At 43.7% G+C, this 229307-nt stretch overlaps 4 protein-coding genes across 15 annotated transcripts; 2 read left to right on the forward strand and 2 right to left on the reverse strand.

Moving 5' to 3' along the window:
- Positions 1-2422: 2422 nt before the first annotated feature.
- Positions 2423-41740, reverse strand: ALOX5 (arachidonate 5-lipoxygenase). The gene is made up of 14 exons (XM_077310078.1): positions 41534-41740; positions 26295-26493; positions 23836-23917; positions 23538-23660; positions 22024-22130; positions 20204-20376; positions 19799-19945; positions 19515-19718; positions 17888-17974; positions 16945-17123; positions 13883-14004; positions 11629-11729; positions 9427-9597; positions 2423-7123 (listed from the first exon to the last, which is right to left on the reverse strand). Exons 1-14 carry the CDS (start codon positions 41678-41680, stop codon positions 6944-6946), a joined length of 2022 nt encoding a protein of 673 aa, XP_077166193.1. The 5' UTR covers positions 41681-41740; the 3' UTR covers positions 2423-6943.
- Positions 41741-46254: 4514 nt separating this feature from the next.
- SEC22B (SEC22 homolog B, vesicle trafficking protein) lies at positions 46255-54307 on the reverse strand. Its single transcript, XM_077309538.1, has 5 exons — positions 53862-54307; positions 53577-53686; positions 51010-51170; positions 49211-49357; positions 46255-47778 (listed from the first exon to the last, which is right to left on the reverse strand). The coding sequence occupies exons 1-5, from the start codon at positions 53934-53936 to the stop codon at positions 47624-47626; spliced, it is 648 nt and encodes a 215-aa protein (XP_077165653.1). The 5' UTR covers positions 53937-54307; the 3' UTR covers positions 46255-47623.
- Positions 54308-54464: 157 nt separating this feature from the next.
- On the forward strand, positions 54465-131221 carry PACS2 (phosphofurin acidic cluster sorting protein 2). Of its 3 annotated transcripts, none has more exons than XM_077309525.1 (24): positions 54536-54678; positions 65492-65535; positions 66136-66223; positions 67360-67449; positions 70181-70306; positions 72123-72285; positions 73510-73583; positions 75692-75766; positions 76507-76566; positions 77262-77419; positions 83849-83939; positions 85526-85650; positions 87128-87260; positions 89401-89505; positions 90807-90913; positions 92105-92259; positions 93297-93407; positions 94077-94185; positions 108069-108111; positions 109678-109720; positions 115583-115718; positions 120171-120397; positions 122301-122414; positions 125668-131221. In XM_077309525.1, exons 3-24 carry the CDS (start codon positions 66218-66220, stop codon positions 125778-125780), a joined length of 2364 nt encoding a protein of 787 aa, XP_077165640.1. In that variant the 5' UTR covers positions 54536-54678; positions 65492-65535; positions 66136-66217; the 3' UTR covers positions 125781-131221. The 3 variants fall into 3 exon arrangements, with proteins under 3 accessions (XP_077165639.1, XP_077165640.1, XP_077165642.1); XM_077309527.1 differs by lacking the exon at positions 65492-65535 and adding an exon at positions 56854-56967 and having other exon boundaries at positions 54556-54678; XM_077309524.1 differs by lacking the exon at positions 65492-65535 and having other exon boundaries at positions 54465-54678.
- Positions 131222-135473: 4252 nt separating this feature from the next.
- MTA1 (metastasis associated 1) lies at positions 135474-227064 on the forward strand. Of its 10 annotated transcripts, XM_077309530.1 has the most exons (22): positions 135520-135640; positions 137027-137168; positions 141913-142133; positions 143413-143480; positions 147486-147579; positions 152781-152907; positions 153057-153120; positions 160771-160888; positions 164695-164797; positions 165493-165592; positions 166916-167104; positions 168464-168538; positions 171155-171213; positions 173716-173828; positions 175962-176113; positions 177825-178014; positions 178265-178354; positions 182355-182507; positions 185723-185758; positions 204957-204988; positions 220578-220729; positions 226057-227062. In XM_077309530.1, the coding sequence occupies exons 6-22, from the start codon at positions 152786-152788 to the stop codon at positions 226193-226195; spliced, it is 1887 nt and encodes a 628-aa protein (XP_077165645.1). In that variant the 5' UTR covers positions 135520-135640; positions 137027-137168; positions 141913-142133; positions 143413-143480; positions 147486-147579; positions 152781-152785; the 3' UTR covers positions 226196-227062. The 10 variants fall into 10 exon arrangements, 9 of the variants coding, with proteins under 9 accessions (XP_077165643.1, XP_077165651.1, XP_077165649.1 ...); XM_077309534.1 differs by lacking the exon at positions 137027-137168 and having other exon boundaries at positions 135504-135640; positions 147486-147575; positions 226057-227064; XM_077309529.1 differs by lacking the exon at positions 137027-137168 and having other exon boundaries at positions 135504-135640.
- Positions 227065-229307: the final 2243 nt, after the last annotated feature.

Genomic DNA, 229307 nt, shown 5'->3' on the forward strand with positions numbered 1-229307 from the left:
TTGCTGGCCTTCTGGAGGAACTGGTTGGCCACTGTGTGAAGATGCTGGACGAGATGGACCACTGGTCTGATCCAGCAGGGCTCTTCTGATGTGCTTCTGAAGACCTCATTCTCCGTGCCCTGTTGTTGGCCCTTCAGAGGAACTGGTTGGCCCCTGTGTAAGTCAGGATGCTGGATTAGATGGACTGCTAGTCTGATCCAGCAGGACTCATGTTCTTATGCATCAGGATGTAACCTTCCTTTTCTGTCTTCTGGGGAAGACGAAGTGGGAAGGAAACAAACCTCTTGGCTGCGGTCCAATCCCATGCATGTTTACTCACCTTTTCCTTCCTCTTATACGTTTCATCACCATGAACTCTCATCATCCCCCTCCAGCTGTGAATTCGTCAAGACCATTTAGCCATGTGCTCTCTGTCAGTGCTAATGAATGAATGCCACACTCTGACTCCAATTAAAGGCAGGAGGGAAAGCGGTGAAGTGGCCGTTTCTCAGAGAACGGCTTAAGCTTTAATATCATCCCTTACTGGAATGCAATAAGGAGGAACTGTAGAACGTGTTTCTGCTTTGAATGTTTTAAAACCGCATTTATTTAATTTGTATTTTGTTTTGGGATTTTTTATATCTGTCATTTTATTTCTGCTGTAACCTGCCGAGTCTTTAGAGCAGGGGTAGTCAAACTGTGGCCCACCAGATGTCCATGGACTACAATTCCCAGGAGCCCCCTGCCAGCAAATGCTGGCAGGGGGCTCCTGGGAATTGTAGTCCATGGACATCTGGAGGGCCGCAGTTTGACTACCCCTGCTTTAGAGAGAGGGCAGAAAATAAATACAAATATAAATAAACATACTTGGCATGGAAGTGAAGGCAGGTACCATCTTGGCCTGGTGGAATGCTCTGCAGGAAACACCTTAACCCAGGGTTAAATGCTGGCAGGGGGCTCATGGGAATTGTAGTCCATAAACATCTGGAGGACCACAGGTCCTACAAGGGGAGCTCTCCAAGAAGTGTTGACTTCAATGCTGCAACTAAAGATCTGACCCCCTCCCAAACCAAATCCTGAATTAGTCAGGGGCTACAGAAATAGGATATTTTTATGTTTATGGAATTTATGTGATTTTATATTTTTACCGATCGTTGATTTATGTAGTTACCCACCTCGAGTGTTCAGGATGGGTGCGATATAAAAACATTTATTTTATTTTATGTACAATTTTCACGTTTTTGTTTTGGGAGCAGTTTTATCACAAATATAATTCTTCTTTTAAACCAAAGATTTGTCAGTCCTGAAGCTGCACAGCAGTTCAGTTGAACACCAGCTTTCCCTGACTTCCCTTCTAACCCAGGGGTAGTCAACCTGTGGTCCTCCAGATGTCCATGGACTACAATTCCCATGAGCCCCTGCCAGCATTTGCTGGCAGGGGCTCATGGGAATTGTAGTCCATGGACATCTGGAGGACCACAGGTTGACTACCCCTGTTCTAACCCCAGCAGGTACAGCTCCACTGGACACATTATAACCAGTAGCCTGCGGCACTAATAATTTTGAATTACAAGCCATTATGCACCATCCCTGTATTGCAGAGGGGAGATCCAGTGTCTCTCCATTCTCTTATCCAATTTAGCACCTCCTGAGCCAGCTTGGTGCCGTGGTTAACAGCAGCAGCCTCTAATCTAGAGAGCTGGGATTGATTCCCCACTCCTCTGCATGTAGCCAGCTGGGTGATCCTAGGCTAGTTGCTGTTATCTGAGGGCTGTTCTTTGCAGAGCAGTTCTCTTGGAGCTCTCTCAGCCCCACCTACCTCACAGGGTGTCTTTTGTGGGGAGAGGATGGGAAAGGCGTTTGCAAGCCGCTTTGGGGCTTACTGTTCTTCTCCTGTGCTTCATCCGCCTCCCACGCAGTCTGCATGGTTCATACTCCCAGCTTATCCGTGTAACTACTGGACCACTTTTAGCAGAGATTAATAATGCACCAGGGCTGGGAACCTTCACTATATCAAACCCCAGTGAAACAGATACCCAGTAGGGAGTCTTGACTTTTCAAAGCCTGTATCTTGTGGGTCTCGAAAGTGCTAGATGCAAATCTTGCTCTGTTACTGCCTGTTGAGATACAGAGTTGTGGCTCGATCCATACCTTTTTGATAAATATTGAGCATACTAATAAATATCAGGCATAGAGTTTTGCAAGCAGACAAATGGGTTCTCTCTCTCATGTTGGCCAGGGGCTCAGTCATCCTCAGAAGCAGTTCAGAGACAGGACGTAGGCTGCAGCTGTTTCTTGGTAATTTCTCACCTGACTAGGCTTCACTCTAGGACAGGTCCCCACCATCCTTGGTAAGATAATTGCACATATGCTTTGTTCTATGCTACTAAGGAAGGAATATAAGGCATTCCAGTATATTCTCTTCAGTTTTATTCTCCAAAAGCAAGGCACAAAATCCACTTTTAATACATTTAATAGTTCTACAACCCTTACAGGAATTGAGAATAAAGGAATTGAGAATAAACAGTTTAATGCCAGTTTATCATTATGAACCGCTTTAATTTCTAGTTATAATTTACATTTCAATACATTCTGCTGCTTCTTTCTACGATCAGTGAATTTTCATCAATGAAATATCTTCAGAACACAGCCATTTCCCCAGTGTTCAATAGACAATTTCAGAACTAGCTTTCTCTCTGATCTATTTGCAAGCTTTTAAATATTGTTTAAAAACAAGTATAAAAAGAGGCAAACAAAAAAAGTGACTTGTTAAAATAGGTATGCTTTGGTTTGCCAATGGAACATGACATGATGAAATATTTTTTTTAAAGGTAACAAATAGGAAACAATATTTACAACTCTTAACATTAGCCACTAGGTTTTTTCAGTCAGGCTAGAACTGGCTTTAAATGTTAGGATCAAATATCTGATTTTAGAAGCAGCGCTGCAGTAACACAATCTTAAGAAGGTTGTGAAATCTTTTCCAATGAAGCTTGGAATAGAATTTGTTCCTTATGTCTGATCATTTGCAAACTTAAATTTATTTTTATTTGGGGTCTAATCTGACAGCACATTCCTAAACAGTGTGAAAAACCTTTCCAGTCTTAAAGAAACTAGATTTCTTCCTAGTAGGCAGCCCTTTCTCTTGGTAGCCTGGAAGCAAGGCCCGAGCCGGCTTGCTGGGAGGTCGGTATATAAAGTTTAAAAATAATATTTATTTTATTGATTTTTATTTATTCTTGTATACTGCCCTTCCCTGATGGCTCAAGGCGCTTCACACCAAAATTTCAGGATTAACACAACTAAATTAAAACATCACATCATTTTTAAAATTAAATTTAATTTAAATCCAAAGGTTTAAACTCACCTGGGGTGGGTGGGTGAGTAATCAGTTCATAATAGGGTTTAGTGGTGGATTTGGCTAAAAAGGCCCTGACCCTTGTCAAGGCCAGTTTTACCGCCCTGCGGCCATGGCTTCTGATCCTGTTTTGATCCCTTGATCTTAATATTCTTTGGGAGGACATGGCAGAAGGGGCGGTCTCTCTTAATGACTGTTATTAATAGTACAATCCTAAACAGAATTACTCCAGACTAAGGCTATTAGAGCCTCTTGTGGTGCAGAGTGGTAAGGCAGTGACATGCTGTCTGAATCTCTGCCCATGAGGCTGGGAGTTCAATCCCAGCAGCCGGCTCAAGGTTGACTCAGCTTTCCATCCTTCCGAGGTGGGTAAAATGAGTACCCAGCTTGCTGGGGGGTAAACGGTAATGACTGGGGAAGGCACTGGCAAACCACCCCGTATTGAGTCTGCCATGAAAATGCTAGAGGGCGTCACCCCAAGGGTCAGACATGACTCGGTGCTTGCACAGGGGATACCTTTACCTTTACGGCTATTGAAATTAATGGATTTATAATTGCATTTGTTTTGAAGAATGATCTTTAAGGACTCAATGCTTTTTTTTTTTTTGCCACTGTTGGTCTCAAATTTCAGGTTGCTTACTGAAAACAGACATTGTGGGTTGATACCAAAAGGGTGTTTTCTCACAAAAGTTTTTTCTTCAAGCTTCCTTGCTTCCCATCTATTGTGTTTCCACTGGTTTTCCTGCTGTCTATCCATGCTTTCTCAAACTGGATCGAAGGTGAATTCAAATGGGTAGCCATGTGGGTCTGAAGTAGCACAACAAAATGTGAGTCCAGTGGCACCTTTAAGACCAACAAAGATTAATTCGAGGTGTGAGCACGTCTGAGTCTTGAATAAAACTTGAATAAAGCTCACGTCTTGAATAAAACTTTGTTGTCTTAAAGGTGCCCCTGGACTCAAATGGTGTTGGGTCAAGTTGGTTTGAGACAGCATAGAGAAGCAATGAGGAAATCATGAATGACGACAAAAGGGAAAGAAGAAAACAAGGAAGCCTGCGGAAAAAGCTTCGGTTCAACATCCAAACCACAGGAAAAGCTCCCCGCACAAAGACTCATGAGTCACTTCCCTCGAGGAACCTTCTCTCCTAGGGCTGCCACAAGAACTGTGCATACTTGTGAAAGATGTTAGGCTGTGTTGGGCTCTTCTTCCACTTTCTTCAACCTTTGATCTCCACCTATGATTCCTTCAGCTTCCTTTTCTCTGGCCGGCTTGTTCCTAATCTATTTCCCAAAACAGTTTGCCAGTTCTGTCGGAACTATAAATCCCAGACACACAGACACCTGGCCTCCCACAAGGTAGACAAGGGCTGCTTGGTACCCTCCATAACTGAGCATGCCAGGGAATGTTAACAACCTCTAGGTCAGTGGTTCTCAACCTTGGGGTCCCGACCCCAAGTGGGGGTCACCTGGCCCCTTATGTGGGGTCACCAGTTTGGTGGCCGTGGCGGCAGTCGCAGGTGGCGGCAGGCAGCAGCAGCAGCGGAGCGATGGCACTGGCCACCTCCATGCCGCCTCCAGATGGTTGTGCGCCTGCGTGCGCCACTGCAGTTGGGGTCACGGCGTTACGGTGGTTGAGAACCACTGCTCTAGCTGGTGGCTGGAGATCTCCTGAGATTATAGCCAATTTCCGGGCAACAGAGATCAATTCACCTGGAGAAAAGGGCTGCTTTAGAAGGTAGACTCTAGAGTAGCGATCCCCAACCTGTAGGCCACGGACCACATGTGGTCCGTCGACTAATTGGAGGTGGGCTGTGAAGGACGCCTTCTTCCCCCCCCCCCAGCCCTTTACTTCATCCCCCCGGCCCTTTACAACACACTTCGGGTGTCATTGTCTCCCATCACTCCCAGATGGGACTATCTTGCTGCAGAGAAACAAGCTCAAGGTTCCCATTGATTTGTCATTGTCATGAGTTAAAATTTCCATGAAAATAAAATGTACCTTATGTTCATTGTTGTGGCGTGTCTGTATCTTATTTTGAAGGGATGTTTAAACATTATCATAGCGATCAGAGAGCGTTAGGGCAGTGGTTGAGAGTAGAGGAGTAAACTACCCCCCCCCCACCGGGCCTCAGTAAAAGGTGTTGAGTGGTCTCCGGTGAGTGGTCCCTAGCGTTGAGTGGTCCCCGGGAACCAGTGCTCTAGAGCATTATACCCTAATTGAAGTCCCTCCCCTTCCCATAACCCATCCTCAGGTTCCACCTCCCAAATCTCTAGGTAATTCCTAACCTAGAGCTGGTAACTCTAATTCCAGGCCAGGCTCAGTCAATCAGAGTTAAAGGATGCTGTTCCTAAAAGCGCAAAACACTAAAAAGGAAGTAGACTAGATAAAACCTAAAGGTTTGGTTTCAAATCTTCAAAATATGAGAGATTGAATATTTCAGCATGAGGAGTCAAAATGTACTCCCAATGCATCATGTTCTTGCTGCTGCTCTGCTCTCCTTGATATGAGCGGAAGAAACACTGCTGTTCATCCCATACATTTCCTTTGAAATGCACATCCTTCTGCATAGCCTTTATAAAACTTCAAAGAAATATTCAGATATGGCTCCTGTGTCAAAACTGCACAGCACAACAATCTTCAGTATTTCCAGCGGTGGGACCCATGTTTAACCCCCCTTTGTGTTGTAGAAAGGGGCCCATTAAGCTCCAATTGCTTGTCATCACAGCACTATACTGCAAGGAAGGGGGAAAGTCAGGGTTACGACCTCATTTGTGTTGAGGACAGGGCTGTGGGTGACAGGGAAACAAATGCAAGCCAAGTTCCGGGAGGCAGGCTGCAATGAGAAACAGGCCAAGGTTTGGTGTCTCTTCAGTGCAGAGTGATTATACCACACAGTCACCCAGCTCCTCGCAGCATGCATGTAGACTGTGGCATGGAACATTGCACCACAGCTGGCAGTGCATGTAGCAGAAAAATGGCAGCTCACTTGCAGATTCCAGCCCATGGGCTGAAGACCACCTCTCTAGAGAACTTGAATGAATTCATTATGGGAATCTCATTGGCAAAGGAACTGGGGAATATCAAATTTCCCCCTCCCAAGTTCAAAATCTTTTCTTGTGGGCTGCAGGAAAGCACAGCAGAGGAAGAGGGAAACCAATGTATGCTGTGCACAGCCACGGAGGGAAACATCAAGAAAAACTGGTAGCAAAAATAAAAATAAAAATCAGACTTTGCATCTGCGATTGCGTGTTTTTAAGGACAGATTTCGGGATAACATTTGATTTTTCAAACGCTGACACTAGCTGCTGTATGACGGTCACTCTAATTACTAATGAGCACTTGAATTTCTTCTGCCAGTAATCTACAGCAGGGGTAGTCAACCTGTGGTCCTCCAGATGTTCATGGACTACAATTCTCATGAGCCCCTGCCAGCATTTGCTGGCAGGGGCTCATGGGAATTGTAGTCCATGAACATCTGGAGGACCACAGGTTGACTATCCCTGATCTACAATATTATCAACCACAGATTATCCTCTGAATTGCTCCCAAGCCAGGTGTCCAGTCACACCCACTGATTGCTGCTTCAGATCTCACCACCGTTCAGCTCATACAGCGACACTATTGGGGATCTGATCCGGAGAAAGGTAATAATAGGGAAGTTTTTTGTTCCTGTTCCGTTCAGCAATCAAGCTGACAATTTCATCCAGGCTCTTGCAGAACTTCCGTATGGCTTCTTTCGCTGGCTTCTCAATGAAGTGCTCATCCGGATACATCCCCAGAAACAGCTGTTTGTAGGAGACACAGAAATGCAGTTGTTGGGAAAGAAACGGTGAAAGAAACGGTGAAGATCGACTGCTCTCCAAACCTGTCTTGCCTCAATGGCCCCCGCTTCCTTCCGGAGAGCTGAATGTACTTGGAAAACCCTTAGAATTGCATGTTCTTGGAAAACCCTTAGAATTCCCCGTAAAACAAGCTATATTAGCAGCGTTCAGATCAGGGGTAGTCAAACTGCGGCCCTCCAGATGTCCATGGACTACAATTCCCAGGAGCCCCTGCCAGCAAATGCTGGCAGGGGCTCCTGGGAATTGTAGTCCATGGACATCTGGAGGGCCGCAGTTTGACTACCCCTGCTTGAATGAGGCTCCTGCAAATTCATCAGGGCCCCTTCCTTCTAAAGGAGCTTTTGAGGCACAAGTTTTTATTGACATCACGTATATCCGGCCTTTCTACCCAATCAGGGCCGCTCGGGTCGGAGTTCTTTCGAGCACAGTGAAAATAGAAGTTAATCGTACTAGAACCTCCTTCCACTCCTTTTAAGAACCAGCTTGGCATGGTTATTAAGCGTGGCAGCCTCTAATCCGGAGAACTGGGTTCGATTCCTCACTCTTCCACATGCAACCTTGGGCCAATAACATCAGAGTCCAGTAGCACCCTTAAGACCAACAAAGATTTATTCAGGGCGTGAGCATTCGAGTGCAAGCGCCCTTCGTCAGACTATGATCTTCTTACATGACAGGGAATATATAGCAAAAATCAATTCTGTTACATCAGTAGACTGTGTCACAACCAAATACAGCCAATGATAATCCTTTGTAAAAACAGCCAATCAATCCCTTAGAATTCAGTGTACTTTACAAAGAGAAACCAAAATGCTGTTACCTGAGATCAAAGGCTATATTTGGTTGTGACACAGTCTACTGATGTAACAGAACTGATTTTTGCTATATATTCCCTGTCATGTAAGAAGATCATAGTCTGACGAAGGGTGCTTGCACTCGAATGCTCACGCCCTGAATAAATCTTTGTTCGTCTTAAAGGTCCTACTGGACTCTGATTTTATTGTGCTACTTCAGACCAACACAGCTACCCATTTGTAGCTTACCTTGGGCCTGTCACAGTTCTCTTAGACTTCTCTGAGCTTCACCCTCTCCACAGGGTGTCTCTTGTGGGGAGAGGAAGGGTAGGCGACTGTAAGCCACTTTAAGACTCCTTTGGGTAGTGAAAAGCAGAGTGCCAAGAAACAGCTCTTCTTCTTCCTCTTCTTAGGTACTGTCCTTCTACACTACAACTCCCAGTAATTCCAAATACTCAGGAATCCAAGAAACATCCTGATGGAAGGCAGGCATCTGCTTGCTCCAGACATCTACATGCTAGATGCACATGAGACAATTTACTTCAATCCGGTGCCAGCCCCTGACAGTTTGTCCAGTAGCACAGGCCTACATAACCAAAAGCCCCAGGCCTCTCTTTTCATGTTGGTAGTTAATGCTGTCTGGAAATGACCTTAAAAGAGAGTGCTTGCATGTCCCATCTCTGACCTGGATGTGCCAGGCTAGCCTGATCTCATCCAATCTTGGAAGTTAAGCAGAGTCACTCCTGCTTTGCACTTGGATGGGAGACCACCAAGACCATTTACGCACTATGAACTTCACTGCCCCAGCTTCCATGCAGGAGCACAAAGTTTGGGTGCATGAGGTACACCAGGCCAAATGCTCCTCCGTGCAGGTGCAGGAAGAGGTGGGGCAACCTGCCATGACTAAAACTCCAGCCTGCAGCCCGGCATGAAACCTCCAGTGCAGTGGTCCCTAATCCGCGGGCCGCGGCTCCCTCTCCCCGCCCCCCCGCAGTAAAAAACTACCCAGGCTGCAAGCTTGCGGCCCGGGAAGCTTCTTACTGCGGGAAGGGGGGGGAGAGGGAATCAGGGCCGCACCCGTGCATTGTGCATGGCCGCGCATGGCGCATGTGAGCATGCCCGGCAGCATATGCGCAATGTGCGGCATGCACAGGCGGGCAGTTGCCCTGCCGGTCCCCAGCCTCAAAAAGGTTGAGGACCACTGCTCCAGTGCATAAACGGTCCCAGGGAGTCCAGAGTAGTTATACAAAGGCAGGCAATGCAAACCACCTCTCTTCATCTCTCAGCTGAAAACACTATGGATTGCCCTAAGTCAGCACTGCCAACATGAACGTGCCTCGGCTTCTGACACACTTTACCAAAAGGCTGGAAGCCAAGCACGTCTTTTAGAAAGAGAAATGGGATGGGGGAGAAATGAGCAAGGAAGTATCTCAGAGCGGCGAAAGAGTCACTCACTTCATTCTCCTGAAACTGGCTCAAGGCCCAGACGGCCCCCAGATGCCAACACGAGCGACCCCTGTCCGGTAAACTCTCCACGATATACTCGATGGTGACACTCCCCTTTTCTGTAGGTGGCGGGCACCGCATCGTTGGGGGGGCATTGGGAATCCAGGAACACCAATCATACTATGCCGTAAAAAAGCAAGGGAGCAGTAAGGTGCACAGTGATTTGCAGCCTATGTTCAAGTAAGCTGATTCAAAGCACACGAGATGCCACAGATGCAGCTTTGCAGAAAGCTAAATGCCACAATCAGTAAATATCTGGATGTGTACATTTGTCACTAGCGCTATCAGGATGTAAATAATTTGGAAACAGCTTGCAGAAGCAACTTATTTCTAAATATAACCACGGTGGTTGCTGTATCCCGGCTCTCATCTTTTCATTGGTTTTATGCTAAGTGTTAGAAATAAGATGGTTTCCTGTCATTTTTTTTTCACTGCCAGCCTCCACTGACACCCCCCATACTACCTTTCCTCCTTCTCCAGTTACTTCTACTGCAGGGGTAGTCAAACTGCGGCCCTCCAGATGTCCATGGACTACAATTCCCAGGAGCCCCTGCCAGCATTCGCTGGCAGGGGCTCCTGGGAATTGTAGTCCATGGACATCTGGAGGGCCGCAGTTTGACTACCCCTGTTCTACTGTCTCACAAATTCCAAAGTATTTATTTCCCGGTAAAATCTAAAGTGCCCTGGTGGGGATGGCTCAGGCTAGCCTGATCTTGTCAAATCTCAAAAGCTAAGTGCGGAGTATTTGGATGGGAGACCACTAAAGAATTCCAGGGTTGCTTTGCAGAGGCAGGCAATAGCAAGCCAGCCCTATTCGGCTCTTGTCTTGAAAACGCTATGGGGTCGCCATAGGTCGGCTGAGACTGGACAGAACTTTGCACACATAAAAGTGTAAAGGTGCAAGTACTCCACACACACAGAAGTGTAAAGTGCCTGTTTATCTCAAATATATATTGCAGGATCAAGCCACATGGGCCACCTTCCTTCGTGTGGCTGTTCTCTTCCTCAGTAGGCCTCAGTAGAGAGAGAGAGATCTGTCTTTAGAACGTGAACTGAGCCTTTGGGGGTTCAATTACCATGTCTGCTGGTGGCCCAAGGACTCTGGAAATAATACTACTGACCTACTACTGATCTATCCCCTCATGCTGGGAATTTCCTGTGTCAGCGGCCAATGACATGAAAGGAGACTCAAAGCATTCATTTCACAGTGAGCTGCATTGAAAGTTATAAGGGAGAGACTTTGCAAATGTTGGGATATTGCTTTTGGTAGCAGCACTGAGTTATCCTAACATCTAACTCCATCCTGTGCTCTAAGCTATAAGAAGATTTAACTAGCACTTTGGTCATGACAGCCTCTCTTCTTGTTTTGCTGGTTGTGCCAATGGCTCTATGTCTTGGGTCAGCCAGGACTCAGAGAGGTTGAGGACTTCTCAGAGGAGGAAGCAGCCACCATAGCCAGGCCAGAGGTAGCAGAAGCTGGAAAAAAAAGAGGAGAAGGTGCAAGCATGCCAAGGCTTACAGCCAAAAGCTTGCACAGAGTCACCTCTATCCCCAGCTCGGATACAGCAGATTAAAAGGCAGCTGCCTGTTTCCAGCCCTCCAGAATCACCTGCACCATTAGAGAGACAGAGACAGGGGCTTAGAGCTGTAGGCTAAAAGGAGAAGTGCTAGCCTCATGGGTCAACATCAGCTACCTGTTCAAAGTGATGAGTTGTTGCAGGATTAAGTCTGAGCAGCTGTCATTTAACAATACAGGCCTATTGTGCTGTGTGAATGCAAGGCAAGATATATGCTGACATCACCTTGCTTGAATCCTGAAAGCCTTGATTATTAGACTGAACTATTGTGCCCGCTTCACCTTTGGACTCCTGAACTGAAATGACTTAGTATCTTGCCTCCTCCCTTGGCTTTGGCTATTTGGAAGAACGGTGGAGGTTGCTGCATTCTAGAACCTATACCTGGCCAGAGTATTATAGATGCCTTTATTTCCATTGATCCATTATTATGTGAGCCTGGAATACCTTCTTTTCTGTACTCCTCATGCCAACTCGTTTTCCCTTCAAGGTCCCTGAACAGGACTGACCTATCCAGTGTGAAAGTTGCTGAAAGTTCATAAGTCAAGTACAGAACTGCATCTAAGTAAACCTTTACCTGGCCAAAATTCACAGCTGCATGTTGTGCTGATGTTGTGAATATCACTACAGTGAGATATTCTGCCAACTTCTCTCGTGTCTTGATTGTCTTAGGAAATCCTGAAATTCAAGAGAAACTTTTAAAACCAGCAAAAAAAAAAAACTAACCCTTGGCTCCCTCCCGAGCTTTATAAAACAGACCGATTTTTTATTCTTTACTGGCTCAAGTTCAAGAAGCAAGTCAACAAGATCATGAATTTTCGATCTGACTTTGCTAACGAAGCCAATTAGGGTGAACCGAACAGTGGAAGCCAAACTTTTCTTAAAAGAGTAACAGTAGCAGACCGCCCGGTGGGTTATTATGCACCAAGAAAGAGCCTTCTGCATGCTGTGAAACGTGGGCAGCCTTCCCTGTCTCAAAGGAACAGAGCACATTACGTTCTGCCTTCAAGTGTTCTGCCTCAATGCACACAGCATTAGCTGCATTTATCTCACTTTTCTTTCCTTTTTCATCACTTTCAGGTTCAAGTTGTGCATATATGCCAGAGGCTTGCCAATGGTGCCATGAAATAAGATGTCAAAGAAAGCAGGAGTATCCGCATTGAAATGTGGATACAAATACTGGGTCCTTTCCCCCAATTCATGCCTTTCTGGCCTGGCTGCACCTGCAGGGCCAGATGTTATTTTTGTATCTTGAAGAGCCAGTCCTTGTGCACATGACCAGATTGGGGCGGGGGGGGGGGGGAGTCCTAAGATTTCAGTGAAGCCTCAGTCATGAATTGGAGACCAGTAAACTATTGAGCAGAGCCTCTTGTGGCGCAGAGGGGTAAAGCAGCAGACGTGCAGTCTGAAAGTTCTGCCCATGAGTCTGGGAGTTCAATCCCAGCAGCCGGCTCAAGGTTGACTCAGCCTTCCATCCTTCTGAGGTCGCTAAAATGAGTACCCAGCTTGCTGCTGGGGGGTAAACGGTCATGACTGGGGAAGGCACTGGCAAACCACCCCGTATTGAATCTGCCATGAAAACACTAGAGGGCGTCACCCCAAGGGTCAGACATGACCCGGTGCTTGCACAGGGGATGCCTTTACCTTTAAACTATTTAGTATCTAGGCCAGACTTTCTCAACCGGGGTTTCATGAAACCCTGGGGTTTGTCAGCCCTGGAAGGGTTTCTCAAAAGGGTGGGGGCTAATTAATTTTGAATATATTTTAAAAATTTTGTTAAACATTTATTGGGTGATATGACCATATATAGTCATGTCGACCTGCCCCACCCTTCCAAAATGGCCAATGATGGGCTTGGAGGGGTGAGAATGGGAGGGGCCCCATGTGGGCGTGTACACAGCTCTGCTTCCCAACCATATTCTGCATGATTACATCATTTCTGGGGTTTCTTGAAGCCTGAAGAATGTTTCAGGGGTTTCTCAAGGGTAAATAAAGTTGAGACAGGCTGATCTAGGCAAATGTTACCACTACTATAACCTGTAATGCCTATTAATAACCTTTTGGGTTCAAAGAAGAAAAGGCACTTGGGAATTGAGAGTTGTGGGTTCTCTGGGTTGTGTGACTGTGGTCTAGTAGTTTTAGTCCCTGATATTTCCCTAGTAACTGTGGCTGTCCTCTTCAGAGGTAGGACATGTCAAGATGGGCATTTCCCCATGCCACGTGCCCTGCCTCTGAAGGTGCCAGCTGCAGTTACTGAAACTACCAGAGCACGGTCACACTGCCTGGAAAACCCACAACAGCCGGTCAATTCTGGCCTTCGACAATTCATTTTAATGCTTAAAAAGGTAAAAGGTAAAGGTATCCCCTGTGCAAGCACCGAGTCATGTCTGACCCTTGGGGTGACGCCCTCCAGCGTTTTCATGGCAGACTCAATACGGGGTGGTTTGCCAGTGCCTTCCTCAGTCATTACCGTTTACCCCCCAGCAAGCTGGGTACTCATTTTACCGACCTCGGAAGGATGGAAGGCTGAGTCAACCTTGAGCCGGCTGCTGGGATTCAACTCCCAGCCTCATGGGCAAAGCTGTCAGACGGCTGCCTTACCACTCTGCGCCACAAGAGGCTCTTTTAATGCTTAGTAATGTTAATTTTAATGCGTTTCAATGGGTTTATATCGTTTTATTGTGAACTGCCGTGAGTCCAAATGGAATGCAGCAGTATATAAATGCAAAATCAATCAATCAAATAAAGATATTCCCCCCCCCCAAAAAAAATTTCCAATCCATTCACAGGTAGCACAGAGAGAGATTCCGGCTCTAATAGGAACGTCTCACCTGACGCCTTGTTGCCTCTCATGCCGTAGACATAGATATCCTTCACAAAGGCCTGGAGTTCCGGATCCTCACACACCGTCTCATCACTGTCATAATAGATGGTGACAATCTCGGTTGCGAAGCTGCAGAACCAGCAAGAAAACAGATACAATCTCAGAAGCCCGTGAAGTTGTCTGCTGATAAGCAATCTTAAAAAAAAAGATCTGTTTAAGGTTCTCAGGCAAGGTCCCCCATTTTTTTACAATTCCAAAGGGTAAATGGTATCCCCTGTGCAAGCACTGGGTCATGTCTGACCCTTGGGGTGACGCCCTCCAGCGTTTTCTTGGCAGACTCAACACGGGGTGGTTTGCCAGTGCCTTCCCCAGTCATTACCGTTTACCCCCCAGCAAGCTGAGTACTCATTTTACCGACCTCAGAAGGATGGAAGGCTGAGTCAACCTTGAGCCGGCTGCTGGGATCGAACTCCCAGCCTCATGGGCAGAGCTTTCAGACTGCATGTCTGCTGCCTTACCACTCTGTGCCACAAGAGGCTCTTTCCAAAGGGTAACCCCCCCAAAAAAAACAAACAACCAAAAAACAGGGCAAAAAACCCAAGACACAGTATGACAGTACTCATCATCATCACTATTTGAAAGACAACATTACAAAACTGTGCACAATATTTCAGAGTTTTCTGTCATGTGGGTTTCTTATTATTAGCTGACCTTTGTTTTATGGAAAGCTAGGCTGAAGGAATCGATGTGTGGATGCGTGTGGCTAGGTGCGAAGGTTGTGCAAAGACAAACAACAAGGAGATGAGCCTGTTCCAAGGACTGCAGTGAACGCAAGTTACAAAAGCAGAAGATACTCAAAAGCACTTCCATGACTTCAGCTCTTCTCTAATAGCTGTTGGACAAGCAACCTCTGGCCAAGGTACTGAAAGTGCGACTGTATCAGCACCTTCCCCATGTCTCCAAAATCAGCCCAATGCAAGCTTCTGATAAGAGGGAAAGCTTTCACTGGGCCATCCAAAACAGAAGACTGTTTCCCCAAAAACCTTTTGGCGTAACCTACCTGGATATGAATGATTCCCATCCCATTCCTATAAAGAAGGAGGGTGAAAATCACGTGGGCCTGAGACACAAAGGAGCATAAAACCAGCAAAAGGCAAAGGAGATTCTCCAATTCAAACTGAAGCAGGCCTGGGTATGTTTGAAGTGTGCAGGACAGTCAAATGACATATTATGATTTTCAAAGGGTTGAATCCAGGGTTTCCTACAACCACACAGCAGCTTTTGAGAAATGCCTTCTTTATACAAAAGAGAGCCCAAATGGGCTTGAAATGGAGCAGCAGGGAGGGAGGAGCACTCCTCCCCCAAATCATTTGCCTGAGTAAAAATCACTCTGAGGGAGTTATTTTGCCAATTTATTTCATGCAGAGTTGCTGTAGAACTGTGGGGAACATGAGTTCTTTCAAAACTGTAATGCACAATTTGGCTTTGAATGTTTCGTGCTTTTGAATCCCTTGGTGTGAGCTTAATAAACATTACTGGTGTATTCAGGAGCTTAATGCCTATTTCCTTCTGAGGAAAAGTCCTGCTCAGTCAGAGTGATTGGGGTGGAGGGCTGATCACCCTTTCAGCCGCTCTGAGCCAGGCCTGGGTTCATTATGCCCTGAGTACATGAGAATGTAGCAGAAGCAGGGCTGCTTCAACATACCCCAGGGCTGAAAGGGAAACCACTATTAAAAACAGAGAGAAAACCAATGATTCTGTGCTAACGGGGATGTCCTAGCTGTGTTTTCTCTCCGTCAAGGGTGACTTCACACAGGATTGCATCAGCAACCACAGCCTATGCTAATCTCCCTGGTGCTAGAAGCAGCTCTGAACACAATAGCTTTCAAGTGATCTCCCACACTTTGCCCTCCCAACACAGCACTGCATCTTGCTGGGTACGAGGGAGGTTAGAGACGCTCAAGCAGAGTTGCCGCGGTGGCATTTAATGCTACGCACATCAATTGGCCTCAGGTCCACAGTGGTCACCCTTCATTCCTAAATGACACAGTGACCTGCATTTAGATAGCAGACAATAATGGGGGAAGAAAGTGCTGGCCCCAAGTCTGCAAAATGAAAGATTTGACCCCCCCTAACCTAAACCTGAACTAGTTGGGTGCTACAGAAATAGAATGTTTTAAAGGTTTTTATACAGGATTTTTATATGTTTGTTAACTGTTGATCTATGTTGTTACCCGCTGTGAGCCTGTGAGAAGACTAGAAAAAGAAAGATTTATTTACCCGTATATACTCGCATATAAGCCGAGGCACCTAATTTCAGCACAAAATCTGGGCAAACTTATGGACTCGCATATCAGCCGAGGGTGGGAAATGCTCCATCATCACAGGCTCTCCCATCCAGCCCCCCCCCCACAACAAATACAGAAAAGAGGATGAATAGCTGCTGGGTTTTGTACCCTATTTTTCACTAACCAAAGGAGTCTCAAAGCGGCTTACAATTGCCTTCCCTTCCTCTCTTTATTATTATTATATTTCTTGATGCCAGATACCCTGAGAGAGCTCTGACAGAACTGCTCTATGAGAACAGCCCTGGCAGGAGAACTAAACAGTGCCCCCCAGGCCAGCAAACTAGAGCAGAACAACAGTACCCAAAGTTGGCAACCTACTACAACAACAGCTACCAAACTGAAAGGACAACTCTAACTACGACTGCAGTGCCCCCCCCAGAACAAAACACTGAAATAAAGAACTGTAAGACTGAACACTGAAAGAAAGAACTGTAAAAATCAACTTTTAAAAGAAACATTCTGACTGTGGAGACAGGGACTAGGCCTGCAGAGCAGCGGGTGATGTGGCTTCAGTGACATCAAGTGGTGTCAGCAATCATCCAAACTTCTGGGAGAGGCTGTGTAACCCCTGGGGAAGCTCTCGCATAACCCCAATGTCCCCCAGAACCCTGGTTGGGAATCCCTGACCAGGTGTGATGGGATGTTAGAAGAGAAAGCCTCAGGAGCACTTTAGGGACTCAGCCACCATGCTGTAACAGGATTTATTCCAGATGAGCCCTACCTCTTAACTGCCTCCCACACTTTGATACCGTCATCCCGATAGAAGTAGTACGGAATCTCCTCAGTACTCTCCATGCGTCTTGCTTTGATTTCTTCAGGGAAGCAGAGGGAGCTGTAAGTGAGGCACTTCATTGCTCGTTGGACCATCTGCACGTGCCCACCTCCTCCTGTGGCATTAGCCTGTGACACCCAAAGGAACAAGCAAAGACAGGTGCATGATTCTGCCAATGAATCCTCCTAACAGAGGTCAGGGTACTGTGTTCCAAATGTTAGTGCACATTGGGGTCCCAGCACCTGCCTGCTTTACACAACTATGGTGTAGAGGGGGTGGGGCATGTGTGCTTCTACTTGAGGGGGCATTATTAGGGTCACTGCAAAAACTTGTCCTTCACGTGCCTCCTGAACCCTTCCAATCAAGAGAGAGAGTGCTCAACCAAAGGGAGTGATAAGAGAACTGTGACATTTTAAGACATGGATCCTTTATTGATCCTGCATTGAGCAGGGGAGTGGGCTAGATGGCCTGTATGGCCCCTTCCAGATCTTTGGTTCTACACTGATAGTGGTATTGAGAAATCTTAGATAGCAATTTTCTTTCTCTTTTAAATACTGTTTTTTTATTTCAGGATAATAGTTTGTCTTTTCCCACAGTAGTTTATATCGTTCTCTCCAGGCAGGGGAACATGGGAATTGTAGTCCATGGACATCTGGAGGGCCACAGTTTGCCCACCCCTAGTCTATATAGTCGAAATGATACTAAGTTGTCTAACCTTAATTAAAATTGCACAATATTTATTATTACATTATTAACAATCAAATAATAAAGAAGTGTATGCCTTCAACTCTACCAACATAGTGGGCTCTCTTATGCCAGGGGCTTCGAGTAACGTCTTTCTTGACCCTTCCAGTCCCAAGAAAGGACTGAATTGAAAGGAAAATTGGCTCACCTTGTCAAATAGACCATATTCACAGATGAGTTGTTCTCGGGCTTTGGTATTGATGGCGATGGTAAACCGCGCATGGGGTACAAGGAGCTGTAAATCAAAAAGCAGCTCTGGATGAAATATGCCTTGCAACTTTACTAAAGCAATGTGACTTACTCCCAAGATGATTACTTCACCCAGCAAACCTCCCAGCCTGAAGTAAAGGCATGAACTGCATAAAATGGCCACAAGGACAATGAAGGCAAATGTTCATTTTCAACTCGATGCAAAACTGTCTGCCTAAAATCAAATCTAATATATGAGAAATGTGATTTTTAATACAGTCAATGTGTTCAGCATACAGTTCTGCATTTCACAGTACTGGAACAACACTGAAAGGCAACTCAATACAAAACTCCCTTAAATCGGGGGTAGTCAAACTGAGGCCTTCCAGATGTTCATGGACTACAATTCCCATGAGCCCCTGCCAGCATTTGCTGGCATTTGCTGGCAGGGCTCATGGGAATTGTAGTCCATGAACATCTGGAGGACCACAGGAGGACCACAGGTTGACTACCCCTGCCTTAAATGACAGTGACCCCTAACTGGGCAAATAGAACATCAGGCATGCACACTACTCATCTTTTTAAATCCAATTGTGTGTTTTTAAAATTTTCTTTCTTTTAGGAAAAAGACCACAGAAAAAAGACCACAGAAAAAAGACCACAGAAAAAAGAAGGGAAAAATCTCAAAAGTTAGAAAGTAATAAAAAAGGGTAAATACAGAATGAGAGAAGGAAAAAAAAAATAACAACGCTAACAAAAGACACTACTGCTTCTCTCTTCCACTTGCCTTGTAATTATTTCCCTTTTAAAAAACCCAGTTCTCTTGTCATCATTGGAGTCAGATCACCTTTGTAATTTGTTTGAACGGCATTTTATTTATTTTATTTCTATTTTATAATTTAATTTATACACTGCCATTCTCAGAAATTCTGGCTCATGGCGGTTTACAACATATACAATAAAAACAATAAAATCACAATTCGTAAAAACATCAACCCAATAAAACATCTTAACATTACACAATCCCAAGTTGGCGGTATTACATTATTACATCCAGACCTCTAATGTTATAGAGTTAGATGTTGGAACAGCTGAGGATGGACATGCTTCGGGCTAGTTCCTGCTGGTCTAGTACCTGAGCATAGTGTCTAATTTCCCCGGTACTTGTCATGCTCGGCCTCAACCAGATGCCTGGCGGAAGAGCTCTGTCTTCCAGGCCCTGCGGAACTGAAGGAGTTCCTACAGGGCTCACAGTTCTTCTGGGAGCTCATTCCACCAGGTAGGGGCCAGGACCAAAAAGGCCCTGGCCCTGGTTGAGGCCAACTGTGCTTCCTGGGGGCCCAGGACCATTAGCACATTCCTAAGCAGGAATCCTGGAGGATGTCAGATACTATATAAAGCTTCTGCACTTCCAAGGAAATTGATTTTAGAGTAGAAATGGCTCATGAAAAATGAACAATGTTTCTTCAATCCCTTGCTAGCTTTATTAAATTTTTGTCCATGCTACAGGACTTTAATATATTGATAAGCGATAACGGTAAGCATTTGGGACACTCCTGGAAGCATCCCCGTCAACACAAGCCTACCTTGAAAAGAGGATGGACACCTGGCAGCTGACGGAACATGGCCACAGCAAACACTTCAGAAACTAAATGAGTCCGAAGGAGATGCGTGACAGTCTGATGCACGTGGAAATCCGAAGACCGAGCCCAGATCTTGGCTAGTAACCAGTCATACTTGGCATCGGAGGGAAGGAAAATGGGATTGTCTGGGCCGGGAGCTTGACTGATCTGCAGAGAGCAATAACGCAGTTAAAATTTGCACAGCGATGACACAAACTAGTCAGCCAATGAGCAGAAAACTAATTTACCTGGATAGCAATAGGGACAATCTTCTTCTTCAAGTTCTTGTATAATAAACAGATGGGCGCAGCTAAGTATTGTACTGTGCAGGGGTCTGTCTTATTCCCTTCGATGCCGTCCAGAAGTTCAAAATCCACTATGAAAATATTCCCGTGCTACAGAAATTGTTACAAACAACCAGTTAGTTTAGCTCCTGACAAGCAGTGGTCTATGGCAGGGGGAGTCAGCTCATGGGAATTGTAGTCCATGAACATCTGGAGGATCACAGGTTGACTACCCCTGATCTATGGGATGGAGCTCAGGAGAACGTGAAATTAGTCTGTTTCTAAAAAAAAATTATTATATGTGATTTCAAACACACGTTTTAAATGGGAGTTAAATAATAATGAAATGTGACCATGAAATGTTTGTACCGCCATTTCTTCTTCCAGCGTCAGATTCCTCTCCAAACTGCATTCAACCATTTCTGTGGTCACGGGAAACTTTTTGGGCAGCTCTGTGCACTTCTGGATCATTACAGGATTGCACCCATTCAAGAACTGGTATCCAAACATGAAATCTTCCTGCCAGTGCTGCATCACATACTCTAAACAAAAAAAAATGAAAAGGAAGTCCAAGTGAGCACTATTAGCACAGAATATTCGTTGTTCTTCATCATTCAAAATGAATGCATGTTTTCTGTTCCTTTTTAGTGTAGCTGAATCTATTACAATTTGGGCCCAGCTTGGTGTAGTGGTTAAGAGTGCGGATGTTTAATTTGGCAAGCCAGGTTTGATTCCCTGCTCCCTCACACACAACCAGCTGGATGACCTTGGGCTTGCCACAGCACTTATAAAGCTGTTCTGATCGAGCAGGAATATCAGGCCTCTCTCAGCCTCCCCTCCCTCACAGGGTGTCTGTTGTGGGGAGAGGAAAGGGAAGATGATTGTAAGCTGCTTTGAGACTCCTTCAGGTAGAGAGAAGCGGCATGTAAGAACCAACTCTTCTTCTTCTTCAGGAATCTCAGGGCTCTCTCAGCCTCCTCTCCCTCACAGGGTGTCTGTTGTAGGGAGAGGAAAGGGAAGGCCACTTTGAGACTCCTTTGGGTAGAGAGAAGCGGCATGTAAGAACCATCTCTTCTTCTTCAGTAATATCAGGGCTCTCTCAGCCTCACCCACCTCACAGGGTGTCTGTTGTGGGGAGAGGGAAGGCGATTGTAAGCCGCCTTGAGACTCCTTTGGGTAGAGAAAAGCGGCATATAAGAACCAACTCTTCTTCTTCTTCAAAAGGTTGCATGAGTGTCTTCTCCACACTTCTAAATAACCTGTACTTACAGAATCCCCCAAAAATACTTTCCAGTTTCCTCGGCCTACAATCTACAGTGCTGGAATGCAAGCAATAAGGACAACAAATGAACTAAGAGATGCTCAAAGAAGGCAACCACATGCTCAGGTGCTTTTCTTGCAGCAGTTCACAGCCGGTTAATAGTGGGAATTCTCTAGAGAGTTCTGGCAGTGCCCCCCACCCAGTTGAGCTACCCACATGTCTCCTCTATTAATCTCACCCTAAATCACCAAGCAAACTGCATTCATAATATCAGATTAAGTGGGATATTTATGCCAAAATTCCCCTTTTACCGGCACCTCTATTTTTTCTTCGAAGAGATGGAATTTCTGTTTTGTTGGCCCAAATCCCAAAATACTGGATTTGAATGAGGAAACCAGTTGATAAAATTAGCATTTTAGTTCATAAGATCCAGCCCTGATCTGGAGGGCTCAAGCTAGCTCCATCTCTTCAGATCTGGGAAGCTAAACATGGTCAGTTCTGGTTAATATTTGGATGGGAGACTGCAAAGAAATTCCAGGGTTGCTTTAGAGGCAGGTAGTGGCAAACCACCTGTGTTCATTTATTTATTATTTATTTTGATTTATTTCGATTTTTATACCGCCCATTCTTTGCAGCTCTGGGTGGTTTTGTCTTGATAACTCTACAGGCTTGCTATAATTCTACAGGATTGCTATAAATTGTCTGCAATTTATATACTGCCCCAAGATGATACATCCGAGAATGGTGGTATATAAATCCCTAAATAAAAATAAAATTTGACAACACTTTTCACTACCACCAAGACTTAAAAATACAAAGCCAGTAAAAACAGACAGTTTAATGCATACATTCAGATTACATCTGAATTCACTCATCCCATGCTTTACACTTTTGACAGATACGTGAAACAAATTTAATCAAAACTCACCAGAAATTGTATTGCTAATTCTGACAAAGATCTTCTCAAAATCTGCAAAGTCACTCCAGGAGGATTGGAACATGTGCATAAAGCGGTTCACGTACAGATTTTCCATCCTAGAGAAAGAAAATAAATATCAAGTGATTACATGCTGCTATCACTCCTTCTTGTACTTTCTCCCCTCTAACCAACACTGTTCACCTTCCTAATTTCCTTTCTTCTCTGAAATGAAATTCTCAGTGATGATATAAGGACACGAGACTGCAGGAAATCTGAATACACTTGTAAGAATCAAAACAGGTGTGGCACCTTCATCAGAGAAGAGTGACATCTGTGTCTTCTCCGACAACTGTGTCTCATTCCAGCCAAAAAGTTATGGCTTCTCAGTCCTCTTTAGGCTTACCCTTTGGGGGCTTAAGAATGGGTGGGAGGGTGCTGCAGAGATTTGGTTTGGGTAAGTTATTGTGGGTTCTTGTTTACTGTTTGCTTCAGAGTTCACTATGGAAAATCAGAGAGATACAATCAATCTCAGTGAGTTCCAACAGTAAAGCTGCTTTCCACAAAAATAAGGGTTTGAGAAATTTTAACTTTTAATATTATAGGCATGAACCATGTGGTTAAAAGACAAAACTACCTGCATCTTTCAAGCAAACAGAAAGCCAGTATTCTGATGATTCAAGAAACTCAGTAACAAACAAATATACCACACAATAAAAATATCATTCTTGCATTTTCAATTTACAGGCCACCCTTCTCCAAGCAAGCCAAAGATCTTTGACTAGAAAGGTTATACCCTGAATCTTTTATTGTGTCTATGGTGTTTGAATCTAACTATCTATAACAGCTATTGCCAACCTTTTGACCGTGGTGGAGCTCCTGTAATAATTTTTTAGGCTTCGAGGAGCCAGAAATGATCTCAGCTGGCCATACCTCCCTGCCATGCCCCCCGGAAGTGACATCACCACGTACATTAACAGGCAGGCTCAAGGAGGATGGGGGGGGGGCAGTGATTTAAAGCAGGAATAGGCATGTAGGTTCTGCCCTTTCAAAGGCACAGAAACCCCAACAGAACTCACTGTCACTCAAGAGGGGGAGCAATGGAAGAAGATGGTTTCCTAGCTTGCGGCTGAGTCCATTAAGGCAGTGGTCTGCAACCTTTTTTAGGCTGCAGACCAGTGAGTGGGGGAGGGTGATCCGGCGGCCGTGCATGCATGTTTGTGCCATGCGCGGCAGCAAACATGCATACGCAGCAATTTCGCGCCTGCGTGCCTGCGTGTTGCAACATGCACGGCTGCAAACGTGCATGCATAGGACTTTTGCGTATGCTTTGGCAGCCAATTTGCTTGCGGCCTGGGAAATTTCTCATTGTGGGGGGGGGGGGGGAGAGGGAGCCACGGCCCGGTGGTTGGGGACCACTGCATTAAGGCAGGAGGGGAACGGCTGCGAACCTGGAGCTCCCGTGGATCCCTGGCTGAGAATCCCTGATCTATAACATGAGTTTCAAATGGTTTCAAAATACTTACGCTTTAGTATAATTCAAAATGAAGTCGACTCCTTTCTCGCTGTCAAACTGTATGTTGCGAGGCAACTCCTTGTGAGTTTTGGCATCTATACTCAAGGGAAAGCCAGGATGCCATTCTCCCCAGCTGACAATAAAAAAGAGAACTAGTGAGCCAACAGCCTATTTGTGATTTATGAGACTGAAAACTGCACCACTAAAAAAAAAACAATCAGTGGCCTGCACATTCCAGATCAGCCACAAATAATTACTCCTCAATGTATAGAAAACAACACAAGCTGTGAAGCCATGAGGATACTCACCGATACAGTTTCTGGCGATCCTCCAGTTCTTTGCGTCTGTGATGCTTAAGGACCTGAGTTTTGTCATCCTTAGAAAGTTTGGCTAGAACGAGATGATGAAACAATAAGGACAGAATATGACCTGAGATGAAGCTTAGTTTCCGAGTGCCTTTTGTCACATACAGGGAACCCAGCAGGTCAGTTTGTGGAATGTGTTCTTCATCTGCTAGGGGTTATAAGGCTGAAGAATTTCTCTTGACCACTAAAGTCCCCCTTCCAGCTCATTCTCTGGCTCGCTGATACCTTTTCAGGCTCCTGCCTATAATCCTCTTAAAGGCCTCTTTTGAATGCAGACCCCATATTCCCCATCTATATTACAGAAGTACATAAAATAATTGTTTTGTCTATTTGATAAAAGAGACTAGTAGTAATCACTTGATTTGTGACCTTCCTCTGAATCATAATACTGGTATCAAATTTTTAAAAGCAACATGGGGGTTTAGAGACCCCCCCCTGCACTCACACATCTCATCACTGAAACATACCCTGACCAAATGACACTTCACCCAAGTCTTCTACTTTGACTGTTGGGTCTCTGCTCTGTGAATGCTCAGAAGATAAGAACAAGCAGTGTTGCCAAAGAAAAAGTTAGACCTCTGCCCTTTCCCTAACACTAAACTGAGAAAGGATCAGTAAAACAGTTTTGGAGAAGAAACACAACCCAAGAAGTCAGCCAAGAGGAAGAACTGGTTTTTTATACCTTGCTTTTCACTGCCTGAGAGTCTCTTGTGGCACAGAGTGGTAAGGCAGCAGACATATAGTCTGAAAGCTCTGCCCATGAGGCTGGGAGTTCGATCCCAGCAGCCGGCTCAAGGTTGACTCAGCCTTCCATCCTTCCAAGGTCGGTAAAATGAGTAGCCAGCTTGCTGGGGAAGGCACTGGCAAACCACCCTGTATTGAGTCTGTCATGAAAACGCTAGAGGGCGTCACCCCAAGAGTCAGACATGACCCGGTGCTTGCACAGGGGATACCTTTACCTTTACCTTTCACTGCCTGAAGGAGTACCAGAACAGCTTACAGTAATTTATCCTTCCTCTTCCCATAACCAACTCTCTGTGAGGAAAGTGGGGCTGAGAGAACTCCTAAGATAATTGCTCTGTGAGAACATCTCTGAGAGAACTGTCACTAGCCCCAGGTCACCCAGCTGGCTTCATGTGAAATGGGGAATCAAACCCAGTTCTCTTGATAAGAGTCTGCCGCTCTTAACCACTATATCATGCTGGCTCTCCTGCAGGAACAGAGTTCCTGCTGTTCACAGGTAATGAAGCCTGTTCCTTTTCCTGTGGTGGACAAGCAGGTTGCTATAATTCCCCCACCCAACTGAATTCAGAATTCCCTGGCCATACATCTCTTTGAGAAATAGCCAGGTTCCCTATGCACCTGAGACTGGTATCTACAGAGCCTGATACAAAGGGGTGGCCCATATTCATCAAGAGATAAGTCCTTGCTGCTAAAATGGAGCATAAATTCTTGTAACTGAAACAGAGGAGGCATTAACCCACTTCCAGAACTTCTTGCAACATCTAATAAAAAGTTTCCATGTGGTGTACCAGAAGGCCTCCTCTCAGCTACACTTTTAGTTGAAAGGTGGCATTCTGAACCCCCCACCCCTCCTAAAAATCCCTCTAACGCTGCATCCCTGGTGTGGAATGCTAGGTCAAGGTCCCCTCCTCTCCACGAAACCTTCATCTTTAAGTACAGGGGAAAGTTTCTAAAGGGGGTAGGGTCAAAATATTGCCTCTCAGTTAAGAGACTCTGACTTCTCTTCCCAGTAGAGGAGAAACTTCTCACTGCCTTCTAGAGACCTACAGGGGCACAGAAAACATGGAAGGTGGTTCGGAATGGCAAGACATGGGAGTGGGTGGATTAGAATGTCTTCATGGAAGTGGTTGCACAATATCTCTCCAATGAGTCCCATAGCAGTTAAGAGTATCGGACAAGGATCTCTAGGCAACCCAAGTTCCAATCCTCATTCTGTCATGGAAACTTGATGGATGGCTTCACAGGGTTGTTAGGGGAAAATGGGGGAAAGTAGAGGAAGTTAAAACTCTTATCAGTATTTAAATGCAACACAGATATAGCAATTGCATATGGAGTTGTTTTTAGATATTTGGAAATGATTTATATAAATGTGTAGATCGGCCATCAATGTTATATTTTTTATTTATATACTTTATTTTTTTAAAAAGTTGTCAGATTTTAAGTTTTTTCACCTTATTTCCCTGTTTTTTTTAAAGAAAGAAATAAAAAAATTCAGTTGGATATAATGGGAGTGAGTACATTGATTGATGTAAGTCACTTTGGGTCTCTATTGAAGAGGAAGGCAGGGCATAAATAAATTAAATAACTGCATATAAAGCTAGTTAAAGCAGTTCTCAACTCATCTGCTCACTTCAAATAAAACTCTCCCAAATACTCACCTCGCCCATCTCGGAGTATCACCTCTTTTTCATCTGTAATCCATCTATAACATGGAAATTCCAGGTAATCACCTATTGGTGTTTTCACTGTGATGTACTTAAGGTACCAGTCATCAGGAAACCAATATTTTCGCTTCTCAATTTTTATCAGCTGAATCTCCCCCAGGTCTTCTGACATCGTCACATCATAACTGTCCACCTAGGGGAAGAAAATATAAAATACGATCTACTGGGGAACACTATGTCCACTACATGTCGATTGTGTCTTTCCCTCCTTTTCTTTTAATAATTTCATTCTTTCACTGCACAGAATGTCAACAACTTGACTACCTTCCAGGATCTTCAACAGTTCCAGAATAGAGGGCCTGCAAAACAGAGCTGATCCACCAGTGTCACGAACTATGGTTCTTTTGCAAGAAACGCTGAGATGTTCTTAGAAAAAGAAATTGTGTCCAAAAAGGTACATCTGGAAACATCATGGTAGGAAATCTATTGCTAAGAATAACTAGCTAGCCCAATATAAGGCTAGAGAAAAGCATTCCCCAGCTCCCATCTACATTTCAAATTCCCACCATTTACACTCCCCACGGTGGAAAGGCTTTTCTCTTCAAACAGCAATCAGAACAAAACGAAAGTTACAGTTTTCATACCTACAGGCCAAAAGGCGCTCAGTCCTAAAAAATAACATGCAAACTACAGAGAACATCATGGATGCTCTGAATTTGTGGAACAGGCTCCGTCCCAGTGAAGAACCGAGCAGGAGGGGGAAAGGAGATCAAGGGAAGAGCCCCGCAGGCTCTTGGGACTCTGGTTCACCTTTGGCTACAGTCCATGACAGTCAGGTCTATAGCTGAGGCCAGGAAATCAACATCAAGGAAACCCTGGCTTCCCTAACCCTAAAACGGTAGTTCTCCATCCATAAAATATTAACTTCCCAACATAAATTGATTCCCCCTTGTAAGGTTTTAAAGAAGGTGCTGTATTATCATTGTTATCATTTACCTAGGAAGGGCAGGCTACAGTGGTATTAAAATCACCTGGCATGTGTTGCATGCAAGCATAATTCTTTGGGACTATTTAAAGTGATGTAAAACTGTGAACCAGCCGCTTATTTGCCTGTAGCTGGTTTTACAGAACAGAACAATCAGTCTCCTCTTGTCAGGTTATGATATGACAATAAAAAAACAAAAACAAAACACCAGTACAAGTTTGTGGGAAAATAATACAGCAGAAGCAGGCTCACTTCTAAGCAAAAACCACCTGGTATATATTAGTGGATAATCATTTGAAACATAATATAATGTCTCCACAATGCTACTGATCCAAGATGGTCAGCAGCTGCCGAAAAGCAGAAGACTTCAAGGGTATAAAAGACCTGATCAAGTAAGAAAAGGTATTGAGTTTTATGTCCTGCAATCCTCCATCCATGCTCTTTAAACCTAATCAATTGCCCATCTGTTCACTTATATAAAAGCTAACAAGCTAGAATCAAAAAAAGGAAGAGGAACCAGAGGTCATATTGCAAATTTGCATGGGTTATTGGAGCATACCACAGAATTTCAGAAGAAAATTGTGGTTCATACAGTCGAATGCTTTTTTTGTAATGCCATATTTGGTTTGAAGAGAAATGAGTGTGCTATAACAACTGATTGTTTTGATGTACAGCCTGCACTTCAGACAAGAGGCCACTGGTAAGACAAAATATTTAAAAACAGAATGGTTTCCTATTGGCAGAGGAATCAGACAAGCATGTCATTTATCTCCCTATCTGTTCAATCTGCACACAGATCATATCATAAGGAAAACTGGATTAAGTTGAGATGAAGCTGAAGTGACTACTGGAAGAAGGAACATAATCTTATTGGAATGTTTATTAGATGTGTCATCTGACAGACTACATTGAATGTGTAATTCGTTTTGAGTCTCAGTGAGAAAGGCCAGCTACAAATAAAGTAAATATCTTAACCAAGCTGGTTCTAATATTTGTGAAAAGCCAGCCTGGGAGGAGTGCTGTCAGGGACATCTCTGGGTGTCCGGCCTGTGCTTCCCCCTGCATGGGCCAATCCAGGCGTGCCCGGCCAGCCACTGGAGTGCCCGCCTCCAGAAGCTGGCCACAAGACGCTCGCTCAGCCTTGCCACCAGATGCTTTCTGGCTGGTGAGAAGGGCGCTCCCGTGGCTCCGCATCTTCACTGCCACTTGACCCATCCACCAGCAACCATGCCGCCCTGACCGCCAGGAGGGCTGTGGCCTCTGACACCACACGTTGCCCCGACCACCTCCGGGGACATTCCGCGCTTGACGCGGCTACTCCCTACTTGTCTACTGCACAGCAAGCGCCTACAGTAAGTCGCCCGCTGCCTACCCCCTCTCACACCATGCACTGCTAGCACCCGTTGCATTCCTGGATGCAACGGCCTTGACTGCTAGTAAAATAAATAATATACATGGGATCAGACAACAGTGGCACAATCCCTGAGCAGCCCACAAGTAAGGGATCCTTTTCCAGAAACTTTCCATCTTCAGAGCAAGCATCACATCCTTCCCCTGTGAATAAGATTCCTGTCTAATAACATATATTAGCAAAAGAAGATTTGTACCCACTTACCTCTAGGTCTAAATCCCTTGTTATTAGTCTCTTGTTCCGTTAAAAAGAATTCCCCTGCCAATAAGAGTTCTACAGAACTATTGAGGAACTATGTCCTGTCCTGTCTTTTTCTTTGCTTTCTTCTGAGTCTGCCAGAACACCATTTCTACCCTTTCATTCCTTAATATCTTTCTGCTTTACTCTTTCCCTCTCCCCTGCAGGCTTTTTAAAATCAGCCCTCTTTTGCCCTGCTAACTATAGTGCTGTTCTAGTTAGCTGCATATGGAATTCACTCTTAGATGATTCAAGACAGGTTTCACACCTTTTCCCCTTAACTTCTTCCTTTTTATACAGGGAATTTACCTGTGAAAGACAAATTTCACATCAATCCCTAGAGCTGATTAGAGAGGTATATGATTGATGGAGCAGTACTCCTCTTTTGCACCACTGTGGCCACAAACCTGATGGGTGTGAAAGTTGAGCAAGGAAGAAAGCTGACAGGAAGAAATTTGGTTCATTTGAAATGTGGAGTTGGAGGAGAGCTTCATGGTTACCAAATGTATGGGTTCTAGAGCCTACAATCTCCGTAGAAGCTACAATGCCTAAACTAAATTATGAGAATACAAGAGTCACTGGAAAAGACAATAATGCTAGGAGAAGTTGAAGGCAGTAAGATCCAGTCAAATTCCGAATTTTGGTTATCACTTTTGAGGCTACATCTGGGCCCTGAGGGATCGCCTCTCTGCCTATGCCCATCAAAGAGCCTTGCGCTCTACCACCTCCAACATCCTGGTGGACCCTGGCCCCAGGAAGCCTGCTTGACCTCAACCAGGGCCAGAGCTTTCTCCATCCTGGCCCCCACCTGGTGGAGTGAGCTCCCAGAGGAGATCAGGGCCCTGATGGAACTTGAACGGTTCTGCAGAAGGGAGCTCCTCTGCCAGGCATTTGGTTGAGATCGATCTGAACCACTGCTTCCCATTGGCCCCCAAGCCTCCCTCTGTTGACAATCATTACAAATCTGCCCACCCCACTGAGCCTCAGTATGAATTGATTCATGTTCTCTAGTAGTCTACCGTTCCATAATGCTGTTTATAGTTATCACCACATTGTTGCTATTATTAGAGCTAACTTTAAAAACTTTGTTACCTGCATCGTTCCTGTTTCATGTAAACTGCCTTGAGCCTTCGGGGGGGGGGGGATATAAATAAATAAATAAATAAATAAATAAATAAATAAATAAATAAGAGATGAACTGAGAGAAACCACAACTCTCAGGGCCATTTCGCACGGCTTCAAAGTAGCAGAATGGTTGCTATTTAGAAACGCTACTAATTTGCCATAACCCACGATGTCGTAGACAATCTGCAACAATCCTGAAACCAATCAGCAAAAAGCGCTTCGTTGTGGCGCTTTCAGGGGAATCCAGAAAAGTGGATTCACCCTCCGGATAGCGATACACTCCTGCAACCAATCTGCAACAGTAGCGCTAAAGACCTGTGCGTTACCATTGTTGCTGGTTCTTCAAAGTCCCTCCCCCTGGCTCTCTCCTCCAAACTTCCGGCGAAGCGATCGCCATTTTATTTTCTCCGAGCGAGCGGGGATAAACGCACCGGCGAGCCTCTTTCTGTTTAGAGGCTTCCCTGGCTTCAGTCCTTCACCTTTAGTCACTAAGCACAAACCACTGAAAAGCCCGTTTGCTGAAATAAAGTCCCTTTATTTTTTACAAATAAATTCAGCCAAAAATCGGGCCTGTTAGAGGGGGGGGGGGGATTTTTTTTTTATCACTCGAGGCAGCGTGCAAACGATCATACAATCAAACGACAGCTCACATTAGGCAGCTGGATGGGTCTCTCCGTAGCAACGAATCTACCTAGATTCGTTGCTATGGGTCGTTTTTTTTTTTAAAAAAACCTTTCTTAAAGGGAAAGGGGCTGTTTGGGAGCATGCTAACGGCTGCCCATTGGCTGCTTGACGGCCAGGGGCGGGACGAGCTTGGCAATAGCGCTTCCTTTCTAGCGATTTCTTCCGAGACCGGAAGGCTGTGGGAAACGCTAAAAAACGCAACTGATTCCACTACAAAGGCAGGTATGCATAACGACGAATTCCACTATTTTAAATGGCGATTTTTCATTCTGCAAACAATTTGCAACAAAGATCCCTGTGCGAAAAGGCCCTCAGTTTGCAAGATCTGACAAAATGTTTTTGAGGTAATTTGTACTGGAATATGAAAAATCAATAGTGTCCATGATGTACATGCAGAAGAATACCCTCCAAGGGGCATCGAAGGAGATATATAGTAAGTATACTTAGATTAGCAATTTTCTCTTATCTTCAAATGACCTACTCCTTTGTTCTGATGGGCTCAGTTGGAAACTTCCTGCCCCTTTTGAGTACACTTCCTGCTACCCTTTCCTCCTTAACTTTAGTCAGTTAAGACTGTTAGGGCAATCTCTCTCCTAACAAAGTTGGTTTCTCTTCTCAATAAAACTATTTTACTCTTTTAAGCCGCTGGTGTTCTGCCTTCTTGCCTATTTAAACCCTGCCAACAATTAGTTCACAAGGTCGGCATAAGTTGGAAGTGACATGACAGCACTTGTCATACACACACTCACAAACACACAAAGCCACACAGAGTTTCAACAATCGCAGCATGTATCCAATGGGACATTTCCAGGGGTAGAAGGGACTGTTGCCTCCATGACTTTCCTCCCCTCCCCGCATTATTCCTAGCATCTAAGGTAGCTTGTCTCTTATCAGGGTTAAGATGCAAGGACAGTGTGCATCCGTTTTACAATCTTTCACAGGTTGCTGATTTGTATTTAAGATTGAGTCAAGGTGCTGTTACTTACTTTTGAAGTCCTGTGGTCCACATACCTGAAAGGACCACCTCTGCCGGTATGAGACCATGAAGCAGAGATGCTTCTGGTCATCTAGACCAGGGGTAGTCAAAGCTGTGGTCCTCCAGATGTTCATGGACTACAATTTCCATGAGCCCCTGCCAGCAAACGCTCATGAGAATTGTAGTCCATGAACATCTGGAGGACCACAGCTTGACTACCCCTGATCTAGACCTTTCTACTGGAAATGCCAGGATTGGGACCGTCCACATACTAAGAAGATGCTCTGCCATTGAGCCTTTGCCCTTTATCATTGTCGGAGAGGAACCGGGATGCCTTTAGCTAACCCGACCTTTCATGTCAAAAACCAAGTTTAGTCTTAAATGGCAGAAAGTCCTTCCATGGATCTCAAAGTGCTGTTTTTATTTCCTTTATAAAGGCAGTTTACTGTGAAAAAGGGAAGGACACTGAAATAGGGAACTACAGACTTTATGCAACACAATTTGTGAAAAAAACGTAGTCGGTATTAAGTAGACACGGAAGCAGAACTATGTTTGAATGCAAACTCAGCAACTCTTTTCCGGCACGTACTTTCAAGAACGGTAGCCATGCTACTGTACGGCAACAGGAACAATAACATGACCCTTTGGCATTTGATACAACCAGACCACAATAAGAGTTTCCATCATATTTCGCCTGGCTAAATGTGCATAACTGTTAAGGTGGCTGGTGCAGGTTTTATCAGCATCCCCAGAAATATCCTCATTTACTATTAGTAGATAGATAGATACATTTATTTGTATATAGCCATAGGCCTTTACAAAATATAAAATACAAATTTACAAAGAGTAAAACAGAATAAAAGGAACGGTATAAAAATATAAAATTGTAAGACCAAAGAACTGAAACGGTTGTAACATTGGCCCTTATTTTCCTTGCAGCCAAAGCAAAAAGAGCGGTTTTATATGTTACATTATCAACCTGGTCAGATAAAAGATAGATTGTCTTTTCAGCAACAGAGGGGAAGTTAGAGCCCTGTAAGATCTCATTGAGGAATCTGGCCCTGGGTTGAGCATAAAGTAAGCAGTCAAAGATGTAGTGGGGTAAATCCTCCAGACCTTGTGCACTATTAGTAAGTAAGTTGTTCAAGTTCTCTGTATTATCTGGGAAAGGGGGGTGGGTCATACAAATAACCCTTTGAGTAGTATTTACTTTGGCAGATTCTGACAGGTAGGCCAGTGGATTTAGGAGTTACTTCAGGTCTCAATCATAAGCCTGGCAGAAGAGTGTACGGTCTTGCAGGGCCTGGATCTCACTTGGCAGAAGGTCCTACCTGGCCCTGCTTGTGGGCAGTTTAATTTCCCTGAGGCCAGGGATCCTGAGCAGATTTTGCTCACTAGATCTTAATGTTCCTAGGGCAGCTTTTCTCAATCTTTCTAACGCTGAGAAACCCCTGAAACATATTTCAGGCTTCAAGAAACCCCAGAAGTAGTGCAATAGTGCAGAATATGGATGAGAAGCATAGCTGTGTAGATGCCCCCCCCCACAGGCCCCCACTTCCCAATCTCTCCAGGCCCATCATTGGCCATTGGGGGAGAGCAGGTCAACATGACCACATATGGCCATATCATCCAACAAATATTTAATAAATTTTAAGAAAATGTAAAAAAAATAATTAACTTCCACCTGTTCAGGAAACGTTTCCAGAGCACCAAGGGGTGCCAGGACGGAAGCCTGAGTGGTAAGGGTCCAGGACCAAAGGTTTCTCCAAGAATGCCAGGAGCTGGTACATGGCTGCCCTCTCAACTACGTTACCCAGAAACGCTAAACACGAGATTGGGTGGTAGCTGGTGGGGTCCTGTGGATCCAGCAATGTTTTTTTTTTCAGAAGAGGCCCCAAAGAAGCACGTCGGACCTCAACAAGGGCCATAGCCTTTTGGGTCCTGGCCCCCACCTGGTGGAACCAGCTCCCTGAAGAGATCACGGCCCTACCAGAACTCCCACAATTCTGCAGGGCCTGCAAAAGGGAGCTCTTCCACCAGGCATTTGTATGAGGCCGACAGACTCAAAACATCTGTTGGTTCCCCCCCCCCCCCACAGACGCCCTTCCATGACTGAACAATCTGATCTGCCCAGGGATTGTCATTGTTGTTCTGTTAATAACATTATTCTGGTTATCATGTTATGTTATGATTATGTTATGCCATGTTATGTTATGATTGTTATTTGTTGCATTTTTATAATATTCCATGTAAACATTCTACAATGTTTAATGTAAACCATCCAGAGCCATAGGGAAGGGCGGTATAGAAATCTAAATAAAATAAAATAAATAAATAAGTGCCTGGAAGCCACATGGAGGTGGTGGAGTAAGAGCCTTGGATGGCCCACAGTTGGAGCACTGTCACCCTGTTGGGGGCATATTCCCCAGTGAGGGCCAATCCGAAGCTTGGCACATTGTCCGAAAGATATAAACATTTTTATAGGTTATGATTATAGCCAATTTGGATGGAAGCTCTTCCCCTCCCTTTTCTTTTCCTTTTTCCTCATTTTTGGTTTACATATTTTCATGTTTTGTGTGGCCGTAAGTGGTTGAAACAACACCATAATATGATGGTCTTATCTCTATACGAGCCTATTAGATACGGTTGTTTTGTTTTCTCCTTGTTGCTATTGGTTTTGCGTGTGTAAAATAAAACAGTTTTTAGAAATAGAACAAGGCGTTTCACATATGCCCTTCAAACTTTGCATAGTTCTTGCCCCAGTAGTCTGTTTGACATACAAATTTCTCGGACTGATTTTGCTATCTCAAAACTCCACCACTGGTTTGAATAACTGATGAGGAAATAAGGCTCGAAACAACGGGACTAAGACAACATGTGCAAAAGACAGACAAAAAGTGTCACAAATGAAACAGTGATCACTCCTTAACCTTTTCGCCCCATTTAGAGTTTAGTCAGACTGTGTTCAATACCACATCTTCTTCTAAACAGGAATTGTTCAAGGCAATGAAGGGGATGATGCAAGAAAGAACAGTAGCACTCTCTGCTCTCAGAACTGGGACACAATTACATAACACGTCATTTTTTTTTTTGCATGGAACTCTATTCCTGATGGTGACTGAGGTGCAAAGTGATTTCCACCAACTCTCCTCTCCCCTTTGCCCCCTTTATGGTTTCTGAAGGTCCGTTGCAGCAGGAGAGGGAACGCCCACTTATGAAGTTCAGAGGTGGTTGGAGAAATGCTGCTAGAGGCAAGGAGAACACTGGGAAAGACAGAGGTTGTCAGGGGAGAAAGAGAGAGAAGAAGAAAGCAAGATGGAACTGGGAAAGAAGGAGAGCTGCTTGAAGGATAAGCAAGAGACATGACCTCCATAGTCACCTCTGCCAACATCTGGACAAAGAAATGGGATACACAAAGCTTCTGTCTCTCTCTAAGACAAGAATGGAGGCAGTTTGGGTGCATCTGGCAAATTTTTCTGTAATGACCATGGTGTGTGTGTGTGTGTGTGTGTGTGTGTGAGAGAGAGAGAGAGAGAGAGAGAGAGAGAGAGAGAGAAGGGGAGCTTGTTGCCTTCTCTAGAGCTTCACCTGATAAGTACGAAGAAAACAGCTTCTGCTTTTAACAGCAGCCTGAAGCACAAAAATCAGCAGGAGATGGGTTTTGCAACACAGAAACACACCCTTGATGTAAGCCATTCAGTCCAGTCTGATCCTATGGCTGATCTGTTGCCACAATTTTCGGTCCTGCAGTGCTTCTTTTCGTTTTGTAACGTTCTGGTTGGTGTCTGTTTTGATCGTATCTGATCACCACATTCTTTGTCAGTCTGGTTCCCTTTTACCATTGAGCAATCCTAGCATAACTGCTTTCTCCACTGAGTTGGATCTCATGGTATGGCCAAAGTAAGTGGGCCGGAGTTTCGTGATTTTGCCTCCCAGTGATAGATCGGGCTTTATGTGCTGCAGCATTTCAGTGTTTGTGACTTTTGCTGTCCATGGAATCTGCAGAAGCCTTCTCCAAAACACACAACCCCCTGCCAATGTCTGAATGTCAAAAGCTACTCTTCAAGGGGAGGTGCTCTGATTAAGATCGCGCATGCTGAGACAGGTCTCAAATAACTAATGACGACTCCAAAACACACAACTGATACTGTGGATGTGGCTCTCATGATTTCAGCATAAGAAGAAGAGCTGGTATTTTGTACCCTGCTTTTTACTATCTGGAGGAGTCTCAAAGCTTACAATTGCCTACCCTTCCTCTCCCCACAAGACATGCTGTGAGGTAGGTGAAGCTGTATGCTACAATTCTATGAGGCTGAGAGAACTCTAAGAGAACTGTGACTGGCCCAAGGTCACCCAGCTGGCTGCATGATGAGGCATGGTTCCCCAGTCTGCTGCTCTTAACCACCACACATACCAAGCCAGTCTGGGATAGTGGTTAAGAGCAGCAGGTTATAATCTGGCAAGCTGGGTTTGATTCCCCTAGTCCTCCACATGCAGCCAGCTGGGTGACCTTGGGCCAGTCGCAGTCCTGATAACGCTGTTCTCACACAGCAGTCCTGTCAGAGCTCTCTCAGCCCCAACTACTTCACAGGGTGTCTGTCTGTTGTGGGGAGAGGAAGGGAAGGCAATTATAAGCCTATTTGAGGCTCCAGGTAGTAAAAAAGCTCAGTATAAAAAACAACTTTTCTTCTTCTACACAAAACTCGTTCCCCAAAAAAAATACCTTTGAAGATGCTGAGGCAAGACCATTTACTTATCAAACAGTCCCTCCATCCTCCGTGAAAATTCCTGATGGGAATGAAATTCCCGATTCCAAACATACAGGTTGAAGATCGCAGAAAACCCACCCTCTCACTCATCTTCTGCTGCTCTCATCATGTGGCATGGTAACTAGAGGGCCATCACACACTTCCCACCATGAGTGGTGTGAAGACCCAAGGGTGGTGGGAAATGAAAAACGGGGAAAAGAAAGAAGGATTGTTCCAATGGGGAGGACAGAACCTCTAAGGCAGAGGTAGTCAACTTGTGGTCCTCCAGATGTTCATGGACTACAATTCCCATGATGCTGGCATGGACTCGTGGGAAATGTAGTCCATGAACATCTGGAGGCAGGTTGACTACCCCTGCTCTAAGGAAATATTTTCTTTTTAAAGATGAGCAAAAATACAATTTTAAAGTTCTACTGTAGTATTTGCTCACTATTACATGAATACATAAGGCAGTCAGTGTATGATGTTATTTAGCAATGTGGGGTTGTGAATAAGAGTGTCGAATTAGGAGCTGGGAGATTCCAGATTTCAACAGCCCTGTGCCTTGGAAGCTTGAAGGGTGACCTTGGTCAGTCAAACATTATCAGCCTGAGGAATGGAGGGTTAATTAGCAGCTCTGAGTCCCCACTGAAAGGCAGGGTCTAAACGAAATAAATAATTACATCTCCTGTACCTTGTAGACATAGACAAGTCCCGTAGCTTCTTGCTTAGCTTCAGTTATGTTTTTAGCCTTCTGATTGGGTCTACAACCCTAGTTCTACTGTGCCTTTTAATGACTGTCCCACCGGTCAACTGTATTAACTCATTCTGTGTAATCTGCCTGGAGTCCAAGCAAGAAAGGACTACAAATAATGTAAAGAAACAACAGCCCTCAAATGCCTCCCAAAATACTGCCTGTAGGCTATGGTATTCCCAGTTGCAATGTATGGCTGCGAAAGTTGGACCATAAGGAAGGCCGAGCGTCAAAGAATTGAGGCTTTTGAACTCTGGTGCTGGAGAAGACTCTTGCAAGTCCCTTGGACTGCAAGGCGAACAAACTGGTCAGTCCTAGAGGAGATCAGCCCTGACTGCTCCTTAGAAGGCCAGATCCTGAAGATGAAACTCAAATACTTTGGCCACGTCATGAGAAGGAAGGACTCCCTGGAGAAGAGCCTAATGCTGGGAGCGACTGAGGGCAAAAGAAGAAGGGGACGACAGAGAATGAGGTGGCTGGATAGAATCACTGAAGCAGTCGGTGCAAACTTAAATGGACTCTGGGGAATGGTAGAGGACAGGAAGGCCTGGAGGATCATTGTCCACGGGGTTGTGGTGGGTTGGACACGACTTCGCACCCACCTTGTGGGTGTCCCCCCACAAGGATCAGCATAAGAGGAGAGCTGCCATGGGACAAAGTAACTGGAAATAATCAACTCCTCTCCCACATACTCTTGGATCTCTTTCACTGGATCCAGCATTCACTATCAACTTTTTAAGCTAGAAGAGGTTACTATAGCATTTACTGCAAGAGACGAAATATACTGAACAGGTCAACATTACTCTAAACTTCAGCTCAATACCCACATTAACTGACATCTCTCAAAACCTCTGTAAAAAATCTGGGGCAAATTCTACACCAGCTCCACTTTGCAAACGGTGTCCCCAAAGTTATAGCCACTTGTAATTTTCTTTCTGCAAACAAAGTATCTGGGGCATGCAGCATAAAACCAGAAAACTACAGATTCTGCAATGGTGACTTTTTTTTTTAACCACAGCTAATGTAATGTAAAAAAAACAAACCAAAACACGAAACTCTCATCAGTTTTTGAAAAGGAAAACTGATCCAAAGAAGCACTCAGGGTATGGCAAGACTCCCCTTTATTGAACTGCAATGTTTCAGTTGTCAGTAGACTGGCACAAACCGTGGGCTTTCACTGGAGAATACTTAGCCCACAAGAGGGAGAAAGATGTTCGTGTGATAGAAAATAACCCCATACACCAGGGGTAGTGAACCTGTGGTCCTCCAGATGTTCATGGACTACAATTCCCATGAGCCCCTGCCAGCAAATGCTGGCAGGGGTTCATGGGAATTGTAGTCCATGAACATCTGGAGGACCACAGGTTCACTACCCATGCCATACACTAGCGATCCCCAACCTGTGGGCCGCGGACCACATGTGGTCCTTCGACTGATTGGAGGTGGGCCCTGAAGGACACCTTCTCCCCTCCCCCCGGCCCTTTACTTCATCCCCCCAGCCCTTTACAACACACTTCATTGTTGTGGCGTGTCTGTATCTTATTTTGAAGGGATGTTTAAACATTACCATAGCGATCAGAGAGCGCTAGGGCAGTGGTTGAGAGTAGAGGAGTAAACTACCCCCCCCCACCGGGCCTCAGTAAAAGGCGTTGAGTGGTCCCCGGTGATAAAAAGGTTGGGGACCACTGCCATACATCATTTGTTGAACTTTTGGCATTAGAGACTTTTGAGAACAGTTGATGCTGTCCCACTGAACACGGCTGAAAAAGTCTTCAGACAGTTTTGAGTATGGGAACTCTTGCACGAAGAAGCATTTTACCCATTCTAAAGGGGAATATATTTCCTACAAGTTCTTTTTCAACCCCACCACAATGTTCCTATCAGAAAGTCCAGGTTTGCTCCAGAAGGCAGCAGCAGAACAGTTGGTTTTTATATCCTGCTTTTCTCTGTTTTAAGGAGTCTCAAAGCAGCTCTCTCCATTACAGGCCCCTTGTGAGTCAGGTGAGTGAGAGAGCTCTGAGAGAACTGGGACTGGCCCAAGGTCACCCGACTGGTTTCATGTGGAGGAGCGGGGAATCAACCTAGGCTCTCTAGATTAGAATCTGCTGCTCTTAACCACTATGCCACGCTGGCAAAGGTGTATCTTGCTTTGAAAACCTTACCAGTAGTTCCTTTAAGTCTGCTGCAACTTGACCAAAACCTAATAAATGTTTAGGTATATTTAGGTATATTTACTTTGCGTTGGCAGCTTGCTCTTCTGACACATGACTAAAGCTTGTCTGTCTGTCAAAGTACAATTTTATGTTAAATAATAATACATCCTGCATTTCATGTTTTCAAATAAATTTAGAAAAACTACCGCTTCCCCAATGTTAGTTTCTTTAAAAAAAAATGAAAATGGGAGTCAAAAGCTTTCCTCTTGGCTTCAAAGCTTTCCAGGGTTTTGCGAGGTGTAGTGGTTAAGAGCAGCAGCCTTTAAACTGGAGAGCCGGGTTCGATTCCCCACTCCTTCACACATAGCCGGCTGGGTGACCTTGGGCGAATCACAGTTCTTTCAGAGCTCTCTCAGCCCCACCTACTCCACAGGGTGTCTGTTGTTGGGAGAAGAAGGGACGGGGATTGTAAGCTCTGAGACTCCTTCGGCTACTGAAAAATGGGGTACAAAACTCAGCTGCCATTCTCCATCACAAGCACAGGTACAACCTGCGTAAGGCAGGTGTGTTTTACTCGTTACTTATCCACTTGTCCTACAACGCTGTGGCTGATATTGCCAGGCCCAACTGCCAAAGAGAGAAAATGACAAAGGGCTTTCCAAGGCAGGGCTTAATTCTCTTGCTTTTCTGTTTCGGGCAGAGCCGTAATGAGGACAAGACAGCCTGCCTCCATCACACAAGGCTGAGAGGGCACAGAAAAGGTATATCATAACATAAATAAACTAAAATAACTATAGATTCAAATGGGCATCTATGTTGGTCTGAAGTAGCACAATAAAATCAGAGTCCAGTAGCAACTTGAAGACCAACAAAGATTTATTCCAGGAGTGAGCTTTCTAGTGCTTGCACTCAAAAGCTCACACCTGGAATAAATCTTTGTTGGTCTTAAAGGTGCTACCGGACTCTGATTTTATTGTGCTAAAATAACTAGTTCTTTAGTCTTTTATCTTTTAATCAAGTACGGAAGTGCTTTTGCATCAAGCACTACCACGTTGCAGCTGACTGACGCAGCCCTGAGGGGTTTTCAAGGCAAGAGATTACAGGGAGTGTTTGCCATGACCTACCTCTGCATTCAGGGGCTGCCATTGCTTGGAGGTTTCTCATCTAAGTCCTGACCAGGACTGGACCTGGTTAGCTTCTGCGATGCGGCTAGCCTGGTCCACCCAGGTCACCGACAAAAGTACAACGGGGGAGTGGGGGGGTTTTATAGTCTTGCCTCAGGTGCAGAATTCACTGGTGAGGGCTGAGGGATGCCAGCTTCCAGAGGGGACCGGAAATTACCACTCGTCTCCAGACTACAGAGATAAGTTTTCTTGGAGAAAACAGATGCTCTGGAGCAGGGGTAGTCAAACTGTAGCCCTCCAGAGGTCCATGGACTTCAATTCCCATGAGCCCCTGCCAGCGAATGCTGGCAGGAGCTCATGGGAATTGTAGCCCATGGACACCTGGAGGGCCACAATTTGAAGGTGGGCATTGTAATGCACTGAACCTCACTGAGGTACCTGTTCTCCCCAAATCTCCAATAGTCTCCCTGCCTGCTTCTGTCCATCCTCCCCCCCCCCCATCCCCACCCTGCTGGTGCCTAGAACTGCCAGCTGCAGGCTGGGAAATTCCTGGAGATAGAGCCCGGGGTGGACAGGGAGCTCTGTGGGGTCCAACGTCAGAGAGCCCATGCTGCAGAAATCCATATTCCCCAAGGGAACCCATCTCTGGAGAGGAGCTGTGATTCCCCGGGGACCCCCGTTTCCCAACTGGAGGTTGGCATCCCCATCGCTCTGGTCCCCTAGTCAACCTGTGGTCCTCCAGATGTTCACGGACTACAATCCCCACGAGCCCCTGCCAGCGTTTGCTGGCAGGGGCTCCTGGGAATTGTAGTCCATGAACATCTGGAGGGCCGCAGTTTGACTACCCCTAACGCGCTTGAGGGGAGCCTCTCCTCTCCGCTGGGATGAGCCGTCTAGGCTCCCGCTCGGCTGCGAGGCGCAGCGCAGCGGCTCGGAGGGTGGCCGCCCGTCGGAGGGCCAGATTCACCGGCGAGCTCGAGGAAGAGACACCGGAGGGGCGCCCCAGCCCGCCCGCCTGTCCGCCCCGTCCACTCACGGCGCCCCGCTCGAAGTCGTTGTAGAAGGACTTGTCCAGCAAGTGCCGCTCGCTGGAGCCCTCCGAGCCCACCAGGGTGAGGTAGACGTAGTCGTCGGTGCCCGCGAACCACTGGCTGCCCGTCGCCACCGTCACCGAGTAGGACATGGCTGCAGCCCCGAGTGCCGCTGGCCGGACGGGAGGGAAGGCAGGCAGGCAGGAGGACGGGCGGGCCGGTGGGGAAGGAGCCGCCCCGGAGATGAGCCCGCCCGCCCGACGGGGAGGGCGCCAAGATCTCCACGTGTGTCCGCCCGCGCGCCCGCCGCGGGCCTGGGTTTTGGGGGACCTGTCTGCAGGTGGGTGTTGCGGGGCTTCCGCAAGGGATGTTTGGGGGAGACCCTAGAGCAGCCATTCGCAAGCATTTGGGCCCCCGGGCCTCCCAAAGAGCTCCTCTCTCTGCGGCCAGGGCCCCTCGACAATCCACGGAGGATGCCACACAGCCCGATCACATGGACAAGGGGGGCTTCTTAAACGCCCAGAGCCCTTAGATTCAAATGGGCAGCCGTGTTGGTCTGAAGTAGAACAATAAAATCAGAGCCCGGTAGCTCCCTTAAGACCAACAAAGATTTATTCAAGGCGTGAGCTTTTGAGTCAGATGAAGAGTGCCTGCACTCGAAAACTCACGCCCTGAATAAATCTTTGTTGGTCTCAAAGGTGCTCCTGGACTCTGACTTTTTTTGTACCGAGAACACTGGACCGCTCCAACGGAAGGGAAAACTTGCCTAGAGACTGTAGGAACTTAGCGAAAGGTTATAGAAGCAGGCGCGGGGCTTTTTGCCTTCTTTCTCGAATGCGTTCATTCCAGCACAGGCAACGGAACGGATTACGGGGTCTCTTGCATGAAGGCTGGGCTGCCTCGCAAATAATGACGTCACATGTGGCAAAAAGTCTATTTCATCGGTTCAGTTCCCAGCCTCTCCCCCCATAAACCCTTTGGGCTCCCCAGCTCAGTCTTTGGGCTTCCCAGTCTGCCGACCCCTTTGCTTGCTCGCCTGTCTGACCTCACGGGGAGTGGGATACTGGTCTGCCTGCCCCCCCCCCCCCCCGCCCACCATCCTGGCCCCTGAGCTGCGCTGAATGCCCATTCCCATTGCTCTGCTCTTCGTTCTCCCTCCCTGCTGATTGCTGCCAACCTGCTTGCATGCCCCACACCTTCACTGCTCTCCCCACCCCCTTCCTGGCTACTGCTTAGCCTGCCTGCATGTTCCCCTCCCTGTTGTTTTCCCTCTTGTTTTAATAGATACAAACCATCAGAGTTCTGCAGGGAGCGGAGGGGGGCTGGTGGCAGGCCCACACTATTCCTTTCTTCCTGATATCTAGCTGGTAGAACGCTGCTGGCTAGATTTTTTCTTTGGGGGGGGGGGATTTACAGTCCAAGTAGTTCAACAGAGGACTAGGCTGCCCAAGGAGGTGGTGAGCTCCCCCCTCACTGGCAGTCTTCAATCAGCAGCTGGACAGATCCTTGTCCTGGATGCTTTGGACTGATCCTGCATTGAGCAGGGGGTGGGACTAGATGACCTGCATGACCCCTCCCAGCTCTGTAATCCAGCGATTCTCTGCCTCGCCTGCAGTGCTCTATCTTAGTCATTCTCTGCCTCGCCTGCAGTGCTCTATCTTAGTCATTCTCAATGGGGGTCATATGGCCCCCTGGGGGCCCTGACTCATTTGAAGGGGCCACAGACGGAAAAATGTGAGGAGCACCCAAAGGGTTTTTTTTGGGGGGGGGCTAGTAACCGCATCAAAACATCATTAATTGCTAACAAGTCTGACCTTCGTCAAAGGAAAAAAACATGTAAGCCATTCCTTTCTGTGTGCTTGAGTGAATGCATTCAAGGAAAAAAAATGAATGCACATGCTTATCTTGGTCAAATGTTTTACAAATCTGTCTTGCACATACATGGAAAAAATGGTTGTGAAGGGTGCCATCTTTCTCAGTACTCCTTCTCCTGTCTTCTAAAGGTAAAGGTATCCCCTGTGCAAGCACCGGGTCATGTCTGACCCTTGGGGTGATGCCCTCTAGCGTTTTCATGGCAGACTCAATACGGGCTGGTTTGCCAGTGCCTTCCCCAGTCATTACCGTTTTACCCCCCAGCAAGCTGGGTACTCATTTTACCAACCTCGAAAGGATGGAAGGCTGAGTCAACCTTGAGCAGACTGCTGGGATTGAACCCCCAGCCTCATGGGCAGAGCTTCAGACTGCATGTCTGCTGCCTTACCACGCTGCACCACAAGAGGCTCTTCCTGTCTTCTAGGACAGGCCAAAAGAAGTTTATGCTCAGGGAAGGATTTAACACCATTAAAACTAATTAAAAATCTTAAAAAAATATATTTTGGGATTTTTCTACCTGTGGATTCCTCCGAGTTCGTAGCAATATGTATCTGCCAAGGAGGCTATGTTGAATATTAGACGTATTGCTGCCATCTAGTGGCAGGAACTAGAAATGTGCACAAAGTGAACAAGCTATGCTTTTGCAGGCAAAGGGAAGAAATTGCTTGCTTGTTTTAACGCAATGTGCATGTAACTTACAAAGTTTTTTATACCCCACTTTTTATTACTTGAAGGAGTCTTAAAGCCGCTTACAATTGCTTTCCCTTCTTTTCCCCATGACAAAATTTGAGTCCAATGCATGTACACAAATCGGTCACAAAGGTCCCATTGGACTCACATATTGTTGTGCTACTTCAGACCAACATGGTTATCTACTTCAGGGGTAGTCAACCTGTTCATGAACTAAAAATCCCATGAGCCCCTGCCAGCAAACGCTGGCAGGGGCTCATGGGAATTGTAGTCAATGAACATCTGGAGGACCACAGGTTGACTACCCCTGATCTTGAATCTCCCCACAACCAACACCCTTTGAGGTGGGGCTGAGAACTCTGACAACACTGCTCTATGAGAACAGCACAATAAGGACTGTGACAAGCCCAAGGTCACCCAGCTGGTTGCATCAAATCCATTTTGCCAGATTAGAAGCCACCACTTTTAACCAGCACAACAAGCTGACTACATCACTTTTGAGTGATCAACTGTACTGCTGGCAGGGGGAGTCAAAGGATATCTGTCTTGGCTGTACAGCAAGAAAGTTGGAAAGAAGTTATTTCTTTTAAATAGAAGTGGCTTAGGTAGGCCCTTGGTCTGGCTTAGTGAAAAACTGCACATCATTTCGAGGAAAAGTGGATGTAAAGCAGCATTACATTAAATCTCCTCTGGGTTAAACTAAGTCTTTCAGATGAGAAGGTATCTATACTACTGGGGCTACTGTTATCTACTAACTTCAGTGGCTTACTCCTTTCTCCCTTAGGTGCCGGGAGAGGCACAAAGCAAATGGACTCATACACCTGAGTAAAGTAGCTGACACGGGCAAGAGAAACTGGTGACGTCTCCAAGCATTTGCACGGACACATACACAGAGGTTCAAAGTTCATGGTTCAACAATGAGTAGAAGCTGCACAAGGGAACTGAAGAGAAAGCTCAGTCAGTGTAGGTGCTGGAGAGAGAGAGCGCTCAAGGAGCTTGTGTGGCAAGAAGGAAGACCTCAATTAACAGGAGGGACTGAGGATCTCAGCAACCAAAACTGGCCTGTAATTGCTTCAAACTGAGACAGCCCAAACTGGCAACAGCCCAATTCTGAGGGCTAAAGAACCTGAAATTTCTCTTTACTAAAGGTCAAGGCAGAAGGAGCTGTGCTGAGGATAAAAGCTAAAGGTATCCCCTGTGCAAGCACCAAGTCATGTCTGACCTTTGGGGTGACACCCTCTAGCGTTTTCTTGGCAGACTCAATACGGGGTGGTTTGCCAGTGCCTTCCCCAGTCATTACCGTTTACCCCCCAGCAAGCAAGCTGGGTACTCATTTTACCGACCTTGGAAGGATGGAAGGCTGAATCAACCTTGAGCCGGGTGCTCGGATCTAACTCCCAGCCTCATGGTCAGAGCTTCAGACAGCATGCCAGCTGCTTTGCCACCCTGCGCCACAAGAGGCAGTGCTGAGGATAGTTCTTGGTAAAACTGAATATAGGCTGTGGAGCAACTGCTGCGGGAGAAAATCACTTCTAGGGCCATTGACAGTGATACAAACAAAATCTGATCAGATTGGGATGCTACGGTGCAAGAGTAGTGATCCCTTACTGTGCCAATTTGGCCATGACACAATGGGCTTCTGGACACATAAATCAGGGAAAGTGCAGAACAATCTTTGAAGACTTCTTAGCTCTAGGTGAGTACACTGTTGATGTTCCATCAGCTTCTGCCGAGATCAGTAGCTTCCAGCTTCTTTGAGTAGGAGTACATAAAATTACATGGCAGCCCTCACTGCAGATAATGGTTGTATCCCTTGGCTGAGAAAATATCATATCATGGCAAGATCAACATGACAATGTTTAGTGCACATATGAATTCAAGACACCCCAACATAACTTCAGAGCCCCACCAGCCCCTGGATTGGGAACCACAGGCTTAGATTGAAAATGGGAGATGAGGGTCAGTAAACGTCAAGAGTGTATGTTCACAATTTTAAAATAAAACACACAAAACTCACAATAATCCAAACTATAACAATGGGGACCAGCTGCGGTATCAGTGAGGGAAAAAAAAAAGGACCGTTGCCACACGAAGTCTTGACGGCAGCAATCCGAAGCACAGATACAGATGGCAGTTTAGGAAATTATGAATGAGTCCGAGAAAGTGCAAAGATTCACTTTAATGTGCTTATTTCACTGCTAATATTCGAGGACTGTAGCAAACAACTTGCCTCAGAGGTCTCGTCATCGCTGGGGAACACTTTACTCAAGAAATAGTGTCTGTTGCCTGTCCAGCATTTCTAGTTACACTGAAACTTCTACACGTCAAACGTTCAGGAATTCAGCAGCAACGAGCTGGCCAGACACGAGCCCTTGTCCAGATGCCAGGGCAACATTTGCTGCTGAAACACTCAGCCTGCCTCAGAGACCAGGAGAGTACTTGGGAAGGTAGCTGTGCTATTTCCCACTTAGAAATATCGCACGTCTGCTTTTCAGATGACATTTGAAGACCCTTTGACATATACCCACAGACCAGCAGCCGATCCTAGCATGGACTTTACTAGGCGGCACAGAGTCGTTCTGGACCACAGCGACGACTTTATTTCTGCCTCACAGATGCAGAAAACAGACCAAGATCCAGGAAACTGAGAAGGAATCTAATTTCTTCCCCAGAACACAGACTATCAAACTCTCCGTTTAAGACTTGTACCTCTGTGAATGTTCTGTACACTGGGGGCCTTGTCGGGACCTGCGAGCGCATGTGCGTGGGGGCGGAGGAGACACTGACGTTCACCAACAAAGAATAAGAATGCCATAGATGATGCTTTAGCAACTGCTCCTAAAATATACAGAGGATGTATTATTCTTGTTAATGGTTTAAAACAGATTTCTCTGAAGTGAACATGGATCATATTCTGGATTTAATTCTATGACAACAATTTGTAACATCTCATTTAGCACTAGACGCAGTCTGTTAAGGCAGAATATTGAATCTACTTACTGCATGGGTAAAGGTATGATGAGCCAAGGTATTTCAGAGTGAAAGTTCAGCACTAACTGGACAATCCGAAAACTAACACGGTTCTTCACATTAAAGACTCTGCCTTCAAACAGACATTTCTGTTCAAGCAGGAGGACCCAGATTCTCAATTAAAATATGCAGAATGGACCAGGAATGTTCATTAGACTCCTTATCTACTAGGGATAGACTTGCGTACAGGCAAGGGGGATGTACGTACTGCTAACGGTGCCGAGTAGCAGTAAATTTGAGTGATCAAAACACCCCAATCACTACTAATGGGATGGACAAGGCTAGCTCTCTCTCAAGTGTATCAACTTTGGAAATTAAAAAAAAAAATCTTTAATTTGCAGCAGGTTCCCGATATTTTGGAACTGATTCACTCGAGAGGAGCAACAATCTTCACTGTGAGATATACCGATGGTGATTCTAATATATTGTCCTGGGATCTTGGCCTCCGGCAACTATGCACCTGCTGAGCTTTCCGTTTTCCCTTTTGGGTGCCTGGCAAGGATTTACAGCCACCAGAACCGCACGTAGACAATCAGCATGATAAAAAACACAGCGACAGCAGCAAGCTTGGCGTAGGTGGAGCGCATGTTCAGATACTTGGCATCCTGACGATATTTCTTGGACAAACTGGACAGGTTGTTGGCCTTGGAATCTAAAGCTGTTTGAAAAGAAGGAAAAGGGGAAGGACGTAAAAACCCTGAAATTAGTACCCATTTCTTCTGAGTAGAATCACTGTTTTCTGCCAATATATATGCGTGTACTTCTATACATCCCATTGGTACTGAAACCTGTGACTAGAGTGCTTTACAGCGGCTGGTTAAGGTGAGCACCTTCCTCCCATATTGTTCCAATTAGACAGTAGTCTAGTAGCAATGTAAAGACCAGCAACATTTGCTTCCATCTCAGCTTCCATGAACCAGAGGTCACTTTTTCAGATACCCAAAGCCTGATTTTATATACCAAGGTGAGGAGAGATGTTACAAGAAGACACACGAATATATGCAATAAGGAGCAATCCATCCACACACACTTTAACAGAACCAAAGCAAAATGTGAACAAAGTCTAATAAAGGATGAAATGAAACAGCGGAACAAGTTCACATCTTTAAGAGCAGGATGTGCAATATGTTACTGTCTCTAGTAAACTGGATCCCTTTTAAGCCCCAGGGGAAGTGTGGTCTTGAATCTGCATTGTAATTCAACGCTTCCGTGTTGGAGCCAACCAGTGAAGTTGTTCTGAAGGAGACCAGTAACTTTATGATCAACAAGAGTATGTCCTGGAAGGTTAAAATGTCCTCCCACTGGTTTCTGAACTACCAATATTTTTCGAGGCCCAATACAAAGATTCAAAGTACTAATGGAACTAAAGTAACTGCCTCCATCTGGTGCTGAGGTTGGCCAAGGAAGCTATACTGTGGGAACCCTCAGCTGGGGAAATGGGATTGGTGTAAACCCCATGAGGGCTGCCTAAGTGACCAACTTTGCCCATTGGATGGTTCCTTCCTCAAGGGACTTTCCGGGGTCAAGTGAAAATAGTTTAAATCTGGAAAGCCTTTTCAGTTAAATGTTCTCTGGCACTTTTAAACATTTTTTATACTACTAATTTATTTTGTATGCCTTTTAAATACATTGTAAGCCATCTTACCTTGATTATTTACCTTAAAAAGAAGAGCAGGCCTTATATATACCCTTGATAAGTAAGTAGCACTGTGAGGTTGATTCCCCCCACCCCCCGCCCAGGTATGAAAGAACCTTAGCCTTTAAAGTGAGCAAACTGTGGCCCTCCAGATGTCCATGGACTACAATTCCCATGAGCTCCTGCCATGAAATTCTCATGGGAATTGTAATCCTTGGACATCTGGAGGGCCACAGTTTGCCACCCCTGCTTTAAAGTCTCGAACATGGAAAGTGTGAAACTGGGCCGTCTATCTGAGGAATCATTACAGATGGTTACATTAGTAAGAAGCAGTTTTACATCTGTGTGCAGACTAAACAGATACGCTTGTAGTACACGCAAGACTTCGTCTAACCCCCCCCCCCAGGAAAAACAGACAAAAGCTAGTGCACGTGTTCTCCCTGCTACCCTGTACCTGAAAGTGCCTCGCCTCGCTGTAAGACTTCCTCAATGTTGGCGACCATGATCCTCTGCACATCCTGTAACTCTGTGTTGATGGAGCTCAGGTTTCTTCTTGCGCGACTGTCTATATAAAGTTTCTTGGTTTTCTGGATGTATGTGTCTGGAACAATAGAAAGTTGCTTATTAACGTCCCCCTCCTCCCTTCCAAAGTACATTAACAATACTACCCACTCCATAAACCTGGTCAGCCTCTCCAACATTTCCGCCCTTTCTAGTTCCAAGACTTCACTCTCCAGTTTATATATTGATCAGTTTCAACAAGAAGTAGAGTAAGCTTTGTTTCCCTTTATCAACAAACTGCTTTTGCCAAAATGCCATGTCTGTTTCACTGGGAAATTGACAAGGATGTGACAGGTGCCTTTATTCTCTCTCAAACCTGAACTTTCATGGGCACAGCACAGTCAGACTTGCTTTCCTGGCAGGAAAACATTGTACCTAAGGATGTTCTGAGGATGCAGTTGAAGGACACAGCCTTGCTAACCTCTACTGATGGTCCCAAGTAAAAAGCACAACAATAAATGTAGTCCAAGTTGTTCCTCCACTGATGAGTCTAGTGATAGGGAGAGAAGCTTTCTTTCCTTGTTGTTAATCAAAACCTGAGTGCAAAACCTCCAGGTAAGTTAAAAACCTGCTTATGGAGGTGGCAAGGTCCCACCCACACACTCTGGCATAGGTGACACACCCCTGAACTGGCTCCTCTCCCAATTTATCATTAAAAAAACCCCAGTGGCACTCAGACTATTCTGGGCCTCAAATGACTGTGGGATAACATAAGAGAATGTTCCAGATGGAACCTTTTCAGTCATTTATCTCAGCCCTGTAGCACAATGACCTCAGACCTGTTTGAAGTTTACTTCCACATTCTCATTTGGCCTCTCCGTTGTTGTTTTCTGTGGGTTGCCTCTGCAGATAGTGATTAGCCGTGATGATCACTCCCACTGGGTCTGCTGGCCTCTTTGCGTATGTTTACCATAGGTGCACTGGTGCTTCTTATTGCTCTCGTCTACTGAGAGAGCACGTTACCTTCCCCTATCCGAACCCTCTTCTTCTGTCCATTCAGGAAGGACCAAAACACAGGAGAAATCTCTTAAGAGCAAGATGGTACCCTCCATATCTCCTCTATCTTGTAGCGGCCACAGATGCCAAGCCGGAAATGGTTTTCATCCCCAGGAATGCTGCAAAAAGTACCAATCTCTGGCATAAAGCACAGGATTGATATGTGAGGAACTAATGGTCTTGGCACAGAGGCTGGGTATGTCAAACCTAGATGTGATCCTGTGGGACAGATGCAATGCAAGGCCGTTCCAGAGACTACTTGAACTTTTCCAGGATCAGGCTGAACCCAGATAATTCCAGGTGACAGTAGTTTACTAAGTAGTTATGCAAGAATTTTCTACTTTCTTTGGTGAATCTTAAGGTGGCATTCTGTGAATGCTCTGAAGTTAACCTCAACCTGCTTTGACAGGAATCTAGTTAGAAGAAAGAGCTAGCTCTTGTCCCTCATCCCACAATTCCTTTGAAAGACAGAAAACACATCTTTACGAATATTGCTGAGCTAAACACTCGCTACAGTGTCAGGAACTGCTTTAGAGACTGCAAAAGCCTTGGACTCATCTGCCTGCATTTCTTTCAGGCTAATGTAAAACAATGCTAAGCAAGGGACGTGACTTCTGGGAGGGAAAAGTGGAGCAGGCCAGGAAAATGGACAACGATACAGCAGTCATTGGCCAATCTCAAAGGAAAGAATCTCACCAAATTCAATGAAAGAATACGGTCTCGACACTGTGGGCACCTTCTTTCCATGCTGTTCATCAAACTCTGAATGCAAATCCTCCAGGTAAGCAAATGCCAGTTTTTTGGGGAAGGCAGCTTCACACAGAACCAGATAACATACTCCTTTCTCAATGATATAACTGCAAGAGATGAAACATCAAAGCAAATATTGGCCCACACATTGTCTGAAAAGCACTATTATGCCGCATGTATGGCGGTGGTGGAAAGCACCGACAAGTCGCAGTCAGGTGACCCTGCAGGGGTAGTCAAACTGCGGCCCTCCAGATGTCCACGGACTACAATTCCCATGAGCCCCTGCCAGCATTTGCTGGCAGGGGCTCATGGGAATTGTAGTCCATGGACATCTGGAGGGCTGCAGTTTGACTACCCCTGCTGTAGGGTTTTCAAGGCAAGAGACATTCAGAAGGGGCTGTCCCTGCAATTAAGTTTAAACTTAGGTATATTAAATGCTGTGTCTGGTATGTGGACATAATGAAACATGTAACATGGAATATGTAATGATGAAGTTAATATTATAAAATACACCGGTAAAGAAATTTGCAATGTTTGAAGTGAGGATTATAGTGATTTATAGATACTGTCTTTACAATCATAATGCAGAGAATGTGGGGAGAAATATTTTCTGTTCCATACCCCTAGTAATGTATAATGATTTTTATATACATGGTCTGTTGTATGGTTCCTGTTTTTCTTTTGTATCACTTTTATATTATTATCCTGTTTTTTGAAAATAAAAAGTGGCAGTCATGGCCTGCCTCCACATAGCCTGCCCTGGCCTTCCTTGGTGGTCTCTCATCCAAATATTAACCAGGGCCAACTTTGGTTCACTTCTGCCTAGAATAGGATAGTTTGGGCCATCCAGGTCAGGGTGTTCTGTATGTCCATACAACTTTACTTCTTTGATTATTCTAGTTATCCTTATCCTTTTTTCCTAAATGCATCTTTTAAGATGAACTTAAGTGAAGTGTCTTAGGCTGGATCTATATAATTGGTCATAAACAAAAATCTGCCACTTGAATTTAGAGTGGCTTCAGAGTGGTTAACACCAAATAATCAATCCATTTTTTTCTAGAGTACTGATGACTGTCGAACTGCTCTAACCTTATTATTTGCCCAAGCTCCAGGGGCAACAATGTTCTTGTTAACTGTAGCAAGAAGAAACGATTTAACTATTTATCAGATCTGTCAGTACACACCAGGGCATCACCAAAGCTTCAAATTCTAGCTGTATCATCACCATCTACTTGCAGTGAAATCCTGTCATGTCTTCCAAGCTTGCTCTTAAAACAGAGAAAGTGGGTGGGCTCCCTGGGGACTTTTGTTATTACACTTCCTTTTTAGATAAGCATCAAAGTAATTCTTCATAAAGAAACACTGAGCACTGTCCAATGCAATAAATGGGCATAAGACTCAGGAATCTGATTTCCCAGATAAACTGAACAATGGAACCTTGGCCCAATACCAACGCAAAAAACAACAACAAAAAAACAAAAAACCGATTAATAAGATACTATTTCTGCCAGGCTCAAAATCCTTAGTTTGCATTGCCTTGAATGCTGGATGGAAGAACTAAAGAATAGGAATGCCCGGAACCTGATCCCTTTTGTATGAGCTGTAGCAACTAGTACAGAAGAGAAAGTAGAACACTTCAGGGTTACAAACCTGACAGAGTTTAAATGTATGGCTGAGCACTGTGGGTCACAAAGTCTGTTTAGCTCAGGGGTAGTCAAACTGCGGCCCTCCGTGTATCCATGGACTACAATTCCCATGAGCCCCTGCCAGAATGCTGGCAGCGGCTCATGGAAACTGTAGTCCATAGACAACTGGAGGGCCGCAGTTTGACTACCCCTGGAACTTTAGGTCATTTAAGAAAAATCTGTTACCTGATCAGCACAGAATTCTAAATTACATTTAGAATGGAATTACATTTAGAATGTCTTAATGTATAGGAACAAACCACATGTTTGAAAAAAAACAGTGGTTGGGGGATGCTCTGTTCCTTGGTGGTGTGCTATGTACCGTTTAGTCTATAGGTATTTATCACATTTGTTACAAGGACAGGATCTGACCTAAATGTCACTTAGGTCAGGTCATGTTTACCATAAAATGTAATCCCCGGTATGGGAGATACAAACTTTACATATGACACAGGCAAACCCAATTAATGATCTTATTTTTATTGCTCAAAACTCAAACGTGCATAGAACATTACCACAGTTATCTCCCTGAATAGTTACCTTGCCATGCCCATCAATCATTATTCATTAGCAATGGGGCAGTATACATACATATACATTTATATATATAGAGAGACAGATATAATGCAGAGCATCTGTCACATGGCAATAAAGATAATGATCAGTTGCTTGCAGGCTGGATAAGAGCCCTGGACAGGCCTATGTTTGTGTCTCCTGGTTCAGGCAGCCTGTTGCAATCCATTCCTAATGAAGAATCTCCTAAATCGGGGTGCCCCCTCTCCGCTACCGCAGAGATTCCCTCCTGGCCCGCTCCCCTGCCCTACTTACTGAAAAGCCATGGCTCCTGCTTCCAAGGTGCACCGGGTGGGAGATTGCTCATTGAGCTTCCGGAACAACTGCTTGGCATGGCTCTGGTACTGCTGCAAGTCACGGCCTGACTAGAGAAGAACACAAGCAGCCCTTAGCGACCCTCCACACGGGCTGAGGAGCCCAGGGGAACCCCCACACCTCCCCCCCCCTCCGTGCACGGCCCGCCCCCGGGGGAAGGTGGGGGATGCGGCGCTGCCTGAAGCGGCAGGGGGCGGGGAGGCGGCGACCCCCGACCGGGCCCACCTGCTCGTCCTCCTGCATGGAGGCCGCCAGAGGCAGCCCGTCCGCCACCCGCGCGATCATCGTGAGGAGCACCATCTCGACGTCGCTCCTCCGCAGCCCCGGGACGGACTGAGGTGGCCGGAAGGGGCGGGCACAAACCCCGGCTTCCGGTCCGTTGCCGCGGGGCTCGGCGCTCAAACGGGTCCCCGCACACTCGTTCCGCGCCTCATCGGCTGCCTCCCGGGAAGCCCTTCCTCTGCCGCGGAGCGCCTCGCTCGCTTCCGCAGCCTCCTTTCCGTTCCCCCCCAGGCTACTCTTCCCAGCAGAGGGGCGCGCAGCTTTCCGGAAGAAAACTTGGGGAGCAGCCCGCGGCCCCGTCGGGGTTTCCCGCCGTTCTTCCCCCACAGCCTCCCCGGGAGCGGGCAGCCTTTCGGCGCCGCGGAGGCAGCGCTCTCGCGCCCTTCCCCTCAGCCGCGCGGCCCCGCCGTGGGACGCCCCGCGCCGCTGCCCTCATTGCCGCCCGGCGCGGCCCGCGCACAGAACGCCGCCGCACGCGCCTGGGAGCCCGCCGGCCGCTTGGCCCCGCCTCCCCCGTGACGTCGCGCGGCTGGCGGCCTCTCGGCCAATGAGCCGCGGCGGGGGCGTTGCCAGGGGCGACGAGCGGCGGCTTCTGCCCGGGCCTGGCCTGGCTGTCCGGAGCCATGGCGGCGGCGGCGGCGGAGTCGCCCCGCGGAGGGCCCCCAAGCGGGGCGGCGGCGGCGGCCTCGGGCAACCCGGTGCCTATGACCCTCTTTGCGGCCTGGGAAATGGACGGCTCCGGCCCCGTCTGCGTCCCGCGGTGAGTCCCTGCGGCCGTCCGGAGAGGCATTGAACCAGCGGGCCGCCTCGCTCTGCCCTGCCCTGCCCCGCCCGGGGGGCTCCCTCTCCTCGCCGCCGCGGCTGGAGAACAATGCGCGGGACCCATCCCGGCCGGCATCCCTGCGCCCGTCGCGCTCCGTGCTCGGCCTGCTGCAAGGGGCCCGCTTCTCCCGGCCTCCCGCTCCGGTGGCGCCTTGGCGGGTGGGGAAGGACGCCTCTGCCGCCGCCCTGCAACCTTTCGGGGCCTCCGGGGGCCACGAGCACGCGCAAGCTGAAGGGCGCGCCCGGGGGGCGGCTGGCGTGCAGACCCTTGCTTCGGGCAGGCTGGGGTGCAAGGCCGTGGCCGGGGGGGGGGGGCGGGGAGAAAGATTGACCCACAAATTAAATGCAATAACGCACAAAGGTGCATATTGAATCAGTGAAAACCTGTTAACAATGGGATCTGAGATCTATCTCTCTATCTATCATATACCGCCCTCTCCTAAGGCTCAGGGAGGGTTTACGTGGCACGATCCAGAAAGCCAGTGGCTATGAATAGCAGTAATAATAAGCAGTCGATACCAACAAAGCCGTAATACAGTAGAACAATGGAACAGTAGTGAGCAGTAATTCAACTGCAGCAGACTGAGGGCCCCATGGTTCTTCTTCTTCATGGTTCAGGTGGTGATGTTCAAGGGAGGGAGGCTCTGACACGCAGAGGAAGGTAATGGTTCTGGTCGACCTCAACCTGGCGGAGGAGCTCCCTCTTGCAGTCCCTGCAGAATTGTTCAAAGTCCGCAAGGGTCCCCATTCCACCAGGTGGGGTCAGCACAGTGAGGAAGAGTGCTTGCACACGAAAGCTCACATCTTGAATAAATCTTTGTTGGCCTTAAGGTGCCATTGGACTCAGATTTTGTTGTCCTACTTCAACATGGCTACTCACCTGAATCTATTAACAATGGTACGAGATAGAAAAAAAAGAGAAGAGTTTAAAGATTAAAGAAAAATGAGAAAGAAATAACCGAGGTGTTCCATGAAGGTTCTGGAATGTATTGTAGAGCACCCCCACCCTGTGCACTGGTCTGCTGGGGTGGCATCTTTGCTTTTCACTTGTGTGGAGTTGTCGTCAGGAATGAAGGCCTTCTGTTCCCAACGATAAAGGAACGGATAACTCCCTGGAAGAGCCCCTACTTTGCATGCAGAAGGTCCCAGCTTCAGTCTGCAGCATCTCCACTTAAAAGGTTTCTGGAGGTGGCAGCTCTTCGGTTTTCTCCAGTCCTTTCTAACTCCCGGCAATTTCTGAACAAAGACATGCCATCCAACACTGTCTGCAGTCATTTCTTTTAAGTTTTTGTAAGGTCAATCCACTTGTATCCTTGGTTCTATCAATCCCCCTTGTTTTTTGTCTACCTCTCCTTCTGCTTCCTTCAGTTTTACCAAGCATAATAATTTTTTGTCATACAACAATGGCATGCCTTATGCGACCAAATCATATTCAGATTCCAGTGGCACCTTTGAGACTAACAAAGTTTTCTTCAAGGTGTGAGCTTTCATGTGCATGCACACTTCCTCAGATACAATGTCATGAAATGGAAGTTATCAGCTCATACTTATAGGCAAAGTGTGAGGGTAAATTAACATACGGCATAATTAAAATGGTTAACAGATTCCAGAGATAAATAGGAAAAAAACAGCAATTTGGATTTGTTTGTGTTCACTTGAGATTGAATTGCATGGGAAACATCTTGGGTTTAATAAATATGTCTGCATTTAAGAGAAAAATGGGCAACTAAATAATCAGTTGCTGACAGCAGTTAGCAGAGACCTTGCCCTTCTGCCCCAAGGCTGCATGGTGGCATTATGTTGTTTATAGATTATTGCCTCAATAAAGCAATTGGGAGCCACTGTGGTTTTGTGGCGAAGAGTGTCTAACTTCTAATCTGGAGAGCTGGGTTTGATTCACCACTTGTCCACATGAAGCCACCTGGCTGAACTTGGGCCAGTCACAGTCCTGTTGGAGCTCTTCTCAGAGCTGTTCTCTTAGAGCTCTTCCAACCTTCACAGGGTGCTGCGGGTGGGAGGAAGGGAAAGGTGATTGTAACCTGATTTGAGAGTTCTTTGGGTGGTGAAAAGCGAGGTATAAAAGCCAACTCTTCTTTAATTTGGTCCAGAGCAGATCAGTTTGTTCAAGTGGTTGGCGATTTGAGAGACCTCTGCCCGAGATCCTGGAGAGCCGCTGCCAATCTGAGTAGCCAGTACTGAGCTTGATAGACCCGAGATCTGATTGAGCGTAAGGCAGTTTTGTATATTTATAGATGCAGTATATATCAGTAATAAATTATTCCTCAGTTAAATGATCTGTTAAAATAATGCTTTGCCATTGAGGTAATCTGTAAAAATATGTCTTGCCTGGAACCAGGACTGCTGTTAAAAACTGAAGATGTTATGAAATATTGCAAGGAATCATTAGATGTGAATGTTCTGTGCAGATTTTTTGTATGTGAACTCCTCACTGGTCAAGCTACGATGAGATTGTTTATAGAAAATCCTTATACTCTCTTGGCAACTATAAGGATAGATAGATTCAAGTGGGTAGCCATGTTGGTCTGAAGTAGTACAACAAAATAAGAGTTCAATAGCACCTTTAAGACCAACAGGAATTTATTCAAGACGTGAGATTTTGAGTGCATGCACGCCCTCGAAAGCTCACATCTTGAATAAATTTCTGTTGGTCTTAAAGGTGCTATTGGACCCTTATTTTATTGGCAACTAAACCTGAATTTTGTGGGCAAGATTACTGAAGAGTGTGTGTGTGATTTAGCATTTACAGAGCCATCTGATAACACCTCTGCTCTTGACCCTGTTTACTTTTGCCATCAGACCTTGTTTTGCAACAGTCATGGTTTTGATAGATCTGCTGACAGTCTTCATATGCGGCTGAGTAAATGGATCCTAGTGTTTCCGAAGGGCCTTTCAGCTACTTTGATATGGTTGGTCTCTTGCTACTGTTGAAGTATTTGGGATCTGATGTAGGGCCTGGAGGTGTAGTGTGGAGGTGGCTCAAACCTTTTGTGCTCTGTTGAACAAAGAAGGTCAGGGTGGGGGCGAGGAATTTGCTGTGGAATTTGCCATAGGCCACTTTGAAGTCATGATATAGTCTCCCAAATAAAACTGTGTCAGCTTCTCTGTTGTAGTTTCAGCCTGGGGCCCCAGTTATCTGCATTTATTTAAATACATAGAAGATTTCAAAACTGAAGGGCCCATGTTGTAAACATTGCTTTCCTTCAGGGTAAGTAGTTGTTAATTTATTGATAGAAAATAGCAATTTAGCAACTGGAATCAAGTTTCCCATTTTTGTGATTTGTGTTTCTGTTCATGCTGCAAATTAACGGGTTGCTATAAAAACAAGGGCCTAGCTTGGCTAGATTTATGCTTGCCCCTCCATCTTTTCCTTCAAGCCCTTCGGCATGCAGAGTGGACTTGTGCCAAGGTCTGGAGAGTGTAGTATTGTGTATCTTATTCTCCAAGCTACTGTGCATGTGAGGTTTGGAGAGGGGATGTCCTCATCTGATTTGTAGGGATATGCATGCAGGGACAGTATTTCTTGAGGTCTTTGTCCCAAACTTCCCATGAACAAGGCTCAATAATTCTGTTTTCACAAGATGGAGAGTAAATGTCTGTATTTTTTCAGTAGATATGTAGGTAGCACAAAGAGATGGCATTTTATAAGAACATTTTAATCTAACCTTTCCACATGGCTCAAGGCAGTTTACAATAAAGCTGAGTACAAGGAAAAAAAGGGACACACAGCGTGTCCCACAGCCTGGAACAACAGGTCTACCAGGAGTTGGAAAGGTACCTTTATGGGTTTTAGGCAGAAGGTAGCATTGTAGCCCTCGACCCCAGTATCCAATAAGATGTTGTATGTGGACTTACTGGTATAGCCCTCCAGTAGCCTTTTGTCTAAAATAGAGGGTTTTTTTTTGTAATAATGAAGGAAGGACTCTCTATGAGCCTCTTGTAGTGGGTTTTTTATTATTTATTTATTTGGATTTTTATACCGCCCTTCCGTACAGCTCTGGGCAGTTTACATAGAACGTTGTACAAAATTACATAAATTACATAGGTTGTTGTTCAGCTGTCTAAATGCCTTTCTAGGATAGGTGTTTTAAAATGATATTTTAGTATTTGTGATTATATTATTAAATTATTATATTTTGTGCAGTTGTACTATATGTACAGTTATATTATATTTTACTTTCTTTTTCTTTGTTCCAGTCTTTGTGGTTAGCTTACAATAAAGCACTAGAGAATAAGACCACAAATGTATTCCAAAGCCTAATAAAATGCTTTCAGGCTACCCTCCATTAAATGATCTGTTGAATAAAAGTTGCCTTTCAGAGCCTTTTAATGTTTTTGAGGACAGCACTCCCTTCCCTTCCTCAGACCGTTTCTGCACTGGGAACTTCACTGCCCCAGCAACCATGCAGGAGCACAAATTGGGGGCGGATGAGGTGCACCAGGCCAAATGCTCCCCCATGTGGGTGCAGGAAGAGGTGGGGCAACCTGCCATGACTAAGACTCCAGCCTGCAGCTGGATGAAACCTCCAGTGCATAAATGAAACCTCCAGTGCATAAATGGCCTCAGGGAGCTCATTCTACAAATTGGGAACAGACGCCCCATTGATGCCTGATGGGCCACCTTTAATGAGGAAAGAATTTGGTGGTATGCGATTAATACTTGTTTCAGACTCCATAACTGCAAAGTTAATGCTTTTCTGAGTAGATGTTTTGAAGCTGGAACATTCTAGGAAGTTCTGCTGTGGTTCAGTAGATTTGGGTTTTCCAGTGAACTTAGTTCTTTATCACTGTATTTTTTTTCATTTCTTCCTTCTCCTTCCTGATTGCACATGTACAATGCCATCATAGTGTGATAAATGAGGCTGGATTTAAGTTAGATTTTACTGTCTTAAAAAAACTCTATAGGATATCATCAGTACACTAAACTGTTGAAGAATAACCCCTCCATTAATTCTGCCTACAATAAACTTCGCAGTTAAAGGTGAACCTTTCAGGAAAACGAGCATTATAATGGCAGGTTAAAAATGAACTTCATAGGAGCAAAGCATAAAAGTGGGGCAAACTGATTGCACAGGAGAAGAAAATTCACGCCTGGGTTTGAGAAAATAAGATTTTCCCCTCCTGTGTTCATTAACTGAAGAGAATATATTTAATGAAGTTACCTGAAAACTAGCGGGATGAAATTGTGTACGTGGTCAGTTAGGACAACGGAGTGGATTTGCAGTGAGACTCTGTGAGTTACTGCCAGTATGGATTTTTGCTTGATTCACATTCTTGGTACAAATTACACAGTTCACACTTTCCTAGTTTAGACTTTAGATTACTTGGCACAGAATTTTCACACTTCTACGTGGCACGCTCACAGTCACAGTATTACCAGTCAGTACAAAGACGTGATATGAACTGAGGTATCAGGAGGATGACAAAGAAGTGGAAATGCCTGGAAGCTTTTCTTTCTCAGAGATGTGAAAGGGGGAGAAGATACTGAGCCCTTTTGAGATTCTTTTTAAATGGTTGTAAATATGAGTGGCGAACAAGTTTGTCTGGAAGTGTCGGTGACCTCTGAAGCTTTGCTGGGAATCTGGAGCTCGCCATGCGTTCTTTTGGATTAGGACCTCTGTGTTGAAACTGCTGACATATAAAGCATCCGTAGGAAGTTAATAATTTGGATTTCTTCTGGAGAACTCAGTGCCAAGCCGAATAAGAGGGCATTAATTTTTAATTAACATATGAATATTCATCGGGGGAGGGGGTCTGGAGGAGAGGAGGAGATACCCATGATGGCAACTGTGAACCCTCTCCCTTCTCTTTGTTTCATATTGTGGTATTGGGGACATGAGTTGACCTGGGGAGAAACATGCTTTATGTGAAAGGATGCAATGAGATTGAGATGGTTCAGCTCTCCTCACATGCTTATTCAGTGATATGTAGGATTGAATGGTGGCATGTCTGAGGTATGATTAAAGGTGCCTTGGACACTACCAATCCCCCCCCCAACACACTACTTTCTGCTTCCTTGTTTGTTTTATACAAAGGAGGATATCCAAATTGCGTTCATGTAGCTCTATGAAGAAGTTGTGCAGAGTCTGTAAATAGGAATCGGTTGTCACATATGCATCCCTATTGCTCCTTGGGAGGGCCAGGGAGGAGTTGTGCGTGGGCTACGTGCTGCCTGTTGGCTGTTTGTATCTCACTTGTGATCTATTGTTTGCCCTTGCCGCTCTAAAGGGTGTAATGACCAAGATAATAGGTCATTTTTCGCATTGTAAAAAACTTGCTGGGGTTCGTGCTGGAATAATGAAAACATTTGTTCCCTGCTGGCAAACTGGTACAAAAAGGCACTGTGGACTGACAATCTGCACAGTAGTTACTGTATGCACTCTTTATAGGCCTATGGCTGACAGAAGACGCTGTTTAATAGTTTCATTCCACAAAGTGTGGCAAACACCTTAAGAATCAACATTAAGACAAATGGTCTGATTCAGAGATGAGGGATTAGGAAAACTACCTGTGAAACAAATCGTACCAGGGCCAGTTTATCCATGTAGCACATGCTACGGACCCTTTCAGGGGCCCTGCACTTTGCCTCCCCCCATGGATCAGGACCATAGCCTATCTCCTCCCCACTTTTCCCCCTGTTTAAGGAGATTTGGAATGATACCCCTTTCCACTGTGTGGGGCCCCCTCAGAACCCCAGTCTGTCTGCTCTCACTGAAATTGTACTCTGCTAGGGCCCTGCAAATCCTTAAATTGGCTCTGGTGCTCTGGGCTCTGCAAATCCTTAAAACCGCTGCTGAATTGTACCTGTTACAATTAATAATGGATTATTATAATAGTGCAATGGCCCTTACTTGGATAGATATCTCAGCTGTTAAGCAGGGGTGGCCCTGGATAATATTTGGAAGAGAGATGAGCAAAGAATACCAGGGGCATGATGTGGAGGCAGGCTATGGGAAAGCCACCTCTGAATCTCTTTCCCCCTGAAAACCCTATGGGGTTGCTGTCAGTCAGTTGTGGCTTGACAATGATTTATTTTACATGCTACCTTTTTGCACCTTAAAAACAAGCTGAACTCCACGCCTCCTTGGGAAATTCCATGGGTATCTACCGGCAGCCTTTTCAAGTTTTGCAAAAGAAGAATTGGATTCAAGTAGAACAAATGTGTAAAAAATTAGCTTTTGTTGAACGTGGAGACTCAATATAAAAGGGACTCTCTCTGCTGCCCCTCAGCAATGTGAGCGATGATGCCCAAAGACCTGATAGAGAATGATAGTCAGTTGAAGCCAAGAGCTTGGATAGATACATGTGTGGCTTACCTGCAACATGGAATAGGCAGCGAGGATTTGCAGTTTTACGTTATTAAGACATCTAAAGAAGAGAAGTAATAGGACAATGGTTACAGAAATCTGAAAGCATAGCATAAGTAGTGTGCTTAGCAAGCAGGGTGTACTACAGCCTTTCTTGACATTTCTACCATTGAAAATCCCCTGAAATGTTTTTCAGGATTCAAGAAACCCTCGAAATGTGATGGTGCAGAATATGGTTGAGAAACATAGCTATGTACAGGCTCACCCAGGGGGGACCCCCTCCAGGTCCATCATTAACCATGGGGGGGGGTCTGACCCCAAGAATCAGACATGACTCGGTGTTTGCACAAGGGATACCTTTACCTTAAGATGCATGCAAGATCAGAGCTTAACCATCATGGCTTATAAAATCTGCTCTCCTTCATTTTTAAACGCATCCAGCCTGATGGAGACTTGTGGTGAGGCCAATAGTTTGCTTAATATTATGTGTCAGTTTGGTCCTTATTAAATATATCACACAAATTCTATTCTTTTTGGCTTTTTCATGGGCCGGTGTATTACTTTCCCATGAAACAGGAGCAGCTACTGAGAGAACTACAGATAGGCTGCCAGGGCAGATCCAACAATGCTCTTCAGATTTGTATAAAGCGTTGAAAGGTAGTGAATTCCTTTTTAGTTGATTCAAGGGGGCTGCACGAGGGAGGGGAGAGGCTGGACACAGCCGGAAGAATCCCAGGAGCCTTCCTCGCAATTATGATGGTGGTTCATTTAGTCTGAGGAACAGTGCCTTGAATAAATCTTTGTTGGTCTTAAAGGTGCTATTGGCCTCTATTTTTGTTGTTTGCAGTACCGCAGGGTGAAAGCGATTTTGCACTTCGGAGCAGTGTTCTTTTCCTGGGAACCTGTGGGTAGTTCTCACTGTGCATAGTTGTCTTACAGTTGAGGGGTCTCTTCAGCCTTGTCTCTCCCCTTTCCCCCACCAGTGGTTGAAGCAGTGGCAGGAGTGTTGGATAAGGAGCGTGGTGTGTGGTTGTTATTTGGTGGAAAGCCTTAGCTCCCCTGCCCCTTTGGATCCTTTTCATTTGCATCCATCATGACAGGCTAGCATGCTCCTTTGGTTGCTTCTATCACCATTGGTTCCCCCCTTCTCAAATATCTGTTCCAGCTCCAATAGCTCTTGGATCTTCCCCGGAGAATCTGCTTACCCCTCACTAGGCACCCTATCAAGTGGCCACGTAGGTTTCATCTGTCCTTTGGGTCAGCGTTTTTACTTGGCGCTAGCAGCGTTCTGTAGTGAGTCCAAAATGATCTCAGTCATGTTCTTGGTGGAAATCATAATCTTGATGGTTCTCCTAGTTTGTCCCTCATACCAGACTCTTTCAGAATTTACTGTAAAATAGTTAAATTTCATGAGCCTCTTGTGGTGCAGAGTGGTAAGGCAGCAGACATGCAGTCTGAAAGCTCTGCCCATGAAGCTGGGAGTTCAATCCCAGCAGCCAGCTCAAGGTTGACTCAGGCTTCCATCCTTCCGAGGTGGGTAAAATGAGTACCCAGCTTGCTGGGGGGTAAACGGTAATGACTGGGGAAGGGAATGGCAATGCCACCCCATATTGAGTCTGCCATGAAAGCGCTAGGGGGCGTCACCCCAAGGGTCAGACATGACTCGGTGCTTGCACAGGGGATACCTTTACCTTTACCTAGTTAAATTTCATCTTCTGAGTGGTAGGTCTGGGGAGAAGAGACAGGCCTTCTGGTACTCAGTTCCTGAGAATCACATTTTCCAGTGTTGTAAGGTGGTGTAGCCACAACTTATTGTGGAAGCTCCTCCCTTGAGGCAGGGTAGTCAGTCTTTTACTGGCTCCTAGAGGGAAGGGGGTCCGGATTTACATGAAAAGAGGCCCTAGGCTATTCCACTAATGTGGCCCTTTCACCTCCCATTTTTAAGTTTGTAAATTGCATGAGAGATAATAAAATACATCATTACTGTTATATATCAATATGTTAAATGAAACATGTTGTGATTGGTACTAACCTTTATAAAAATGTGGAATATAGGCCCCTCTTGATCTTAAGGCCCTAGGCTGAAGCCTAGTTAGCCTATAGCAGGGGTAGTCAAACTGCGGCCCTCCAGATGTCCATGGACTACAATTCCCAGGAGCCCCCTGCCAGCAAATGCTGGCAGGGGGCTCCTGGGAATTGTAGTCCATGGACATCTGGAGGGCCGCAGTTTGACTACCCCTGGCCTATAGGAAAATCCGGCCCTGATAACCCTGATTAGCCTGAGCCAGCATGGTGTAATGGTTTAGAGGGGTGGCTTCTAATCTGGAGAACTGGGTTTGATTCCTCACTCCTCCTCCACATGCTTGGTAACTTTGGACTAGCCACAGTCCTGTTAGAGCTGTTCTCATAGAGCAATTCTGTCAGAACTGTCAGCACTCTCTGAGCCCCACCTACCCCACAGGGTCTCTGCTGTGGGGAGAAGAAGGGGAGGCAATTTTAAGCCTCTTTGAAACTCCTTTGGGTAGTAAAAAAGTAGGATACAAAAAAATCAGCTCTTCTGGAATAATGGCAGGTATTGTAACCTATTGCTCTATTGAATTTGTATTGAAATATGAAGGTGCTAGCAAATATGCCTAGTGGAATTTTAAGAGTGCTCTCAGGATACCGTTCAGCAGTGACAACAAAAACTATGACCCCGTAACTGAAAACGATGCTCCAGCAGTTGGAGCTTCCCTTGCAAGGCCCATTGTAGCATGGAACGGAAGTGTCATGGTTCACTGCATAGCCAGTGTTCTTCACAGAGAGCATTTATCTTATTGCAGAGCATTATGTTCATGGAAATAGATTCAGGCGGGCATACTGGTGGCTGTTCAGATCCACGAAGGCTAGGCAGTTGGTTAGAAGATAGTTGTTCTAAGAATTTCAAACCAGTCTCTATATCAGGCTTTTTCAACCAAGGTTTCATGAAACCTTGGGGTTTCTTGACTGCCCTGGAAGGGTTTCCTGAATGGATGGGAGTCAATTAATTTTTAATATATTTTAATGTGTTAAACATTTATCAGGCAATATGACCATATATGGTCATGTTGACCTCCCCCCCCCAATGGCCAGTGGGCCTGGAAGGGAACAGGAGGGGTGGGCGTGTAGACAGCCATGCTTTCCAACCATTTTTTCAACAATTGCCCCATTTCTGGGGTTTCTCGAAGCCTGAGGAATGTTTCAGGGGTTTCGAAATGGAAAAAAAGTTGAGAAAGACTGCTCTATATATTTAACTTTGTCTTGAGATACACCCCAGCTTACAATTTGTCTAAGTTTTTTTTCCAGAGTATTGGCATACTTTACCCATTGTTTGGTTTTGGTTGTCTGCCTGCTGATTGAGCCCTTATAAGCCGCCCTAAGCCCCTTTCCCTTCCATTGGCTTGACAGATACTGTCCTCTTGGTGATTCAGAAGAACTCAGGACAGCATAAGGTAGATGATGGCATTTCCTTTAGTGAACTAACACCATCTCATAACTGAATCATGTGAAGTTTCACTGCTTGTAGGTTGCGCGTTTCCTTTCTTTCTCTTTCCTTCGAATGGAAAAACACAATGGAACTAACAGAACGGAATACATAGTTGGGTCAATAGAGGCCCATTGATGGATTCCTGACCTCTCTTCTTCCTACTAAGTTGCCTGCTGGTGGAGGCAAAGAAAAATGTCCTGGTTCAGTCTCAAGTTTTCTGAAGGGTAGTTTTCAGGGATTTTTGCTCAAATTCATCTGAAGCAATTCATTCCCCTCCACTGTTACAAGCTAAGAGAGATGCATACACTCTTGACATGATTTCCATGCCTGACAGAACTGTGTGGGTTGGTGGGTGGGTGGGTGGGGGGAGGTTTGCATGTGACTGGCATGCTTTTTCCCCCTGAATGGAAGCATGTGTAATGTGCTAAACTCCCTTTACAAGGCACAAAGGATGTCACTGTCTGCCTTCTGGCAGTTTATAGATGTATTTGTTGTCTTGTATTCTTTTGTCTAACGGTTCACTTCCAGGAATAACTGAATATTGTGTATTGGTTTGAATTTGTAGGTTATGCAGCCTGACTCTGAAGAAACTGGTAGTGTTAAAAGAACTGGATAAAGATCTCACTTCTGTGGTAATAGCAGTCAAAATGCAGGTAATATGATGCTAACCTGGTGCATGGCAAATTGATCTTGTGGCCCACTAATACAGTTCTGTTGCTTAACTTTTCTTCAGCTAGCCAGAAAAATAGAAGAGTTGGTTCTTATATGGCGCTTTTCTCCACCAGAAGGAGTCTCAAAGCAGCTTACAATCGCTTTCCCTTTCCTCTCCCTACAACAGACACCCCATGAGGGAGGTGAGGCTGAGGGAGCCCTGATATTACTGTGCGGTCAGAACAGCTTTCTCAGTGCTGTGGTGAGACCAAGGTCACCCAGCTGGCTGCATGTGGGGGAACAGGGAAACAAACCTGACTCACCAGATTAGAAGTTCACCCTCCTAACCACTATACCAAGTTGGAGATAAGTTGTGCTGCCAACATTTTGAGAAAATACCATGAGCTAGAGGTTACATGGGCTTAGCATGCTCTATCCTCCTGCCTCCATCCTCCCCTGACATGCATTTCTGGTACTGGTTTACAGCAAATCAGTTTGTTGTTTATAAGTTGCAAAGTATGGTTTGATTCATGCCTTCAAATCAGTATTAAACCATGGTTTGGAATCCTGGTTTATAGCAATAAAGAGTGGCTTTGTAGCAAGAAAGGAAATGATCAATACTGCAACCACGCTCAGTGTGGCAGGAAGGTGGGAGAATGTGAACTTGAGGATTTCTAAGGCTCATTATGTCTTGAGTACAAGAAGGTACAAAGAGATCCCCAGCATAGTCATCTGAGTGTCAGGCTAGAATTTAGGAGAGGTGGACTGAAATCTCTGCTGTGCCATGAAGTTTATCAAGTAACCGCAAGCAAATCACTGTGCCTCAGCCTAAATTGTGAGCACAATTTGTGTATTGAAACACTTGAATTTGTTATAAATTGATCTGATGTTTTGATGGGGTGAGCACTTATGGATTATTTCATCTAGCCATCTGTAAAGTCTAATGGTATCACAATTGTATTTCAGCAGTAAAATTCTGATTGGCTTAGAAACCAGATGGCATGCAGAACTATGTTAATAACAAAGAAACTATTTTAAAGTGTGTTATTATGTTTCTTATCGTTAGTGTCTTGTGTCATCTTCTAAGCATGTGTGATAAATTACTACCAATACCTGATGTATGGTTGTTTTTGTGCAGGGTTCAAAACGAATACTACGGTCTCATGAAATTGCACTCCACTCAAATGAGCATATAGAAACAGAACTTGCACTGACATTTTCTCTACAGGTAATGAAGGAATCCATTTCTTACTTGTATATCTTCACTTATTGCAAAAGTTTGGCTTAGTAATATAAGGTTATCCAGAGGTGGCTGATGTTGGGATTATAGGCCTAGTTTGCCATTTTGGCTCAAAACAGAAATGTACATGTATTCTTGCCTGCTATTCTTTGCTTTGTTGCTAGCAACAAATCTAGACAATAAATCCTGGAAAGAGTTGAGGCAGCGTTTAAATTTATCTGGGTATCCCAGAAGAGTTTTCATTGTTGGGGACGTTCATCCAGAACATGTGGTTTATTCCTCATGTTGTTTAATATTTTTTGACCACATTTCAACTCACCTGTGGTGACCCCCTAGGGTTTTTAAGGCAAGAGAAGTTTGGAAGTGTTTTGTCAATGCTTACCTCTGCATAGCAATGATAGTGTTTCTTGATTATCTCTCATCTAACTAGGTCTCACCCCACCTAGCTTCTGAGATCTGATGAAACCAGGCTAAGTTAAGTCAGGGAAATATCGTTGTATATACCTGTAAATAAGGTTGTAACTTCAGGGCAGGCACTGTCCTGATATCATCAGTATGCTGATGACACTCATTTTATAGATCACTTCATTAAAGCCAGGTAAATGCTGCATCTGTAAATAAATAAATGAATCATCTGTATTTTCCTAACCCACCCTTCTAATACAGCCCAGGGCAGGTAAACAACATCTTAAAATAACACTTGGATTTAAAATAACAGTTGATTAAAATAACAGTTGATTAAACTAACAGTTGCGCAATCAATCAAATCAATCTGTAAACCGCTCCATGGGAGCGGTAAAAATAATGTGGTAAGGGGTAAGTGGGCGGAGAAAGGAGCGGGGTAAGTCCAGGATAAAAACTCAAAGGGGCCAATTGGGAGCTGCGATTGGCCCCTTGGCCCGTCCTGGACTCGGGGCAGAGGCAGGCAGCGGGGCAGGCTTCAGCGCAGGAGCCTGCTCCAAGCCCAGCGCTGAAGCTCTGCGCATTTGGGGGGAGGGGTGGGCAGGGAGGCTTCAGTGCGCCGAAGCTGGGGACTCGGGGGGAAGGGGGGTGGGCGGGCGGACTCAGGGGGAGGGGGCCCCGAAGTCAGATGGTAGGGGGGAGGGAGTAGGGGGCACCCAGGCAGGGGGAGGAGTGGGGGGGCCCTCCCACACCCTGCCGTCAGCCTGCTAGCCCGCTAGCGCCCGCTGTATTTTGCCTACAGCGGGCTTAAATGCTATTATTAAATAAACTAAAAGCATAACATTCTAGTTTCCCCAACTAAAATCATACCAGATAGGAAGGTATTACTATTTGGAGCTGATCTCTCAGTGGTGCCAGCATTTTGATGGTTACTTTGGGCCCTGATCATAAGCCTGGTGGAATAGCTGTCTTGCAGGCCCTGCGGAACTGATTTAGGTCCCTCAGGGCTATGATCTCCTTCAGGAGAGTGTTTCACTGGGCTGGTCAAGGCCAGTCTCACTTTCTTTGGGCCAGGAATCCTGAACATCTGTAGTTCTAAAGATCTTAACACTTTTGGAGGATACAAGGAGGAGGCAGTTCCCATAGGTATGCTGGTCCCAGACGGTTTAAGGCTCTGAAAGTTAATATCAAAACCTTGAATCTGATTGGACTATTGACTGAACACATTGAGCAAGTGTCTGAGGGAGAATAAATTGATGTGGAATCTGGATAAAAAGGAGGCGATAGTGGTTGACCAGGCTTCTGCATCAAATGAAATTGCTGTCTTTACTATTGATGTGGGCTACCCTCATTGAAGGGCTTCATTTAAAGGTTCAGGATTCCTGTTAGATGCTGTCTGTCTGATGAAGAATCAGGTGAATCTGGTAGTGAAAAATGTGTAGGTTTTTTTCCAGCTGGCTCTATATTGTAAAGTGGCCTTTTTTGTGCAAATATATGATCTTGCCAAGTTGATCCATGCTATGGTAATCTCAAGGCTTGACTGCTTGAGACTGTCCTTGAAGATGATCTAAAAACTTCAGATGTTTCAAATGTAAATAGCCCATTTGTTAATAATGGTCAGTTCTATGACGTATGTTGCTGTCTTCCCAATGACTGCAGATTCTGGTTTGAGTTCAGTTCAAGTTCCTGGTGCTTTCTTCTACAGTCCTTTGTGTCCTGGGGCCTGTTGACTCAGACTCTCAGTGTATGTACCTGGAAACTTTACTGATGACGGCAGAGTCTTTCTGTTGCTCCTTTCCTGGCTAAGATTTAGTGGGTTACTCTTTAGGCCTGAGCTGTTTCCATTGCTTCTCTGAAACTGTCCATGAGGCAGGTGCTTACTGTTTTGGCTGTCTGTCAAAGCTGTAAAACAGTTGTAATAGTCTGAAGGCTTATTATAATGACGATTTCCATTAGTTCTTTGTTAAGGTGTATTGGTTTTTATGGATTTTTGAGGGTAGTACTTAAATTATGTACCTAGTTAATTCTCCCTTTGGGGCCCCGAAGCAGTTTACAAAAATACAATCTAAGCAAACTTCAGTAAGACACCTTGTAAAAACCAATAAATTGTATACACCCCATGATCTCTGTTGCTATTGTTGTATTTACTTGACGTTGCTGTGTTGCGTTGTGCTAATTCTCGTGTAAACCACCCTGAGTCGCAAGGGACGACGGCATATAAAACAAACAAACAAGCAAATAAATAAATTAAAAAATTAAATGTGAAAAAAAATTATTTGCATTGTTGTAAAGCTTTAACATGTTATTTCAATGGCAGTATCCCCATTTCTTGAAAAGAGAAGACAATCAGCTTCAGATCATGCTACAAAGAAGGAAGCGATATAAGAACAGAACGATTCTGGGTTACAAGACACTGGCGGGCGGATCAGTTAACATGGCTGAGGTAAGAGACTGCTGGGGTAAAATGACATTCCGCCCAGGCTTCTGAGTAAAAATGAATGACTTTGCAAGATAAATGCTGAATTTACACAGGTTCAGGTAATGGGTGGGCAGGGGTAGTCAAACTGCGGCCCTCCAGATGTCCATGGACTACCATTCCCAGAAGCCCCTGCCAGCGAATGCTCGCAGGGGCTCCTGGGAATTGTAGTCCATGGACATCTGGAGGGCCGCAGTTTGACTACCCCAGGGGTAGAGAATGTAACAGGAACAGGCAGAGAAAGGAGTAGATAGGAACGCATGGTCAGATAGGAGACCTCAAAAGAGAAGGACAGCAAAATGCGGAGAAAGATAAATAGGTGAACAGAGCCTGAACAAGAGATCTAAAAAATCTATTGTGCTGCTCTGTTAAATCCTCATCATGTGGGAATAAATATTAGAGTTAAGGAAAGGAATTCTTATTTATTGCCCATTTCATGTTTCCTTTTCCCTAGATGATGATAGTTGGTTGTTCAACTATATTTGCTTTTTTTCTTTCTGTAGTCAATGACTGCTGATGTCATTTTTTTTCTTTCTCTAAAATGGATGTTCAGGCAGCCTCTGTAGCCACACAAAGCCCAACTCAGGTCAATGCTTACCAAGGTGCAAAGAGAAAGGAAAGGAAGGAGCTGTCTGCTTAGCTAGTATCAACTCCGACAAATGTGTGTTTTGAGAGTTTTGCCTTCCTCCATGTTGGTTTGGAGGAGGAAGGCAGCTCTTGATTGTGAGAGAGAAAGGAATATATGATTGGGCCCAATTTTTCATGCAAATGTACTTCTCACTCACAACTAGATGATGGCAGGGAGAAGGTAACCAAGCTGTATTTAGGGGCAAAGGAGAGGTGGAATAAAGGCAGAAGGGTAAACTATATCAGGGTCTTCTGAGTAAATTGCACACTTTTCATGGTATACTCCATGGTATAGCCAGTGGGCCTGTTACTGCTAGCAATCGTATATGCAGGCTTTTTCAACTGTTATTATATATATACAGATATATATAATATCTGTAACATAAATAAAGTTGGTCTGAGGTGGTGGGAGGAGTTGGAACTCATAGCTTACCTGATTGGCCGTCTGCCTAAGAAATGGCCAATCAGGTAGGCTGTCCCACCTCTGGCCGCATCCTCCTCCAACTTCTTGCACATGGAAGTGCCAGGCGGGAGGGAGAGGAGAGGGCCTGGGACTGTGGGCCCAGGTGGGGGGGGGGGAGGCAGCCCATGCCGGCATTCCCCCTGCTCTGAGCAGCCTGCTGCAGCTTTGCCAGGCCTTGGGTCTGCCCAGGTCAGGGTGGGGAGAAGGCTAGCAACTGTTGTATTTCTCATACAACGGGCTTTTTACACATACACGCACACACATACACATATTCACATATATATATTTAATTTGGTCTTTGGCCACACATAATAAATTTTATAGCTACTATATTTTGACATGGGAGTCACATGACACTCTCAGTATCCTTTTACCCCCCCCCCCCATCCTTCCTGCTCAGAGCAGTCCCCGTGACTCTCAATGAACTGTGGTTGCCTGATGTTACCTAAATTCACAGCACACATAACAATCATGTGGGTGGACAGACATAATCTACAACACTACATGATCCTCAGGCACCAGTCGCTCATTTGCATTCTATCCTGGTTCTGGTTGCCATGACAACAAACAAAATTGCTTTGCTGTCTTAAGACATCGGGGACAGGCCTTTGGATGAACATAAACATAAATTGGGCAGGAAGGTGTGCTTAGGTAAGGTTTTATCGAACTGCACATTTGTGTCTTTGATCTCAGGTAATGCAGCACCCAACGGAAAGCGGCCAAGTCCTGAGCCTTTTCAGTAGCATCAAGGAAGCAATAACCAAAGTAGCCGAGATCTGGATCGTCACGCTGTCCAGTCAGCCAATAGACCAAGAAGAAAGCACTGTACAGACAAGCCAGAAAACCAAGTCTTCAGGTAATGGGAAAAAGTTCACCATTCTTTACCTTTAACGCTACGACATGTGTTCAGTCAGTCCAGAAGTCTTGATTGCACATCTTTGGGACTTGGTGGGTATTCTGAAATTTGCTGTTCTGTTGTGCAATTTGTCCTTATGAGCACTTGTTCAAAATTGCCCTGGGATGTTCTGTGAACATCTGTGTGACAGTGAAATGCAAAACTGGAAGAATTCACAGATTTGATCATCTGATCTGTATGAGACATTGTGCTTTCTGCTTGTCCTAGAGGTCAGGGTGCAGGGCTGGATCTTGCTGAAATCAAAAAAAAATGGGAGGCCCAGAAAGTAGGAGTTGGGGTCTCCAAATTTACCCTGTGTCACGAGACTCTCCTAACTGATATGGCAACTACAGCTCCTGAATAAAAATGAAAAGCCATGTTTTAGTATCAAACTTGACACATTGTAAGTCATAAAATAAATAATAATAAAAATGAAAGCCATGTAGTAGTATTAAACTTGGCATAAGTCACAGCATAATAACGCAGCAAATTTTCAAGTAATTTTTAAATTTTAAATTATTTGCTCGCTGTTGATGTTAATAAGTCACTGGAAAGCAAAATGGCAAGGAAAGTGATAATTTGGAACATTTTTAATGTTTGTGGATTATTTGGGATGACTGAAAAATGAAGTATTTCTGTTCTTTTGGGTCAGTTAATTCCTCCTTCCCTCTCTGCCTCCCTCCCTCGATATGGCTTTATTGGCCTAACCACACTGATTTTTTTAAAGGTCGGCCTCTGAAGAATACTGATCTAGCATTACTGGGAATGGTTATCTTTTAACTAAGCCAAACACAACTTGATGGAAGACTTTTTGTTATCATTGTATGGCACATTTATGATCTTAAATCTTTATTGTGCTGGTATTTAATTCCAGTGCTGTAAGGCAGTGTTCTTCAAACTCTGTTCTGGGCATCATTTTTAGCAAAATACTTCCATAAGAATACCCGTGATTCTGCCCCCCTCCCCTCCGGGGACGTTATTATTTATTATGCAGTAGTTTCTGTATGAGACAGTCAATTGGAAAAGTACTACATGATATAACAGCTATAAAAATGACAGTTATGAAAGGTAAGCTAAAGTTGATCAATACAGTCGTGACCAATAATTCTTCTGTTTGATGTAATTTCTGAGGGTTTTTTTTACCTGCAAAAATATCATTTACTTGCTTCTGTATGATTCTTATAGACAACTATTCTGAAGAGGAATATGAAAGTTTCTCTTCTGAACAAGAAGCAAGTGATGATGCTGTTCATGGGCAGGTAATGTATAAACTCTTTCTGCTGCGCAAAAAGCGTTCTTTAGATGGTGTTTACAATCACACTGGTACTCAGAACTTGATTTTTAATATGATTGTAAAATGGGTGAAGCACCGGGCTGACTAACTTTCAGACGATATCACACCGGAAATTGGTGTCCCTTGCTAAGCTCGTGGGAGCAATTGCATTGAAAGAGGTCTGTCCTAAATGCATAACTTGCTAGAGGTTTGCTAGTATGGTGTTTTTAAATTCTATATAACTATGGATCAGAACAACATAAATTTTACCAACATAAATTGTGAGCCATTTGAAGCAGAAATAGCAAAATGAGCTTTCTGTCACTGTCTTCATCTTCTGAAGGAAGTGATAGCTAAAATGTGATAAAGAAATTTTAGCATTTAGGTATGAAAACGTAAAGGCCTAATAGTTGTTGTTGTTATTTATATTTATGTACTTCCCTCTTTGAAGGCTCAGGGTGGTTTACAGGGAACAGGAAAAGACACAGATAACATATGGTAACAGGTGATAACAGTTATAACAATAATAACATAACAACAATAACATTAGAAAATGGAATTGCAAGAGCCTCAGCTCAATTTTTACTAGAACCCAGTGGGTTAGGCAGATTGTTGTCAGTCGTAGTAGGAGGGGGGGGGGCAATTGGGGGCCAATTGGAAGCCAATGGTTTGGGTCAACCTCAACCAAATGCCTGGCAGAGGAGCTCCCTTTTGCAAGCCCCGCAGAACTGTTTAATCTGTCAGTTGAGCGTTGAATTGGGAAATCTTTCATCACTCTATTCAGCTATCCTAAACTGTTTCCCAGAATGAGGAATACTCACTCATGATTATATCAGTGGAAGTAAAGACTGAAATATGTTGCAGGTTGGGTTATGAACCTGTCCCCTTCCTCGGAGAGGGCAGTGACAGGTGAGGCGTGGTTCAGATCAACAACTGAGGAGTTAATCTTACCAGCAATTCCCTTATCATTTGGAGATTAGAAAGTTTTAGAGGTAAGCAGGATCCCAGAAAGAACCTCCAAAGCTTTGGACTACGGTTGGGCACTTCGGCATGCCTTGGCCACTTGGGCGGTCGCGGAAGCCCGAGGCGGCCAGCACTGCCTTGGGTTTCCGCAATTGCTGAAACACCCAACCCTATTTTGGGCTATTTTCCCTAACCCAGCGTTGGGAGTATGAATAATACTGTTGTGAACGATGCAGCTGAAGCCGAGAAGACATTCAGTTGCTAATGTGAATAGATGCAAAAAGGAAATTCCAGAGATGAATGACACCTATAATAGAGAAGTATGCATCCAAGTACACTTGAAATTGTAAAATTAGAAACACAGAGTTTGAACATAATAATCCTGGGTGTGAGTGAACTGAAGTGGGCTGGATAAAGATATTTTCAGTGAGACAATTACCGAGTGGTTTACTCTGGAAAGTACAGGAAGAAATTATATTGTCCTAGTAGTGTGGTGAGATGTACAGGCAATTAGGAGCCATAATGCAAAGCCTGATTGAATAATATCAGTCACGCTTTGCAGAAAGCATGTTAATATAACCATCATTCAAATTCATGCTCCAACTTCAGTTCAACAGTGGAATCAGATGCCTAAGGAGGCATTCAGCTCCCCCTCAATGACAGTCTTTAAGCAGTGGCTGGACTGATAGTTCTCACGGATGCTTTAGGTTGATCCTGTATTGAGTAGGGGGTTGGACTAGATGACCTATATGGACCCTTCCAAATGTATTATTCTATAATTCTCTGCTGAAAAAAAGATTTAAAGCTTTTATGTAAGTAAAAGTGCATACAGTTGATCATATACCTTGGAGAAAAATGGGAAAGCATCTCCTTCTGTTTTTTTTACTGGTCCCTTGGTTCTCTAGGTTCATTAGAAATAATTGGCTTTAGGTAGATACAGATCTTCATGCAGAGAGATTCAAGAAGTTAGCTTTCCTCCCCAAAGTAATGAGAAGGTGTCAGTTCTTTTTGAGTACTAGCAGGGTATTTCTGTACCCCAAACATTCCACCATGAGTTCAGTAGATTAAGCCTATTTCCTTTCTTAAGATTTTAATAGAATGAACAATAATAGTTGACTTCTCTCTCCTTAGGATTTGGATGATGATGACTATGAATTGGGGAAGCCAAGGAAGCAGAGGATAGTAAGAACACCATCCATAACCAGGGTGGGTGGAAATTAATTTTACTACTTTTAATGGATTTAATGATGGATTTGTACAGGACATATGAGCTATCTATTTAATTTATGTGCAATAAAGAGCACTGTTCTTGTCTTCCCAGTGTGTGGAAGTAAACAACCAGGTAGCATGCACATAGGTAGGCAGTGGATAGATATATTGGTTTTTTATATTTATTACAACAGACAAATCAGATGGCATTTCAGAAAGGTACAGCAAGGGTCTCCAGCCTTTTTGAGCCTGTGGGCTCCTTCAGAATTCTACACAGGGTGCACAGAGCAATCTCAAAATGGCTGCAATAGGAGACAAAGCCACATACATAGAGGATGCCCAAGTGTAGGGGAGAAGAGGGTAATTAAAAATACAATGGGAAAGAGACTTAAGAGAGATCTTCAGTGGTCAGTCTGAAACTCTGTTGGGCAAGAGCCCAATGTAGCCCCCCCACTTTCTAAAAACTTACTGCGCATTCTAAAAATGGTGTTGGCAGACAAACCTCATTTTCCTCCCATTCTCGCACAAGGTTGGCTAACGTAGAAGCCTTGTTGGGTTGCTCATAAAGGAAGTAGAGTATACCACAGAGAAAAACAACACAAAAGCCAGAAGAGAAAGGCTCAGAGTGGATGAAAATGGCAAATGAGTTATGTACTTAACAGTAATATTTTGCTTCAACGTGATTGGAAGATCCCTTGCTGAAATTCCATACTGACACTAAGCATATCTATTTATAGCAGCAAAACTTCAAGCAAAAAGTGGTGGCATTGTTGAGAAGGTTTAAAGTATCAGAAGAGGTAAGCCTGGCTGCCCTAATTCTTCAACAACTTCTTTAACTTTGGGCTTAGAGATGGGCAAAGCAAGCTTTCTGCTAGCAAAATTGCAAAAACATTATGTATTTTTAAAATATAAATACTCCTGTTCTTCTGAGTATCCAAGGACTGGAAGTGTATCCTAAGTATTTTTTTTTTTTACATAGACTGCATATATAGCTGCAACTGGTGCTATCTTAGTTCATTTTTCTTAATTTTTGCCATGTGACAGCTAGGGGAAAAAAGTAAAATGGAAATTGAAAGACTGTATAATTTTAAAAGTGTATTATTTGGGCAGACTCAATATAGAGTCACGCTAAGACTCACAAGAATCTGACCTTTTAGTAATTATTGTGTATTAGTTGTTGCCAATATTATTCACGTTTAAACAAAAATATATTGAAAATATGTTGTTTGTGTGTGATGGAATTACCATCATCCCTTGATGTATATTGTTTTACATACATTTGATTGTAATTGTGCTTTTAAAAACCTTGTCTTCAAAAGCACTGCACTCATTGCAAAAGAGAAAATATTCCACAGAGTTATTTTTACATTGTTTTCCCTCTCTGAAACTTCTTCAGATAGAGATCGGTCTATGCAATCGTAAGCTTTTGGAATTCACTGAAGTGGGGAAATCAGGTAAAATTCTTAAAAAGCTGTTTGTGATTTGTGCCTAGGTTTTTGATTCTGAGCAGGATCCAGCTGAACATATTGCAGAAGCTGAAGAAGACCTGGACCTTCTTTATGACACACTCGATATTGACAACCCAAGTGACAGTGGTCCTGACATGGAAGACGACGAAAGTGTTCTCAGCACTCCAAAGCCAAAGCTAAAGTAAGAGGATCTTACTTTAAGAGGTGGCAGGTTAAAGTAGATGAGTGATTGGGATGTGAGTGTCCTGCTTAGAGCAGGGGGTTGGACTGGGTCATCTAGATCAGTGGTCCCCAACCCACAGTCTGGAGACCAGTACCGGTCCGTGGATCAGTCGGTACCGGGCCGCAGCTCCTCCTCATCCTCCTCCCTGGCTTCTCCCTTGGGGGCTGCCCTGCCACTCTGCCTCCGGCTCACCTTTGGTGCTCTCTGGTGGCTGCCATGGCTGGGGCTCCCCCTCAGCGTAGCACTGCGTAGCTGCTGCTGGCAGCGCCCCCCAGTGGGCGGTGGGAAATCAGGGGTGCCGGCGGGAAAGTGTGGAAAGTAGGGGCTCAGGTGGCAGTGACGTTTCTCGGCAAAAGACTACCCCCCCCCCCGGGCCTCAGTAAAATTGTCAAGCATTGACCGGTCCCCGGTGATAAAAAGGTTGGGAACCACTGATCTAGATGACCCATGAAGTCCCTTTCAACTATATCATTCTATGATTCTAGAATCTGACATTGGTTGACCACTTTGCAAATTCTAAGACCTGCTATTGTCGGGATGGGAGGAGCCAAGCAGGATGAAGGACTTAAAAGTTGGAGAGATCATGATGTTTAAACAGAACAGCATGTAAAGATCCATCAGTGTAGTGTCTACCTAAACCCTCTATCTGGCAGGAATATTATCAGCTCAGGTAGATCCAGATTTCTACCCATTCCTGTGAGAGACACAGTAACTTTATTTACTACCAGGGACAGGGAATAGATGGTTCAAAGTAGAGGATGGAAGAGATTTAGAGGTGTGAAAAGGCTTTGGGTCCCTTTTTAAAAATTAGGTTTATAATTTAGTTGACAATATAGGAATGTAGAGAGTAGTTAGCAGCCAAAGTTGTATCTTTGAGGTTAATGTTGATCTTCTCTCAGCCTCTGGATTCTCACCATGTAAATGTGAGCTGCTTTCAGAATCCAAGAATCTTTCACTAGTTTCCCACTGAAATGGGGGGTTTGAGACAGCTAAAGTCTCAAGGTAGCTATAGTATCAAGAGCCAGCTTGGTGTAGTGGTTAAGAGTGGTGCCTTCTAATCTGGTGAGCTGGGTTTGATTCCCTGGTTTCCCACGTGCAGCCAGCTGGGTGACCTTGGGATAGTCACAGGCCTGATAGTTCTGTTCTCACAGAGCAGTTCTGTCAGAGCTCTCTCAGCCCCACCTACCTCACAGGGTGTCTGTTGTGGGGAGAGGAAGGGAAGGGAACTCTAAGCCACTTTGAGGCTTTTTCAGGCAGTGAAAAGTGGGGTATAAAAACCAGCTCTTCTGCTACTACTTTATCCCAAAAGACAGATTCCAAGATTTCCAAAGTCTCTTTTCAAACTCTGAGACAGAATGCATCCAGTCTTTTTTTTCTCTGGACTTTCAGACCTGAGCAGACTTTATAACACCTTTCCTGTCTTGCTCCCCCAGCCTGTCCGGGGATCCTGACTGGCTGTTAGCTGCTCACACACCAAATAGGATTATTTTGTGTGGTGTTTTCTAGAAAGGGGCAGTAGCTTTGCCCTTTCATTACAGCAGGTTTGACAATTCATCCACTTCCTGTCAGTGAAGTGTTCTGGAACCTGGCTAACCTCAGGAACTTCTTGTCTTCTGAAGGTATGCCAAAGCAGCCTCCTTTGGAATACTGGAAACGGCCAAATTCATCTTTGTGGCTTCTGAGCAGTTTCACGTGGGACTGTATTTTCACAGGCTTGCCATGGAGGGGAGCTAGCAAGTTTTTAAAAGATGCTTCTTCATCCCAAGAGTGCTCCCCCCTCCCGTCACAGAGGAGGCTGATATGGGAGGGGTGAATACTCTTCCTTCAATTCTATTTTTTGCCACCACAAAGAGAGGGCTGTTCAGCAAACTGAAGCAGAAAATTACCTCAGGTACAGACGGTGATTTAGAACGACTTCTAATAATGAAAGTATCAGCCACTGTGTACCATAAATGGCTTTATTAAAGGTATGTACTGAATGCAGGGCAAAAATGAACGAAATGATGATCATTAAGCCTGTCTCCTCTGCTTGGGAGGGGACCATCATACTGCCAGTTTGGTGTAGTGGTTAGGAGTGCGGACTTCTAATCTGGCATGTCGGGTTCTATTCTGCACTCCCCCACATGCAGCCAGCTGGGTGCCCTTGGGCTCGCCACGGCACTGATAAAACTGTTCTGACCTGGCAGTGATATCAGGGCTCTCTCAGCCTCACCCACCCCACAGATTGTCTGTTGTGTAGAGAGGAAAGGGAAGGCGAGTGTAAGTCGCTTTGAGCCTCCTTCAGGTAGGGAAAAGCGGCATATAAGTACCAACTCTTCTTCTTTAGTATAGTGCCTCCTGTGCAGGTTGCCACTAACTCAACTGAAAAGCAAGAAAAGGAAGAGTGGTTCATTTTTTTATGTGATTTTATTTTGATTTTATATTTTATTGTGAACCGCCGTGAGACCTTTTGGCGAATGGCGGTATATAAATCCAATTATAAATAAATAAATATAAATTTTAAGGCAGCTCTGAGGGAAAAGGCCTCATTGCCTCAAACCCACATGAAGAGGGAGGCCAGGCAGCAGATAAGAGGCCTAGGACCCTCTTGGTGAGCCCTGTGCCAGCCCCAGGGATGCTTAAATCAACAGAGAAATTTGTCTTGTCCATGTCACATCTGAACTGCTGGCGATAAAACAAAAGAAAATTGGGAGTCACCGCATGGATGGCCGTCACCTCAAGGGTGTTTCTCATTGATGCCAGCAGTCTCTATTTCCTTCGTGTTGAGATGCATCAGCGTTGGCAACTTCACAAGGAAAGCACCAGTCCTGGAAGGAAATCCCGACACTGAGACTCCCTGACAATGGAAGTCAGAGGTGCCTCCAACATTGAGTGCCGCTCCTTGTTGCTGAGCATGACCAACATCACATCAGTATTAAGAATGCAGTTGATGTTGAGCCACAGCTTACCAACCCCTAGTGCAGTGGCTCTCAACCTGGGGGTCAGGACCCCTTTGGGGGTCGTACAACCCAAAGTTGGTCACGGGGGTCACGGCAGGGCAAGCAGCTTGGCGTGAGATAAGAGTGTTTGTCTGTCTGGAGCAGCGGAAAAGAGCGAGATCGTCATGGTGGGACAAGAGGCAGAACTGAATTAAGAAACCCTGGGAAAAAACCAATTTATATACGATCACGAACAATGGATCTTCATGCCATTGCTTCTTATGCTGGTCTATGACCGTAATAAAACTAACTGAACTGAACATGCCATTGCTCAGTTTTGGTTTAATTTCTGTGAAAGATCACTTGCATCATTTTATGGCTGGGGGTCACCACATTATTACACCACTGTATTAAAGGGTCGTGGCATTAGGAAGGTTGAGATCCACTGCTATAGTGGCTCTGATGATGGTTTCCTGGAGACACCATCACACACGCTGGGGAAATGTTCGAATAAGCACTACATCCCAGTGTGGTGCATACCCTTGGCATTGACAGCCAGCACCAGATCTAATGGTCATTCATCCCCCTGGGCAGAATTTGAGACTTTGCCCCATGGTTCCAACACCCATGACGGCATTGATAGATTATTGGTTTCATCTTTCATTTTTTCTCCTCAGTGAGAGGAGCAGGCAAGAGCAGGAGGGTTGGACCTGTCTCCTCAGCGAGAGCCCATTAGTAAAAAAAAAAAGACAGAATATGCCTCACCTGTTGTGGTGAATTGAAGAAAAGCTTCAGTACTGACCCATTCCTGTGGGATTTGGATCAGACTTTCCTTCAGTGTCACCATGATAGCCATGGGAATGTAGGCTAAATCCTCAAACATTTCCTCACCACTTTTGCACATTGCTGATTCTTCTGTAGACTGCAGCCTCGGCTGCATCTGGAGTTCCCTAGTAAACAATTCTTCATGGCCGTTCCTTAAATCAGGCTGAGCAGTCTGTGCCGGAGTTATTCTGCCATTACTCACTATCCGAATCCTTTGTACACAGTGGCTTATTAAGCATCTCCTCTCATGCAGTACAACTTTTGCTGGCAGTGTCTGGCTGGTTTGGTCAAATGAGGCCTACTTGATGCAGGTGTGGAGATTATAGGAGCACCTGACGGGCCTCCACCTCATAAGCTTTTGTTGACACAGCCAGCTGCATTCCTTCATCTACTGCAGGGGTAGTCAACCTGTGGTCCTCCAGATGTCCATCAACTACAATTCCCATGAGCCCCTGCCAGCAAACACTGGCAGGGGCTCTTGGGAATTGTAGTTCATGGACATCTGGAGGACCACAGGTTGACTACCCCTGAGCTCCCTTCTGTTTCAACTCTCCAAGAAACCAGCTCCCAGCTTCATCTGACGACCTGTCATTGCTGGCAAGAAGGGCCCTGACAGTAGCTATTAAAAGAACAATATATAAAAGTTTGAAGCACAAGAAATGGTAATACCTGCCAGCGACTTATTTCTGGCTTTCTCATCTGTGTTGGCAAATAATATTATCCTACAGATAATAAAAATTGAAGTTAACAAGATTATGAATTCTGGGCCTTGTGACATCCAGTGGTTTACTGTTATATCTTGGAAGAATCTCTTAGAACTGTGTGAGCTGCTGTATTTGAAAGGCACAGTTTGAAAACATAGGTGCAAAATGCAAGATTTCTGGGGAGGGGGTAGGTTCCAAAATATACCATTGCCATCAGTGGTTCAGCTTATATAATAAGAGTTCTGAAAATGTATATTTAGATTCATTATATTAAATTAACATTACGGATTACGGATTGATTATATTCTGACATCAGCCTCTTCTTCCCTGTCATATGTGCTCCATTCATGCAGAAAATAATCTTGACGGCATGGTGTTTCTGAAAACATTATTATTTTTCCAGAGACTGGTTACCATGGGGATAGCTTATCACACTTGCACACTCCCAGGGAAATTTTCCAACTGATTGCCTCCCGCCCCCTGTTGCCTGTTTTGAACAGTATACATCAATGGGAAAGGTCCGTATTATACGGAGAACAGCTCCCAGCATTTAAAATAAGTGAGAGTATATTAAAGGTAATTCTTCCACGTGCATACTTTTTGCACAGCAGTAGACTGCGCAAAGAATACAAAAGAAAGATGTAAACATGCATTTCCCCTGTCTCTCACTCTATATACACCCAGGAGGTCTTATTCTAAGGCAAGCTCCTTGAGCTTTGAATCTACAGTGGCCTGAAAGCTTTAGTTTCTTTAGAGTCTTTGACTAGGCTGCCAGCCCTTTATCCTGTCCCCGTGGTGACCTTCGAGATGAAGCTAAGTGTGAGAGCTCTGTCCTTCAGATGTTTTCAGCCAAGATGAATCTGCAAAAATGGGCTCCTTTTCCTCCATGTCAAGGGATTTTAAAAATGTCTGCTTAACCCTTGTGGGTCAACAGATCTTTTATTGAAATCGCAAGGAAGAAGCCATCTAGCCTCTCTTGTCCCCTAAGTCTGTGTCCCTTCTAGGTATTATGTTTCCATTAAGATGTGAGCTGATTGAGCTGACCATTTTGTTGTTTCCAGCAAAGAAATCCAGTAGCATTTCTGAAGCTTTGATGGTTGGTACTTGGTAAGACTTGGGAGCAATTGAGTCCGTCCTCTGTGCCTGTCCTCTGCCAGGAGAAAAGGAAAAAAAGAAAGTGTGGAGTTTTTCAGTCACAAGCTTCCAAATAAAATACATTTTAACCTTACAATCCATTACCTTAATTTCCTCATTTGGGATTTCTCCCTTTTGTTTGGTAACACATGTTTATGGAGCCTTGACCTGGATAGCCCAGGCAAGCCTGATCTCATCAGTTCTCAGAAGCTAAGCATGGCCGACCCTGGCTAGTATTGGAAAAAGAGCTGGATTTTTTAAAGTTCTGCTTTTCACTACCCAAAAGAATCCCAAAGCCGCTTACAAAACACCTTTCCTCTCCCCACAAGAAACAACCTGTGGGTTAGGTAAGAGAACTAGTTTTTAGAGGGACATTTGGTTTTTTGCATTGTGCTTTGTAGGCCGACTTTTAAAAAATGGCTATTGCTGGCTATTTTAATAGTTGTTTTTATGATGTCTTGATTCTGTGATTAATGTCCTTGGTTTCCAGTGTTCTGGGAGAAGGGCAGGTTTATAAATGTTTTCAGAAAATATGTTCCTAATAATATTTCTGGCACATGTGGTATCAGAAAATACTGATCGGTTCCTTAAAATGTTGGCTAATATACGATGAAAAAGCAATTATAGGCTATATAAATCTGTGGAGATTTTCTTCAACTTCTTTAATATTTTTTGAGCCCCTTAATAGGTGTGTCCGTATTCTAAGCAGCTTTGCCAAATGAATCCTAGCTTGGCGTAGGCTTGACTTGTCCAAAGGTTTGTCATTAACTGGCACTCCAGATAGTCTTGTTTTTTCCTCACTACAGGCCCTACTTTGAAGGTATGTCTCACTCAAGCTCTCAGACAGAAATTGGGAGCCTCCACAGCGTTAAAAGCCAGAGAGAGCCCCCCAGTCCTGTAAGTGGTTTTTTTTGGTCTTGTAAAAATGCAATTCAGTAATGCCAATTCTGGAGTAAGAGCAATTACAACTTTGATTCCATATGAAATTACATTTATTACCTTTCCCTAGTAATTTTGTGCCTGGATGAATTTCCTACCACATACGGGAAAAGAGGTAGGGTTATTCTCACAACATGAAGAAGAAAAAGAAGAGTTGGTTTGTATGCCCTGCTTTTCACTACCAGATAGAGTCTCAAAGCGGTTTACTGTCACCTTCCCTTACTCTCCTTGTGAGGCAGGTGAGGCTAAGGGAGCCCTGATATCACTGCTCGATCAGAACAGCTTTATCAGTGTTGTGGTGAGCCCAAGGTCACCCAGCTGGCTGCATGTGGGGGAGGAGCGAGGAATCAAACCTGGCGCACCAGATTAGAAGCCGCCACTCTTAACTACTACACCAAGCAGTCATCCTTGATATTATATATTTCCATTGATTGCGTATTCATTTTAGTAATGATTTCTCTTGTCAAGGTCAGAAAAGTAACTTTACCAGCTTGGTGTAGAGGTTAGAAGTGTGGACTTCTAATCTGGCGAGCCGGATTTGATTCCCTGCTCCTCCCCCACATGCAGCCAGCTGGGTGACCTTGGACTTGCCACAGCACTGATAGAGCTGTTCTGACAGAGTAGTGATATCAGGGTTCTCTCAGCCTCACCCACCCCACAGGGTGTCTGTTGTGGGGAGAGGAAAGGGAAGGCGACTGTAAGCCGCTTTGAGACTCCTTTGGGTAGAGAAAAGTGACATATAAGTACCAACACTTCTTTTTATTGCCAACTTTCAGAGCAGATTTGGTAATTTAAATATTTTAGCCATTTCCCCCAAAATCCTTTCTGAGATTTCCAGTTTAAATAAAGTAAAATGTAATACAACTGTCAGGTACTGCATGTCTTATCTCCAAGTAGCAAATTTAATTCGATCCCCTGATATTCTACCAGGCCTTGTTACTGATAATAGAAAATTTCTGACAGGCGCTTCCTTGGAGATTCTGGACTTTAGCCTTCTTCCAACAACCTAACATTTTTATCTTGGACCACATGATTACATCCTGCTTTTTACAATCTCATTGGATCCCTTCATCTTACTGATTTATCAGCCTGCTCATATCCAAGGTTTAAAAGTGAGGTTTCACTGGTCAAGGACAAAAGTGTGCAAGGATCAATGAGTCAGCCTGTCCTTAAGGGGATTGCACTCCTCTATAAGGAAGGAGAGGATTTGTAACTTGGGGTTGCTGCTAGATTCTAGCCTATGACTGGAGTTTCAGCACTCTTCATGCCTTTTTTTCAGTTGATATGTAAGCTTTGGTCATTCTTTGAAAAGCATGATCTGGCCACCATGACCCATGCTCTCCTCACTGACTTGTCTACCCACCATTTTCTGTACTGTCTACTCTGCCAGTTAAAACCCTTGGTGAGAATGGAAACAGGGAGAAGGTGTTTATGTCCCTTGTTCAATTTAAGAGCTTATCTAGACTAGAGGTGTGTTCATTATTCCTGCCTGCATTGCGCCTCTCTACTACAGAACATTCTTACATCTTCTTTTATGTCAATAGGAGAATCTTCAGCAAGAAGACACACTGGAAACTGAACAAGTTTCTGCTCTGGATATGTTCCTTGAAAAGCTTCCACCAAGTGGCAGAATAACAAAGACAGAATCTCTCATCATTCCGTCCATTAGGTAAAATCCCTACCCTTGAGAGCTTCAAAACTTCTTTGTTATTTACCTATATGTGTCTTGACCCTAAATGTTTTGGACCCTTGGCCAGTGAACTCTAGCTTACATTGCTTCTGAGCAGCCAATTGTAGTTTTTCCAGACAAAAGGGTATAATTATTTATCATATGGCATGTGTGTAATATAGCTAGGAGATCTTAAGATTGTATGGCTGCTAAGAGAGATCCTAATTGACCATGTACAAATCTTCTTAAGTATTAAGCAATTAAGGTTCTTTCAGCTGTTCAGTTAAAGATACCTCAGTCTCTTTATTTTGTTCCAAGTTCCATGACTCTTTTCTAAAGGTATAATAAGCCTATTTTATTTTGTTTTCCTGAAACTTCCTTCCCCAAACAAGCATTCTGCAACTTATACCTCACAAAGAATTATTTTTATGATGGGCAGGTTGTGATGGAGCTTGATTGCAGTTTATTACTTATACTGTTATTTATTATCAAAACACAAATCATAAAATCTCACTAAGTATTGCAGAAGAAAATAATACCATTAATTTGTTAAAAGCCTGAAACACATAGCAGTCACGATCCTTAAAATCCAGTGTAGGCAGGACTTTTACTTGCAACTTTAAACAAATATGGAGCCAGTGTGATTATTTTAGCCCTGTCTCATAGTTCGTCTACCCTAGCCTCCTATTCTATGTAGGAAATCGAAAGCTAGGAGTACGCTTCCAACAACAGTAGGCTTCCCAGATACCGGCCTATAAACGCCTACTCCAATTCCCAGTTGTCCATGCTTGACCAAGTGAGCAGCAGGAGTAAAATAACCCGCAACATGACAGGCGTTTCCCAAAGAACATTTTCAGCCATACAGATTAGGAAAATTCCTGGAATTAGTAGGGGGAGACTATGATATCACTTCTGGGTAATGTCAGAGCATTGTCACTTCCCCTCTCAAGGTAAGCTCCTGCAGAGCTCCTAGGATTCATGGGTGGAGGCCCGGCAACCCTAAGCAAGAAAGTGTGGACCACTCCCCTATTTATTTAGTCATTTCATTCTATTCTTCCTTCAAGGAGCTCAGGGAGACATACATGGATCTCCTCTCTTCCATCTTTTCCTCACAACAAACCTGTCAGGTTGATAAAACTGCAAGAGAGTGATGGGACTAGGGCTGGACCTGGTAAATTTCATGCCAATCAGGACTAAGCCACAGAAGTGAATTTATTATAAAGACGCTATCTCTAGCATTTTTAGGGACTACCAGAATGACAGGGGGAAGCTGTCTTGAATGGGTTGGTGGCTTGTCCGATGTAGCTTCCTCCGTGCTTTAATGGGATCTGTCTGTGTCGCCCTCTGGGCATGTGGAAGGGAAGTGTGAAAGGTTGGCTCCTTGCCTTTCTCCCTGCTGTGTGTCAGGAAAGTTGCAGCATCTGTGCTACCGTCTTTGTTTTAGTGGTGAAAGTTGCAAACTTTTGCTTCTTGGCAGGTCTGAGGGGAAGCAGGCAGGTCGCAGAGGGAGAAGCACATCCCTGAAAGAGAGGCAGCCGGCGAGGCAGCAGAATGAACGGGCCAACAGCCTGGACAATGAACGGTCTCCAGACACCAGGCACCATTTGCAGGTAAGATGGGCGCTTCTTGAAGCCTCTCTTAGGTTGTGTCCCGTTTGAAACAATTGCTGTTGTTCGTAAGGTGTATATTTTCTAAATAATCCAACTTTACAGGATGTTTAAGGGGAATATGAACTGGCAGTCCCCCCCCCCCCGGCCCCATGTAAGTGAAATGAATAATGTCCCACCTTTTAAACACTGTGCCCCAGAGACTTCGTTTTCAGGATCTCAAGAAATCAAATCTCCACTTGCTCACTTGACACATGGAGAAAATATGCCTTGGAACAATTAAACCTGAATAACAGACATGTCATGGAATTTTCGGTCAGTTTCAGGGGTAGTCAAACTGCGGCCCTCCAGATGTCCATGGACTACAATTCCCATGAGCGAACGCTGGCAGGGGCTCATGGGAATTGTAGTCCATGGACATCTGGAGGGCCGCAGTTTGATGATCCGGCAATATAATCCTGCAGAGCACGTCTGGGATTTATGCCAGATAAAACCAGTACCCTGAGACTTCTCCAAAATCACAGATAAGATCTGCTGAAACACAGAATATTTTGACTCTGAAGGTCACACTGGTGCTGCTCCAGCACATAAGATACCCTGAAGGTCACACTGGTGCTGCTCCAGTACATAAGATACCCTGTGTGTGTTATTCAGTAACACATTTCACAGGTCCTAAAGACAGAGCCAATAACATGAGTCAATAAGCGAAAACTATCAAAGAAGAAGGCTTATTTTCCCCCCAAATAAATTACAAGAGAAAATTGAAGGACCTCATTATGATGTACAACTTCCCCGACCTCAGCCTATCAAAGACCTTTTCCTGCATGTGCTAAAACCAGCACCACAGGAACGTCACTAAGGAGCCATACATGATTGTGCCTTTTTTCTGTGACAGAAATTTGTGCTTGATTTGGCTGAAGCAACGTGGATAACACCTGCTAACAGCAGGCTGTGAGGAAAGGGTGTTCATTTTCTTTTGACTAATTTTGATATGTGTTCAGTTCATGTCTGCTCCCTTGTTCACCATTGCTAACATTCCTCCCATTAGTGTATCCTCCCCTCTCTAAAACCCTACCAATACACATACATACATTCTCAGACTTTTGAGTAAGCTTAGCTGTGATTGGATAAGACAACAGGTCCTCTTATAGATTAAAATTTGGTGAAATGATTGGAAGCAGAGAGCAGGCAGAAAAGGGCACTCCTCAGTGGAGCAAAGTGAACTGTGGGGTTCCCTCAAGGATTGGTACTGGGACAGGTGTCTTTTTAATTTCTGAATAAATGGGGTTAGCGGTGGTAGCTGAGTTTGCACACAACAGGAAATTATTCAGGATGGTGAAAACCAAGGCAGATTGTAAAGAGCTTCAGGAAGTAAGTGGGCAACATTATGACAAATGAAGTTCATTTTCTTTTCATACCCTGCCTTTCTCCTCCATAGGGACCCAGAGTGGCTTACATCATTTTCTTCTCTTTCCTTCTGCAATAGGTTTATGGTTGAGGCTGGGGCCAGCGAACTAGGGACATCACCCCCCCCCCCCGGAGTTAGGAAGTGTACATCACACTCTTCCATTATCTCCGATATTAGTATGGGGAGGGATGAGGATTTTCTGCCGCCATGTTAGTATCTCATAGTTTTAATGGGGGTTTTAATGGGTTTTAATGGGATTGAGATTATTGTTACCCGCCTCGAGCCTATAGGGAGAGGTGGGAAATAAATCGAATAATAATGATAATGATGATGATGATAATAATAGGGAACTTCCAAGTGAGGCTGAAGCTTTGGCCGCCTCATTATGGACATTAATTAATCTTTCTTTACCAGAGCAGTACCCTCCAATGCCAAGAACCTCAAGTTTCAGTGTGTAACTTATTCCCTGACATCCTAGCTTTTATGTTTCTAGGCATAATCCAGTTTTATTTCCAGTGTTTTAACCTTTTTGAGGCTGTAGGGTATAGATTCAGGTTCCAGGACCAAAGTGGTAAAATCCACATTATCACCTCCTTTCAAAGACATTCTGAGAGACTATGAGGAAAGAAAAAGATTGCTTCCCCTAGTAGGGAGGACAGGAAAGAAGTAACAGCAGTGTTCATGCAAGATCTGAGAGAGTCTCAAGGATATTTTTGTTTGCTCCCCTCCTCACAGATCCCTAGAAAAACTGTGTATGACCAGCTGAATCACATCCTGATCTCAGATGACCAGCTCCCGGAAAACATTATTCTTGTCAATTCTGCTGACTGGCAAGGACAGGTAAAGACACTTTGTGTTTATCATCACATGGCCATTTCAGATCTGTGCTAAGCTCATCAATGAGCTGCACAAGAAATAAGATTTTTGTCAGGTTTCCGGCCCTACCAGAAGTCTTTCCTGTAAGAAACAGTCTACACTTGAATCTTCGTATTTGTTTAAATATTTTGATGCAGTATTCACATCTGTATCTGTCCATCAATAGATAGAGACATGATGATATAGGGGTATGTAAAGCAGTGTCCAAAAATACAAGGGATCATATAGGGTGGCAAATATACCAACTTTATATCATGAAGCTGACCCCTCATTGCCTCAAAACTAACTTTATACAATAGAGTGACCCTACATAGTCCACCTTTGTCCAAGTGTACCCCCCCACACACCATGTACGGTGTGCTGACTACTTAATAATGTGAACAAATTCCTTGTTTCTAGTTGCAGGTTGCAGATTGACGATTCCCCCCCCCCCCCCCATGATGTTTCTGTATGTTGAACTGTGCTTATGAAGGATGCAAGTGGATAACCTTGTTGGTCTGAAGCAGCAAACAAAGTTTGAGTCCAGTGGCATCTTTAAAACCAACCAAGTTTCATTCTGGGTATTAGCTTTTATGGGGATGCAATGCATGCTGGTGAAAACTTATGCCTAGAATAAATATTGGTTGGTCTTAAAGGTGCCAGTGGACTCCAACTTTGTTCTTAAGGCTTGACGTGCATTCTGATTTTTTACCTATTAAGGTCTTTGTTTTTCCCCACAGTGAATTCAGTATATATTGGGTTCTTGGGCGCATATTGAATCATTCAAATATCAGGTCAATGCACAAAAATCCCACGGAAATATCATGTGTTGGTGTCATATTTTAAAGGATTCAGCCTCTGGGGTTCCAAGGAGACAACCATCCCATAACCTCATAACAAAATTAGGTCAGAACCACTCATATGATATTCCCACACTCAAGTTAGGTGCCATGGCTCGGTGGAAGAGCTGCTGCTTGGCATGCAAAAGGTCCTGGGTTCGGTTTTCAGCATCTCCAGCTAAAGAATCAGGCAGTAGGTGATGCGAATGACCTCTGCCCAAGACTCTGGAGAGCTGCTGCCAGTTTGGCCTAGACAGTACTGTCCATGATGAACCACCAGTGGTCTGATTCAATATAAGGCAATTCCCTGTGTGTGCTAATTTACTTGAGCAACAAAGGGACTTTGCTGTTGACTTTCTTGTGATAAACTGCTATTGTCCCAGCCCCGCCTCCCCAACTGTGTTTTTAAATAGTGCCCTGTCTGAAACACCTGCGTGTCCTTTTTAGTTTCTTTCAGATGTCTTGCAAAAACATTCTCTTCCAGTTGTCTGCACGTGTTCGCCCGCAGATATTCAGGCAGCTTTTAGCACTATCGTCTCCAGAATTCAAAGATAGTAAGTTCTGGTTTTATTTCATTTTATCAGATGTACTTCCTATTCCCATGGGGTCGCGATGGGTCGAACACGACTTCGCACCTAACAATAACAACACTTCCTATTTTCACTTACTTTGGACACGTCATGCAATCAGACTCGTCAGAAAAATCATTAATGCTCAGCATGGTCAGTGGCAAAAGGTAACGTGGTCGCCAAAGGATCCGCTGGTTCAACACGATCAAAGCTGACACAGGGATGATCATGAACCAACTGAAAGAAGTGGTCATTGACAGAGTCGGATGGAGAAAACTTTCCTGTAGATTCGCCAAGGGTCGGACATGACTGAATGGATAACATCATCATCAACTTCCTATTTCCAGCTGTCTTCCCAAATTCTCATTTTCATCTTCAATCTTCTGTGGAGTCCCATAGTGGAACTGCACTTGTGCAGGCCAGCCACCAGAGGCGCATGCATCCCAGTGGGTGTGGCATGCCCTTTATATCCAATGTAAAGCACCTTCAAGTGACATCATGATGCTCAACTTCTCTGACTTCCATTGCCCTGAAGTCTTAGACAGCAGTGAAACCAGGATAGCATTTTCCTACTACTTTATTGCAGAAACAACCTGCATGGCCTTTGTGTATATCACTAAGAACATGGTCACTCAGTTCATCAAATTGAAGAAGGTCATGGCTGAAATGGAATGTGGGGGGGGGGGGATCCACTGAGAATACTGACATTATAAAAGTGAATTAGAACCAACAGTAGTTTGCTGTGAAAATCACATTTCTCTTACCATAATGGTAAGTTTCAGCAATAAATAACCCAGTTAATCAACTGGCTCACTGGATCTTCAGCATCTGCCCTCAGAAAAGTCAATGTATAGCAAACTAGAAACCAAGCAAATGACTTCTGTGCTGCAGTTATGTACATATGCTGTGTTATAAAGTAGCAGCTAAGTAGGGGCCGACCTAGAAGCAACTATTTTGAATCTGACCCTCCCGCAAACCCACAAGGTCACAATCTGCTTTCTCTCTCTCAGCTTCCACCTTCCATCACAGGATTATTTTTATGTAAACCACCATGAGCCAGCTGGGCCAAGAGTGGCAGTATAGTATTATTATTTAATAATAAATAAATACGGTTAAGAATGTACCTGTGTTTTGTATAACAGTGATGACATTGACCATTTGTTCTCTCTCATTTAGCTGTAATTGCAACTCTCAACCTCCCAACCCAATTAAAATTGCAATTGCTGGAGCCCAGAATTACCTCAGTGTTGTGTTGAGGCTCTTTGTAGAACATCTGTCTCACAAAACTCCAGACTGGATCAGCTACATGAGGTTTCTCATCATACCAGTAGGTAAATGCTTCCTTGGGGTTGAGAACCTTCAGCTGGTTGGCATGTGCTGATAGCACATCTTTCTTTCATCTAGGCAGACCTTCATCTGCTTCCTCAGAGATTTCCCAGCTTTCAGAAGTGGTTTATCATTGCTTTCTCCTGCCTAGTACTAACCATAGAGAAGTGTTATCTTAAATGTCCCTAACCACGTGTAGAGAAGGCCCAAGAAGACCAGCGTATCTGCAGGGCCACCTCTTCCCTTGTAATCCTCTCAGGTAAAAACCTCTTTGAGAGGAAGGTCCTGTTTGTGAGTAGGAAAAGGGAACTAGGAGTGGCCAGGTGAAGAGGGATAAACAGCCCCAGCTGAACATTGGCTGAAGGCCTTGGGCAGGTAGTTTGGGGGCCTTTGTAGAGGCTGGCATTCCTAGCCCCAAGGGCGACCAAGAGCAATGTCATGGAACAGCCAGTTGTCTGCCTGAATTAAAGCTGTGTATGCTGGCACTTACCTGAAGCAAAACAAGGAACTTTGTTAGCCTGACACGTTTCCCCTGACTTAACCCTGCAGGAAGGGTGCAGTGGCCAGGGCAGGAATTGGAGGACTTGGGAGAAGGATCTAGCTCTAGAAGTTAGGTATAAACAGGTGGAAGTGGGGAATTGTGAGGTAGTCAGACCACAGAGTGATGGTTGACTTCTGGAGTTGACAATATAAAGAGGAAGGAAGAGTTGGCTTTTATACCCTACTTTTCACTACCCAACGGATTCTCAGAGGGGCTTACAACTGCCTTCCCTTCCTCTCCCCACAACAGACACTCTGTGAGGTAGATTGGGCTGAAAGAGAACTGTGGGGGGCCAAAATCTTTCAGCTGGCTTCATGTGGAGAAGTGAGGAATCAAACCTGGTTATCCAGATTATAATCCACCGCTCATAACCACTACACTCGGACAACATGGAGAATAGATGGCCCCTCCACAGGGGCCTGTTTCCTTTACTAATCAGTTCCTTCGTTACAGTTACATTTTGATATGTATTACACTGTTCTGTTAATGTTGTCTTTATAGGGTCTCACCCAGTAGCACAGTATCTGGGCTCGGTTGATTACCGGTACAACAACTTCTTCCAAGATCTGTCCTGGAGAGACTTGTTTAACAGGCTTGAAGCCCAAAGCACTGGTAAGTGTGTCCAGATACTTGAGTGCAAGGATGGTGCATGATGCCAAGTACTTGAACTGGTAACTTGGAAAAAGTATTGCTTTGCTTCCTTATACTTCCTGCTGTCTTCCTTACATTTCCATATTTTCTCAGCTTAGAAATCTTTTAATTCTTACTTTGCTCCAAAATATAGATCGCATGGAGACGTTGCCTCTTTTATTAGAAAATAATAATAGCAGGTCTATCACACTTTTAACTAAGTGTAATTAACTAATTGTATTTATATACTGTATTTATATATTCTCTTGTGGCTCAGGGTGGTTTAACATGGGACAAGAAAGAACAATACAATATATTGTGCATCTGTGATAGATTTTTGCAGTCCTTCAAATGGGGTCTAGCTTTTTCTGTCCGCACAGTGCACATACCTCCTGTCCTCATCCACTACCTCCTTCTAGTGGTGGTCGATGCTGCTCTTCTTAACTCAGACTGGTCAGATCTTGCTTCTCGTTGCTTTTGGTTTGTTATAGCTGGGCAGTTTTTACTTACAGTACAATCCTATGCAGAGTGACTTCAGTCTAAGCCAATTTAAATGAATGGGCTTAGCTTGGAGTGACTCCTTAGGATTATAACATTACCATTTTTACCAAGCACACAATAAATAATCATTATGTTTGTTTGTTCTTACAGTCCAGGAATCGCCAGATATTGTCTCCAGGATAACCCAATATATAGCAGGAGCGAACTGTGCACACCAGTTACCTATTGCAGAGGCTATGTTGACGTATAAGCAGAAAAGGTACATAACTTTGAAATAATTTTTTTAAGTGATGGGGGGAATCTGGCAGATGTTCCGAAATGTCTTCTGAAAAGAATGTCATTCCAACACTTATTTTCACTATTTGTGATACGATACAAATGTGATAAATCTATCAGTCATACTCTGTGTTCAAAATAGTTCTGCTCATGGTGAAGTGGTAATACGGACTAGGATTTTCTTTTAAATACCATAGGAAGTTGTGGTGCTGAAGTGGCCCCTGCAGTCAATTCAAATTAGAGCTACGATTTATATAGCAGCCCAAGTATGTCAGCAACAAAGCAACAAGAAGGTTGTCCCTTATGCTGCCTTGCAGCACTTCTGTAGCTTTTTATGCCATTGAGCATCACATGAGGCATTCCCCATCTAATTGCAACTAAAGCATTTGCTACACATAAATGTTCAGCATCATGTGCTCTGTCATATATAAAGTTTTCCGAACCCTCCCATCAAAAAATCTTCCCAGCCTTTCTTTGGGGAGCCCCTTTTGCTTTTTAACTCCACTCTGTATGCATCCCAGTATCTGCAATGTCTTTTGAAATAATTCAGATAGAAACATGAAACAAAATATATGAAGCTTTGGCTTTATGAATAACTAGGAACAAAGCCCATTTTTTAAAATGGGCATGTAGAGGGTTGGGGAGAAGGCAGTGGGGGCGGGCGCAGCGCAGGAAGCCCGACGGGCCTGGCAGGCTCCAGGCCAGGTCTGGAGCTTCCTGCGCGACAAAGGGGCAGCCCCGCCACGGCTGGGCCGTGGCCGGGCTGTCCCTTTGGGGTGCAGGAAGCTCGACAGGCCCAGCAGGCTCCAGGCCGGGTCCAAAGCGTCCATTGTGGCAAAGGGACAGCCTAGCCGTGGCTGTGCTGCGGCCAGGCTGTCCCTTTGCTGGGCTGAAGCTGGGGGGGGGGGGGGGGATGCCCTGACTGCCGCCTACCTTGCTTGCCTGCAGGATAATGACGGCAGTCAGGGCGGGTGACATGGGGGGGGGTGCCGATTCGTCAGTGAGGGCCAAGGGGCCGATTGGCCCCTTGGTGGCGGACTGACAACCGGAGGGCCCAATCGCCAGGCTGGCGATTGGGCCCTCCGGTTGTCAATCCAGGGGGAAGGGGCCAATGGCCACCCTTCCCCATCCCGGAGAGGGCCCACCTCAAGAGCCCTTACGGCTTTATTTCTACCGCTCCTGTGGAGCGGTTTAAAGATATAAGATGTACTGCGACCTAAATAATTTAAAATATTGTTGTCTCCCCCCCCCCCAATTTACATATGCATTTAAGTACTGATACTTTAAAATTTTATGATCATTATTTGCTGCATAAAGTTTGTCACAGGAAACATCACACTAAATGTTATAAATAATACTTAGGTTTTTCTGTACAGTGTTAAATAGGTTCAGTAGTTTATGTTGTTCTGTTAATACAGCCTAAATGCAAAGGGGCATGAGATTATATAACAGTCTACCAAAATAAAAAGTGTGCAGGTTAAGACTGCTTGATTTTCCATTTTCATGAAGTTACAGTTAGGATTAATCTTTATATTTAAGAAGTGTATTAAAATTCAGTTTCCTGTGTTATATGTAAACCACCCTGAGCCACAGGGTGGCTGTGGTATATAATATAATAAAGAATAGAATAATATAATAAATAATAAATAATATAATAAATAAATACAGGGATATATAAAGGCTATGAAATGCCCCCTCCAGGGTCACAGGTTCATTCTCTGTTAATATTAAATGAGTTCAGTATGGAGCAGATTAATAAAGCAGGAAACGCACTTTCAAAAGAGTTCATGTGGGAGGTCATTTCGTGGGGAAAAATTATTTTTGCATGTGATACAGCATCTTCGTGAGCATTTCAGAGTAAGAATTATTTTTGTTGCATTTTGTCTGAGGTTAAACCACAGGTTGAGTTGAATCTCATGGATTGTTTCTATGGAGCAAAGAATTTTCATCCTTAGAATGTGATTTCCTTGCTTTCACTGAGGGTTCAGGAACAGCCTTTGGGGGTATTCGGGGCTGTAGCAGGACAAGAAGACACATGCCATGGCAGAAGGATTTCCATCTGCAACAACATTGTATTGGATCCAACCCATTGACTGGATATCATGTGACCTGTTTGAAAAGAGCAAGAGAAGGGATTGCTATGGCTTAAGAACAATGACTGGAAATGGAAATTGGAAGGGGAAAAATGCTGTAGGTATTGTTGGAAAGGTCCAGAAAAATGAGTAATAAGGCAGCCATACAGCTGTACTTCTTAATATTTTACTCTTTCATCATAAAATCTTTCTCCATCCAAGAGAAAGGGAGAAAAATGGACATATATTGTTTGATGCCATTTCTGTACTCTCAATCTTTCTAAAAGTTAGAAGCAACAATTGAGGAACTGATAATATGCCTGTTCAATCTCCATTTGTCTAAAATAATTTCGGAATGTGTAAACTCCTCTCACCAATTTGCTGTTTGCAGGCCTCAGGGTTTCAGCTTTCTTTATTCTCAGATAAGGTGTCTCAGATAAGGTGTTATTGTTCCCAAATAAAATACTGCTATGACATCATGCATGCTTAATAAGTGGCAGAAGTAAGTGTGATTTACCATGAATGGTGCTTATTAGCCGGCCCCAGGGAAGCACGCCTGGCCTCGACCAGGGCCAGGGCCTTTTCGGTCCTGGCCCCTACCTGGTGGAATGAGCTCCCGGGAGAGCTGCGGGCCCTGCAAGATCTTCCATCATTCCGCAGGGCCTGCAAGACGGAGCTCTTCCGCCAGGTTTACGGTTGAGGCCGAGGCTAACATCTATGCCCCCCCCCGGGGACCCGGGACCCGGGACCTGGGATTGAGATTGGGGATTAGTACCATCAGTATCCCCTCTCCACCTGCTTGTAGTAGGAGGGGGAGGTTGATTAGCCTATCTTGCCAGGTTAGCTTGCTAACCGATAATGTTATATTGTAATTGTTGTTGAGGGATTTTAATGGATTTTATTGGGGTTTTTAAAATGTTGTAACCCGCCACGAGCCGTAAGGGAGTGGCGGGCAATAAATCAAAAGATAATAATAATAATAATAATAATAATAATAATAATAATAATAATAATAATAATAAATATTTTTTGCAACTAAGCAATTAAAAAAAAGAAATATGCATATATAGAGAGGCAAAGATATAATAACAGTGGTGGCAGATTTACACGTGAGTTCTATAAATACTTTCCAAATATGTAAAAATAAGTTCATATGCAATTAACATCTGTATGCCAGACATTTGCGTGTTGATACAGAGTTCTAAGGTCTTCAATTCATTAATTTGCCAGGAGTGTTGTAAAGTGAAGGAAGACCTTGTTGACTATGAGTTAGCCTCCAAGAGACAGGCAAATACTTTAAAAGTACATAAGCACCCTCAGAAATCAATTAACATTCTAATACAAAATTGACATGAGCAATAACCTGTTCCCAGAAAAAGCAAACTGAGCAAATACTCAAGAAAATGAGGAGGAAAGCATTTAAACATCGTCAATGTAAATGTTAATAACGTTATTAGTCAAGGAATTGAAAGGTTCTGAAAGCAGATTAATTTATAAGATTAGGGAGAAACTTCTTAAAGAGAAATAGATTGAATGACATAAGAAATTAGAAAGGATTTCAGAAACTGAAGTTCAAATGGATCTTAAATTAGGAAATGAAGAAAAACTCCTAACTGAAAAAAAAATTGGGCCAATATAACCAACAAATCCCTAAATTTAAAGAGATACAGATTGACACTCAAGTGAATTATTATGAAAAGATCATTCCAGAGTGGTCTAAGAAGTTTAAAAAAAATAGATGTATTGAGTCAAGTCCAGCTAAATTTAAAATAAGAGTTATATGAGAATACAAAATATAATTTAGGAAAAATTGTCTGAAACTCTGGAAAAACTTGATTTAGGCAATTCATTAGAGAGTGTTAAGGAGCAGAATTTTTTTAATTAAATATCTTTAGGAAAGTTGAGGAATTAGGGGTATTGGTATTATTATACATATAGCGTAGGATTTTAATGTGACAATATTTATTTATTTATTTATTTATTTGTCATACTTCTATACCGCCCTCCCCAGAGGCTCAGGGCGGTTTACATTATAACAGAAAACAATACATAAAACAGTCTGTAGATTAATTAAATAACCCCAATGAAATTTCCTTATTGCGCTACTTGTGTTTCAAGGTGAACGAGGGCCTAACACAAAGGTTGTGGAAAGGAAAGATCCGCTGACTGATGGCGGAGCAGGTTTGAGCAGATTAGAATCTGAGTCTTCTCAGACTGTGGAGTCCTTAGAATCACAGGTTCACAAATGGACCTGAAGGGACAAAAGAGAACTATTAGAGAAAAGAAACCTGGTGGCTTTTCAGTCTTCCTTCCAAGAAGGTTATGGCATGACCTTCTTCTGAGTTTTCACTAATACAGTGATACATTTATTTATGGTCCTTTGACCAGCAATTTCCAACATATGGCCACTAAAACATCCTTTATTGCCATATCAACAACAACAAAAGACCCTAATCACCCTGAAAAGGAACAAATAGCAGACTAGGTTTGGAGGGATTATTTTATATTCTAGTTTAAAACTTCAGTATTTATAAAACTTTATCCCCTCCATTAATGTACAGAGACTGTCATAAAGTTAAGATTGTATTAATTATGCTGAATTCATAAAAGATTGAGTCTTGATATAAATATATCTTCATATCTTGAATATTCTTGTTGCAGTTATGGCACATCTATACAAAATTTAGATTTTTTGGTGCTAATTTTCACTTACTACAACTTCATATTCTTTTAACTGCTTAAAAAGTTCTGTTAATGCAGATATAGGATACACTAGTGTGAGAGTGATATCTTGTGCTTATCTTTAGTTTTTATCTATTTTATTTATTGCATATATTCCCTGCTTTTCTCCCCAATGAGGAACCAAAAAAGTAATGTTGTTCTTTTCACCTCTATTTTATCCCTACAAGACATCTGTGAGATGGGTCAGGCTAAGACTTATGTGTGTGGTCCAAGATCATCCAGCAAACTTCCAGAAAAGAGCTGGGGATTAAACCTGGGTTTCTGGTCAGCACTGTAACCTCTGTACCATACCGGCTCTTAGCCATGTTAGAAGAAAGTGAAAAAGAATGGTTGAGGGGATTTTCTTAGGAGAAAAATTGGAGGGTTTTTAAAACATAAACACTACCCTATAAAAAAAAAAAAGGTTTCTCCCAAAATTTTGAGCCTCTGGGCATCTTTGGAAATCTGGCAGAGGGTGGTGGTAGCAGCAACAAAATGGCCACAAGAGGTCAATCCAACCACAATGAATGAAGTCACACATAGTTGTAATAGTAAATTGTTTAAAGCAGAAGCTGTGTTAGAAATTAACTTATTGTTTGAAAATTTCTACATACACAAAGCTTACTTTCAGTTACGTGGTGAAGATACTTGTGCTTTGCTAGCAAAACTGAGCAGCCAATTAGATCTCCATTGACCAGTCAGGAGCCCTGCTGGGCCAAAGCCCCACCTGGCCCTTCCGACTTTCTCAAAACACTTGGCCAGGAAAGGTGCCAGCGAGCGCCATGTTGCCCACAGGCGCCATGTTGGGACTCCTGGTATAATGGATCAGCTCAGGAGGTGACTTGTAGAAGTGATAAGCTTTTCCTATATTAATGTTTTTGTTGCTGTCTTGGACAACATTTCTTCAGCCCCCCCCAGCCCCATTTCATTATTTTATGTTCTTAAATATGATATGTTCTGAAATCATTTCACTGCTAGATGGAATGTGTTTTATCACATTTTATACTCAGTTCGCAGGCGGACTGAATAGTCTTTCATTCCTGTAATCTGCCCAGCCCCAATGCATTATTCTGTTTTACTAGGAATCTTTGATGTTAAATTCAGATGTTTGTATTATAATCTGCTTGCCGATAGACTGAAAAGTTATTGTTCATATTTGTAATCTGCCTTGAGCTCCAGGGAGGAAGGTGGACTATAATGGAAGCTAATAATGATAAGAAAAAGGATATGCGCTGGATCTCATCTTCTTTCGGCATATGGAAATACTGTTGTTTCAGTTTGTTTATGTTTAATGCCTACGTTGGACTGAGGGAATTTAACTTCTCTCTCCCTACCCCCACCCAAAGCTAGGCACTTCTGGAAACTCAGTGGCATGGGAGCTATACCAGTGTCTTTCTGTCCTTTTCCATCAAGATCATATGAGAATGGGCCATGGGAGATGAGGTGCTGCAGCAGCTTCTACTGATGCCAGTGTTAGCTCTGAGATGATGACTAAATACTGGCAGGGATAGAAGATGCAGGTTGGGTTCTCCCAAGTGTTCTAAGGCAGTAGTCCCCAACATTTTGTCACCGGGGACCACTCAACGCCAGGGAGCACTCACCGGGGACCACTCAACGCCTTTTACTGAGGCCCGGTGAGGGGGGTAGTTTACTCCTCTACTCTCAACCACTGCCCTGCTCTCTGATCGTTATGGTAATGTTTAAATATCCCTTCAAAATAAGATACAGACACGCCACAACAATGAACATAAGGAACATTTTATTTTCATGGAAATTTTAACTTCTTACAATGACAAATCAATGGGAACCCTGAGCTTGTTTCTCTGCAACGAGATAGTCCCATCTGGGAGTGATGGGAGACAGTGACACCTGAAGTGTGTTGTAAAGGGCCGGGGTGTGTGTGTGTGAGAAGGCGTCCTTCAGGGCCCACCTCCAATTAGTCGAAGGACCACATGTGGTCCGCGGCCCACAGGTTGGGGATCGCTATTCTAAGGTTTCCAGATTAATGGTGGGGGTGCAGTGGGGACCCAACGCGCCTTATGACATTCCCCTCTCCACTCTTCTGTTGTCACAACAAACCCATGAGGTGGGTTAGGCTGAATGACTCAGTTTCTGGTTTCTGTGCTGCTTGGATATTATACGAATGCAGCTTTGAAAGTGGTTCTACTTTTCCTTGTAAGTACAATAATGTATTTTCTTCCTTTGGCTGCTTGCGGAAAAGGAAAAAGAACTTTCATTTTGATTTTAATATAAGGTAATAGTTTATCTAGATTTCCCTCCCAGCCTGTTACCCCATCTTTTTTCCTGGGCTGATCTTTTATTTATCGTTGAACAGTCTACTGCATACTGATTTGCTCCTTATGACAGCAGAATCCCTGGTCCAAATGGTCAAGAGCTCATGTTTCATGTAGGCAGTTTTGCGACTTATACAAACTTTCTCTTCAAACAGATCTTATTTCTATATTTCCTTAATTTGTAAATGGAGGAGAGGAGAATGACATGGTGGTGAGTTTGAGGGGAAACACCCGTGCATAATAGTCCAAAGATGCATTAGCTCTCCTTATCTGTTCAGTCTGTATAACATCTAAGGCAGGGTAGTCAAACTGCAGCCCTCCAGATGTCCATGGACTGCAATTCCCATGAGCCCCTGCCAGCTGGAAAAGCGAATGCTGGCAGGGGGGTCATGGGAATTGCAGTCCATGGACATCTGGAGGGCCGCAGTTTGACTACCCCTGATCTAAGGAAAGCTGAGTTAGATTTAAATGAAGTGGAGTGAAAACTGGTGGAACAATTTGAGACACGGAGATGATATCATGTTACTAGCAGAAAACAGTGAAGGCTTGAAGTGTTTACTCAAAAAGGTTAAAGGAAATTGTCCCAAAACAGGATTATAGTTGAGTATCAAGAAAACAAAAGTAATTATTACTGAGGAATTTTCCATATTTAAGGATGAGCGCCAGTGTGGTGCAGTGGTTAAGAGTGGTGGCTTCTAATCTGGTGAGCTGGGTTTGATTCCCTGCTCTTCCACATGCAGCCAGCTGGGTGATCTTGGGCTCATCACAGTCCTGATAGCACTGTTCTCACAGAGCCGTCCTGTCAGGACTCTCAGCCCCACCTACCTCACTGTGTGTCAGCTGTAGGGAGAGGAAAGGGTGGCGATCGTAAGCTGATTTGAGAGACTTTCAGGTAGTGAAAAGCAGGGAATAAAAACCAACTCTTCTTGATGAAGAAAAAACAGAAATTGTTAAAGATTTTCTGTGTTTGGGGCTCAGATTATCAACCAAAAGGGTGACTGCAACCAAGAAATCAGATGGAGTTTGAGACTTGGAAGGGCAGCCATGGAAGTTCCTTAAGTGTAAGGAAGTGTTGTTGCAGAGCAAGATCAAGATAATTCATATGATATTCTCCATTAATGTGTATGATTATGGTATGACAATGAAAAAAGCTCATGAGAAGAGAATGAATTTGTTTTAAATAGGTTTTGGAGGAGAGTTTTATGGATACCATGGGCCACTAAAAATACAAGTACGTATGGTTCTAGGTCCGATCCAGCCTGACCTCTCCCTAAAATTACCAAACTGAGGTTAAATTATACTTTGGCCACATTATGAGAAGAGAAGACTTACTGGAAAAGACAGAATTTCTAGGAAAAGTTGAAGGCAGTAGAGAAAGATGAGGACCCGACATAAGATGGATTGACTCTGTCAACAGATACTAGCCTGCTAACTAAATAGAGATTAACAACTTAATTCTGAATAGTAATTGCTGGGAACAGACAGAACATTTGACTAGTCAGTTCTCAGCCTGAGCTAGAAGAGTTCTTGTGTTTCTATGAATATGTATATGTCAGTTTATCCATATGCACAATATCTAAATATCGCAAAGCCCTGCTTGGGTGTGTTTGAGAGAGGGGTTTCTCCTTTTTGAGCTCTGACTATTGCGTCCCATTGAAGTTCATTTCACGATCTATTATTACCGTTACTAACATTACTATTGTGAGGTGATTTTTATGAATTTATCAGGCATCATCACAACAGCTTTATTATGTCATGTCTCTTCAGCTGTGATTTGGGGTTCGTGTAAAGCCAAAGGATGTAAAAAAAATGTAGAAAAAATGCACTCTGCAGTGAAAATCAATGAGACCATAGATCCCCTTCACATTAAAGACAGTCTGATTAGAAGGGATTGAATACACACTGTTAACTCATTAGCTTTAGATCAGGGGTAGTCAAACTGCGGCCCTCCAGATGTCCGTGGACTACAATTTCCAGGAGCCCCTGCCAGCGAATGCTGGCAGGGGCTCCTGGAAATTGTAGTCCACGGACATCTGGGGGGCCGCAGTTTGACTACCCCTGCTTTAGATCATCTATTTTATACAAGTGAAGACATTTCAAAGGATGCTGGAGGCCTTAAGAGTGACCCCACCATATGTGCCCCCAAGCAGCTGTCTCTTTCATGAGCAAGTTAACCTTTCTTTCGGCCGTCACTCTCCAAGCTGTTCTACTTTCTTTTGGGGACTCGGCCAGACATCTCAAGCAGTGCCAAATGGGCTTGGAATTGATCGAATGAGAAACAAACAGTATTATAAGCATGTGCAATATTTGGGATGATCACAACTGTCCTCGCATCCCAACATTAATGGTCTTTTAAGCTCTGGTGGTCTGAGGATTTTGAAAAGAGAGAAGCACCTGCTACTGTATCTGAGCTCTTTTCCAGTTGATTCCCTGGCGCTTCCTTTCCTTCCTTCGGGCCAAAGAGTGATGCATGCCCTGCCTGCAAGGGGTACGTTCTGCAAAAGACTGGCTGTTTGGGGCTGCATGCTGAGCAGAACAGACGCTTGGGGAGAGAAAGAGGGTCTCGAGAAAAATCCCATGTTATTTTGTGTTGGTTTTGAAAATTAGTAAGGTTGGTGCCAAGCAAATAGCTCTGGGGATGGTATTGCACAGGGGAGGTGCTACCTACCCAACCTTCTGAAGGGGGTCGCTACTTGCCCAACCTCATGCGGAAAAAGACCCTGGAAGATAATCTCAGGGAATGGTCAGATAACATCTGGGAGCTGATACTTTCCATAAGACTTCATATTATGTATCAGTCAGCAAAAGCTCATGTTTCTAACAGTAAATTATTGGGCTTTAGGGTACACAAAGCTAGGGGTCCTGTAGTTCTGTTGTGAAATGCTCCTGATGATTAGTAGCATTTCAGGTGATTGCAGAGGCCGGAACACAAATGGCTTCTTCTGCTTGGCTGCTCAAAAGTAGATTCTGGCTCCTGAGTTTTGCCAAACTTTTTCACAGTTCTGCTCCTGTTATTTATTTGTTTATTTCATTTGTATACCACCCTCCCCCGAGGCTCATGAAATGTAAAGGAACTATACTTGGGACTCAGTTTTTGTATCAAATAAAAATAACAGAGTGGTAATGATAATAGTAAGAGAATAACAATCAAGCAGGACTATGATTGTTCAGTTCAGGTGCATGGATTCCTGGGAGGGAGGGCTCAGGGGTGTTGTTGGTTCCAGTCGACCTCAACAAAATGCCAGGCAGGGAAGCTCCCTTTTGCAGGCCCTGCAGAACTGTTTTGTGCCATAACCAGAAATGGGGCCATTAGTTAGCAGCTGTTTGGCAGCTTCTTCCCTTAGTGATGACAAATACAGTGTTTTTGAGACACTTATAGCATTATATGAAATAGGAGTTTAGGTCTTAAGTTTTATGAAGGGAGAGGATTTCCTTACCTCTGTCTTGAACTGTAGCCTGCCATGCCTTCTTCCCCAAATTCTACCCTCAGGGATTGATAGACCCCTGGGAAATGGATGGGGCAGAGAGTCTGCATTCCGATAGTGGGGAGATTGAGGGAGGGGGAAGGTGAGAATTTAAGCCATAGTGGGTGTCACATAGTGTGACACTTCTGAAGAAAGAGTGTTTCTCAGATCTGGTCAGATTTAGATGCCAGTTTGTCTGCAGATTGGTTGTCAGAGATTCAAATGAGTAGCTGTGTTGGTCTGAAGTAGCACAATAAAATCAGAGTTCAGTAGCACCTTGAAGACCACCTTTATTCAAGGCGTGAGCTTTCAAGTGTAAGCACTCTTCGTCAGACTCTTTGTCTGACTCTTAGTCTGACGACACGAAAGCTCACGCCTTGAATAAATCTTTGTTGGTTTTAAAGGTGCTACTGGATTCTGATTTGGTAGTAAGAGGTATGTTGTGATACTTTTTTGTTGCAGTTTATGATTGATCTCCCTGACAAGTGTGGGCAAGTCTTTGGAGTTCTGATGATGCCTACTTGGAAACAGGAACCAGATTGATCCTAATAGTGCTCTTTTTTCAACTCATAAACTCTTCTCTGGCCGAAGGTAGTTCAGACTTTGAAGGAAGCTGTTGGAGTCAGGGAGATCACTCTTATATTTTAAAAAGTAGCTTTGGCAATTGAAAATCTTGCTAATTGTAGATTTGGCTTAAAACTTTCAATTTCTGGGCAGAGTTACTGAGTAGGTTCTAGCATAGCATCCCCAAGTATGCCTAAAGGCTTCGTCTGTCTTTGATCCTTTTCAGTCTAGTTTCAGGTCTGCGTTTGGAACAGTATTATTAGATGGTTTTCAGTTACCAATGGATAGAAGCACTGCTTCCCTGGTAATTCTTTTGAATCAGTCTGCAATGTTTAGTACTGCGGATTATCTTGGAAAAGTGGGAATTGCATAATCTTCCTCTAGTAATTCCCAGACATCCTTGGCCCTTCTAATCTTTCAAAAGGCTTGCAAGGCTGTGTTGTTGAAAAGGCCTTTTTTGATTGTTTATTGAGGCTGATCTGTGTTAGCGCTTGTTGTGGAAACAGATGGCATCTTGTTCTGTTACAAGCCACCCAGAGCTTTATGGAAGGGCAGGCACAAATCAGTTCAATAAAGAAAAAAGAAAGATCCTCTGGACATGCACATTAGTGATGAACTATTGAATACCGCTTTGTTTTCTTTGTCTACCAACAGCAACGAAAACAGGTTGCATTCCGCCTTCCCAGTATTTTCCATCAGGCAATGAATGTGTCTGAATGTTTTTTTTAATATCCACTTTTCAACATGTTTTCATTATATACACCAGTGGTCCTCATCTTCATCGCTCGGTTAAAACATACATCTGATGTGCAAGCTTCTCAGAGAAGTGTGGCTTGAGTACAACAGAAAAACTCAGGGGAGGAATTAAAATAAAAAAGCACAAAAGAGTGGTTGTCTTCTTTTCCAGAACTTGACCACAGTAATCAGGTTAGGCAGGAAAGGTAACTTTTGCCATGCTTTTGGAAGAGGCCTTTTTTGTTTTTTTAGAAGAATAGAGTGATTTGAACCTTGTCTAGCTGTGCTATCATGCCTCTTTATCGCAGCCTGCCCTGTACTTCTTCCCACAGGGATTGCACGGATGCATCCCACTTTATACTTTATTCCTGAATGGCTCTAGATAATGGTGTGGCACTTGAGGTTAGGGGAGGGGAATCTTAAGGCTGGACTTCATTACGTATGCTGTAGTTTCCATGTCAGCAGGGGTTGCAAAGGCCAGTTTCTGTTTCAGAGTGACTGATATTGACTGATACTGTACTTAAGATAACTTCACTCAAGTTCGTGGGAAATCTGGAGACGGCAGGCCATGGTTGTTGATGCCGAGTGTGAAGGAGTGGACCTCCTTATGCTTCACTGACCGCATTTTCTGCATTCCACTGAAAGTGATGGAAGTGTAGCCTCTCATGGCAGGAAAATCTGCAGGCAGATTGTATGAGATCTCAAAGATGCAAAAATCACAACTGCTAGAGCATTTCTCTGCTGTGTTGGTACTTAGAATACTGTTGGACCGATCTCTGTCTCTTAGGCTCTCTGGGATAAGGAGCTCTGCTCTACAAAGGCAAGTGGTTTGAAGAAATAAATAGGCTGGTGACAAGGAATTTGTGTCCAATGGTTATAGCCTGTGCAGTTCATGACTAATCTGTCAATCGGTGACTCTTAGGCCAGGACAGAGTTGGGAAGAACAAAAAGTTTCCTTTCATTGCCCTTCTTGTTCCCACTGAACTTCAAGACCACCAGTATTTATTTATATTTAAGATATTTATATTCTTAGAAGATTCAGGGTGGCTAAAAAAACAGCAACAAAGTTGCAAGGACACAAAACACTCAAACATTCATGAGAGGAGGATGCACGGCTTAGAATCATAGAATAATAGAGTTGGAAAGGGACCTCATGGGTCATCTAGTCCAACCCCCTGCACTATGCAGGACACTCACAACCCTATCGCTCATCTACTGTAACCTGCCACCCTCTTGAATCTTCACAGAATCAGCCTCTCCATCAGATGGCTATCCAGACTCTGTTTAAAAATTTCCAAAGATGGAAAACCCACCACCTCCTGAGGGAAGCCTCTTTAAGGAAGCATTAACCCTTCCAAGTGTCTTCTAAAAAAAAACCCCTCTTGCATGTCTTTCTGGATGCTGTGAGTGAAAGCACGCCTTCTGGTAAAGCCCTGTGTTCCCCATCAGTTGGATTGGAGGCTTTTTGTTTTCCTGGTCACAGCTTTCTCTGAGCAATCATCCCAAAGTCTGCTGTCTCCTCCTTAATTTCCTGTTTTTAATGATGGCAACTTGGAGGTGAAAGCTTCATTGTATTCAGAATCTTGTAAAGATTAATAAAAGGTCACAGTGTGTAACCTCATAGTAGGCAAATATGGTTCTGGGATGTGCAGGGAGGGGTAGCATAGAATTTCCAATGAAAATTCAACCAGGAAATATCAACTGTAGCAAGTAAGAAAAGGGTGTCATCTATAAACATATCACCTTTGACATAAGTGATTTGTAAATAATTGTTGCAGTATTAAACCATATTTTTCTCTAAAGATGGAAGGATTAAAAGAAGAGCCCTTTTTCTAGGTTGTACATTTATATGTGCGTGTGCTGAGAACTACTGTTCTGCATGGTTTGGTGTTGAGGGTGAATATGGAAATCATGCTTGTGCGTTTTTAGTTATCACTGCATGCTTGATAGAGATATTAAAATAATTATTTGTTTCTAAATTTTGAAGTTAATAATGGCAGGCTCTGATCTTTTTAGCCCCAATGAAGAATCTTCTCAGAAGTTCATTCCTTTTGTAGGGGTAAGTAATAAGTTTGTTGGAATGGGTATGGACACTTTTTTATTTGGAAATGAACCATCATAATGGAGACCTGCTGGTATTTTTAGGACTTTAGAGATCTATAACATGGATTACAGGAGTGGGCTATGTGCTGCTTAAAAACAATGTGCAACTTGACTGCTGATTTTGACAGACAGCATGGAATTAACACTCCACGAAAACACACACACAATTTGGTATGTTTTTGTTGCCAACTTCATGTACAATAGCAGATATTTGTAGTAGACCTATTCCATTTTGTGTAGGCACTAAAGTCAATGCTGGTTTGCCTTCTAAATAATAACAATGTTACTGAGATTATTTGCTGGAAAACAACTCATCAAAATATGAAATTTTTTGGAAGTTTCCCCCACAGAATCCATGCAATAAAAAGAAGCAAAAAACCCAAAACAAACCCCAAAACACAGAAGAATCCCACTGAATTTGTTATTTATAAATATTTTGTTTATGTTTTTGTTTAGTTCTATGAAAAACAATGTTTGTGCATTAAAAAAACTTCATTTTGAAGGGGTTTATTTTTTTATAGTTGCTGAAAAGCACATTCTTTGTCAATGTAAAAACAAAAATTCGTTCATTTTTTTTTAAATTCGGCGCATGGTGCCTCTGTTTTGAAAAACTTTCTCTTCCTATGTTGTACACAAGTACACTGTGCTTCTAGGAAATGGGAAAAAAAATATTTTTTCACAGGGACGCCTGTCATGAATGTATATGGTTATGAATTTTTAAATAAATAGTTTTGGGAGGTGGGAATGGGAGCTAAAATGTGTAATACCTTTATTTCATGCTAGACGACAGCCAGAAGCCTGGAACCCACGGCATAACTGAACCACTGAATAAAGACAGAGTGGAACTGATAAAATTTACTGATCCCTACTATTTCCTCCCCCTTTCATGACCAATGTAATTGCTACGATTCTATAGTCCCTTTCTGTCTTGCAAAAGCAGTACTTCCATCATCTGGCAGTGTGGAAATCCAAATGCATAAACATAGGTGTTTTTAAATAATGAGGGACTTCTTATCTACAGGGAAAATGTGTGAACCTCATAGCTGTCATAATAACATCACAGAGCCACATAGTCAATCAGTTTGTACTATTTTGGTGATCTCAGTGAGAGTAAATGATGCTGTGTTGTCCCTGTCCTGAAACTGTGACAGAATGTGCATTGCAACATGCATCGTACCTCATGGTGTTCATCAAAATGTACATTCCATTGAGAGAAATAGGCTGTTTGAATGCACGTTTTAATGGTTCTTCTAAACGCAAATTCTGATGGCCATGCTGTCTGATGCTCCTTTGTTTGCCACTGTTTCATTGCTGGAGCACAGTGCAGCAAAGCAGGAAGGAACGGCATCAGAATTCTCTCCCTGTCCCTGGGGAAATAAAAACCAACACTAAAATGTGGATCATTTTAAAAGGCTTCAAAAATATTGGCAGAATTTCCTCCCTCCCTTCGTTTCGGCTCAGCTGTACTGTTATTCTGGGAAAGCTAACAGCTCTGTGTAAAATTGGTTTTGTTTCTTTTCAGGTGGTAAAAGTCGGAATAGTTGAACAGTCCTCTACGACGTCAGGTAATAACGTCTTTTGACGATGTTATAACTCCTAACCAATGCATGCTGAGGGCATCAGAGCCATGCAATGTGGCCATATGGATAATGCATTTCGTGTTATACAGATTGCAGATATCAGTAAGTACTGTCACATAAGGGTACATATCTTATTTACATGCCTGTACATTCAAGGAACAAGGAGTAAATGGTCCATAACCTTTTCCGATTCCATTTTCAGCAAGATGGGGAGGCAGGAAACAGTGCCATGTTTTATAACACAACAAAGGTGTGTTTTAAAACAACTCAGGGAGACAAATCATTGTGATAACTTCATACAACAAATTGCTATCACAGGTACCACAAAATTTATTTGTGCTTATTTGTACTCTATTATAAAAAGCTTGCACGGCTGAACATGTCAAAATCTAAATGGAGATCTTTTTTCCTGCGAATGAAAAATGGTTTCCAGCTAATTGAAAAATGGGTGAATTCTCCCTGTTTTTAAATCTGATTATCTGCTTAGAAAATGTTGTTGTCTCCCAGACTTTATTAATCCAAGATCTGCTATTCAAACCTTATCCCATTTCTTTACCAGGAACTTTAACTGTGTTGGGCAAGTGTAGGAAGGGTGTTTGGACTTCTTTTATAAATTGCACTTCTCCCATTGCACTTTTATAAATTGTATATATTTTATTTTTTATTTATTTTATTATATTTATATATTCTTTACAAAAATTGAGTCCAATAGCACCTTTAAGACCAACAAAGATTTATTCAAGGTGTGAGTTTTCAAGTGAGGAAGAGTGCCTGCACTCGAAAGCTCACTCCTTGAATAAATTTTTGTTGGTCTTAAAGGTGCTATTGTACCTTTTGTTGTGCTACTTCAAACCAACACGGCTACCCAATATGTATTTCTATAGTTAACCTTGAGTTTTTTTGTTGGGGAAAAAGCGAAGGCAGAATATAAATGTAATTTGTTAATTGGCTGTGCAGGAAATCCAAGCTTCTTTTTCTGAATAACCCATGAGTGTAGACCAGGCTTCAAATTCACAGGTGGTGCTGACTTGTGAGCTTCCTTGCCTCCCTGTTTGTGGTTCTCCCACAGATCTGCCATTGAATGAAAAACAGGATCATGGTGGTGCTGAGACAGGAGCAGCACATTAATAGGACTGTAATGAGAGATGCTTCTGAATGTTTACCCATCCCAGGTTCTCTCCATCCTGTGGAGCTCTGAACTACCTGTTCTTGCTTCAAGCATTAATCATTGCACCCACCCACTCCAGTTGTTTCCTTGTGTTCTATTTGCACAGTTTACTGCCATTTTGTCCCTCTGCGTTTCCCCCTCTCTTCCGCTTCTGTTAATTTATGATGAGGGAACCATGCAAACAAGACAGGCCACATCCCTGTTAACAAGACTTGGTGTTTAAGCAAAGTCCTCAAGCATCATCTTGGCCCTCTACAGAGCTCTGATGAACAAGCAAACTCAGTGTGGCTACCAGTCTTGTGTGGCTCCTGTTTTCCTGTACTCTCAGTCCAGTTGTACATGTATACCCTTGCCTAAGGCTTTTTCCTTTTTTAGTATCAGGACTTGGGGATAATTTATTCTTCTTGATCTACTGCTTCTTTCAGGCACCATTATGTACTTACAGTTCATCAGTCAAGACAGCTCACTTGTTATTCAAAAGAGATGCATGGCTTTGCCACCTGTTGATATTTCACGTGGTATCCCACTAATTTCCCACTTGCCCTAATATCGCCTTTTCCTTTTAGATGACAGTGAGGGAACTTGAGACTGAGTTACATCTTCCCCTCTTGGCATATTTCCAGTGGAGGTCACCAAGCTCTAACTATACCATCTACATTTGTGCACCTTGACATGCAGCCCTAAAATTCCGGTGGTTTAAGTAGTGTCAGATGTTGACTTCAGGCCAGCTGTTTGCACTCAGTGGTGTACATGACATACTCCTGCTTGGAGTAGACCATGCAAAATCACTTTTTCTGATGTATTTCCCTACATTCTGTAACTAAGAGCATCCTGCTCCCAGAATCCCCTAGCGACAACAGAAATGGAAAAATATCTATCAGACTCACTCCAGATATTTCACCCCAGCACCATCCCCATATTTGGGGATTATTATTCTCATGATCGAGGCAGGTCAAAGATGGAAAATAAGCAATCAGATGGATATACAGTTATTGGGGGGGGGATCAGTATTTACTTAATAAGGGTGGCAAATTACATTTATAATCCCATCCTCTGCTGCTGTGATGAGGCTCCAGTAGTCACTGACCATTTCCTGAAGTGAGCAGCTGGATCCATCTTCTCCTCCGCCTTAGCTAATCCTTCCATTAAAAGGTATGTGGAGGAAGGTATCTCAGTTGGCTTGCAGCTTAATTTAGAAGCTGTTTCACCCTTTTAGTGCTTGTAGTCAGTTGACTGAAGCCACCTCGTAGTCTTATTTTGGGTCCAGCTGAGTTATTCTGCCCATCTCCTCACACAGGTTCAGTTAGAGTTCTTCCAGCTCCTTAAATATCTCTTTTTACCTCCCAGGGAATCTTCTTCCCCTTTAGCTGCTTGTTCATCCAGCTCTCTGAAGTACTCAGTTTATTCTTCTCTTTTATGTTCCACTGACTTTGTGTCTTCCCGCAGCCTGCCTTGAATTCTCTTTCCTTTTCTCAGAAATATTCCAACCAATCAAGTGTGGACATTTGCCAAGACTTGTATCTTGACTTGTTCTGGTATTGTCCCACCCTATTGCATACCTTGCAATCTCTCTCAAGTTGTCTCTTCTAGCTGAAGGTCTATCCTGATCTTGAAAATTCTTCTAAGTAACCTTATATCCCCCCCCCCCCCACCCCTAGCAGCAGTCACTAGGCTAAACCAACAGACTAGGCTTTGCATTATTTTTTTAAATATATTTTTTCCTCATCAAACTTCTGTAAATAAATAGAACACAGGTAACAGTAATACATTACTTTGAAATTGCTTCAAACCATGTTCCTCTTTTCTTTTTTCTCCAAAGTTCCAATTCCAAAAGTGATATTAGACATTTGTGCTTGTTAAAATGGAATTATAGTGAAGTACTAATACAGTGCAGAATGAGCCTCTAGAATAGTAAAGGAACAGAGCAGGAAATCTGCTCCTGCCTTGATTGTTATAAAAGATACCAGCCTCATTCAGTGTAATATCGGGAGGGGTCCTAAGCGAAGATCAAATTGTAGCCATGCTTCTCTATCTGTGCCCGTGCACGACTCTTGTAAATGTAATGCTGAAATACTTGCCAGTTAATATTGCTTATATAACCAGCAAAACCTTAGAAGTGCTCCTCTGCTAATTTCATTGTTGCCAGTTCTCCACGCCAGTGGTCCCCAACCTGCGGGCCGCGGCCCAGCGCCGGGCCGCAAAGGCCATGGCGCCGGGCCGCGGCTCCCTCTCCCCGCCCCCCCACCCCCGCAGTAAAAAACTTCCCAGGCCGCAAGCCTGCGGCCCGGGAAGCTTCTTACTGCGGGAGGGCGGGGAGAAGGAATCAGGTCCGGGCCGCGCCCGTGCAGGCCGCGCCGGCGCGGCCCGATCCACGGGCGCGGCCCGCGGGTGCGGCGGGCGCGGCTCGCGGGTACGGCCGGCGGGCGCGGCTCGCGGGTGCGGCCGGCGGGCGCGGCCGGGTGCGGCTGGCGGGCACGGCCGCGGGCGCGGCCCGAAGCGTGGGCGTGGCCCGCGCGGGCGCGGTCCCTGCGGCCGCGGCCCAATGCCCTGCCGGTCCCCAGCCTAAAAAAGGTTGGGGACCACTGCTCCACGCGATGCCAAAAGACATCTGCAGTGATGGTTTGTTGAACGATGCAGATTGCTCTGACTTTTGTAACTTACTGAGGCCAAATATGAAACATGTGTTATAACCAAGAGAACAAAGTTTGACACCTTTAACAAAGTTTTAAAGCCTATTTAGTCTTAATGGACCTGTGCTTCAGAAAATTATGGAGAATCAGTGGCACCTAACACCAAACAGATTATCTTAATTTCCTCTCTCGGTTAATAATAATGGCTTGTTCTGTTCCTCTGCAGAAGCAGATTACACTCATATATCATGTTCATGCCCCAGGACACAAGTTTATTGGAAAACTGTTCAAAGGACAATTTTCATTATTGGAGCGGGGAGCAGGGATTGGTCATTAATTTGCAGCCTGAAATGCATCTCTTAAATTGTGCTGATACATAACTACTGATCACAAAGAAATACCACTCTAACCTCTGAGAGGGTGGCATTTGCATGTTATTGGGAACAACCTAATATGGGCTGGCACCTGAAAATGCTTCTCTAAAATGTGGAAATTGTTATCAGTCAAACTAACAGGAACTAAACGTTCTTTGATTTTTAAATTTTTGTTAGTCAGCTCTTTGAATTTTATCAATAACAAATTGGCCATAATTGGCTGCATTAAAAAAAAAAACTTAAAAATGAGTAACTACTGCTGTGCACATTCTCTTTTGCTCTACATTTATGAACTAGAATTAATTTACTCTGTGTACTGGTTATGTATTATTATCTTTAAAAGAAGTAAGATTAGGATTGCAGAAATTTGAAACCAAGCGAAAATCTGAAAGAAGGCCTAAAGCATTGACATGACATGTTAAATAATGCAAAGATTTCAATGTAACACACAGTCCATCATCCCTTTATTAAAGCATTTCCTTGGATCACTGTGTTATAATGTAGTCTTGTTGCTGTTGTAAAAATATTGTCTTGAATAATTCAATTTGGCTTACTTTGCAAAATGCCAGGAGAGGAGGAGCCAACCTGACCTCTTCAGGCAGGCCATTCCATCGGGTAGGGTCCATGTATATGTGAATGGGCAGTGGCTGATTTTTCCCTGTTTGTGGGGTGGCACTGCAGAAGGCCCTGCTCAGATGAGCAAAGCTCAGGGCAGACCATATGGGAAAGAGGTGCGCCTGCAGACGATGAGGGTCCAAGGCCATGAAGAGTTTTGTATGGGATAGCCCCAGAAACTGATGAGCAGCCAATGGAGTGACTGCAGAATGGTAGTAATGTGCATCTCCTGCCTAGTTCCTGATAATCACCTGGCTGCATTCTGCACCAAATGGAATCTCCCAAGTTGGCCTTGAGGGGAGACTTGTGTAGAATGCATTACAGTAATACTAAGTTTTTAACTGAGTCATCTGAACCCTATTGCATTTGGAAAGTGCAGTTTTAAATTTTCCTTTGGCCTTTCATCCTAATCCTTTGTCTATTGGGATACATTAGCCTTGCCTTCTCTTCTGCCTCTCCTTCTGCGATGTACCTCCTCCACATCTGTCTCTCTTTAGTCCTGCCTTGTTTCTCGTAACTTGATGCGTAAAATGTCCTTAGTTGTTTTCATTTTGTATAGACCCTACAGCTACTGGCATGCTGTGGTGATATAGCTGGAATTCCAGGCAACACCCCACCCCCATTTAATAATTTGCCTTGGAAGAAAACTAATAACCGTAGTAAATGCTCTGGGATACTTTCCATTTCAGCTAGTTTGTCATGTACAGAATATTATTGTCCTTCCCAGTTCCCATACAAGTTACGGTTGTGGGCTGAGCACAAAATGTACAGTGTGAGTTTACAGGGCTTAAAAAAAATACTTAGGAGCCAACCCTTTAATAAAATCAGCTGCAGCTGGGAGCTGTATCACTGCCTGCTACCTTGTGTAGAAACGAGTTCCAAATGTGTAAGAGAGGAATTCTTCATTCTTTGTACTGAACAAGACCTTTGGTCTTTTGGTGAGGCTAGGTATTTTTATGTGGACATCCTTCCATGGTATGCAACTTGGGCTTTTGATGGCCACCTGCTTGGTGTGCAACTGGTGTTCTGCAGACCAACTGCTTGAATCATTCTCTTTAAGGTGACTCGGATGATGCAGCTCCTTGTAGTTCACGTGTCATTTCCTCTACCCCGCCTTCTGTGTCTTCTGCTGTGAAGGACTCTTCCCCTACCCCACCTTCTTCACCGTCTGTCACGGGCAGCTTTTCTTCCTCCAGGTAAAGCAGTTTCTGCCATTCCTTGGGCTCGTGCAACCAAATGCAAAGTATAAATGGGCTTGCTTTATGTGTTTTTTCCCCCCTTGGTTATTCCATCTGTTCTTGTCAGCTGCCCACATTCTCTATCAACACCAACTTTTCATTCTCTCAGGCTGTTTTCAGAAGTTGTAGTGAGGTTTCCTGAGAGTTCTTTCTCTCACAGTACTGCTTCTGTGTTGTCCTGAACATTGTTTCATTACGTTTAACTCGGTGTTCTCTGAAGCGACTGTGAAGCATGCCAAGAAAGCCCTCATGTCATATCACAGACGTTACTATTATCAATTCAGTTTGAGAACCCCGAAGATGATGCCAAGCACAGAAAGAAAGGGAACTTTGCTGAGAGCGCTATATTTGAAAATGCTTTTGTATTGCCTGTCCCTGGAGAACTGTCCCTTTGGACAGGTTAAATATTAGGAGAAGGTAAGTTAAGAAACACTTCTGTTTAGCATGATTATAAAGGAAAAAATTGGAAACTGTTATTTAGGGATGCTTTAGGAATAGGGTGAGAGCGAAATTTCTGTTGGCTGGTCATGCAGATTTCTGATGTAAATACTAAGTTTAAAAAAATCCAATGAATGAATGAATGAATGAATGAATGAATGAATGAATGAATGAATGAATGAATGGATTTGGGTATAGGGTTGTAACCGAAAGCGGGTGCTCCAGTCCTGGACTTACCTAGGTGGGCCTTAGCTACCACAGAAGTTCCTGCTTCATTACAAGCACATCTCTGGTTCCTGTGGCCAGGAAAGCTCCAGTGGATGGCAGCAAGGGGGACAAAAGGTGTGGCTTGATATGGTGGCAGGCCATGGCACAGAACTACACCAGTCCTTTTTGGCCTTGACCAGCTGGCTGGCCCAGCATGAAACAAGGGGGTGGAGGGGAAAGGAACAAACAGGAAACTGTCTGGCCTGAAGCAGGATCACGCCTCCTTTTGAAGCCTCCCAAGGCTGGGCAATTTTGGTCCAAAGGTGATATTTGTGCTGCCTAAAAGTCATAAATGCTACGTAAAGGTAGCCTGTTGGTGGAGAAAAATATTTATCCATTGTATGGTATAAGAAGAACTGTTTTTTGTACCCCGCTTTTGATTACTCGAAGGCGTCTCAAAGCGGCTTGCGCTCATCTACCCTTCCTCTCCCCACAGCAGACACCCTGTGAGGTAGGTGAGGCTGAGAGAGCTCTGAGAGAACTATTACTGGCCCAAGGTCACCCAGCTGGCCGCATGTGAAGGAGTGGGGAATCAAACCCAGTTTTTACATGTATATGCCCCACCACAAGTCTCCTCTCTGGTACAGTTTCTTCTAATTTACCTTTGTGTTTATTTCTTAATACATTCTGAAGTCACAGAATCTAATTAAGAAACTGAAATAGGGGAAAACTCCTGTACTAGATGGGCATGTTAATGAGTTTATAAAGTTTGTAGTGAAAAGGTGACCGACCCCCTTTGTAGAAAAATTATATGTCCAGATGTAAGAACATGGTCTCACTCCCAAAACTTGTGCAGAAGTGAGTATCACAGTAATCCATAAGAAAGGGAAACATCCAGGTTTAATTACATCCTACCATGTCATTTCTTTACTAAATATACTGATTATAAATTTCTCACAATTCTGGTTATCACTTGAACTCTTTTTTGAGTAAATATGATAAAATGGATCAAACAGGATTTCTGAAAGGAAAGTCTCTTTTGGAATATTAGGAGACTTATCAACTTTACTAATTTAGTTAGTATATAGCCATGTCCTACATTATTATGTTTTATAGATTCAGAGAAAGCATTTGATCATATCAAATGGAATTATTTCAGAATGTTTTAAAGGCTTTTGGCTTGGGGAGATTGCAATGATGCTGGAGGCCCAGGGTGTCCTACTTTTAATATTAACAACGAAAAAAAATCATCTTTAATTTATAATTGAAATTGTTTTTCAGAGAAACAAAGGTTCCTTATTGCAACTTTGGCTTACAATTCTGGGAGCCATTTGTAGCAGCAGTGGCCAAGGTACATTCTAGCGGAACCATAATAATGGTGAAGTTCATTTCAACTTGTGCCCATTAGTAACTTCTAATGTGGTGACTTTCTTTGATAATATGTTTACAGAATAGTTGTCTAATACAGGTCAGCTGAAGTAAGGCAACAGAGAAGAGAAGAACGGGGGCCAAAATCACATTTGTGGAACTCAGTGTGGACCACAGTCTCCGTTACTACCTTTATTCCTTTAATTCCCTTGGAAGCACGTTGATTAACAAATCTGGAGCAACAGAAGATTCTCATTGTTCTCATTTTCATTTTTTGGACACAAGACTGAAATTTATTTCACTATTGCCAGAGTGATCTAAGGATCCTTATCATTGAGCAAAGGCGATAGAGTTTCCAGGGTGCAAGGGGACAATTGATTAGATACTTAATATAATCATCCCTTATATCCTGGTAGAACCATCCTTATCCATTGTTGCTCCTCCATATATTTATGAAACAGACTGGGGGGTGGGACATGTCTGGCTGTCCAAGTTAGAATAGGGCCAATCAGGGTGCAGCCAGCTTTGCCCTGATTGGCCCTACCCCTGCAACTCCCGCCCTATGTCCCTGGACTCTAGCCTCTTTGCTCTCAGAAATGCCTCAGTGCCTGGAGACAGCAGCAGGTAAGGGGAGAGGGCCCTGGGCAAAGGGTTGTGATGGAGGACTTGCTAATGAGGGCCTCTTGGCCTGCTAGGCTGGGCCTGCTGACGAGGGCCTCCCGGCCTGCTGACTGCCTGCTAAGGAGCTCTGTCCAAGCCCTGATAACGAACTGCCCAACTTGATCCAGCTGCAATCTGCGGCCCAAAGCTACCTTAATCTGACTGGCCATGGGCCGGGGGGGGGGGGCCCTTTCAAGGCCGGTTCTTAGGAATGGGCTTTGAAGCTAGTTGATAGTATAACATTCAGTCTTGTGAATAAGAAAGCTCTGTGGTATCATGGGATAGTAAGATAGAACATACAGAGGAGGGTAAAGTTTTCTTGGGGAAAAGACCAAAATACAGGACAGTTACCAAGTGGATATCATTGTTTTGCAGTGAACAGTGGATAAGAGAATAGCATGCATGAGCTAGTATGAGGAGCAATCAAAATAAAATAATATATGAGATAATGAAATATTGTAACAGAAATGAGACAGACCACATAAATGTCTTGACACCATAACAGGTGAAGCTATTTTTCTCAGGGCTGTTTTTAGTACATGGGGTGATCATCACAAGTTGAGAAACAACGTAGAGCTTTTAGTGTCAGGTTCATTATATGTAGAAAGAAAAGGGCAGGGAACTGTCCTTGCATCGAGAGAGTGGAGCTAGGCTAGGAATGTGGAATGATGCTTACTTTCCACAAGTGTACAGACCTCAGAGTGCAGAAATGATTATGTGCAAGGGGACTATGTGCCGTTATCATGATTATCAATGGCATCAACTCTACAGGGTGGGTTGGTGGGAATAATAACTGCATGGATAATGTCTCTGCACTTTGACTTTCATACACAGTTCAGTACCTTATTTTGTGTATCTCATTTTTCATATAACATCTTTGCAGATTGCATTTGAAAAGGGGCATATTAAAAGCACAAGACAAAGTTTGTAGAATACCATTGTGTGAGGAACACTACCATGTATGCAGTGTACCATTAACAGCAGTTCCAGCTTGTTCACAGAATTCCATAAACTCAGGGAAAGGACTCCACTGAAGTTTCTGTGGATTCCTTCAACAGTGCATTAGCTACCCAAGAGTACCTCTCCTTTATTCCTATCTCATGGTTGCTGAAGGGGCTTCCTTACTGTTGTCATCCTTGCATTTGTGGGGCAGACATATTCTTGGAGCCTTTGAGGTATTGCAGTTGAGAGGAATCATAATTCCTTCCTCTGACACACATTATCTAAGGAGAAAGATTTCAGGGAGAAAACTCAGTCATGGAAAATTGTTCTGATGACCCCATCTAACTGTTCATGTTACTCTTCAGACGTTGCTCTCGTGTCAGTTTTCATCTGGTAAAGACTACTTTTGTTATGTACCATTTAAGGGGCGAAGCAGCATGGTTTAAAAATATAAACTGCATTTTGTTCCCAGCATTCTGTTTTGAAGGTGCATATTTGTACATGAGCACATGTCTAGTTCTTATCTGACATAAATCTGTGTTAAGGATCAAATGTATATGAGCCATAAGATCATTGATGAGGCTGACATCTATTGGAAAACAAACACGTGTGTGTCTCATGTGATGTTTTGTCATTGGGAAATACCATGAAATGCTTGGATTTGAGAGGTAAATCTTGGTGGAAATGGTTAAACAGTCTTTCTTGAATGCCTGCTTTTTGTTCTCTCTGTTTGCGTCGGAAGTTGCTGTGCTTGTCGCAGTTTATAGACAGAAGTCTTTTTGTCCTTTCTTTTAGCCAGAGTTTTGGTATGGAGTTGATGGGACTACAAGTGGATTACTGGATTGCAACTCATCCTTTGGAGAAGAAAAGAGACGTAGAGAAAAAAGAACCCTCTACTGCTAAGAACACACTGAAGTGCACTTTCCGGTCTCTCCAGGTCAGCCGGCTCCCTGCAAGTGGGGAAGCTGGAGCCACTCCAACAATGTCAATGACAGTTGTCACAAAGGAAAAGAACAAAAAAGGTGTGGGGAAAGATCTCCTTGGAGCTAATCCATACTGACTAGATTTTCTTCTACTGTCACTAGCAGCCCAGTACTAAGGGTGTGCATTCTGTAAATCTGAGCCAAAAAAATACCCCCCAAATATCTGATAGGTATTTTTTTAACATTAATTGAACCATATTTTTCAGCCATTTTTGGGACTGCCCGATAGCTGTAGTTGAAGTGCATTTAGGGGGATCTCAGTCTCTTCAAACATGTTCGGAGTGAACTCTCAACTGGGAGAAGGCATTTAAAGGGATTGCCAGCCCTTTAAATACCTTTGGTTCACTTGTGCATTGTTGTGGCTTGCAAAATGGTGATGATGTTATCAGCTCAGTCATGTCTGACCCTCAATGATTATATGGTATTTAAATTTTAAAGGGGCCACATTTTGCTTATGGTTTAAATGCCTTTCTCTTCATTGGAAACAATGGAGGATGATGGAAGCACCCTCTTTGTGGGGCCCCATAGAATTATACCCATGGTCAGGTCTTTGCGGACCAGATACTCCTGGATTGATTCTCTGTTAGAGCTTATTGACTATAATGGTCCCCATAGGCTATAATGGAGCAGAAAAAAATTGGCATTCACTAATATTTACTGAATCCAATTCCTGTGTCTGTATTGGGATTCAGGAATATTGGGAAATAACTGATTTTTGGGGGGGGTTCAATATACCTGAACCGGAAAAATAACATTTTATGGGGTTTTTTTTCCCATACCCCTACCGAATACTGATGGAAGGGATATCATTGTTGGAGAGCTGATTTTACCTGATATGCTTTTAATCACATCACAGTTGCCAGCTAACTTTGGCATGTTCAAGCTGGCCAAGTTGTACTTGGTGCTGTCTTTACAGATCACACTGTCAATAAGGTCATGTTCACTCTCTCCCATGAACTACAGACAAGCCCAGTAACACCTTAAGAGGCCAACAAGATTTTCAGGATATAAGCTTCATACCAAGGGTCAGGACTCCCTTCTTTTTTTGAAAGCTTGTACCCCAAAACTTTGTTGGTCCCTAAGGCAGGGGTAGTCAACCTGTGGTCCTCCAGATGTTCATGGACTACAATTCCCAGGAGCCCCTGCCAGCAAACGCTGGCAGGGGCTCATGGGAATTGTAGTCCCGGACATCTGGAGAACCACAGGTTGACTACCCCTGCCCTAAGGTGCTACTGGTTTCAGATCTAGCTCTTCTGTTGCAGGCCAATATAGCTGCCCTCCTGAAATTCTCTCATAGGGTGTTTCTGACTAGCTTCCCATGATTATGAGTATTTATTTGACTAGGGCTTTTTTCCCTGTGATGTAGAATATGCCTGTTGCTTGGCATTACTCCTTAGAAGTGACTGGTCTGTCTTGGCCAATGCATTGAAGAAAGCCTGACACCTTGATACTGTTCAGTAACCGGAGGTGGTTTGAAGAAACTTTATATAAAGTTTCAGCAATAAGAAAAGAATATAATATGTTATACCAAGGAAATGCAAGCCACTTGAATGTATAGGTGGTAGATTGCTAGTCATGCATAGTGGGGTCTTCTCACACACCACTCTAGATTTGCAGACATACTGAGGGACTAAAACTCCTGGTTTACAGCCACTAAGTGCTGGTTTATTTCGGAAATAGATGCCCAAAGCAGAGTGCTCTGTAGGACGACCATCTAGAAGAGTGCTGTGTTTTCCAAGGGCATCTGTTGAGACAAATATGATAATTCAAGCTGTAAGCTTTACTTGCCCTCAACATCTGTAGTAGAAATAAAGAATCCATTTTGTAATATGTAGCTCAAAATATTCTCCTGCATTAGTATCAAGGTCCTCTGGGCATTCAGAGACTCCCTCAAAGAAAAACTGCTGTGATGTTTTGAAACTTCTCTCTGATTTTTTTCTAGTGATGTTTCTGCCTAAGAAAACAAAAGACAAGGAATTTGATGCGAAGAGCCAATGTATTGAAGGGATCAGTCGCTTGATTTGCACAGCAAAGCATCAGCAAACTATGTTACGGGGTAAGTGTTCATCAAGTGGGACTCCAACACTGTCCCTTCTAAGAGAGCCAGCTTGGTGTAGTGGTTAGGAGTGTAGATTTCTAATCTGGTGAGCCGGGTTTGAATCTGCGCTCCCCCACATGCAACTAGCTGGGTAACCTTGGACTCGCCATGGCACTGAGAAAACTGCTCTGACCAAGCAATAATATCAGGGCTCTCTCAGCCCAACCCACCTCACAGGGTGTCTGTTGTGGGGAGGGGAAAGGGAAGGCGATTGTAAGCCGCTCTGAGACTCCTTTGGGTAGAGAAAAGCAGCATATAATAACCAATTCTTCTTTTTCTTCTTCTTAAGGAAGTCTGCCTTACTTCCTGTGGAGGTTTGAGAGTCAATCAGTACAGAATGGACTGGTGCCTTTCGGAGTCATGGAGCAGTCCGTGTACTCCTGACAAAGTAGATTCCCATTAGAGGAGAGAGGGGAGTCAGTTGTCATCTCATCTGCATATTAAACCATCTGTCTGCTGTCAAAATTAGCTTGGGGTCAGATCACTGTGGAAATAGGTTGACAGATTCTTGAGAAAGTGTTTTTCAGGGCCGGTGCTTTGTGCTTCATGCATTGACATTCAATACTCAGTCTGGTCATTCTTGACTCTGCTCTAGGAAGTTCCAACTCCTCTCATCAGATGTCAGCATCAGTCCTGACTCTTAAGATATGTCTTGGCTATCAATATGCCTAACCCTGGATATACCTTGGCTATCAATATATCTTACCCTGGAGTATTGGAGTACCAATATACCTCAATATCTTCGGTGCCCTTTTAAGGAAGAAACAGGAAGTAGGGTCTGTTTGTATTTTAATAAAGGTTTTGACAATGTTCTTGTAAGGTTGTTGAGATACAGACTAGACCCCTTTGCCATTAGGTGGATCAAGGCTTGATTGGTAGATCGTACCCAAAGGGTGATACTTCGTGTTCCCCATCTACCTAGAGAGAAGTGAAAAGTGGGGTGCCATAGCATTCTGTTTCGGGTCCAGTGCTGTTTAACATCATTATAGGCTACTTAGTTCAGGGAGTTCAGAATGTGCTTATCAAGTTTGTGGATGATACTAAACTGGGTGAGGTAGTTAATACCTTGGAAGATACAATTAGGATGCAGCTGGATTTAGATAGGATAGAGCAGAGTTAGTCAACCTGTGGTCCTCCAGATGTCCATTGACTACAATTCCCATGAGCCCCTGCCAGCGTTTGCTGGCAGGGGCTCATGAGAATTATAGTCCATGAACATCTGGAGGACCACAGGTTGGCTACCCCTGGGATAGAGGATTGGGAGAAGACAAATAAAATAAAATAGTGACAAGTATAAAGTGTTGTACTTGGGCAGTAAAATTCCACTATATAAACTTCCGTCAGAGTGCCTTGATGGCTTCTGTAGCCCATTTGGTTCTTAGGGGCAGAGGAGGTCTCTTAGGAATGTTGCTTGTTGGGTTCCTACAGGCAGTTTTAATAGTTTGTTGTCTTTTTAAATAAATAAAATAATCATTATTTTATTTGTACATTGCCCCATCCTGCCAGCTCGGAGCAATTAGCAACATTCTAAAAACCATACGTAGCAAAATATAACAACAATAAACAGCAGTCTTAGATTTTAAGCTACCTTTCAGAATTAGGGGGGGTATCTCTTGGTGGATATTTCAAGTAGGTTGGCCAGTATTTCTTGATGTTATTGTTTGGCTTCAACCATAGGCCTGGTAGAATTGCTCAGTTTTGCGGGCTCTCCGGGATTGTATAAGATCCTAGAGGGCTCTGATCTTCTTAGGCAGAACATTCCACCAGGCTGGTGCCAAGGCCAAAAAAATAATTATGTTGTTTTTAATCTGAACCCCCCTTGGAGTCTAGTTGCCTGGGAGAAAGGTGGCGTTATAAATGCTCTAAATAAATATATTCTGGGAACAAACAGGTGGCCACATGTCTGAATGAAACAGACCAACCCCAATGCAAGGAAGAGAGCCAAGAGGAAAATCATCTTAATCCTTGTTCTATGAAACAAGGAGATTAGTTTTAGTTGCTATAAACCAGTGGTCCCCAATCCCCTGGCCGGGGACCGATCCATGGATCAGTCAGTACCGGGCTGCGGCTCCTCCTCATCCTCCTCCCCGGCTGCTGCCTTGACGGCTGCCCTGCCACTCTGCCACTGGCTCATCTTTGGTGCTCTCCAGTGGCCGCCATGGCTGGGGCTCTGCCTCGGCGTGGCACTGTGCAGCTGCTGCTGGCAGTGCCCCCCAGCGGGCAGCGGGAAGTCAGGGGCACCAGTGGGAAAGGAAGCAGAGCAGGGGCTCAGGTGGCGGCGACATGACTCGGCAAAAGACTACCCCCCTCCCCGGGCCTCAGTAAAATTGTTAAGTGTTGACCGGTCCCCGGTGATAAAAAGGTGGGGGACCACTGCTATAAACTGAGTCAGGGATTCTCCACCAGGTATCCATTAGTTAGTTCTCTTATGGTTTCTGCACCTGGGAAGGGTTGGAGCCTGCACACCTGCTCCCACCTTAAACCTCCCCTTAATCCTCCTTAAGCCTGCCTGTTAACATGAGTGGTGATGTCACTTCTGGGGTGTTTGGCAGGGAGGCCTGGCCAGCTAACACCACTTCCGGGGCTCCTCAAAGCCTGAAACATTTTTTCGAGGGCTCCTCCATGGTCAAAGGGTTGAAAAAGGCTGCTCTAAGTAAAGAGTCTAATCCTTGACATTTTGTTTCCTTCTCTTGTACAATAGCTGTTGCTTTCTTCCATGTGGTGTCTATGCTTGGCTACCACCTTTACCAAAGAACCTCTTTGACAGTTCTGGCAAGGGGCTAGTCACCTTGCTTGTCTTTATAAAGCAAGGGTCCCCAACACTGTGCCTGCCCATAGCTATTCTGCTGCCCAGCAGAAAGTAGGCTGGGCAGGGTGAGGTTTTTGCCCTGCGAGGCTTCTAGTTGAACCATGGCTCTGCAGATTGGTAGCCACTGCCACCACAGTGCCAGGATCTCCACTGTTTGACTGAAGGAGAACTGCAGCAGCCATTTCATGGCTGGCTCTACCTCCTACAGCATCCCTTGTGTGGCAGCGCCTGCCACACTGTGAGAAGTTGAAAGGCACCCATAGTCTTAGACACATACAAGCTTTTGGAGGGAGAGAAGATGTCCCAGAGGAAGCTGCTTTTCCCCAAAATCATAATCCATAATCGGTTCCTAGAGGAATTTTAACTTAACCACCCCTTCTTTTTCTTTGTCTCTTGTTGCAGTCTGGATTGACGGGGTGGAGTGGAACGACGTGAAGTTCTTCCAACTAGCAGCTCAGTGGTCTTCTCATGTCAAGCACTTCCCAATCTGCATTTTTGGGCATTCCAAGTTTTAACGTGGCTGTAACCATAGAAACAGTTTTGCCAGCAACGCAACTCGAGTGCCAACTGTTTGTGCTCTCCAGAAACTCCTCCCAGATGTGTCTGGGTCGTCGTTCCGTTACTTTCCTGCTTGTTCTTCAGTTGGCTGCAAGGGGAAGTAGCACTTAAAACAGCAGCAAGTTCGTCGTAAGTCTATAGACGTGCAACTAAAAATCCCTTAAAGATCCACCCCACGGATTTTACGCTTAACTAATTTTTCAATATGACTTTGAGCACTAAATGTGAAATACCATTTGTAATGCTTTTAAAACATTACATTGCCAAAAAATAGCTCCAGGCAAAAGTAGCTGGTGTCCAGCTTTCTATTCAGGTTCCTTTCCCAGTGGCAACCATATCCATACACCAAAGCACAGACCCCACTGAGGTACTGCATTCTTTCCATATTGTTTCCTCATTCTTTTGAAGAACCCTGTTTGCCTGTCAGGAAGCCTGGGGATTTTTTTTCCCATCAAGGAAAAGCAAGAGGGAGGGGGGGGCATCTTAAATCTACAAATTACAGTAATAAACTTCTATGTATAACTTTTTGTAAAAAGGGGGATTGCCTTCCATTCATGTAAATGCGGTACTTTATCTTCCCTGTGCTCTATCATTGCCTATAAGGCTCTGTATGAATTTTTTTTGGAGGGTGTTTTGAAGGAGACGTCCAAGTTCCCTTTGACTGATGGTGCTGCACAAGGTGTATAAGGAATCCTAAGAGAGGACATCCCCAACGAACAAGAGATGTGTTAGTCTTCTAAGATCACCTTCTTAAGAGCACAAGGTGTAAACAGAATTTCTTGGCATAAGAGACTATAATGGGGGTCCTTAACAAAAAAGCTGTTTAGGGGAGGACATTCAGACCTTAAACTTTTTCAAAGCCCTTGCTATCTGTCCACAAAGACGTTCCATCTCTCTATGATTTCATTAAAGCCCAGACTGTTTGGCCTTAGATTTGCCCGCTATTTAGAAATGGTCCAGTTCTGTGTAGATCGATCTCCCTGGAAGGTAACCAGCAGGCTGTGATGTGTATTATAATGTCATTGCCAGACATTGGCATGGCTGCACCTCCAAGGCAAGGGGGAAGCTTTGTGTGCTGATCTCAGAGTCCTCAGCTCTTGTGGCTCACCCATCAAAGGAACCTACAGTAGCACAGCCTCCCCTTTGCTTAAGGATTTATGAAGGCACAAGAGAACACACACCTGCACCTTTTATGGAGGTGGTCTTGTAACCAGCAGACTGGGGAAAGGTGCCCATATGGCCAATCCTCAAGAAGGGCATTAGTTGTCAGAGGAGAAAGCGTACTTCTTGCCCAACAGCATGACAGGTAGCAGAGAATGGGCTCAGTTCAGACACTGGGAACTGCTTCTCTATCCATTAGCAACAGAACGAGAGATAGCCAAGCACCTTAGATATCTCCCTGCGGTCCAGATGTCTCTGCTAGCTGTGTAGAGCCAGGCAGAGAAGAGGGTCGAGGCAGGCGTAGTGTAGTGGAAGAGCACAAGCACAGCATGCCCAAGTCCCCTGGTTCAATTCCCACACAGAAACAGCACTGAGATGCTGTGGGCCCAAACAAAGGTGTGATTTTCCCCATCGCACCAAGTGGGGTGGGAACTAAGCCAAGTCAATCAAATCCAATCAGACAGCTACACAGTGGAACCAAGTGAGATGAATAGACTTGGCGAGTCCCTCATTCTGGTAAAGCTGTGCAAGTAGCACCAAGTCACTGACAGACCACAGAGTCACAGGTAGAACTGCACTAGTTACTGCATGCCCATGAGTAGGGAAAGTGTTTAACAACTATTAGAACAATTTGTGGGAGTGTAGGATCTTGGCAGGTGTCAGACTGGTAACCCTAAAGCACAGCTGCAAGATGCACACAAGTCCTGGTTGTGTTGTAGTCCTAGCAGGCTGTTAATATTATACTGCAAATGGAGCCAGTCTGGCCTCTGTCCCTGGTGGATGGCCTGCCTGCAGAGAGCCATAAGAAACTAATGGAGCCGTGAGTAATGTTCTGCAATAGCAGCAGACAGCAAGTGGGCTCCTGAAACCTACATGTGGTTGCCTTGCAGTTCCCTTGTGCCCCTCCCCCTTTGGGATTCCCACAGGCATCTAGCAGGAGACATGGTGGGACCATTTGGCCAGCAGCACTGGAATTGTGTCTGCAGTCTTATGCTGGGCCTGCTCCATGGAGCTCTGATCCCACGAGGCAATAAGCATCTTCTGAGTGTGGGCAATAGTAACACAGGTGCAGTGGGGTGGCTGGCATTCACAGGAGTGCACTTGCCCTCCCCTTCTATCCCCCCACCTGTAGGAGACAGCATATACCAGCATGACACTGTACATACTTATCAACCATAATGAGAGGAAGGGATTTTAGGGGGGATAAACAAAGGAGGAATATGTGGCAGGCAGGGAGATCCTGCTGCAGGAGTCCCAGTTTGAAGGACAGACTTGCTGACCTGAGTGGGGCACATTCTCCTTGCACCCCAGTTGGGGAGTAGAATCTTTAGGTGTCTCTGTCCTACCTGTAAAAGCTCTCAGCAATATAGTGTTTGTCAGGAAGGGGCTTAAAGACATCTAGATCCTTCCCACACGAAATGCTGCCAAGCCAGGTGGTCTTCATCCTACACTTGTGCCTTTGACTTTTTAGGATACGTGAGACCTCGTGTGGCAGCATTGAGTAGGGGGTTGGACTAGATGACCTCCTAGGAACCTACCAACTCTTAGCGAGCAGAGTGACCAAAGCACATGTTCTCTTTTGTTAACTTTGCTGCCAGCAAGTCCACTTGTTCTCAGCTGAGCTGGCCAGCTCTTTGGGATGGTCTTTACTGTTATTTGCAATATTCCTGGTAATGTGTAACATGTTCTACTTAGTACTTCTGATCACTGTACATAGAGTCAAACTGTAGCATATCTAGTAGCCATGGTAATGAAAGAGAACCTCCATATCCGAAGGCAGCAAGCCTCTGAATACCAGCACTGGGAAGCAGCATAAGGGGAAGGCTTTGGCCTCTATTCCCTGCTAGATGGCCATTGTGTAAAACAGGATGCTGGACTGGATGGACCACTGGTCTCATCCAGGCAGGGCTCTTCTGATCTTCTAACATGTTTGTATGAGTTCCACAATCTTCAACGACTGTTTACATCTCATTTTAATCTGCTGATTGAACCTTGAGAATTGCCTGTCCTTCTGCAACCAGAGACTTGCATTTGTTCTCTGCAGAAAATATTGAGCGAATGTGAACGTCACTATTCTTTCAAAATAGCTGTGACCGAAGTGGATGATGTTCCTTTCCTGTTCCTCCTCCCCACCTTGTTCAGAGACAGACCTTTGTGTTGCTCCTTGCTCCAGGCTGAATTGCCTCACCTGTCCATGCCCTTGGGAGGCAGCCATTAGTGATGTCATAGCACTGCCCAGTGATGTAGCTTCTGCTCTCTTGCCTTTTTTTCATTCCATTTACAAGCAGGTATTAGAACCATATTAATTTAGGCTATTCTTGCCAGGAGCGAGGCGAGAACTGTTCACTTGGAGCTCTGAGCAATACTTCATTGAGCCAATGGAGGCAGATGGAAATCTCGCCCCCTCTGTTTTAGCTGGCTTATTCTATATTAGTTGTCTGTATTATGGAAGCTATACAACTTGGAAGCCGGGGCACCTGTGACTGAAATATTCATTTGCATTGATAAAGGAAAACCCGGTTGATTTCAAGGGCATCAGCTATTGTAGTTCTGCAGAGGTGTTCTTCCTACCAACTACTGAGGTGGCAAAAGAGTTCACTGTGACCAAGGCAAAGCTCCAGTTCTAATGCTTTCGGATTCTTTTAACAGTGAGGCATTTCCTGCATGATGCAAATATAGCGCATAGGTGCCTCAGTGGGGGAAAAGTCTACTTGGGCTTTAAGGAAAAAGTCCTCCCTCTGTAATTAAATAAAAATTCTTTGCAAGCTGTTAGTTTTCCCCTTGTTTCTGCACTGGATGACATCTTGCCAATGTATTTGCAGGTGGTCAGGGCTGGGCATGTGCCAGCGTAGCCAGACAAAATTACATTCCTGTGCTGCAGAATCTGCGAAAACCTGCAGAGCTCTTCTTTCCTCTGTCTCCTGTAGTTGGAAGTGGATGCTGTCGCTTCTAGTTCAGGATCAGCTGATCTCTTTGCAACCTTGTGAGCTGTTTGGGAGGCCCCTGCATTTCATTGGCAGTGCAGCTTCAAGAGGGGATTGGATAAACATGTAGAGCAGAGGTCTACCAGTGGCTATTAGCCAGCCAAATGGAACACTAGCATTGATGCTCTGTATTTGTGGTGTTTGGGGGGACACAGTGGGCTTATGGAATTCTGGCCCCATGGGTGGACCTCCTGATGGCACCTGGGTTTTGGCCACTGTGTGATACAGAGTATTGGACTGGATAGGCAATTGGACTGATCCAACATGGCTAGCTGCTACGTCATAACATTCAGATATGCACTGAAACCCAGAATTCACCCATATGAGCTTACTCACTACTAGACTGACAAGTTCTTCAGAATTCATAAACCAGCAATAGATTTATCACAAGCCAGGGTGTTGATTCAGCAGCAGGCCTGGGGGTTTATTGTTATCCCCTACATCTTTTATTGCCAACCACTCGGATGTATAGAAGCCAGGTTTTTATGAAGCGCCTCTTTATGCTTTGCCTTATTGTCGCGGGTGTCCATTTCAGCCAAAGCTCTGACCAGGGCCGTGGAAGCCAGGCTTTCTAATTACCTTGTTTAAAATGAATGCGTTAACCATTTAATCCACAGTGGCCTAGTATGGTCTTAAGGTCCTTAGGAAACTATTTTTGGGGGGTGAGGCTGAATTTATTCTTAATATATCTAGTACTGGCAGGGATCCTTGCTTATAGTAAGTAAAATGAAAACAGGTGGCTCTTGGCCATTGACATCTGCCAGATCTGTGGGTGTTTCTGGGTTTCCTCAGTTCCTTTTTGCCTCCAAACTAAGTACTCAAATGGGTTGTAATTCTCATGGGCAAGAATAGGTAAGAAATTGCATAGGAAATGAATAATAGATTTCTTGATTAAGAGGAGATGTAGTCCTGCCTTTTGGGGAGCCCAGGTAGCGCCTATAAAGGTTAGTCTGTGTCTTGAGCAGCAGTTCTCAACCTTTCTAAAGTCGCGACCCATTTTGGGTCGCTGAGGCAGTTTGATCGACCCCCAGGTTGAGAACCACTGGTCTTGAGCCTGTAAAAGGGATTGGTCATTTTCGTTCATTGTCAAATGAAGGATGAATGTTACCACTTGGCAGCAGCTACTGGTTCATCTGTTGTACTTATGATGGTGATGTAAATAGCATTTTTTTTTGCAATAAACTGCAATGTATACAACTTTATGAAATATTTTATGATACTAATGCATCACTAATAAACTGAATTGGAAAGTCTGATTCTCTGTTTTGCTTTGCAGTTTAGTTTGATCTTGTTTTGTGCTTCAAAATACCTAGGGAATCGCCGTTTGCGATATTTGAGTGATACATAGCTTTCCGCTAAAAATAGAACACTTTCCCAGGCAGATATCGTCCAAGGAAGTTGAAGGAGGAACTTTGCATCATTGCTTCGGTGGTATAACGTCTCAGCAGAATGTCAAGAATCCTGGTACAGTATCCTCATTGCGGTGAGTCCTTTCTGTAAGGCCACCAGGCAGTAACCCAGTAGCTTAGTGGGTCGGCAAACTGCAGCTCATAGGGCTCAGAGAAGTCTTTCCTCCGGATTGTAACCATCAAACCCCAGTTGGCTTATGCCAATTATCACCACTCTGACCATGGCAGCCACCAGTTGAGTCTGAGGCAAGGTCCTTGAGGTGCTTGTCTGTAGTGTGTCTGACCAACAACAGCATTCCTTCCTCCCTCACAACCCTTTTTTGTTTGCTGGCACAGGCTATGAGCTGTTCCCAGACTTTTTGTGACATTATGGTGTCACACAGACATGTGTCTGTGATATTGGACTTGATGGTGAATGCTGGAAGAATCCTGGTAAAAAGTACCACAACACTATCAACATATAGGGCTGCCAACTTTGGGATGGAAAATTCCTGGAGATTTGGGGGGTGAAGCCTGAGTTCAGTGGCATATGCCAGAGGGTCCACTTTCCAAAGTAGCTCTTTCCTCCAGAGGAAGTGATCTCAGTTGCCTGGAGATCAGCTGTAATTCTGGGAGATCTCCAAGCTCCACTGGAGGCTGGCAAACCTAAGATTATGATAGTTGGGTTAGGATCCCTGAAAATGAGGAACCATGCCTTGGATCTCCATGAAGTAGGGTTGCAAGCCCCCCCCCCCCCAGCAGGCAATGGAGGGGGTAGGGTTGCCAGATCCAGGTTGGGAAACTCTTGAAGATTTGGGGATGGAACCTGGGTGGGGTCCAGGGACCTCAATGGGGTACAATGCCATGAAGTCCCTGCTCCAAAGCACCCAACCTGGATGACCCAGGCTAGCCCAATCCCATCAGATCTCAGAAGTTAAGCAAGGTCAGCCCTGGCTAGCACTTGGATGGGAGACCATCAAGGAAATCCAAGGTTGCTACAGAGGCAGGAAATGGCAAACAATCTCTGAATGTCTCTTGTCTGGCAAACAGACAATTGTTGGATCTCCTGGCTACGTTATACACTAAATCTAATTTACAAAGGATGGCTCACTATTTTTATAATCTAGATCAGTGGTCCCCAACCTTTCTATCACCGGGAACCGGTCAAGGTGTGACAATTTTACTGAGGCCCAGAGGGGTAGTCTTTTACCGAGGGACGTCACCACTGCCTGAGCCCCTGCTCCGCTTGCCTTCCCACTGGCGCCCCTGACTTCCCACCGTCCGCTGGGGGGCACTGCCAGCAGCATCTACGCAGTGCCATGCTGAGGGGGAGCCCCAGCTATGGTGGCCGCCAGAGAGCACCTAAGGTGAGCTGGCAGCAGAGTGGCAGGGCAGCCCCCGAGGCAGCAGCCAGGGAGGAGGACGAGGAGGAGCCGCAGCCCAGTACTGACTGATCCATGGACTAGGACCAGTCCCTGGACTGGGGGTTGGGGACCACTGATCTAGATAACCCTTTCAATTGTAGAGATTTTATTCTGGCCAGGATGAATATTTTCCCCACAAAGGTGTTAGCTGGGAGATAACTGATTTTTAGGCACCCCCCCTCCCTGCACAGTAGGCTCGGGATGGCTTAGTTTATGCAGTTAAAAATGCAGTTTAAAACAATTTGATAACTAAAAGGTTTTCTGATAAGAGTAGTGCTCCCATAAATAAAGGAATAAGGGTATTCAGTTTTAAAATCTAATATTTCCCCTGGTGAAGGAGAGGGAAGGGGGCCCCATTTTGTTGTTCTATTTGCTTGTTCAGCCTCAAGCATATGTCTCCACATGCAGCTCATACAACCAACTTGGCCCTGGTGGAGGCCAAACACGCTTCTTTGGAGCCATGGATCACCAACAGATTGGAATTGGGGAGTGTAGTGCTCTTTGGGGGACATATTTGGAGAGGTGGTCCCTTAGACTTGCAGGACCCAGACCATGTAAGGCCTTAAAGGTAAAAAGCAACACCTTGAACTTGACCCAGAACTCAAATGGCAGCCAACTGGAGCAGTCATGTTCTGCACCAGGTATAACTTCCAGATCAGAGTCAAGGGAAGGCAGTGTTGAGCGAATTACAGTAGACCAGTCAGGAGGATCACTGTGGCCAGGTGTTTTGGGGCCAGTAGGGTACTAGCAGTTTTGCTTGGCATAAGTGGGAAAACTATTAATTATATTTATATACCGTCCTCCCTGAAGGCTCAGGACGGTTTACATAAAACAGGAACAATACAGATAACTCAATAATTGTGTCAATAATAATACAATGGTAACAGTAGACAATATATCTGTCACACTGCTCTAGTGATCTGCACCTCCATTGTAAGGGAGGCATTGATCACTCCTAGATTCCTGACAGTGGGTGCAGCTCTGTCCTGTCCTGTCTGGATTGTTGTGCTTCCACAGGGCCTTCATCTTTGTGGGATTGAGCTTCAGGCAACTCTCCTGAAGCCATTTCACCATGGCTCCCAAACACCTAGCCAAAGACTTGTGTGGTGTATTTGGCTGAGTGCTCATTAACAGATAAGAGCTGGGTGTAATCTGCATACTGTGACATCCAAGCCCATGTCTCCAAGTCAGCTGTGCAAGAAGGCACATAAAGATGTTAAATAATAGCAGGGAGAGAATTGTACCCTGTGGTACCCTGCATTGGAGTTGGCAGCCCTTCCCTGATAGCAACTAGGGTTTTGTGTGGCGGCGTCCAAATCGGCAGTTCCATGCCGACGCAGTAAGCGCTGCGCCGTGTGTGTGTGCCGAGTTATGCACTGGCGCCCATGCCTCCCCTCCCCCCTGTGGCGCAGCGCTGGCCTGGAACGGCCAATTCAGATGCCGCTGCGCACAACCCTAATAGCAACCTTCTCCCCTTGACTTTGAAGGACGTCAACCATTGCAGGGTTGATCTCCATATCTCCACATTGATGAGGTGACAAGCTAAAAGTTCATGATCTACTATGTCAAACGCTGCTGTGAGATCAAGTAACATGAGCAGCGCTGAACCACCTTGATCCAGTTGTCGCCAGAGTAACCAAGGCTGTTTCCACCCCATGGCCAGGTTGGAAGATGGACTGGAATGGATGCAGGGCTAAAATTTCCTCTAGGTATGTTTTTAATTGATCTGCGGCTACCTGCTCAACCATCTTTCCAAGAAATGCTAAATGCAAGACTTGGCCGTCATTGGCCAGGTCCCGCGGAGCAAGTGCCTGTTCCTTCAATAGGGACCGAACCACTGTCTCCTTTAGGTTCCTGGGAAAAGTCCCTCTGGCCAGCGAAAGACTTACTATATAATCCTCTTGCCACTGTGGGTTCCATTTCAGGAGAGGCTTTGTTTCTGTTCTGTAAACTCACTTGGTTCAACACGTCATTCTGGGTTGCCAGCTTCAGGAGGTTCCCCGAAGATAACTGTTTTTCCCTTATTATATTCCAAAGAGCTGGCAAATTAAAGGAAGTGCATTTCAATATCTATTAAAGGATCATTCACCTGAGATTACGCCCACGGTTGCTCAATGTTTAGTTGGAAGTACATAAAGTCAGAAGTAAGCTCTCTTAGCGTATCTTCCTTTCAGCTGTTTTGCTGCTACCGGCTTACGCTTCCTCCTCCTCCGACTTTCTGCCATATATTTTTTGCAATATGCTGGAATGCCAATAAAAGTGGGTGGATGGATGAATGAATGACTCATGCCATACAATAAGCAACATAACCCTCCGAAGCATCCCTTTCCTCCAAGGGAACCGGGGAAGAGGGGCAATGCCTGGGGGGTCCCACCTGGGGGGTCCCACCCCTGCCAGGAGGGGGTCGCCGGTGGGCCAAGGGCCAGGCTGGGAACCGGGGGCGGCTCTGCGGAGCTTCAGAGGCGCCTTTCTCGGCCCCCCTAGGCTGCGGTCCCCCCCGACCACCTCCATTCCCGGGGCGGGAGGGCCTCCTGGCCAGCCGGGGGAGAAGCGCGGGAGGGACCTGGGTCGGACCTGGGCCGGGCGGGCTGGACCCCCTTCTGGCGCCGGCCCCGCAGGCAAGGCAGGCAGGCAAGGCAGGCTCCGTCCGCCAACCCTCCCGCCCACCGTGCATCTTAATTCGGCCAGCCGGCTCCTTCTCCTCCCTTCCCTCGCCGCCTTGTCTCCTCCCCTCCGGCCTCCATTTTCCAGCGCATCCAGAGACGGCGGCGGCGTTGGCGGCGTTGGCGGCGGCAGGGTCTGCCCGGCCTTCGCCCCTCTCTCGGCCCGGCCATGGCGGCCAACATGTACCGGGTTGGAGGTGAGGGCTCCTCCCGGCGGAAGCGGCGTTCCTGGGGGGCGAGGGGAGAGCGAGAGGCCGCCGGCCTGGCCTGGCCTGGCCTGCTCGCCCGGGGGGCCCGGGGGGCGCTTCGTGGTAGGCGGGAGAGGGCCCGGCCCGCCTCCTGTGCACGCGCAGCGCCCTTTTGTCCCCGGCCGCCCCGCGGGAGGCCGGCCTTCCCAGGGATGCGCGGTCGGGAGGGCCGACGGATCGGGGCCGCCCGTGGGGAGGCGGCGCGACCTGAACGGAGCCCTGAGGGAGGCTTGGGGGGGGGGGGAGGCTTGGGGGGGGGGCTGGCTGGCTTCGTGTCGCTGGGCCTGGAGGGGACGCCGCCTTGGGCTGCTGCCCCCCCCCCCAATAAATAAATAAATAAATAACTAAATTAGGCGACTCATTTTCCTCTCACTGGCGAGGAAGGGGCGCCTCAGTGGTCGGGAAGCCCATTCCTGAGGCGACGCGTGCCTTGGAGGCCCGGGTGGGGAGGGGGGTCTTTGTGGGGGGGGGGAGAGAAAGGCTTAATTTCACCACCCTCGAGACAGGCGACGGATTTGTGCGATCTGAAGAGAAACCAGAGTTGTGGGGACGAGCGGTGTGTGATGTGAGACTTGGGATTATGATTTAACAGTTGGAATGTAATAGATGAAATGGACATTGTTTATACAGGACTCAACATTTTCAGGAAGCGACAGTTGTTGTGTTGGGGTGAATTTTTGGTTTTTTTTGTGTGGTGGGGCTTTCTGTTGATTCTCTGTTATTTAATAAATAAATGAATTAAAAAAGGAAAAAGAAATTCACCACCACTGAGACAGACGCCTGTGGCGTCTTGAGGGTTAAAAGCGACAACCACAACCACCACCACAACCACAATATCCCACATACAGACCTTCCTTTCAGAAGGGTGATGCTCCTGTTTTCTAGTCCCTCCGCTGCTATTGCTGGGAACAGGCTGGGCTCGGGGGCATTGTGCTGGGGCATTGTGCCACAGTCCTCTGCCTTTGCAGGGCGGTTGAAACACAGGACACTTTGGATGTCTGTGTGGAGAATGCAACAGTGCCCAAAGTGCACGCTTAGCCCTCTGCTTTTCCTCTCACTTAAGTTAGAATCCTGCTTATTAGGGTGGCAGGCTGGCTGTGTATGGGGTGGTGGCAGCAAGGTTGGTTGTTGGAAGGCATGGGAAGGGACACAAAGCGAAAGGGACAACACAGATGTCTGTTTGTGAAACCACCATCTGTGAGCTCAGTGCACTCAGGAGTGAATGGCTTTTTGGAATGTCTGGATTTTATTTAAAATGCATTCATTTCTGTCTGTTCGACTGAGGGTAAAGCAGCTTTGGCTGAAGATAGACATTTTTACTTTGTTTCAATGCAGTCGGTGTTGGAGCAGTCATAAGTGGGTCTAACTCAGAATTACATCCCTTTGACTTCAGTGCAGTTTGGTCTCCAGTAAGGATTGCTACCCTTGTGAAATTTGCAAGCCTGAAGGCAGCACCTGTTTGTGTCTCTCCATTAATGTGAGTTGCTTTGGGAGAGTTTCTCTAAAAACCCTGCATATAAATAGTTGGTTTTAAGAATTAAGCATTTAGATGTACAAGTCATAAATTCAATAATGTCATTGTTAAACATCAGTATTACTTGAACATGCAGAGGACATTATAGGATAACAGAATTGTGAGTCAGTAGGTTAGGGGTAGGGGAAGAGGTGTCAAAATTAACTTCACTGCATTTCTGTATGGCTTGACATTTGTGTACTTGAAGATGTCTTAAATCTTGTTTGCATACAGTGAGGTTGTTCCCATATTCCCTGAATGTTAGGTTGAGGTAGTGACTAAGGATTGGTTTCATTCCCTCTCTGCTTTCTGGTTTGGAGGTAGATTATGGTTTTCACAAGACAAGAAGTTGGGGAGGTAACTAATTGACAGAAGAGTAAGAAGTATACAAGCCTGAGAAGCACAGTCCTGATTCTATTGATCAATCCATCCATCCATCCATCCATCCATCCATCCATCCATTCATTTTTAATATACCGCCCTCCCCTGAGGCTCAGTGCAGTTTACATAAAATGTAGAAAACGGTACATGGAACTTAGTTTTTCATAACAACAATAATGATATTAACATAAAAAACTGTAACACAGGTGACGGAACATAATGATGCAAACAGGTCCAGAGCAGAACACATGAGTGGATTTCTGGGAAGGAGGAAACAGGGGCCCTGTAGATGTTGCTGGTTCGCTCGGTCTCAACTAAACGCTTGGTGGAGGAGTGCCCATTTGCAGGCCCTGCGGAACTGTTTTAGCTCCATCAGGGCCCTGCTCTCCTTTGGGAGCTCATTCCACCAGGTGGGGGCCAGGACAGAGAAGGCTCTGGCCCTGGTTGAGGCTAGGTGGGCTTCTTTAGGGCCAGGGATCATTAACCGGTTGGTGGTGGTGGAGCGTAGAGCTCTTTGAGGGGCATAGGCAGGGTGGCGGTACCTCAGGTATACTGGTCCCTGACTGCATATGGCCTTAAAGGTAATTACCAGAACCTTTAGCCTGATCTGGGATTCAACTGGCAACCACTGTAGCTGATGGAGAATGGGCTGAATGTGGGTCCTCCATGGTGTTGCTGTGAGGACACTGGCCGCTGCGTTTTGGACCAGCTATAGTTTCCCATGCAATCATTTACTGTTACTATCCTTGCAAAAGAAGGAATGAATCAAGGAATTAAGGCAAGCTGCAGACTGAAAATGATGTAATATGGGTTATATACCTGTAAAAAAAAAATCTACACATCTTATGTGCAGGGAATCCCCAAGTACTTTAATAAATAGCATTTCTTGTGCATACATGGTTTTTTGCTTTCTCAAATTCTACAGCAGCACTTCTGCCTTTCTCCCTCAAAAGCATAGAGGTTATTCCTTTTCTGCATAACTCTTTGACATGTCCTGCCTGCCACAGGAATGTGCACGTACAAAGTCTCCACCACAGAAATGCATTCTTGCTCATTCTCTCATGGCCGCATATACCACAGCAGCATGGTCTTCACTGCCTTTTCTTTCTAGTACATATTTACACCTACACCAGGGGACCACATTTCTCACGTATTACATTGGTGTACATGCACACGCTCTCTGCTCTCTCTCTTTCTAGTAACAATCAGCAAAAGTTTTGGAAATATATGAATTATGTTTTGAGTGAGCAGAAAATGGGCAATGTTTGGCTAATATTCAATATTGTTAATTGGATTTTTATCTTCGCCAAATAGTTGAAGGGGAAGGGACTATAGTTCAGAGACAGAAAGTCCCATGTTCACTCCTAGATACTTAAAGGGATATTGGGAAGCAGGGTAGGGCTGGGAAAGTATTTTGAATCTTTGGAGTTTGTCGGTCATCATAGATTAGCACTTTATTGAGTGAGTTAGAGCAAAGTTTTGATTCAGGAAGATAAGTATGTCAGTGGCTTCATTTAGTTACGAAATTGGCTCCTTATTTGCAAACATCCATGCTTATCTGCATTTCAGTAATACTGAGGGTAGATCATGGTACTTTCTACATTGGGCTGTCCTTGAAGATGATCTGAAAACTTCAGCTGGTGTAAAATTTGGCAGCAATGTGTATTGAACAGTTACGCAGGGCCTGCAAAAGGGACCTCCTCCGCCAGGCATTTGGTTGAAGTTGACCTGAATCAACCAGTTCCCACTGCCCCAGCAAGCGTTTCTCCTATGGTAACCACTGCCGATTTGTCTAACCCATAGGGTCATCAGTATGCATTAGTTGACTTAATGTTCTCCCCATTGTTCTACCGTTCTACTATGTTATCTACTGCTACCACTGTATTATTATTATTGTAGCTATCTACATGTCCACCTGGGGCGCCTCCCCTTCCCATCCCTCCAGGCCCATCATTGGCCAATTTGGGAAGGGGTGGCAGGTCAACATGACCATATATCACCTGATAGGTGTGTGTGTGTGTGTGTGTGTGTGTATACACACACACACATTTATCAGGTGACACACACACACACACACACACACACACACACACATAAAACTTGGGAGTTCCAGAAGAACATCTCCTTCTGCTTCATTGACTACGCTAAAGCCTTTGATTGTGTGGAGCACAACAAATTGTGGCAAGTTCTTAAAGAGATGGGAATACCAGAGCATCTTTTCTGTCTCTTGAGAAAACTATATGTTGGTTGGCCCTCTTGGACAACTGTTAGCCACTGTATGAAACAGGATGCTGAACTGGATCCAGCAGAGTTCTTCCCATGATCTTATTCAACAGCATGGGAGATAAAACTGATCCTCGCGGATCCCCCACAGGACAAATCCCCCACTGCTGACAACTGGTTTCTCAGAGCAACAGCATTCTTCATGATAGAGGCCTATTATGATTTTTTGTAGGTCTTTATCTGTGTGACAACTGAACTGAGTAGACTGTCCAAAAAGAAGAGTTTCATTCGGAAGTGCTGCTGGTAGAGTTGCTGAACAAACTCACATGTAACTTCTTAATGAAAGAGCAGTGGAGACAATACACACAGATCAAAATACATTGAGATGTTGAAAAATAGAGATAAGTATCAAAGAATGCTTTGGCAGAGTTTAAATCAGGACTTTGAGTCTCATCTGTTGCTATTAGTGACCAGTTGTTGGCAGTGTGGGATTTGCCCTGAGGGGGGATCCATAGGAATCAGTTTTATCTCCTACTAGTTTCAAAGCCCATTTAAAAAATGGGCTTTGAAAGGGGCGGCAGGCAGGAGGGTGTGAGAGGGTGGCCGCGGCTCCCTCTAAAGAGAGGGAGTGGAAATCCCCCCCTGCTGGCAGCGCTGTCACATGAGGCTCCCTTTGGCTCGGCAAACACTCAGCATGGCAAGAGCGCTTCCTGGGCTGAAGGGGGTGGGAAGCTCCCCCCCTGTCGGCAGCGACAGGGCTTTGCGGCCCGTAGGGAGGCTGCAAATTCCCCCTGCCCCGGCTTCCTCCCAGCAGGAGTATACCTGCGGGCCGCAAAGCCCTATCACTGCCTCTTTCCTCGTAGGCGACAATAGAGGCCGCAGCCACAAGGCTTCTAGCAGGCAAGGAGGGAGGGTGGGAGCTGGAAGGGGAGGGCCAATCTGGGTGGACCTGGATGGGCAGGGTCCTGGACAGTCTCCTCCCAGGACGCTGTTTCCCAAATATATAAGGGAGCGAAATAGTGTTAAGGATGCTGTTTTTTAAAAATAGGAAAAATCCTGCTGAATCAGGCTAGTGACCCATCTAGTTCAGCATCGTTTCACAGAGCGCCCAACAGTTGTTCTAGAAGGCCAACAAGAAAAACCATCCTTGGTGGTTTCCCCTCTTCAACAAGCTCTCAAAGGCTTGAATACAACTGACCATATCCTTTGACAGAAGGACTTCCATAGAACACAAAATTTTCATTTCCCCCTTTCCTGATGCAGCCTTTAGAACTGGCATGCCCCATCCAATCCTTTCCCTGTCTGTCTCCTCTTTACCCAGTGTGCGGAATCTGAGATACACAGGTAAGTGAAGAAAGGACTTAGGGCCTGCCTTTCCACTAAGGCTGCTGCAAATGGGAGGAGGGAGATTGCAGTGACCATAACCTTTAAGGCCATCTTCGGTCAGGGTCCCACTTAGCTGAATGACCACCTGCCTCATGCCCCCCACAGGGCACTGCACACTGGGTACGAATTTGCTGGAGATCCCTGGCCCCAAGGAGGTTTGCCTGGCCTCAACCCAGGCCTTTTAGGTCCTGGCCCCAACCTGGTGTAATGAACTGAGGGCACTAACAAAGCTTGTGCAGTTACACAGGGCTTGTAAGATGGACCTCTTCTGCCAGGTCTTTCATTGAGGCCAGGGCAGTAAAAATCTGGGTTCCCCCCTTCCCCCGAGTCAACAAGAGAATGTGGTCATCACGTTGCTCCCGATTAACCCCCCATGGCACTTATATGTCTTCGAGTTGGGGTAGGGAGGGTATTATTCCGTTGTCAGCTGTGGGGGTTTTATGGTTATGTTTTATGGGAAGGTTTTATAACTTTGTTACCACTCCATGAGCCCGTTACAGGAGTGGTGGGATATAGATCAAATTATAATAAATAAAATAAAAGAGATCTGAGTTGGTTCCAGCCTGACTTCCATTGGGTGGATGAAGCAGAGACCTTTATGTGCTTTCAAAGAGGGATCTGACTCTGAACTGGAGGGGGCAGAAAAGGGAGCCTGCTGGAGGGAGCAGAGATGTCTTGGGAACACTGGTATTCTGAACTCTGCCTCCCTCCTGCCTAGAAATCCTCATGTTTGTGGCCTGGAGGGACATCCTGGTGGTGTGGAATGAGATCAGAATGCCCAATACACTCCCTCGACCCAGGGATGCATCAGGAGATTTCCCAGGCAGGATCTCACAAGGCAGGCACAGTTAATCACAAATCTCCTGTTGAGGAAGGCAGGCCTCAGTTCCTTGGCTAGTGTACTAGAATAGAAGTCCACTCGATGAACAACAGTTACAGGTAAGTGCAACCCTGTTTTCTTATATCTTAATTTCCCGTACCCGAAGGAGTCTCAAAATGGCTTACAATCACGTTCCTTTCCTTTCCCTATAACAGATTCCCTGTGAGCTAGGTGAGGCTGAGAGAGCCCTGATATCACTGCTCTCTGAGAACAGCATTATCAGGGCTGTGATGAGCCCAGTCAGCCAACTGGCTGCATGTGGAGGAGCAGGGAATCAAATCCGGCTTGCTGGATTAGAAGCTGCCGCTCTAAACCACTACATCAAGCTGGCTTTCCTGAAGTTGCAAATTCATTGACATTAGAGGCCACTCAAAGAACAGCTGTTATAAATAAACCTATAATTACCTACCTTAAATCAGAGTATGGATGTAGACAGATTTGCAAAATTATAAAAGTAGCTGAACCATCAGAACAATTGATTCCCCTCCCCCTACTCACAACAGTCTCTTTCATCAAATATGAATATGTACCCATTTCTTCTCTTTAAAACAATGGAAACCCAGAGTTATGTTAAGCTATAAAAGAGCAAGAGCCCAGTAGCTCCTTAAAGACTAACAAAATTTGTGCCAGGGTATGTACTTTCGTGCTCACTTCTTCATGAAAGCTCATACCCTGCCACAAATGTTTTTCGTCTTTAAGATGCCACCAGACTCCTACTGCTGCAGACAAACACCCATCTTGATCTATATAATTGTACATACTTATTCTTTAGAAAAGAGATCTAAATAAACTCTCTCTGTTTCTGTATTGCAATGGTTATTAAAAGCAGGTCTGTGTTGAGATGGGCTGCACTGGTGTGGGAGGTGTGCATGCGACAAGAACATATTGTACACCTATCATAATGGCAGTCACCCTCCAGTATCCATTGAGATTTTTAAAAATACTGTTATGTGCAAATTGTTCTCAAATTACAAATACTGGAGACACATGGAAGTGGGAAGCGTGTCCATTTTAGAAGGTCAAAAATGCTGTCGGAGTGTGGTCAGTGGATATGGAGGTTTTGGAATAAGGACTATGCTTCGAAACAGTGGTAGAGGGTACTGCTTGTCTGCAAGGAAAGTATACAAAACAAATTTATATTTTATTTATTTAATTTATATACCACCCTCCCTTTTGGCTCAGGACAATTTACACTGGAAACAGGAAAATGGCCATACAATACAAGTTCTTGGCATGATACATAAGCATTCATGAACCCACAACATACATATATATATGTATAGCTACAACATCCTACAAGCTTGTGCTTCATGAAAAAAGGTGTTGTTTTTTTTACAGATTACGTCTACTTTGAAAATTCTTCAAGTAACCCATATTTGATACGCAGAATAGAAGAACTCAATAAGGTAAAAGAAGTGCAGATGCATGCCATGGTTTTTGAAGATACTATCTGCATTTGATATTAACAAATCTAAGATTACAATTTTGAAATTTGTTATTGCATGGAGAAATCTTTTCAATCCTGTATTACTATAAAATAATATAACTTATGGTTGATGATTAAGTTTTATATATGAAAGCATGATGTGTATGGATAATGTATGCTGTCTTGTAAAGTATTGGTTGTAAAGTTCATCTTTACTACATAGGTTTTCATTTGTTGTAACTTCAGTGCACAAAATGATTTCCCATTTTGAATAATATAACTTGCTGTACATTAAGTATGGCCTAAGGTTAGTCAAGAACCTTTATTCATCAACAAATTGAGCCCTTGACCAGCCTCCAAATTTATAAACCCTGAAGAAAAATTAGTTTTTGTTAGTCTCTTAGTTAAAGTAACATGATAATCAGAGCTGGGAGAAGTAGAACTAGGAACCATATAAAATTAGTATAGAATAGTTGAATAAGGTATTCGAAGTTAAGTCTTAGTAATATTCATAGTAGCAGTTTAAGTTCATTGTTGTGGTACATGTGCAGTCACACATGAATAGTGCATGTATTCAGGCCTACCATAGAGAGATTTTTGAACCCAATCTTATATCCAGGTCTCAACCAAATGCCTGGCAGAAGAGCTCCATCTTGAAGAGGAGCAGATGCCCTACCAACTCACTTGGCAGGACATCTCCCAATGTCAATGGATGCTCAGCATCATATCAAAGGGATATGCAGTGAAGTTTGTCTCTCTTCCAACCCCCCCATTATCCAGCCCCCCCCCAAGAACTGTGCATGCACATGAAGGTTTCTACCCAGAATAAAACATTGTTGGTCTTAAAGGTGCCACTGGATTCAAACTATCTTATGATTAATGGTATCTACCACATTGATGATACCCTGTGCAAGTTATGGTTCGTCAGGGCATTCACTCCCATTCGCTACCACCTACCTATCAAAGAGATTAAACATCTTTTTCATCCCCCTCTGCTGGAAGTGATATTATTCACGAATGTCTCATTGGGCTGGGGAGTTCACAAAGGGCAGGTGCTGATCTGTGAGATGAAATTGTAACCAAATAAAAATGTAGCCAAATAAGATTAACAACCCAGTGAAACTGTATAAGAATCTAGAATGACAATTGTTGGGAGTTACTATACAGTATATTGGATGCCTTAACAAAGAGCGGTATCTCCAATAACTGTGTACGGGCCAAACCATAAACTTTCCATACTTTGCATGGAATAATTTTACAATTTGATATAACTAAAATGATTTGTAGTGGTTACTTAGTGTGATTATGGGCCCCTGGCCTTTACTGACTATAGCTGTCCCTTCCATGTAAAGATTTTTCTATGGCTAGACCAGTAATACATTCTTAAAATTTTTTGTTTGTTCACATGACTCTTGTAGACTGATGGTGATTCCAACCAAAGTTTTTTTTTATTATTTCTTAGTATGCATATTACAATCAACACTAGCATGCTTTACAAATCCTTTGATTGTTTTGGACCATTTTCTAGTAACATTCTCCATAAGACCCCAAGCAGCCCAAGAAAAGCTTCTCATTAACAATTCAATAATTCAATAAATAATATTTTGTTAAGACTCCACATTTGTAACCTCCTTGAGGGAGAGGCAAAGGATTTCTTAGAGATGACTGACAACAGAGAAGAAAATGAAGTTATACATGAACAAACAATTGTATATACATCATTTAAAAAAGGAATGTTCCAAACATTTACAATAGTTTGGAATTAACCTTCAGCAACGCCACAATCCTTTGCAGACAGTCCAGTTCCGTATCATTAATATAATCAACGCAAACTTAAAAAGTCACTATGACCTAGTTAGTACAGGCAGAGTTTTATATAGCTTGTGCTAAACAATTGTAGTGAGAGTCAAGAGAAAAAGCAGGTAGAGTGGTAGCATATTGTTTGAAACTAGTTCAAAACATAATATCTCTGGCATTCTAGGGTTACACTGGGAAGGTAGACTTAGAAAATTAATAACTTATTTGTAAATTATTATAAAACTTCAATTTGATAGATACCAGTATACAGGCAGTTGAATTTAACAGTTTCCTGGAAAGTATCTACCTCCCACAAATTTCAAAAGAACAGGCACTAGCTTTGGAGGTCTCAATGTAATTTCCCAAAATATGAAATATAGTTGAAAATATGAAATGGTCTAGATGGTTTTTCAGTCAAATAATATAGATGCCTATAAGCAGAATTAGTCTGAATATTACATAATCTCACTGGCAACCTAAGGAGAGCAAAAGAATGCCTCCTCACTGTGCAACTTCTTTCTGGGGAGAAGCTAATCCTTCCTTCCCTACCATCATTCTCCCAAGTGCAATTAAAAGTTTGCATTGATCCTTACCCATTCCAGTGCTGCTAATTTTGTGTGAGGGATCAGCGACTTTGGATAATTTATAAAACTGTCCCCCCCAAGGAGCTCATGTCTGCATTTCCTAGAATCGTTCTGCAGATTGGCTGCTTCCACAGTGGGGGGTGGGTGCTCTTATGCTGGAAAGTAGTGCGTTTGCTGATTGAATCTAGGAAATGGATTGGGATGAGTAAACTCATCTCTAGCCAAGTGAAAGGATTCTTTGTTACTTCCCCCCCCCCAATCTTCCTTTCCCTTAGATTAAGGTTTGAGTCCAGTGGCACCTTTAAGACCAACAAAGTATTAGTTGAGACAAAAGCTTTCATGTGCATGCTCACTTCCTCAGCTTCAGAGTCAGCTTGGCGTTGGTTAAGAGTGGCAGGCTCTAATCTGGAGAACTGGTTTGATTCCCCACTCCTCCACAACTTGCAGCCAGCTGGGTGTCCTTGGGCCAGTCACAGTTCCCTCAGGCTCACCTGCCTCCCTAGGTCCCTGTTGTGGGAAGAGAAAGGGAGGGTGATTGTAAGCCTCCCTTGAAACACATGAGACTGCCTTTGGCCAATCACTATTCTCTCCGCCTCACCTACCTACAGGGTGTCTGTTGTGCTTCAGACCAACCTGAATCTTCCTTAGATTGTTAGCCTAGATGCTTTTTCTGGCCAAGTACCAGCACTTTTTGCTTTTACTGGGCAACCACACAGTTTAAATCCCACTGTCTTAGCTGCAGTCTTGGAACTCTCTAGGTGCAGGCTAAACTGCTCTGTTCCTTTATTCCTGTTGGACCAGCAGAATGCTTGCATCCTGTTGGGTGAATTCTAGGAATGATCGACAACTGTATTCAACTTTTGAGTTTGAACGCAGTGTTTTGGTACAAGCTTTTAAAACTCAAGCTTTCACTCCTGTTTGTGAAAGGAGCTGTTACCAAAAAATTTAGAGGTTAAACAGGTAATGTCCCCCCCCCCCCCCAAGTTATAGTAAGATCCCAAAGTCAGTTTGGTAGCAGCAGAATACAGTACCCAGCCTATTCTGATTGTCTGGGGAGAAGTGAATCCTTCCCAGGAGGAAGAATGGGGTGAGAAGTGTTGAGGTGTGCACATCTGTTTGTTGCCTGGAAAGAGTGCCTCATCTGGAATTTTCTCAGCCATTCCTGCTTCTGTGACAGCAGTGTATTCAGTGCATCTCTTCACTGTGTCTGTATTTCCATTGCTATTCCATTTAGTTTTTAAGCTTTATTTTTTATGCATTTTTGAGGACCCTCTCTATTTGTTTCAGTTAAATTCCAAAGTATGTGTGTTCCTTACTAGTCAGGTGTTTGCCTGCTGGGACAATATAAGAACCCTTTCAATATGTATGCCATGAAGATTGAGTCTGAAAATCTAAAGAAATATTTGGGCGTAAGATATCCAGTGTTTCCCCCCCCCCTGCTCCTTGTGTATTTAAATTCAAAGCATTTGAATAGATAGAATTTTACTGAAATTATAGTAGTTTTATTTCAGATTCAGAAAACCTTTATTGACATAAAATTTGATGTATGTACATGATAGTAGTTTTAATTTGTACTTCAAATTATTTTCTGCTCATTTTTACAGACGGCCAATGGAAATGTGGAAGCGAAAGTGGTCTGTTTCTATAGAAGGAGGGACATCTCAAACACTTTGATTGTCCTGGCTGACAAACATGCAAGTAAGCTTATTTGTTATTAGTGAATTGCCTGTAGGAGGCAGAGGAGATAGATCACTTCCTTGGAAGGCCTATTTCCTCCTACACTTGATCCTGGTAGAATAGAAACTTTTGTAAAAAAATCCCTTCTCATACATGTAAGTTGGGGCCATATTTGAAGATATGCGGTGTGGGCTACTGCTGCAAAAAAGCTTCCCCATGATTTGCTCTCTCCTCTCATAACATAACTTCAGCTAGATTATGCCTTCTGATGTGACTGCATTCTATGTTTCCATGATAGTGGCAGCCAATACTGTGGTGCAGGAAAGTGTGGGATATCAGGACCTGGTAAAAGCAGTAGTAGATTTTAGAAATGGGAATCCAGTGAATTCAATGGTGAAGGAGGAGATAAATTTGGCTGCAGTCTTGTGTTGACCGTAATGTTTAGTCTCTTGAAAACTATGTGCCACAAATAAGAGCCTCCCTTTCTCCCTTCAGCTTCCAACTGCTGTCAATGAGGCCATCAAAGGAAGGGCAGGAAGTAGCCAGCTGGCCCTCCGCCTCTCTTGACTGGATTATGTTTAGCTGAGAATCCATACCCTCAGAACATTTGGACTGGACTTTTATATCATTTGTATTGGGGTTTTCTGTCTTTTTGTATGCTACTTTGGGAACCAGTTTTGTGTGAAAAGAGGTATAAAAATCTGAGTGGAACGGTAATCAGACGAGAAGGCCGCATGGAGGCTTCTGTGGGGCTGTAGCTTTCTGTGTTCCAGATTGAAGGAGGGGGTAAAGTCAGATAGTCAGTTGGGAAGATTCTTAACATTGTCAGGAATGGATGTTAAACTCTTTTTGACTCAAGGTAAAAGCATCATTGTATGGCTCATCACAGTACTGAGAGATTCCAGATAGCTGGCTACCAAGTGTATAGTCCTTCAGCCTTCTGATATTTTTTAGACCAAGGTAGCAACATTCTTGTACCTGAGAGAATAGACCCAGGAACCCCATTGGATGGCCAGTGTGTGTATTGGTTAAGAGCAGTGAACTCTTATCTGGAGAACCTGTTTGATTCCCCGCCCCTCAACATCCAGGTAGGTGGGCAACCTTGGGCTAGTTACAGTTCTTAGGGCTGTTCTCACAGAGCATTTCTGTTAGAACTATCTCAGTCCCACCTATCTTATAGGGTGCATGTTGTGGGGACAGGAAGGGAAAGGTGCTCACAAGCCACTTTGGGACTTGTTCAAATAGTAAAAATTTGGGTATAAAAAAGCAGATATCTTCTCCCACTTCTGGTCTAACAACAGTGGGGTTAAAGCAATCCAGTCTAAATATGCAGAAAGTGGGAATGAAAAGTTCAAACAAGCAGACAGCAGTAGAAGACAAAAGCAATGAAGCAAATTACATAAAATGTTCATAAAATAGTACCCACTTGAATCTATAAAATAGTATGATATCTACCTATATAGAATATTAAAGCTGTTAGGAGGGCATTTGACCCATTTTATGGGGTTTCATTGATCAGAGCTGAAGATAGATGATACACTAATAAGTGAGAAGAACCAAGACTTAAAGGGACTGGACCAAGACCAATTAGTAAATTTATGGTGCAGAGAAATCTGAAATAGAAACACAGTACAAAGTGTTCTGAGTGGTGCCTTATCTTCCACTCAGATTAAAGGCCTATCATGTCAGCATCGGACCAGAGACTGTCCCTGCTGTGTTGCTAGGAAACTACAGCCAGAGCACCAACAGATTCTGTTTTTCCTCTCACAAAAATTACTCTTTCCCCCCCCTTTCTCTTCCTTTACTGCAGCTCTTCATATGGGATTTGTTTCTGTGTGCGTGGGCTCGCTCTTTCTCATGCATGCATTCATACCCACCCATCTGTCAGTTATTGTTATTTATTATCCTGATTATATCCTGCCTTTCTTCCATCGTGGAAATCAATGTAGTATACATTGCTGGGAGTTCTGTCACTTAGGAAACCATTAGAAAGTGTGCCTGCTTAACAGATGTCCAATGAAATATTTGTATCATAGTTTAGATATTTAGTTCTTTAATAAACATTTTTGGATTTGTTTCTTATTATCCCTTGGTCTCACTGTCTGCCTGAGTTCTGTCCTTCACCTAGTGTTTTTAGATTTAATGGTAAATAGTGTCAGTGGAAAATAATGTGAAGCATACAAATCCCATTCTCCGTGGTTTCCTCATAATGGTAGGGTTGCTAAAGAGGAAGGATAAGTAAAACTACAAGTTAAAGAAATAAATCTTATATTCCCATTCCTACAGGTGCATTCCCACAAAAACCAGCTTGATGTAGTGGTTAGGAGTGCAGACTTCATATCTGGTGAGCTGGATTTGATTACCCGCTCCCCCACATGCAGCTAGCTGTGTGACCTGGGGCTCACCACAGCACTGGTAATGCTGTTCTGACTGAACAGTAATATCAGGGTGTTCTCAGCGTCACCTACCTCACAGGGTATCTGTTGTGGGGAGAGGAAAGCGGATTGTAAGCCACTCCTCGTGATAGAGAAAAGTAGCATATAAGAGCCAACTCTTCTTCTAAAATATTTGTCCTTTGTAGCCTTTTCAGTACCAGGATAAACTGTATTTGTGAGGCAGTCAATTAGGACTGTTTGCTTAGGCACAAGTTATTTGCTTCTGAGAACTCTTAGGCGATTTTGAAGAATGTAGTAGCATAGGAAAGAAACAATGTTTTATCTCTGCTGGTCCCAAACTTTATTATAGCCTTAATCATCCACTGTCCATGAGCATCCTCTATCAAGGATTCTTTTGTGGCATTTTGTATTAAATAGTGAAGCTTCTGATGGAATCTTTATTCTAGCTCCTGCTGTTGTCAGATTCTAGAATCCAAGGTGAAATAGTAAAGGCAGAGTACATCAAAGCTGTAGATTCTGCATCCTGCCTTTTAATAGGTGTCCCATGTCACAAGGCTTGTTAACAATCATTGTTTTGATCTTATCTGGATGCTTCTTCAGTTTGACTGATATTGTATGAGAGGGATGACACAAGTGTTTTAGACATGTCCATGTGAATGAAACCTCTTTTGAACATGTTCCAAGTTCATTCTGGGGAAGCCAAGAATAAGAGAGTAACTTTTCTTCTGTTGCCACTGAATTCTGTGCTAAGGAGCTGCAGGCTTAGATTTTGCTCCTATGATTTTGCGGAAGGAATGATGCTATTAAGCAAGTTTGGAAAAGAGTCCAGAGATCTGAAAATAAAGAAACTGGTTTATTGACAAGAACATAAAATACATGTGGTCAGAATACTATCAGGCACATAAATAAAACTGATGGCTAAAAACACCCGGTACGAAGTATAGTTATTCCAGATGCTCACACATGTGGGCAATGTATTCACTCAGAATGCAAGAAAGATTAAAACATTGATGGGGAGAGAGAAAGCATATTATGGAAGATCCTGAGTAGGGAGTTATCTGAGTAGATTTCTGAAAATTTCTTGGAAGCTGATAATTCAAAAGAATCCCAGAAACCACACAAACCTACAAATGTCAGTGTAGAATGATAAGGGGGAAAGGATATGGAAACTTCCCCATGAGGCAGAACTAGATAAAGCTGGGGATCTGAAACTTGGAGAACAGAACGTAGCAAATTCTGCATACTAAGGACATTTTGGAACTATTTCTGTAACCAATTATAGGACTTTGGATGACTAGAATACAAAAGATTTCATTTCCCCAGGCTTCAGATGGGGAAGAGATTCCAAGTGAGCTCAGAGGACAGCTTCCTGATTGGTGATGTGGTGGTAGCAGAGAGAGTTCTTAAGTTTAGTAACTTCTAAGTAGGATAAGGTAGGGAAGTCTTGAGCCAGGAAGGAGGTGTGTTGGAGCATCAGAGATAGATACCAACTTGAATAAACTGAGAAGAGAAAACTTAATTATTTAAGACTCTGAAGTAATTGGAGTTCTGTTGTTTGGAACAAGTGTTGCAGTGACTGAAGAGCTTTATGTTTAAAGCATCCTGACTACAAGAATGTTTTAGATAATTGTCTAAAACTTTAGTGCTTAGCTGGGTCTGTAGCTCTCTTGGCTTGCCACAGTAATAGTATTACAGTGCATGACCTACATTGATAGTAGATATGAGATGGCCATGGAACTAAGGTGGAGAGAAGCAGAGGCAGACAAGAAAGCTTGATGGCAAATAGAGCCAGACATAATGGTAGCACTGCAAGCAGGAAGCATGGACATGTGCAAAAGTTCCCCAGTGGCCAGACAGCTTAAAGACTGTTCTGTAGGGAAAAGCATTCAGTTCTTCAACCCCTGCAAAGTAATTCCCAATAGATGAAGAGAAGAGTTGGGTTTTTATACCCCACTTTTTACCCAAATAAGTCCTAAAGCGGCTTACAAAGACCTTTCCCATCCTCTCCCCACAACCAACATGCTGTGAGGTAGGTGGGACCGAGAGAGTTTTAACATAACTGCTGTGCTAAGAGCTACTCTGCAAAAACAGTCTTAAAACTAGGTGGTCATTTTGACAGGTAGAGATTCAGAAGTGTATGGAACGGATCCTGTGCAAGCTAGAGACATTAAGTGGCAGAAGACCTCTCCCAGATGCTTCTCTACATGTCCTCTAAGTTCTCCCCCCCCCCAATTGTTTTGAAGTTGAATTAAGAGCCTCTTGTTGCACAGAGTGGTAAGGCAGCAGACATGCAGTCTGAACCTCTGCCCATGAGGCTGGGAGTTCAATCCCAGCAGCCGGCTCAAGGTTGACTCAGCCTTCCATCCTTCTGAGGTCAGTAAAATGAGTACCCAGCTTGCTGGGGGGTAAATGGTAATGACTGGGGAAGGCACTGGCAAACCACCCTGTATCGAGTCTGCCATGAAAACGCTAGAGGGTGTCACCCCAAGGGTCAGACATGACCCGGTGCTTGCACAGGGGATACCTTTACCTTTACCTTTTAAAACATTTATATTAAGCAGAGACCGTCTGGAAGTGTATCCTTGAACCGCCATGAACAGCTGGGAAATTGTGCCAGTTGATCTGCCATGAACTTCATGAATCACAAACTAGCTAAAATTCATCATGAACTGTAGTTTGTGACCAATCACAGTTCGTTTGTGCCCATCCCTATGGGTGACTTAGGACAGTCATATACTCTCAGCCTTACCTGATTTACATGGTTGATGTGAAGATAAAATGGCTTTTCTCACTTTCAGAGATTAATATTGTTTCCCGTTCATTTAGGAGAAATGGAAGAAGAGATGGAAAACTCAGAAATGGTGGACTTACCAGAGAAACAGAAACATCAACTGAGACATCGAGAATTGTTTCTTTCTCGGCAGCTGGAATCCTTACCTGCCACACACATTAGGTACAGTGTCAGTAACTAAATAAAATTCACTTCTAATCCTTTTGTGCAAGAGTTTTAATACACTTTCTAAGTAGATATTTTTTAAAATAATACAGTTGCTCCAAATACTCTTTCCCCCCCACAACTTATGACTTTTTCTTTTTATTTAGAGGAAAATGCAATGTTACTCTGTTAAATGAGACAGAATCCCTTAAATCGTATCTGGAACACGAGGTATGAACCCATTTTGAAAACTGAAAAGCTTCAAGTTGTCCTACTTTTCTTAGCGTTTTATTTCTTTGGTTGCTTTTAATCAAAATAACATTTTAAATGTAATATACACGTTATACAGAAATCATCCACAATTTATATAGGTCTCCGTTAATGTCATTCTGATGAACGATTTGTTTCCAAATACCAATGTTTAAAGGGTTTTCTTTCTAATTAGGTGGTCAGTTTTATCATACAAAATATATCATTTTTTCTCCACCATCAAGTGAATGCAATGCTAGTGGTCTCAACAGCATATACAAAAACTCTTGCATGGGACTCTGAATGCTTACGATAATGGTACTCATTCAACATTTCACAGAAAGCTGCAATGGCTTTCATCATCAGCCATAAGAGCCACATGACAACCACACACACACATATGGAAATAACTGCAAGTATTAGAACATTTTAAATTACCAGAGTATCTCTGAGCATATAGGTTTATATTTTCCTACCATTGTTGAGTTTCAGCCTGCACTTAAGTATGTGGAGTGAGGGGAAAGACTTCCCTGTCTGGTTTCTTTTGTGCTCCTCAGCATGAGGCTCAATAGCTCAGGATAAAAAGAGACATTGCCAAGGCACCTGGAGGAGAGCAAGCTGGCTGGGGAAGAAAGAAATAAAATCCACCACCACTCCATCTTGGCCAGCTTCTTCTTTTCCTGGGTGGCTGCAATGGGAGAAGCTTTACTGTTTTTTTATGCAACCAGCTTGTTCTCTTCCTGCCAGCTGCCTGCATACTGGGAGGAGAGCACAGAGGCTTTAGTTAGGAAGAAGAAGGGGGGGGGGTGTTGGGGTGGGATGGGCTTTTCTATCCCTGGAATGAGGCCAGTGGCTCTCAGAAAATTATCCATCCTCTGGTCCTTCCAGCATTTCAAGGTGGGAATGAGCTGCCATTCACAAGCTGTACTGGGCAATGGTCTTGTCCGCTGTGCTGGAACATGGGGCATATATCACATTAGGAAATAGTGCTCAGAAAAACCACAGGCAGCATGCCAAAAGAATCACATATGGCTCACAGACTGAATATCAGTGGCTTACAAAGCACTTGAAAGGCAGTAACTCTGGTGTATAAGCTATTGTAAAATCAATACTAGTAGAAATAGTTTCCACAATAATTTGCCAATATTTAGCAGAACCTGGACACTCTTGCTATATATGAAAATTGAGGCATTATCAAACATTGCTTAGTACTTTATGCAGCAGCTTTTCCTTAGTGTTTGAAGTGGGTTGTATGCATTGCTGCCGTAATTTTTACAACTGCCTTATAAGATTGTTATTGCTGCCTTGAGACTATAATGCGTAAAGGGACATGATAGGAAATGTCAAATTTTGAAGTAATACAGATGGAGGTGAAAAGTAAACCCACCCAGTGAGTTCACAGCTTTGTGGGCTGGCATGTCTCATTCAAGTCTGTGATAAATGGTCTCACTCTTTGAAATGGATGGATGATGTTTGGTTCGTTCCATTCACAGCTCGTTCTCTTAGCCAACATGTTACATTGTACTTAACGTCTAGGGTTCTTGTTGTTGTTGTAGATGCTTCCACTATATAAGTGATTTGTGCTTGTGATCTGGTTGTGCTTATGATCTGGTTAGAACTGATAGGTAACAGTCATTTATTGAATGACATCTATGGCAATTCGCTATCCATTAGCAATATCATATCTGGGTTTTGGTTGTAATGCTGCAATCTGAACATTCGGGTACGTTCATGTGGTGGTGGTGGAAAGTGGTGGAAAGGGCCTGGATAGGTTTTCTTTACACTTGTTTGTCAAAAAAGAGGCATCTTGTCCCTAGTGATTTCCCTTTCACAGGGGTTGCGGCATAACGAGCAGCTTGGCCTTAGGGGGAAGGCGCCACTGTTGCAGCTCCTCCTGAAGGCATCCACCAATATATATACAATTTATAACCAATTTATATACAATCATGAACGATGGATCTTCACACCATTGGTCAGTTTCAGTTTGATTTCTGTGAAAGAACACTTGCATAATTTTATGGTTGGGGGTCACCAAAACATGAGGAATTGTATTAAAGGGTCGCAGCATTAGGAAGATTGAGAATCACTGATCTTTAGTTACCACATTGTAAGAAGATCCTTCTTTCTGTTTGCATTTCACTCACCCTTGAATTACATTCTTGAGCTTGGATAATTCCCCCATTAGGACAGTGGTCCCCAACCCCTGGTCCGGGGATTGGTACTGGTCCATTTTTCAGTCGGTACCGGCCGTGGCTCCCCCTCGTCTTCCTCTCTGGTTGATTCCTTGGGGGCTGCCCTGCCACTCTGCCGCAGGCTCACCTTTGGTGCTCTCCGGCAGTCACCATGGCTGGAGCTCCCCCTTGACATGGCAGTGTGCAGCTCCTGCTGGCAGCGCCCCCAGCGAGCGGCGGGAAGTCAGGGGTGCCCCTGGGAAAGCAAGTGGAGCAGGGGCTCAGGCGGTGATGGCGACATCCCTCAGCAAAAGACTACGCCCCCCCCGGGCCTCAGTAAAATTGTCAAGCGTTGACTGGTCCCCGGTGATAAAAAGGTTGGGGACCACTGCATTAGGACATAAGAGGACATGCTCCCCTGGGGACAGCGGAAGGATCCAGGGAGTGGTGAGAAATTTTGGGACAGAAGGTGGGCAGTGAGGAATTTGGGGGCAGTACGGGGCCAACAGTCTGACTTCCTGCTGTGGCTGCATTTTCCTAGCGAGAGATGTTCCAAGGTGGCTTGCCATTGCCTATCTCTTGGTAGTAGCGACTGTGGGTTTTCTTGGGGGTCTCCCATCCCAGTGCTGACCAGGGCCAACCCTGATTAGCTTCCTGAGGAAAATTACAGCTTCAGAAGATAGATTGGATGGGATCATATTCCTGCTGAGCTCCTTCCCCTCCTCAGAATCTGTCCTTCCTAGACTCCATCCCAGATCTACAGGAATTTTTTAACTCAGAGTTGGCAACCCTTCCACAAAAATCTCCATCTTTGAGAGGCTGGAAAAGCCATCTCCTGCTTGCACCTGGCCATGGGATTTTCCATTGCTTGCTTCTTTCTCTTTGTCTCTTTCTTTTCCCATCTGAGGATCTGGAGTGACTTTTACAAATTACTTTCCAGACTAATTGCCAAAAAAGGACTAATTGCCAAAAAGAACTGTAGGCAATATAGTGTGTTTTAAATTTGCAGTAGACCTAACACCAGGAAAGAGGTGTGTGTTTGTGTGTGTATGGGGGGGGGGCACTAGGGATGTGGCCTGGGAGCCAAGGGGGTGGCAGCCCGAAAAAGCTTGGGAACAACTCCTCACCTTCCCTTGTGGAGATATGCCATATTCAGAATCAGAAGAGTAGGACATTTAAAATCTTGCTAACATAAATGCTCACCGCAGTTGTGGGGCTGTTAAATGGTGAAAATAGGAGGCAATATGCCTTATTCCTTATATATATCACTGTGAGGGGATGTACTATTTTTTTTTTAATTTAAGGCTTTTTAAAAAAAATAAGAGGCGGTGCTCTGATGCCCCTGGTGCCCTCCCTTCAAAATCTTAATTATTTAAGACACACGCAGAATAAAATATTATGCATGCACCATTTTTCACCGAAGTCAGTTCACTGACGCTGTTCAATCGCCCCCTTTTAAATCGCCTCTTTTTAAAACGTGCATTTTGGTGTTTTTTTCATCCCATGGTAGATCAAAGTAAACGGTTATACATTTGAGAGAGTTATTTTCAAGTGGGAGGGGCACTTCCTTGATTGTACTAGAAGCTCTTTGGTAGGCTGCAGTGTCGCCTGACTGACACATACTGGTGACAGAGCCTCATGGGAATTGTAGTTCATGGGCTTTCTGTTCAGCCATTGGTGTATGATAGCACATAGAGAAAAATACTGTAATGTTTATGCATGCAAAAAAAGGCGTTCCTGGAACTGGTGTAAAGGAATAAGTCATAGTAAACTAAGGTTACAATACTCTGAGGAAATGACGCAGAAAATGCGTGCTCGTTGCCATGAGGGGAGTGTCATACACCAGTGGTCCCCAACCCCTGGTGACCGGTACCGGTCCGTGGATCAGTTGGTACCAGGCTGCGGCTCCTCCTCGTCCTCCTCCGCGGCTGCTGCCTCGGGGGCTGCCCTGCCACTCTGCTGCCGGCTCACCTTTGGTACTCTCCAGCGGCTGCCATGGCTGGGGCTCCCCCTTGGCGTGGCACTGCGCAGCTGCTGCTGGCAGCATCCCCCAGTAGGCAGCAGGAAGTCAGGGACGCTGGCAGGAAAGCAAGTGGAGCAGGGGCTCAGGCAGCGGCGATGTCCCTTGGCAAAAGACTACCCTCCCGCCCAGGCCTCAATAAAATTGTCAAGCGTTGACCGGTCCCCGGTGATAGAAAGGTTGGGGACCACTGCCGTACAGAATCAAAAATAGAATAGTGGGGCTTACATGGGGAAACCTGTGTCACATGTAGAAACCTGGCAAAAGATGTGGCTTTTTGCAGAATATTTGCAAGGTTTCCCCTAGTGCATAATGCTCCCTGGTCCTTCCACTCAGTGGGGCTGGCCATCTAGATGGTCTCCGCTATGAAATGCCCATTGCTGTCAGCAAACTGGGAAAGAGCTATTCCAAAGCACTGCTTGCTTATTTGGAGCATCTTGACAAGAGTCTCTGCAGCAATGTATGTAGCGCTTTAGGGAATTCTGCGTTGGAGGTGGAGCAGGCTTCCTTCATCGTCAACATATAGGTCCTCCTGAACTCAAGTCTTTCTCACACCAGGCCCACTGTCTTATCATGTGAGATGTGGATCGAGGCTACAGTGGACTCTATCAAGGCTCAAAGCTTCTGACAGTTTTGACAACCCAGAATGCAGGTAATGTGTGAACATTGGAAGGGGGGATATTTCATGCTTGTAAAGGAATCTCATGCTGTGGCACAAAGGAATGTGGCCTTCCAGAGTTCCGTAGAGGGGAAGCTATGGATCAGTTGTATGTGGGGGGATCATTGGATGCCACAAGTGCTGGATGGGTGCCAGATATGTATATGTATCTGGTTTTTGCTCCCAGGAAGAAGGGGTTTGACTTTGCAGAGCATGAACCGACCAAAATTTGTCACAAACTTTAGTTTGTGAGCTGGTTTGTGCCCATCCCTAGCTGTTTATGATACCCTTAATCAAGGAATAAGAGCAGATACCTTATTATTTATCATCACAGTTTCCTAGCAACACAGCAGGGACATCACAGAGAGAGGTGGCTCTTTGCTTCTTTCATACCTTGAAGGTTGCCTGAACCTCCTGTGATGTCTTTTTAACTTTTTAATTTGAATTAAATGTATTGTTGAACTGACAAAGCTGCTAACTTGCCTCTTATTCTTTTTAGATGCTTTGTGGCTGGAACCATGATTGGCTCCTAGCTCTGCCCCTATCTGGGTTTGTTTTTTGTGGGAAGACGCTAACTGGCCTTTTAATCCATCTAGAACATTTTTTATTTCAGCCCTGCATCCTTTATTCCAGCCAGGGGAGTTCAGGGTAGCATGCATGTTGCTCCTTTTTTCCATGATAGCCTTATTTATTTCACAATATGAGTGTTGAAAGAAGTTTTGGAACTTCACAGGCATGTGGGGGATGAGAAAAAGAAAACTAACACAAGTAATTAAAATGTATAAACCTGAACAAGAAGTGCTAATGTGGGATATTTTTCTTCTTTCTCTAACAGGGAACCATGCAGAAGAAAAGCGACTTCAGTCGAAAGAGAAAACTAAACACAGTTCTCCCTTTATGCTTGATTGTTGGGAACTGTCTCCCTTGAAGGCAGGACTATGGTTTACTCAGTCTGGGTTTAGGTGCATGTTTTGGCCCCACATAAGAGCCTCTTGTGGCGCAGAGTGGTAAGGCAGCCGTCTGAAAGCTTTGCCCATGAGGCTGGGAGTTCGATCCCAGCAGCCGGCTCAAGGTTGACTCAGCCTTCCATCCTTCCGAGGTGGGTAAAATGAGGACCCAGCTTGCTGGGGGGTAAACGGTAATGACTGGGGAAGGCACTGGCAAGGCCACCCCGTATTGAGTCTGCCATGAAAACGCTAGAGGGCGTCACCCCAAGGGTCAGACATGACTCGGTGCTTGCACAGGGGATACCTTTACCTTTGGCCCCACATAGTGCTTTGCACGTGCTGCTGTGGCCCAAGAAGTTTCCTGTCAATGGGGCTGCCAGGCTAGTGGAAACTTACTGGGATTGTTTGTCAATTTGATGGGCTGGTTAATGGGAAGGATCTGGGATTTGTGTGTGATGGTGAATATACACTGCAGCCACTGCACTAGAAGACCATTCTACTCTTCCAGTGCATTCGTATGTCATTATGACCAATGAATGTATTATCTCAATGCAGCCACTATTTGCTTGAGAGAGAAAATTGGCTGTTCTTGCAGAAGTAAATGTAAAATCTTTTCTTCAGAGCAAATGTAAAACCTTTCCTTCAGTTGTTCTCTAGGGAGGACTTGAATCTGGCCTAATTCCATAGAACTATTATTTCGGCATTAGCACTCTGAAAGTTCTTCCGCAGCACACTTGCGTTATTTGGAAAGATGCTGGTCAGTAGGATGCATTACTCAACAACATCATTCTTGCTCAGGAAAATGCATGTTTTATACCAGGGATTCCCAACCAAGGATCCGCAGATCCCTGGCGGTCCATGGGAGCTCTGGAGGGGGTCCCTGGCCTTTCATCTTCTGCCTTAATGGATTGCCCACAAGCCAGGGAATCGGCCACTTCCACTGCTCCCTGTCCCATCTCAAGTGAGTTCTCTTGTGGTTTCCGTGTCTGGGAGGGGGTGGAGCCTGCATACCTACTCCTGCCTTAAACCATCTTGTCTCCCCCACCCTCCCTAGTCCTCCTTGAGGCTGCCTTGTTAACACAAGTGGTGACATGTCACTTTGTGTGCTTGTGTGACAGAAAGGCATAGCCAGCTGATATCACTTCTGGGGCTCCTCAAAGCCTGAGAAGTTATTTCAGGGGCTGCTCCATGCTCAAAAGGTTGGAAAAGGCTGTTCTGTACTGTATGTGAATTATTGCTCTTTGATGATTTGGCTCTTTCCTGGGGAACTTCACTACCTGACTCACCTGAAAACTGACTCATGTACTCCAAAAAAGATACTGTACAAGCCTGTACTGAACTTGTGTGAAGAGCTCTGTGTTGTCTTCCTCTGCCATGTAACACTTTGAATAAAGCTGAGTAAACTGTATCTGGATTACTGTGTGATTGTCTGCTTGCATACCCCTCCATGAGACAAAAAAGGAGCATGAGGATTTTCTCTCTCTAGCATACAAGTACTTCGGTGTTTGTGTGCGTGTGCGTGGTGGGGGGTCGGAGGGCTTAGATGTTGGACAGAATGTAAACATTGAACCTCATTTCATTCTAGCTAGCCAGACATATCCCCTGTCTTATATGCAGAAGGAAATTGAGATGATTATTACTTTAATGCTGAATGCAGGGATATCCTGTGGCATTCTGGAATGCAGAAAATTCAGATGAAACGTATTTTTGTCGAAAACTGCATTGCACAGGTCCTTTGGTGGTTAGCAATGGCACAGTGTACTTTTTGAAACAAGTTAGCATGCAGGATTTGAGCTGTCGGGAATACTAATGTTACTATGCTTTTTTTTTTTTTAGGACTTCTTTTTTTATTCACTAGTATATGACCCACAACAGAAGACTCTTCTAGCTGATAAAGGAGAGATCAGAGTTGGGAACAAGTACCAAGCTGACATAGTAGACTTACTGAAAGAAGGTAACTTTGCAACCTCATTTCTGCATCAGCCTATAAAGAAATTATATCATAGTGGGAAAAGAGCTCATGGAAGTGTTGGGCTGTGTATTTTGAGAACCTGCCACCTGTGGACTACCTCCTGTAAAAGGTCATGCTAAGGAAGCATTATCTACACTTTCATGACTTCAGTAACAGGACATTGATCCAATGAAAAGTTCTGCTAAGAAAACCAGTATGACAGTCCTAATTAAGAAACATGGAAAATTCACATCCCACTTTATACTTAGTTGAATTGGTTGAAACACAGACTGCAGGAGATAGTGGAAAGAATCTTCATACACTTCCTAAATATTAATCACTGTTGCTTTTCTTGGGATGGGAGTTTATTTATTCAAGTATACTTGGCTGGGTAGAGGAGAAGGTGAGCAGTCTTAAGATTTACCTCACTTTTACCTCACATTTACCTCTCCCCAGTGGTCACCCAAAGTAGCTTACATTATTCCCCCTCCTGCCTTTTATCTTCACAACAGCTCTGTGAGATAGGTTAGGTCAGATGTGTATGGCAGGCCCAAGGTCACTCAGCAAGCTTTCATGGTAGTATGGGTATTCAGTCTTGAGACTCCTGGATCCTAGTATGACACTCTAACTGCCCATCCCACTCCGGCTCCTGTCATAGTGCTAGCACCCACTGATCCATGACCATTTCTTCTCTCAGCCAGTTCCCATAACAAGTGTGATATCCCTCATTTCTTCAGGTAGTTGGTTTAAACCAGGTCAGCATGGATCTTTATCCCTTAGTACAGGGGTAGTCAACCTGTGGTCTTCCAGATGTTCATGGACTACAATTCCCATGAGCCCCTGCCAGCATTTGCTGACAGGGGCTCATGGGAATTGTAGTCCATGAACATCTGGAGGGCCGCAGATTGACTACCCATGACTTAGTATGTTTAAAGCATTTGTCAGATGGGATAAACAAAGGTTGATTCACTACTTTATTAACTAAACATTTATAACATTTACTCACCTTTATAAATGCATGCAACATTTCAGTCTTTCTCTAAGTAGATACAGCTGTTAAGTGATTAAGTCCATCGGGTTGGACACTTAGCTCTCTCAATCTCACACAAATTGGATCTAATTTCTGAACTCCCCTTTCTGCTCCGTCCTTCATTTGCTCTGTCTTGCTTCTTCACCAACCCCTTTTCTAACTGTTTTTTCCCATCCTCATGACTCTTCGGTCATCTTCATAACAACCAAATGTCTTCAAGCTTGCATTCTTCCCTATCTTTCCTAGTATTGGGTTCAGTACATACTTCAGGATCTACTAATCCCTTTTTAAAAACAAATCTTGGACTCTTTTAGGCTGGCTCATTTGATCTGATCTTGCATCTGTAAGCAAGCAAGGTTTCTTTGCAAGATTCCCGATGGTCACAGGAGGGTTTCTGATAAATAGGAGTAGAGGGTGCTATGCAACTGGCTCAAGAACAGGCCATGGGAATGAGGTGGACAAGGGAGTGCAATTCATTGGTAGGGTATTTTGAGTTGACCACAACAGATGACCCATATTCAGAATGAGGGTTCTGTTTATCAGTTCTTACCAATGGGATGTCTTGACCTTTATATAAGTTAGAACAATACTAAGACCAGCTTTAAGTCTTTGAAGGTCCTGGGAGGTCATGGGAAGGTGGTGGTTGGCCAAACAACTGATGCAAAATATTGTGGGTGTTTAGGGTCATATTTATACCATAAATATACTGAAAGCCAGAACTTGACTGGTCCAGATTTTAAATGCTAGGTAGGGAAAAAGAGAATAGGGAAAATGGCGTACACACATACATACGCACAAAGGGATGAGTGGAATGCCCTGTGACCGGACTGTCTAGAGCAGGGGTAGTCAAACTGCGGCCCTCCAGATGTCCATGGACTACAATTCCCATGAGCCCCTGCCAGCGAGTCCATGGACATCTGGAGGGCCACAGTTTGACTACCCCTGGTCTAGAGAGTAGACCAAAGACTGGAAGTGTCAGATATCTGTCTGAGGGAAGATAATGGGCTTAAGATAATCCTTCCACGCATTAGAGTTATTATCCAATTTAATTATTGACACCTCATTGGAATTTTTGGTGGAGAAATGCCGAATTGCCTTCAAGTAACTCTGTTTAGGTTGCTTCCCTTTGGCTGTGCTGGAGGTGCCTTTGATTTAAGTGGAATTTCTTTTGAACCCTATCTTAATTGTTTTATGTAGAATATCAAGCACTTTGAGGGAGCCCAAAGTTGCAAATAAGCATGGAACTGAATTTAGAGGCCTCTTTGGAAAGGTCTCTTCGTATCACTTTCATCAGCTGTGATCGATGTGGGACTTCTCATGTAGGACTCCACAGGGTGTATCCTTGTCCCAGTTACTCTTCAATCTCTGTGCAAAGCCCTTAAGAAAAATCATTTTTTATTCTTGAAATTGGGTGTAGTCAGTATGCAGATGACACCCAGCTAGCTCTGTACCTCACTCTCCAAATCTCCTAAAATAGCAAAGAAATGAAGTTGAAACTAAATCCTGATAGCATGGACATAATGCTAGGCTGTGGCCTTGAAGGACATTGGACTTCCTACCTTTGATAGAGATCAGCGGATCCTCGCCAACTCAGTTTGAGAGCCTACGTATTATAATGGATCCAGCTTTACTGCTAGAGAAGCCAGTTAATGCAACAGCAAAAAATGTTTTCTTCCAACTTTGTCAAACTTGGAAAATGGCCCACACTACCTTGACTCAGTTGATCTAGGTAACTCGATCCACCCACTGAAACATCTAGATTAGACTACCATAATAAACTGCACTTGGATCTGCCTTTTAAGCCAGCCTGCAGATTCCAAGTAGCACACATATTGCTTATTATTAGTATAATAATATATTATTAGTATAATATAGTATAATAATTGCTTATTATTAGTATAATAATGTCCCATGCACATTCTGCAGTCATTGCATTGGCTGTCTTATCAGCTACCAGGTTGACTTCAAGGTAGTACCACATACAAAGCCCTGCCTTTCTTTCCTCCAATGTTCTGCTTGACAGCTCTGATCATCTGTTCAGAGCCTTCTGCAGATGGCACCCTGCAAAAATGGGCAAGATCGACAGCTGTCTGTACCTGTGCTTAGTGATGACTGTTTTATTTAGTGAACTGTGATTTGGGCCCCATTATTTTAGGTGTGGTTTAAATGGTTTCTCTTGCATAGGGTGACCCTCTATTGCTGTTGATCCTCTGTATTTCTGTATTTTGTGTAATGTGGCTATTGGATTCTATTAGAGAAGCAGAATAAGGCAGTGGTCTCCAACCTTTTTATCACCGGGGACCGGTCAACGCTTAACAATTTTACTGAGGCCTGGGTGGGGGTAGTCCTTTGCCAAGGGATGTCGCCGCTGCCAGAGCCCCTGCTCCACTTGCTTTCCCGCCAGTGCCCCTGACTTCCCACCGCCCAATGGGGGGCGCTGCCAAAAGCAGCTGCACAGTGCCACGCCGAGGAGGAGCCCAGCCATGGCGGCCACTGGAGAGCACCAAAGGTGAGCCGGCAGCAGAGTGGCAGGGCAGCCCCTGAGGCAGCAGCTGGGAAGGAGGACGAGGAGTAGCCGTGGCCCGGTACCAACTGATCCACGAACCGGTCCCGGTCCCCAGACTGGGGGTTGGAGACCACTGGAATAAGGGGTCGTTTCAATGAAGAATGCAACATTTAAAGTATTTTCTAAACAATGTTGAGCGGGCCTCAAATCAGAATGTTGACTTTTTGGCCTTTTTAAAAAACTAAAATATATTTTATTTTATTTATTTTCTAGGTGAGGATGATGGTAGAGACCAGTCCAAACTTGAAACTAAAGTTTGGGGAGCCTTTAATCCACTAATAGACAAACAGATAGACCAATTCCTTGTAGTAGCACGGTAAGGAAAAAAATCTGCTGGTTTTGTCTCAAGCTGTCGATTTTCTTTTGGTCACCTATTCTGCCAATCAAATTTTTTCTCTCTATCAAGAAAGAAGTTCTGTTTGCTATTCCACTTGCTTGTTTTAAAAAAGGCGTGCCCTCAGGGTAGTTTTAACATCGATCCATAGTTTATGTAGGCAGTTCTTTGATAATGGTTTAGCTTGCTAGTCAAGCATGTTTTTCTGGCACTCCAATTTTCTACTAACCTCTGCCATTGACTGCTCCTCCCAAATCTTAATTTCAGCAGCATGGCTTATAATATATATATGGATGCGTTTTCACTATTCAGTGGGCCATTGGAACTAGGCCAATGTTCCCTCTAAATTTTGTTTCTCCTATTGAACAGAGCAGCTCACAATCTTGCCAGCTCTGGGTTGGGAAATATCTGGAGACTTTGGCAGTGGAGCCAGGAATGGGAGGGATTTGGGGTGGGGGCGAAACCGTAATGGAGTATAATGTTATTATACTGTCAAAAAACCCTGGTTTGAGAAAGCCTTTTCTAGAGGGAGGAAGAAATCCTCTTACCTTTCTGCCTGTAATAAGTTACTAGAAGGAACATGAATAAGAGTCTTGTTTTTGCTAAAGACGTTTTCTTTGTTGATTTAATCTCTGATTTTACTCTTGCATAGAAAATTGATTCTGCTTTCTTCTTAGATCTGTCGGTACATTTGCTCGTGCTCTAGATTGCAGTAGTTCTGTTCGGCAGCCAAGTTTACACATGAGTGCTGCAGCGGCTTCTAGAGATATCACGCTGGTAAGAGTTATTTATGGACTTCATTTTCACCCTGCGTTTCTTGTTGAGACTGAAGGTGGATTATAAAATTCAAAGCACAGCTTGCTTAAATAGGCTAAGACATCCAATAATCAATGCAGTAGGATTAGGGGTATTGAACCAGAAGACATTGCAAACAAACAAGCCTGCCTAAGTCATGGAATATCACAATATAGAAACTGGTTACAGTGGTAGAAGACAGTTAGGGATGCCAGATCCCCTTTGGTCACTGGCAGGAGATGTATTGTAGGGTTGCCAGATCCAGGTTCGGAAACTCCTGGAGATTTTGAGGATGGAGCTTGGAGGGACGTCGATAGGGACCTCAGTGGGTTACAATACCCTAGAGTCCACCCTCCAAAGCATCCATTTTCTCCAGGGGAATTGATCTCTGTAGTTTGGAGAATGTGTAACTCTGGGGGATCCCCAGGTCCCACCTGGAGGTGGGCATCCCCGAAGACAATGTAGTAAAAGCAAGATGACATCTACAGTTTAAGCATCGCAATAGACTATAATCCTATCCCTTTGTAAAAGTGACCTCCTGCACCATTCCATTACAGTCCCTTGCAAAAAACAATGCTGTCCTGAACATTTCTGTTTTGCACATTCAATGAAATAGCAGAAGAAAAGGAACCTTCCTGACCTCCTCAAGCAAACATTCCACAAAGGGGGAGACACCATGGAAAATGGGTGTGAACGGGACCTGGGGATCTTACCCACTCACAGGGTGGCACCTTCAGAAGTCTTTATTCAGATGAGCAAAGCTGTTGTGATGGAGTGTAGCAGGAGACACAAATATACAGATACACACACACTTGGGTGTATCTCAGGGGATATTTTAACCTTGCAGGGATGGAAAGAAAACACCTTTGGGAAGAGATGCGCACAGCTGTTCTGATCCATTTGTGTGCCTCAGGATGGTCGTATCCTGGATTCATATACAACTCAAACCAATCCAACTGTTCAAAAATGTTTCTGTGATCAGTAGAACCTGTCTATAGGAAATTCTGACTACTCCAGCTGAAAATATCAGAGAAAGCCAAAATGTTTGTTAGGTTTTTATTGGACATACAAAGGGCCAACATTTGGTAATGTAAAAGCATTTACTAAAAAGCTTTTAAGCTATCACATTGAGCTTTAGCATTCTTGTTAAAGCCACTTATTTTAAGGTAGGGCATATTTTAGAATGTAAACCTGTATATAGCCCCCCAAAGTTCTGTGATGGTCATTTGATATTTAAATGTTTCTACACATTGTAAATTTTTTTTACACTTAACAATATTTGGTGGTTCTTTTTTTTCCATTTAGTTCCACGCCATGGATACTTTGCACAAAAACGTCTATGACATATCCAAGGCGATCTCTGCACTTGTGCCGCAGGGTGGACCTGTCTTGTGCAGAGATGAGATGGAGGAGTGGTCAGCATCTGAGGCAAACCTCTTTGAAGAAGCCCTGGAAAAATATGGAAAAGACTTCACTGATATCCAGCAAGATTTTGTAAGTAGGCTCATCCAGTAAATCATGGACAATATCCTGTAGCCTATTAGATTATTGCAAATAGGAGTTTGATTGTTTTTCTATATCATGTTTTGTTTTGTTGATTGTAAGGAAAATATTTTCTATCAGCTTGAACAAGTGTCTTATGCCCATCATCATGGTACCTGTGTAGTCTTACGTGGATTCTGTGCATGCACAGGCCAACTGTGGAGAGTTTTTTTCAAGCTTCGGGAAGCTTAACCTGCTCCTTCTCCACACTGAATGAGGGCCCTTTTGAAGCTAAAAGGAGGAAGGAGCACCCCCTCCCTCAACTCCTCTTGTACTGCTGCCAAGAGAAGCCACCTCCTTGTTGGTAAGACCTTCCAAGCCAAGTCTGTTCTTGTTGGGGAACTAGTCATCACATCACCATTCTCTCCTTGTTGGGAGACTTACTCTGAAACACAAGTGCCTACTTTGCTTAGGCGAGAGCACAGTGTGTTGAAGTGCTCCATCTGCAAGCAGTTCATTCCTAAGGCAAGCCACCAACCAAAGTTCTCCCTGTGGGAGAAAGCCCTCTTCAGCTCTGCTTTGAATAACTAACTGAATCCAGCTCCTTATCAAATTCCAGGTTTACGAGGTCACGCCTGTTTCTTTCTGACCATCTGAGGTCCGTTCCATCCCATCATCAAAAGTTCAACATCAACTCATGCTACATTGAATTGCAGTTCCTGTGAATCACCTGCTAAAAAAAAGTATGGTACACATAATAACAAATTTGAACCGTACATTGACCGTTATTGCCAATACAACTGATTGTACTCTTACAACAAACACGACAATAGCCAAGACAAAGGATCTGTACACATGTTGTTGCTTGGATCCAACTGAACATCCATATTGGACCCCCACAAACATACTTCCCCACTCATCTAAAAATTTCCCCTTCAAAATAAAATGGTGTTCCTTTACAGACTGAGCTGTCCTTGTAGCTTTGTTTTTAAATGAAGCAGACTGTCCCACCCTGGCACTGACGGACTTGACTTTACTCAGCCCTGGAACTTTTTTGAAGCTTTACAACTCTTTCCCTGCAACTGCAGTCAGAAGTTGAAGTCTTATGAGGAAAAAGAGGTGCTCCTCCTACCTTTTAATGGCAAAACAGTGGGAACTTAGTGTGCAGGCACAGAACCCGTATGTGATTGCATAGGTGACCACTTGATGAACAGCAGTTACACGTAAGTGCAAGCGTGTTTTTGTTCATTTGATGCCTGACATTGCCTAGTTTGAACTTGGATACTTCCTAGTCCTGACCATGATTGTATGTTCAGTTTTTCTAGTCTCCTGGGGTATCTTGTAACACTTTTTGTGTTTGTGTGTTCTTAGCTCCCATGGAAGTCCTTAACCAGCATAATTGAGTATTACTATATGTGGAAAACAACAGACCGCTATGTTCAACAGGTAAGAGTGATAGAATTTGCTTCCAAGAAATGGATCTTGTTTTGAACTCTTATTGGGGCAACTTAGGCGGTGGGTCATTTAATGCTGTATGTTCAGAGCCACTGTCTCTCTGGATGATCTGGAACCTGTGCTCCTTTACTTGCAGACATCCATGATTGACAGAGAGAAAGGGGGGAATTTCGGGATTGAGGCTGAATGGTAACAGGTACCTCTTCAGCTCACATTTGGAAAAAGTATAGCTGGGACCATGATGGTTCCCATACAGGAATGGGCTCGTGTGCTGCAGTGGCAGGAGGGCGTTGACAGGGCAGGTTCACCACCAAGGACTAGAGGTTTAAAAAAAAAAGAAATCTAGGAATTAAGAGATCCTATTAGAGACATTCTTATAATACTACTAGTAATCAAGCCCGCTGTAAGAAAAATACAGCGGGCGCTAGGTAAGGGAGCCCCCGGCAGTCGCGCACAGCGCGGCTGGCGGGGGCTCCCTCGGCCGGCGGCCTGATGCGGTGAGAGGCGCTTCGCGCCTCTCGCCACGTCAGGCCGCCGGCAAGGGACAAGTTGCTCCCTTGTCGGCAGGGCGCGAATCGGCCGGGCCAATCGGCAGAAAGGGGCCAATCGGCACCCTTCCTCATCCCGGACAGAGCCCACCCTAACTCCTCCCACTAAGCCCTTACGGCTTTATTTAGTCCGCGGCGAAGATGGTGATACAACAATATCATAGAGCAGATGGTTTTTAAGAAATGAAAAACCACTGGCAGCTATGGAGGCGGCTTTTATGGGGATAGTGCCAGAGAAAGCCGCTGCCATGTGGTAGGGAAGTCTTAATTTTTCCACCCACACGGCAGCCATCCAGACGTTATTGTGATCTTTCTCCCAAAACTTTGGAGCAAAGCAGGTTTGAGAATGATTGGAGAATAGCTAGAGAAACCTGTGACTGTGCTTGGATGCACCATGATTCTGTGGGGAATTTCCCAACGGTATGGAAGCCTGTGCAGAGAACTCTGTGGAAATGGCCTGTGTTTCTGGCCACCTCATTCTTTGCTGAAATATAAAACAATTTATGTTTACTGTGGGTCAGCGGTCCGCAACCTTTCAGCTGCCGCGGACCGCTGCTCTGGAGTGGGGGGAGAGGGCGGCCCGGGGGCCCGCGCACGCGCGGCAGCCCCAGCGCAAACGCGCATGCGCGGATTGCCGCTCACGTGTGTTTGCACCCGCCGGCCGCAGCTCCCCCTCCCGGCCCCGCCAAAGCGGCCGATTAGCTTGCGGCTCGGCAAGCTTCTCTTCCCTCCCCTCCTGAAACAAGACGCTTGCCGGGCCGCGAGCTAATCGGCCGCTTTGGCCGCTTTGGCGGCTGATTTGCTCACAGCCTGGCGAGCTTCTCGCTTCGGGGGGGGGAGGGAAGAAGGAGCTGCGGCCTGGCACCAAGGCCTTCGCGGCCCGGCACCGGGCCGCAGCCCGCGGGTTGGGGACCACTGGGTTAAATGATCTCCTTTACCCTTCTTTCTGTAATTGAGACATTGCTGTGGAGTTGGTTGTTTTACTTATTCATTCATTTATGGTCTGCCTTTCTTGTAAAGAATCAATGTGGTTTATAAAATTAAAAAAAACAGCAGTGCAGTAAATACAAAGAAATATATCTAGAACATTTCTACATACTTGAAAACTACAACAATTTCCTCTTGATGTCCTTCTGATTTTTTTTATCCCCCCCCCCCCATTATGATAATAGTGTGAGATCATTTCTGGCTTTATCCGGCAGGCCATTCCTCAACAGAGAATACTTACTTATGGGCAGTTGTGATAGGGTATGGTCCTATCCCTATGAGTGGCCAATGACAGATCATGGAATGTTAGAGAGATAATTGGAAAACAGCAGTTAAATTTGGGAGCTAGGGGTTGGCAGTGAGGGACTGGAGATAGGAGAGTGAAGAGAGGATTCTGAAGTAGGGAAGTGGAACCGGCAGTCCTTCCCTAAGTGACATAGTTACTAGAAATAGGAAAATCTCCTAGGAAAGTGTGGTGATCCCTATCAAATGTTAAAGAAGGAAAATTGGACCTGTATATATATTCCTGCCTCTATAGACATTAGCAGTTTTCTGTCAGATTAGCTTGTGCCTGTTTATCAAAGAACTGGCAACTAAGCAATCTCTCTCAACAGTTACACACACCTATTGGTAGAACAAAACAGCTACGTTCAAACTATATGTAATGTATAGCTACAAAGCTACCCTCATTCCTGTTGCCTTTTCGCCTACCAAGTTTAAAATTGAAACCTCCCTTTTAGTCTGACTTCACCATTTCACCATTAAAGTTAAAGAAACAATTTATGTGTTGTGAATTAATAAGTGTGTGTTATAATCAGACATGCCAACAAAAGTTGTTTTTTTAATTCCTCAGCATCCCATCTTAAAACGGGCCAGACTATATCTATTTATATTTTTAACATCTGGGGGACAAAGAGAAGAAAAGAAGAAAAAGAAAATGTCCATTTTTGTTACAATAGCTTGTTGTGGTTCCTGCTGAGAGAGAGATGCTTTTAATGTTATTATAGATATTATAGATAATGTTATTATAGATTATAGATTAACCTTTTCTGTTTTTGTATTTTGTTCTAAGAAACGGCTGAAAGCTGCTGAAGCAGAAAGCAAGCTAAAGCAAGTATATATTCCTAACTAGTAAGTACTTCTACTTGACTATTAGTATTCAGCAGTAAACTAGAAATTAAAGTGTAGCACATGAACAATAATAGCAGTAATTTACTACTTATTGTTGGCTAAATATGCAAAGAGGGCGGAGCACCAGGATACTTAAAGTACAAAATAGTTTTCTTGTGAAGAGAAACAACTTTGTACAGAAAGAGGAGAGAAGAGAGACCTAACTAACTGTTCCATCATTCATTGTGTCTGTTGTGGAGGCAAGCTGGGAGGAAGTATGCTTGAAGGAACAGGAAGTCTCCAAGGAGCCAATCAGGACACTGGAGGAGAGTGAAAAATACTGGGAAGTTCTTATTCTGATTATGCTAAATACACATTTCCTCTGATGCCTTCTGCAGGATATTCTTTTCATGCTGTTGAATTATGCACTCTGCAGATCTTGCATATTACAACACGCATACATTAATAAGATAAGAAACAGGAACCCAATTGGCAGGTTCTAAAAAATCAGCTATAAATAGTGAAAGGAATATATTCTCTATGATAATTTTCTATTAGATGCTGATGGTTAATGGCAGAAAACATTAAAAAAATTCTGGACAAAAGCTTTGGAAGCCCCAGTGAGCTCAGAGGTTTTGGCATCGGTGTAAAGCAGTATAAACTTCTCAGTAAACCTTTCTGCCAAAAAAAATGTAATAAGAATGCTATATCAGTGACACCCATGTCCCTATAAATTAGCAAAAATATACCAAGGGCATTTGTTTAGAAAGTGATATTTCTTCAAGATTCAAAGGTAACCTGTCATAGTATAATCTCTCCTGTGACTGTAACTTCTAATTTTTGGACAACTTCAAAAGATGTTGACATGATCAGCTTTATTAGTCTTATACCTCCAGCACATATCTAAGGAGCTTGAATAATAGTGCCTTCCTGAATGAAGTTTCACCCTTCTAAAACCATTGAAGGGTGTGAATTTGTTTAAGATTGCATTACAGATTTCCAACTGTATGTGCTCGTTAAAGAAACCTGAGTCGGTGGAACAAGTTCTGCTGTTTTGTGAGCAGCAGAATCATCTTAGAGAACAGTCCATAAATTCTGTCATGAGGGAGAACAAGATTCACGATTCCCCAACTATTGTGCACTTTCTCTTATCAGATCAAAACTCTCAAGTAACTGAAGCTATTGCAAAATTCCTCCATAGGATTTTCTTCAAATGAATTGGGAATTGAAATACCTTGTCTTCTAACACAAATGCTTTGTTATGATTATGCCAATAAAAGTGCTTTGACGTTGACAAATTTCCAACAGGCATTATGATATGGGATATTCATTCATTCATTCATTCATATTTTTACAGCACACTTCCATATGGAGCTGAGGGTACCCAAGAAATTGTATTATTGCTAAAAATGTCCTTCAAGTCGACTAGTATTAATTGTTTTTAATGATGGATTGATCCAAATTGAATTCTAGAATTTTTAAAATTTTGGAAACCAGTGCTTTGTAGTGCCATCCTAAAGAATAGACCCTTTTAAACCTGCTGACGTCAACTGACTTAATACAGGTGGCTGCATATAACACTGTGCTATATAAACAAGCAGAATGGAACAGCATCAAACACTCTGAACAATATACCCTGGTGCTTGTGGGAGAGATACACTGACCAGCATTGCTCTCCATGTTTCAAGAGAAGGCATCATCTGTGCAGAGGCCCACAGTGTTCAGTGGTTCACAAGCAGGCTATCAAGGATGCATATTTATGACCTGTATGTATCTCATCATTGACTTCTTCTGGATGTGGTCCTCCACAATGAACAAAATGCAGGGAAGAAGTCACCAATCCAAAGGAGACACCATCCTACAGATATATGCAGGATACTGTTCTGTGTATTTCCTCCTATCTCTCTTATCACCAGTCTTAAGGAATCTGAGAGAGACTCCATCCTGAGAACCAGTGTGGGGTAGTGGTTAAGAGTGGTGGCCTTTAATCTGGAGATCCAGGTTTGGTTCTCCACTCCTCCACATGCATCCAGCTGGGTGATCTTGGGCTAGTTACAGTTCTCTTCGGGCTGTTCTTGCAGAGCAGTTCAGTTAGAGGTCTCTTAGCCTCACCTACCTCACAAGGTTTCTGTTGTGGGGAGAGGAAGGGAAGGTGATTGTAAGCCGCTTTGAGACACCTCCGGGTAGTGAAAAGTGGGGTATAAAAACCTACTTTTCTTCTTCTGTTAACAGCATACTGGACATACCAGCCATTATTTTCTATGGTCATGTTGCTGTCAAGAGGCTAGTATATTACCCTGCCCAAGGTGCTTGACCTGCTGTTACAATGTGCATGGATGTGTTTGTGAGTGAGAGAGAGAAGTGTAATAATGAATATAGGACTTTTTCCCTGGTTAATTGAAACTATTTGTTTTAGAACCAATAGACGTGGGAGCTATCCAACTTGCTTTATCACAAAGGCTTGCTCTAATGCTGCATGCTATAGTGATCTAATGAATGTTTTTCTTTTCGTTTTGTGTGAAGTAACAAGCCAAACCCCAACAAGATCAATGTAAATGTGAAGCCCGGAATGGTGAATGGTACAGGAGCTCAGGCACAGAACATGGGAGCAGGACGAGCTTGTGAAAGCTGCTATAGTAAGTGTCTAAGGAACGGAGCTTATTTGTGCAAGAACAGGTGGAAAGGCTTTGGTGCTATTGGGGAGGTGCAGGTCGTTTTGTCTTTGGAGGCAGTGAAGACAAGTAATTGGGAAAACTATATAGGACAACATACACAGATCCATAAAGCTTCAGAAAATGATACCCACATCCCTGTAGCCTTTATTTCCTGCAGGATCCTTTCAGCCATTCTTCCCCAATCACTCTTTTCTTGAGGAGCTGCAGTGGACTCCTGAAATCCAGCTATCATTTTGTACCCAAGTTTCCTCCTTCCGTGTCCATGGCAGGAAATGGCAGGACTTCCCAATCACCATCATGGCATTTCCCAGGCCATCTTTCTTGAGATGGTAGAAAAGGGAAAGGTACATATACCATGGCTACTGTATGGACAGGCAACTTTTAAAGAATTTGCAGTGGTATTTATGTAGAAAGTATCTGTGCAGCCTCATTATGTGCCTCTCCAGTGCCTCTGCTCGAAGAGGCTTTACATTCAATGCTGCACTGTGGCCCATCTTTGAGGCAGTTGGTCCAAAAGAAAAACCTGTAGGAACTGTAACTGTAGGATTCTTGGTCTTCTTGGCTTATCCTTTATTCTTCAGGAAAGTAGTAGAAGGTAATGAGCTGAAATTATGGCTGTCACTGTAAAGATGGAAAAGGCAAAAAGGGGAGAAAAACCAACCCTAACAATCAAATCAGGAAACTAGAAGGTAGAGTAGCTATTTATCTACTAGGGGCCAAGCCCATTGCATTCAGGAATACAACGGGTGCTAAATTGGGGTGGGGGTGGTGGAAGAACTCTGCGGATGGCCTCCCCCTCCCCCTCCCCCCAGGACCTGGAAAGGCTGCAGGCAGCTGTTAGGGAACTCGCCAGCAGGGGCAGCTCTCACGCAGCAGGGATCCGCAGACTCTGAGCCTCGGAGGGAAGTGGCAGGAGGAAGGGATGGTCAGGGGTGGGGGACAGAAGGCAGTTGGCTGTCCACTGGACAGACAGGCAAGCCAGTTGGAGGAGGACACACTGAGGGGCGGGACAGCCGCCCTGAGTGGGTGTTATGCATTGAGTGGCACTTAAGCTATGAGACACGCTCCTCCTCCAAGGCCTTACCAGAAATATATTATGTGGAACAGATTTATTGCAATAGAGTGACAGGAAGCTAGAAGGTTGAGCAGCTAAAGCACAGGACACATGGATTTATTTACAATACATAGGCTAGGTCTAGAGATAGCATTAATTTATCCAAACAAACCACCAAAGCTGGAACTGCCACATCTCCATAGTGAATGTGAGGCAATCATCTTCCAACAGGGTCCAGTCCCATAAATAATAATGGAAAGGATGGTTGCTTCCCTTTCATAGAATCATAGAATCATAGAGTTGGAAGGGGCCATACAGGCCATCTAGTCCAACCCCCTGCTCAACGCAGGATTAGCCCTAGCATCCTAAAGCGATCCATCTGCCCACCCCTCTCATCACTGTGGCATTGTGAAAGGACAGCTATCTCGTTGAATCTCTGTGAGAGTACCATCTAATAGACTTCATAGCATTACCGTGTGACGTTTGCATGTACAGTTTGCAGTCCTACTTTTACGTTGAAAGACCAGCAGTCCTTTAGGAATAGAAAAAAGGCAATAGGGCACTTGCAGAAGCACTGCCCTGTGCTAACTATAATGGAGCACTCCAGGGGCTGCCTGGGCTCTGAGGATAGGCCATAGTGTTGCATCAAAACCGCTCCTACCAACGCTCTATGCAAGGGGTGTTTCATATGGTTATTCACCAGAGCAATTACAAATCGCTTCAGGCATGCTGCAGATTCCACAAAATTTAGTATAAAACTTGCAGAAGAAATGCCCATTTATCCTGATGCAGACATGCATGGTATTTTCTAAGCATTATATGAAAGTGAAGATTAAAGTGTTGTGTTTCCGAAAATGAGAAACTACGGTTCTGATACAGATGTGTGCCTTCTGTGTGTAAGTGCTTTTACGTAAACACTGTTAACTTGGGTCAAGTAGATTGATTCTCCTTTTTGTGATGGCAAAAATTCTCAGTAGAGAGGGAATCTGAAAGAAAAACCACATTGAATAAGTATATATTTCTACCTTTACTCTTCATAGCGGCACAGTCTTACCAGTGGTATTCTTGGGGTCCCCCTAACATGCAGTGTCGTCTTTGTGCATCTTGCTGGACATATTGGAAGAAATATGGTGGCTTGAAAATGCCAACACGGCTCGATGGAGAGCGGCCGGGACCAAATCGCAACAATATGGTATGTAATGTCCCTGAATGCAGTGAGTGGCCTGGGATGCTAAGGGTTTGTCTGGCTCTGCCTTTGTTCCTCAGAAGCCTTTCCAGTGCCTTTGTCAGCAGGCAGCTCTGCTGCTCATTGAGTGAAGTACAAGTTATCATATTACTGCTGCCCATTATGTGACTCTATAAATCTCCTGCCCAAAATGGCGGCAGTTCTAGCATTTTATGAAGTATCTCCCTAGCCCCACATTTTCCTTGACATCCTCCCTTTATCACCATGACTCTGCCAAATGCGGTTTCCCATTTTTTCATCATGATGTTGGGTCCCGTAATTGTATCACTTGGACCGTTTATGCACTGGGAACTTCAGAGTTTTTATCCTGGACGGGGCCCGCCCTAATTCCTCCCAGACAGCCCTTACTCCTTTATTTAATCCGCTCCGCTGGAGCAGTTTAAAGATGAGGCCCTTGGTTCATCAAAGTCAGTATTGTCTATGCAGACTGGAAGTGACTCTCCAGAGTCTCCGTAAGAAATCTTTCGCATCATTGACAACCTCATCATTTAAACTGAAGATGCTGGAGATTGAACCTGGGACCTTCTGTTGCCTTGGTGGAGTGGTTCATTCTCCCTTCTTTCCCTCGACTCTCCCCAGACATCTCTGCAATCCACTCCTCGCTCCCCAAAAAATAGAGAAGGTTGCTGACTTCTCAGTTTCTTTTTTCCTGCCTCATAGTAATTTGTCTTTTGTTAAGTACCGTATTTGCCGGCGTATAAGACGACTGGGCGTATAAGACGACCCCCCAACATTTCCACTCAAAATATAGAGTTTGTTACATTACATTACAGTACTATGGGCCACTATGGGCAACTATGTCTATCCCAACTGAAGTGCACCCGGCGTATAGGACAACCCCCCCACTTGGAGGCATGTTTTTCAGGGGGGGAAAGTAGTCTTATACGCCAGCAAATACTGTAGTTGGGGGGCCACGATTTGTAGACTTGTCTCAGAAGTAGAGAACTGAAATGCTACTCTGGAGTGTGGTATGTGTGGTACCAGCTGGCTTCAGTGTATATTGATTTTGCAAGGGAAATGTACCCAGGTCTGATATTTTGTAGTGGTACCTGCTACTCAAAAGTGCCTGCAAAATTGGGGATCATCAGATTATCCTTTGGACTGAATCATGTAATGTCATATACCCTGTCCTTGAAACTAGACCTTCTGACTTCATTATGGCCCATTATGCACAGAGGGAAGGTCTGCATTCGGGGTGGAATGGTGTCGCCTAAAATCACCGATAATGCACGGCGCCGGCTGCAACCAGCCGCAAATTTGGTGCATGCTTCCGGGCGACCAGGGCACAACCAGAAGCGGCGCCGGGGTCACCGCGTGCATAATCGGTAACTCTGGGTTTTGTCACCGTTGCGCCCTGTCCCGTGCATAACCGGTTTGCTTCGCGTCCCCCCCCCCCCGCGTTTTCCATGTGACCCGAAATCGCTGTTTCGGCGACCGTGCATAATGGGCCTATGTGATAACCTTCTGTGTCCCCCTAAAGATTTTCTTATCAGAGTACCCGTGGATTTTCTGTTGAGCAGGCATAGTTTTTCTAGTTGCTCAGAGACAGCAAGTGCATGATGAACTGTTAGATTATAGAGCGTGTACATCTGAGCGCTCTCCTGTTTTACAAGGATGTCCCACAGATCAATCTCTGTCACAAATTTGCCTCCTTTAGAGCCCTCATGGTGCACCACTACGGAACGGCGGGAGTCCGAAGTTTGCCATGAAAACACGGCAAGCTTTTTATCTGCATACAACGAAGATGACCAGGCTTGCCAGGCGGCTATGTAGGGACATCTTGCGTCCTTGGCATGCAGCACGACTTCCTTACATGCCTATCAATAGTGCAGCAATCAAAGCAGAATGTGAGTCTTTCCTGAACTACATTATGCTGTGAACCATTTCAAGCATGCTGTTGGAAAGTTGGAATGTTCTGAACAGATACTTTGATTAATGCCTTCAAAAATTACTGAATATTATGATTCTGTGCATTCCATTATGCATTTTTTTTAACACTGAAGCACCCCTAAGAGGTTGGTTGTAGCAGTATTTTTCTCTGCTAATATGTCAGTGAAGTATTCTCTGTTACATTATTATGTATTCCAATATTCCCAGGCACAGCTCGTTTACCAGAAGCCACTGAAAATCCATTGTTGTTAAAGCAAGTTGTTAGAAAACCTTTAGAAGCAGTACTTCGGTATCTAGGTAAATACAGTTTTGAACTATTTGCTTATTTTTTTCTGTGCTTAAACTGTCACATCTTGCAGATGTAAATAGTTAAAATGGCTGGTTTTTGACGGGCTCTATTATTATGAGACCTGAAAATTGCATTTGTCAAAAAATCAAGACACTTTATCAGCGTGAAATCTGGAATAGAGAATCTCTTTTTCAGCCGAAGAAGAATGGCCTGTGCTGCTCTATATTTCTCTCTTTAGCCGCGTGTCTGATTTTTTAATTATTATTATTATTATTATTATTTGATTTATAGCCCACCACTCCCTTGCGGCTCGTGGCGGGTAACAATATCACAAATCCCCATTAAAACCCCATAAAAACAATAATAACATTGCCAATATTGCCGGCATGGCAAGAACGGCAGCTCAACTTCCCCCCCTCCCTCCCACTACTAGCGGGTGGAGAGGAGGTCCTGATGATGTTTTGCTTCGGGTCCAGAGCCCGAGTCCCCGGGGGAGGCATAGATCTATTATCAGCCTTGGCCTCAACCATAAACACATTTTTTGTTTTTATATGTACACATACACACACATGTGCACATATATGAATTTACCAATGTAGGATACTCTTCTTTCATGTGATGAAATAGACTCTACAGAGTTCACAATAGGTGGGAGATAATTAATTTTATATTTTTTTAAAATTTGTTAAACATTTATCAGCTGATATGACCATATATGGTCATGTTGACCCACCCAGCCCGCTCCTGAAATGGCCAGGGATGGAGTGTGGAGGGGCCCCAGTGATGGAGTGTGCTTCCCATCCATATTCTGCATGACCACACATTCTCAAAGCCTGAAGAATATTTCAGTTGAGAAAGGCTGCTGTAGGGAGTGAACTTGCTGAGCAGCCCAAAAAGAGCATAACTGGGAAGAGGAGGTGGAAAATTCCAAAGAAAGAAACACAGCGTGCCCCGCCCTGACTGACTGCCTTTAAAAAGCTATTGTGTAATTAAAGATCAAAACCCCAGATGGCATGAAGAAGCTATTTGACCTGAGAAGTACTTGCCTTCATTCAAGTTCTGGAACAGAGGATGAGTCATCATTTGCTCAGTCTTCTAAAGTGGCTGGTTTTGTGGATTTTGGAAGTGCTGATTGTCTATTCTGGCCCTTTCTTCTTCCAGTCTTGCTGTCTCGAGTTTGGATCTTTATGCATTGAAATTGAAGTGTTTCAATCCCAAGAGCTGAAGACAGTACTCTCTATACAGCTTGACTTTGTTCCAGACTAATAAGCAAGTGGGTTGCCCCACAGCGAATAGATCATACTATCACAAAGCATAGCTATGCTTGCTCTAAAGGTGGCCGTGTTCCTTTAAGGCAGAGGTAGTCTAACTGCAGCCCTCCAGGTGTCCATGGATTACAATTCCCATGAGCCCCTGCCAGTGAATGCAGTGAATGCTGGCAGGGGGCTCATGGGAATTGTAGTCCATGGACATCTGGAGGGCCGCAGTTTGACTGCCCCTGCTTTAAGGTTTCTGGGAACTGATCCTGAGTTACTGAAATGATGCAATCGTTGTACCCAATATGACATCCAGATCTGGGAAAGAGAACAGGGAGGGGAGCAGTAAAATACCTGAGGTGTTGATTGAGCTGATATTGCTTTTGCCCAGTCAGTGAATTCCTTTCCAAAGCCAAATGCTGTTTGGCACTTTAAAGAATATCAACGATGTTCCACCCTTTCAAAGGCAATTTCAGCACTGAAGAAGACAAGTGCAGAGTTAACATTCCTTTTCTTAGCTATTTCTATCAACGTTAAAACTTTATTTATTTTATTTATTTATTATACCACCCTCCCCGGAGGCTATGGTATTCCCAGTTGCAATGTATAGCTGCGAAAGTTGGACCATAAGGAAGGCCGAGCGTCAAAGAATTGAGGCTTTTGAACTCTGGTGCTGGAGAAGACTCTTGCGAGTCCCTTGGACTGCAAGGCGAACAAACCGGTCAGTCCTAGAGGAGATCAGCCCTGACTGCTCTTTAGAAGGCCAGATCCTGAAGATGAAACTCAAATACTTTGGCCACCTCATGAGAAGGAAGGACTCCCTGGAGAAGAGCCTAATGCTGGGAGCGATCGAGGGCAAAAGAAGAAGGGGACGACAGAGAATGAGGTGGCTGGATGGAGTCACTGAAGCAGTAGGTGCAAACTTAAATGGACTCCGCGGAATGGTAGAGGACAGGAAGGCCTGGAGGATAATTGTCCATGGGGTCGCTATGGGTCGGACACGACTTCGCACATAACAACAACAAACCCTCCCCGGAGGCTTTACATTTGTTTGGTGTTATGGGGTTGCACATGATAAACCATCTCTGATCTGGAGATAGATATGTATTAAATAGACTCATCCATGTCTGCCACTGGCTCCAGGCAAGTTGCATGGCATCAAGTCATCTGGTAGCCACTGCTGGAAAAAACTGCATAGTATCACCCAGGGGGCGTACGTGAGGGCACAAGATATAGTAAGTGAATATTATTGAATGTGTACGTCATGTATATGAGCAAGTTAGGAGTGGGAGATGTAGTACAATATCTTTCTGAATCTCTTCTGCAAGTGGAACAACTCTATGCAGATGGACTTCTGGTTTGTGTATCTGTGGATCAAATCCCTAATGTATAATCCTAACTATTAAGTTAATGTTACTCTTGTAGATGATTGTATTCTTTCATTTTAAATATGAAGAGGAGTCTTTTGGCCACTATTAAGGATTAACATTTTTCGTTTCAGTGTAAGCCCACATCTTCATGCTATTTAATGATGTTCATCCCCCCCATCCCCCTGGCTACATCTGGTAGTGTCAATTATTTAACTTGATGTCCTTTAATGTATGTGCTTTAACTCTGTTTTAAAATGGTAGATGTTTCCATTTTGTAAGCCACCTTAGGCATTGTGGGAACATGGGGGAGAATTTTTTTTAATGTATGCGTTTTGTGGATTCACACTCATGTCTGAAGAAGTGCCCAAGTCTACAGATGTTCATGCTGAAATAAAAACATTTATTATTTCTTAAACTACCACCAAGATTTTTGCTCAAACACAGCTCTGGAATTCGTATTAAATTGTATCACATATTCATGTTGTTGTTGTTAGGTGCAAAGTTGTGTCCGACTCATAGCGACCCCATGGACAATGATCCTCCAGGCCTTCCTGTCCTCTACCATTCCCCAGAGTCCATTTAAGTTTGCACCGACTGCTTCAGTGACTCCATCCAGCCACCTCATTCTCTGTCGTCCCCTTCTTCTTTTGCCCTCGATCGCTCCCAGCATTAGGCTCTTCTCCAGGGAGTCCTTCCTTCTCATGAGGTGGCCAAAGTATTTGAGTTTCATCTTCAAGATCTGGCCTTCTAAGGAGCAGTCAGGGCTGATCTCCTCTAGGACTGGCCGGTTTGTTCGCCTTGCAGTCCAAGGGACTCCCAAGAGTCTTCTCCATCACATATTCATACTCATACCCATTTATATTTAGAAAAAAAAATTTGTGCCATACAATGCCAAGTGAGGACCTCCTATATTATTTGTTACAGCTTGGTACTCAGTTGGAGCCCCCTTAACTTATACAATTTAAATGGCACTTCAGAACTATTCTAATACCGCATTTTATTCCAGTGGCATTAAAAATTATATCCACAATAGCTTAAAGCAACAATTTGTTATTATTCCTCCATCAATGTGAAATAAAGTTGCTGTGATTAGCTACAGTTAAGTAATTTGAAGCCCTTTGATTTAAATTCCATCATGGAACCGAGCAACAAATGTTTTAAGTTTGGTTGGATGGTGCCCATATTATTTTAAATAATGAATTGTTTTTTTGAATTTGCTTAATTTTTATTGCTTTTTGTGTCTTGCCATGTCTGGTCTCCCTTGTTTGTGATCACATAGTCCTGTATTTGGACATTCCCAAATTTCAGCAAAGAAGTCTGCATCATTTCCATGTAGGCTGGTCCTTATAAACAGCTCTCTGTTTCTCTCTCACTCTCTGCAGAATTTCATCCCTGCCCTCTGAAACCTGATCCTACTAAGAGGTTATCTGGCTCTCTCAACAGCATGCCTTGTTCTAAGTTTTCTCCAGTGATTAACAATGGATCTCCAACTATCTTGGGGAAAAGAAGCTACGAACAACACAATGGGATGGATGGTAAATATTTTGTGATATAAATACATTGTCTTTCTACAATTCTAGGCCAGGGGTGGCCAAACTGTGGCTCTCCAGATGTCCATGAACTACAATAATCTACTATCAATCATGGTAATTGTAGCATTGAGCCTCTTGTGGCGCAGAGTGGTAAGGCAGCCGTCTGAAAGCTTTGCCCATGAGGCTGGGAGTTCAATCCCAGCAGCCGGCTCAAGGTTGACTCAGCCTTCCATCCTTCCGAGGTCGGTAAAATGAGTACCCAGCTTGCTGGGGGGTAAACGGTAATGACTGGGGAAGGCACTGGCAAACCACCCCGTATTGAGTCTGCCATGAAAATGCTAGAGGGCGTCACCCCAGGGGTCAGACATGACTCGGTGCTTGCACAGGGGATACCTTTACCTTTACCTTTAATTGTAGTCCTTGGACATCTGGAGAGCTATAGTTTGGCCTAGCCTGGTCTTCAAGGTAGTTGTTGCCCCAGGAATTTTCTGTTTGGATAGGTTCTAGTAGGAACTATTGTGGTTTGAGGTTCGAACTGGGATCCGGAAGACCCAGGTGCTAAGCTTCCACTCTAGCATGGAAGCTTGCCAGTTACACAGCCTCTTCCTAACCTACCTCACAGAGTGGTTGTGAAGATAAAATAAAGAGAGGAGAACTATTTAAGCTGCTTTGGGTCCCCATTGAGGAGAAAGGTGGTGTGTAAATAAACAAATAAATACCAATCACTTGCTAGAATGAATGAATTACTTTAGAAAATCATGAAATAACACACATTTCATTTCCAAATATATGTGAAGGAAGTGAATGGTAATATAGAAGTCTCTGCCTAACAATTCCTAAGTGTCTTAACAGTCTTCTTTAAATAAACTTTTAACTGTGACTTCAATTTATCATATGGCACGTACGTAATGTAGCCAAGAGATCCAAGGATTATCTGGCAGCTAGACAAGGGACATTTGGAGATGGCATGCCATTTCCTGCCTCTGCATCATAATCTCTAATGTTCCTTGGAGGAATTACCACCCAAATCCTTGAAGGTCTCCCATGCAAATACTGCCCAGGGTAGGCCCTGCTTAGCTTCCGAGATCTAAAAGAATCGGACTTGCCTGGGCTATCCCTTGTTCATCTGGTTAATTCACTAGAGGAGAAGCTAGACAGGCAGTGTGTTGAAGGAGAAAGACCCTGTTTTTTGCTCTTAGGACTGCAAGATCCCTTTCTCTCTACAGAAAGTTGTGTTCCCATTAAGTACCTTAGGATAGGGGTAGTCAGCCTGTGGTCCCCCAGATGTTCATGGACTACAATTCCCATGAGCCCCTGCTAGCAAATTGTAGTCCATGAAAATCTGGAGGACCACAGGAATTGTAGTCCATGAACATCTGGAGGACCACAGGTTGACTACCCCTGGCTTAGGAGACTGAGCCTGTAGAAAAAATAGATATTCTGGCTTGTCGAAGGAATGATTCAAAGAATGCAGCTATGACAGTCCTTGTCCACTTTCCTCCCTCAGAGGCAAGATTTTCCCTCCATTTGTCTTTGCCAACTTCCTGTCCCATTTTGTCACCGTATAATATTCTGGTTGTTTGCTCAGCCCAGGAACCTGAGGAAAAGAATGAGAACTCCTGTTAACTTACATGACTTAAATGGCACTTGAGAAGTTTCAAATTAACATTCCAAATTAACAAAATATTTTATTTAAGATAGGGGTGGATGATCAGGTAAAATCAGGGGGTAAAATTCCTATGGTGGCTTAATATAGATAACTCTTAACTTATATTTAAGACTAATGAGATTTTCTTAAACTTTTCACAGTTACTTAAAATCCTTATGCTGAGAAGCTTTTGTTACAGTGTTTTCCAACTTTTTAAAAAGTATTCTCTGACTCTTTTAGTTTCCAGAAGGCTGGTACATTTTTTTCCAGTACCAAAATCCCTTCTCTTGAAACTCATCATGAGTTTTTAACTCATTCTGAAGGTCTCCAAAGGCAACCACACCAGACTAGGGATCGCCGCAATTTTCAAAGCTATCACCCTGTTTAACTGGGTAGAGAAATTCCTTCTTTCTCTAGGTTAGATCTATCCCCTTTCCTTAGCCCAAATGGGAGTCTCTGTCTAACTACCCACTCATCCTTGCCAACTTTCTCCCAGTTCTCCTCTCTATGTTAAACTGCTCTCAGTGAGGGCTGAATTCCAACTCACTGAATACTCGACTCATCAGCTGTAGCCCAAATCAGACAATCTTCCTCAACATCCAGTTCAGAAGTCATTCTCTGCTCAGCTGATGTTAACCAATCAGATCTCTTGAAACAGCTTGTCACTCAAGGCTTTCTGGCTCGGTGAAGAATTAACCCTTCACCGTCCTTTTATCTGTTTACACAGCATTTCTATGATTTTAAATGTGCAGTCCATCACAGCAGAGGAACATGTTTGGAGGAGGTTCTGTAACCCCTCTGAAAGTTGATAGAAACTATAAGAGCCAGTCTCAATTTGCAGAAGCTTTCATTGGCAATTGACTGGTATGGATTAGTTTTAAATTGCATGATGAACTGTTAATACTTTTTGGCTATTGATACCATAATAGCCTCTTGTGGCGCAGAGTGGTAAGGCAGCAGGCATGCAGTCTGAAGCTCTGCCCATGAGGCTGGGAGTTCAATCCCAGCAGCCGGCTCAAGGTTGACTCAGCCTTCCATCCTTCCGAGGTTGGTAAAGTGAGTATCCAGCTTGTTTGCTGGGGGGTAAACGGTAATGACTGGGGAAGGCACTGGCAAACCACCCTGTATTGAGTCTGCCATGAAAACGCTAGAGGGCGTCACCCCAGGGGTCAGACATGACCCGGTGCTTGCACAGGGGATACCTTTACCTTTACCTTTTACCATAATAGCACTAAAAATAATATTTGGGTGCCTGGTTGTCCTACAGTGGTTGTCCTGATTGTGCCTAAAGTTTTGATGCTGGTCCCTAGGAATTTCCGAAGTTTTATCCCAGTCCTACACCATAACCTCTGTTACATCTCTCACTGTATTAATGTTCCTCAAGCTCCCTTTGGCATTTCTAATACTTCTCTTGGATGAAATCAAATCTTTATTTTAAAAAAGCAAACAAGTAAACAAGTTACCTGTTCAGGTAACCTTTGGCATTTAAATTTGTTTTAAATCTTGTGAAATAATGCTTCCAGTTCTGATTTGTTCATATGATTTTTTTTTATTCATTGTGTTCTGTCAGGCAACATGAAGAAGCGCCTGCTGATGCCTAGCAAAGGTAAGATTTGGAACAGCACTCATCTTGTGCTAGGACAGTGTGGATTTCAGTTTATTCTACTGGCTTTTAAAGTTTGTTTGTGATTGTTACTACAACTTCTGTGTTGTATATAAATAAATATCAAATGAAGAAAATCATTTTTCTGTGCATAGAAGTGCAGAACTGTTAGGGCAGTTTTTCATTTATATTTCCAGTCTGCTCCATTCAAAGGGTAATAGCACTCTAGATTAAAATACAAAACATACCCTTTGGAACTTAATTGTTGAAAAATGTTGAAGTCTTTTGCAAAACATTTGGGGTTTGTCAAGTCTCCAAAGAGAAGAGTTGTATAATGAGAGATCTACCCATCACTCCTCCCTACACGCAGTTTATATCCTGCATAAGCGGTGGTTCATTGTGTTGCTTTTGCAGATAGGCAATTTTAGACCTCTTTGGGACTTTAAAAGGAAAGAATTAATCTAGTAGGCAATAGCAAGTCAGGGCAGGCATGATGCTGTCCTGAATGCTGGGTATTATTTTTGAAATGAAACAATAAAAGCAAGCCACCTTGATGAAGGAGTACCATATCTGTGATATTTTAACATTATTCTGAAGTCAATTGTACGTCCCTTTGCAGTGGTATAGTACAATAGTAAAGTTTGTTGTTCACTTGAAACTGAATCGTTTGACAGACTCCTGCAACCTGAGAAATGAATAGCCTAGCCATGAAGTGGGTGGAACCTGATAGTTTAGGGATTCCAGGAAAGCTGAGCTCTGTTAGTGGTAGGCATTTCTACTCACTGTGGGCATGAGATGAAGGAATACATTGATGAGATCTGAGCTTTATTTTGAATACCTTCCAACCTAATGCAGGGGCAAACAAAATAAATACTGATCCGGCACCAGCAGTTTTGCCCAGTTCCTCTTATTAAATACTGTGGCATATTGCACCTTGTTCATGAAATCTTCCCACTTCCAGTATCAGGTTTTGGGATGCTGCAAGTGGATGAAGGAGGACAGGAAAAGTGGGATCCTGTGTCTACACAGGATCATTCCACACACATTGGATACTGCACTTTGGAAGCAGATTTTACTGTTTTGCAGCAGAAATCCAGCTACAAAAGCATGTTGAAAGTGCATTATCCAACATTTGCAGAAAGAGCCACACATTCATAAAGAGTGTTTTTTTAAGTGGAAAAATTAATTAATAATTAGAAATTACTTTCAACATAGAATAGCATTCTCAAATACATGGCCATTTCTGTTTCAAAATACAACAAAAGGAGACCATTACTGGGAAAATTAATTTTGAGCTGTATTTTCTTGAATGAATTTTGTTTTGCTGTAGAAATGTTGTCATTAACATCACAACACACAATGTTTATAACAATACTTCCACTTTTGGAGGCATTTATTGCTTCCAGTTCTGGGCCAGTATCGTTCTGGCTGATACCGGTAGGTACATCATGAAATACCACTGATGTTTAGAAAGTTATCCTGTGTTATATCCTAAGAAACAAAAACATAAAATTAGTTCTAATCTTGGTAAGACTATACCCATGATATATTGAATCTTTCTGAATATTACACCAGAATTCTTTGACAACATAACATTATCACACAGGTGGAAATAAGTACCCAGTTGCTTCTCGCATCCCCAACACATATTTGACATCTTTAAATAAAATTTTATAGCCTAGATCAGTGGACCCCAACCCCTGGTCCAGAGACCAGTATCGGTCCATGGATCAGTCGGTACTGGGCCATGGCTCCTCCTTGTCCTCCTCCCCGGCAGCTGCTTCGGGGGGTTCCCTGCCACTCTGCCGCCGGCTCACCTTTGGTGCTCTCCGGTGGCCACCATCGCTGGGGTTCCCCCTCAGCATGGCACTGCGCAGCTGCTGCTGGCAGCACCTCCCAGCGGGCGGCAGGAAGTCAGGCAGGAAAGCAAGTGGAGAAGGGGCTCAGGCGGCGGCAGCAACGTTCCTCGGCAGAAGACTACTCTCACCCCAGGCCTCAGTAAAACTGTCAAGCGTTGACCGGTCCCTGGTGATAAAAAGGTTGGGGACCACTGGCCTAGATGACGCGCGTAAGGTTTCAACTAACTTATGGTGGCCTCTATAGGAATATACAGGAAACATTCCAGAATCTTGCTTACTCTTGGAAAATCTCAACCAGACTAATTCCCACTCATTCCCCTCAAGACTTTTCTGATGGTCCCCTATCTCCAAAGCTTCTGGTGGCAACAGTGGCATATCTACCTCTAAGACAGGGTTGTGGCTTTTTACCATTCCTTAGATTGCATCCTAATCTTCTCCTGGTCGATTCAGCAGAATCTGCAGGGTATTAAAATAACCAAATTTTATGTGGATGAACTTTGGGACTCCATAACTGTTCACTAATGAGTGATCATACAGTCTTATATATATTTGAGGAATTGATAAGAGGAGAGAAACGCTGAAGTAATAACATTCTTCTGACTTTATCAGAACTACTTGGTAGACCTAGCAAAATTCCTGGGAATGCTGGTTGCTTGTTAGAAAGTAGCAGCTTTGTCCAGAAACTTCGTAAGTGCTGAAATGTCTACCATGGTTTTCATTCAGACTAAATGTCTGAATTTGAAGTCCTTGCTGTGTTCCTAGAGTTGTCTCTAGCAGCAGATTTAATTTCTCTGGAAGCTTGTGTATGAATACACAAGTTCAATTACTGGCTTAAGCCTATTTTCCCTCTTGTGGATCTTGCACTTCTAATACTAACAGGCATCTCTTAGTCAAAATGGAAAAGGTCTCTTTCAGAGAAATTACAATTTATTAAATCTGAACCACTGCTTGCCATTGGCTCCTAAGCCTCCCTCCAATGACAATCATTACAGATCCGCCCAACTCACTGGGCCTTCAGTATGAGTTGATTAATGTTCTCTAGTATTCTACCTTTTTACAATGTTGTTTATTGTTATCACTATATTGTTGTTATTGTTATCACCACATTATTACAAACTGAGTTACCTGTATCATTCCTGTTTCATGTAAACTGTCTTGAGCCATTGGGAAGGGTGGTATATAAATTAAAAAAAAAATATCCTAGAAGCTTAATGGCTTTGGGTTATTACAAAGCTAAATCTGAAATTAAGCAACGGATTTGAGACATCAAACTTCAACACCATTTAAGTACTGCTGCATAATACCATGATTCGAGGAACAAGAAATTGGCATTGTCAAACTATTTGCCTCATCTGTTGATTTCCAGACACGGAATAACTTTCACCCTGACCTTTCTCCATGTTCTTCCATCCCCTTTGCTAGAACAGTGATACTTTAGGAGCGCTTCTGCCCTTGTGCTACAAGGAAAATTGAAACAGTTAGACATGCACTGCTGCATTGCACTTTTTATATTGGCATTAGATATAGCTATATTTACACCCATTCTCCAAAAAGTCCTGGGAAGGATGAAGGAATAGTACACCTCTCTTCTAGTAGACCTTGAATCTGAAACCTTCAGATAACATCTCCAAATAATGTGCAAATAATGTCAGAGGTACATTTAGCAACACATATTTAGTGACATGTATTTGCTTTTAATGTATATTTTTAACAGAAGTGTGTGTGTATATATATAAAATAAACACACTGTTAATGTATGTTTTATTATGCTGATCCATGACTGTATAAATTATTGATTGGTTGACTACTATGATTCCAATATCAGATTGCAGACATGTACATTCATCTCAGTGTCAACGCCACGAGGTACTCCCTTAGCTGGTAGATACACAAGGACCAACTTCCACAGACAGACCACTTTCAAGAGCTTCAACAAATGCTTTAATTTCAGAGGCAGAGCATGCTCCAGAACCATCTGGCTTGGGATGTGTAGTTTATGAAGAAGCTCAGATGAGCATCAAATGGCTTGAGCTGGGAGCAGTTCACCTAGCATTCCTAGCTTTTCAGGGCAAGAAGTCAGATGTCAGGATGAAATGAGACCTGGATAATTCTACAAAGGGCCCAGTGAGATGCATATATAGGCAAAGCCAGTCTTTGAATCCACAAGAGGAGAACAGGTAATTAGAGTTTCCACCCTTGACTGAAGGTTGGAAGAAAGCCTGCTAAACACCGTTTATGCACTGGAGGTTTCATGCTGAGCTGCAGGCTGGAGTTTTAGTCATGGCAGGTTGCTCTACCTCTTCCTGCACCCACACGGGGGAGCATTTGGCCCAGTGCACCTCATCCACCCCCGATTTGTGTTCCTGCATGGGAGCTGGGGCAGTGAAGTTCCCAGTGCATAAACGGTCAAAGTGAAGTCTAAATCCATGGCTGTGGGAAGATTCAGAAGACTGCTAATACACTTGTTTACACACCTGGAAAGCTATTTTCTTCCATTTTTAAGCTAGGAAACATCTCCCTGTGTCTGTGCAAGGCACAAACCCTCCACTTTTTTGTAAGCTGAAACCAAGCAGTGCCTCTTCTCAAAAACATATAGCTATTCCCAGCTTTATTGCACTGCCTTGATGAGGAGGTGCTTTACAAGACTCCAGGAGGCATTGCCTTTCTGTCTTCAGGGAAGTAGCTTCCTGCATTGTAGGATGGTACTTACCATGGGCATCATTTTTTTGTGGTGGTGACCAACTACCCTTTCTCAGAATTTCAAAACTGTCCAGGACAGGCTGTAGGTCACTGAAGATGCATTGAGTATTCTGTTGCCTGCTTTACGTTTGTTTTGTAGCAAGCTATCTCTGGGCTCCCATCTGGCCCAGTGGATACTGTAAACATAAAAATGGTTGCTATAAATACTCCAATTGAGAATCCCTGCCTTAGGAATTGGAGCAAATGTACTTTGATTAGTTTATGTATTGATACTTATATATTTATTTATATTATATTATTTTGGTGGTAACTTGAAGCATGTAGGTACATTTAGTGGTTGGTGGGTTTCCAGTATACAGTGCTGTTTATGTTATATTTAATTTCATTATGAAGTCAAAAAATGTACTTTTTTTGTAGACCGGTCCATGCTATGATTGCTGGTGAGGTAAAAATGGTTGAAATTCTGGTGGAATCCTTTGAGAGCTTGCTTCCCATGTGTTCAAATTAGGAAAATGTCATCAATGAATCAAGTACAGCAGAGGTGTTAATAGCTATGAACCATGAGTAGCCTAGGTTGATGCTATGTGGATGCCCCTGGCATTAATGTGACCATTAATGTGCCAGTGTAAACTGTTGTGTAATTGAATATATTTGCAGATAAAACAAAGGGGTAAAGTGTAGCAGTCAGGTAAGCTCTGGTATAATCAGGGCTAATATATCTGCTGGCTTGTAGCCCATCTTCATGGGGAATGCTAGAATACAGAGACTCAGCATCCATCGTGATTAAGGTGATGTTCCCTGGAAGGCTGCCAATGCCTTGTCATTTCCTGAGGAATGCAGTTGCATCAAATGAGTAACCAAGGTACTGATGACATAGGACAAGGCTCCCCAAATTTTTGTTCCTATGGGCACTTTGGAATTCTGACACAGGATGATGGGCTCAGCCACAAAATGGCTGTCACAGGATATGGAGCCAACCACAAAATGTTGGGGAGTGACATTTTGTATACCTCTAATGGTAACTCTTCAGTATCTCAGGCAGAAGCTTAGCACGATGCCTTTTAAATAAAATATATTGTTTAAAATATTTTCGTAATTACATACAGTGGTCCTTGTGCTGCCCCAGTCCATCATATCTACAGTAGCCAATCAACAGGAAAAGCCTCACTTGGCCTTTCCCATTTGGGAGGTACCTCAATAAGTGTTGGCAAGCTCCACAGCAACCACGGACACTGCATTGGGTAGTCCTGGCATAGTACTTTAGGATGGAGTATGTATTACCAGATAGCCCTGCAGTGCTTGGAAAGAGTCCATTTTGCCAGATATAGTGACTGTGCCAATGCTTGAGACAATGGACTGTCTTGAGTTGCCAGGTCTGTGTATCTTAGGTAGCAGAAGGTGCTTGGCTAAGGTTCCTGAGATGTGTCATCATAGATTTGTTTTGTACATATTTGGGTAATTCCTTCATTATCCTGTTTAATATTTTTTTTTGCAATATCTATGTAGGATCTAAGGATAATGGACTGGAAAACTTGAGGGTCCAAAGAGTTGTTTCACTGCCACTTTTGTACAGTCCAACTTGTTCATGAGAGCAACTATGCCTCCTTAGTCAGCATCCCTGTTTAAGAGTGTTTATGTGTAGTACTAGATACTATTGGTTGATTACATCATTGTGAACATTGTGACAAAAGTGTTCTGTACAGTTATTCAACAAGGTATTGTGGCCAGTAGGACTGGGCCATGTAAAGTTCCTCACCCCATACAAGTGATAAAAAGATTGCATTACATTTTGAAGTGCTTATGGATTTTTTAAATTATTCTGCATGTAAACTGCCTTGAGCTCCATACAGAAGATGACTAATAAATGTGTTAAACAAACAAACAAATAAAATGTTGAAGAAAAATGAAGTATGCTAGAAATAATGTGCAGACACACGTAACGTGATCGGCACACGATAAAAGGAAATCTGACAAAATAGTGTAGCAATGGTTACAGCCTACAGGTATTGATTTTGTTCAGTGGCAGTTGCTAGCTTGGAGAAGGTTGCCACATCAGCACACCAAAAAGATGTTTTTATTCTTGCAAGAGGCTTTAATTTCAGGTCTGAATTTTACTCACAAGTTGATTTATATTTCTGGTTGTTTTAGAGAGCTTTTCCACACATTTGGCTTACTCCTGATTTTTGTTGGCAGTCAATCCGCAAGGTTTGGAATAGATTTGGGGCATGGTTCTTCTGCATGTCTCCCTTCCCTCTGCATTTTCACAGTTGTAGAATCAGTTTATTTTGTTCCACATGTGCCTTAATCAAGATTTCCAAGGGAGGGTAGTGGTCATGGATGTTGTCATTGATGGTGTCACAGCACTTCCCCCTTTTTATTTTTTGCACATAGTTATATCCATGTCATAGCTGCATTTTAATGTTATAGTTCCAGCAGGGTCTCTGAATTCTCATGTTTCATTTTTTTTAAGTTAGCCATTTCTCTTGCAGAGATATAAGGGAAAAGGCATATCTCTGCAAGAGAATAGGCTAGAGTCTTACTTGGTGACAATAGGTTAAACACAGGATGGTCTCAAATAACTCAGAACAAGAAAAAAAGACCTATCATGGCATTAAACAATAATAAAGAATGTTTTCAAACAATGTTCTTTCTTGCGTTTACTTTTAGTTTATTTCATTCCAAGGACGTCAGCCAGAACAGTTTTCCAGATAAACTCTGTTTTCTACTCTCTTTTCCTCAGTGGCAAGTCCTCTCTTCTTTTAAGCACAATTAATCTCAGTATGTTTGTTTCACAACCTCAATACAAAAAATAATATAAATTGGCCAAAATGGTATGGAGACCCTGGTCCAAAAAGACAAAGAAAAGATAGTAGAAAACGGAGTTTATCTGGAAAACTGTTCTGGCTGACATCCTTGGAATGAAATAAACTAAAAGTAAACTCAAGAAAGGACATTGTTTGAAAACATTCTTTATTATTGTTTAATACCATAAGGATAGGCCTTTTTTTCTTGCTTAAAGACTTACTTAAACAGAATTAAAGCTGGAACTCAGAACTTGCTTAACCTATAATTGCGACAGTATAGCGATATATCAGTATTTTAGTGCTTTAAAAAAACAAAACCATCTTCACTGTGGGGGGAGAGGGTGTGGCTTGTCAGTGGTAAGTTCAATTAGTGAAAACTGGACTGGAGGTGAGTGAAAATGGGTGGGAGAAAGAAAACCAACAGAATCCTCACTCGTGAGGAAAAAGGCAACTCAAAATTGGCTTCTGGCAAAATATCAAGGTAAAAGGGGATAAACTGAAGCAGTGTGGGGCCCTAAACAATGAAAAAACTAGTCAGAAAACCCCCAGAGATAGTGTATCAAAGTATAATGTGACACGTGGATGTGCTAAATTCATTATTTTCTTCTTAGTGGTCTTTCTGCAGTACACTAATGAGTTCTGAATATAGGCCTGCAAGATGTAGAACTTTCTAGAATGAATTATGATTTTTAAAAAATTGGTGGTAGGACCAACCCAGCTTCTACCATCTATACAGAATTTTCTCCAACATAGGTTGGCTGCTTTAGAAATTTCCTATTAATCCTTACTTCTACTTTTAACTGAGCTCAGTTGATCCAAGTCCATCTGTATCCTAATGTGTGTGTCCATGTTTTAGGGGTTGCCCTCCATTTATGGCCAGGTTTTTCTATCAGGAGAAAGGGCCAATATTCTCATCTCATTCTCATTCATTCAGTCTTCTTAAGCCTCACAGGAGCTATAATAACTGTAGTACTTTTGCCAGATTATGGATGATCCGCCTTCAGTTCCGAATCACAAGCAATTTCTGTCGGCTTCGGGAGCCTCATTTGCTGAATAGTGTTCCTTTTTATCAATAACATCCTTGATTTGACAGTAAATTGAGGCATAACCACTGATCTCTCAGAGGAATACAGGTCTTGCCCTCTAATTCCCACTTATTTCCCCTCATTCCCTGGATTGTCAACAAAATTGCCAGATACAAGATGCCTTGGACCCTAATTATACTCCAGTGCCCTCGACATCTTTGTTCACCAACTTCTCCACTTAACCAAGGAATGGTTTCTTGTCTTAAATCTTCCAAGGACCTACTGTCTCAGTGGACAAGATTCTTCACGCAGATATATTCTACTGGGCTTTATGGCATGCAGCTGTCAGGTCAACAACAGAAGGTTTTTCTGAATGTTGGGAAACACCTTTCTCATTATTCTCATTCTGCAAAAGGGAACTGCTTTTGCACTGTTCTGTCAATTGCTCTCTGTTTTTCTTTCACCAGGAAATATTAGCAAAGGAAAATTAGCATTACCTGTCACAAGGCCTCAGCCTTAAGAGCTTAAGAGTCTGTTTAGCAGCAATCTCTGCATGCAGGTATGGCCGCTCCACTTTTGTGAAGTCATTGGTCAAGTAGTATTTCGGTGACCTCTTAATGACTTCATTCTCCAGTCTCAATTGCCGCTCTGGCATGAAACCTTCAGCTGGAAGTGTTTTGAAATGATATATCCTTCCTTCCTACAATTGTTCCCAGATTTCATTCAAACTGGGACCAAACGCTGCTAATAGACTTCCTGTCTCTTGATGCATATTCTGCATTCCTTAGATGTATGCAGGGAAGGCCCTGGCTTTTTATACTGATGATAGTCTTTGTTTAGAAAAGCCTCACAGCTGCTTATCTGCTATGGGAATAGAAACGTAGACCACATGTGTCTACCCAATGTCAGGGACTTGGGTCATGGCCATCATAAATCTGTGTTAAGATATTGTCCACCTGACCCCTCCATTTATGGTTAAACACTCTTGTACAGGGGTAGTCAGGTCTTCCATGCATTTCTCCATGGAAATTCCACTATTAGAACTGTACAGCTCAGAAACCAGATTTCAGCCCTCTACATTTGTGAAAGAGCCTCTTGTGGCGCAGAGTGGTAAGGCAGCCATCTGAAAGCTTTGCCCATGAGGCTGGGAGTTCAATCCCAGCAGCCGGCTCAAGGTTGATTCAGCCTTCCATCCTTCCGAGGTCAGTAAAATGAGTACCCAGCTTGCTGGGGGGTAAACGGTGATGACTGGGGAAGGCACTGGCAAACCACCCCGTATTGAGTCTGCCATGAAAACGCTAGAGGGCGTCACCCCAAGGGTCAGACATGACTCGGTGCTTGCACAGGGGGATACCTTTACCTTTACATTTGTGAAATGTTGCATTCAAGATCTGATGCCACCTTTGGTGGGGCAGTGCACAGCTTGTTTTTCTCCTAACAATCCCTGATCCTATCTCCAGGTAAGTCAGTTAGCTAATCTTCTACCAGAGTGTCTTGCCAGAGAACATAAAGGAGGAAAACAGGTCGCTCACCTGTAAAACTGATCTTTTTGGAGTAGTCATCTATGTGATAGTACTCCTGTCCTCTATATTAGGTGCTCTGAACTGTTTGCTGTATCAATCTGGGAAAAATTAATCATGAAGGCATGGCTCCACTTTCCTTGACTTGGGGTGGGGCCTGCCCCCTGACCAGACTTCATAGTTAATTCCAGAAAACTGAGAACAGGCACAGAATCCATTAGTGCACAGATGACTACTTGCATAATATTAGTTACAGATAACCTGTTTTCCCACAGTTCATCAGACTAGCCAGCATTTTTGGAGTTTTATGTAACATAAGATAAAGTTGCCCAAAAAAGCATGTTGGAATTGAACACTGTTTCATTTCTCCCTCTCTGTCTGTTCTTGATTATTTTTTATTTAAAAAACAATGGAATGTAAACATTAATCTCAATGGAATTACCAAATTCCCTTGCATCAGGTAAGGAACCACAATCAGGTATACTTTAAAATGATGAAAACAAGCCTAAAAGGATTTACTCAGAAGGAAATCTTTCATTCAGTGGGGCTTACTCCCAGAACAGTGTTCTCAAGAGTGCAGATTCAGTTGTTTGAAGATGTATTGTTTGGGTCATGCAGGACTGCAGCATACATACATGTAAACCACTCACAGCCTGTCAGCTGTGTATCTTAACAGAAAAGTATTGACTTTACTGAGAGTAATGTGAAAGTTTAGTTATTGTTGTTAACCCATTCATGCATTCAGTTCAAGATTTGATTCAGTTGTATGAGAAATACATATGCAGGTACTATTCCTAACTGTACCAAAATATTTAATTGTACAGTTTGTGATGCTCAAGATTCACACCACTTGTCCCTAACTGGATAGCTAGCACTATTTTGAAATGATATAACTGGATAGCCAGCATCATTTCTACCTATATATGAGCCATTGTGAATATTTCTGTAACTTCTTTTTAGCATAAATATTAAAATAGCTATCAGCGAACTTACCATGAGTTGTACGTTGAGTGAAACAAGGCCTGTGGCTAAAAGCATATCCAGTGGTCGCTGGACCTCTCAATTCAATAAAGCAATCTAAGGTCATTAATGCAATAGTACCATGCTAACTCTGCATAATATAAGGTTACGCTACCATTTTTAAAGTAACAGACAAAACAAGTTGGCCAGTCTTCACATGTGGAGTATTATTTTTAATAATAATAAGAGTAATAATAATATTATTATCAATAATAATATTTATTTTCCGTCTCTCCCAGCAAGCTGGCTCATGGGGGGTTACAACATTAAAACCCAACAATAAAATATAAACCATCCCAACTTAAAACCATTCTATATCCGATGAAAGACTAACCCCCCCCCCCCACATCTGTTTGACAATTCCCCTATCTGGCTCCTCAAGAAGATGCAATACAAGGAGAGTCTGATGTCCCAGCCAAACTGAGGAGGGGCCCTTATTGCCATCTGGCCTCAAGTAAAACCCTGATGGAAGAACTCTGTCTTGCAGGCCCTGGGGAACTCCACAAGCTCCGTCAGGGCCCTGAGCTCTTCTGGGAATTTATTCCACCAGGTCAGGGCAAGGACAGAAAAGGCCCTGGCCCTGGTCAAGGCCAGGTGTACTTCTCGTGGTCTGGGGATCACCAGCAGATTCATATCTGCTGAGTGCAAGTCCCTGAGGAGGGTGTAAGTTGATATGTGGGGCCCAGACTGCAGATGGACTTAAAAACACCCAAACCTTGAACCTGATCTGGAATGCAACCAGTAGCCAGTGGAGGTATCTCATCACTGGCTTGATGTGGAACATCTCCAAGATGTTCCAATGAGGACCCTAACAGCTGCATTCTACACCAGGTGTAATGGGAGAGGAATGGGAAGGCGACTGTAAGCCGCTTTGAGTCTCCTTCGGGTAGGGAAAAGCAGCATATAAGAACCAACTCTTCTTCTTCTTCTAATTTCCAGATCAAGGACAAGGGTAGGTATTCAGGGTGGGGGTGGTGGAGAAGCAAGGTGATGAATTGAAAACAGAATGGGCAGAGAGAGGAGGGTAATAAGTTAGGAGAGAAATACCCTCTCAGGATGTGACCTGTCTTTTGTGCTTCAGAAAAACCCCTATGATTTAAAAACTACTCTTGCTCAGTTCCAAAATGCTCCTAAATCTCCTTATTTGGGAGAGAGTTGTGACCAACTATTGGAAAATTCTTTATTCTTTTATATTACCCTCCGCTTTGATTCTAATCAGTTGACATCACTTGAGTTGAACCAACTCAACTCAGTCTGGGACTTTCCAAAGAATTTCTGTCACACAACAAAGGGAAGATCATCTAGTTGTCACTGCATGGAGGATGTGGCCATAGTCATGTCTTTAAGGTCCTAATTAATTCAGGGAAACTCTCCACAATAATACTTTGTTTCAGGAGATGCCTTCATTTTTGCCAATTTTCTGAGAATAACTATTTTGATCCTTGGTCTACTTCATGTGCTTTTTTTTGGGCTACATTTTAGAGTTGTGTTCCAATAGTTTATTTTGGTTCTGTTTTGGCTTTCTATCTTATTCAGGCCCATTGGTTTGATTGTGTGTGTGTGTTGACTCTATAGTGTTTCAGGACTTGTCTTTTGATTATGTAAAGGGGAAAATTACACATATTACTTTTTCTGATTTGTAGAACTGGGTGGAGCAAGTTAACAGTCAACCATAACTATTAAGCATAGAGATACCAAGATGTGGTTATAAGAAAAACATCACCTGCTGAATTCCATGTACAACTTCCCCCCTAGTAGTACTGCTTTGTGTGCCTCCCCATTGCCTCCTTGGTCCAGGATTGACTCTCGGAGGGGCGAATCAGGATCTGCTTTGCAGAGATTTTATCCCGGACAGAGCCCGCCCTAACTCCTCCCAACTTGCCCTTACTCTTTTATTTAATAACCGCGGAGCGGTTTACAGATGGTTGAGGCTCACAGGCTTTTGGCTTGTCCAAAAATATACAAGAAGTCCATACAGCTATGTTCAATGTACTTGATTTCTCTTGTGTGTTCAGAGTGGCACACTTTTTAAAAAGAGCCCATTTGGAATTGTACCCTTTTGGATGTACAGATGTTTTCCCTTCATTGTCTTATCTGGAATGAGAATGAAAAGGTCAGAGTGGGAAAGCATGGCATATACATCATTTTTCTTATATGTATCTTTCAAGGGCCCCAGAACTGCATGTTCATCCCAAGCAATGAGTTTAGTGGCTTGGTGTGGATTTGAACCTGAGTGTCTGTTTGCATGCTGCAACCTACACCGCATGGGCTTGAAACCTGAAATTCTACTTATTGAAGGATACAGAATAATTAAAGGTTCCACTGCCATAAACCTTGACAGCTATGCACTTCGAATGTATGCCAATAGCCATTTCCATGGGCTGTTATATCCAAAAGCCTGTGGCCCAACCTGTGTGCCTCTCTGAGGCCTAAGAACAGGAGTATCTTCCCCATTCTATTCTACTCTGTCGCCTTTCCTTGGAGCCCAGATCTAAGCTCCTCACAACCAGTTTAACTAGTCTAAACTTGTGCTCAGTGGTGGAGAAAATTATTTTTCTCCTAGCTGATGTTGACAGATCCACATGTCACTTACGTACACCTTAGCCAGCGTGAAAATTGAGATCACTACTACTAATAATATATAATAACTTTATTTTTATAGCCTGCCCTTCTCAGTTGTCTCAGGGGGAAAACAACGTATTCAATTAACTTTTACATTGATAAACAGGGATAACCAGTTTTTGAATATTTAAATTTAAAATATATAAATTAAATTATATTAAATTAGAGGTAACCCATTGTAGTACAACTTATATCTTCAGGCTAGAGGTTTCGGATGTATCTTCATCTCATTTTTATTGTTTTTAACTGTAATATCTGAATTCCTGAATTATATCATACTACATGTATTCCAGAGCCTCTTGTGGCGCAGAGTGGTAAGGCAGCCGCCTGAAAGCTTTGCTCATGAGGTTGGGAGTTCGATCCCAGCAGCCGGCTCAAGGTTGACTCAGCCTTCCATCCTTCCGAGGTCGGTAAAATGAGTACCCAGCTTGCTGCTGGGGGGTAAACGGTCATGACTGGGGAAGGCACTGGCAAACCACCCCGTATTGAGTCTGCCATGAAAACGCTAGAGGGCGTCACCCCAAGGGTCAGACATGACTCGGTGCTTGCACAGGGGATACCTTTACCTTTACCTTTTTACATGTATTCCTGGCTGTGCTGCTGACCATGTACCAGCCCTCTGATTGGCAGCTACGCCATATGCCCAAGTCTCCTACCCACAAGGAGAGTTCATGGGGGCCCTCCACTCCAGCTCACTGTCTGGTCCTCCCTGTTCTGCATGAGCAAAGACTCAAAGGCAGAGGGTGGGTGATGAAGGAGGACAGAGATCCTCCAGAGCTCATCGCCTCACTCAGTGAACTCACCCACCCTCCTCAGCATGGGCTTTTCTGCCCTCCTGCCCCTTCTATGGCATGTTTTGTCTGCGTGTGTGTGTATACAGCTGCTTCATGGGTGTATAGTGTAAAGCAAGTTATGAATAACTTTGTACCTTAGAGAGGGACTTTGTTTCTACTTTTTGTACTGCCCTGAGAATTAGGGACTTGTTGGGTCACACAAGATAGTTGCTAGAGCCACACCATCAGAGTGTTAACTTTCAGGGTCTGCGGCAAAGAACTGCACTTTGGGATCAGCTAGCATTTGTCATTTGCAGCTGCTCCTCAGTCCTTTAAAACAACGGGGTACTTGAGAAGAATCTGTGAATGTGTAAAAATCCTATGAATATACAGAGAAAAACCCCTTTGTATTTAATGTGTATAGGATTGCTGTTGACTGCACTGGAAATTCGTCGTGGATGGAACAAATGAATGAGCCACACATCAGATTCTCTCTGGGTGCATAACAAAGTGTACATTTGAGATAACAGTAAGAAAAGATTAATGAGTAAATTCTGGTAACCAATAGAAACCACTTTAATACAGATGGAATTGAAAAACAGGATGTTTTGAAAGTAAATCTCATCCATTTGCTTGTCCATTTCTGCTTGGTCGGTCGGTCTGTTTTAAATAAAACCCTTAATTTGAACTGGTAAATGAATTAGGGATTTGGGAGACAGGAAATAGAATTGACCAGTTTATCCCATGGTAGGAGTTCAATTAATACAGTTTCAGACATCTTCTGGATTAATAAACAATAGTATTTTTTCCCCTTGTGTTAAGAATGTAGGGACAGCTTCTCCACATTTTTTTACTCAGTGACTTTGAGTGGGAAGTATTTTTTTTATTCAGAGTTTCATGGCTACAGTCGTTTATTTTTAAGGAGTATGTTTTCTCTGTTTTTCTCTTCATGGTTTTCAGATTTCACAATCTGAAGTATTGTTTACATACTTTGAAGTATTGCAGCAGCAGTTTTCAGGAGATATTTTTGTTTATGTATTGGTTTTTGGAGAAGTGTCTTTATCAGAAAACCATCTCTGAATTTATGAGGAGAATTACTGTGGAAAATCAGTCTTCTTTCTTAATTTCCTTTTTTGTTGCCCTATAATTACAACTGGTTTGCATACAATAGAGACATTTAAAAATAAAAATCCACTTGAGTGTAGAACATTTGGCTTAATAATTAAAGAAAGGAAAGTAGCATTCTACAGAGAATCTGAAGTGATACCCCCCTAAAGAAGCTTGAAGTGAAACATGTTTCACAAAAATTCAAGATTCTTTCCCTACAAGCACCCAGGTTTTCTTCTGGTTTTCTTTGTTAAACTTGGTGTGCCCTTTTTTTCTCTTTTTCCCCCCTTGCTCCCCCCTTAAAACATGCCTTCCATTATAACCTGCCTCAAAAACCCTGACAAACAAGCAAACCTTGCAATACCTCCTGAAGATTTCCAAGGACGAGGGCTACCCCTCACCTCTTCAGGGAGCCCATTCCATAGAGTAGCAGCCAGGATGGAAAAGGACCAAGCTCTGATTGATACCAGATTGGCCACTCTTAAGTAGTGGAATAGCCAACAAATGGCTACCTGAGGATTGTGGCTGGCATAAAGGGACATATGGAAGGATATAGTTCACAGATTGAGAAGGTCCAAAGGTCATAGCTAGCATCTTGAACTGAAATCAGAAACAGAGTGGCAACTAGTGTAGTTTCAAAATGTTCCAGTGACTAGCCCCTGATAACAGTTGGGCTTCAGTATTTTGGACCAGTTGTAGTTTCTGGATTGTCTTCAAGGACAGCTCTACATAGAGTGTTTTGCAGTAATCCAGGTGGGTGGATCAGCCTTACCAAGCCAGTTGGGTCTAGGCTACAAGAAAATTGGCGAGCTATATGCCAGCCTATATTTCAAATGCCGTCAAGTTCCACGAGAATCCCCCACGTTCTTAACCTGCTCTGAAAAAGCCAACTTCATTCTATCTAGGATAAATGAATTCACGCCCTCTAGAGCAGTCTCTCTCAACTTTTTTTACTGTTGAGAAATACCTGAAATATTTTTCAGGCTTTGTGAAACCCCGGAAGTGGCATGATCGTACAGAATATGGTTGGGAAGCATAGATGTATACACAGCCACTTGGGGCCCCACCCCTCAGGACCATTTTGGGAGGGGGAACAGGTTGCCGTGACCATATATGATTTAGCTACCTGACCTCAGCTTGAAAGCACCAGTTTAGATGGATGCAGCTGGAGGCTCAGATGATGAGATGTAGAGCTGGGGGTCATCTGCAAATTGATGACTCCCCTACCCCAGAAAATCTCATTCAGCAGCCTCATATATATTAAAGAGCTTAGGGGAGAGAATAGAACCCTGTAGCACTCCCCAAATAAATCTTACCTAGTTGATTCTGCCCATCTGATGGAAACACTTTGTGTCCAGCCAGCCAGAAAGAGTGAAACCACTGAAGGGCAGCTATATATTCAAGCCAACTGTGATATGAACAGAGTGGTCAGCTCTGTTGAAGGCCACTTGAAAACTCTAATAGTATCAACTGGGAAGACTATCCCCTGTCAAACTTTAAATAAAACTCATCTATCAGTGTAACTAAAGTGGTATTGGTACCTAACCCAGTCTTGAAACCAGATTGAAAAGGGTCAACTGATGAGCAAGTTTTTATCAGCAAAGCCTTGATGCTTCCATGACTCTCACTCATAAATTGACTAGCAAATCCAGTGCTCCTAACCCACACCTGGATTACTTATCCCTATACTTCATTATTCTTATTTCTAGGACATTTTATATTTTTAATTCTGCTTTCATTCCTCCTTATTCTTCTTAGTATTTTCCTCTGAAATATCTTTTAGGCCCTCATTCTTAAATAAGCGATCGTACTATGAGTGCTTTACAGTGCCATCTTAAACAGAGGGACTAAGCCTTAGAAATTATTGTCCATTTTTTTCTTTGCATTTCTTTGCATCTTTCATGCTAACAGTACCCTTATGACCATGAGATGGTTTTGTGAAACTGTTAGAAAAATTAATGATGAATAGATGTATCCCGACTGCAGGCACACGACAGGTAGGCAGAGATAGTCAGAATCTAATTCCAAAATCCAGATACCAGTTAAAGTACACTCACAGTTTCAAGTCCAAATGCAAAGGCAGAGATCTAGAGCACACGTCAGAGAAAGGAAATCAGTAAGGGATACAGACCGCAAGTTATTAGACACGTTGCTTCCACGCAGTGTCCTCCTGCAGTGTCTCTGTTACTATATGTGTGTTTTGGTCAGATCTGCTGGCTGCTTCTTCCTCAGAGGAGTCGTCTGCACACTGGGCTCTGCTGCAGCTGGTTGGTCCATGACAAGATGACTATTATCTACTATACGCTCTTCAACCCTCCAGTACAGGCATAGGGGAGAGCTACCACCTTTGTACTTTGAGTGTAAACTTAGCACACAAGGCAGCCAGCTGCTGGTAAAAGTATGATTGAAAGGGTGATAGTAAATAGGACAATTTTGGGGGGCAAAGAAGGACAATTTGCTCTCTTTCCACCCACAAAGCCTTACCTCTTGTCTCTCTGCAGAAGTAGGTATCTCATCCTCCCTAAAGAGGTAACAGAAACTTTGATGACAACTCTCTGTTCATCTGGCTAGGAGGAGGCAAAGGAAATCTTCGGTTATTATAGAACACTAAATCTCTCCCTCTCTGCTGCTACTTTCACAACCACTGAACATAAAAGGATGCAAAGACAGATTTTCACAGTGTGCTACAGGGATTGAAGTGTTAGATCTGGATAGAGATGCCGGCCTCCAGGTGGGACCTGTGAAGGCAGCCAACTGTGGTAAAAGTACAATGTCCAGATTACATAGATCAGTCCTCCCCTCCCCATAAAAATGGATATTTTGGAGGATGGACTCTGTGCCACCATTATTCCCCACTGAGGTCCCTGAAATCTCCTAACTGGGAACTAGCAACCCCACCCCACCCCCACACACACCGGTGGCTGGAGGGGACCTGGCAATTCTAGATGCAGTTGATCCAGGGTCAGAACCCCACTCCATCATGGAGGCTTGTTGGGTGACCTGGCCAAGTCACACATCCTGAGTCAGACTGACCTCACAGGTGTTGTGAGGATAAAGTGGAGGAAACAAGGATGATATAAGTTGTCTTGGGTCTCCACTGGGGATAAAGGTGGAGTGTGAAATGCCTGAAATTCAGAGGCCACACAAAAAAGATACCAAGCCCAGGTAGCTGGCAAAGAATAGACACATTCTACTGTGGGGTATAAATACCCCAGGGGAGGGGCATTCCCTGCAGTCCACCGAGATAATCTGGTAAAGTCATATGAGCAGTCTAGTTGGTGATCGCAATTATACCTCATGCTGACTTGTTCAAATGAAGAAATTGCCATGGATAAAGACTTTGGATGATTTTGCTGGTAGTAGTTTTCTTGGATTAGGTATAAACCATCAAAGGCTTCAAGAAAACAGTAAATCTTTGACACTCCTGCCCTGACCCTCTGAGTCCTGTAATTAAGATGAGGCCTGGAACACATGGAATCACGAGTAGTTCAATAAAACCAATAATTTGAACCAAGCATATTACAGACCTTGTTGAGAAGGTAGCACTGAGCAGAAGAGAAAAGCATGCAGTGTGGGTTTTTTGCGACGGCTTTCAGATCAGCTAAGAATATCGTGATAGGTAACCATCAAATGTGGAAGCGATTCCTATTTTGGGAAGTGAACCACTTGCGAGCAAAGCTGTGTTGTTTTCGATTTTGTATTTTCTCTCTCTCTTTTTTTTTGGAAAAGCAATGGTGTCTTACAGGCTCTATTCTCTTTCCTGTTTGTTAGGGCTGCCTAACCACGGACAAACCCGACAAATGGTAAGAGAATGTTCATTTTAAAAGAATACAGTGAACATCCCCATCCCAGTCTCTTAATTCTCTGCAGCTCTGAGACACGGCTACTTTGACCTGTGCTTTTCTCAGTTATTACCACGATTATTACTTGGCTCTGTATGTTTTTTTTTTTGCATCCAAAAATAACGAGATGTGGTGAAATGAATACATTATTTTCAGAGAGGGTCAGTGCCTTTTTACACAGCTTATTACTTTTTTAAATGGAGGAGGGTGATAGCAAAATAATGAAATGTACATTAGGTGGAAATGTATTTTATTGAAGGAAGATGGGGAGTGTTTGTGTGTGAACTTGTTGTGCCGTTTTAAAAGAAATCGCTATTCACATCTAAGAGCGTTTCCTTTTATTTCTGAAAACTCGTCTCTCGGCTTCATCCTTTTACGGGGAGATTTGATCGGAGGACTGAAACAAGTAGCCAGTCTCTTAGATCTGATGAGAAACACGAGCATAGAGGAAATACTACTCCTGAACAGAACAACTTAATGACTCTCTGGTCCGCCTGCATATAATGTGCAGGGCTTTTAAAAGGATATGCAGAGACTTTGCTTAAAAGGGAGTGGCACTCTTAGTCTTCACATAAAGCAATTTCTTCCTGGTATCTCTTTAAGGGAACGGTGGGTAAACTAGCCGTACCTGTAAAGGAGCCAGTAGACTTTGCCTAGATCGCCGAGTGCCAGGTACCGGAGAACAGTTAGCAGAAGCATTCTTAAAATATTTTTGGATAAAGTACTCCATTGTGTAATACCAGGTTACTTTGAAATATAGCAATAGGTCAGTACCTGCTTGGGAAACTGGTATTGTGGCTATTGGACGTGCTTGATGAGTCTCTTGAGAACGGCTGCTTGTTCATGTCTGCTATGATATATATATTTGCGGTTTTATAAGAAAACAAGCGTGCAAGAGCCTTACTTAACAGCCTTGTTCTGAGAACTGGATTCTTTGGAGGCTGGAATACAAATACAGGTTTCAAAATGGGCCTTTTGTCAAGACTGAAGTCCTCATAAGGAGTCACAGCAGGTCTCAGACATGTGGCCCTGCCTTATCAGCGGGTTCTTTTGTCCTCATGGTTACCTGTCAGCATGCAAAATGACAGTTATCTGAAAGCTAGAATTTATATTAGTGATAAAATGTGTCCCATTGGGCTGAAAATGTGAAGATAAATAGCTTTTCATATCTGTTTTAAAAAGAGAGATGGGCAGGCCTGTCTCAAGCTAAAAACAAACTAAAAACAACCCCACCCCCCAAAAAAAATCCATCGTATTACATTTCAGTAAGTAAATCTCTTGGAGCAAACTGTGCTATTTATGTGTGCATTAAAAACAAATTTGTTCCAATTGAAGGATGTGTATAGTGAAATGCTAGGACAAGAACATAATAGCTGTGCTGGATTAGACCAGTGATCCAGCTCCTCCAGGGTCTCATTTTCAAGTCAGGTGAATAGGATCCACAGATAGTTGCCCTCACTTGCTGATTGCTTCCCAATTACGGATCATCATCATTGTGCTCCCTTAATGCAGGGCCCTATTCACCTGTCTTGGCTACTTGCCAATGATGAAACTATGCTGCTTAAATCTGCTTAACCCATTTTAAATCCATCGGAACTAAAGACCATCAACACGTCTTATACAACTGAGCCAACTGCCCTTTGAGTAAAGTAGTATTTCCTTTTGTCTGTCTTGAATCCACTGCCAATCAGTTTCATGGGGTCAAACTAAATGCTAGTGTTCTAGAATCTAGATTACTACAAGCATGCATCATTTTGTATATCTCCATTATGTTGTCCTACTCAGCTACATTTCCCCCTAAACTTAAAAGTCTCAGTGTTTCTACAGAACAGGCATTCCAAACGCTCCATCGTTTTGGATGCCATCACAGGTGATTTTCCAGCTCTTCAATATCCTTTTAAAGATTCTGTAACAAGAACTATATGCAGTAGTCCAAATTTGCCCCTAACAGGGACTTACTATACTGGTGGTTTTGTTTTCAATCTCTTTCGTAATGATGGACTTTGCCTTTTGAAATCAGTGTTGCGCAGTGAGTTGACATTCTCAACCAGCGATCCACTACAACACTAAGGTCTTTTTCTTAGTCCGTTCCTGTCAGCTCAAACTCTGTTAGCATATATGTGAAATTAAGGTATATTGCCCCATGTCCATCACTTTGCACTTCCATTGAATTTCATTACCCATTTTGTGCCCAGTTGGGAATAGTCCTTTTAAAACTCCCCTAAATTGTATTAATGCCATTTTAAACCGTTCAATCTTTATCTGCACACATTATTATCTCACTATTCACCCGTTACTGGTCGTTTTTGGATGATTAAAGTAGCACTGGGCCCAACATGACACAAACATCAGTCACCTCCCTCCACTCCAAAAGCTGTCTGTTTATTCAGCCACCTTCGATGATTCCTCTTTTATAGCAGTGAGCGATCTATGAAAGGACATGTTCTTTTATCCCAAAAGCCTTCATGATGCACCTTTCCTGGAAATCCAAGTATATACCGTCTTCCAGATCACCCCAGTCTACTGGCTTCTTGACACTTTCAAAGAACTCTTAAGGGGCTGGTGAAGTAGGTAACATTTCTATTGCAATAAAGGTAAAGGTATCCCCTGGGAAGCACCGAGTCATGTCTGACCCTTGGGGTGATACCCTCTAGCATTTTCTTGACAGACTCAATACAGGGTGGTTTGCCAGTGCCTTCCCCGGTCATTACCGTTTACCCCCCAGCAAGCTGGGTACTCATTTTACCGACCTCGGAAGGATGGAAGGCTGAGTCAACCTTGAGCCGGCTGCTGGGATTCAACTCCCAGCCTCATGGGCAGAGCTTCAGACTGCATTTCTGCTGCCTTACCACTCTGCGCCACAAGAGGCTCTTCTTTCTATTGCAGACACCATGTTAATTCCTCTTTGGCAAGGCTTATTCTTGGTGTGTTTAACAATGCTGCCTTGAATCATCTGTTCTATCAGTTCACCCAGGGCAAAGATTAAGCTAACCTATCTATAGTTTCCCAAGTTCCCCCTGAAAATATTATCCTTGGTATAGTGTAGTTGGCTGTTTTCCAGTTCCAGCACAGAGGCTGATGTTAATGAAACATTATCTATTCTTCTCAGAAGTTCAGCAGTTTCATTGTTGAATTCTAAAAGATTTCTTGGCTGCATCCTGTCCAGATACTGCAATTTCTTTATTTTTAGCTTAATTAGTCCTGGAACGTGTTTGGACTGTAACTCAATTCTTCACATGCCTGCTTTGAGAAAATTGGTTCACAAACAGGTATCTGCCAAACAGGAAGCAAAGGATTTGTTCAGTTTCTTCTCTTTGTTCCCCTTTCAGTAATATTCTCACATCTTTGCCATCCAGTGATCCAAAGAGCTTCCTTTGCTGGCTTGTTCCTTCTGATGTATTTGAAGACCGACTTGTTTTTTCTAATGTTTCTAGCTCTGCAAAATTCCTTTTTATGCCTGTCTTATTGATGTCTTACATTTCTTTTGCCACAGTTTCTGTTCTTTGGGCTCAAAATTTTCCCTGTTTGGGACTGACATCCAACAGACCCAGTAAACAATAAACCTTATTCAGGGCCAGTGGAACGTGTTGTAGTCTCTTCTCCCAGGGACTGACCTTTCACATCATTGTTGAAGAAATCTTTTGCAATATCACAGATGATATTACAACTTTCCAAATCCTTGCTATTCTGTAAGAGGTGCCTTTGACTTCAGTCTGCTTTGCACAAAGCTCTTCCCGGCCGTATGAAAACATTACTACATAAGACCACTGGGAATGTACTATAATGATTGAGCTACACCACTTGAGTTTGCAGTAGAAGAAGAAGAAGACTTGGTTCTTATATGCGGCTTTTCTCTACCCAAAGGAGTCTCAAAGCGGCTTACATTCATCTTCCCTTTCCTCTCCCTACAACAGACACCCTATGAGGGAGGTGAGGGTGAGAGAGCCCTGATATTACTGAAGAAGAAGGCTTGGTTCTTATATACTGCTTCTCTCTACCCGATGGACTCTCAAAGCGGCTTACAGTCACCTTCCCTTTCCTCTCCCCACAACAGACACCCTGTGAGGGAGGTGAGGCTGAGATAACCCTGAGATAACAGCTTTATCAGTGCTGTGGTGAGCCCAAGTTCACCCAGCTGGTTGCATGTGGAGGTGCAGGGAATCAACCCAGCTTGCCAGATTAGAAGTCCATGCTCCTAACCACTACACCCAGCCATCAGTGTCTTCAAGCATATCACGCTTATGTCCTCTTCACTGCTAGCCTGAGAGGACCTGGCAACACCACCATGATATCCTGACTGGAAGAAGCAGTAGAATTTCTTCCTCCTTCTCAGAAATTCTGTGGCCTGTCCCTCCATTACTTCACTGTCCTAAAGAACAAGGCCCATTTTAGGTCTAGTAGACACTTTAATCATTGCAAAAAATTATTCTGAATAATTTTTATTGACTATTCTCCCACTCCTATCCAGAGTAATATTTTTAAAAGATCTCAATAGACTGCACAGATGCATATGTCTACAGTATTGAGGTTTTCCAAGATTTGTCGTTAGGAACAGACAATTTGATTACAATACAATACAAAACCTTTAATGGCATTCACGAGATAAAACAATATACAAATCGGTTCTGTCATACAAGTCTAAAAAACTGTGAGGAAAGTTACAACAGACAAGGGAGCAGCAAATACAAAAAGTTGAAGCCAGTGATGTTTACTACTTTACCCTGTGGGTCATAACTATAGATAAAAACTTGGCTACCCGTTCAGTGGTCTCCGAGCAATTATCGATAAGCAGCAATTCAAGAGCCCTGCCATCTGAAACATTAGGGAAGGGGAGAAGTGGGGAAATCAAGTCAGAATGTTTGTTGTTATACAACTCACATCGCAGAATGATATGGCAAACTGAGTCGGGTTCTGTATGGCAATACCTGCAAATAATTTCATTGCAGGTAATTCTCCTATACCTGCCTTCAACCATTGCAGAAGGAAATACGTTTAGTCTGGCAAACATAAACACTCTGCGGTTTGAAGGTATTATAAGGTTGGAAAAATAGTGTGGTATAAGATAGACTAAAAGCTTGTGGGGAGCACGGTCCCCCTGCACCAGCATAAATTATCTGGAGATCAATATCCTGGATTCTTCTTTGGATAGTTTGAAAAATATGATCCTCTCCAGAGTTAGCTAAAGAATCAAGGTCAATGCCTATGGATTTAATTTTAGAGGCAATGGCCTGAGACCATTTCGAAGTATAATGGTCAGATGAAAGAAGTGCAAGGAGACTATTTGGCTGAGGGATTACGGAGATTTGGAAAACCCGAAGAGCCACAAGCACATATTGGTTGCCCTTCTGGAAGTGGAAGCGACGAATGGCCTGTGATTTATTCTTGGCCAAGGAAAGACTAGTATTACGGTGGGCAGACCATTTTAGGTTATAATGAAAAAGAAGCCCCAGATATCTGAAGGACTTAACCTGTTCAATCTTTTTTTCCTGCAACTCTCCTAGTGGCATGCTTCCAAGATTTGGAAAAGATTAAAATTTTATTACAAAGGCCTCTTGTTTGGGTTGTCAACAATGCCCAGGGTCTTTCCCAAATGCATGGAAGTAGTAACAGCTTATCTCTGTGAGAGAGGCGTCTCAGTATACCTTACCTAGATGACGGGTGGCTGGTTCATATGTCTTCAGTTACACTCCTTCATCAGCTGCAAATAACCTTCAGGCTCCTTGCTCAACACAGAGTGAATCTGAAAAGTTTCTGTTTCAACCCATCTCCGCATTTGCAATTTGCAGGAGTAGTCCTTGACTTTATCATGGGACAGAGCTTCAGCTATCACATTCCAGGGGAAAGAGTTTCTGCAAATTACACATCCAGCAGCTTTTGCAGTCCAGGGGCTTGTAGTTTAGGCAGAAGATATGACCACGATAGCTATGGTTCCAGTAAGTCAGTCCATAATTACAGGACCAGTCTCACTCACAAAGAAGAATCAGAACACTCACAAAGGTGAGCCAAACACAGCCTCAAACGCTAGTTAAAGCCTGGCAACCTATTCAGAGGCATCAGATTCACCAGCATACTTCCCCAGGCGACTTTAACCACAGTAGCATCCCTCTGGGCATGGGGAGCCCATTGCACAGGTCATTCTGACAACCGGCTTCAGTCATGTGGGGAAGCACATTAGTGTCATGGAACTCTTTGCTATTTTCAAGTCTGTTGTGTTCTGTTCCATTCTGAAGGGCAAATCACTACAGTCTCTCTGCAGCTTACTACGTCAACAAGCAAGGTCAGGAATCAACGGACAGTGCACTGGTTTTATACCTTTCCAGCCCTGCCTCTAATTCTTAGAGTTCTCCACAAGATATAGATGAACTAGACAAGTTGTATCCTGATTGCACTTTTTGGACCAAGGCAGCTGCAGTTTGCCACACTGCCACAAAGAGACAAGGAACTCTCTCTCTCTCTCTCTCTCTCTCTCTCTCTCTCTCTCTCTCTCTCTCTCTCTCTCTCTCTCTCTCTCTCTCTCTCTCTCTCTCTCTCTATTTTAGAGCTGGAAGGGATCTCAGTGCTTATCCAGTCCAACCCCTGCACAACGCAGGGAATTCACAACTAGTGCCCTCTCTCGTAGGGACCACCACAGTATTCCAGAGGAAGCAAGATTCCTGGGTCAATCTGGGGTGGAAGAAAATGCTTTCCTGACCCCAATAGCAGCAATTGCTATTACCCTGGGCACCTAATAAAGGGCCCTGGGAGCTGAGCAGTGACTCATCACTTCCTGCCCTCCCTTTCCATCTGCCTAAATTAATTGCTGTCAGATGGCCATTTAGCCTCTGCTTAAAAACCTCCAGTGCCCACTACCTTCCAGGATAGCCTGGTCGACTGAGGAAGTTCTTCCTATCATTTAGCAGAAAACTCTAATGATTTAATCCCAATCCATTGGTTCTGAAAACATATGTGGTATGTATTTTAGCCCCAAACCACATATCTGCTGAGACAGGAAAAGAGCACATACAGGCATTCAAAAGTAACTCATTGCAACATGGCAGATTGATTTAATTCCTGCTCAGAAAAGACAGAGGCAACACTTAAAAGAAGCAATAATAGAAACAATAATAGGAAATCGTCCAGTAGTTTCTCCGACAATGAAACCCGTCCTGTCATATGCCACAGGTCACTTCTTGGATCTCCTTCATTGTCCACTGCTTGCAACTTTTCAAATACCTACTATACCTAAAACCAATGGGTTTGGCCATGTTGTTGTTGAGGCCCCATTTAGCAACTATTTCTGTGGCAGCCATACAGGCCATCTCTTTTCTCCCACCTGTTAGTTTCAGCAGTTTTTTTTTTTAAACTATTTGCATAAGAATGTACCTCCTGCTCCAAGTTCAGCTGACTCTTGGAATTCGCAGTTGGTGTTACCAGTTTTAATACAGTCTCCATTTGAATTGGTAGCAATATGTAATTTAAACTTTTCTGTTTCTCAAAGCTGCATTTTGGTAGTCGTTACTTTGACTAGGAGGGCAAGAGAATTGCATGCCTTGGACTCTGACTTGCCTTGTTCTTATTAGCCATGGCCATAAAGTCACTTAGAGGCTGACCTTTCATTCCTACCCAAAATAGTGTCTCAGTTCCAGATGTCCCAAGCTGTGGTGCTTCCTGTTTATTCCTTTGGTTCATGGTTGCACCCTGAAAGGTCAGAAGACTGCAATTTTATATCAACAGAACATCCTTGTTCAATAAGGATCCTTACCTTTGTATTTACTCTGGGGGAGATGGGAAAGGACCCAAGCTGTCCTCTCATCATTTCAGTGCAATAGCTAAAAGAGGTGGGAAGGCACTAGTGCTACAGCAGCCTTCACTGCTTTTACTAGAGTCATTTCACTACCTGACCAAGGGAAGCCAAAAGCACCTTCATTCATAAAACAGGTGTCAGCAATCCCTGGGTCAACACTGCCTTCTGCCAATATTTTCCTTCTTGACTAAGGCACTCTTACACTGTCGCTTGCCTAGGACTGGCTGCTCGTCCGTTCTTGGTCATCCTCATCATTGCCGGTCCTTGGTGGCTGGCTTGGGTTGGGTGAGAGTGGTGGGGGTGGCTGGAAACCTGCATGCTGGTTTTCACTCCCCTACTTGATCTCCTGCTGAGGAGTCTGGGCCTGCTGGTTTGGCCCAGGCCAAGGCTCCAGCACATCATCTTCCCTGTGGACCCCAGATGGTTGTGGTAACCCCCACAGTCGCCAACTTGCCTCTTGCACCTCTTCTGGCCTCAGAGGAAAGGGCCTAGCCCTCTCCTGTGAAGTCAGGACAGATGGGTCATGACAACCATATGCCACAGATGTCAGAGGAAGGAGGTATGCAGGCTTTTTGTAGAGTTGGTTAGTCAGCAGAAACTGGTCAGCCAACTGGCGGGAGGTGTGATTGTTGTCCCTGCAGAATGACACAACTTCCGATGCAACCAGGAAGCAACCATGTTGTGGCAGAGGCAATGTTCTAGCACTCAGCCCAAAACTCTATATAGAAATGATAGAATTTGTGGGTGAGTGCTAGAGTGTCCCCTTGGTGCAACATGTCATTTACAGGTCATGCCAGAAGTTGCATCATTGTATAAGTATGGCAATTGTACCACAGTATGAAAATAATTATAATTTTCTTTTTAATGGAAGTCTTACAAAACTTAAAAATTAGTTTGGAAATGTAACTCTTTAAAGATGTCTGTCTTACCAAGAATGTGGATTTCTTTGAAAATCTTCCAAATTCTCTACTGTTAAAAGGACTTTTAAACGTAGCCAAAACAAGGGCTACATCCACTTCAGCAGGGAAGCATGCTAGAGCTGTGGTGATTATCTTGCAAAAACCAAAGCAGATGGGAAATACTGCATGCTCTGAAATAATTGTATGTTATTATGCTATCTGTCCAGAAAGGATGTTTAAATGTAGAATTGGGAATGTGACATTTTAACCACAATACTTTCATTAGGATAGATATATGGAGCATATATGGATTTTGAGAAAATGGATTAATACCGTTTGAATGAATTATTATCAAAAGTTTATAAATTACCACTGTAATATTAAAATTATATCAAATTGTTACCAACATTTTAGAAAATGAGCTTGGCAGATTTATGACGAAGAAAATAATTCTAAGATGTGCGGTTTGTACTTAACATTGTCTATATTGTGTTACTACTTTAGAGGGCTCCAGTTTTTTCTGGAGCAACATGTCCAGGCAGTTAAGTTGTGTTGCTTCTACCTCACAAGCTAGCATATAACCTCAGGCTTTAATATTTAGGAACTGAGTAAGAGAAGGCAAAAGAGAACGTGCACATACAAGGGCCTTCTGCATTTGTCTCACTTTCTGAGTCATGAAGTATAGGTGCATGTCTAATGTGTTTATCTAGATAATCCCTATGCTGCCTCACTAGGGCATTTATCTCCAGACTAAAGAGATCAGGAAATGGTTGCTCTGGAGAGCAGACTCCTTAGGATTGTACACCACTGAGGTTCCACCATGAACCCAAATCCTGCCCACTCCAGGCTCCACCCCCAGACTCTCCAGGTATTTCCCGACCCAGAGCTGGCAGCCCTACATTGGAGTGAACATCCAAGTCCTGAAGCTGACTTAGCTCTGCCCACTGTACCTACAGTGGGATTTGTCTATATATGCAAATATTGCTATCCACATCCAGGCTGAATTGGTTAAATTACCTCTAGGTCGCTTTGTTGAGCATTTTGTTGGGGGTTGTTACAGGGTTTGTAGTTATCCAGCCTCTCTCAACCACAGTACCATTAAAGAGAGAATTGGATTGTGTGCATTCTTATCTATTATAAGGGAAGTTCTTTTGTACAGTGGGAATGCAGTTTGACCTACCCTTGGTCAACCAGAAAACTCAACAAACCGGTACCCACTCTTGCTAGCAAGGCCCATTGGTCAGAGGAATGGGCTGGAGGTCCAAGGCATGGGCTGCCACCCACTTGAAACTGTTTTAGTTGGTCAGCGGGCCCAGGCCAGTGGTAAGCAGGTAGCAGTGCCGAGCTCATCACATTAGAAATTAAGCCGGAAAGTTAAGGAAGCCAGAGAGTAAACCAGAAGCAGCTAAGCTGTAGATTGGCTATTTCCTAGCTCCATATGACATGTTACAAGTCTGGTAGGGATTCTTCTCCTCCCCCATCAGTCAGCTATGTTTCCTTCCAAGACAGAAAGAAGCTGCCACTCTGCACAAAGGGATTTCTCTTTTGCTCACCGGGATCTTCTCCCTGCAGTCGCAGAGCAGCTCTGTTTTGCTGCAGCTGCATGACCTTCTGGCAGTGAGGGAATCAGGGCGAAGACAGATACTCCTCCTGGTTTCTCTAGCATCAAGGGATAGGTGTTTCCTCCCACTTGAAACACAGTTGGTTTTGCAATAGGTAGTCTTGGGTTCTACTGCTGCTGCGTGTTAGAACAGGGGTAGTCAACCTGTGGTCCTCCAGATGTCCATGAACGACAATTCCCATGAGCCCCTGCCAGCGTTTGCTGGCAGGGGCTCATGGGAATTGTAGTTCATGGACATCTGGAGGACCACAGGTTGACTACCCCTGTGTTAGAAGACCTGCTCATTCATCTCCCAAGGCTCTTCTTTGGGTGCTCCTGCCTTCTGAGCATAGATGGGTGTCCATCTCAGTCATGAGACCAAAATTCTGGAATTCTCTCCCCAGGGAGACTCATCTGTCCTCTTCTTTGTTATCTTCCACCAGCATTTGACATTTCCTCAGTGATCCCTCCTACCTGATCAATAGCTTAATTACTGTTTTTATGTTTTAGCACGGGTTTCAAGATGTAATTTTTTTTATGTGTTTTTAAATTGTAAGCCACCTTATATAATTTTTTTTAAGTGGCTATACTGCTGCCGCCACTCTCCCTTGGTTAGCCGGAGGAAGAGGAAAGCAAAACTAGCCCTGGGCAAGCTGTGGTGAAGGGCAACTGAGGATGCCAGCCTCCAGGTGGGACATAGAGACTCCCTCAGAATTAAAGCTCGTCTCCTGGCAACAGAGATCAGTTCCCCAGGAGAAAATATCCACTTAGAAGGTGGACTGTTAGGCATTACACCTATTGAAGTACTTTTTGCCCTCTTCGAACTCCACTCCAAACTGTTTTTCCAAACTGGAGCTGGCAACCCTAAGGGCAGCATGGCAGGTGCTGAGGCTCTGGCTGCATTGTGGCTTCACAGCATTGCATGCCAGCACAAGATGACCAAACCATGCAGGGAAGCAAAGCACTTTCCACAAACTTTTGGGGAGGTAAGAAGTCAGAGGGTGAAGTAGACAAGCGAGCCACAGTTCCACTCTTCTTGTACCAGCAGTGCCTGTCACTTCCCTCACCTCTAACTGTGATGTCTCATTATTGCTGGTTATTGTTGACAGCCAGCAGGCTCATCCTGCAGGAAAAGCTTTGCTAGCCAGCACATTTGGTTAACTCGGTAACCGGCGTTCTCTGTGGATGCCTAATAATAAAGATTTTCCTGTATATTTTGTTTTATTCTGCTATCATTTACCATTAAAGGGAAAAGAGTATGCTTTTTTTCCTATACATTTCTTTTTAAGAACTCATGACCATGTTCAAGACTTGTTGGAGCTGCTCATCTCGCAATATGTTTAAAGTTAACCCTACTTAGAGCCAGTTCGGTGTAGTGGTTAGGAGTGCATGCCAGGTTCAATTCTGCGCTGCCCCACGTGCAGCCAGCTGGGTGACCTTGGGCTCACCACAGCACTGATAAAGCTGTTCTGACCGAGCAGTGATATCAGGGCTCTCTCAGCCTCACCCACCTCACAGGGTGTCTGCTGTGGGGAGAGGAAGGGAAGGGGATTGTAAGCCGCTTTGAGACTCCTTCGGGTAGAGAAAAGCAGCATATAAGAACCAGCTCTTCTTCTTCTTCTACTTTGTCTAGCAGTAGACCTTCGTAGTCCTGGATCATTCTTTAAATGGCTGTATCTTTCCTTTCTTTTCACCTGATTAAACTGCCCTATCCTCATAACCTTGCATTCTGTTGTGAATTTAGAAGCATCAGCATAATGGAGGAACACTCAGGGGCATCTGATGAAGTAACCCCTGACTGATGAAAGCATATGCTGGAATACAATCTGTGCCTTTAATGTCCCAGTGGACTCCTTATTTTATTTTGCTGCTACATACTAACATGGCTATCCAACTGGCGTGAACCCAGTCAGTTGCTAGCGATAAGGAAGTTGAAATGACTGCTTCAGCCAAGTAGGGTTTTTCCATCCCTTCAGAGGACTTTGCAAGTATGCCAGTAAAAAAGAAAAATAAAGGAAAAACACTGACGTTTCACATTGGGAAAAAGTTAACTGCTGTATAGCGAATATATTAAATTGAATTTGTAAGATAGCAAAGAAACTTTCCCCTTTGGATATATTTAACTCCGGTGTTATTCTACGTTTTCAAAATACTCCTTTGAAATGTTTGGGGTTAGTGTTAATGAATGGCTTTTATTGTCCAGCTGTACAAATAATTATAAATAAAGTTTCATTTTTAACCCTCCCTTTCTGTGCTGCCCAGGACAGATAACAACATTTTATAAAACATCATGTATATGTCTGAATATTTGCCAGTTGCCCCTGGGGAAGAGACATGAGTTTTATATCTCTTCCACTCTTCAGGAATAAATTTTATAGCTATTTAGCTATTTCTGTGCCTACATTTTGTACACCATTTGTATAGCCTGTATAGTATAATAATGTATATACATTTATGAGCTTAGAAAAAAAAACAAAATGCCTGCCAGGACAGAAGAAAATTAATTTTATCCCAGTGCCAACATAAATGTGAACTATGGATTACATTGCCTCCCATTGCATGGAGTATTGAATACAAATCCGCAATGGAGTAAATGAAGAGTTGTACAATACCAGGAAAAGTCTTACTAAAGTAGCGTTACTCCCGGTGGGGGGATTTACTCTCAGCAGGGGCCCTTGCTGGCGACATAAAGATGTTACCAGTGACCTCCTGGCATCATTCTCTGTATACTAGGAAGTGACACCAGTGAGAAATTGGGGGCACTCTGGCATCTGGGCAAAACTCTATTGCCAAAATGCTAGAGTGTCCCCAGATGATGTATTGACTTTGGAGGCATATGGGGAGTGATGTCACTTCATCGGGATGCTGGCAATGTTCCCCGTTTCCTACCTGTTTTTCCCCACTGGCCAGCTGAATGGTGATAAGGAATTCCTTGCCTGCAGCAGGGGAACGCTAAACCTAATTCCCCTTGATTCTCTTAATGTAATTTCTTTAGAACAGATCCTTGTTTTAAATAGAACCATGCTAGGAAACAGGAAACTATATATAATTTAAATAGGCATATCTGATGAGTTGTACAAAGTTACATCCTTCTGAGACCACTGAAGTCAGCTTGGAAGGAAGTAGCTCTGCTTAGGACTATCTGAAAAGTGGAGGAATTTTGTATTTCTGGGCTCCATTCATGTTTTAATGTTTCCAAGAAGAATTTTAACATTTCCTGTAGCTTAAATGCCCAAGATGATTCTGGAAATCCCTGGTTCGAATCTCACCTCTGCTAAGAACTCATTGTAGCCTGAGGGAAGCCATTGTCAGCTCGAGCTCCATCACTTTGTAGAAGGGCGCTGACAGCTCTAGACTGCCTCACAAGGCTCTTGGGAAATGTACCAAAATAATTTAGGTGCTGATCTGCAGAGGCCCCTGGAATATGCTAACCCTGGGGATCCACCCAACTCCAGGGATCCTCCCAATTGCGCCGCTGACCTCTTTGGGAACAAAAGGTCACCTGCTCCTTTCTGCCATCTTCTGTTGCTCTTCATGTGGTCAGGGAGCCATGGCCACATCAGTGGGCAGCTGCAGCCATGTGTGCTAATCACATCCTGCCAGTCCATGGCTGGTGATCTCTGGGTGCGATCAGTATGCTCAGGGGTAGTCAAACTGCGGCCCTCCAGATGTCCATGGACTACAATTCCCAGGAGCCCTTGCCAGCATTCGCCAGCGAATGCTGGCAAGGGCTCCTGGGAATTGTAGTCCATGGACATCTGGAGGGCCGCAGTTTGACTACCCCTGAGTATGCTTCCTGAACCGTGGTGAGGGCGTGTCGGTGGAATTGACATAGCATGCTGACTTGAAGCACTTATTTATTCCTTGATTACTATTTTCTTAAGTCATAAACAGCAGACTCTCACCCATAAAACAAAAGCCTAACAATTACTACAGAAGTTATCATGCAACTTGAAATCTTCCAGAAATTTTACCACACACAAAGTGGTTTGTTTATCCATAACTCTGAGTAGCTAAGGTGAAACAATCTTTGACCTAAGAATTTGGGGCAATCAAAAAGAATATGATCCACAGACTCGAATCTGCTGTTGCCTCAATTGCGGTCTATTTGAATATGGAGTTCCATTGAATCTTCATAGCATTACCACTGAAGGTAGGGCATTCGGACACACAAGCATGAATGCCATTGGATACTTTGGAAGAGTTAGCTCAAATAGGTAATTTGGCATTTTTGTTGGAGGCTGTTGAGAAAGATGAGCATACTCTGCAAACTCAAAATCAACATACTCTCATAATCAAAGTCTCTCAGATGACCTCTAATGAGCTGGGTTAATTCTTTATTCATTGTTTCTGTCACATCATGGCCAATGTCCAAACATGGTTATTTATGATCCAGTAATCTGTCCCAATCACTTGTGTGATGGTCCAGCTTGACTATTCCAAAGAGGCTTGATTCTGGATTTGATTTTAGGATCCTAATTTTCAGACTGAATGCTCTGCCTCAGGCCTTTACTTCAGAGGGCATCTCCCAACTTTGGCTTTCAGAGCTATTCCAGACACACATCAAGGGATTCCCAAAATATTACACAGGAATTTTAATGGTGGTCTATCGATATCGTCTGTTACTGCTCTGATCCAAACCCTGACAGCATAGAACATCTGCCTGTAGACTTAGCATTAAATACTTGGCAAATCACCAGCATCAAAGTCCTATGATCGGACTACCACATTTCTGTATTTCTCCCCCCACACCTGGCAGAATTCCTTAGTGCTAGGACCTACATTTCTTTGATGCATGAATGCTAGAATCTTTTTTTTACTGTTAATGTTATTGAAGTCTATAGAAAATTAACTGTGCTTATTGTGTATCTCTTATTTATCATTCTTAGTTAGAGGGCACTTGATCTTTTCTGATAAGATCTCTCTGCATGGCCCAAAGCATGGAAAGGGGAGGGATTGATTTTTATAACATGTAAAAATGGTAAACACACTGAGCCAAGTATATTCCCCTTATTTTTGAAGCCACCTAATCCTCCTGTTTCTCACTGCCTTTGCCATATTGTTCACTTTTAACTGGATCAAGGACCAGAGCGAGAATCTTGCTGTAACCAGCAAAGTATTCACATTTGAGTTAATTGCTCATTTAAAAGATTGGCTTGGAAGAACAGGAGGATTTTTTTTTAAAGTAGAGACAAGTGGTGTTCCTGAAGTTCTTGCTTATATAACTGTATGGAGTTAATTTCTTATTTGCTTTTATATATTGTATAGGGACCAAGTCGAAACTTACTGCTCAATGGGAAATCATACCCAACAAAAGTCCGGTTAATCCGTGGTGGCATCTTACCTCCAGTGAAAAGGAGGAGGATGAACTGGATTGATGCTCCTGATGATGTTTTCTACATGGTGACAGAGGAAACCAGGTAGGTCAGACCAGTAATCTTTGGTAAAGGATAGTTCTGCGGTATCTGGCTTTCTCTATGAATGCAAGATCAATCAAATGAGGTTCTGAATGGATTACTTTATTCACCACTGAAGATATGTGGATGATATGTGTACTTTTGCTAGCTAAATCTCTTGTGGGCCTCTGATGACTGCTGAGGTCCTTTTCAGAATATTGAAGTACAGAAGGATTGGCAGTCAATCAAGTGATATCTCAGGTGCTGGTGTTTTCTCATCCTGATCACCCAAAGAAGTATAACTGCTAAATTAACGGGAAACCCATAGAACAGTTTACCTGTTGTTTAGAAATTAACTTACAAGTTTATTTGGCCTAGAGGGCCTTAGTCACATGGTACAAGGCTTACAGTCTCTGGAAGCATGAGCATGTGGGGCTTTGCTTGGAAAGCCTATTTGCCACAGAAGCTTGTGAGTGTTGCTATATATTAAATTCTGACTCCTGTGCTACCCCACCTGGACGAAATTAATGGAGATTAAACTCCAGCTGCTGGATCTTAGCGGTGGTGATTTGGAGAGCCTAGAGAAATCTGCAGTGTGCTCTGCAGTGAACAAACCTTTGTATAACTTGGACTTCATGATGCATCCACCATTAGGGAGTTCAGGTTTGTTTTTACCCATTGTGGGGAGAGAACCAAATTATATTTCAAAATACCATTGTAATAGCTGCAGCATTAAAAGGGGTGGCACTGTATCATGCCTGAAATCCAGCGTCCATCCAGAGACACACTAGGTACAGATTTTTTATACAGTCTGAATAGCACACTCAAATTAGGTCATTATCTATGTACAAAGTTTGAAAAAATTGTCCAATCAACTCAAGGCCTGTGGTTATCTCTTCCTTTGTCAATCTTCAGGCACACGGTGGGGGTGTCTTCCCTATCCGGGCCAGCATCAAGGACTTTCCTTCTGCATCAGGCAAGCTGCCCAGGCACCTTGCAGATATCTTAGTCTGTACAAAGTTCACTCTCTATTTCTAATGGCAGGATGCTTTACAAGAGGGAAAATCCAAAACGGTCACTCCATCAATCAGCACCACAAATAGAGCCCATAGGTCTAGGGTATGTTCCCCCTTATACTTGAGAATGTCTTCCAGAAAGGTGACCTTACCATATTTAGATTTTTAAACTGTCGATACAGGAGAGCATTTATGCTTGCAGGATTGCAGGATTAAGCTCTGTCCTTTCTCAAGTAATGCAAGGGTGAATGCAAAGGACTGCATGTTCATCCAGACTTTGTGAATGTGCTTCAGGATAGAAACTCTGGAGCATCACTTCCTGGATCATGGTACTTTATGCAATATTAGAAATGTGGGTATTACTCCTGCTTTCTGTGATAATGAGGAACTGTCAACACCTGATGAGGTTAAGACATTCTTGGCAGGTGCTGATTTAGAACCGCCCTGAGCCTCAGGAGAGGGCGGTATACAAGCAAACAAACAAACATTGGCAGTAGCCAGATTGTTTGCTTATGTAATTGAAAGGACCTAAAAGTGTGGTAACTGGTTGTTTATTTAAAGTATCTATTTTTGTTGTAAGTAGCCTGAGATTGCTCAAGTCGTATTGGCTAAATGAGCTGAGCATCATTAAAGTAAGTACATCAGCAGTGATGAAAAAGTGGGCCTCAAAACAGATATTTGCATAATGTAAAATTTATTTGATGTCTGTTGTGGGGAGAGGAAAGCCACTTTGAGATTGCTTCGGGTAGAGAAAAGTGACATATCAGAACCAACTCTTCTTCTTGTTCTTCTTCTTGTTCTTCTTCTTCTTCCCTATACATGACTGATTACCTGATTCCCCCTCCCACAATTGATAGTCAGTGGTGTTTCGTTGAATGTTAAAGCATGCATAGGTAGATGGATAGCCATGTTAATCTGTTTGTAACTGTAGAAAATAGCAAAAATCCAGTAGTATCTTAAAGAATAACAAAATTTGTGGCAGGGAATGGGTTATTTTGATGTCATCGCCAGTCCGGGGTAGCTGGCGGAGGGTGCAAAGGCGGTTAGGATGGATTTTAAATTGTATTTTATTGTATTTTACTGTACTTCTGTTATTATAACTGATTTTACTGTATGTTATATTGTTGTGAACCATCCTCATAGAAATTAAATATTCTTGTTTTTAGGACATGAACAGCTTTGAGCAGTTTTTCCTTTCCTTCCACCTGAAAAATGGTCTAAATCAGGGGTAGTCAACCTGTGGTCCTCCAGATGTTCATGGACTACAATTCCCATGAGCCCCTGCCAGCATTTGCTGGCAGGGGCTCATGGGGATTGTAGTCCATGAACATCTGGAGGACCACAGGTTGACTACCCCTGGTCTAAATGAATAAAGTATGAATAAATGAATAAAGTATACAAGGCTGTGTGAATAGGAACACCTTCACTAGAGTTATTTCTTTCACCTTAAGAGGGCATCACAGTGCCAACATGGTTAAGAATCTCACAAACTTCATTTAGCAAAGGCACCAGCCTGCATCCAGATGCCATCACTAATTGCCTTAAGGTGGTCTGGCCTGAGTTTTGGGGAGCAGGTTTTTCCTCTGCTTCCTCACACAAAACCCTTCCAGGGTTCTCCCTGGCTTTTCAGCGATCTTTTTCAAACCGGCTTTTCTCCAAAGTTTTGTGAAATGTCGCAATAATGCCTGGGTGGCTGCTTTGTGGGTGGCAAAATTTAGACTTTTCGGCCCACGCGATTGTCGTTTTCCCTGAACCTTACCCCAGAGCAGGGGTAGTCAAACTGCGGCCCTCCAGATGTTCATGGACTACAGTTCCCATGAGCCCCTGCCAGCGAGCACTGGCAGGGGTTCATAGGAATTGTAGTCCATGGAAATCTAGAGGGCCACGGTTTGACTACCCCTGCCCCAGAGGCTTAAAATAAAAATCAGCTATGCAAGGAATATTTCATTGTAGCTATAGATTTCTCTTCATTCATACAGTTTCTCTTCATTTTCAGCTTCTCTAGCCTCTTCCCTTGTCCCAATATAAAGAAAAGGCATTCAGTACTGGAACTTTGTCACATATTGGAATAAAAAAGCAGTCAACTCTTAGATGCACTTTTGAAACTTCTAGGGGTTGGTTTTGCCAGCTATGGCAGAGTGTTTTTTTTCTTTCACTGATGTTGTCGTGACCCTTTCCTGTGGCTGCCTATAATCAATTGCTCTTTTTTGGTGCCCATCCTCTTTTGGATTCTTTTTTAAAAAAATGATGAAAACGTCTTCTTTTTGGGTTGGGAGGCTGTGTGCATTTTGCCCTACAGTCCCCCCTGGATGCAGGCTTCATCTTACAGAGGTATGAGATTTGTCATAGTGACCAGTTGTTTGGGGTAGTCGGTCAGGAAATATGTCATCTTTTTTGCTTTTCAAAATATGGTAACCCTGCCTGTGAGCTGCCATAGTGGCCCTGACAAGGGTAGAAAGGAGAGGTATAAATTTTATAAATAAAAATGTGGTAAGATTAGTCTGGCAGAATTTATTCTTGACAAATATATGTTGGCTTCTAGTGTTTTCAAGATGTTTACAGAGTGAACACTTTATAACATGAGGATAGATTCAAGTGGGTAGCCGTGTTGGTTTGAAGTAGCACACACACACACACACAAATAGAGTCCAGTAGCACTTTTAAGACCAACAACGATTTATTCAAGGTGTGAGCTTGAATAAATCTAAATTTATTCAAGCTCATGGCTTGAATAAATCTTTGTTGGTCTTAAAGGTGCTATTGGAGTCTGTTACTTTATAACATGATCCAGTATATTTCCTGGTATTTAAGTCAGACTGTAATTTCCCAGGCCCTCTTTTATCCTCCTCCCCTGCCCCCCTTCCCAGTTTAGAAGGATATTTGGATATTTGTGCATCTTCAGTCTTGGAACATGTCCCTTGTTCTGCAGAATTTCTCAGAAATAACAGAAGTGCTAAGGGTCTACCAGCAGGTTGCTTTCATACCCTACATTGATTGTCACCATATGTGTAGTGTAGCCAGGAGATCCTGCAATTGTCTGGCAGCCAAAGGTTCCAGCTCTTTAGCTTTATCCAGGATGCACCATGAGAAGGCGAGCTAGAATTGCGTAACTAGAATATGTAACTTTGCCATATGATACATAAATACATGTATTCTAGGTTCATCCAGCTCAGAAAACTGATTTAAGATACCCAACGGCTAACCAATCTTCAGCAATTCATGCCACTTCTACTAGGTGAATGGGGAGAAGGTGAATGAAAAACTGGTGTTGAGAAATTTCATCATCATCCTATCAGTGAGGATCGCACCTGTCATTTTCTTCTTCCATTGAACAAATCCATTTTTTGTTGTTTGAACATCCTTTGCCATCCTCAGCTTATTTTAAAATTTCCTAACTCTAAGTTCAGGCTACGTTCCTACAGGCATCTCTAGTGACCTGAGCCATTTTCTATACTTCTCATTTTTTATTTTCAGCTTCTCGTTATGCCTTTATTTATTCATTGCACTTTTAATGCAGTTGCGTTGGCGTTTTAAATCTCTCTCATTTCTTTTTCGTTGAATCAGTTTGTGATGATTGTGCCTTAAGTAACTGCTTTTTTTAAAGAAATCCATCTTGGACTACTTTTCCTGGTTATTGAGCAATAGAATTCTATTTAGCATTTCTCTGTACTTATGAAAATCAGCTTTTCTGCAATTCAAGGATCCTGTTTTTCCCATAAGATCAAGAACTCCAGCTTTAATGTGATCACCCTACCCTCAGGTTTTATTGATTTCACAATGTCAACAGAGTATTTCCTTTTGGTTAGAATCAGGTCAAGTTTAGCAAAAGAATAAGGATATTTCTGTTTATAAATGTCCATGTAAGTTAACAGGAAAATAGAGTTTTATACCAGAGTTCTTATGCACAGGACAGGTCATATGTCTTAATAAGTGAAATTCAGAACTTCTCCCCATTGTCCTTTCAATAGATACTTTAAGTTATTCTTATTTATTTATTAGATTTGTATATAATTATATATAATTAGACTGGCTTCTTGAAAAGGTTGGGTTCTTGGACAATCCTTCCTGCACCGGGCTTTTTCCAAAAGTATATTTGTTGTATCAGTCTTGCTGAACTGAGGCTGGCCTGATATGGTTAATGCCTGGATGGGGGAATCATCTGGGAACCTTAAATGGGATGAATAAATGTATGAAGTTGCTTATTTCCATTGAATATCTTCAGTTGCAAAACAAGGGTTTAGCATGACAACTGAAAAAACACAAAGAACGCGGGAAATAAATTAGAATAGCCATTCACTGATAGGCTTTTTGTCTTCTTTTCATTTCCTGTTGTAGGAAAATTCGCAAGCTGCTTTCCTCCTACGAAGCTAAGAGAGCTGCAAGAAGCCCTTATAAGCCCATCATCCTCCAGCCACTACAGAGTGTGCATCTGCCACAGCCAGTGAATGATGAACCAATCATTATTGAGGATTAAAACAGGAGGGGTCTTGAAAACACCAGAGAGCTTTGCTCAACCTCCACATGCCGTTTTGTGACTTCAGCATTGAATCTACTGCGAACGGAGGGAACTGACATACCTTTTACAGCACAGTCCAAACAGATTTAACTCCTCTAAGCCCATTGGCCTCAGTGGCTCTAGGAGGATGTAACTCTGTTTAGGATTGCACTGTTAAGAGTCTGAAAAGGAAGCCAGCCCTTCTCCGAATCTCGACATCCGCAGACTGCACATGAATGTGCTCATTCTTTTTTTAAAAAATCTCTTGGTGACAGATTTTTTTCCTTCCCTTGTAGTTTATTCTGTTCCTTTTGTAAACAAGTAGGAAGAAAAGTAAATTTAATTTATTGAGGAGAGAATGGGGGATAGTATCCTTACCATATTCTGTTTTATCTTTCGATAAAGGAATAACCGGATGACTTTGTTTTGTGACCAAATTTTCATTGCCAAGATGTTTTATGAGACTGTTGTAAATTTTCTTTTTAATTTTGACAGTACCATTTTAAAATTCCATTTATATAATTTCTTTGTAGATAAAATGCCAATGTGTATCTGTTATATTTGGAAATAGAAGGTCTAGAAACCAGCAACAAGTTTAATGTGCTTTATGCTACAGATCCATTGGAGGGGTTTTAACTCTTCAGCCAATCCCATCAGTTCTGTGGATCCGGGACCACATGGGCAAGGGTGATCCTTGCAGTGGCATTGGTGGCCAGGCTTTCCAGGTTGGGTTATTCTATTTTGGATTATTCCCATGGGAAACTGGCATGTTGGATTGCTGTTCTCCATCAAATCCCACTGTAGTGCGGCATAGCTCAGTAGTCATGCTTCGTATACATAAGGTCCCAGGTTCAGTCCTTGGCATCTCCCAATTAAAAGGATCAAGCTGTGATCTCTCCCTGAGACCCTTAAAAGGATCATGTTGTGATCTCTACCTGAGACCTTGGAGATCTACCTCTAGTCAGACTAGATGATACTGACTTTGATAGCTTCATGTGTCTTTTATAGGCTTTCTCTTTCTTTTTTTTTAACTGTTGAGAAACCCTTGAAGTGGCATGATATATGGTGAGGAAGCTTAGCTGTGAACATGCCCCTCCATTTCTAACCCCCTCTAGGCCCAACATTGGCCATTGTGGGAGGGAGCTGTTCAATATGACCATATATGGTCATATAACCTGATAAATGTTTAACAAATTTTAAAATATATATAAACAATTAATTAACTCCCACCCATTTGGGAAACCCTTCCTGGGCAGTCAAGAAACTTTGGTTGAGAAAGCCTGGCCTAATGCACTGTGGCATTGAGGAAACTGCTCCATAGTTTTAGGTATGCTAGGAATGCTCAAACACCTGCCAGTTTGGCTCATTTCATGGTCAGCAATGATAATCAGATAGCTAATTAATTGATGAGCTATTCAGTTATTATTTCATTTCTATTCACAACCATCAGCTGAGAGTCATTATAGTCATCAGCTGGGAGTGAGCTTTTTATCTCCTGGTGGTGAAAGTTTAGTTTGTACCCAGCAACACCTGGGGGGTGGGGTCAAGATCTGACTCCCAGCTGATCTATCTTCTTTGTAATCTCTGTGCAGTCCCACAAATGCGTTCTGCACCAGCACAGAAGGTTTTAGAAGAGGCATAGCTAATTAATTGGCATTCAGTGGCAGGGAAGTGACCCTCTTTTGTCCCTGAAACACCCATATCTGAACAATATCTTCAGGGAAGCTGGACATTCCTACCATACATAGAAAAGTCTGTGCTTGGACCTCAAAATATCTAATATCTATTGATATGAGTTAGGCAGCTAATATCTAATATCTATTGATATGAGTTAGGCACCTATATAAGGAGGTTGGTATTTTAGGGAGGCTTAGATAGAATGGAGTAAATTCAGTTTGATTTTATTTTTCTGCTGCTTCCATTTTTCTTATTATGTTAATTTCAGTAGTTTAATTTACAGTGTATTTGGTTTACCTCTCCTTTGTTGCCTGGATTGCCTTTGTGATTTTGCCCTAGTCTGGTGGGTGCTGCCACAAAATGGCTGCCACGGGAGGTGAAGCCAGGCACATATTGGTTGCTACAATTTATCTTTATTCACACAGTGGAGGTCTTATATTATGGTGGCAGCTGCTGTCAAACCAATGCTTTTCAAAGTCTGCACCACCAATCAGAGGCCTTTCTGGGTAGAAGTCCTACCTGACTCCATTCACTTTAGCTTCCCGGGCTAAAGGATGTCGGAAGCATCCCCCCCTGCGGCGGCGACAGCCCACAGGGAGGCTCAAAACTCCCCCCCCCAAACTCCCTCCCAGCAGGAGCTTACGTGTGGGCCACAAAGCCCTGTCACTGCCTCACTCCTCATGGGCAACAATGGAGGCCGCAGCCACAAGGCTTCTAGCAGGCAAGGAGGGAGGGCGGGAGCTGGAGTGGGAGGGCCAATCAGGGTGGACCTGGATGGACAGGGCCCTGGACAGTCTCCTCCCAGGAGGCTGTTTCCCAAATATATAAGGGAGTGAAATAGTGTTAAGGATAGTCCATCTTTTCCCCAGAGGCTTGATAAGTCTTTTTTCAGTGTAACTTGTCCTGATCTGGATAGCCCAAGCTAGCCTGATGTGGTCAGATCTCAAAAAGTTAAGCAGGGTTATCCCTGGCTAGTACTTTGGATGGAAGACCTTCAAGGAATACCATGGGTGTGACATGGCGGCAAGCAATGGCAAACCACATCTGAATGCCTTGCAAATCCTACAGTGCCACCAAATGTCAGTGGTGATTTGACAGTAAAAACAAAACAAAAACAAAAAAAGTCGTCCTCCCCCCCCCCCCCCCAAAAAAAAAGATTTGACCAGCTATATGCTAGTATCTCTGCACTTTAAACTTGCAGCAACTCAAAACAGAAACAGTAAAATAATGAACTGGTATCTGTTTAGGTTTCCTCTTTTACTGGTGGCTTTCTGCAGACACAAAGCTTAAGCTAAAATCTCCTAGACATGGAAAGCCTAGCTTAAAAAGAGCTAAGCTCTCTCCCTCCAAGGAGTTAATTTTGAAGGTGCTTCAGCCAACAAGCATAATGCTTCAGAGACCAGCATTCTTAACA

This window comes from Paroedura picta, chromosome 14, assembly GCF_049243985.1.
Source record: "Paroedura picta isolate Pp20150507F chromosome 14, Ppicta_v3.0, whole genome shotgun sequence".
Taxonomy (NCBI): Eukaryota; Metazoa; Chordata; class Lepidosauria; order Squamata; family Gekkonidae; genus Paroedura; species Paroedura picta.

Bases quoted from the DNA above. Each gene is read 5' to 3' on its own strand.
- SEC22B (XM_077309538.1), bottom strand. From the start codon at position 53,936: ATGGTGCTCCTCACGATGATCGCGCGGGTGGCGGACGGGCTGCCTCTG. The intron at 53,687-53,861 runs GTGGGCCCGGTC...GTTCTTCTCTAG, and splicing joins CCATGCAGGAGGACGAGCAG to TCAGGCCGTGACTTGCAGCA. The intron at 49,358-51,009 runs GTGAGATTCTTT...CTATTGTTCCAG, and splicing joins GTATTCTTTCATTGAATTTG to ACACATACATCCAGAAAACC.
- ALOX5 (XM_077310078.1), bottom strand. From the start codon at position 41,680: ATGTCCTACTCGGTGACGGTGGCGACGGGCAGCCAGTGGTTCGCGGGC. The intron at 23,661-23,835 runs GTGAGTATCCTC...TTTTATTGTCAG, and splicing joins GATCGCCAGAAACTGTATCG to CTGGGGAGAATGGCATCCTG. The intron at 17,124-17,887 runs GTGAGCCAATTT...TGGGTGTCACAG, and splicing joins AATATGGTCTATTTGACAAG to GCTAATGCCACAGGAGGAGG.
- PACS2 (XM_077309524.1), top strand. From the start codon at position 54,542: ATGGCGGCGGCGGCGGCGGAGTCGCCCCGCGGAGGGCCCCCAAGCGGG. The intron at 66,224-67,359 runs GTAATATGATGC...GTTTTTGTGCAG, and splicing joins TAATAGCAGTCAAAATGCAG to GGTTCAAAACGAATACTACG. The intron at 92,260-93,296 runs GTAAATGCTTCC...TTGTCTTTATAG, and splicing joins GTTTCTCATCATACCAGTAG to GGTCTCACCCAGTAGCACAG.
- MTA1 (XM_077309528.1), top strand. From the start codon at position 135,613: ATGGCGGCCAACATGTACCGGGTTGGAG. The intron at 143,481-147,485 runs GTAAAAGAAGTG...TCATTTTTACAG, and splicing joins GAATAGAAGAACTCAATAAG to ACGGCCAATGGAAATGTGGA. The intron at 178,015-178,264 runs GTGAGTCTTTCC...CAATATTCCCAG, and splicing joins TGCAGCAATCAAAGCAGAAT to GCACAGCTCGTTTACCAGAA.